Below are 278,917 nucleotides of genomic sequence, written 5' to 3'. Positions count from 1 at the left end.
AACTGCCATCATCCAAAGGCTTGACTGGAGCTGGAAGATTCTATTCCAAGGTGGCTTATTCGTAACATTGGAGAGTTGGTGCTGGTCATTGATGGGAAGCCTCAGTTCTTTTGCATGAGTCCCCTCAGGACATGGCCGCTGACTTGCCCTAGGGTGAGCAATTCAAGAGAAGCGAGGCAAATGTGGCAGTGTTTTTTACAACCTCGCCTCAGAAGTCATACTCCGTCATATCTGCCATATTCTATTTTTCAGAAGCAAGTCACCAAGTTCAGTCCACATTGAAGGGGAGAAGTAGGCTCTACCTTTTAAATAGAAGAGTATTAAAAAAAAAAAAAAAGAGTTCCCATCATGGCTCAACGGAAATAAATCTGACTAGGATCTGTGAGGACACAGGTTCAATCCCTGGCCTCGCTCAGCAGGATCCGATGTTGCCGTGAGCTGTGATGTAGGTCACATACCTGGCTCAGATCCCGCATTGCTGTGGCTGTGGTGTAGGCCAGCAGCTACTGCTCCGATTTGACCCCTAGCTTGGGAACCTCCGTATGCCGCGGGTACATCCCCAAAATAAATAAATGAATAAATAGAACAGTATTAAGTAATTTAAAACATTTTTTAAAAACATACTTGAAAAGGGGTCACATTAAATTTTTGTATTTTTTGTTGTCTCGCTGACCTAAATGGACCAAGCTCCTTGCTTTTAGTAATGCCCAGCACTGGAACTGTGGCTGCCCCGAGTCTCTTCCAAGGGCTTGGCAATAAACCTCAAGTAATATCACAAGTGCAACAGAGCACAACTTTTGGGAAGCCCTAGCCTAAGGGTGGTTCTCAGTTGGCAATCTTTTGTAAGGGACAGAAAGCCAAACTCAAATCATCGTTTTCAAAGGGGATGGTGGAGTTAATTGGCTCACTTAGCAGATTAACCCCGAGGTAGATTTGGTTCAGACCCAGGACGATTCAGGGCCCACATACCATGTCTTGGGCCCATTTTTCATCTCTGCTTTCTCTTGTTTGGCTCCATCCCCAGGCTTTCAGCAGTGGTCCCTGGAAATTCCGAGCTCATCTATCATGACAAAGGCAATCCAGAGCCTCACAGCCTCATACTACCAAGGTGCACAAAGAAAAGAAAGTCTGTGTGTTCCAGAATCCCCAGGCAAATCCTTGGGGTGATTGGAGTGGTTCATGCTAAGCAGGATTCTCCCCTTGAATAGCAGCAGAGTCAGTATCAACTGAAACCACAGAGGGACCCGTGGTTCCTGGGGAAATTAGGAAGAAAGGGCAAAAGAAGCCTAACAAACCATGAGGGCTCCCTGCAGAACATTTAGCTTTAAAGCAAATACATTCAGAAGAGGGAACTTGTGCGCAGATCCAGATTACAGTTTATTTTGTATCATGTTCACAACCATTGATCTGGAAGGACCATCCCTAGGAGAGGTGGCAGAGGGATATGCAGTACATAAAGGAGGATCTAGGGCTTAGATCCAGAAAGAATGGAGATGGAGACAGATGGGAGTGGAATGGTTTTCTGTGCCAGGAATTCATCTTCTGGTGTGTCTTGCCAAAAATGATGCAAATGATCAGGAATCAGAACTATAGAGCTGAGAGGGGAGGGGCACTGGGAAAAGAAAGGGAGAGCAGCAGGGAAATGGAATAAAATTAGGTTTGATTGGAAAAAGCCAAGCATCAAAAGAGCATCTCTCGCTTATCATGCTATCCTCAGGGCCTGGCCCATAGTGGGCACTCAATGAATGTTTGTAAATGACCGAAGTACTGAATGAAGGCGGCCATCAGTGATGATTTCTTCTAGACTTTTCCTTTCTTGTATTTCTGGGCCAAAAGCACCTAAACAGAGAACAGATGATTGGGGCAGTGAGCCCCAGAGGAATGGCTTTCTATTCCCTTTTGGTTTTACCTATTATCGATGAATGCATGGGCAAGAATTAAGAGGATTTTCCCCTTTTCAGGCGTTTTCCTTTAAATCACCCTAGTCTTTATCCTTAATAAGAATCGCAGAGCCTGTATAAAGAGCCAAAGATCTGATAGTCACTACATTTTCTGCCACAGAAAAATTCAGCATAGCCTCAGTTGAAAACTATTTGGAGAGCTCTCCATGTTTCTGATCCTCAAGGCTTTGATGCTACAGCACATCTTGGGGAAGCAGTGCTGTCTCCGGAATGATGCTAACGAGTCCAACCCAGTTTCTGGTCTGATGATGATCTTCGTGGCATTAACTTGGCAGCTAAATGGCTTTCACTTTTACTATTTTCCTCACATATTGGAAGACAGCAAGTCACTGGTATCAAGGATGAGGAACCGATTAGCAAGGTGGTAGAGCTCTAAAGGATATAGCTGAGAAATCAGCGCTCTTGTCCCTTAATTCCTTTTTGCAACAAGAGAACGCGACATGGCTTAACAAATTGTTCTGTTATCAGGATTCCCATCGTGGCTTGGTGGTAACGAACCCGGCTAGGATTCACGAGGCTGAGGGTTCCATCCCTGGCCTTGCTATGGCTGTGATGGAGGCCAGCAGCTGCAGTTCCGATTCAACACTTAGCCTGGGAACTTCCATACGCCTCGGGTGCAGCCCTAAAAAGACAAAAAAAAAAAAAAAAAAAAAGTTCTGTTATCCAATAAGGTTCTCAGGGTAATCAGTGAGAGATTTAAAAAAAAAAAAAAAAAAAGATTATGTGACTGCCAAAGTGTTCTGGACCAAGGATCCTAAATCCTGGTTTCTTTTTTCTTTTCTTTTTTCTTTTTTCATGTTTTAAAAGTTTTATTGAAGTATAGTTGATTCACAATGCTGTGATAGTTTCTGCTGTGCAGCATAGTGGTTCAGTTATACATATAAACACATCCATTCTCTGGTTTCTTCTTACACTTTCTAGTCCTGCAACTCCGGCCCCATCCCTATATCTCCCTGAGCTTTGGGTTTTTTCCTTTAAAAATACAGATGAGTTGCTCCATCTTCTTCTAAAGAAGGAGGATTTTCCTGCTGAGGAAATCCAACAAGACAATTACAGCACGGGAGCATGTTTTGGAAATTCCACGTGCTGCCCCAAGTGTAAGGAAGCACTGTTTACAACTAATACCTCCAGAAAGTTTAGCCAGGGCCCCACAGGTTGCATTCACTGCTGGGAACATTTATCAAAAGGAGGCCAAAGGCACAGGCAGGACAGCGGCCTGACTTAACAGGAAATAAATGCCTGGTCTATTCAACTTGCGGTGCCAGTTTACATGGTCTGACCAAGGCCAACAGCAAGGGCCTTGAGGGTAGAAGGAAGAAACGGTAGCAGTGGTGTACACAGTGGCCCCTCGAAACCCAATCCGACATGGCTTCCCTTCTCTTCGAGGGGAGCATGTTTCTAGCTCATTCCTCTGGAAGGTAAATACATGGATTCCAACAGCCTACCTGTGTCCCCCAGCCTGTAAGCGCTCCCTAAGGGTATCAAAGCACACCGACTTCCACTTGAAAAAAACAACAAAAACTACTGAGCAGCAAGCTTCCCTGATAGTAAAAAGAAAGAGAGGGCTAGGCAGCCATGACAGGTCCAGCAATAACTGAGCGGACATTGCTCGTTAAGAAGCCGAGGATTGGCAGCTTTGCCTGCTCCACTCCATCCACTCCAACAACTTTGCAGCTAGAACGCCAACGACTCCGGATGCATATCAAGCAAAACATTTCTGCAGTGGATTCATGGAGCCCAGTAATTGATTAGGAAACTCAATGGCCCTAATCTACAGAGAACTGTGGGCAGGACACCCTAGCAAGTGCAGCACATCAAATGCGGCTTAATCAAGCAGGCCTGGGGTTTTAATGAGCATGCGCGTGTTTTTCGCGTCCTGAGCGAAAAGGCGCTTCAGACTATTGTGCGAGTGAGTAGCTGAAAATTGGGAAAGGGAGATGCTGCACAGGATCAACGAGGGGCAGCTCGGGGCCCTTTTCTCCTCAGGAATTGTGACGCTGCGGGATATAAAGAGTCAAAATGGGAATGGAGTAAAGTAATATTATGGGAAATGCGCAGAGTCCTAAAATCTCCTTCCTGGACCCTCTCCAACTGGAGGATCCTGGAAGGTGCCGCTAAATGTGTATTTGGAATGAAAGGGTGGGAAGAAGTGTGTGTTGAGGGTCGGGGAAGGTCTGGTGAAGTCTCCGGAGAGGAACCCCCACCCCGCCCCGAGCCGAGGCCTGGTTTTCACCTGCCTAAACGCTGAATCTCCGGGCAAAGCTCACACAGTGAGGAGGACAAGCTCAGCGGGCTTTCCTGCAGGTAAGGAAACTAGATCCAGACCCTGACCCGGAGAGAGCGCCCCCAGTGGGGGCAGGTGTGTGCACACAGCTGCAGTTGAAGTTTGAAAGGGTCCCCACCTTCCACTACACCTGAGCTTCCAACTTGGAACCTAGCAGCAGGCTGATCCTCATTCCACACTTGTGTCTTAGAACTTTCCTTCCTCTCCCATCCATCCTTCATTGGCCTCTTGCTCTCTGGTCTTATCTGAATATAAGACTGTCTCCTCCACTTAATTGGAAGTTCCTTGAGGCTTGGAGCTATCCCTCTTTTTATCAGTGAAGAGATTGAAGATCAGGAAAGTAGACACTAGTCATCCTGAGTAATTCACACAGACCTTCTTGTAGTTCCTGTGGTGATTCTTACCATGTAAACTGGCCACCAGGGAGTTCCTCTTGTGTCTCAGGGTGTTAAGAACCTGACATAGTGTCTGTGAGGGTGCAAGTGCTATCCCTGGCCTCTCTCAGTGGGTTAAGGATTTGATGTTACTGCAAGCTGCAGCATAGGTCAAGGATGAAAGGCTCAGAACTGGCATTGCTGTGGCCTAGGCTCCAGCTGCAGCTCCGATTTGACTCCTAGCCTGAGAACTTCTATATGCCAAAGGTGTGGCCCCCCAAAAAATATATAAATAAACTAGACACCAGGACATTTTAATTCTCCAACTAAACAATGCCAAGTTTACTGTTTTGCAAGGAGGTAGTCAAAGCTAGATTAATAGAGAAACTGTTTCCTCACATAAACGAGATTTTGTTGTCACAGGGGAATATTCAGGTTCACTGGGTTGAAGTTGCTTGTTTTTTAGGTAGTGAATAAGAAAAATCTTCCACAGCTCTCACGGGCGGTAAAACTGCACTGGGATCTGATCCCCCACCAGCATGTATGGGGGGAAGTAGGTGGGGTTTCCAGAGAGAGAGCTAAGAACACTGGATGAGGGTATGAAAGAAGAAACTGTAAGGGGGTAGGATGGGAAAGATGGAGTGGAGAGCACACTGGGGAGAGAGTTCGAGAGATGGGGCTAACCGTGTAGGAATCTCTCCTTCTGAGAACCTAAGCTGCCATCTTCCCTAGAGTGGGACAAAGTCAAGTCAGGTAAAGCCATAATTTCTGGTCCTTCCTCCCTCCGCTGTTCTGTAAATTGGCATTCTAGTAAAGGAATCCATTTTCCTAAACCTCCACTGCAGGTGGATATTGCCATTTGATGACATGTGAGCCATCCAGCAAAGACCAGAATGGACTCCCTGTGCCCAAGGAACAAGAAAAAGTAATCTGATCCCCACCTCCCACCCCCTTTACTTCCATAAGAGGCAGCAAGAAACGCCCTTATGTGACTAAAAAGAAGGGGTCTTGCTCCTTGAGGACAAATTTACATCCTCATAGGCCCAGACATGGTCTTGTACATAATTACAGGCACTCATAAATAGCTGATAAATAAAGACAGGCATTCCATCAGGTTATAGGCCCACCGTATTCACAGTCCCCTGCTGAAAGCCTGTCCACCCCACAGGCCCTAGAAGGAGCAGTTGTCTCTTCTGATGGACCAGGTTCCTGCTGCTCTCCCCAAGCCATGGCTGACTAACCAGGAAGACTGAGAGGCAAAGCATAGCCTCAGGCCTTGAGTTTTCTGACTCTTATTTCCACGTCTGTGCCATGTAGTTACCCTCCTTTCTGGGAGATTTCTGACTCTACCATTGATCTTTCTTTGTATGAGGAAGCTTGTGTGGGTTTCTGCTTCTTAGCACCAGATGAGCTCCATAGGTACCTGACTGCTCATGGGAATGCTGCAAGAAGCAAATGACGGAGGCGAGGTGGGTGGCCACGGAGACTTTGCTCCTTCTCCCCTTAGTCAGCATGGCCTTGTGAGTTGCTTTGGTCCATAGAATGCAGTGAAGGGATACTGTATGAGTTCTGGCCTAGGCCTGAAGAAGATTTCCAGCTGCTGCTTTCACCCTCTTAGAGCTCAGAGGCCCTGGGGAAAGAGCTATGGCTCTAAGGAATGGCTACAGAATTTGTAGGACCCAGTGTAAAATGAAAATGCAGGGTCTCTTGTTGAAAAAGTACTAAGAATTTCAAGGCAGTGGCAACAGAGCATTAAACCAAGCAGGGGCCATTCTAGGAGTGGGGCGCTATGTAACTGCATATGTTACACCCTATGAAGCTGGCCCTGCTGACCACACTTAAGGAGTGACCTCATGGAAAGGGAGCTTCATGCCCAGTTCCTAGCTGTTCCAGCCATACGAGCCATGGTGCCCGACATGGGAGTGAAGCTGTCTTGAATTTCTGGGACCAGGTGAGCCTCCTGAAGGATGCAGGGGTGCAGGAGTGATTCCAGGTGAGACCAACCCAAACTGCACATCTGTAAGCAAGTACCCAGCTGTTATTCAAGTAAAGGTCACTAAAGCTGTCATGGCAAATGACGTCGTCCTCAGGGCCACTTCCTCAGGATGGTTTGTCATACAGTAATAGATACCAAAACAGAAGGGAAGAGAATTCACAGTGACGGAACACCAGCTATGATACGCTTCAGGGTTTATGCCGGTGCTTTGCATATGCGGGCTCACCTGATCCACAAAGTAACCTGGGCTGTGATTCCTGTTGACAGGAGAGAGCACTGCGGTTCAGGGGGTAAGAGACTGGCTGCACCACTCCACAGTTAGTAAATGGCAGAGACAGAGTTTAAACATGAGTCCGAATGGCTCCAAGGTCTGACTGATATCCCCACAATGAAGCATAGAAAGATCCAGGGAAGGTGTATGGATCTCAGAGATTCCTGGGTAGGGATCTGATGCAGTCTTTTCCAAGTTTCATCATCAATCACTCAGTTGAAACAGTAGGAAAATGATCACATCTGGAAGACCCCTAATGGGGCACCATCACATCACAGTTCTATCTTCTCCCATAATTCTTGCTTTTTTTTTTTTTTTTTTTTAAGGACTGCACCCGAGGCATATGGAGGTTCCCAGGCTAGGGGCTGAATCAGAGCTGTTAGCTACTGGCCTATACCACAGACACAGCAATGCCAGATCTGAGCCTCGTCTGTGACCTACACCACAGCTCACGGCAATGCTGGATCCTTAATCCACTGAGCGAGGCCAGGGATGGAACCCACAACCTCATGGTTACTAATTTGGATTTGTTTCCACTGCGCCACAATGGGAACTCCTCCTGTTATTCTTATGATCCTTCGTGACCCAGAAGTATTATAAAATGAGGCTTACTCTGGTTTTCTGATAGGGATAATACTAAGAAAATTTGGTGTGGTTAGCTAGGAGTAGTCACCACTTATTTATAGGTGTATTATTCCCCAACAAACCTCAGGCATCTGTGGTCATCTGAGAAGGGTCTGGGAAGGTGTCCAGGGAATAATCTTGAAAGCAAAGGAACAAGAGTTAAGTTCAACATTAGATTAAGCCAGAGTTAATTAAGAAGCTGAAACAGCTGTCCCTATGTGATGGCATCTAACAGAAAAAGACTTGCTATTTATATTATTCTTGGTTTTGAATTTTCTTTGCTGAGCCTTCTTGAGTGTCATCAAGGGGTGAGTGAGTGTGTAGGTAGGTGCCTGTCTGTCTGACTGTCTGCCTGTGGGTGGTGAACTCATCATGCTAGGTCAGCCATGAGATCAAGATGAAATGCTAAGTCAGCCTTAAGTGAAATAGTGACATGCCCTAGCACAGAGGAGAGCAGTGTGGACTAGTGCTGATGAGCACAGCTCTGGAATCAAAGACACTCAGGTCCAAGTCCTAGTCCTGCCTCTTACTCATTAGTGATTGCAGTGAACTGAATGCTTGTGTCCCCCTAAATTCATATGTTAAACCCCAACCCCCAATATGATGGTGTTCAGAGGTGGGACCTTGGGGAATTGATTAGGTCATGAGGGTGAAGCCCTCATACATGGGTTTAGTATCCTTTTAAATGGGACCCCAGAGAGCTCTCTGACTCTCTTTCTGCAATGTGAGGATACAGTGAGAAGTAGGCCATCTCCAGCCAGAAGAGAATTTTCACCAGGTACTTAGTCTCTCTTGCACCTTGACCTCAGACTTCTACCTCCAAACTGTGAGAAATCAAGTTCTGTTGTTTCTAAGCCTTCTAGTCTATGGTACTTTGCTGTAGCAGCCCAAATGGTCCAAGATAGACATGTTGGGCAAATTGATGAACTTTGTAAGCCTTTGTTCTCACCTGTCTATAAAATGAGATGTGTGAGAACACAATGAGAGAATATAACCCATGTGACACATCCAGTAAGGTGCCAGGCCTAGAACAAGGGCTTCTTACATTTCAGCTGTTGTTTTATTTGCTGAGCAAAAGCAGATAAACAATCATTCTTTGACTCCCCTGCCTTTTCCCCAAAAGTGTATGTGTGTAATTTCTACGTTTTGCCCACACTCTCCATCACCTGCCATTTTGCTGTCCCTTCTTGCTGCCCATCCCCCACATTTCTCTATCACCACATTCCTTCATCTTAACCTCCCTTGAATTGGGGTCAAGCACAAGAGAGATCAGAAGAGGACAAAAGGCAGAGAGACATTGGTGTCTGCATGACAATGCAGCACTCTGGGGCCATCTCGATTGTCCCATCTCTGAGGATATCATCTGCCCAGGATTCCTAACATTAGGAGAAACCTCAGCAACAACTTGATGATGTCCAAACCCCTCATTTTCTGGGCGAGAAACTAAACCGTAGAGAGGAACTTCCATGCCTTCCCCTGAGTATTGGCCAAGCCTGTGCAAGAGCTCCAGGCTTCCAGATTCCCATCCAAAAAAAAAAAAGGGAAAAGGCCAACCCTACATTCCCATCTCAACCGGGATCACCTCTTTCCAAAGCACGTCATCCACTTTCTTGCTCAGTTGTGGGCATATTGAACTGTACCAAGATTTTGGCCACAATGTACTCTCATCTGTGTATACAAAGATGCTTATCTCCTGGGATGTCAATAGAAATAGTATTAATAAATAATAACTGTTGACTTCTTTTTTGAGAGCTTGCTATTTTCTAAGCAGTGTGTTAAGCACCAACTTAATGCATTTCTTTTTTTTTTTTTTTTGGCTTTTTAAGTTTTATGGTTTGCTGCATTGGAATAAATTTTTTGGCTTTTGAGCCAAAGTAAGCAAAAAAAGGTAGAAATGTATTTTCTAAAGTTTTTTTCCCCCAAATTATCTCTTCTATTGTTTAAGCTGCTTCTCTAGGTCCCCGGTTTCTCATCTGTTCAACAGGGATATTAATAACTACAGAGTTATTGTCTGGCTCTAAGCATTAGATAAACAGTTATTATCATTATTCCACTTCGCAATTTGGGCAGGTTTGGATAGTAAAAGGACATCATGGAATATCTGAAAAAAATGTAATAAGGTTAACATATTTAAAATATATTCTTCTCTTTTATACTCTGTGAATGACTTTTCCCCTTTTGAGATATCTCTATGCCTGGGGGAAGATTGAGATTTTTATAGCAGGAATGCAAAGGGAAAAAAAGTACATGTCCAGCTTTTGACGTTCAAATTTGAGTTTTTAGAAAAACAATCTTTAAGTCACAGGTTGTAGAAAAAGAGAAGGATTTTCTAAATTCCTATCACTTCTGTTAACATATCAAGGATCAGAAGATTGGACCTGAGTTCTGAGCCAAGGGTACAGAGAACTGAGGTTTCACCTAAAAGGTGTCTTTGTTGTACAGAAAAGATGAGTTTTTCTTTCCAAAATAAGAGAGCACCAGAAAAAAAGACAGAGGTTGGAGGAGGAAAAAAATGACTTGTGTGTCTTGGTTTCTCCATTCAAGATTGAGATCACTGGGAGTTCCCACTGTAAGGCAGCAGAAATGAATCTGGCTAGGAACCTTGAGGTTGCAGGTTCAATCCCTGGCCTCGCTCAGTGGGTTAAGAATCCACATTGCTGTTAGCTGTGGTGTAGGTCACAGACGCGTCTCAGATCCTGAATTGCTGTGGCTGGGGCATAGCCCATCAGCTATGGCTCCGATTAGACCCCTAGCCTGGGAACCTCCATATGCCGTGGGTGCGGCCCTAAAAAACAAAAAACAAAAAACCTGAGATCACAGGTGGTAGATAAATGGATGGAAGGGAGCCCTGAAGGGACAGGGAAACAGTATCCTGCTCCTCATGAGACTTAGCCAGGGACCCCTCACATAGGTGGTCCTGCAAGGGAGGAGAACAAAAGTATAGCATGGACCTGCTAGCATTTGGAGTAAACCAAGATGCAGTTTTCTCCAGTTGTCCCACATCTGGGTTCATCAGACACTGGTTACCTCCACTGTGATGCCTGGGTATCCTCAGCACCAAGCAGCACGAGGGGGACCAAGACATTGCCACACATCCTCCAGGATGTGGATGCGGCCAAGTTGAGAGTTGCCTGCCATGGTCAGGGATGGGCTGGCCGGCCAGTTAAACCAGTGACCACATGAGGGATGTGGCTGAAACACAGAGTGGTCTACAGGGCCACCAAAGCCAAGGTGGGGGCTACGTCGACTGAAGAAAAATACACAATCTAAAAGTTGTGAATTATGTTTTATTTAGGAAACTTGCTGAGGACTATAGCCCAGGAGGTAGCCTCTCAGTTCAGAGGCATTACTCTCAAGTAAGGGAGGAGTTTTTGCTGGGAAAAAAAAACAAAAATATAAACAAACATGTAGTTTAATATCAAAAGACTATTGCTAATTACCAAAACAGCAACAATGAAAAAACTTATCTCAAGTTGATGATTTTAGTGTTTTTCTAAGGGAAGATGCAAGAGTCTGGGTGCATTGAAATTATTCCTTAGATATAGATCTTAACTATGTAGGGCCAGTATCTTGTTTTTCTCTACCTTGAATTCCCCCCAGGGCCCACGGGCAGGGGCAGCTATAGTGGCTGATGACTTGATGGCTTGTAACATCTGTTGTTTACTGAAGTGGTAGGCAACTTTTTTAAAATTTTTTATCTGCAGCTGGGATCAAGTCACAAGGGAAGACCCTCCACCCCTGACTGGGCCAGAAACAGCCACCGTTTGCCCAAGCACAAAGGTCAGTAGTGCAAACAGGCAGGTATACAGGGACGTTACTAAAAATGTCAGCACCAAACGTCTTAGCGAAGACGGCCATAACAAAAGACCATAAACTGGGTGCCTTTCACAGCAGACACTAAGATTCTCACAGTTCTGGAGGTTGGGAAGTCCAAGATCAAGGTACCAGCTGATTCTATTCCCCATGAGAGCTGAGGTTTGTGCATGCAGAGAGAGAGAAGTTCTCTTTTTCTTTTAAGGCCACTAATCCTATGATTAGTGGGGATTAGCCCCACACTTGGGAACTCCTCTAACCCTAATTAGCCTTCAAAGGCTCCATTTCCACATAGCATCACATTGGGAGAATTAGGGCTTCAACACATGATTTTGGGGCAGGAGGCACAAATATTCATTCCATAACACCAACCCTGATTGTAGGTGTGAAAATCTATATTTTTGCCTTTTTTTTTTTTTTTTTTTTTTTGTCTTTTTAGGGCAGCACCCATAGCATATGGAGGTTCCCAGACTAGGGGTCAAATCAGAGCTGTAGCCACCAGCCTATGCCACAGCCACAGCAGTGCCAGATCTGAGCTGCATCTGCGACCTGCACCACAGCTCACAGCAACACCAGATCCTTAACCTGTAAGCGAGGCCAGGCATTGAACCCACGTCCTCATAGATACTTGGGGTTCCTTAACCACTGAGGCACGACAGGAGCTCTAGGTGTGCAAATCTAAAGCTCACTTTCTCCCATTGCCTCAAGCACTTGCCCCTTGCAGGGCACCAAGGCACTGTCTTGGAAAGGAGGGCTGGAAACAATACAAGATTAGCCATTTACCTTAAAACAAAAACAAAACAACTTTTCATTTATTTATTTTGTCTTTTTGCCATTTCTTGGGCCGCTCCCACGGCATATGGAGGTTCCCAAGCTAGGGGTCGAATCGGAGCTGTAGCCGCCGGCCTACGCCAGAGCCACAGCAACGCACGATCTGAGCCGTGTCTGCAACCTACACCACAGCTCATGGCAACGCCAGATCGTTAACCCACTGAGCAAGGGCAGGGACCGAGCCCGCAACCTCATGGTTCCTAGTCGGATTCGTTAGCCACTGCGCCACGACGGGAACTCCCAAAACAACTCTTTAAACTAAAACCTTTTTCCTATCCAAAAGACTAAGAGAAGATACAGTTGATGGTCACTATGAAGGAAGTCAATGAGAAAGATTTGGTCAGTTGTAGAAAACAAGCCACATTTACTTTGCACACTGAATGCAGTTTGATAAATTTTTTACCCTATTACATGAAGGGAAAAAAAAAATCATAAGTCTACCATGGTAAACATCCACTACATCTTTAAGGTATTTCTTTTCCACTTGTTTTGCATATGCATGATTATTTTAAATAGCTGTAATCATATCATTCACATAATTTTATATGGCGCTATTTGTAAAATTCATCAAAATCCTATTTCCATGCTGCTGTGTAGGCCTCCTAATTATCAGTGTTAATGGTTGCATAAGCTGTGAGTTAAAACTCTTGCAGTTGCAAATAACATAAATCCAACTTGAACTAGAATAAGAAAAGGAAAATTGAATGAGAAGATACTGAGATTCCTCACTGAACTGCAAGACCCAAGGCAGCCCTGAGGACCTAAGTGTTGGGGGCCAGGTGCCTGATGTCACCAGTGTTCTCCACATTGTGGGGGCCATGACCCCTGCAAACGTGGGAATCCACCAAAAAGGGAGGATAGGTGTTCACTCGTGGTACAGTGGGTTAAGGATCTGCATTGTCACTGCAGCAGCCCAGGCCACTGCTGTGGCATGGGTTTCATTCCTGGCCTGGTAACTTCCACATGCCACAGGCATGGCAAACAGAGATAAGACAACAAAAGGGAGGATAAAGTCTTTTCAACAGAAAACTCTAAGGCAAAATCCTTGACTTGGATTAGGTCATGTATGCATCCTGGGCCAACTACGGTGATGAAAGAGAAAGGACACCGTTTATGAGTTGATTTTTCCTTCATTTAATGGGGGTAAGGGAGAAGATGGAATATGTTAATGGAAGAAGAGTAATATCCACAACAAATAAATGATTTAAACAGCCTATTGCTTTAATATTTAGATTGTATTTAATTATTTTGCTGTTTGAAATTATGCTAGTTAAAATCATTTGTGTGTAGACTTCCTTTTCTTTGGGACTTTTTTTTTTTTTTTTGGTCTTTTTAGGGTCAAGCTCAAGGCATATAGAGGTTCCCAGGCTAGGGGTCTAATCAGAGCTGTAGCTGCTGGCCTATGCCAGAGCCACACAATACCAGATCCGTGTTGCCTCTGCAACCTACACCACAGCTCATGGCCTCGCCAGATCCTTAACCCACTGAATGAGGCCAGGGATCGAATCTACAACCTCATGGTTCCTAGTCAGATTCGTTTCTTCTGCACTACGATGAGAACTCCTCTTTGGGATTTTTTTACTTGCAAAAGAAGGGAATCCATGTGTGCCAGGAGGCTAGTCCCAAGCCCTTTTTCTTTTTTTTTCTTTCTTTTTTTTATTTTTTTTTTTTGTCTTTTTGTCTTTTCTAAGGCTGCACCCTTGGCATAAGGAGATTCCCAGGCTGGGGGTCAAATCAGAGCTGTAGCCGCCGGCCTCACCAGAGCCACAGCAGTAAGGGATACGAGCCGCGTCTGGGACTTACACCACAGCTCACGGCAAAGTCGGATCCTTAACCCTCTGAGTGATGCCAGGGCTTGAACCCCCAACCTCATGGTTCCTAGTCAGATTCATTAACCACTGAGCCATGATGGGAACTCCCCAAGCCCATTTTCAATGGCCAGTTTTTCCAAGTAGGAAGGAGAGCCATAAGGTGTTTCAGCTACTAAGTGACATTGACTTGAAAACTTGAGTCTTGATTAAGATCCATGGACCAGTACAAAATGCAAAGGATAACACTTTCTGAAAGTATGTAAGAAAAGTGACACAGGATGAAAACATATTAGATTTTTGTGGGGATGACAGCTGAAGGAAAAGAGAAAAATCCTAATAGTTTTCCATTTCCTCCGCTATAACAGCTGCTTTCTTCCTGACCTTTGACTCTTCCCACAAAGAAGTTCATGACAACGGTGTTTTCAGAAGCCAATACCATATCCTCCTGTTTCTACTTGCAAGAAAATACCTGGGCTCCCACTAAGTATAACTGGTGTTAACAGTGATTTATTATACATCTAGTTCTCCAGATGGCCCTTCATATAGAGATTATTTTCCTAAAAACAGAAATATATGGATTTTCTTCCCACGCATCAGGTTATAACAGGTCTATAATCCACTCTGTCAAAACTAGAACCAAAAACTTTGAGTTCCCTTAAGACAGAGAGTAACACACACACAAAAAAAAACACATTCCATCTGGTAAATAATTGCTGGGGTTGCATTCCTGTGCGCTCAGGCACAAGCTAACCTCTGTACAGCATGAGGCTGTGAAAACCTCTGGGAGTAAGGGGGCTACAGGAGATAAGATCTACTTAGATCTAGTCTATCCTCAGATAATAGCCTTCTAGAGGGCTGGTGCATCCTAGACTTTCAACTCACCCACAATCAGATGAGGTAGACCAACATAGGATTATTTCAAGATGATTGAGAAAGTTCACTCATAAGTACAAAAGGTTGAACAGACACTGGCGGCCAATATTCTACAAGAGTGAAGAGGGATATGTGCCAAGGTCATTTTACAGTGGCCAGAGTTGCAGAACAAAGTTTAATGTGATTCTAAGTTACCTGCCATCTTCCTGAAGAACAGGCTGGAAAATGTGTCTCAAAGGCTCTATCGGTCTGGTGACGGAAGGCTTGGGATCAGGAAAAGCATGTAGCAGTAAACAGTGAGCTACCAAAAGGATTTAAAGTAGTTTAATTTGTAGCAGGTTAATTTCAGCTGGCGACTCTAAGTTATGCTTTTTAATTAGGGAGAAATCTGGAAGCTGAGGCAGGAGAGCCACATATCAGAGATGTTGTGGGGAAGATCCAGGAATTTTGGAGATTTGGGCTTGGGTTAGGGTTCACAGGCTTACATACCCCGAGGGGTCGGGCAGATAAATTGTGTGAAATGTAAAGCATTGGCCTGGCCAAATAACACATATCTGCAGGATTTAGCCTGTGGGTCAAGAGGAGAGTTGGCTACTCCTGGACAAAAAAAATCCCTGAGCCTCCTTTGACGTCTGGGTTCTGTGATGTGTGTGTTATATGTGGAGAGACTGCTCTTTTATCTCTTAACAGCTGAACTCTTGTATAAAGCTTTGTGGTAAGAGGAGGAGGGCTTGCCTAGTAGTATAAAATATGGTCTCCCACCTCCAGAAACTCAAAAGTATTTTTGAACAAGATATTGCTCATACAAAGGCAACTAACAGTTCCAGGCAAAATTATGTAAAGCGCTATGGCCACTCCAAGGAAGCATCGCTTTCGTCTAGATTGGTCCTCAAAGAGGCGCAGAATAGCCAAGACTTGATTTGTGTGTAAAAAGATAAACAACAATGAGCTAAAAGATAGGCTTGTTAGGTGGTAAGAACAGTATCAAAAAGAGGAAAGAATGGTCACAGACAGGAGGGGAAAATGGTAGTGGGGAGATCCTTGGATCCTAATGAAAGACTTTCCAACCTCTTCCCTGGACCCTCACACTGGCTTCCTGCCACCTGTTCTGTTCTGAGCGTGGGTCTGCTGCCCCTCAGTCTCCAACTCCTCCCTCACCAGGAGCCGAAGGCTTTTCTTACGGCCTCAGTTCCCCTAGTTCGGCCCCACCCCCTGCAGTCAGAACCCTTAGAGCCCTCCTCCTATTCCTGTTCCACCCTCAGCCCCACTGCCTGTTTGCAGACTAGCAACAGGCTGCTAATCAGCCACCTGTGGACAGTTACCCCTGATGATAGACCAGGGCAAATGAGTTCAGTTCTCAAGTGAGGAGGGTAACTCTAAATCCCTGCCGATCAGAAGTGAGGAGGTAGACACCATTTCCAGAACTTGACTTTATTTTTTTTTCTATTATTATTATTTTTAATAGTTATTTCCCCAATACATTTTTTTCTACTGTACACCATGGTGACCCAGTTATGCATACATGTACACATTCTATTTTCTCACATTATCATGCTCCATTGTATAGGACTAGACATAGTTCCAAGTGCTACACAGCAGAATCTCATTGCTAATTTGCCTTTGAAACGACTTGGAGTTTGCAGCATGCGCTTGGTGCTGTATTCATTGCCAGCAGTAGCTAACACTGACCAATTGAACGCAAGGTGCCAGAATCTGGGGTAAGCTCAGTATATGCCATCTATCACCTCACAACAACCTGTAAGGCATGGTCCTTCATTATCTCCTCTTTAAAAAAAAAAAAAAAAAAAAAAAATTAGGAAAAACCGTCATGGCGCAGTGGAAACGAATCTGATTAGGAACCGTGAGGTCACGGATTCGATCTCTGGCCTCACTCAGTGGGTTAAGGATCTGGCATTGCTATGAGCCGTGGTGTAGGCCAGCGGCTATAGCTCTGATTCGATCCCTGGCCTGGGAACCTCCAATACGCTGTGGGTGCGGCCCTAAAAAGAAAAAAAAATTTTTTTTTTTAATTATGGTTGAATTACAATGTTGTGCCAACTTTTGCCGTACAGCAAAGTGACCCAGTCATACATACATACATATATATACACACACACACACACACACACACACACATTCTTTTTCTCACATTCTTTTCCCTCGTGTTATCCCCTCTTTAGTGATGAGTGAACTGAGCCTCACAGGAGTAAATTAGCATGCCCACAGTCATCTAATCACGGAGGAAGAAGCACAGATTCCAACCCAAGTCTTCTGTCTCTGGAAATTGATCACAACCGTTAACCATTATACAATACAATGTCCTGTCCTTGGACCATTCCTGTTGATGTATAAGCATACTCTACTGCCAGAGGCATCTATTAGCCTATCATTTGATGTTAGTATCCCCCACCTCCCAACAAGGCACCCAATTGATGTGGAAATTTGGATTAGCCGCTCTCCAAATCATGCCATGTTCTCACCACAGTAGAATCACCTAGGGTACTTAAAAAACTCCACCCACTATGGAGGCCTCAGCCCCAGTAGCTGGAGATTTGGGTTTAATTGGTTTGTGTTTGAATCAGACTTTGGTATCCTAAAAGATCCTTCTAGGTGATCCTAAGGCTCGGGGGCATTGAGAACACAGGCACTGAATAGTGATTGAGAAGGAGGGCTTGGATCTGATTTCTGTCACCATGGACCAGTTGTGGCACTTGTGGGAGCCTTAGTGTTCTTGCCTGTAAAATGGATATTACAGAAGTCTGTACCTTATAGGATTGAAATGAGAAATAGTTTAGATGGTAAAAGTGGCAGCATGCGATGATGGTTATTAGGTCCTGGGTCCTACCCCTAAAAGCCTCATTGATCCAAAATGCGCCTGAAGTTTATAGTTTGTTATAAAAGCAGAAAAGGGATTCCTTCTGCATTCCACTCAACCTCCTGCTGGCAGAGTAGGGGCCTGGGCTGGCACTTCTGTCGACTTGCTGGCTCTTGCAGAGGTGCAAAGGCAAATGCCTTTTAGAGCCAGACAGCTAACCTACAGGTGTGAAGTGACTAGTTTAAAGCTATAAAGAGTGCTGAAATCAGGTGTGAATTGCACCTGCCCCATGAAGGTCATCAAGTTTGTTAAAAACAACAACGCTCACAATGTGCTGTTGGCCAAATAGATCCATCTGTGCCCATATACAGCAGGTGGGCTGTCAATTTGCACCCTTAGGGGTTCCCCACTGGTTTTGCACAGGTGAGCTGCTGTGAGCAGCCACTTCCCCTTCCAAGGGTTTCAAGGCCACTGGCAGAGACAGTGAAAGGGCCTGCAAATCATATTCAGACTTGTTAGAAGCAGACAGGCAGCTGGTGTTTAAAAATGTCCACCTTATAAGCAGACAGCCCCCATTCCAACCCCAGCCCTCCTCAGACTACCTGGTGAGGCCTAAATTCACTCCTCTGAGCCAGTTTGCTCCCATTTAAATGTGGCTAAGATTATCTACTCTTTGAGGTTGTTGTGAGGATTAAAAGAACAATGGATATAGAACGCTTGCTCTGTGCCTCCACTCTGAGTAAGCACTCCGGATGTGCTGACTTTTGTTGGATTCTGATGTTTTTCCACAAAGTAAGAAGAGCCTCAAGCACTGTCTGCCCTTGCGCCCTGGACGGTCACTTAAACCAGAGCCGTCCAGTTCATTCCAATCCATTACCTCATCCCTCTTTTGGACCCACAGTCACAAGCTTTGAGAATCAAGTCTGAAAGAGATAGTGAGAGGTGAGATAAAGGGTTTAAATAACAAACAAAAAAAAAAAAAAAAAGAAGAAGGAAAGGAAGAAAAGGAGTGGGGGATTTGTTTCTGGTTGTTCCCAGGAAGTGTGGCTCCTGAGTGGGGCACAGAGAAGTGACACAGGACTACGTCTCTGGTTCACCATAGGCCGCATGAGCGCTGGGCAGCACCCAGGCTTGGTCAACATGGCAGAAAATGATGATGTGTTTGAGCCTGGACAGAAGGACTTTCTGGTTTTAACTGGGGACATTGCTTCTTTTTTCCAAGAGTGAGAATCCAGTCTGTGTGGTTCATCCTACCTTAACACTTGCCGTAGAAAAGTCAAGAAAAACAAAAGTTAGGCCTCTCAAGACAGGCACGTGTGTGTGGTTTGGCTCATGACAGGCCCAAGTTTGAGTTCCGAGAGGCCCCGAAAGCCTGGACTGCTTCTAGATTAACTTTGGTCCTTGGGCCCTAAGGAATAAAATCCATTAATCTGGTTTTCCACTGGGAAACCCCTCTTTCCTCCCTCTCAGTCCCTGTGCTTTGGAACTGAGCTTTATCCTTGTCTGTAGGGCGTGGGTGCGGTGTTTCAGGCCTGGCCAACCTGAGCACCACATTCCTCTGACCCAGTGATAGGTTCAGAAATGGGTGTGTGTGACCCTCCCAGAACCAGAGAGATACAAAGAACATCTGTTTTTAATAGCTTTATTGAAGTATACCTGACATACCATAATAGGCACCCTTTTGGAGTATACAATTCAATGATTGTTTTAGTACAGAGTAACCACCATAACAATCAAGTTTTAAAACATCCTTAGAATCCCCCAGAGATCTCATGTCCATTTAGTCATTAAGAGACATTAGCTGAGGAGTTGGGAGAGGTTGCAACATTCCTTTTGGTTGGGCATGTTTGTAGTAATGATGAAAGGAGCTTGGAGCTACAAGGTACCATCACATAGAACCTGAAAACGAAGCAATAACTGCAAAAGACAGAATTAAGGGATGGTGAGAAACTGGGTCCTGAGGTAATTGGTTGAGACTGATCAAGCCCAACCTGAAGCTAATCTTTCCCCTGGATTTTGCAGTCATATAAGCCAACAAGTTCCCTTTCATCGACTTGAGGTTTTCCATCTCTTGTGATGGGAAGACTCTCAACTGACTCCAAAAATTATTGACCAGTGTCTAATGACTAAAGTTGAAATCTTTATTAGGTGGATACTCAGATAAGAAGGCCCAACTTCAGATCTGTTGTAATTCTAGAATTATTTTACCTATGACCTAAGAGCCATTTTGCAAATGAGGATTCAGGCCTGCAAAGCCAAATGGTTTAACCAGGATACATAGCAGAATCAGAACAAGTCCTGGGCTCTTTGTAACCCTGAAGTTGGTCCTGTCTTTCCTCCTCAAATCATCATTATCATTATCATCATCATCACTGTCATCATAGTCATTACCTCTCATAAGATGTTTAATATATGCCAGAACTTATTCTAAGTGTTGTGCAAATATTAAGTCACAATCTTCACAACCACCTGTGGGTAAGTACTATTACTATTATTCTCATTTTACAGATGAGAAAACTGAGGTCTAAAGAGATTGGGTAACTTGTGAGTGAGTAGCAGAGGCAGGGTTTGCATACAAGCACACTGGCTGCAGAGGCCCTGCTCTTAACCACAGCACTCTATGCTGCCACTAGTAAATTAAAATTAATCTAACTTTGTATATTCAATATCCTGTAATAAACCATAAAGGAAAAGGATATGAAAAAGAATAAGTATATGTAAAACTGAATCACTTTGCGGTATACCAAAAACTAACCTAACATTGTAAATCAATTACACTTAAAAAAAAAACTTAACCTGGAGTTCCCGTGGTGGCTCAGCAGTTAATGAACCCGACTAGTATCCATAAAGATGCAGGTTCGATGCCTGCCCTTATTCAGTGAATTAAGGATCCGGTGTTGCTATGAGCTGTGGTGTAGGTCACAGATGTGGCTTAGATCTCGTTTTGCTATGGATGTGGTGTAGGCCAACTGCTACACTAACCTAACTTCAGTTTCCAATCACAGTTACATTGGTTTTTCATTCAGAGGCACTGCCTTTTTCTGAATTCATTTATTTTTTTGTTATAAAAATTAAAAGTACACAAACCCCCACATATTTTCCATATTCTATATGCTGTTCAATTATATAAAACTATTTTTATCCACTTGATTTCAAAGAGCCGTAACTTTTGTGCTTGTTCTGCCCTTCTCAATACATAGTGCAAATAAGAATTAATTGTGGTAAAGGTCTTATTTTGGGGTCTTCTTGTGATGAAAAAATAAGTGGTCTGTTTTATTAATTTTAATTGATATTTAGTGATATAGTAATTGATATTTAATATCATAATTTAACATGGAAGTTTACATTTCATATTGATTGACAAAAAAGTGAAAGACCTGAAATTTAATAGCCCACATCTGGAAACAAAATATACACATGAAAAGTGACATCAATCTACCTTCTTTGATTTCTTGAAACCACATGAAACATATAAAGTACTTCAAAAGCTCTAAAATGCTATATAAATGCAACATACTATATTCTTTTTAAAAGTGTTTTATTAAAGTATAATTGATTTACAGTGTTGTACTAATTTCTGCTGTAAGCAAAGTGACCCAGTCTTACATACATATACCTTCTTTTTCTCATGTTATCCTCCATCATGTTCTTTCCCAAGAGATGGGATAGAGTTCCCTGTGCTAACAGCAGGACCTCATTACTTATCCATTCTAAATATAACAGTTTGCATCTACTAAACCCCAACTCCCAGTCCATCCCACTCCCTTCCTCCTGCCTCTTGGCAACCACAAGTTTGTTCTCTATATCCTGTCCGCAAGTCTGTTTCTGTTGTGTGGATGGGTTCATTTGTAACATATTTTAGATCCCACATATAAAGTGATAGCATATGGTATTTGTCTTTCTCCTTTCCTCCTTTCTTCCTTCCTTTTTCAGCCACCCCACAACATATGGAGTTCCTAGGTCAGGGATCAGTTCCAAGCCACAGTCACCACCTACACTGCAGTTGCAGCAGTAATGGATCCTTTAATGCTCTATGCCAATTAGGGGATCAAACCTATGTTCTGGAGCTGCAGAGATGCCACAGGTCCCACTGTGCCACAGTGGGAACTCCTTGTCTTTCTCTTTCTGACTTCATTTAGTATGAGAACCTTTAGTTGCATCCATATTGCTGCAAATGGCATTACTTCGTTCTACTTTACGGCTGAGTAGTATCCCACTGTGTATATACATACTTATTTTTTTAACATCTTCACACACATTGTCTCAGTTGATCCTTTCCTAAGCCATGTGATTGGACAAAGATTATGGGGGGGAATAAGCATTGTTGCTTTTAATGAACTACCGTGGAAGGCTTTTATTTTTATGTAGTGGAGTGACAGGATAAAGGCTGTCCTTTAGAAAATTCATCTGGTGGATACATATAGGAGGGTTGGGAGGAAGGGTGGGGATTATAAGCAGCAAGAGTATTTTAAGAAGTTGCTCTTACAAAAACTTCAAATATAGGTTTTAAATATAGGGGGTCTGTACCAGTACTTAAGACTGACTTGGATCCCAGGGGCAACAGAACTTTGTTCGTAGTTGTAATGGCATTGTTAAAATCAGTGAGTCGTCAATAGGGCACTAGAAAGCATTGAACGAAAGGGAGCGGTAGGTAACTGGAAAACAATGGTATGGGTGTGCTGGAGGATGGGAGTGTGGACTGGAGGAACTGATGAGACTTGCCTGGACAATTATCCTGGGCAAGTCTCAGTCTTTGGATGATGGAAGTGGATTAGAGTTGGTTTCCATACCCTCTGCTGGTGAACCCTCATTGCAGAAGGTAGCCTGGTACACACAAAAGGGTGGGGGCACAGGGGTCAGTAGCCCCTTCCAGTTTTATTCTTCTGATTCTTGTGGAGGAAGTTCCCTTTGTGGCTCAGCGGTCATGGTCAGTGAACCCAAATAGGATCCATAAGGATGCGCATTTGATCCCTAGCCTCGCTCAGTGGGTTGAGGATCCAGTGCTGCTATGAGGTGTGGTGTAGGTCACAGATGCGGCTTGGATCCTACATTGCTGTGGCTGTGGTGTAGGCCGGCATCTACAGCTCTGATTCAACCCCTAGCCTGGGAACTTCCACATGCCACAAGTTCGGCCCTAAAAAATAATAATAATAATAATAATTCTTGTGGAATTTGCATTTCATTCCCTGATAAAGGCTGTGCCTACCTTGGGGATTCATGCAAATTTGACAAGAAGTCAACATCTTTCCCATCAGACTTAGGTCCCATTTTCTGAAGCACTCATCTCCAGGTTTCTTGTTCCATTGTCCAGCATGCTTTCATAGTCATCTTATAAGGAAACAGTCCAGTGTGGCCACTAACATCCTACAAACTCAGTGCTAAACTAGTCAGTCTGCTGTGTGAATCCCTACAAATACGAGGGCACATGAGCGTGTGGTTCTGGCCGCTTATGAGTTGTTTGATCTTGGATATGTGAGCAATTACAGTAACATCTTTCCTGTCTTATTCTGAGCATATTGGAAGAATTCATGAGTCAATGGTATGAAAAATGCTGCACATAGACTGTGTCAAGAGTGAAGCACCAATAAGGACAGCCACTTTCATTTGAGGCCAGGATTCTCTGCTACTGCTGTGTGTTGACATCTATCATCTTGATGTTATAAGAGAGAGTTTTAAGCACTATTAAGTGTATTATCTTAAGGTTGTATAGCTTCTGGGATCATATTTTGCATATCAAAGATATTAATTTTAGAGATAATGGAATATTGGAAAGGGAATATTCTGGAGAATTGAGGACATATAGTCAGCTTTTTTTCATTTGTTTTTTTTTTTGTTTTGTTTTTAGGGCCAAACCTATGGCATGAGGAAGTTCCCAAGCTCAGGGTCAAATTGGAGCTACAGCTGCCGGCCTACGCCACAGCCACAGCAACACAGGATCCAAGCTGTGTCTGTGACCTACACCACAGATCACGGCAATGCCAGATCCCCAACCCACTGAGCAAGGCCAGGGGTCAAACCCTGTCTTCGTGAATCCTAGTCTAGTTCGTTTCCACTGTACCACAACAGGAACTTCCAAGAGGTATTTTTTTAAAGTAGTGGGGTGGGGGTTAGGAGACTTGATCCCTAATGCCTCTTCCATCAGTGAACTTTAGCTGTTGTGGCACCATCCTGGGCCTGTGTTCCACCAGTCTGTAAAATGAGGATGCTTGACCCATTATTTCTTAACTGGGGCAAGTCGTGCAGTCACCTGGGAAGATTCCCAAACGTAGAGTTTTGGTTTTGTTTCTTGGCATAGGGTGAGTACCCAAAGTACTCAATAAATACTTTTTTTGGGGGGGATCTTTTTAGGGCCACCCCATGGCATATGCAAGTTCCATATGGGGTCAAATTGGACCTGCAGCTGCCCGCCTATACCTATGCTACAGCAATGTGGGATCCGAGCTGCACCTGTGACTTATACTATAGCTCATGACAACCCATTGAGAAAGGCCAGGGATCAAACCTCCAACCTCATGGATACTAGTTGGATTTGTTACTGCTGAGCCATGAAGAGAACTCCAATAAATACATATTTTTAGTGAACAAATAATACTTTGAAAATTCACAGGCTTAGGTCCACTCTAGAATCCTTGCAATTTGGGGTAGAATCTGTATGTGTGTGTATGTATATGTATATAACCGCATAGTTGTCAGATTTAGCAAATAAATGCACAAGACATCCAGTAAAATTTGAATTTCATATAAACAGTGAAAAAAATAAATATATGCCTGTAATATTTCATTATTACAACTTATATAAAGATAACTAGATAAGGCTACTATTTAGGCTGATAGGGCCAGAGAGTGGCATCTTGAAACTAGCCCAGATTTGCAAATCAGACAGATAACCTTGGTTTGAGATTCTTCCCCAATTGTGTGATCTTAACAAATTGCTTAACTTTTTGACCTTCATAACTATAGTATCTGTCCTACAGAATTGCTGAAAGTATTAGAGATAATAGAGGCATGATAGCTAGTACTTGACAAATATCTATATCTATGAAGTTTAGCTGTTATTGCTAGAGTTGATATGTTTAGTTGGTTTGAAGAAAAAAAAAAAACTCAGTATCAATCAGACCTTTATTGTCAACGAGTAAATTGGCATTTGGAAATGACCAAGATTATAGTTAATAGTTCTAGGTAGACCTGGACAAAGTTAGACTGAATGCGGACCTTCTGTCAAACAATACGTCCCTGTCTGGAGGAACAAAACATGTTAATAGATTATCCAGAATAAATAAAGGAAGGAAGTTCTTTCATTTCATTTATTCTGAAATGTCATTTGCTTAACTGACATTTTCTAATGTCAAAGGTAAATACATGCTCAGGTTTTTATATAGGGTCACTATACAGAGGCATGGGCTATTGCTTGGGCAGTGGAAATACTTCAATCCTGACCTAGTTTATCTGTTTTCTAGGTTGAAATTATCTTCTGTTTCTAGAGCTTTTGCTCTTTCTGGAAATTTCTAATACATCTCTTCTGGTTAAAAAACACACATGGCAACAAATGTACAATGTCCATTACAAATAAAGCAGTTTTGGAGTTCCTGTCATGGTGCAGCAGAAACGAATCCAACTAGAAATCATGAGGTTTTGGGTTCGATCCCTGGCCTTGTTCAGTGGCTTGAGGATCCGGCATTGCCCTGAGCTGTGGTGTAGGTTACAGGCGGCTCAGATCTGATATTGTTGTGGCTCTGGCTTAGGCTGGTGGCTAGAGCTCCGATTAGACCCCTAGCCTAATGCCACAGGTGTGGCCCTAAAAAGCACACACACACAAAAAAGCAGTTTTCTCTAGAAACAGTTACTTGTTTATTTGGGTTTTTTTCAGCCACATTCTCCGCATGCGCAAGTTCCCGGCCAGGGATCAAACCCACACCACAACAATGACCTGAACTGTTAAAGTGACAGTGCCAGATCCTTAACTCTCTGTGCCACAAGAGAACTCCTGGAAACAGTTATTTGGACAAAATCTGTAGATAATTTCAAGACTAAATTTCAAAAGGTATGGCTTGAAAATAAGCTGACCATTATATTTTTAGCTGAGTGACTCTATTATCAACTACATACGTCAAGCCCTCCATTGTTATTTCATTGGTTATCCAACACATATTTATTATTGAGTATATACCATGTGCCAGACACCATTGGAAATGCTTGGGATCCTCAGTAAACAAAGCAGTGGTCAGTGAATAAAACAGATGCCAATCCTTGCCTTTGTGGAGCTTGTATTCTGGGATAGGGAGAGAAATAGAAACATCTTACATTAGTGAATCGTGTAGGCTGTAGATGGTGCTAAGTGCTATAGGAAAAGGAAAACAGAGGAAAGAAGATGGGACTATGTGATGGGGTGGACGGGTGATTTTAAGTAGCGTGGTAATAGTGGCCCTCTCTGGGGGGGGTGACATTTGAGGAAGGGAGCTGATGGCAGGAGCCATGCTGCTCTGGGGGACGAGAAGAGGAAGGACAAGCACAAAGAACTTGAAGGGGAGCATGCCTGGAGTGTTCCAAGAATGGCCAGGAGGCCAGTGTGGCTGGAGTGGAGATGGAAGAGGGGAGGGGGAAAAGAAGAATAGTAACTAGTCTTGTCTTAAACATGATAAAGGACTCCATGAACCCAACTTCCAATTTTGAGTCTTAGTTTATTTACTCTGTGACTGCAGGGAAATCCTAAATTACTTACTTACCTGGAGTGATGGTTCTTAACTTCTAAAGCGTGGGGTGGGTTAGGATTTTTTTTCTTTCTTTTTATAGCTGTACCTGTGGCACATGGAAATTCCCAGGCTAGGTGTCTAATCGAGCTACAGCCACCAGCCTATGCCACAGCCACAGCAAAGCTGGATCTGAGCCGCACCTGCAACTTAAACCACAGTTCATGGCAATGCCAGATCCTTAACCCACTGAGCAAGACCAGGGATTGAGCCCACATCCTCGTTGGATTCTTAACCCAGTGAGCCACCATAGGAACACCCAGGTTAGGATTTAGTTCACAAAACTATGACTGGAGAAAATCAATATTGCTTAGTGATGATGTTTGTGCTTTAATTGATAGATCCGAGTTTATATTCTGATTTGCTTACTTGTTAGATGTATGCACTAGGGCAAGTTACTTAACCTCTCTATGCTTCAAGTTTCATTTCTGTGAAAGGAGGCAACTAAGTGCTTCCTTGTGAGTTGTGAGGGTCTTAGGAGAGGATTGGTATAAAATGCTTAGCACAGTGCTTGGCTCATAAAAAGTACTGAATAAATACTTTTATTATTTCTTGAAAAGTATAATTAAGAGGATTAGATATTTCAAAATATCTATTTCAGAGTACATTTGAAATGTAAGTTTAATAACCAAAACATGCTCTTGCACAAAAATGTCTTTTTTTTTTGTCTTTTCTAGGGCCACTCCTGTGGCATATGGAGGTTCCTAGGCTAGGGGCCAAATCAGAGCTGAAGCTGCCGGCCTATCCCAGGGCCACAGCAATGCGGGATCCAAGCCTTGTCTGTGACCTACACCACAGCTCACAGCAACGCTGGGTCCTTAACAAACTGAGCAAGGCCAGGGATCGAACCTGCAACCTCATTCTTCCTAGTCAGATTCGTTAACCACTGAGCCACGACAGGAACTCCACAAAAATGTCTCATTATTGTAAATGGTTGGGAGAGCCAACCTGCAAACCGATCCCAAAGATCCCTGTCTCTAGCTAAGCAGATGCCAGACTCCTGACCCTTAGAAACTGTGTCAGATGATAAACAATTGTCGTCTCAAGCTTCTAAGTTTTGGGGTTATTTGTTTATGTGGCAATGAATAACACTATATATATATATATATATTTTAAAGTTAATTAAAACATACATATATATGCATATGCTTTAATTAACTTTTGAAAATATAGAATTTATCAGACCTAATTAAATTTCTGTCACTTTAGATCACCACTGATCCTTGGTAGTTTATAACCATTTGTTATGTTTTCGTTTGTTTGTTTGCTTGCTTTTTAGGGCTGCACTTGTGGCGTATGGAGGTTCCCAGGCTAGGGAAAATCAGAGCTACAGATGCTGGCCTACGTCACAGCCACAGCCAATGCCAGATCTGAGCCACATCTGCAACCTACACCACAGCTCATGGAAACGCTGGATCCTTAACCCACTGAGCAAGGCCAGGAATTGAACCCACAACCTCATGGTTCCTAGTCGGATTTGTTTCTGCTGCGCAATGTTGGAAACTCCCTACAACCATTTTTTTTTTTTTTTTTTACATAATGGTTTTCAGTGTATATATCAGTGTATACACTCCTCTTTGTATTCAATTTTTTTCCCCTTAGAATCATTTCACATGTACCAACAGATTGCAACATCCTTATTATTTTCCCTGGCTAATATAGCATTCGTCCCTGTGGCTATGTCACATCATCTCAAACATTCTCTGTGGCAGGATATTTGACTTAGTTTTGCTTTTTAAAATAATAACAAAATAAGAACTGGTACAATAAAAATGGTGCCAAGTAGCTGGATCACGTACTGAGAGTTAAATTAACTAGGTCCCTGCTCTTAGATACATAAAAGACATCACAGAGAGGGTAAGTCCACCTAAGGTACAGAGACTATGCTCAGATACTGGACACAAGCACTGGCTAGATAAGTGAGTAGCCCTTTAGGCCAGCCTATGATGGCGAGTGCAAAGGAGCTGAGCAAAACCTGTTTGTGAAGGTAATAATGGTAATAGCTTTCTAGGATTTGGTGTGTGTCCTGCTGAAATACAGGAATGACAGTAGACAATAAAACCTTCACTCTAAGTCTCAAAGCAGGGTTTCAGAGAGGATACCCCTGAATGAAAGCCATTGTCCCCAGACTCTGTGTGTCTGCCTCCTCCCCTTTCACTATTCTCCTCCCCTTCTTTGGCTATGCTTTGTCAGGCTCTGCAATTGTGGCTGGAAGAGAAAAGTTGACTAAGCCCTTCTTTATTGAAATCCAGCACTATGTTATACATACCAGGTCTCCTTTTGAATACAGCATTCATTAAAAGGCTCTTACGTAACCAAATCTTCAGAGTGGGGAGCCATCATTTCTCTAACTTGGTTGGTTCTGGTGCTTAAGCTGTGATTTACCCTTGTTTCTGACAAGGTTTTGAGGACCACCAGGAAAGCAAGCCATCTTTAACATTAAAAAAATAGTTTGTGATTGAAGAGAGCTACACTTCTTATATTAAAAACAAAACAAAACAAAAAAACAAAAAAAACACTAGGAGTTCCCTAGTGGCCTAGCAGGTTAAGGACCTGGCATCACAGCTCTAGCTCAGATCACTACTGTGGCACTGGTTTGACCCCTGGCCCAGGAACTTCTGCATGCTGAGGGCATGGCCAAAAGAAAAAAAGTTAAGACTCTTTAAAGACAAGCCAAGGGAGTTCCCTTCATGGCTCAGGGGTTAATGAACCTGACTAGGATCCATGAAGATGCAGGTTCAATCCCTAGCCTCACTCAGTGGGTTAAGGATCTGGCATTGCTGTGAGCTATGGTGTAGGTCACAGATGTGGCTCAGATCCTGAGTTGCTGTGGCTGTGTTGTAGGTCAGCAGCTGTATCTCCTTTTCAACCCCTAGCCTGGGAACGTCCATATGCCACAGGTAAGGCCCTAAAAAGCAAAAAAAAAAAAAAAAAAAAAAAAGGTAAAGACAAACCCAGGCTGGATTGATTTCAGCTTTCCTTATTAAGTTTCAACCATGCTTATCCTCAATTGGATATGGGGCAGTCTCCTTCCTTCCCTTCTCCCCTCTCAGTGCCCCTACCACCCCTGAAGACTCCTCTCCTTATCAGCTTCACTCAGAGAACCTTCATTTCTATCTTTCATTAAAAGTTTGTCTGACAAAAAGGCTCCAGGGCTCAAAAGACAGCTCAGCTGTTTGAAAACTCCTGGGTAAAACAATGGCACTATGAGGTCAAGGTCAAAATGTCACTGGGTCAGGGTGTCCTTGCCAAAGGAGAAAAAGCATCAGTGACAATGACTCAGCCTGAAACTATCGCTAACATGATTGAAAAAGCAAAATAAAACAAGGTAAGGCACATGCTGTCCTAGCTGGAATGATCAATGCTGAGTTCTGTCTCTGCACTCCTGCAGCCCTGGTTCAAATCTGCCTCCACCACTTAGCACTGTGGCTTCCTGCAGATATGTGAACCTCCCTGGAGAGCCATCTTCATTTTTGCAAATTGTCAGTAATAATCATGCCTACCTCACAGAAGAAGCAAGTTCTCCGTAAGAGTTATCAATTACTAAAATTACATTTTTAATTATATAATATCCATATTAGTGTATTATATACTATAAATAAATATATTATTATAAATATCATAGTAATTATAATAACACTTATCATTATTAATACTTACATCTTTTAAGCCAAAGTCTATTATATCACCATTAATTTAGTGTATGTATTAATTCCCCAAAAGGTCAAGTAGTCAGGATTCTTGGGATTCTTGATCTTTGTGTCATTTATAAAGCTTAACCCAATGCTGTGGGCACAGTAGACCCTCAATAAATATTTGTTAAATAAATAAATGTTCTGGAGTTCCCATCATGGTGCAGCCGAAACGAATCCGACTAGGAAGCATGAGGTTGCGGGTTCAATCCCTGGCCTCACTCAGTGGGTTAAGGATCCGGCATTGCCATGAGCTGTGGTGTAGATCACAGACACGGCTCGGATGTGGCGTTGCTGTGATTCTGGCGTAGGCTGGCAGCTATAGCTCCAATTAGACCCCTATCCTGGGAACCTCCATATGCCCCAGGTGCGGCCCTAAGAAGACAAAAGACAAAAGACAAAAATAAATAATAAATAAAAATAAAGCAGTTTTGGAGTTCCCATCGTGGCTCAGCGGAAATGAATCCAACTAGGAATCATGAAGTTTCAGGTTCGATCAGACCCCTAGCCTGGGATCAGACCTCTATGCTGCAAGTGCTGCCCTCAAAAGATAGATAAATAAATAAATAAATAAATAAATAAATAAATAAATAAATAAATAAAAATATTCTAAGTATAGCAGTTCTGTAGGGATACGCTCGAACACATAATCCCTCTACTTAGCATCCTAGGAGAATGTCACACACCTTTGAATACTCTATAAATATTTTATAGTAGCAACAATGATACAATGAGGATTATAATTATGGTTACGAATTACCCTTAGCTCAAGTTTCCCAAACTAGGGTTATGTCCTTCAGCAACATATAAAATGTATTCACGCAGGGTTTTGGCTTAATGCAGACTGAACCCTAATATACTTTGTAAAACAATGAAAGCAAATGAATTGATGTGTTCTTTACCTTTCAAACAGTCACTTCCAGGAACCAGAAATGTAGGGTTATCATTATAGGTTGAAATAAATTAGGTCTTTTCTTTCTAGATTTAGATAATCATTATCTTATGTGTTTGTTTTCTGATAAGAGTCAGCAACTAGATTACTTAACATTCATTTGCTAAGCTTTGTAATGCTTATAACCAAATGGCAAGCCAACAAGTGAAATATGAGTTATGATCTTTGGGATATAGGATGTAGCAGAGGCAGCAATATGAGCCATTCCCTTCTGTTTCTCTTATTCTAGCTTTCTCCAACAAGGGAAGCTAAAGCACTCTTGGAAGCGGAAACCACAGAGCCACTGGTAAGCCGTCCAGATTGTGAGTCATAGACTAGCGTTTTGTAATATTAATAAATGTTCCTTTAAAAGAAGACTCCTTAGCAGCAGACCTTGCCCAAGAAGACCTTGGGCAAGGGTGAGGGAACACACAGCTTCCCTTAGTAAAATCCAGAACTTCTAAGGTTGGCAGTGGAAAAAGATGTGCAGGTGGTGCATCCAGCTGTCCCACCTGTATAACCCCCTCCCTCCCAGTTCACCTTCCCTTTGAAAAGGGAGATTCAGTCATGCTCAGGTTTGCACATGCACTCTCTCTCTCTCTCTCTCACATACACACACTCTTGTCACTTTGACTTCCCTTCAATACTCTGGTCTGAAGATGGCTAAAACCCCTTCCCTCACATCTCTGTGAAAGACTTGAGAATGACAAAAACTTAAAAAAATCTCAATGATAACCTCTACTGTAAAAAGGAAAAAAATAGGTGGGGGGCAGGAGAAGTGTATTAGTAAGGAAATTATTTCCAGGGCCTGTCCCAATTTGGTGTGTCCCAAAGATCTGGGACAACTTTCATGACCTCTTGCCTGTGTCTCCTTCACTCTCTCTTGATTTATCTCCTTGCTGCCATGTGCTTTATTGAGCTGGAATGTGTGGAATACTCAGGGTACCAGCCTCTTACCTGCAGCATACCTAAGGCCCATTTTGCTCCCAATCACCATGTGAGGTTTGATCCTTAATGTAACTCAATGACACAGGCATGGTAGGTATTACTTCCATCTTCCAGACAAGGAGCTTGAGGCTCAGGTACGTTAAAGAGTTGGCTGCTGCTATTTGCACACAATTCCTAATATATGGATGACAAAGCCTATTATGTGAAGGGCCAGAATGCAAATGGTCTGATAAAGATCTATCTCAAAACCAGGGCAGATGCTCTTTAAGTGTGAAGTTTATATAATTTATGGTCATGTTTATTATTAATGTACTAAATTACCTTAACTGAATCCTGAGGGAACAGGCACAGGATAGATTGGTTTTGATGGGAAAGGAGGGAGAGGAGGTTCTGAACATGGGGATGCTGTCAGTAAGACAGTCCTCAGGTATGACTGCAAGTGTAAAGTGCAGGGCCACATGATGCCATTTGGGGTGATATCAAATAAATAATGTGTGTTAAAAAGGGCCTGAAGGAAATTTGCTTTAATCTTAATAGTGACTATATCTAGGTGATGGAGCCATAAGCAATTGTAATTTTTTCTTTATTCTTTGTTAGATTTTTCCAAACATTTTTCCTTCTAATAGGCACACATTGCTTTTATAATCTGGGAAATTGTTGAGAGTTAGCTTTTCTCTTAGCTCATGTTATTTTGCAAAAATATATAACTGCCAAATTAAAAACATATGTGGAGTTCCCATCGTAGTGCAGCAGAAACAATTCCAACTAGGAACTATGAGATTGCAGGTTCAATCCCTGGCCTCGCTCAGTGAGTTAAGGATCCACGGTTGCCATGAGCTGTGCTGTAGGTTGAAGATGCAGCTCAGATCTGGTGTTGCTGTAGCTATGGCATAGGCCGGCAGCTGTAGCTCCAATTTGACCCCTAGCCTGGGAACCTCCATATGCCACAGGTGCGGCCCTGAAAAAAGAAAAACCAAAAACAAAAATAAAAAAATACATATGTACTTCAAAGGACACTTTTTCTTTTTTTTTTTTTTTTTGGCTTTTCTAGAGGTTGAATTGGAGCCGTAGCTGTCAGCCTGCACCACAGCCATAGCAACACCAGATCCGAGCTGTGTCTTCGACCTACACCATAGCTCATGGCAACACTGGATCCTTAACCAGGATCGAGGCCAGGGATCAAACCCGAAACCTCATGGTTCCTAGTCAGATTTGTTAACCACTGAGCCACAACGGGAACTCCCAAAGGACACTTTTAAGAAAGTGAAAAAACAAACCAAAGAATGGGAGAAGATATTTACAAATCATATGTCAGATAAAGGACTAGTATCACTTACCAGATATAAGTAAACACCTCTTAGAAAGACCAACAGGAGTTCCCGTCGTGGCGCAGTGGTTAACGAATCCGACTAGGAACCATGAGGTTGCGGGTTCGGTCCCTGCCCTTGCTCAGTGGGTTAACGATCCGGCGTTGCCGTGAGCTGTGGTGTAGGTTGCAGACGTGGCTCGGATCCCACGTTGCTGTGACTCTGGCGTAGGCCAGTGGCTACAGCTCCGATTTGACCCCTAGCCTGGGAACCTCCATATGCCGCGGGAGCGGCCCAAGAAATAGCAATAACAACAACAAAAAAGACAAAAAGACAAAAAAAAAAAAAAAAAAAAAAAAAGAAAGACCAACAATAAGAAACATATAACCCAAAAATGAGCAAAGGATTTGAAAAGACATTTCTCCAAAGAAAATGTAAAAATGGTCGATAAGCATATGAAAACGTGCTCATCATCATTAGTCATTAGGTAAATGCAAATTAAAACTATGAGATACCACTTCATATCCCCTAGGATGCATACAATAAGAAAGATGACAATAACAACTATTAGCAAGGATTTGTAGAAATTAGAACCCTCAGAATGGGAATGTAAAATAGTAAGCTACTTTAGAAAGTGTATTAGTTCCTCAAAAACTTAATCACCTGAGAGAAATGAACAGACAGGTTTACATGAAAACTTGTAGATGAATGTCTTAGTAGTGTTATTCTTAAGTGTCAAGAAGTAGAAATAATCCAAAATGCCCACAAATGAATTAATGGATAAATAAAATGTAGTATTGTCCATACAGTGGGTAGTTATAAAAAGGAATGATACATAAAACACGGAAGAACCCTGCAAATAAATGTTAAGAAGCCAGATCCAAAGGCTACAAGTTACATGTCTCTATTTATATGAAATGTCCAAAATAGGCAAATCCATAGAGAAAGAAAGTGCATTAGTGGTTGCCTGGGATTAAGAGGCAGGGGAAATGGGGAGACACTGCTAATAATATGAGGTTTCTTATTGAAATACTAAAAGTGTTCTGGAGTTAGTGGTGATGATTGTATAGCTGTAAATATATTCAAAAATCACTGGATTTTGCACTTTAAGAATAAATTTATGTGAACTGTATCTCAATAGGAAAATAAAAAGAAAGTAAAATTTCAAATATAAATCCACTAAAAATTCAGAATCTGCCCTACTTTTTTTTTTTGTCTTTTTGGAGTGGCACTCAGGGCATATGGAGGTTCCCAGACTAGGAGTCAAATTGGAGCTGTAGCTGCTGGCCTATGCCATAGCCACAGCAAGGCCAGATCCTGCACCATAGCTCATGGCAACGTTGGATCCTTAACCCACCGAGTGAGGCCAGGGATTGAACCTGCGTCCTCATAGATACCAGTCAGATTGTTTCCACTGAGCCACTACAAGAACACCCAAAATCTGCCCTACTTTTGATTGATTAGGTTGCCTACTTTTGAGGACCTACGAAATAAGTTTACTGACTAAATGTAAGGAAGGAGAAATAAAGGGTGGAGGGCACTTTGTGCATGCAGGAGCCTCCTTGGGAATAAGTATTCTTTTCATAGAATCTATGGACATTTTGGGGGGGCGGGATTTGAAGAAGATCTACTGAATCCCTATAGCCTATTATACAGATGAAGAAACTGAGGCCAGGAAGGAGGAGTTTGTTTACTGTCACCCACTGAGCTGGCAAAGGCGCTGGGACTAAAAAATGAGATTTCTTGCCTTTATGCATCTTTGAGCTGCCATTTCCTCATCCTCTTCACAGGCAGGGGCCATCAGTTTCAGGAATTTGCAGATGTGCTTTGCTGGGAACATGTAGGAAAGCATTGATTTTAAAGCCTCTTTTCCCCAGAGGCTAGAGTCTTGTGAGGTTTGATGACTCTCACTTTAACCTACTTGCAAAAATATTGTTAGGGCCTAAAGCTCCTCTGGGGTGCTTGCCTGTTGGAGAGGTCAGGGAGAGGGCCTCCCACCCCTCGCCTTAAGAAATTCAGTGACTGGAGATCTGGCATTAGAATTTCTGGTCTGGGCAATATACATATTGCATATATATTTGTAAAGTTGGTCTTCCCGTCATGTTTATTCAAACCATTTTCAATTTGAGACAGTCACTGCCTCACTTGCACCCACTGAGGTTGCTCTGAATCGAGTATCTGACTTTCTAGTTAGGACTGAGCTTCGGAGGCAGGCACTGCGTCTTCTCTGGAGTCCCTCGAAGACCTGTGCCCTTCTGGACGCGTATCCTTTCCTTTCCGGCAAGGACTCCGTCCCGCAGCCGAGCAGTCATGAACGCACGGATGACTCGGGCCGGACCAGTGACTGTCCCGCTCTGGCACCTGCAGGAAAGCAGATCCCTGCAAGTTCTAGAGTATCCTTCATAAAAGAGCTCCGGGGGAGTTCCCGTCGTGGCTCAGTGGTTAACGAATCCGACTAGGAACCATGAGGTTGCAGGTTCGATCCCTGGCCCTTGTTCAGTGAGTTAAGAATCTGGCCTTGCCATGAGCTGTGGTGTAGGTTGCAGACGCGGCTCGGATCCTGCGTTGCTGTGGCCCTGGTGTAGGCCAGCAGCTACAGCTCCGATTAGACTCCTAGCCTGGGAACCTCCATATGCCGCAGAAGCGGCCCTAGAAATGGCAAAAAATCAAAAGGGGTCCGGAAGCAAACCAACAATCACTCAGCAGTTTCTTAGCGGAGTGGAGGAAGGGGGCAGTTAAAGCGACTAGGCGGGGGTATTTACCGTGCCAGCCTCCCGCGCCTCCAGGTATTCCTCCCGATTAAAATGACAGAATCAAACTGACGCAGATCTTCCTGGGAATGGATTTTTCACCCCTCGCGGGGAAAAAAGTAAACACACGCTGCCAGCAGAAGCGTGCCCGAAGGGAGGGAGCTGCTCTGCCTACTTCTTGCCTGGCAGAAGTCAGCGGGCTGGGGTGAGGCGGCAGAGGTGCACGAAGGTGCCTCGTGGGCCAGGGGATTTGGCGAGACGCGCAGGCGCACTGGGGTCTGCCCGCCGACCCGCTCAAGGGTACAAAGAGAGCGCCGCCGAGAGTCGGGGTTCCTTGAGGTCTCGGAAACCTCCTAGGGTTTCCCAGGCTCGAGCTGTCCCTCCTGCACTCTGGACGCAGCCACAGCCGTATCCCACCCGGAGTCAGAGACTTCCTAGCCTCCTCTGACTTCCTTGCCCGCAGCTGTGGCAGCGGGGCCCAGGTGGGTCCAGTAGATTTCAAGGTTTAATTCTGGCGCTTGCCAGTCTGGGCTGGCTCCACCTCCCCGCCCCGCCCCCTCCTCTGAGGTCCTGGAGCCGCCAGCGAAGCAGCGAGCGGCCGGTAGGGTGCCGCAGGTCGGGAGGATCCACTGGAGGTGAGTGGGACTCGGGCTGCGTTGCGCCCCTTTCCCCCGCGGGTGGGCGCGGGGTCGCTGGGCTCCAACCATTGCCGGGGGCCGGCCTCTGCTCGTAGCGAGGCCAGCTTGGCGCGCGCCAGGGCGCACGGCGGCAGTGGCAGTAGAGGGCAGCCCCCACGGGCTTCTGCTCACCCGGGTAACCCCGGCGGCCTCAGGGCGGTCTAGGAACTGGGTCCGAGAGGTTCCTGCGACCCCGAGGCAGGCAGGGCTTGGCGCCCTTCGGCGACGGGGCTCGGCTGGTCTGGAAGGGGAGTGAGGCGCCCCTGTATGGGGGCAGCGGAGAAGTCCGGGCCGGGCGGCGGGAGGGTGCGGCGCCTCCCTGGCCCGAACGCGTGGCCCTTGGGTGCTCCCGGGCCCTTTATTAGTCCGAGATGGGGTGAGAGAGCTCTCCGAGGCGTCTCCGCGGGAAGTTTTCGGCTCCGCTCTGCAGAAGGGAGTGGCAGTCGACCCCTTTCTTCCTCTGTCGCTGGGCAGCAGGTGGCCTCGGGTAGCCCTCAGCGGACTCGGGGATGGCTCCGGCCAGGGTTGGAGGGGCCAGGAGGTGGGGGAGGGGTGTGGGAGCGTTGGGCCTCCGGGGCCTGTCGTATCTGACCGGGACGGCGTGGGCTTTGGAGGATCCGTGGAGTTCTGGAGGTCGTGTCGAGGGAGGGTGCGAGCGCCCTTAAGCCGACTTGTCCTTCAACGCCCCCACCCCCCGCCGGTCCTTCCAAGCCCCTTGGGCAAACACGCTGGAATCCTGCGCTGAAGTCAGCCACCTCCCTTTAACCGTTCTTTTCCACCTGGATCCGAGCGGAGCTTTTGGAGGCAACTTTTCGGGTAGGTCCTGCAAGTCAGCAAGAACTGTGCTGCACAGGGGTGACTTGATGAAGGCTTTAGGCGAGTTAGCGTTGAAAACAATCTATGGCGTCCCCCAGCGCTCACTCTCTGCACTCGACGGAGGTTCATCTTGTTGAATTAATTAATGAAATAAAATATCATGACGGGAGCCCTGAGACTAAAAATGTTCATCATCTAGATCTATAATTGTGCACTTTCTTGCCCTGACTTTCCTCACATACACTTCTGAGCTGGACAGAAATGAGGGGACAGTTTCCTCATTTTTAATTCATGAGTTCATTCAACTTGGTATTTAGGTGGTACTTAGCTGTCCATCTGCTAGTTGCTCCTTTCATCCAACTTTCTCTCCAAAAAATTAGGCACTCCCATACTATTTTAAAAGTTAAGATATAAACATGCCATAAATTTACCCACTTAAAGTGTACAACTCGGTTGTTTTAAAAATTATATTCAGTTATCCAGTCATTTCTATTATCTAATTCCAGAACATTTTCATCACAGACAAAAGTAACCTTCTACCCATTAAGCAGTTTTCCCCTTCCCCCAGCCTCCCGCTCCTCTCCCTCTAAGGTGAAGCTTTCCCAACAAATTGCATAAGAAGACTGAGAGATTAGCAGTGGAAGAAAAATTAAGAATGGGCTGTTCTCTGCCCCCTCTCATACTTTAGGTGTGGCTTGTATTTTTCCCAGCAAAGGCTTTTTTTTTTTAAATAAAGGATGAATGAATGAAAGGAATAAGAGTGGGGAGAAACTATTACTGTTGAGAAGGGGAGGAAAAGTAGGCTGGGGAACTGTGAAACCTTCCCTGTCTTTCTCACTTCTTCCCTGGAGATGGTGGGAGAATTTCCCAGATCTCTCCAGAGTAGCACATGTTTCATTTTGGGGATGGAAGAAGTCTGTCCCACATTGGGAATAAAATTTATGATGGAAAAAAGAAAAAGAATGGGGAGTTCCCCTTGTGGCTCAGCGGGAACGAATCCGACTGGGAACTATGAGGTTGCGGGTTCCATCCCTGACCTCGCTCAGTGGGTTAAGGATCCAGCGTTGCTATGATGTGTGAGTATAGGTCACACACGCGGCTTGGATCTGGTGAGCTATGGTTGTGGTGTAGGCCAGCAACTACAGCTCTGATTAGACCTCTAGCCTGGGAACCTCCATACTGAGGGTGCAGCCCTAAAAAGACAAAAAAAAGACAAAAAAAGAAAAGGCAAGGAAAAAGAATGGGCTGTCCTCTGGTGAGATTACAATGTCTAAGGATGGAAGAGAAGTTTTTTAGTAACTGCCTCTAAAAATATGCAAATTAGGAATGCATTGTATCCCCCTAGGTAGGGCACATAGGTGCTTTGGGGCACTTTTTGCACTTTAGATTTGCCAAGTCCACGTACCATTCTAGGTTTACCTCAGCAAGTCTGGGTTCTGTTTTCTGTATGTGTGTGTGTTTTGGGGAAGGCATTAGAGGGAAAAAGACTGCAGGTTTAAAAATAGTTTTGCTTTAAATTATCCAAATTGTCCCCAAAGAAACCACAGGCACATGGCCACTAGAATGGATATATTCAAAACTTAGGTTCATTTCAGGAGTATCAGCTTCTGCTTTTGGATAGTCCTGTGAGCTAATGCGTTAACCCCTTGACCAGGGAGGAGGAGTAGAAGGAGGATGGGAAAGGGTCTAGTTGGGGAAAATTCCATGTGTTAGGGAAAGGAGTTGAAGAAGGGCTGAACAGGGAGTGCTTGTGCGAGCTGAGGTCTGTTAAAGTGGAGAAAGGTGAGCAGATTCGGAAGCAGAAAGGGGATCTAGTGAGAAATTACAGACACTTCACTTAGGCATTTGTTGGACTATTTGTGCATGTTTTAGGGAGCAGAGTTGAAGTTATCCAAATTACGCAACAACCCCCACACTTCTGCCCTCCAGTCAAATGAAGCCAAGTTGGTTTCAAATGTTACAGGATGTTTTATGCCTGTTCCATGGATGGCTCGGCTTAAGGGTCTTTTTTTTTTTTTTTTAAGTTATTTTTAAAAGTTGAATTATAACATACATAGAAATCTTAAGTGTGCAGTTTAATGAATTTTGACCAAGTGAATATACACTTATAACCAGCACTGAGATCAAGAAACAGAGCATTGCCATGCTTTTTTCCAGTTACTTTCTCTTCTCAAGGTTTATAGATTAGTTTTGACTTTTTAAAAAATTTTTTTTAATTGAAATATTGTTGATTTACAATGGTTGTGTTAATTTCCATTGTACTAGTTTTGCCTGTCATCATGCTCTATATACATGGGATCATGTGGTAGGTTTATTTTTATTTAGTTAGTTTTTTGGTATCTGGTTTCCTTTACTCAAAATTGTTTGTGAGGTTTAGCCATGTTGCTGTATGTGGCTGTAGTTCAGTCATTATCATTTCTGTCCAGTATTTCATGGTGTGACTTTACCATAGTTTGTGTATTCTGCGGTTGATGGGCATTTGAGTTGTTCCTAAATTTTATTGTAAATAGTGTGACTGTGAACAATCTAGTACATGTCATGATCCACATTATACATTCGTATAGGGTATGTGCTCAGAAGTAGGCTTGCTCTTCACTCCTCTCCTCTCTCTCAAATAAAATTCAGTGAAATTTTCTCTAAGGTGAAGCTTGCTCCACCAATTTCCATTTAGAATAAACCTGTTAACAATGAACTTTAATAAATAGTAATTACATTTCTGTTTTGTGCAAGACTTTGGTGGGGAAATTTAGGCACTAAGACCTTCACAGGGCTCATAGAGGTGGGGGGATATAAAGATACAGAATTGAGTTGGAGGCAGAAGGATGGAAATATCTGATATAAATGGCTCATTGGATATGTAGGGGAAATTAACACTGGGTAGAGAGATTTGGATAATATTTGGGCCTTAAAGAATGTGTACAGGTGGGGATTAGAGTAAAAGGTATTGCAGTTTAGGCCATAGCTTTTGAAGAAGCAAGACATTCCAGCAGTGCTTGACATATGATAGCATTGCAGTCAGTCACATGTTTGGAGACCCAGGTGAATGGCAGTTTGGGACTATGCCCTTTGTCCAGTGGCTCAGGGCTGCTGAGGCTGCCTAGTGATCTTTCTGGAAGTGTTGTAGCTCTGGACCCAGACTGGCTAGTTTGAATTTAGGTACTGTTGCTGTGTGACCTTTTGTATAGTTATTGAACCTCTCTTTGCCTCAATTTCCCACCTATAAAAGGGGGTTAATAAAAGCACTCCCCCCATGGGGTTATTGTGAAGATCAAATGAGTTAAAACGTAGAGAGAACATGTGTATATAGTAAGTGCTAAGCATGTGTGTAGTTGTTTCTTTAATTTTTAATTGTTTAAATTTCCGTATTAATTTTTATACACAGTAAGAATAATGCAAACAACAAAGAAGGGTTTAAAATGAAAGTTTAAACCCATTATTATTCTCTGATCGCAGCTCAGCTATAGTCTCTTCTCAGGTGTGATAACCATGCACTATTTCTGGTTTTTGTTGTTTTGGTGGCTATCATTGAACAAATTACCTTAAAATGTAGTGGCTTATACAATTGTTTCATGGTATTATGGGTTCCATAGATTAAGGATTCAGGCAGTGCTTGGCTGCTTCTGCTTCTTGTAGTGTTGACTGAGTTCTCTGTGTAGCACTCAGCTGGTGAGTAGGTGATCTGGAGAGTCCCAGAATGCTGTTCTCATGCCTTGTGCCTTGGCAGGGATGTCTGGGAGACTAGTCTCAGCACTCACTGTTGACTAGAGTGCCCACACATGGCAATTTTAGCATAGTGGCCCCAGGTAGTTGCACCACCTAAATGGCCACCAGCTTCCCCAGGGTTCTGAAGAGCAACAAACTAATAGGATGTGATAGGTTTATAGAAAGATTGTAAGGAATTGACTCTCATGATTGTGGAGGTTGGTGAGTCTAAAATCTGCAATGTGGGCCAGGATACTGGACACCCAGGAGAGCTGGTGTTGCAGATGAAGACCAAAGGCAGTCTTCTGGAGAATTTCCTCTTGTTCAGGGAGACCAACCTTTTGTCCTATTCAGGACTTCAGCTGATTAGATGAGGCCCACCCACATTAAGGAGATCAATCTGCTTTACCGCAGGTTCACCAAATAAAATGTTAATCTCACCCCAAAACGCCCTCCAGGTGGACACAAGCAATTAACCTGTGCTCTGAATGCCTCAAGTGAACCAGTCAGAACCTTCATGGCCTTTTATGACCCAGCCTCAGAAGTTACATAACTTCGCTTTCATCAACTCTGTTGGTTGGATCAGTCCCAAAGCCTGCTCAGACTCAAGAGGAGGGGACATAGACCCATCATTTGATGGGAAGAGTATCAAAAGATTTGCAGCCTTCTTTTTAAACTGCCACAGTTGACACTTGATTTCACAAATGTGACAATAGCTATTAACTCCCTGCTAAGGAGATTTTGTATTACCTCCCACTTCTCTTCCTCTCTCCTCTGCCTCTCAATACTTGTTAAATACCCTTTTTTTTTTTTTTTTCTTGACGACACCCACAGCACATGAAAGTTTCTGGGCACCCGTCGCAGCTATGGCAATGCTGGATCCTTAACCCACTGCACCACAGCAGGAACTCCTATCCTATTCATTTTTTTTGTGTGTGTGTGTGTGTCTTTTGTGGGGTTTTTTTTTTTTTTTTTTTTAAGGGCTGCACCCATGGCATATGGAGGTTCCCAGGCTAGGGGTCTAATCTGAGCTGTAGTCACCGGCCTGTGCCATAGCCACAGTAATGCAGGATCTGAGCTGTCCGTTACCTACACCACAGCTCATGGCAACGCTGGATCCTTAACCCACTTAGCGAGGCCAGGGATCGATCTTGCATCCTCATGGTTGCTAGTCGGGTTTGTTAACCACTGAGACACAATGGGAACTTCTCCTATCTTGTTATTTTTAATCATATTAGTTTTAGTTTTCTGTCTCTTTTTTTGTTGTTGTTACCTTTATAATTTTTTTTTTTTTTGTCTTTTGTCTTTTTTTGTTGTTGTTGTTGTTGTTGTTATTGTTGCTATTTCTTGGGCTGCTCCCGCGGCATATGGAGGTTCCCAGGCTAGGGGTCGAATCGGAGCTGTAGCCACCGGCCTACGCCAGAGCCACAGCAACGCGGGATCCGAGCCGCGTCTGCAACCTACACCACAGCTCATGGCAACGCCGGATCGTTAACCCACTGAGCAAGGGCAGGGATCGAACCCGCAACCTCATGGTTCCTAGTCGGATTCGTTAACCACTGCGCCACGATGGGAACTCCCACCTTTATAATTTTAAATAAAGCGTTCCACAATTGATAAGGCTGTGGAAAAGTGAAAAGCTCAGATTTGTTGAAATGAGTGTGTGTGTTTGGGAGGGCAATGATGAAGGACAACAGAACTGTCTTGAATGGGGATGCCTGACAACCAGGCTCTTATTAAAACACTCCAGCCACTGGGTGTGAATTGCCTGTGAGATGTACTCTGAGCAGAGCAGGCGATATAATGTAGCAGTTTTTATTTCTCCCTTTAGCTTCTAAACTCAGATACGGGTTTGCCTTGTCCTTCCTTGAGCTTTGCGTTTAAATTATGGATGCTGGAAGCAAATGGTGTTGTCACTGATGGAGAATTTTAAAGCAGATACACTATTGAGTTGGGTATTTGTGTACGGGTATATACAGCAGAAGAACCTGTCAGAAAAAAGTGTCCTCATGCTGCTTTCCTTACAGAAGCAATCAGTTAATGGAAACAGTTACATATTTCAGACACTGTCAAAAACCCTGTAGGGTGGTTTTTTTTTTTTTTTTTTCCCCCTTAATTCATTTAGTTAATGGAATTGAGCAATGGGGCTTAGTTTAACTCTCAGGAGACATACTAATACCTTTTTGTAATTATCTAATCCCTTGAGAATCACTCAAGAAGCTCCATTCTTTTGGTTTACATTTATTGAATATTGCAGTTAAAACTCCTTTTGATATTTATATAATTTTTGGCTTGAGTAGAGGCAAGTTTAAATTTGTTGTGTGCATTTCATTTTGGGCTATATTTATTTAGATTTCTTTTGGTAATTCCCCACCTTTGACCTTGGGGAAAAATATGAAAAAAATATTGGACTATAGGTAGAAACCAAGTCTGGATTTATCCATCCTTCCTTCCTTCCCCCTTCTCCTCACCTCTCTCTTACTCTCTACCATTTTCCCCCCCTCCTCCCTCTCTTTTGTATTCTTCTTAACAGAACTGCTCTTTCCTATAAAAATACCTACTTAAGAGTAGCCCTTTTTAGGGGCTGGGATTGTCCTTATTATGTGACATTATGACTTTCTTTTCTATCAAATCTTCTTCATCTTCTTTCCCCCCAATAGAGCCATAGACCCAAGCTGGTCATCTCTGTATTACATTCCCTTTCATTTGCTACTCTAGCCCAAAGGGTATCCTTCTAATATTATCAATTACTTTAGTCAGTTTTTGAACCTTATATATATATAGAATCACAGAGTGTGTACTTTCTTGTGTCTGACTTCTCTCACTCCATTCATAGTTGTAAAATTGATCCATGTTAGGGGTTGTTTATTTTCATTGCTGTATTGTATTCCATTGTGTGATTATACCCCTGTTCATCCTCCTGGAGATGTGCATTGGTTGTTTCCAGTTTAGGGCCAATATGAATAGTGCTGTTATAAACAATTTTGTGCATGTTTGCTCATGAACATGTATATATTTCTGTTGGATAAGTGTCTAGGAATGGAATTGCGGGGCCACACAGTTCAGCTGTAGGAGAGACAGCCAGAATGGTTTTATTAATCTTTATTTCCAACAGTGGTGTGTGAGTTCCAGTTGTTCTACATTCTTGTCAGTGCTTGTTATGTCTGTTGTCTTATTTTAGCTATTCAGGTAAAAATGTGTTAAATCGAATTCTCCAGATGACTAGCGAAGGCAAGTGGCTTAAAGAGGGCTTGTATTCTTTTTGTTTCATAGCCTAGTGAGGTAGAAAAGGTAGACCAGTTCAAGAATTCATTGAAATTTTGTATCAGTTTATTTTTTTAAACTAGTCTAGCTTTTCTGTTTCTCCATGTTGTAAAATTCATTTCTTGTGAGTTTTTCTTTTAATTGATGGGAGATGCTTCTCGAGATTTATTACTAATAAAAGTTTAAAGAGTGGAAGTTTGTAAATAAACTCTTATTAGTTCTGAGAATGAAGATATTCACCATACTTAAAGACTAAATTTTTGCTCCTGTGGTTTTGCTCTTTCAACTCTTCTACTTAGTTAAATCAATCTATTGATTTTTTGCCATTCCAAAAAATGTGATTTTTTATATTTTTATGCCTGAGTCATGCTCTATAGTTGACCAGGAATTAGATTACCTGAAAATGTAAAAGAAAATTTGAGTTTTTGGTATGTAATTTTTTTAAAGGAAAAACACAGGGACAAGTTGGATATTGTGAAGCTTCAGTATCTGTGCCGAAAGTTTTTTTGCCATTTCTTAGAAAATGAAATAAGTAGTTTTGTTGAAACTTAACATATGATTTGGTGGACTTGAATTTGTTTTATTTGCTGTTGGCCTTTTAATTCTGTTTCTCTTTAAGGTGTCGATTTTATCTTCTCAGTTATTGCTTTTTAAGGATTCCTTGCCTCTTAAAAATGCAACCTAGCTCTGTACTTAGTGTGTACAGTTCCTTCTTCCTTTAAATATTACTAGGGGTATTTCTGACCAAGGGATAGATGCCATTGGTCTTACATACTTTTAAGTTATTTGTGGGTACTGTTCAGTTTCTTGGTGGGAAGGTTAAATCCTGGGAGGCATAACCTGAAGGGTATTTGGGGAATCCGGCCTTCTGACCTTGAGGGCAGAAAAAAATTTCTCTGCCTCCAGAAACGTCACACTTTGATCTCCTTTCAGAGTTATGATTCAGGAGTGGGAGGAGAGTTGGCTGAATCCCTATCAAGGAGAGGAGGCCTGCAGAGAAATAACTGAGGTTTACTTACTACAATTCCAAGTTTCTCAGCCCTGGCAGGGTTTCAGTAACAAATGGGTGGGAGAAACAACTCAGATAGTTCACTGCTATGAACGTTTTGGTATATTTTTTGATTTTTTTCTTAATGTTGAGGGAATTGAAGGTTAGTCCTCTAAAGAAGTTATGTGAACTTGTGTTCTGATTTTTTTTTTTTTTTTTTTTGGTTTTTTGGTTTTTAGGGCCACACTCACGGCATATGGAGGCTCCCAGGCTAGGGGTCAAATTGGAGCTACAGCTGCTGGCCTACACCACAGCAATACCAGATCGGAACTGCGTCTGCGACATATACCACAGCTCACATCAATGCCAGATCATTAACCCACTGAGTGAGGCCAGGGATCGAACCTGCATCCTCATGGATGCTAGTCAGATTCGTTTCCACTGAGCCATGATGGGGAATCCCTGATTTGTTTTTATCGGGGGATGGGGATTGGAAAGGGGAGCAGTTGTGGCTATAGACTGATGTCTAAGCATTGTTGATCATGTTGGGAATGGTAGCCATGTAGGTGGGTGGGAGCACTGTGGCTTTTTATGGAGTGGCCAGGTTGGGAGGAGTGACTAAGTTATGCTTTGTAGGCATTCAACAGTATTTGTTGAATGACTATGTATAATTTCATCAGTGACATGCTTGGGCTGCCAGATCTGCATGAAGGTACCAATTCATCAGTTATTATAGTGGTTTAGGTGCCCACTAAATGGTAACCTGTCCTGAAGGTGATCAGGAATTTCATACTTCCATCAGTTGAAGTTTAAACATTTTGGTTACAAAGAGATTTGTCCTGACAAGATTCTACCCCACCTGCCAGGTGTGTACCTGAGTCAGGTGTTGATTCTCCAGAACTCCTCACCACACACACCTTTTGTGTGTGTGAACTTAAAGCCATGAAAATACTGTAAGTTATTCTCCTCACAATCAGTGGACTCCCCTTCCCTTTTTCTGGCCACATCCACGGCAGGTGGAAGTTTTCTTGGGCCAAGGATCTAACCCTCACCACAGTTGAAACCTGCACCACAGCTGCAGCAGTGCCGGATCCTTAACCCATTGTGCTTACAAGGGAACTTCCTCAGTGGACTACTTTTTTCAGAAGAGTTTTAATCAGTTTTTAGACTAATAGAAAAGAGAACTGCTTCTTTTTGTTTCCTTTTTTTTTTTTTTAGGTTTATTTTAGCCAACCGCAGGAAACAAAAGGCTACTGTTTGGAAACCAGGAAAAGCCAATTGGAAAGACTTTGTTTTTCCTCAGTGAAATCCCCTGTGTGCCTAGAGGTTTTTGACACCTTCTAGAGAACCAGAGTATCTCTCACTCAGAATAGAGTGCTATGTCTGGGCTCAGTTCTGCCTGTTCTTGGGAAGGGTGTGCCAGTGGTGCACCTATTGAAGTCAAAAATGAGTAAGAAGATCTTGAGGACTCTTAGCCAGCCCAGAAAGATTCAATAAAGTAGCTTTAGTACAATGGAAAAAAACCTATCATTTGCCTGCCCTGTCAACTTTGCTAGCAAAAGGAGGAAATACTGCTCAAGGGCTTGAAGTTAATATAGTTTATGAATCATTTTCTTGGGAACTTTCAAAGAAAAGGTGTTGTGAACCTCTGGCCCCACTTCCCAGTTGACCAAATAACTGCATTTACCCATTAATTGTTTGAGTCCTGACTTCAAGCTGTTTTTCGCATATTAGCCTGGGGGTGCTGAATCCATGGGAACTATGCATCATTCTGAACACTTCCTTTTCTCTACTTGACTCTCAATGACCCAGGGCAGCTTTTCCTTTGCCATCTCTTCTTCATTTCTTAACCTTTATTTTTAGATGGGTCACGCTGAAGGGACCTGATTCAGAGTAGGGCAGTGGTTAGGGGTTCAGATCAGCTGCTCCCTGCCAGGCATGTGTTTGCTCTGTGTGTCTGAAAAAGGAAAGTAATACAATTATGTCATGGCGTTTAAGTGTGTCTTGGTGTGGGAGGTGGGCGAGGGTGGGAAGAGGGAGAAAGGAGGTTAAGATAAAGGAAGGAACATCTAGGGTATGGTATTTCCTGTCTGTCAGTCTCCCTAGGGGAAAAAAAAATATCAAAAGAGCTATCTTGTTTGCCTATGGCTAGAGAAGCAGAGAAAGGGTTGTGATCCCAGGTGGTACACAGTGGATCAAAGAAAAGGAACCCTGGGAGCATGTAAGAAGGCAGAGGCAGGCTCAGGGACATTAGTCCAGTAGGAAACCCCAACACCACCCTTCTCCCTTCTCTACAAGCTCCTATACAGTCTTGGCTGAACAAAATAATCTTTCTCTGCTTATAACATGAAGATAACGAAAGACATTGCACAGAGGAGCTGCGAAGATCTGGGAGATAAATAGATGTGTAAGCCCTACCCAGGCTTCCTTGAAATCTGATCATTGAAGAAGCCTGTTGCTTCTTCTGCTACCCCAGGCCAAGGAAACTTTCACTGGCTATTTAGGATAATGGGATTCCTGGTCATTATTGGGAAGCTTTTGAGGTTGGGATATTTTTATCTGGGGGCACTGGGATGGGGAGAGAAGAGATATGTTCTTGGGACCATAGTTTGTGCTTTGAACATCTCTTCTGGGAGATACCCTACAGAGCTGTTGGTTGTGCTGAGCTGTGCTGGAAGCATGCTGTGGGACTTCAAAGGTCTGGTGGTGTAAACCATTCACGATTTATAACAAAGTTTCTTGGGTATGATGCATAAATACACATGATAATCTATGGACACATTACTGATTAAGTTGGTGATTGCTTGTATCTAAAGCTTTGGGGATGTGAGGGTAGTGACGATGTATTTATAGTTCAGGGCCTATGCAAAGTCTGGGTCCCGATCAGTTAACTAGTTAACATTCCTTAAATCAGTGTCTGTATGGACCCGGAGGATTGAATCTATTTCTCATAGCATCATGTTCATTAAAATTAAGAACTTTGATTCATCGGTACAAATTAAGTGTAAAAGGCAAATCAGGGGTTGCTGCTGTGGCTCAGTGGGTTAAGAACCCCACGCTGTCTCCATGAGGATGGTTGTTCAATCCCTGGCCTTGCTCAGTGGGTTAAGGATCTGGCGTTGCCTCAAGCTGTGACATGAAGGTCGCAGATGTGGCTCAGATCCAGGTGTTGCCTCTGTGGCTGTGGTGTAGGCTGGAAGCTGCAGCTTTGATTTGACCCCTAACCCGGGAACATCCATATGCCACAGGTATGGCCCTAAAAAGAAACTTGACCAGAATATGTAAAGAATGGCTACAAATCAGTCAGAAAAAGAGAAACAGTAATTGTAAAAATGAGCAAGAGGGCATTTAGTATCAGTAGTCATCAGGAAAATGCAAATTAAAGCTATCATAAAATACCAATACATACCCACCCAAATGACTAAAATTAAAAAAAAAAATCCTGATAACCAAATGGAGATATGGAAAAGCTCAAACTCTTATATACTGCTGGTGAGTATGTAAATTTAACTACTTTTGGAAAGCTGTTTGGACTTACCTATAAAAGTGAGCCAACATACATCCTGTGACTCACTAATTATACTCCTAGATGTGTATACCCAACAGGAATGAGTGCATAGGTGCATCTGAAGCATTTGCAAGAATGTTCATAACAGAATAATATGAAACTGATAGCATTAACAGCCTGAATCCAGCCAGAACACAGATTGGGACTTGAACCCACGTGACAGGACTCAAACCCTGCCAAATCCCAGATTGGGACTTGATCCAGCGTGTTGGGACTTGAACCCGGTCAAAACCCAGATTGGGACTTGAACCAGTGTGTTGGGACTCGAACCTGGCCAAAACCCAGACTGGGACTTGAACCCACGTTTTCACTCACCCGATGTCTGGACTTACTGAGGTTCAGGTTCTTTGTGCCTCTGCGCAGAAGGAATTCAGTGAGAGACAAAGTGATAGGCAAGAAACAGATTTATTAGGATAGAATGCTTGTGAGAGACGCAAGCGGGCAGGCAAGGAAGCTCTGCCCCAAGGATCCGCCCGTGGGCTACAGTTTTATCATTCCAGGGGATTGGGGGTTGGAAAGGCCCGCCTCTTCCTTTCTGGAAGTAATAGCTCCCCCTTAGTATCCGGGTAAGGTGTGTATTCAAATCATTCGCAGAAGTGTGGTCCTCAAACTCTTGCCCTTGGTCTGAATATGAATGGAGGCCTAATCCCATCCCCCACCCAGTGACCTGAGGCAATGCTCAAGGCTCCACTAGTGAAGCCAGCCTGCCTTGTGCATATGGCTTTCTTGAGCAATTTATTAACTTACAGTGATCTCCCAATGTCCCCTAAGTTTCCCTCTTTGAATATTACCCTTTATTGGGACTTCTATAACTACCTGTACCTACACCATCGCTATCAAATAGAAACATAATAGAAACAATCCAGATATCCATGAATGGGTAAATAGATTGTGGTATGATTATGCAATGAAATGCTACACATCAATTAAAAAAAAACCAACTTACTGCTACACAGAACAACATGATATGACTCTCAGAGATAAGATATTGAGTAAAAGCATTCAGAAATAAATGTACATATTGTATGATTTCATTTATATGAAGCTCAGAAAGAGGCATAAATACTCGGTGGTGGCAGAAGTCAGAATAGGCAGAGGGATGTGTTGACTGGGAAGGTGTGCATAGGGCCACTTCTGGGGCCTTGATAATGTTCTTTGTTTTTGCTCTAGGTGGTGATGACATGGATATGTTCATTTGTTAAAAAAAAAAAAATCATCATAATAAATAAGATTTATGTACTTTACTGTATGTGTGTTATTCTTTAATATTTAAACAGTTTAAGATCAAGTATTTAAAAATAAACCACTAGTTAAAACAAACAAGGCTTATTGACTGCAAAAAAGAGAGAAACTCATTTAAACTGGCTTAAGCATCAACAATAAGAAATTTGACCTAAACAAACAAAAACCAAACAACCCAATAAGGAATTTGTTGGAAGGAATCCAGTCGAAACCCAAGGACATGGTAGCCCAGCCATTCCTCCTGGGAACTGGGGAGTTAGGGCTAGGAGTTACGATTCCTTTTGGATGCTCATGGTATCTTGCCTCTAGCATTTGCACTAATTGGTTTTCTCTACAGAGCACTATTCTCTGCTTCAGCTCACATGTGGTGGAAAATGGTAGCACAGCTCTTGCTTAACATAACCTTCCAATTCAAGCCTAACTCTTTTTTATATCACATGGTTCATTCTTTTTGGCCCCCTCTCATTCCCTGCTGATTGGCTTAGCCTGTGCCTCCTTTTCCTAGCCCTAGAACCTAACCATTGTGTGCTCTAGTCAGCTGTGGCCAGAGAGGCTGGGGTCATATAGAAGACACACAGTAAACAAGGCTAAATTTTGGTGGATTTTTTCTAAAAAGGGAAATGCATGTGGAAAGAAAATGGTTGCCTTCCTAACGAACACATTGTGCTGAATGTCTGCTTTCTCCCATCTTTTCCAACCACTATTTGGAGTAAGGAAGAGTCTCCAGGAAATTCTTTCTTCCCCTGCAACCAAATCCGACTGTCATGTCTGCTTCCAAACCACATCTCAGCATCTTTGACTTAATTTCTTGTTGTGTCTCCTCTACCACAAACTAATTTGTAGGAGAAACTGTTGTACTATTTTGGGATTAGGAAATAATTTATCAAAATCATGCTTTGTATCAAATTAGGAAATATTGTTCCTAACTTGATTTGAATTTAGCAATGCAAGTAGCCTGAGTATCTATTATGGGTTTGCTAACCCTGGAAGTGAGAACTGTGGGCTTCCAGATTTAGGACTTTTTCAGAGAGCATAGCATTTTTTCCTCTCCTAGTCCTTTGGGTAAACTGTGGATTGCCTCTAAAGCTTAGTTGATGCCTGAATGGGCTTTTTTAGCATTGCCTTTGACGTTTCCCTAGGCACTTTCTCCCTGTGCTTTTTTTTTTTTTTTTCCAATTTAACAGATGCTCACCACCACCTCTGGATATGACAATGTGTCAGCTTAGTTGTCAGAACATTTACTAAGAGTTCTGATTCTCTGGATTTCTAGCTTACCAAGACCTCATCACAAATTTCCAAGAGGTGGTGTTGAATATTTTTTCCTTCAGAAATTAAGTTTTTAAGTAAATTCATTTTTTAAATTCATATTTTTATCAGAGTAGCTATGAGAGGAGTATGAACTTTGGATATTGTTTTTCCTTGGCTTCTAGAAAAAAAATTGAGAGGTCTAGTAATTTTAATCAAGTTCTACTTTAATTGATCATTTGAAAAAGTATTTGCATCGTTAGGTCTTACATCTGATTAGTTAAGATTTCTGGGCAGGGACTAATACTAAAAACTGAAAATGAACCTAATCTAGGAAATTTTTTTTTTTTGTCTTTTTTTGGTCTTTTTCCAGGGCCACACCCGAGGCATATGGAGGTTCCTGGGCTAGGGGTCTAATCAGAGCTATAGCCACTGGCCTACACCAGGGCCACAGCAATGTGGGATCCGAGCCGAGTCTGTGACCTACACTACAGCTCACGGCAACGCCGGATCCTTAATCTACTGAGAGAGGCCAGGGATCGAACCCGCACTGTAGCCTCATGGTTCCTAGTCACATTCGTTAACCACTGAGCCATGACAGGAACTCCAAACCTAGGATTTTTAAGAATGATTTCTACATCCCATAAAATCTCAAGCAGTTAGATTTCCTTGTTTTGCTTGGAGACTGGTATGCCAGTTAAGTTTATAACCTTGATTCTTGTTTTATCCTCACATCAGTTAGAGATTAATTTCATGCCTGTGGAAGGGTGAGCTGTTGAACCTTATCTTCTTTGAACCTACTATTGTTCTCCACAAAGTCTTCTAAAGGTCAGTCAAACAAGTAACTTAAGTTTTCCCCTCCCCCCTAAAGCACATATTTAGAAGGTAAAAACTTTAATTAGAAAAAAGCAGATGTTATTTTCAGTTTATTATATTCATTATGCAGATGGTTAGCATGAAAATTCACTGCATATTTATCTTATGTTGCCTTAGGTATTAAGTGTTCCATTGAGCATTAAAACTTTTTTAAATGTTGGTTTCATTTCTCAGTTTTGACTAGATGATGCTCAGTGGTTTAAACAACATATTTTAATTTCTTGTCCACGTAAATGTGATGACCGTGGCTCTGCACCAAGTGTCGTCTTTGCTCTACATCCAGGCTGAATGATCCACTCCAGTCTGGGACGGAATCTTATAGGGGTGAGCAAGGGTAATAAAGGAAATGACCAATCCATTCATGGCTAGTAGTGCTTTTGCTTATATGTTAACTTCTACTCGTATTCAGTTTGCTGAAGCCAGTCACATGGCTAAGCCTACTATCCAAAAGGTAGAGAAATATAATTAATTCTTCCATCTGGAGACACTGTAAGTCACATGACATAGGAGGTATAATCCTCTTATGGGGAGGGCAGCAAATAATTGAAACAACAACTGAATCAACCACAGTGGAAAACTATATTTAATTCAGAGATGTTTAATGGCTATATGCTGATTCAGAAACGGTTTTTAGAATTGATTAAATCTGTATTCCAGGGTTTGTTTCGAAAAGGTTATGCTTCAGAAATCTGCCCACGTATAGAAAACAGGGTCTAGTTTTTGTACAGAAATGATTAATCTTTTATGAGCTGCAGAGCTGAGCCTATAATTTGGTAACTTTCCACTCATTGTTTTTCAAGGGTCTAGATCTGTATTTTAATCAAGAAATGACTCTTTACTCTCTGGACTTTTATTTCTTGATTTTCCATGTATTAGTGCTATTTTATTGGTCACTGTTTTTTGTTTAATTGTATGAATTAATATGGTCTTGGCAGCCAGTTAAAGGCAGATGGTACTATTAAGAGAAGGATAGAGATGGGGCCTTTCAGTGAAACAAAAATTTATTAGAGCCTAGTAAATATACCCTGGTATTTTTCTTTCAAAAATGAAATTGCTGAGCTGTTGCTAATATTCTTACTGGAAAAGTCCTATCTTATTAAAGAAAAAATTGCAAAGTCAGAATCCTTTAAAGAAAGATGGCAGATTATAATTACACTTATTGCAAGATACAGAACTTTAGTGCCTTGATTTGGTATCTCCCTCTGCATGTTAGAGAGACTCAGAACTCTGTTTGGGGCCACAGAGGTTTGGTCATTCCTATACATTCACCCTCACCCCCTTTGTATGAAGTTGAGGGCCATCTGTTTAGGCAAGAGTCTTGGATAGTGGCTGAAATTTTTATAAGAATGCTGCTATATCTTCTGCTTGTCTGACTTTTGCAGGAGGTAGACCAACCCTTGTTTAGTGACATTAAATGCTGTGGTCTGGGCTCAGCCGGAGCTCTTACCTGCCCCAGCTGTTAATGAAAACAGAGAAACAGTGCTCATTTGTGAAATTCCAAGGGGTCTTAGACCATCCATCAGAATGTTGGGGACTGGGAGTGCTGCACTTTCTTTTCATTCTAATTTCTTTTATTGAATTAGCATATATTATGTCCTCAGCTTACGTTATAGAGGGATAGTAAAGAGTGTAAGAAATACCCATAGGAAACTCTCACACATTGTGATTCCTTTTGAGGCCAAGGTGGAACCTGCCCTAGGCCTCCTTATCAGGCAATGCTGAAACATTTCTTGGAAAAATGATTGAATACTGAGTCTTGTGAGAGGTTGTGATTTCCTTATTGTTGTGGTCAAGTTTATACCTTACTGTTAAACAGCCATGTAGAACTTCATGATAGTCATTTTTTGCTAACTAGCATAGGCCTCATTCACTATTCTGTGTTCCTTGGTTCTGAATTTAATTATTTTTCCTGCTTTAAAAACTAAGGTAAAATAGTTTTGAAAGATGCTTGAGGCCCTTTTTGGAACAAGACTGTATATAGCACATGTATTATGCTTCCTTGGTGCATTAAAAATTATAAGAGGGTCTTACAGGAAGCACACAAAGAAGGGAGAGGGAGGAGTGCGAGGGGATTTTTTTTTTTTTTTTTTTTTTTGGTCTTTTTAGGGCCGCATCTGCTGCATATGGAGGTTCCCAGGCTAGGGGTCAAATCAGAGCTGTAGCTGCCAGCCTATACCACAGCCACAGCAACATAGGATCTGAGCTACATCTGCAACCTAGAGCTTAAGGTAATGCCGGATCCTTAACCCACTGAGTGAGGCCAGGGATCAAACCTGCATCTCATGGATACTAGTCAGATTCGTTTCCACTGAGCTGAAGTGGGAATTCCATGAACATTCCTTTCTGTGCTCCCTTTGTCTCCTGTATGGTTCTCACAAGCAGATGTGTGTGCTCAGGAGATTACAGGGTTCTCTGGCCCTTGTCCTTAGACTCATGACAAGAGACTCTATCTAGCTCTTTGCTAATGAGAAGGGGCTCCTGGTGTGCTATGGGGTCTGCTCCTGGTGTGCCATGGGGTCTGCTCCTGGTGTGCCATGGGGTCTGCTTTCCAGGCCTGGACCGAGAAGTGGGATTAAACTGGAAGAAGGTAATTAACAGTGTAACGGGCACTTCTGCAGGGACAGATCAGGAAGAGACTACACACTGATTTGGGGGGTTGAAATTAGTCTTTCCCAATGAGCTACTTTGGCATCTAACCCAGCTCATTTTCCAAACCCTGATATTCTCCTTGGATTAGCAGCGTGTGTCTGCCTGTGCGCTCCTGACTGCTGGCCTTTGACCTGCCCTAGTTTGTCCTTCACTGCCCTCCCTTGGTGCTGACAGATCATGGTAATCAAGCCAGAATTGGCCAGAAGCTCAATGCCTGGACTGCTGTGCTGTAGCTTCCCCTTGGAAGCATCTTCCATAAGTTTTGACTTGATGTTATGCCTTTTGCTGTTATTGATGGATAATATAAAGTATGGTCATATTACATTTTTTCTACACCTGCTTTTTCTCCTCCTGTCTTGCTAGCCACTCCTTCTCAGTTTCTTCCTCTAGTTCTTCATAGCTTTGATTTTTTGGGGGGGGTCCTAGGGCTCAGTTCTTGATCTTTTCTTCTCTGTAGACACTTAACTCCCTTGGTCATCTCATCCATTTTCATGGTCTTAGGTACTGTCGATATTCCAGTTATTCTCACGTTTATTTCTCCACCTCTGGCTTCCTTTCCTAACCCCAGGCTTACATGTCCCACTACCTCCTTGTATCCCCACCAGGATGCCTGAGAGCAAGGCTGAAACAGAGTTCTTGGTATTTCCCCAAATTCGTTCTTCCCACAGTCTTCCTTATTTTTTTTCTTTTTGGCCACGCCTACAGCATGCAGAAATTCCCATGCCAGGGATCCAAACTGAGCCACAGCATTTGCCAGCAATGACAACACCAGATCCTTAATTGCTAGGCCACCAGGGACCTCCATCCCTGTCTTTATAGATAGTGAAAACCTCCAACATGTGGCTGTCTCTGTTCTCCTTTCTCTCACACTCCACCTAGAATCCATTAGCAAATTCTGCTACTCTATCTTAGAAATATATCCAGAATCTGTCACCTCTTCCCCCTTTCCACTGCCGCCATCATCTCTCACCTAGATCACTGCAGTAGCCTCATAACTGGTCTCCCTGCTTCTGCCCTTACAGTCCATTCTCTACAGCGGTCCTTTAAAAACAGAAGTCAGATGGTGACACTTTTCTGCTCAAACCCTCTCTTGGCTTCCTATTTCTCTAAGAGGAGAAGTTGTTACAGTGAACCCCATGGCTTTCTTGACCTGGTTGGTCCCTTGTTCCTCTCTAACTTCCTTTCCTGTGCTTGCCCCGCTCTCATGCTCAGTGGCACTGGCCCCTTGCTCTTCGTCAACATGTCTGTGTGCTACCCCTCAGGGCTTTTGCATGGGCTGCTCTTCTCATCACCGTGCTTGTTCATGCTGGGTCCTTGCCAGGGCCCAGGTATCAGGACCTCGGGTGTCACCATCTCAGCACCTTAACTGTCTGTTCAGAATTGTAATCTGCCTTCTCCTAATCTCCCTTGCCCAGCTCTTGCTTTACTTTTCCCCCATAGCATAATAACAGATAATTTACCTACTGTGTTTATTGTCTATTGACTCCAGTAGAATATGGGCTTCCCTAGGGTAGGGATCTTATCTGGTTTGTTAACTGATATATATATATCAAGCTTCTAGAGCAGAGCCTGGAAATGTAGAAGACACTTAATAGGTATTTTTGGTAAGTAAATTACTGATGAGGATTTGCTCTGCTTATTCAGAATCCCTCATAGGAGGAAGTGTATATTTCAGTTCACTGTTGCATTTAGAGTATTTTCCTGATAAACAGGGACTTATCCCCCGAGTCACGAAATTTCTACTCAATCCTATTTCCTTTTATGCCTTGGCTTCCAGGATACTAGGAACTAAGTTTTATGCTCAGCTTTGATAGTGATTCTGTGTTTCAATATGTGGATAAAATCATACAGTCATTCCCTCCCCCATCCTTCATTTGGTGAAAAGTTGTTCTGGAGTTCTTTTTGTTTACTTTTGGACAAGAACTATGCCTTTTATTGTTAGACCCTTCAAGTAACCTTTGGGAGTGAATGGTGTATAAGAATTCATACCCATTCTACAAAGGAGAAGTCACAGTTTATGAAAGAGATTTGTTTGTCTTAGCTTATAGCTGGTTTTCCTTTGAGCCTCAGCCAGGGTGGCACCATTGTTTCAGGTAGTGTGCCACTTACTGGTTTGATCAGTGTTCTAAAACAGCAATATTGGATATGCTATCTGTCTGTAGGCTTTTATTTGGTTAAATAACACTTATGCAAGTATTAATGTACTTATAAACTACTCTTTCTACTGCTTAGGCTAGTTAGTCCCAAATTCTTCCATTTTAAACCCAAAGATGTTAATTTTTTTTTTTTTGTCTTTATTTTGCCTTTTCTAGGGCTGCTCCCGAGGCATATGGAGGTTCCCAGGATAGGGGTCTAATCGGAGCTGTAGCTGCCAGCCTACGCCACAGCCACAGCAACAGCAACGTGGGATCCGAGCCATATGTGGGACCTACACCACAGCTCACTGCAATGCTGGGTCCTTAACCCACTGAGCAAGGCCAGGGATCGAACCCACAACCTCATGGTTCCTAGTCGGATTCGTTAACCACTGCACCATGACGGGAACTCCAAAGACCTTAATTTCTGACAGAATATCCTTTGAAGCATTTCTTGCCACAGTTCAATAAAAGGAATTGTTGGCTAAAACCAGAAAAGACTAAATTAATGGGAGGCTATTCTTTTGGACACATAAGTGATGTCCTTATGCATGCTTTTCAGATGAGAGTCATTCTAGGGAATATCCAAAACTATAGGCTTAAGTGTCTTCGTGGAAGTAAAATTTGCTTGAAATTTTTGGAGAAAACTTTTTTCAGTTTGGGCAAATTCTGCCACAAAGGTGCTTACAAAAAATCTGCAGAATTTCGTATTTCTAAGGTTGCTAAATATGAGTTAATGATTCTCTAAGTGTTGTACTTTTATTCAAGAGGCATATAGTGATGTTAGCACTGTGATCTAGGAGAGAAAGCCTCAAAGGCTTGTGCCAATTTCCCTGCTCTCAGGGTTGCTACTTGTGCATTAGAACTGAAAATGGGGATTTAAAAGTGACTCTTAGTAACAACACAGCTGGTTTTTTAACAAATTGAATTTGTTACCCAGAGGATCAGTAGTTTCAGTTTGTTTTAAAAATCTGATTACCTAAAGCCATTAGTTCTTGCAAATTAGTTCAGCTTCCTATTCAAGTTGCTTTTAATCAAGTTCTGCATACAAGCTCACACACATCCCTGACTTTACCTCTCAAAAGAATGAGGTACTGGAAAACACAACAGTACTGGGAATTCTTATTTTGTTTTGTGGTTTTAGCCACTTTAAAATTATAAAAATTACAAAGTTAATGAGAAAACCTGAAAAATCCCAAACTCTTTAAGGAGTGTGTCTACTCTGGCCTTGTGTCTGAAGAATTTCTCCCAAGGATGGTTCAGCCAACTAATGCTTGTGTACCCAAATCACAGGTAGGCAGTACCAGCACCAGTAACCTAAAAAACATGGACTGCATTTTAGTGCTGTTTGCAATATGGGTTTTATTATGTTGGCAGTGAAGCTTAGTCCATCATTGCTTTTCCTGTGTGGACTATATTGAATATCATATGGCTGTATGAGAAATGTTAGACACACACACACACACACACACACACACACACACACACACACAAATGGAATATTACTCAGTCATAAAAAGAACAAAATAATGCCATATGCAGCAACATGGAAGGACCTAAAGATTATCATGCTAAGTAAAGTAAGTCAGACACAGAAAGAGAAATACTGTATGAGATCACTTCTGTGTGGAATCTAATTAAAAAAATGATACAAAAGAACTTATTTATAAATGAGAAACAAATCCACAGATTTCAAAATCAAACTTATGGTTACCAAAGGGGAAACTGCCAGGGGTGGGGGGAGAGGTGATAAATTAGAAGTTGGGATTAAGGTATACATATTTTGTCTTTTTGTATTTTCTTGGGCCACACCCATGGCATGTGGAGGTTCCCAGGCTGGGGGTCTCATCAGAGCTACAGCCACAGCAATGCCAGATCCAAGCCGAGTCTGCGACCTACACCACTACTCACGGCGACACTGGATCCTTAACCCACTGAGCGAGGCCTGGGTATGAGTGCATCCTCATGGATAGCAGTCAGGTTTGTTACCACTGAGCCACAATGGGAACTCCTGTCCCAAGTATTCTAATTGGTCTATTTTCATTTATTTTTCTGGATGCAGAGTGGTCTTCTTGATCTAGAAATTTCAGTTATTTTTTTTCAGTCATTGGAAAATTTTTTTTTTTTTTTGTCTTTTTGCTATTTCTTTGGGCTGCTCCCACGGCATATGGAGGTTCCCAGGCTAAGGGTCCAATCGGAGCTGTAGCCACTGGCCTACGCCAGAGCCACAGCAACGTGGGATCCAAGCCGCGTCTGCGACCTACACCACAGCTCACGGCAACGCCGGATCGTTAACCCACTGAGCAAGGGCAGGGACCGAACCCGCAACCTCATGGTTCCTAGTCGGATTTGTTAACCACTGCGCCACGACGGGAACTCCTGGAAAATTTTTTGAATTATCTTTGATAACTTTCTGACTTTGCTCGTCATTAAATTCCTATTTTCAAATGTTGGCCCTTCTGGAGCAATCCTCTGATTTTCTTACCTTTTCTCTTCTATTTTCTAGGTCTTTGTCTTATTATTCTGTTTTCTGGTGAATTTCCTCAGCTCTGCCTTTAACCATTTTACTGAATTAAAAAATAATTTTCAGGAGTTTCCGTCATGGCGCAGTGGTTAACGAACCCTACTAGGAATCATAAGGTTGCAGGTTTGATCCCTGGCCTCACTCAGCGGGTTAAGGATCCGGCATTGCCGTGAGCTGTGGTGTAGGTCGCAGATGTGGCTCAGATCCCTCATTGCTGTGGCTGTGGTGTAGACCGGTGGCTACTGCTCTGATTAGACCCGCCTGGGAACCTCCATATGCCACAGGTGTGGCCCTAGAAAAGGCAAAAGGACAAAAAACAAAACAAAACGAAACAAAAAATTCAAATGGATAGTATGTGTTTTGAGTTTTAAAGATGCAAAAGGACAAAATGCAAAGCCTCCCAATTCCTGCTGCTGGCCACATACACCTTCTTCAGAGGCAATCGCTGTTTTTCCTTCCAGAGATAATTTGTTCATATATAAAAAAGTGAATGTGTGTGTATTTTCACATCCTCCCCCTTTTAAAATCACAAATAGCATACTTTACATATTGTTATGTACCGTGCTTTATTCTTATAAACATGTCTCAAGAGTCCTCCATGTAGGTACAGTTTCTCCTAAATTTTTATACTTTTCAGGTCAACATAGTATTTCTTTTTACAGATACTCCATATTTGGTTGAATCTCTTTCCTATTGATTTTGCTATTTGCAACAATTTTCAGGGGATAACTTCGTACATACATTATTTTGCTCACATGTGATAAAGTTCTAAATATGGAATTACCAATTGAAAGGTAATGTACACATTTGTACCTGTAATAGATATTGCCCGAAATGTCTCCCATAGAAGCTGTGCTAAAACATAAACTGTCACCAGCAAGGTATGAAAGTACATTTTCTACATCCTTGCAAACACAGTATATTATGAAACTTCTTAGTCTTTGCCAATCTGATAAGTGAAAAATGGTATCTCATGTGGTTTTAATTTACATGTATCTTAGGAGGTCGAGCATCTTTTCATGAGTCTCTAAAAGTCATTTGTATTTACCTTCCTGTGAATTGCCGTATTCTTTGCTATTGGGCTGTTTTCAAAGTTGTGTCACTTTATACATAAGGGAAATAAGGCCCTTATCTGTGGTAAGAATTGGAGTTGTTCCCAGTTTATTATTCATCTTTTGACTTGGATTATGTTGCATTTCTCAGTGTATGTGAATTTACCAACTGCTTCTTTTAAGGCCTTTGAATTGAATGTCATAAAGAGAAAAGGGTTTTCTTCCCTCTAAAAATTTTTTTTTAATTAACCAGGGTTGTGTCTGATAATTTTGTGCTTTTCCACTTTTCTATTTAAATTACTAATCTGTCATAAATTTATTTTAGGAAGTGGGGATCTCAATTTACCTTTTTTCAGATGGCTGCATATTATTATTAATAATCCATTTTTATTTTTGATTGAAAAATACCACCTTAACATATACTAATTTCTTTATGTTTTTGTGTCTATTTTTGTTCTATTGATCTGCTGAACTATGCATGTTTTAATTGTAACACTATTAAAAGTTTTCCAACGTATTTTTGTATTAGGGAAAACTAGGTTTTTAATTTATGTTGTTGATGTTAATCATCAATTTTGCAGTGACATTTAAAAAATAAATTATGCAGAATTTAAAAGAAACCAATCATGTTATGCAAAGGAAGTATACCATCCTAGGTAAGGCTCAGAGTTTTCTAACTCAAGGTTTGCTTTTTAATTTTTTTTTCCAGTGATGGGGAAACAAGACACCAAAACAAGGGTAAGCAGTACTTAACACTCACCTTTGCAATCAAGATTGGCTTACACATCAGAGCATTTAGCCTTGAGGGAGGGGAAAAAAAATGATAGGTCAACCATTGCACAGCAAAACTCTGAAGTTTGAGAGTTGGATGAAAAGACTTGATTATGGGAACTCTGAGTCATTTGAGATGAACTTTTAGTTCATTCTCAGGTGATGAAAATACAGCATCAGTAGTCAACTGGAATGCAAGCAGCATGGTGATTTTCCTTCAGTGAAAAGCCTTTATTTGTTTGAGATGAAAAGAAGAGACTCAGTGAACCAGAGACCATTTTATTCTAAATCATGACAGCCTTTTGGCATCTCTTCTCAGCGTTACTTCCAAGTAGCCCATAGAGTAGAAAAAACAGTTGCCACTTCTACATGTGTCTGTGTGAGCCAGACTATTGCCATATTAATATTGTAATGGCAAGAGAGAGGAGAACTGGTCTAGGTGGTGGCCCAAAGCCACGCTCATGAGTGAGGCATTTTAAAAACTGTTTTAATGAGTTTAAAATAGGAGTTCCTGGAGTTCCTATTGTGGTTCAGAGGTAAGGAACCCAACTAGTATCCATGAAGATATGGGTTCAATCCCTGGCCTCACTCAGTGGGTAAGGGTCCAGCATTGCCATGAGCTGCAGTGTAGGATGTAGACACAGCTCAGATCCCACGTTGATATGGCTGTGATGTTGGCCAGCAATTGCAGTTCTGATTTGACCCCTGGCCTGGGAACTTCCATATGCTGCAGGTGCAGCCCTAAAAGGACAAAATAAAAAAAAAAAAAAAGGAGTTCTGTTGTGGCTCAGCAGGTTAAGGATCCAGCATTGTCACTGCATTGGCTCAGGGTTGCTGCTGGAGTGATGGTTCAATCCCTAGCCCAGGTACTTCTGCATGCCATGGATGTAACCTTCCCCCACCAAAAAGAAAAAAAAAAAAAAAAAAAAGGAGTTTAAAACATTAATTGACTATGAGTGCAAGGACACATATATTATGAAATAGACTTTGCTTTGGCTGCTGTAACAAAATACTACAGACTGGGTGACTTAACAGTTTCTCACAGTTCTGGAGCTGGGAAATCCAAGTGAGGTGCCTCTGGTGAGTCAGCTTCCCACTCTGTGAAAGGCTACTTACCTGCTCTATCCTCACAGGGTGGAGAGAGGAAGGGCTCTGGTATCTTCTTAAAAGGACACTAATATCATCTTGGCTGCTTTCCCTCATGACCTTATCTAAATGGAATGACCTCTCAGAGACAATCGTATGGAGATGAGGGCTTCAACATGTGAACTTGGAGGGGACACAAACATTCAGTCCATAATAAGTTTGTAAAATGATGGCTGGGCTGCTTAGAGCTCTGTGATCTGTCCTCTCCTCAGAAGACTCTGAGGAAACTTTGGCTCCACTTAAACATGACAGCATCTATAGATTGAGAAGTAACTGGAGAGCTCTGGACCTAAAACTTGTGTTTAAGGTCTTCCCTGCAATGCCTAGAATGGGCTCAGGGTCTGGTGGTTTGTTTTAAAAGGTGTTGTGGCCTCATTTCCTTTTGTGAGTGGGAAGTTTCAAAAAAGGAAGCATTCGCTTGAATGGTAGCCTAAGTTTCCTTGTTTGTTTGTTGTTTTTACCATTTTTTAAGTGTACAATTCATTGGTATCAAGTACATTTACATCCTGCAGCCATCACCAGCATCCATCTCAGAATATTTTGTTCTTCCCAAAGAGAAACCCTGTGTCCATTAAATATGAACCCCTCACTGTCCCCTCCCCAATCCCCTGTCAACAACCATTCTACTTTCTGTTTTATTTTTATGTTTAGATATTGTAGCTGATACTCAGAAGCTAAGCATTCCTTATTTGAAAGGCTTCACCAAACTGCTTGATTTAAGCATACAATTAGCTGATTAAGCCTGGGATTAAAATGCAGTCTTAATCACTGGTTTTGGAACACCTTGGAAGTTTAGTATGAAGAAATGCACTTCCAGATTTCGAGAGCAGATCAGAGATATCCTTATCAACAGTAGCATCTCAATCAACTGTGCATATCTTATCTCTTGTCCAGAAAACAAAACTGGCCATTGTGGTATAATAAACCTTGTGTACACAGCTGCAGGAGGGAGTAAGGAGATAGCTGTGATCTGAGACCCGAGGTAACTTTCTGAAGATGGCAGTGCATTTAGCACCATGCAATTGCTGGTCACAGCAGTTTTGGAAGTAGATTTTGTCTTGTGTTATGGTTCCTCTTTAAAGAGGAAGTTGCTTTTGAATATTTGCATTGCTTTGAAGCCAGTGCCAAGGAGATGGTGTGACTTATTGCCAGTCAGAGGCAAAGGTAGATGTGTGAGGGTTTCATAATGCAGGGACACAGATTGTTGAATAAAGGAGATAATCATTAATACTGTCAGTAAAATTTGTTGAACCCCCAGGGCAATTTGCAAGAATCATCGCTATTTTTAGAATCTACTGCTAATCACAGTATATCATAGATAGAAATCCCAGTTTGAAAGCATGAATTTGGGTTCAGAGTTTAGATCTGCTGATTTGTGACTTCAGGTAAATGGTTTAATCTTTCTAAGCCTCAGCTTCCTCATCTGAAGAATGAACATGGAGACAGTTTGTTAGTGGGTTCTTTGTAAGGAACAGATGAAATAATAATGCATTTAAAGTGTTACATGTGTTACATGAAACCTCTTTTGCCCAGAAAGAGGCATATAAATGGAAAGCTGTATAAGAATATATATATTTTTATCATCCTGAAACACTCTGAAGATCTTCCACTTCAAATTATTTGACTTATTTGGATCCCAGATGATTTTTCCTGAATCATTTTTGGATGTCTGGACTTCCCTGGTTGAAGGCAAACACTGTCTAGTGAGAAGTCAGGGACAACAGAGGCTGGATTTTGGCAGAGTCGATCAAAACCAGGGTGGCATTTCTAGTTCCTGATAGAGTGAGGCAGATGCAAAGGTCATGTGAGCTTGGAACATTTCCTAGCATCATGTTGTTTTCCTCTTCAAAATGTAGTCTGGAACTTTTCAGTAGCTAAGTCCATTATCTAACTGTCTCACAGCCATACCTCCCCTGTTCCATGTTTATGAGAAGCAAAACAAAATCACTAGGCGTTCAGGAGTTCCTGTTGTGGCGCAGCAGAAATGAATCCAGCTAGGAACCAGGAGGTTTTGGGTTCAATCCCTGGCCTCACTCAGTGGGTTAAGGATCTGGTGGTGTTGTGAGCTGTGGTATAGGTTGCAGACGCGGCTCGCATCTGGCGTGGCTGTGGCATAGGCTGGCAGCTACAGCTCCAATTAGACCCCTAGCCTGGGAACCTCCATATGCCGCAGGTGCAGCCCTAAAAAGGACAAAAGACACACACACACACACAATCACAATTACAATCACTAGGCCTTCACATCTTCCTTTTAGGAGGATCTGGAGATTGACTAGCTGACACTTCCAGATTGCAGATTTGAATTAAGGGAAAGAATATGTCACTCAGTCCCTTTACCACTTTTTTTTACCCACAAGGGTTAGTGGAGGTTTGCAGCACGGGGAACAGAAAAGGGGGTAGGCAGGAATAAGATCCAGTTCTCTTGTCATATGCACCCAAATAATACAGCTGCCTTGATAACTCCCTATCTGGGTTTACTGGGAAAGGGCATGAATAATAATAGTAGGAGTGTGAAGAATGAGCCTTTAGACCTACCCAACTTGTGGAAATTCAGAAAATGTAATGCAGAAATGTACGTTTTCCCAGCTTGTGAATCCAAAACAGTGGGTTTGTTGGAAGAACTTTTGAAACTTGTTCTTTTATTTGAAAGCATTATTGTGTTCAGGGGGTACATGTGCTTTTGCTCATAAAAATGTGTGCCTTAATCACACTGCCAGGGAGGCTACAGATTTTACTGCCAACAAAGTAATGTAAGATGTGACGTTTTCTCAGCAGGCACTAGGAGATTTTCTTGAAAGAAAGAAAGGGGGAAAATGCTGCTCTTAAGCAGAGAATGCTGACTGTGTTAGCAGATGTATTTGTCTTATGAACATACTGGTGGAGAATGGTTTAATTCTTTGTCATTTGGTTTTATAATTTCTAAGGTGATTTTTTCCTCTCAGTTATGCAGTAGCCTGCTGGCTGACATTTAACTATTGGCTGTTAATCTTGGGGAATGCACAACTGTAATTTATAGTCAAGGGTACTGATGTAAAGATACAGAAAGAATATTCAAATGCTTTTAGTGCCTTTTTTCTTCCCAGTGATGTCTTGTCCCAAAAACCTTATGAAAGCTCCAAAAGTAAAAAAATTTTTACAGTGAGAAAAGCTGTCTTACGTAGAAAATTCTGTGAGTTTCTGTAGACTTTTGCTTGGTCTTATGCATATAGGAACAATTGTGGTCTTTTAATTTTTGTTTTGTAATTCCATGGATGGAGATGAGTGGAGGCGGGGGAGGGGGAGGCTGAGGTAGGAAGCCAGGCTGGAGAATTAAAAATGATGTCTTTCTTTGAGGGTGCCCCCTTCACCCCCTCCTGCTGGCTTCTCGACCGTGGGACCCAGCCACATCACTTCCTGTCCAAGTTGGCACTGGCAGTGGCACAGTATCTCTGCCCAGTGTTCTCAGACTGCAGCTGGCAAGTTTCCAGTAATAGAGTCATCCAGAGGAACAACGCAACCTCCTTTTTTTGTCTTTCTCTGTTGCCTTGGGCAGCTTCCCCAGCCCTCAGTCTGTCTGTCCCTTGTCCTTGTCCAAAAGAAATAGCTCCACCGAGTCCCCAACTTTGCCTTTGATTTATAGAGTGCTGGCTTCTTCAACATCCAAGTTTGCTTCTCTTTTCTTCTATTGTGCTTAGTCCCGCAAGATTCCCTAGGGATGATTCAGCAAATGCTTTCCTGTGGGAGAAAGGGAGGATATTCCTGTCCAGTCATTTTTCCTTCTAGACTGGGTCAGAAAAATAGTAGCCCACACTTTTGAGTTCCTACTATGTGCTTGGTTTTCTATGCATGACCTCATCTAATCCCCAGAATAGTCCTTTGAGATGGGTGCTACCATCATCTGTGCATGTAGGTCAGAAAGGTTGTTTACCTGGGTCACGTGTTGGGAGGTAGCAGCGTTCCAAGAAGGGCAGCTTTGCTCATTGCAAAGTGAGACAGTCTGTACAGTGAAGCTACTGGGTGGTAGGAGTGTCCCCTGCTTTGTCAGGGGCCTTCCCCCACTTTGGGGCTTTACTTTCTGAGCTCACAGCAGGCACGGTGGCAGAACAGTAGTGTTTGTGATTTCCTCTGCTTTCGATCATTTACGTGTATGCTCTAAGGCGATTTATGTTTTCTCTCCCACACTCTTCATTTCTGTCCACGTCCTCCCCAGCAGTCCTCAACGCCCCTATACCTGTGAATAGGTTTTTTCAAGGCAATCTGGACTTTCTCTACCATCTTCCTCCAAAGCCTTCCAGGCCCCACTCGCTACCCACTTCTTTTTTTTTGTCTTTTTTGTTGTTGTTTTGTTGTTGTTGTTATTTCTTGGGCCGCTCCCGCGGCATATGGAGGTTCCCAGGCTAGGGGTTGAATCGGAGCTGTAGCCACTGGCCTACGCTAGAGCCACAGCAACGTGGGATCCGAGCCACGTCTGCAACCTACACCACAGCTCACGGCAACGCCGGATCGTTAACCCACTGAGCAAGGGCAGGGACCGAACCCGCAACCTCATGGTTCCTAGTCGGATTCGTTAACCACTGCGCCACAACGGGAACTCCTCGCTACCCACTTCTAACACCATGTCCACATGTCTTGGAATCTGTTATGGTGGCATCCCACATCCAGATACCATGATCTGCATTGGTTTTTTATTCATGCTGTAACAAAATCTGCAAATTTAGTGCTTAAAACAACACCAATCTCCTCTTACAGTTCTGTAGGTCACAAGGTCAACACAGGTCTCACTGAAATCAAATCAGGGGGCTGGGCAGGGCTGGTTCTGGGAAAGAATCAGTTGTTTTCAGCTTCTGGAGGCACCTGCATTCTTGGCTCATGACTCCCTTCCTCCATCTTCAAAGCCACCATCAGTGAGTTGCATCCCTTTCATGCTTTGAATTTTTCCTGCTGCTACTTCTTCTATCATCCTCTCTCTGACCATAGCCAGAAAAGGTACTCTGCTTTCAGGGACTCATGATTACATTGGACCCATCTGGATAACCCGGGCAGATCTCATCTCAGATCTCTTTAACTGTAGCCACATCTTCAAAGTCCTTTTTGCCATGTAATGTAACATAGTCTTAAGTTTGGAAATTAGGACTTGGATGTCTTTGAGGGTGGAGTGCATTATTCTGCCTAGCCTAGAAGGCAAGGTATGAATGCATAACAACTCTTTGATCTTAGTTTGTAGCTGGCTTTCCTATAGGTCAAGCATGTAGTTTCTAATACAAGCATTTTATTCAGGGTTCATGAGTTTGTCTGGCTGGCAGCATGCACCTTGCAGGACAGGTGTGAGATGAGCAAAAGCTGTTGGAAGACTGGAAGCTTCCTCTTCCTCTTTGAGTGAAAATGAGGGATCAAAGGAAATTACTTGGGGTTTTTTGTTTGTCTTTTTTTATGGCTGCACCCATGGCATATGGAAGTTTCCAGCCTGAGACTGAATTCCAGCTGCAACTGCACCCTGTGCCATAGTTGTGGCAACATCAGATCCTTTAACCTACTGTGCAAGGCCAAGGATCAAACCCAAGCCTCTGAAGCCACCTGAGCTGCTGCAGTCAGATTCTTTACCCATTTTGCTACTGTGAGAACTCCCCACTTGCGTTTTGACTGTCTTCCTTATTGTGAAATTAAGAACTGAAACTAAAACAACAACAAAAAGCCTTTGATAGTGGAAATACTAGTGCTGGTATATAAAATTGACCCACCTCCTAAAAGGCTCTTTCTTCTTTGAAGACAAAGCTCAGCTGCATTGTAGTTTGAACCTCTATTCTTTGATGGGAAAATTGGACCCCCTCAGTGGCATTTGGTGTGTTACTGAGCAGGGTACCCTTGGGGAGCCGGGGAGCCCCCTCTCCACTTGCCACCTGGAATTTGATGCCACTTCCCCTCTGGCAGCTGTTTAGCCTGTAGGGCCCTCACAAGTTAAACCTTGTTTCAGGAAATAATTTGCTAGAAGATCAAAGCGTGGTTGGGATAAATTAATTTTTCAACAAACCACAGGTCTGGGAGAATGTAAACATTGTCTCTTAAGTGATACTATTGTCCTTGATGAAGGAGTAATTTGGAGGGAGTTTAAGATTATAATTCTGCATTTGATTGATAAGTATCTTAATATGTTGATAAAGAGCTCTGAGGGGAGTTCCTGTCGTGGCTCAGTGGAAATGAATCTGACTAGTATCCATGAGGATGCAGGTTCGATCCCTGGCCTCGCTCAGTGGGTTAAGGATCCGGCGTTGCAATGAGCTGCAGTATAGGTTGCAGACACGGCTTGAATCTGGTGTTGCTGTGGCTGTGGCGTAGGCCAGTGGCTACAGCTCCGATTAGACCCCTAGCCTGGGAATCTCCATATGCCGAGGGTGTGGCCCTAAAAATACAAAAAAAAAAAAAAAAAAAAAGAGCTCTGAAGACTTAACACTTGAGGAAGGTAAGGCCCTGCAGTAGCCAATTATTTCTCTGGATTTCAGTACCTACCTCATTTAGAGCAGAGGTTCTCAAGGGGTCTTAGGGGAGTGATTTTGCTTCACAGGGGCATTTGTCAAGGTCTGAAACATTTTTGATTTTCATGATTCAGAGGAAGGGAGCTACTGGCATCTAGTGGGTAGAGGCCAAGGATGCTGGTACACACTCTGCAATGTACAGGACAGCCCCTCACTACAGTTATTCCGCCCAAACTCTCAGTAGTGATGAGGCTTGACAAACCTTTATAAGGATCATTTTCAGTTTTTTACTGATTTGGCTGTGTCTTTAACACTGTGCATTGACCTAATTTCTTTGAAGTTTATAGTCCTTTTAATTTGTCACTCAACACAACATCTCGCCTTTACTAGGCTGAAACATTAGTCTGTTAAGTTGATTTCTTACTCCCACACTTTTTTGTTTTTTGTTTCGACCACATTTTTGGCATCCGGAAATTCCAGGCCAAGGATTGAACTTGAACAACCACAGTGACTCTGGATCCTTAACCAGGGAACGCCCCTCTACTCACAGTTTTTTGTCTCAGAGCAGAGTATGGGGAGCAACATTGACAAAGCAGATAGTGGCAAAATCTGCATGGTATGGAAAGTGAAAAAAGCAAGGCTTTGGGCATCTCTCAGCTTCTGCTTTTCCATCTCTAAAACGGAGGTAACAATAGCACCTTGTTTAGGATGATTGAAGTTAAGAAACACGGTTTTGCAACATGTTTGGCATGTAAAGTGTGCTCAATAAATGTCTTCTTTTCCCAGGCAACTGAGTAGGAGACCATGTTCAAAATTTAAGGAGCCTAGGGCCCTTTTTCTTTTAAAGTTGCATATAAAGGAGAGGCACAAATTCTGTAGCATTCTGGGTTGGAAATTCTGAAGCTCTTGGGAAGGAAAACTTACAGCTTTTCAGTAAAATTTACTCCATGATTGACAAAACAATCTGAAGTACCTAAGAGAGGGAGTTCCTATTGTGGCTCAGCAGTTAACGAACCCAGCTAGGAGCCATGAGGATGTGGGTTCGATCCCTGGCCTCACTCAGTGGGTTAAGGATCCGGCGTTGCTGTAAGCTGTGGTGTAGGTTGAAGACAAGGCTTAGACCCCAAGTTGCTGTAGCTGTGGTGTAGGCCAGCAGCTGTAGCTCCAATTTGGCTTGACCCCTAGACTGGGAACTTCCATATGCTGTGGATGTGGCCCTTAAAAAAAAAAAGAAGATGAAGTACCTAAAAGGCATGTTTTGCCTTAGGACAGTACTATTTTAAAAAGTAAATTGACAGCAACTCTTTTAAGTTGGAACATTCCTGACTTAATTATAGATACCTGCAAAGGTCCCTTCAAACAGGTGGGTTTCTGCCACGGAGTGCTATTTGACAAATCCATTTCTTCCTCAGTTGCTTGCTTGTTTTTGTTTTTGACTGCACCCACAACATGTGGAAGTTCCCAGGCCAGGAGGATTGAACCCACCTCGCAGTTGTGATCTGGATCACAGCTGCAGCAGCACTGGATCCTTAACCCCCTGTGCCACAGGGAAACTTCCTCAGTTAATTGTTTTGAGAGTCAGCCTAGAACATAGGGTGGAAAGTCAGATTTAACAGAGAATTCTGTCTCTTCTGATCAGAGCGTCAGTTTCCCATTTGTAAAATGGACATAATACTCCTCCCAGAATGGATATAAGAATCACATCAAGACATATATGGAAGATGTCTTGTTTCATAAATGATATATGTAAAGGTTATTGGTTGAAATTTTTCCACTTTTAAATGTCACATACAAAACTGCAGTGTGAGGTAACTAAGAAGTTAATTTTCAGGAGTTCCTTGTTGTGGCTCAGTGGTTAACGAATCCGACTAGGAACCATGAGGTTGTGGGTTCGATTCCTGGCCTTGCTCAGTGGGTTGAGTTTCCGGCGTTGCCGTGAGGTTTGGTGTAGGTTGCAGACGTGGCTCGGATCCCTTGTTGCTGTGGCTGTGGTGTAGGCCGGTGGCTACAGCTCTGATTCGATCCCTAGCCTGGGAACCTCCATGTGCCGCAGAAGCGGCCTTTAGAAAAGGCAAAAAGACAAAAAAAAAAAAAAAAGTTAATTTTCAGCCAACCTATTTATGAGTATTTTTATCCAATTGTATGTAACTTGAGAAAATTAGACTTGCTGCTCCTTGTCCTTTTATGGAACGAGAGTCAGCGCAGATCTCTATTGTGACTCATGGTTCTCTTTCCATCAAAGAGCGACTATTCCATGTTGTGCTGTGACTGCCACCAGAAAGCTAGCAAGAGGCAGTTTACAAAGTTTTCATTTGAAAATGATAAATCCAACTGATTTTAAAAAGTTGTTTATCATTGCAAAATTGGACATTTATCTAGTTAATTTCTGTGCCTATCAGTTTGCCCCTCACCAACTTCAAAATCTGAGTCCAAATCCTTCCTTCTCTCTAGAAGGAGGGTCCAGACTGTCTCTGCTTCACCCTGATAATTTCTCCATTTTGCATCTCCTAACTGCTTGTTTTCTCAGGCTGCCTGTACTAAATTGCATTTGTAGACCCATTACTTAGTCAATAGAACATTTCATGTTATGCTTTTTCCCCACCTTGGTATTTTTCTTGAGGCCTAGTCCCATTTCATATATGTATGTTGATATCACTATAGGGTCTGCTGCAGAGAGGGACATTGTGTAGTTTTACTACTGAGGCTTTTGATGATGAATCATGACAGATTTGAGATGAGCAATTAACAGAGAGCCCAGCCCACACTGTGTGGAGGAATAAGTGAGGTTGAAGCTGATGGGTGGTGAAAAGAGATCCAGCATGTTTAGCTGCGCAGTCAGGCAAGTAAGCAGAGTAAGTGCTCTGATAGGGGAAGTGTGGGCTATTATGGGCACATAAAAGTGGAAACATTAGTGGGAGGTGGGGGTCAGAGAAGTTGAGGCTGAAACCTGTTGGGTGAGGTGGAGTTAGCCAGGTGAAGTGATAGATTCGGGCAAGAGACTGTTCAGGTAGAGGAGGAGAGCATCCCGTGTTCAGAACCAAAGAGAGGTTTTTTTATTTTTTTGTCTTTTGTCTTGAGGGCCACGCTTGTGGCATATGGAGATTCTCAGGCTAGGGGTCTAATCAGAGCTGTTGCCACCAGCCTGTGCCACAGCAACAGCAGATCTGAGCCACATCTGTGACCTACACCACAGCTTATAGCAATGCCAGATCCTTAACCCACTGAGCGAGGCCAGGGATTGAACCTTCAAGCTCAAGGTTCCTAGTTGGATTTATTTCCACTGTGCCATGACAGGAACTCCGAAAGAGAGTTTTCAAAAAAAGTAAGAGTGTTCCTATTGTGGCTTAGGTTATGAACCCAACTACTATCCATGAGGATGTGGGTTCTATCCCTGGCCTTGTTCAGTGGGTTAAGGTGTTGCTGTGAGCACAGGTGTGACTTGGATCTGATGCTGCTGGGGCTGTGGTAGCAGCTCTGATTCGGCCCCTAGACTGAGAATCTCCATATGCTGCAGGTGCAGCCCTAAAACCAAACCAAAACAAAACAAAAAAACACCAAAAAACCAATCAACCCCTCCCCCACCAAAAAAAGACCAAAGAGAGTTTAGTTTATGATTTTGAATTGGAGGGTGGAGTTAACTGTGGGGCTGTGTGTGGAGTGGGCAGTAAGGTCATAAAGGGCTTGGTAGACCATGTTAAGAAACTTACAATTTTGTCTCAAGGGTGGTAGGAAGTCATTGTTGAGTTTTAAACTGGTGAGTGATGTAATTAGAAGTACACATTGAAAAATTCTCTCCAGCTTGATGTGAGAGTGGCCAGGGACCTCAGCCACCTGCAGTGATACCAGGTGGGAGAAGTCTTAGTTTGGATGAGGACAGGGGTCATGGGGCTGGACCATGGTGGGCAGAGTGGAGATTTAGGAGTAGGAGCTCTGAGCTGATGGAGTGGGAAGGGAAGAGTCAAGTGCCATCCCCAGCTTTCTGGGAGGTGGGGCTGCTTCTCAGAGGCACCCTAGGAGGATTGTGCAGGAGGATAATGAACTCGATTTTGGATAGATTGAGTTCTAGGGACTGCAGGATGTTCAAAGGGAAATGTCAGCTGGAAATCTGCATATAAAGTTCAGCAAAGAGAGCATAGTGAGTTGAATTTTGAGTCTCCCCTATATGGATGGTCATTGCAGCAATGAGATAATAAGACTCCAAGTCGGGGTCGGGTGGTAGAGTGGGAGAAGAGGGCTGAGGGCTCAACCCTGAAGGGTGGTCTGCAAAGGAGATCGAGGAAGGACAGCCATAGAGGTGGGAGGAAGCCTCCAAGAGTGCACTTCAGGGAGGGAATAGGTGCTGGTGTCTGATCCTCTGGAGCCATGGGCGTTCAGCCCTATCTGGTGGATTTGGCAGCAGAAACAGTTTCAGAGGCTTGAAGGCCACTGGGCGCAGAGTAGAAGGTCTAGAGGAATGAGTGGGAAGTGAAGGAGTAGAGACAGCTTGTATTGATTCTGCTGGCCTCAGGGGGTGGGGGGAAGCCTTTGAAAGTATTAGGAAAAGGTGTGTGTGCCCCTGTGTGTGGAGGCAGCCCAAGGTGTGGAATTTGGTGACTGGGCCACGGGTGAGACTTAACGTCCCATGAGCCACCTTAGTGATGCTGTGTTCAGTGTATGGGCGAGGGGGCAGTTTTGCTCCCCCGGGGGACATTTGGCAGTGTCTGAATACAGTTGTGATTGTTACAACTGAGCCAGGGAGGGTGGATGCCACTATCATCTAGTGGGAGGAGGCCAGAGTAGCTGCTCAATACCCTGCAATGCACAGGACAGTCCACACCACATGTCAGTTGTGCAGAGGTTGAAAAACTTGGGTGTTGCTCTTTGTCTGTGAAAAGGAGGGGAAGGATGTGGGAGGGTGGTAACTGAGAACATTCCATATACACTTTAATACAGTCTCATTTGGGGCAGTTTCCATCTGGCCTCCCTGCCTCTCCGCTTTATAATTCTTATTCAGCAGGTTGTAGCTTTTCACTTGTTTGTTCTTTTGTAGCCATTTTCACTACCCACCCCACCCCACAATAAATACTCTAGAGCAAGGTAACCTTGTGTCCTAATTTCTCTTTCTTGGGCACATTGTAAGATATCTGAATTTTAATACCATTGGTCAGGAAATTGTGTTTTGAAAACCCAGAGACGGATATTGCTTTGGCTAATCTCATGGAGGCCATAATTCAGTGTCAGGTTGATAAGGTTTTAATGCACAGTCAGTCAGCCTTTTGACTGTTAGGCTTGGAAAAAAGACAGGAAGTATTTCTTGTCTTTAAAAGCAAGCCTTGCTCTGGCTTTGGGAAGAAGAGAGAACAAAGTGTTCTCACCAGATAGGGTTGCAGCAGCTCTCCCAGCATTTTGGGAACAAATCAAGTCATTATCTTGACAGTGTCAAAACTATGTTCCCAGATCACTTGTTTGAAACATTTGGGGCTGATGAGGAGGGGAAGAATTAATTAGCAGCTCTCTCTTCTTGGTGTCCTTTTTCAGCCTTCTCACATTGCAGCATGAGAATCCCTCAGGCATGCAGGCTGCGAATTTGATAATCTGTATGTTACACAGTACAAAAGTTTGCTGGCTAAATATCGCGAACCCTTCTAACGTGAGGCTGACAGTGTCCTGGGTCCAATGAACAAGAAAATCTACTGTAACATGTTGTCAGTGGGAAAGCACTTAAGTTCACAGAAAAGCCTTGGAGGGTCCTGGGTAAGTTTGACAGGTTAAGTTGCTTTTTCAGTCTTCAGGAATATTTTATCCTGCAGCTATGGGTAAATCTAAAGGCTTCAAAAGAATGAAAACAAGCTTAATACTAAGTTTTGGCAAAGAGTATGCAAAGCAGTAAGAATGTATGGATTAAGAACAGGAAGCATCTTAATTTGAAAATGGTGGCAGCAGAGGTGGATTAAAATGAGCTGCTCGTTATGTTGAATGTAAGATATGCCTTGGTTGTGGGCATGTTGTTTCTGAATTAATTATTGTATGTAGAGGTGTATTTTAGGCCCCTTCTTATTACATTGATTTTTTTAATGTAATTTTAAAAGATAAGGCTTATGATAAGAATTCTCTTCCTGCATGGTGAGCGCCATTATACAAATGGTATAACCATGCCTTTTATGTATCTGTATGTATAGCTTAACTCAGTGTAGAATATCACACTGTGGTAAAACACACCGTAGCTTTTAAATTTCTGTAGTGGACCAGTCCATGCTATGAAAGGGAAGGTGGTAGTGGGCAGGACATAGAAAGTTTTAGGCTAAAGAATATTGGTATAAAAAATAAAATAAAATAAATAAAAAAATAAAGAATATTGGTATAAAATCTTATTTCCACTGTGGTAAACTCTTTGATCATGTAGTTAAGACAGTTTGAGATCACATTAAAAAACTTTTCCCTAGTCAGGACTATAGAAAATACTGATAAACATTAATCTTGCTTTTAAAGTTTTCCCTAATGTTAGATTCATAATCTGTCTTTATAATTGCAATAGCATGTGGTTACGTATAGTTGAGAAAACTGTTTCTCATGTGTCTTAGTTTTGGCTAAATTTCTTTTATTAACTGTACTAAAAATTCTTTATGATAATTATGATAATTCCTTGAGGAAAGAATATTTCCTCAAATCTGATTTCTTATGAATTTGTTTTATTTTGAGGTATAATTGACCTACATCACTATGCTAGTTCCTGGGACACAACATAGTGATTTGATATTCTATACTTTTCAAAATGATCACCATAAGTCTAGTTGTCTCTTACTATATTACAACATCACACAATTATTGACTATACTCTCCATACTGTACATTTTATACCTGTGACTCATTTATTTTGTATCTGAAAGCTTGTACATTTTAATCTCCCATTCCACCCTCCCTCTGGCAACCACATGTTTGTTCTCTGTATCTGTGACTATTTGTGTTTAGTTATATTTGTTCATTTGTTTTTTAGATACCACACTTAAGTGAAATAATAAATAATTGTCTTTCTTTGATTTAAATTTCAATTAGCATAATACCCTCTAGGTCCCTCCATGTTGTTGCAAATGGAAAGATTTCATTCCTTTTTTTATGGCTGAGCAATATTCCTATACATATATATACACACACATATATACATATGCACCACATCTCCTTTCTTTATCTATTCATCCATTGATGGGCACTTAGGTTGCTTCCATATCTTGGCTATTGTTAATAATGCTGCAGTGAACATAGGGGTGCACATATCTTTTCTAATTAGTGTTTTTGTTTTCTTTGAATAAATACACAATTTATTGCTGAATCATATGGTAGTTCTGTTTTTAAATTTTTGAGGAACCTCCATACTGTTTTCACTGCAGCAGTTTGCATTTCCACTAACAATGCACAAGGGTTCCTCTTTCTCCAAATCTTCACCAACATTATTATTTGTTGTTTTTTTTTGGTAACAGCCATTCTGACAGGTGTGGTTTTGATTTGCATTCCACTGATGATTAGTGATGTTGAGCATCTTTTCACATGCCTTTTGGCCATCTGTATGTTTTCTTTGGAAAATATTAAGGTCCTCTGCCCATTTTTTAATTGGCTTTTTTTTTTTTTTTTGGTATGTCAGGTTGTACAAGTTCATTGTGTATTTTGGATATTAACCTCTTGTTAGGTATATATCCTTTGCAATATCTTTTCCCATTCAGGTGGCTTTTTTTGTTTTATTGATAATTTCCTTTGCTGTGCAAAAGCTTTTTAGTTTCATGAAGTTCCATTTGTTTATTTTTGCTTTTGTTTCCCTTACCCGAGGAGACATATCCAAACAAATGTTGCTAAGATCCATTTCAAAGAGCATACAGCCTATGTTTTCTTCTACAAATTTTATGGCTTCAGGTCTTACATTTAAGTCTTTAATCTGTTTTGAGCTTGTTTTTGTATATGGTATGATATAGTAGTCCAGTTTGATTCTTTGGCAAACTGTCTAGTTTTCCCAACAGCCTTCATTGAAGAGACTGTCTTTTCTCCACTGTATGTTCTTGACTCCTTTGTCATATATTAATTGCTTATATAAGAATGAGCTCATTTCTGGGCTTTCTATTCTGTTCCGTTGATCTTTGTGTCTGTTTCTGTGGCCGCACCATACTGTTTTGATCACTGTAGCTTTGCAGTATAGTTTGAAACCAAGGCATGTGTTTCTTTCCAGCTTTGTTGTGCTTTCTTAAGATTGTTTTAGCTATTTGGGGTCTTTTGTGTTTTCTTAAAAATTTTAGTGCTATTTGTTCTAGTTCTATGAAAAATGCCATTGGGGTTTTGATAAAGGAAAGACTATGGATGACTTATTTATGGATAAATAATTAAGGGAAAGTAATTAATTACACCTTCATAATATTTAGCAGTCTTTCTACCATATTGCAAGTCTTGGTGAAAATGATTATTCAAGTTTTTTCTTTCACTTCAGGCAATCAGCAGAAGATTCTCTAGGGAAGAATCCCAGCTCCTTTTCAGTTTAATTCAGTTATTAACTAATGAGGGCTTTCTAAAGCTTTGTCAATGATACATAGTGGATCCCTGATTTTGTGATTGCTGCAGACGAACTTGATACTTCCAAGGCTATTAAACCCTTAGCAGCATGTTTAGATGCCCTTGTTTGCTTTCTAGGACTACCTTAACAAAAAATAGCAAAGTATTTGCCAAGGATGTTTGAAAAGAAAATGCAAACAAATCTATTTATTTGAACAAACAGATATTCATGACCTATGTGAATAAAATCCAATAAGTGTAGTATGGGGAAATTTTTATAAACGAACATCTCCCACTAATTGATATGTATTTATATATATACATTTGCATTAAAAAACTGAATCAAATGGATATACTAAAATGTTAAGAGTGGTAAAATTTCTTTTGAAATTTCAATTTAAACTTTCTTTCTGGTCAGGATTTTTAAGTTTTATGATGGCTGTTTTATGTCGATGCAATAAATATAAAATAGGAGGGAAGTAAGTATAAATGGCAGGAATTTTATAGTCTGGTTAAAGAACTATTGAATAAAGTTATAGATGAGATTATATAAATTAATTGTGTAAAATTAATTTTTTTCATTTAAATTCCACCAGTAATTCCAAAGAAGTTTCAACTCTTTTTTTTTTTTTTTTTAATTTTATATTTCTTCCACAAAAAAAGCAGAGGGGAAGAAGGCCTTTTTTGGCACTTGATCTTTTCTTCTGATTTTATTTCTTTTCTCTCTTACTTTGATAGTTTTTCTTCCAGGCCTATTATTCCTGCAAGATCCATCACCTAACTTCCTCTGGTGGGTGTGACTAGAGGCCATTTACTTTCCTAACACCCTGACTCAGCCCTGTGGGAAAAGAGTGCTTCACTGAGTACCCAAAGATCATGGTTTGTTTTTTTTTCTTCTTTTTAGGGCACACCTGCGGCATGTGGAGGTTCCCAGGCTAGGGGTCTAATCAGAGCTACAGCTGTCGGCCCACACCACAGCCACAACAACACAGGATCTGAGCTGCATCTGTGACCCATACCACAGGTCATGGCAATGCCAGATCCTTAACCCATTGAGCGAGGCCAGGGATCGAACCCACAACCTCATGGTTCCTAGTCGGATTCATTTCCGACATGCCACAGCAGGAACTCCAATCATGTTTGATTCTATGGCCAACTTAGTTCATTTCAAAATATTTGAGTTTACTAGTGAAGAAAATTGCCAGAAAGTTATTCATGGAAGAATTGAACTAAACTGATAGAGGAAAGCTCCACACCATTTCAAGACAGGCTGTATTTCATGTTTTGCAGTTTCTCATTCCCTTAGAATAAAAGAGTGTTTCTCCTTCCTTTTCCTTTTCCTCAAATAGCTATCTCAGCACAAAGCTTGAAACAGGGAGCAACCTGGCTTCCGCAGGCCCCAGACTGCTTTGTGGGGGTTTGACTCCTCCCTCTCTCCAGCCACCTGGATCCTTTGTTTCTTTCTTCTCCTTGTCCTCTGGGGCACAAGCGGCAGTGACTCCATGACATAGGAACTCGGAAGCTGGTGAATAAATCCCCAAGCAGGTGGTTGCCTATTGTCTGCCTGGAGGAAGCAAACAGGGCTCTTCCTGGGACTGCTTTCATCTTCTGATAACTTCTAGAGGGCAGAGTGATTCTTAATTGGTGTTGGGAGATTGCACACAAAAAGTCCTGGGGTCAGAAGGATCCCTCAGGAAAACGACCTTGGTGGGCTTTGCTCTTTTCCCTCCACAATAACCCTGGGCCCTTTCAGAGCAAGGGCTTGCTCTCTGATGTGGGCATGTCTGGAGTGTCAGTGGTCGCAGTACCACTGGATTGGATGCAGATGCTCAGAATAACAAGTTCCTATTTGGGGGAAAAAAAAAAACATTGCAGGTGAGATAAATAAATAGACAATCTGTGGTATGTTCTCTCTGAGGTTGTAATATGTAGTATCTTTTAGATACTGTGATCCTAAAGAGAAGCTCCCATCTTTAAGTGTGTTTTTTGATAGCCATTGGGTCTTTATACCAAAACACACTGATTGTTTAAAAATATGGGGCAAGCCACCCATTCCTCTCCATATCTGTACATAGCCTGACTGCAGATCTTTAACAGTGTATTCCTTTGGGCTGAGTAGCAAGAACAGATAAGCCCTCTTTTTTCAAAATAGCACTGGGTCTGGGGTGGGTAGATGCAAATTATAACATTTAGGATGGATAAGCAATGAGGTCCTACTATACTGTGTAGGGAACTGTATCCAATCTTTCATGATAGAACATGATGGAAGATATATATATGTATGTATATATATATATATATATGAATGACTGGGTCATTAGCTCTAGAGGGGAAATTGGCACAACACTGTAAATCAACTATACTTTAATTTTACAAATTAAAATCAAAACCCACCACTGACAGAAAGTACACTGGACCTCTTTATAGGATTACATTTTCTCAGAGGTGGGAGGCAGTGGCTAGCAGCCTGAGAGGATATACAGGCTGTGAACTCTAGGTCTTTGGGAGTTAATTATAAAAAGGCCCTGTAGTCCTTTCTCCCTCACCATTCCCTTTTATCCACTTTCTTTTCCCATTCTTTCCCTGAATTGTCTTTTGACTTTATTTAACCCTTCTTTTTCCACACTACAGAATAATCTTCTGCCATATGTTTAGCAGTTTCTCCAAATTAATGTAACTTCACGAAGTCTTTAAGTTGTACCCCCCCCCTTTTTTTTTTTTTTTTGCTGTATGACCATGTTTCACATCTTGAGCAAGTTGAATGGGAGAGAGTAAAGGAAAGCTGGAGAAGGGATGAGGGGCCAGAGAGGAAAGTGGAAAATTGAAGGAAAGACATGAACCTGGCATGAAGAGGGTGGTAGTTAGTGGTTGGTACCACATGTATAGCTGCATATAACCAAGATTGTGATAAGGAGACCAGGAGGATTCTTTGTATTCCCCCAGGGCTTTGCCCTGGTACAACAAAGGCAGAAAGATAAGTGGAGAAGAATGAGGGCAGGCTGTGGGGACAAAAGGAAAACAGACAGATTTGCCTGTGTCCATCTTTTATTCAGATTGACTAGATGGGAGATATAGTCGTTACCCATGATGGTATTTAGTACCAGATCAAGTATTCCAGATTATTTGGTTTAATAAGTGTCAGTCCCAGAATTCCATTTTGAATTTGAAGTTAGCTTTGTTTAAATGCAGAAGGTCCAAAGTTGTTTCTCATATTTTACCTGATACTGTTTTTGGAAACCAGGAAGATATTAAAAGAATTTACTTTCTCATCTGGCAATATTGCATATCTGAAACCCCAACTGATCCAAAAGTGTGTTTACCCCTGAACTTTACCAAGTTAGATGGTCACTCTGGCTTGTTGCAACAGTGCCCAGAGACATTTATAATGAACATTCTCACTAGTGCTTGGTGCTAGAACTATAGCAGTGAGCAAATATGAGCCCTACTTGATTGGAGCTTGCAGTCAAGTGCGGTAGGCTGACATTAAGTAGAAAATGACACAAGAGCAATGAAATTATAATTATGACAAGGGTTAACAAAAAATAAGTTAAGGGAGCATTTAAGGGGAGGATGTAATCTGGCCTAGGCTGTTAAGGCATTCCTTACTAATGAAACTGGCCGGGCAGAGATTGGGAGTAGATGCTCTGAGGTAGAAATAACATATGCACAGGCTGTGAGGTTGGGGGAGGTGGGTTGGTAGTTAGTCTGCTTGAGGAACAGATTAGGACTTTTGACTGCTGTAGAAAAATGGACAGAAAGAGAACAGAAGTACGAACAGAGATCAAATAGGAAGCTCAGGAACTTGCCCAAGGTCAGTTAGTTGGTGAACAGCCAAACCAGGACTCAAACCCAAGTTCGTATAAAGATAAAGGCATTGTTTGTTAGATAGTACTTGGTAATGATGCTCATGTCATCCCAGAACATATTTAAAAGATCCTTAGGTAACGTTTCTTTTGACATGGCTCTTTGTTCTTTTAATTTTAATATAAAATGCATTTAATATTAAGTTATCAGTTGCAGAAAGGAAGGGGAGTACTCATTTGAATGAACCAGCAGAAACTTGGAATTTCGCCCACCTTCTGCTTCAGTCTTGCCAAAATGTAATTTCTTTAATACATCCAATCACATTCTTGACTAATCTGCTCAAGTCTGTACTATGCCTTGGCTTTTACCCCTGTAACAGCTTAGGGATCTTTAAAGAAAATATTGTGAAATGTTTTCTCTTGATCAGGATATTTGTGGTTAGATATTTTGTATACTCTTTTTATTGCAGAATGAGCTATTTTTTTTTTTATCATGGAATCCTTTGTTAATAATGAAATGTGGTTGCAGTAAGTAGAAAAAAGATGTTTTGGGAAATAAAAAAAAGAAATGTAATTTTTTTACCTTTAAAAAATCATTTGTCAGGTGCTTTACTGTAGAAAATGATTTATATGTTTACGTCATCTACTTTCATAGAGATTTAAGCATTTCAGACATTTAAAATGGAAAAGTTCTGTTTAACTAATAATGAAATTACCACCATGCTTTGAGAGCTTCTTGTGCCAGGCAATATGCTTTAAACATCTTTAAGTCTCACTAATTTCCTATGATGAAGGTTGTAATTTCGATTTTACATTTGTGGAAAAAGAGGCCTAAAGTGACTGAGTTTTCCAAGAACATCCAGATGGGAAGTGAAGATTGAGATGAACTTGGGCCCACTCAGAGTCCTTGCTCTGCAACCCCATGCATTTCTGGTTTCAGAGTCAAGTTTGATTTAGGCAGTCGTTGGGAGTCATCTCAAATGCTGAGAACCAGAGGAAAACAGGGTATTGAGTAAATTTGAGCAATATAATGAAATATTTTCTTATAACCTATTGTAAGGATTTTGTTCCAAAGACCATATAAGGACAAATGAAGCTAATTGCTAAATATCACATTCATCACTTTTACCCTTAACTTTTGGTAAAGTCAAAGCTTTCCTCTATTTGAATTTATTTTATAGGCATATTGGAAGATCAGTACATTACTCTTAATGGGTAAAATGGACATTAACATCAAATATAATGGCCATCCTAATGAATGATGGATCACTTGAAAAATATCATTTGTAGCAGTGGTTCTCAGACTTTAATGCTCCTCTGAATCTCCAAAGGGCTGTATTAAAACTCAGATTGCTGGTCCCCACCCTCAAACTTTCTGACTCAAGAGGTCTGAGACTGGTCTGAGGATTTACATTTCTGGCAAGTTCCCATGTGATGCTGCTGATGGTGCTGGTCTGGGTACCACCCTTTGAGCATCACTGTCTGGGGATAGTGATAGTGCTAATAAAATTAGGTGGGCCAGTAGCTCGCCCCTGAGAAGGCTATTTCCTATTCTCAGACTACATCCACAACCCAAAGCAGAACGGTGTCGTGATGTCCAGCAGGGTCAGGGATGGTACAGTGGCTGCATGGAGTCATCCTCATCATTGGGAAAACAGTAGGTCATCTGCGCCTCCTCCCCTGATACCATGTCATGATGATACATAAAGTGGATGTGCCAGATGCACACATTGTGACCTCTGTAGTGACTGAGCTCTTCCACTGGGCTTGGTGTGACATAATTGCCCATGCTGCTAAATTAAATGAGTCAAATGAATAAACATAAATCAGGATTCAGAAACCAATTAGGTAAAATATTCTGATTTGTATATTATGGGGATTGTCCTTACTCTGGTGTATTTTTTGGTACCAAAAGCTTCGCTGGATTTCAACTTTCTTTGCAGTGACTGAGAATTAGCTGCAATAACCCAAAAGTTTTAAGATTTCTCTTTCGTTGGACATTAAATCACATAGGCTGGTTTAGAAAGCCTTAAGAAATTCTTTCAGATTTGATGCGTCCAGACTTGTACTGGAATATGAAATGTTTGATTTAACAGAATCTGTAGGTGCCCAGTGAATAAATGTTTTTCAAAGATGCCTTTCTCAAAATACAATTAGGAAAAAATTCCTTTGAAATGCTAAAATTATCTTTTAGTGATGATGATGCTGACAACCCCTTTTAAAAAAAAGACAAAACAAAACTTTTAACCTTCATGGTGCTATAACAACATCATTAATTTGTGTGTAGACAGATATCACTGGTCATATTTAAAGTAATCATTAAATTTTTTCAGCTATACTTATAATTCCTTTTTAATCTTACCATTCTAATTAAAATATTACTTTAAAGTGTTGGGAGGGTACATTGCCGTTTTTGTTTCTTCTTTCTATGAGTCTTTTTTGGCTTAGTTTGGGGGAGGAAACTAAAAAGTTGTAACTGATTACAGAGGCATTTTTGGAAATCTTATTTTAAGGTGGAGGGGAAATTTGGGGCCACTTCTGAGAATGTATAAAAAACTGAGATGTACTAGAATTTATTTCTTAGCTTATCTTTTTTAATTTTCTTATTTTTTAATTAAGGAACTCATATTGCCAATATAGAAAATTCCCTTGTTTGTGCCTATAGGTATATATCTGCTGCACAAAGAGAAGTTCAATATGCATTTAGTTATTCCCAGGGAATCATCTGGTGGGAACCTTGGTATCTTAATTGTACTCTTCTCTGATTGAGTGTGGGTTGAGTCTGAGCTAGGGTCAGCCAGGCCTGTTTTAGATTATCAGTGCTGTCAGTTCGTAAATGTGACCCTGACAGTTTGACTTAATCATGAAGTCTCAGTTTCCACATCTGTGGTATAATATTGCCAACTTCATGTGGTTACAAAGTGCCTGGTTTAGTAATCTATAATATTAGCTGTTATCCTCATAGATTACACAACCAGAGTCATTTTCTTTTTGCTAGAAAAATAAGGTAAGGATTCTGAATATGTTGAGTGATCTGGATAAGAATCCAAGAGATAGAAATAATCAGTTGCATCAGTGTAATTTACCTTATATAGTGTTTTAGGCTTCTTATTTCATTTTGGTCTCTGATGAGATAAAATATAAACCCAAGATCATCTTAAAGTAATAGTATAATTGTTAAGGTGCCCCATCGTATAAAAAGGTACTTATAAAACTGAGGTTTGGAAAGTGAAATAAATGAGAAACAATGTCTATGTTTTTTGGTTTGTTTGTTTTTTGCCGCACCAGCGACATTTGGAAATTCCTGGGCCAGGGATTGAACTCTTGCCACAGCAGTGACCCAAACCACTGCATTGTTAACCCCCTGTTCCACAAGAAAACTCCAGACTTTTTCTTTTGAGGGCCACACTCGTGGCATATGGAAATTCCCAGGAATCGAAGCTGTGGCCACTGGCTTACACCACAGCTGAGGCAACGCCAGATCCAAGCCCGTCTGTGACCTATACCACAGCTCACGATCCTTAATCTGCTGAGTGAGGCCAGAGATCTAACCTGCGTCATCTTGGATACTAGTCAGATTTTGTTTCTGCTGAGCCACGATGGGAGCTCCCAGATTTTCCTTCTTAATAGCTGTTTTTTTTTTCATTACTCCATTGATCCAAAGTGGGAGTTTTAAAAATTTAATGTCCTTGTTCCATTAAGATAATTAGATCATTTATCTATTTACTCTCCTTACTCAAACTAAGTTCTTAGCCTCTTTGGTGCTTTCTCTCTGGCTAGTTCCCTGTTTCATGATTTTCCAGAACTCTTTAAGTTTTACTTGTTATTTTTTTAATTTTGTAGGCTAGCCTTCCAATTCAGTTCTTTTCCTTGAAAGGGCTCCTCCTCTCTGGTGTCCTGTCTTTGCACAAAAATGAATCCACTTTGTATTTCATATTTTAACTTAGCTATATTTGTTTTACTATAAAATATTTAAAATTATTATAAAATACAGTGGTCTAAATAGCCCTTCCAAAATGATACGCTGTTTTGGATTTGTGAAAATTATCTTTGATAAAGAACGGTGAATCAAATTTGTGTCTGTTCCAGTGTTGGGAGGGAAGTTAACCAATGGAATTGCAGAAATGATGATAGCAAAAATCTCCTGAAAACTGAGGACAGTCAGCATGAAGAAATACACCGCTAAGCTTCTGAATACAACTTCCTGATACCTAGGAGGGGGGTGGGGTGGGGGGGAGTTGTGTGCCTGTGGATTGGAGAGACCTGCATCAATAGCAGCTCTTGTTACAGAGATTTAAGGTTTTAGCCAATCCTTTGACATGGTTGGCCATCGCCAACGGCATTAATGTCACCGTTCTCCGGACAAAGGAGATAATTATCCTCTTGTTCTCTGCCTTGATCAGGCTGCCTCTGAAGGCTTGTTTTTAGTTCTGAGCCCCACATTTTGAGAGGGCAAACCGGGGAGGGGGGGGTAAATGGACTAGAAACTATGCCCTACTAGGAACAGTTGGAGGGCTTTTGTTTGGAAAGGAGAGCAAAGTTAATTTTCAATTTCAGGAAGGAGAATTAGAACTTATGTTTTTCCTTCTAAGAAATTTTATTTCTTCTATTTACAAAAATCCCCAGTCCATGTAGGAAAATTGGGACAAAGGATAAAACAAAAACAAAAAAAAAACAAAACATGCATCTGTAATGACTCAATTTAGGTTCTTAGAATAGAAGTTTGGGATAGATAATCAAGATTTTTTCTTTGTATACACATATAAAATGGGTATTGTATATGTACTATTTAGTAATTACTTTTTCCACTGAATACAGCATATATATCATTTCATGTTTTATTTATCTATCTATATTATATTTCCAGTGGCAGCATAGCATTCCATTGTATGAATGCACCCTTATTTTATTAAGCCGTTGTTTACCGATAATCATTTTGATTGTCTCCAGTTTTTTAATATCGTGAACACCAACATTACCATGAACATCTTTGAGATATTCTCATCACTGTGCGCTTGTCAGGTTATTTCTGTAGGACAAATTCTCAGGAGTGGGATAGCTGGGTCAAAGTTACCCTTTTTTTGGCTTTGCCTGCAGCACGCAGAAGTTCCCAGGCCTGGGATCAAAATGAGCCATAGCTGCGACAACACTGAATCCTTAACTGCTAGGCCACCAGGAAACTCCTTTTTTTTTTTTTTTTTTTTAATGCTTTGGATACTTTTTGCCAAGTTGTCTTACCAGTAGAACTGGACATATTAAAGAATTGGATTATCCCCAAGTCAGAGATGTTGTAGAAGGGATTTTGGCAGTGGCTTGTATGTTGGATCATGATCTAAGATCCCTTCCAAAATACCATGAAGGACCAGATGATTTTATGTAAAGATGTGATGTTTGAGTCTTATAGTGTCAGTTATACTATTGTAGCAAACTCAGTTTTAAGAGTATGTAAGGAAAATAATGTAGATTTCTGCAATCAAAAAGAACTTTAGCAATCAGCCAATGAAGAAAGATATATCTCCAGCTGCACCTGGGCCCTGAGACCCCATGTCTGATTAACAGTTGGCAAATTAACCTTTTCTTTTGGTCTTTTTTTTAGGGTTGCACCTGAGGTATATGGAAGTTCCCAGGCTAGGGGTTGAATTGGAGCTGCAGTGGCTGTGGCTTACAATGCCAAATCCCAGCCACATCTGCAGCCTACACCTCAGCTTGTGGCAACACTGGATCCTTAACCTTAATCCCTGGAGCGAGGCCAGGGATCAAACCTGCATCCTTGTGGCTACTAGTCAGGTTCTTAACCTGCTGAGCTACAACAGGAACTCCAAATTAACTATTTTATAACTTAATAAGTTGGGCTTTTCCAAACTAAGTGAATTGCATCTTCTACTCACTACTAGGTCCAGGTAACCTTTGTTTCTGGGAGGAGGGAAACAGGCAAAACAGCTGCTCTAGATCATGTTCTTAATAGAGAGCTCAAAATAATTCAGCATGTGCAGGAGGTGCTGCACAGGCTGCTCCTAGTTGTAGGATTCTGGGAAGTGACAGTGATCAAGCATGTGTGGGTGCTGCATGGAGCATTTGGCAGTGGCAGTAGCAGGGTGTGTGTGTGTTCCCAGGGGAGTGGGAACAACAATGGGTGGTGCTCAGTTGCAGTGCCCTCTTTTTTAAAGCCCACCTCTGTGATGGGCTGCAGGTGGAGTGTGCTCACAGACCCTTAGTGGTGGCAGCCTACGCCTCCCTCTGGTTTCTGAGTTGACTGCTGTGGTTTGTCCCTGCCGCCTATAAGTCATGCAAGAGGCACTGTGTAGCGCATAGCCCTTCAGCTGCCCTTAGCCCCCAGAAGAGGTGCCCAGCCATCCATAGCCCTCACAGAAGCACTCAGTCTCCTGTAGCCTGAGCAAGTGGTGCCCCACCCTTCAGGAGTCCACATATGTGCAGCAAAGGAGAATCCTATGGCGGTCCACCCCTCTTCCTCTTGCCAGCTCCCACAGTGGTGCCTGTCAAAACCCAACTTCAGTGAGATAAGGGTGGTATGTATATTGATGCATCAGGGCAGTGGATTCCAAGCTTCACTGCTGTGGTAAGCCATTTGAAGTCTTAAGCCTTGGTCTCTTAACCTGTAGAAATGAGATGACTAATTATCAATTCTCAAAGTTTTAGTATGAAGATTACATGAGATGATATATAGGATAGTACTTTATAATTTGTGAAAAGCTACACAAATATTAACTGTCATATTAGGAACTTTCAGCCTAAATCTAATGAATGATGGAGCTAGTAACTTCATCAAGGAAGAAATGGAGTCAGGAGTTCCCATTGTGGCCCGGTGATTAAGGAACCCGACTGGTATCCATGAGGATGCAGGTCCAATCCCTGGCCTCACTCAGTGGGTTAGGTATCGGGCATTGCTGTGAGCTGTGGTGTAGGTCGCAGACTTGGCTTGGATTCCTCATTGCTGTGGCAATGGTGTAGGCTGGCAGATACAGCTCAGATTCGTCCCTTAGCCTGGGAACCTCCATATGCTGCAGGTGCGGCCCTAAAAAGCAAAACAAAAAAAAAAAAGGAGGAAATGGGGTCTGAGTTTGCTATATTGCATCTTTTTAATGTTTGGCTTAGAGTTGTGACTCACTAAATTTTTATTGAATGAACACAAGACAGTGTTTGTGGAATTAGGCTGAACTGGCATAGAGCAACATTTTTTTTCCTTGAAAACATTTGCTCTTCATCTTTTTGGAACAAATGCTGTTATTCATGTCTTACAAATGGGAAAACTGAGGTCCAGTGATTCTCAAATCATTCTGTCAGCCAGATGCCACTATTTCAGGTGACTTCTAATCTCATGGAAAAAGGATTTCAGCTGGCACTTGTTTTGTTTTGTTTTGGCTGTTTAAGAGAAGACATGAAAAAACCTGTAAGGATAGCTCTGTTGTATAGAACCATTTCAAGCAAACTGCTGAAATATTTTGTCAGAATTTATTTTTATTTACTGACCATTAATAGAAATTAATTTTGTTTGCTTTATATATAGCCCTCACTGAAGTCTCCAGGAAGCTACTTCTGTTATCCATGCCCCTAATGTGGCAACTTCACCTCTGTTTCTATTCTTTGTGCATTGTGTTCAGTCTTAAACTGTGAATGTCCATTAATTGAGAGCTTTGAATAGCTATTGTGTAACTGGAGTGATATTCTGTCTGTGTCAGTTCCATGCATTGTGTTTGAGAATGACCGTGCTGTTTTATTTCTGATGGGACCGCTCTCATTGCCACTAATAATGTGATGTTATTGAAAAGATAGGCCTTTGAATAAACCTCATAAGTGCTTTGCATTGTTGAAACATATAATCTTTCGTTTTAGGATTACATGATTGTACATATGTTTCTATATTTTCAAACAGGCAGTAGGACCACCAGTGTCCAATCCTTGGGCTTTAGGTAAGAAGTGTCAGTGAAACTGAATCCAGAAGTATCTGTTGAGGTGTGCTTTGTTTGGAGAGGTTCTCCCTCCCCCCTCACTTTTTCTTCCATCGGAATCGCAAATTAGTTGGTGGCCCAGAAAAGTTGAGGGACCCTGACCCCACAAAATCACTTCAAGCCCTCATGGCTTGTTTGATCACTACAAGTAATATAAAACACCTGGTCTAGTGCAGGGTACTCATAGGTGCTAAACAAGTATTGGTTGGACACCTGGTGAAAGTAACAGGTTCTCTTAACATATCATGGTTACTAAGCTCCTAGAGGGCAAAGTGTTAAGTTTTACTCATTCCTTGGCATCCTGACTTCTCATCTCTGACACTCTGTGTCATAAAATATGCATGTTCTCTGTCAGAGTAGAAGTCTTTAAACTTTTTTGACTAGAATTCTCTATTCATACAAAACAGTTCGAGCACATGTCCTCCAAATAGACTCTTATTTATCAATTATATACTAATATATGCCTGTATTGAGGAAATATGCTCAGATTGTTTTATTCTGATGGTATAAAACACACATAATAGCAATGTTAAAATAAGAAAGGTGGAAGGCAGAGTTCTGTTTATTTGTATTTTTAATTGTTTTATTCTTTTGGCTTTTTAGGGCCACACCCACAGCCCATGGAGGTTCCCAAGCTAGGGGTTAAATCGGAGCTGTATCCACCAGCCTATGCCACAACCATTGTGATGCCAGATCCGAGCCTCATCTGTGACTTGTACCATGCCTCAAGGTAAGTTTGGACCCTTAACTCACTGGGCGAGGCCAGGGATCTAACCTGCATCCTCATGGATACTAGTCAGATTTGTTTCTGCTGAGCCATGACGGGAACTCCAAGGAAGGCAGTGTTTTAAAATGTGTTGATAACCAGGGTGGCTTCATATTAATATTAACTAATATCTAGTTCAGGAGTTTCTGTTGGGGCTCAGGGATAACAAACCCGACTAGTATCCATGAGGACATGGGTTCAATCGCTGGCCTTGCTCAGTGCGTTAAGGATCTGGCGTTGCTGTGAGCTGTGGATCCTGTGTTGCTGGGATCCTTTGTTGCTGTGGCTGTGGTCTAGGCCAGCAGCTACAGCTCTGATTTAACCCCTAGCCTGGGAACTTCCATATGCCACTGGTGTGGCCCTAAAAATAAATAAGTATAAATAAATAAATATGTATACTGTATTCTTATTTCTTCTCATTCCTGCTTTTGGCCCCCTCATGATCTGGGCTTGCACCCAGCTCTGGCTTTTCATGGTTCCCTTCCCACTTTTTGCTGTCTTTTCAGCATATGTCCTCACTGTTATCTGCCTATTCTCTATGCTTAATTCAAATTCCTGAGATTCACACTCTCCTTTAGCTAGTTCACCTAGTCATGTTAGGTTAACTTTCTTTGCTGGAATTGTTTTTGGCTTCTCTTAGTCACTCTGTTTGCCACAGATGGCTTGAGCAAGTGGGAGACAAAGTCACTTGGCACAGACGTGGCTGCTCAGGCAGCAAGGCATGTGAAGGGGATAGTGTCACTGAAATAGGACCTGATGAGGCTATGGTGGGGACTGGCCTCACCCTTACTTAACAGTGTCTAATGTTCTAAAAGAGACACCAAAATCTGACTTTCTCTGTTTTTCCTTTGCAAATCCATGCCTATATTCTTTTGAAGATCACTAAACATATTAGACAAAGTTTGTGTAACTTAAGTAAACCAGAGAGCTGGAGATTATTTAGTCCTGTAAAGTTCCTCCCCACTTATCCACCTATCCATCCATCCATCCATCCACCTTTCCTGTCTAGTTACTACTGGGGAGAAAATGACAGCAGCTCCATTTTTAAAACTTAACCTGTAATTCTTGGATTGAGAAAGAATGGTTTCATGATTCCTGCCATTCAGCCTCATGCAGGTAGGGATTTAAAGGTTTTTTTCCCTGCAGAACACAACTCATTTCTTCTGAGTCCCTTCTGCCTAGATTGGAGCCAATGAGGAAAATTTTGCAGCATTTCCTAGTTTGGAAGTGCCATGTAAGTCAAGCTGAGTTTGGGAATGTGAAACCTATTTATACATCCATGAGAATGTTTTCTTTTGAAAAGCAGCATTCTTGGTCCCTGCCTTGGAGAACATCAGTTGAGTGCTGCCCCATTTTAAAGCTTGTTCGACACCTGGAGCAGTGCTTGAATTTGTGAGAGTCAGACCTCCTCACTTGAGTCTGTTCCTGCATATGTTTTCTAACTTTCAGTGGCCAAGTGTTATAGAATTTGGAGTTCATTTTTTAAATTGTTTCAAAATGGTCCAGCATGAGCAAAGTTTATAGTGTTCCAAAAAGAGAGAAAGAGTATTTAGATTTATTGAATGCTTTAGTTTAGTACTTTATATTCTCTGTTTCATTTAATCTTTGTGCCCTTATCAGGTATGTGATTGTTCCCACTTTACAGACAGGAAAACAAAAATCAGAAGTAATTTGACTAAGTTATGGTCTCCTCAGGTGAGAGGTAGAAGGTAATCCTGTGTGAGGATAGCTTATATTTCTAATGAACTCTATGCAGGTATGATGGTAAGCATTTTAACATACACTTATCTTATTCATTCTCACCACATTTGCGCCTCAGAGGTTTTAAAAATCAGTTTCTCAAGACTGATTTTCGACCAAGAACAACCGCTATTAAAGTGCTGATGTATTTTCTTTCCAGTCATTTACATGTATTTTTGTGTAATCTCTTCAGCTTCATTCCCATTTTCACTTAACTTTATAAATGAAGCATCTTCTCATCTTAACAGTATTACCATGACTACGTTAAAGTCCGCATAATAATTTAATAATAATTTAAGTTTCTGACTTCTTGCTGTTGTAATAGTGGGACAGTGAATGTATTTGTGCCTAAATCTGTGGGTTGTCTTATTTTTAAACATTATTTACTTAGTGTGTATTATTAGAAGCAAAATTACAGGGTCAAAAGTTAGAAACATTTATTTTTAAAACTAACCACTTTAAAAGGCCCTTGATACATTTTGCCCAATTGATTTCTTTAAAAAATGGGACCCATTGTCCACTGCCAGTGGCAGTGAGTGCCTGTCTCCCTGCAGACCTGGCCCCTGCGGGTGGGACGGATAGTTCCAGTGCTCCTTTACCCAGCTCTGGCATTCCATTCTGGATCCACTCCACTCTGAGGGGTGCTGGGAGCCTGTTAAGGCAGAGATCTCAGTCTGCCTGACACCCATTGTTTGCAACTGCTTGACACTCTGCCCGTTCTCCTGGTGCCCCTCCACTGTGTCAACCACATTTTGAAAAGCACATCTTTGTACCTCTGTATTATTTGTCATTGTCTTCCCTATATCCCCTCAGTGTGTCATAGTATTAATTCTAATTGTGATCACTTTTATATAGACTTACAAGAGATTTACCTCTTTGATGGGATTTTTAAACATGCTCTTGGATTTATCATTTTTGCCTTTTCTGTTGTCTAATGCATTCATTGTTGCTGAGGTATCTTGTAGTAATTGTTGTATTTTTTTTGACAAGTGAGTTGTTTTCCCTCATTTATAAATGTAATTCACTTATTTTGATTACTTAGGGCTTGCACTTACCTCTCTGCTGACCTTGAACAGATTCCATAAAATTCAAAATGTAGGATTTCTGTTTTTATTCATCCTACGTCCTTCTCACCCTTAGTCATCTGTTATTTTCAAAACAGTCTCATTTCAGGATTTTTATATCTTCAAAACAATAATTATTTAGGAGAATAGTTTCTTTTTTCTCATGTACTGGGGTTTTGTTTAAATGCCTGTTATTTATTTCTGTGGTGTTTTGTGCTTAGAGTATGGTCTATTCTTATTCTGCAGAATGTATTGAATTCATCATATATTTACACAATGCATACACATATATACTTATGGGAAAGATGTACCTCTGTAGAGTTAACTTAGACTTAACTTAAAAAGTTTGTACAGTAGATGCCTTTGGAATGGATAAGCAATGAGATCCTGCTGTGTAGCCCTAGAAACTATATCTAGTCACTTATGGTGGAGCATGATGGAGGATAATGTGAGAAAAAGAATGTATATATGTGTCTGTGACTCGGTTACTTTGCTATATAGTAGAAAGTTGACAGAATACTGTAAACCAGCTATAATGGAAAAAATAAAAAACTAATAAAAAATTTATACCATATTTTCACTACTATGAAAATATGATGTCCTTAGCATGCCCTGCATATGAAGCTTTGGCTTGTTTTCCTATCATGGTTAACAGTTTTGAGATAACTGAGTCTTACTATGTGGCTGCATTTTTACCCAGTGGGCCCAGCTGGGTATACAGACTGTGTTGTGGAAAGAAATCAGGACTCAAGTCCCTAGAAACCTAAGCTGTGACCTAGACCTAGTCTCTGAGGTACTCTGACTAGAAAGTTAATCTGTTAGAGGAACTTTCATCATCATAAAAGGCAGAAATAATTTCCTTAATGCTGTTGATAAAATCTGGACACATCCTGCTTCACAGTATTTATTGTGGAAACTGAGCATTATTTAAAACTCCTGTTCTTCCTGAGACTTCATAAACATGTTTAATGTCTGCATAATAGTTTAACAATAATTTAAGTTTCTTACTTGTTGCTGTTACAGTAGTGGGACAGTGAATGTATTTGTGCCTAAATCTGTGGGATTTTTTTGAATGTTGTTTCCTTATGTATGTTATTAGAAGTGAGATGAATGGGTTAGAAATTACTTGTGTGTATGTGTGTGTGTGCGTAAATTTAAAAAAAAGCAACACTCTAAATACCTTTAATGCATTTGCCAAATTTCTTTAATTTTAATTTTTTTTTACAGAATAAAATACATATATTTAAACACAGTTATATTCACACAGATTATTATATCATGGATCTTAAGAAACAGGTTAAGTGACTCCCTCCGGAGAAGTGAAATGGAAAATATGCTGAGACAAATAGGAAAATTATTCTAATTTTTTTTAATTGATTTTTTTCTGCTTCCATGCCGTGAGTGCCATCTCCCTGTAGACTAAGCCCCTGAGGTGGGATGGATGCTTCCAGTGCTACCCAGCTATGGTGCTCCATCCCAGGCCAACTCTGCTGTGGGGTGTTTTGTGTGACAGGGTGGGTCATGTGTCTTCTCCACAAGAAAAGGCATTGTTACCAAGGCAAACAGTGACACTTGATACAGCTATGTACAGGCCAGAGCCCAGAGCCAGAGAAAAGCTAGGAAAACTTTGCAGGAGGGATTGTTGACAATTGTTAGAGGTTGTGGCAATGCTGAAGTTACACAGTGTTCCTTTGGCAACATGTGTTAATGGTTTTTTTCTAAGGTTGGAGCCCTAAATGAAAATTCTGAACACCTACACTGGAAAAATAATAAAAAGCCTTAGGAATGCATTGCTTAAAATGTAGCAAATGAGATTACATGTCCTTTAACAAAGTAGGTTGCTTTTTTTTTTTTTTTTTTTTTTGAAGTAGGTAAGGAAATAGCTATGCTTTGCTTTTAAATAAAAAAATATACAAAAACACATTTTAACAAGAAGACAATGACCAAGATATGGTCCCCAGGCACTTATGACCTCAGATAAATTTATATCTATAGACTGAACACAAGTTTGCCTTTTGAATAAATGCTGAAATGCCATTGGAGCATATTGTCTCAGCTGAGAAACTTAGAAATATAGAGTGTGATTAATTCAGTGCAACTAATTTTGTTTAAAATGCAATGCCTGAGTTCTTCAGGAAGAAGGAAATATGGAAAATTTTATAGGAAAATGCTTAATAAGTGTCTGGTAAAGATTCAGATTTTGTCTTTCCGCTTCTTCTCTGATAAAATTAAGTGCTAAATTCACCAAACATGTTCTTCCCAGTTTACTTTGGGTCTTTGTACAGACCAACTTGGGACCATTGTAACTGGGCATATGTGTCAGCTGTTCCACCCAGGAGGTAGCTGGGAGGACACAGGAATTTTCCATTTTCTTTTTTTTCAGGTATTTCAGTTGAAAACAAGTTGGAGCTGGAAAGTCAGTGTTTTCCCTCCATTTAAATGTCTCTAGCTTGTATTTGTAATAAACAATGATTAAAACTTATTTATAAGGACATATATGTGAAGCAGGAATTTTTCATATGCCAGTGCATTCTTTGCATCATTACATTTTAACTGATGAGGCAACATTAGCTATTTTTGGCAGAATGATATTTCCATCTTTCTATCTTTAGAATATTTCTGAAATATAATTTCTTGTTGGGCTAGAACAAGTGGCAGATTTCTTCAGGACTTACTTTCTCATACCTTGCAATCTTACCAAACATTACCATAATATATGACCTAATATAGTAGAGGTTAGGTTTAGCAGGAACCTATCTTTTCAGCAAGTTTTGAGAAAAATATTTGAACTAATAAATTTTAATTACTGGCAGGGTGGTAGGGAGTCTGACTTACAAAATTCATGATGCTGAGGTGCTGCTGTAATTGGCCAGGTACCACCTTTACATTGTAAATGAGTTCATGCCGTTACAAAGGACAGTCTTTACAATCAAAGAAAAGGTCATTTGAACACGTGGAGAACCTAGATCTAAAAGTTATGCCTTACTGGTCTCTAAATTTATCTAAGGAATAAAAATTGGGGAGTTCCCATCATGGCTCAGTGGTAATGAACCCTAGTATCCATAAGGATGCAGGTTTGATCCCTGGCCTCACTCAGTGGGTTAAGGATCCGGCATTGGTGTGAGCCGTGATGTGGGTCGAAGATGTGCTTTGGGTGTGGCATTGCTGTGGCTGTGGCATAGGCCGGCAGCTATAACTCTGATTTGACCCCTAGCCTGGGAACTTCCATGTGACGCAGGTGTTGCCCTAAAAAAAAAAAAAAAGGGGGCAAAAGAAAAAATTGGAATTTTTTTTTTCCTTTAAGCCAGAAGTAACAGAAGTCCTTATTTGTTTGTTTGTTTGTTTGTTTTTTGTCTTTTTGCTATTTCTTTGGGCCGCTCCCGCGGCATATGGAGGTTCCCAGGCTAGGGGTCGAATTGGAGCTGGAGCCACTGGCCTACGCCAGAGCCACAGCAACACGGGATCCCAGCCGCGTCTGCAACCTACACCACAGCTCACAGCAACGCCAGATCGTTAACCCAATGAGCAAGGGCAGGGACCGAACCCGCAACCTCATGGTTCCTAGTCGTATTCGTTAACCACTGCGCCACGAAGGGAACTCCAGAAGTCCTTATTAATGAAAAAAGAAAGGTGGCGAGGGTAGCAATGATTGTAGAAGTCAAAGACATTGTTTTTTTATTTTTAAAGAAAATGTTAAAATGGGTAACAGTGTTCTCTACCCATTCCTCTGAGATTAATTGATGTTTGCTTTAAAAATTCTGAATGAAAAGACTGCGGAATTATCTCCTTGTGGTCAGAGTGAATCAGGGAGGTCAGTCTTGCTACATTTCAAGCTAATGGCAATATGTACACATTTTGAAAAATTTTAATCAGACGATTAGACTAACATGTTTAATATGTCTAATATGTTTATAATATGTTTAATATGTATAATATGTTTAATATATTTAATATGTCTAATATGTTTTTATTAGATTATATCTGCTGTATGTTTATAGTTTAATATTGACTGTATGGGAACAATGTACTTCTTATTTTTGTAATTTTATTAGCCCTAGTTAGAGGCTCAGAGTAGAAATGTAAGGGGTTGCTTATAGGGGTCAGGCAGGGAGATTAATGGATCTGAGCCCATCCACCTCTGCTCTGGGCTTCCAGGGTGTTTGCCAGGATCACTGGGTTTGTCTTCAAGTAAAAGGAGTCATCTTGTCCTACAGAAGTAGGAATCACTGATGCATCACTAGCAGCACCTCACCCTGGCTCTTGGGCTGCAAATAGTTGAAAGGCCCACCTCAGACCCACTCTTCTCTTGGGAAAGGTGACAGAGGTTCTGTGCCTGTAACATTCCATAGTGGCTAAGGAGCAGGAAGGTGAGTGGGCAGGGCGCCAGCTGTCGGTGCTGAAATCCCAGAGCCTGGGCTCTGATAATTAATGAGGTTTGAGAGAACATTTCCTTGGCGTACTTATGCCTGACCCAGTTGACTGGGGCACTCAGGGGAAATGGGCCTCAGTTCCTACTCTTTCTTTTCAAGACCGAAGTCTGGCTTTTATACGATTGTTAGAATTGAAATGAATACCTATTTCACCCTATTCTCAGTGGGAAGAAGCTTTCATATCTTGTAATTCTTTATTGAAAGCACTCTCTTTTTCTAAGTAAATGTATTTTAAAAATTGAAACCTGTGTGTATTTGCTCTCTTTCTGCACACAGTGGGACTTGATTGAAATTTTGTTTTTGCAGGAGGAAGAATCAAAAATATCTTCTCAGATGATTCTGAGTTTTGAGAAAGCTTACATTTGCTAGGCTTTGTCTTTTTTCAAGGATAAAGATTTCTCTCATCTGTTGGTGAATGACAAACACTTTTGCCTTAAGTGTTAGAAATGACTTCAGTTAAAGCAGTTGGAGTTCCCTCTGTGTTGCAGTGGGTTAATGACCCAGCACATCTCTGTGGTGTTGCCAGTTCAATACCTGTCCTAATGCAGTGGGTTAAGGGTCCTGCATTGCATTGGTATAGTTGCAGCTATGGCTTGGGTTTGATCCCTGGCCTGGGAACTTACATGTGCCATGGGTGCAGCCAAAGAGGGGGTGGGGAGCAGTCAATACTCTAAAAGACAAGGCAACAGCTGATATTCAGTGTACGCATAAAGAGTTAAAGCGTAAAGTACAGTTCTTGCCTGAGGTGAGTCTCATGATTGATGGTAAAATCTATATAGTTGGTCTTAAGAAGAGACTTCTGTTTTATGTAATAAATTAATTAGAGAAGATAGTGTTCTGGTTAATAGCAAGGAATAAGTTTAACAAATGATTCTCAAAATATAATCCTGAGCCAGAATCGTTCCCATTGTCCTGAGAGCTTATTAGATACTTAGGGTTTATCCCAAATCTACTGAATTTAATTTCAGGAGGTGTAGGAGTTCAGCAGTTTGTGTTTTTAAAAGGCCCTTCTCATACTTGTGATATACTCTCAAATTTAAGAACCCTTGGTTTGATGGAGTCTTTCCATAATTAAAGGCTTGGGGTTGCTCAGGGGAGAAGCAGGGGGGCAGCCTCCTCGGAGGCCCCAGTGTAGACAACCTTAACAGGCCGTTGGAACCTGACATTGCAAAGTGCTGAGAGAAGATAGGTAAGGAGGTGGAAGAGGAACTGATACTTGGGTTGGGTTGCCCCTGCTGTGTGGGCAGCGTGGTGGCTTTCTACAAGGTCTCCTGCTTTCAGTCCTCACCCAGCCATGTGTGTGCCTTTTGTATGTCCTTTGTACCTCATGTGTTCATCATCTTCCAGTTGTAATCTCAGTCCCAGCCCTTTGCTTTGGTTCTTTGACTGATGATTACTGAGAATTAACAGCCGTTGCACTTTGGGGGCTGTGCATTGGCGCATAGGACATGCAGTTTATGTTTGAGAACTGGAAAGCTTCTTGGTGCTCAGTGCTGCTAAACCTGGAGCAGTCCTTTTGCTTCAGGCATGTTGGGGCAGGGGAGGAGGGACCTTATCTTTCTTATACAGCATTATATTCCCTGTACCTAAGGTAAGGTGCTTGGTAAACAACGGTTGAAAGATGTTTCGTATTTAAACTTTGGGGATGAAGGCACACTGGGGATTGGTATGTCATCCTTCACAGCACCTGACAGAGCGGGCTCTTGATGGTTACCTCCTCACACATCCTTCCCCTCGCTCAGAGTTCAGCGAGCGTGGGGCCTCCCTGCCACCTTGTTTCCAGGTCACACCCAGACATGGTCACTTCCTCCACAGAGAACTGAAAGAGGAAAGAGAAATGTTGGAGTGTATAGAGCTTTCCATCTTGGTTTAAAGGGCAGAACTGAGCCAAGTGATAACCCCATCAGAGAGGAAATCAATTTCTCATCTGATCATGAAGGAAAACTGCATTAGACTTTTGCTTTCTTTGCTTTAATTAGAAAGTCTTCCTATTGTATGTATCTAGATAGCAAGTAAGGAAGTTGCTGTGGATGACTGAATGCTCCTTATTCCATAGGCAGTCTCTCATGTGTGACTTTTTTTTTTTTTTTGTCTTTAGTTAAGCAATGGAGTATAAAATTTTACATATATTAGCAATACAGTTTACATGGATAGCAGTCAGATATTTCATTTCTGATTGGTTAATTCAAAAAGAGAAAAGCTTTTTTTCCTTGAACCTTCTATACTATATTACTTTTAATATACATATCTAGTTTACTATATCAAAGTTAAGAGTATATCTTACTGTTGATTTTAAAAAAATACAAACATAAGGGTTTCCTAGTGGTGCAGCAGGTTAAGAATCTGGCATTGTCACTACAGTGGCCTGGGTCACTGCTGTGGCTTGGGTTGGACCCCTGGCCCAGGAACTTCCACATGCTGAGGGTGTGGCCAAAAAAATACATACATGGATGTATAAATAGCTAGATTTATAAATTGTCAAAACATCATGCAAGTTCTTAAGGGAAGAATCATGGATGACAATTGAAAATAATATGCCCCTATTTTAGGACTATTCTTTACCATTTCAAGAAATTGTACTTAGATATTATTGGGAGCAATTATTCCAGACCCTACCAGTTCTGCAGAAAACTGATAATATTCTGACAACTGTTTTTCTCCCACCTATATATAATATTAATCTTTAACATTTATTTGAAATGTAGATCCATTTCAAATAAAAAAAATCTATCTTTAAGATATCAAGCTTAGGAATTCCCATTGTGGCTCAGCAGAAACGAATCTGACTAGCATACATGAGGACACAGGTTCCATCCCTGGCCTTGCTCAGTGGGTTGAGGATCCAGCGTTGCTGTGAGCTGTGGTGTAGGTCGCAGGCTCGGCTCGGATCCCGCATTGCTGTGGCTGTGGTGTAGGTCAGCAGCTACAGCTCTCATTCGACCCATAGCCTAGGAACTTCGTATGCCATGGATGCAGCCCTAAAAAGTAAAAAAAAAAAAAAAAAAAAAAAAAAAAAAATCAAGCCTAGATTGGAGTGGGCACTGAGAGCAGAGCACACTCGTAACTCTCACAGTTTTACTATTTTAACTTGATTTAATAAAACGTCCACAGCTGAAAACAGGAGGAGAAATTGACTGTACACAGGCTTAAATATATTTGGGGGACTGGGATGCACACACAGCATGTGGAAGTTTCTGGGCCAGGGGTCGAACCCATGACAAAGCAGTGACTTGAGCTGGAATCTTAACCCACTGTGCCACAAGAGAATTCTGAATATATTCAAGTAGAGTGTTCAGCCTGCAAGCCTAGAAAAATGAGTTTCAGTGAGGCAGATTTTGGCAGGGGAGGCACAGTGAAATGGAGGGCTGAGAGATCTAGCCAGTGTGGAGGTGTTTCCAGGTGAGGGCCTGGACTGTGCTATCCCCCCTTCCCCCTAAGACCCCTACCCTGGTCTGCTTCCCTCTGGTCTCAGTGCTCACCCGGTGCACCCCATTGTTAGCTTGGTAACATGGTAACAGGGAAAGAATGGTATTCAGTTGGGGATCTTTGGCTACAAGGAATAAAACAAACTAAAAAAGCATTTTACCAGGATACTGAAGTACTTCAAAGAATCCAGGATCCTCAGAGAAAACCTAGAATCAGACACAGGAAAGCACATGGAATTTGAGGGACTCTGTGTGTTGGCCCCACTGCTCTCACCTTTCTGCCGCAGATCAGTGCTGTCTGCAGTGCTGTTCACAGGTCCACCTACATCCAGAGCCCAGCTGGCAGTTCCTCAGCCCCCATTTCTAAGCCCTAGGGGAGAAGTCTTGCCCAGCATGGGTCTGATGTCTTTAAGGGGGCCGCTGAGCTGTGGCTGGTGAAGTGTGTGTGCATTGGGAAGCAGCATGGGAGGCCCACCTCTGACCCTGTGTCTGGATCAGAAAATTCCAAAGAAGGGAGTAGTTTGCATAGAGGGGACAAAAGCATTCCCCCACACACATACCATTAACATGTTGCTGTGGGTTTATTCATTAACCCTTCACAGAGAAAGTAATCATCTTTGGCTCCAAGAAAGTCTGGATGTTGGACCTGAAAAACCTTGGGCCAGACTCTGAATTAGGGTTATGCAATGTGGTAAATTTTCCATAGTGGCTCCATCCTATGAGACCTTATGACTGTCAGTTGTAGACGCCTCTGGAGACCCACATCTCTGTTAGTGCAGACCCTTTAACCAGCAGTGGTGATGAGTGAGGCTGGATGTTCTTGGTGAAATGCCAGCGTAATGCAAAAGCCTTGTGAATCTCTGCTCTAAAAGCATTCTTTATTCTGAATAGCATTCTGATCTCCTGATGGAAGCCAATGAAGTTAAACTAATAATGTAAGGAAAATATATAGGTTACTAGTTATTAACCCTTCTTCCTTCATTAGCTCACTCAGTTGTTCATTTGAATTGAGAATGACTCGGAGTTCCCGTCATGGCACAGTGGTTAACGAATCTAACTAGGAACCATGAGGTTGCGGGTTTGGTCCCTGGCCTTGCTCAGTGGGTTAAGGATCCGGCGTTGCCATGAGCTGTGGTATAGGTTGCAGACGTGGCTGGGATCTCCCGTTGCTGTGGCTCTGGCGTAGGCCGGCAGCTACAGCTCTGATTAGATCCCTAGCCTGGGAACCTCCATATGCCACGGGAGTGGCCCTAGAAAAGGCAAAAAGACAAAAAAAAAAAAAAAAAAAAGAGAGAGAATGACTCTTAGTCCACAAACTCAGGAGTGTAAGAAATACTGCATTTTCCTAAATTGCTTTAGATTTGACCCTAAGCTTCTACTCCCCTGGGGTGGCAGGAAAGGTAACCTCGGTTAGGCTTTGGTCTCTTTCCCTCACTACCCTCCCAGGGTTGTGCCAAGATTCCAGACTGTTACTGCATGTCATGAGGTCAGGAAAGCATCCTGGTTCATCTGTTCACACTGGTCCCTGCTGAGAGCCATGTTTGAGGCTGGGGAGGGTGCTTTGTCTCAGCTAAGAGACCAGGCTCAGCATCTGGCCATTCTCCCTGAGGCTCTGGCATATCTGAGGGTGCTGCCAGGGACCAGGGTGGTGGTGGTGGTGGTATTTCTTCTCAAACCCTTTTCTCTTTAAGAAAGTCCACCCACAGCCTCCCTGAAGCAGAGAAACCAGAGCGCTCTCCCCATGTAAGTGAGGAAAGTTCAGAGAGAAAACCCTTGAGGAACCATCATGCCCCAGAAGCAATAACTCCCTGTGCTGGCTGCAGCAGGTGGTGAGGTGGGCTCTGTCCTCTGCAGTCATCCAGTGGCAGGTGCCTGTGGTCAGAGCCCCACTGCGAGACATCACCTGCTCTTCCTGATGGCAGCTGATTTGTGGGAGGTTCTACCTGCTCCAGACTGGCAGGGGTTTGAAACATTTGTTGTTTGGCTGTTTCCACAGCCAGTTTGTAAATCTGTCCACTCCAGAAGAGTAGCCTTCAAATTCCTAAGCACTTATGTAAATCTTTGTTGAACTTATAAAAGTATGGGGAAAGATTCCATTTTCCCTTTTCTGGCCATGGATAATTTAGTTCTATTAATATTCCTGCAGAGATACTTATCTAACCTGGCTCACACAAGGCGCGTTTGCCCTTGGAATTCTCAGTGACTAGACTGATTGTGAGTGCATCCACTTTCAGTGATCAGCTGCTTTCCTTTTGCCAGTATTTTAGATGCTGCCTTGGTCACAGCGCAACTCATGCATTAAAAGATAAAAACATTTTGGAGGAATGTATTTAGGATTAAATCAAGGGGAATGCTTGCTATAGAAGATGGCAATGCGTTCTTAGGCACCCAGCATATTACATAGGGTCTGTGAATGCCTCTTCTTCTGGAATTTCAGAACAGGCTGTACATGAAATATTTATACAGCACAGTGCTGCTTCACCCCTGACAAAAGCGTAGGTCCAGGTGTATGCTGTTACTACAGACATCACTAACATATAAGCAGTGAAGGACCCTTAAGGATAGTTGGAATGTTAGAAAAGTGTCTCTCATGGGGTTTAGTTTGTAGTGACTGATGAAGTGGCCTTGGTTCCTAAACAGAAATGTTTATCTTGTTGCTAGAATGGCACTTAAGAGTCAAGGCACATCATGGAGGAGGGAGGAGAAATTTAGAAAAATAGATGGTGCAGAAGCTAGTAACCTGGTTTACTGTTGGTAGAGAGGTTGGAGTAGTCCCTGGAATGACTTTTAAGAAAGAAATGTTACTAAAAACACAGCTGAGAATCATTATCTTACCATGTCTTTTCTTTCTTTCTTTCTTTTTGTCTTTTGGCCATGCCTATGGCATGCAGAAGTTTCCAGGCCAGGGGTCGAACCCGAATTACAGCAGTGGCCTGAGCCATAGCAGTGACAACACTGGATCCTTAACCCGTTCAGCCACAAGGGAAGTTCCCAACTCTTTTTTAGGATCAATGCAGAGCTCATTTGTAACATAAAAATCTAATTATAACTTTACTAGCTATGGGTGCCTATTATGTCTCATCTGTAAAAGAGGAATGATAACACCTGCCTAATGGCCTCATTGTAAGGTACTTTGGTAAGTGCCTTAGTAAGAGCTTACTAAGAACCACCGAACTTTTTTTTTTGCTTTTTAAGTTTTTGTTTGCTTTAATAATAATCACTTCCATTCATAACCTTACCTGCATTTTTTTTTTTTAATTCTTGACATAGACCAGTGAAGTAGTGGTATTTCCAATTTAGAGATAAAATTAAAAGTTGAAACTGTTTGCCATCATGTCAAAGTTCATACATAGTATCCTTTAATGAAGAGCCTTCTTGGCTCTAATTGGCTTGAATTGATATTGTTCCTTGTGACTGAAGGTTCCCAGTTAATATACCACCTTCCTGCATTATTTGGGTACCAAGTAAATAATATCCTTTATAGAAAAAGAGTTGCTACAAATTAATAAGAACACTGCAGCAGAAAAAGCAAAAAATGTTCAACCTCAGAGATAAGCTAAAAAATGAACTTTAAAAATCTGTAAGATAGGAAAAATTAATACTACCCAGTTTTAGAGGGAGTGTGGAGAAGTATACCACTTAGATACCACTCTTGCCCTACAGAGCATAGACTTGTAGGGCAACTTATGAACAATATCAAATCCATATATTTTTTCATACATTTGACACCTGACTCTATCCTAGCAAATACTTACGTGTTTGAGACTAATCATGTCAGCATTATCTACATGATCAGAAATTGGAAATAAATGCTTTGGTGCTGTTTATTATAATTATTATCCAGCCATTAAAAATAAAGGCATAGAAGACTAATAAGTGACACAGCACTCCCATCAAAATAAATGGCAAAAGCAGGTTACAAATAATGCCTGTGATTCACTTTTAATAAAAATCATATATGCTTACACATTTGTTATGTTTATGAATATGTGCCGCATACATACCAAAGTGGAAGGAGATTCAAAAAATGCTAATGGTGTTTAAATTTTGTTCTTTATTTATATTTGATTTTTCTAAACTTTCAGTACTACTATGAAGGAAGAAAAACTATTTTTTAAAGTTATCTTTTTGACAATTTAGCATATATCATGTAGGTTACCCAGAGGTAGTAATATGGTATCCAACCTGAGTCTGGACTTTTGCTTTGTTAATCTGATACATTTCAGTGTCTTTTTTCTTTTGCTTTGTTAAAGAGTAACTATCATTTACCTAAAGCAGGAGAATATAATTTAAATGTTCAGACTTGATAGCATATAGCTGTTCAATAGTTTTGTAAGGTCTTTTAGAGAACCAAAGCCAGGCACACAAGGGTGGTGTGAGGAGAGAGAGAGAGGAAAGAAACAGGAATAAGAATGAGGTAAGGTGTTTTTATTGGGCTGTTAAGTAAACCTTGGGTAGAAGATGACCAGCACAAACCCTTTGACTTGATAACTACAATTCTTGATAGGAATGATCCGCTCATCACTGTTTGCCCTTTCAGTTTCTTTTCAGTTAGTCCCCTGCAGTCTGCATCCTGAACCAGCCTTATCCAGAAGTGTCCTTAGGGGTCACCAGTGACCTCCCTACTAATTGTTGCATCCAGTGACATCTTGTTAGTCCCCAGCTACAGCAGTTGAAGTCACTCATCTTTCTTTGGGCTGATATGCCTCTATACCCTCATGGTCATTTTCCCACCTCTGTAACCACTCTGTTAGTGTCTCCTTCACTGGTTCTTTTTTCTCCGTCTCCTTTGAACCTTCTCTTTATTTTCTACTAATTCCCCTTAGGACCTTCACTTAAGTCCTGGGACTCCAACTCTTACCTTTTTTTGAGGCATAGTCTAGCAACCAGCCTTTCCCTAATATGTGTCATCCCTGTTGCTGCTGGGAGTTTGATCATAAAATGTTTTTTGGAATTAGAACATGTTTGCTTTACCACAAAATCTAGACATAGAAATACTTAGAGGTCATCTCCTGTGCACCAGAAGGCCCCTGGATTGTCAATGAATGGTCTACTTGCTGATGATGGAATAAGCTCCTTGTGGGAACCTCTGCATAAACAAACAAAAAAACCCCTAACTTAACATAATCAGAATAGTCCCTCTCCAGCTGGAGAGCTAAATTTAATAAACTTGAAACAGTAGCCAATACCATTGAGACACTGTGTGAGGGTTAAATTAACTAGGGGGGGGGGTAGGATCACCCACTCTGTGGACTCATGATGGGCCTTAACAGAGGGGATAAGAAAAGCTGTATATTGCATAGGGAATGAGAGTTGCAAGAGCAGGGTGGAGGAGTATGTGTTCTTTGAGACAGATTAGACTTACCTAAGACAGGAGGTGTTTGTTAGAAGCTAGAGGAAGATAAGATAAAGTAGAGCTAGATTGTGGAAGAACCTGAGAGTCGGCAAAGGAGGTTGTATTTGATAGAAGAGAAATGTGTTACCACCATGGTTACGGATATAGGAGAATGCTAGATTTGGAAGGCAACTTCAGAGTTGACGTTATCCCTTATGGTAGGATGGGGATGACTAATATTAGTTGTACACTCTGTATGTTAGGCGCAAGATCTCATCATTCTTATTCTTACAGCAACCTTAGAGGCAGATAATATTATTCCCATTTTATAAATGACAAATGAGCTCTGAGGAAATACAATTTGTATGAGTTCTGTAGTGTGCCAGAACCAGGATTCAAGCCCAGGGGCATCTGACTTCAAAGCACAATGAGGATGGAGAGAGAACACTGAAATCAATTCTGTATTTTACAGTCAAGGAAACTGAAACCAAGGAGACAGGGGACTGTGCAAGTTACCCAGGTAACAGGTGAAAGCAATTGCTCTGCAAGACAGAGTGGATAGGAAGTGACCAGTGAGTGGATAGGAAGAGAGGCCAGGGTAGAGAATGCTGTTACAAACAGGTTCAGTGTCAAAGAATTTGGTACTAGTTGGAGGCATGGGAGTGAAAAAAGGTTGAGAGCAGTAGGACATTCAAGGGCAAATGGTGGTGGAATGATCTTGATATTGTTAGTGATGAAGAGGGAGGAGGTGCAAACAGTCCCAAAGTTTTAATCCAGAAGAAGTGCCATTCACAGAGAAAACCCTCAGTGGAGTTAGTTTAAGAGAAAGGCCATGTATTTCTTGTGGGCGGGTCTGATTCTGAAATGAAAATGATATCAAAATAAAAAATTGATGGTCTTCATGAGCTGAGCTGTGTACATAATGACAGAAACATGACGAGCAGTGATGGAAGTGAAGGGGAAGGAAGGGCTGTGAGGAAACTAGTCCTTTTCTTTCAGCTGATGGTGAGATACTCCATATGTTAACCACTAGCTGTTACCAAAGCAGAGGAGACTCATATTTGCATGATATCCTAGGTTCTTTTTTATTCGGGCCTGCCCCTTCCACCCCTTAACCATACTTTGATTTCAAACTGTTTAGCTGTCTCTAATAATTGATTCCCCTCTCCTGCTGGAAAGGAGTATTGCCCCATCACATTTCCCTCATGAGACTCTTTTTTTCTTTCAGAATGATTGTCACTATACTGGATGGACTGCTGAACTATTGAATTACTTCCATCTTTTAACCACACTAGGAAATCATCCAAGGAGTTGAAATATTTATTGCAGTAATTTCTGACCTTACATACTTGAGGTAAGGTATACTTTTCCCCCCATACAACTATCATGAAGTTATCATGTCTGTCTTCTTTAACTTTGCTTTTTAAGAGACATTAATCTACTCTTTTCCTCTACCTTTGATGCTCTAATAATCCCTTCAGAGTGCTCTTAATCTGAAAATATATGAGTGCAGGAAAGACTCTTAGGTCATGAAATATGAGCAAGCTGTTTGACTCTTGAAGAATAAAGGGGAAAATGCATTACTCTTCAGATTAAATCAATAAAAGTACCCCATTTCCTTAAACACAATGTGCACAGACTGGATTATAGTAGAGAAACTTAATAGGTTGAAAGGAGTATTTATTATTAAAGCTACTTGAAAAAATGAAGATACTTAAATTTTAATATATTGCTGGCTTTATTCAAATAAAGAAAATTTAGAAAATAAAGAAAATTTGAAAGAAAAAATCTGTTATTCCACTTTCAGAGATAACCAGTATTAAAATTTTGCTATATAATTGTAATATTTGTTTTACAGATATTTGTAATGGGGTGTGCGTGTGTTGTTTGTGTTAACTTGCTAGATTTTTGCAAACAAGAAACATTTATGATGTGCTTGTTCCTTGCCAGACTCTGTACCAAGCACTTTACATACACTAATTTACTAATTCTCACAGTCCTGTGAGGTTGGTGCTTTTCTTATCCCCATCTGTACATAAGAAAATTGAAGCTCAGAAAAATTAAATATCTCACCCAGGCTCATCAGCTGGTAAACCCACTCAAAACTTGAACCAGTCCCATGCCAAAGCCCATACCAATAAGTTTTTTTTGGCCGCACCCTCGGCCTGAGGAAATTCCTGGACCAGGGGTGAACCTGAGCCACAGCCGTCACAACAACAGATCCTTAACCTGTTGAGCCACGCGGGAACTCCCAGTAGGCTTTTTAACATACATCTTTTCCTTGACAAAGCACTTACTCCTTTTTTCCTGCAGCATCATTTATAATAAATGCGTGGTATTCATTTATATGGGTATACAGTGGTTTCTCTACACTGTCTCTTTATTTTGTTGGGCATTTATCGGTTTTTATTTTAGTTTTAGAAACAACATTGTAATAACATCTTTCGTGCACACCTGTGATTATCTCCCTAGGGTGGTTTGCTGCATGTGGCAATGCTGAGTCAGCCACAGTAGGGGAATGTCTCCTTCAAGTTTTTGATGCACTCTGCTAATTGCCTTCTCAAAAGGTTGTGCCAGTTGATATTCCCACTAGCAATATATAGAAATGCCTGATGACCTTAAGCCTTCAGTGTTAGGAGTTGGCAAATGGATACTTTTTTTGGTCTTTTAAAAAGATTCCAGGTGTCCTTTATCACGTCCATCTTCTTGCCTCTAATCCTTAGAGCCACAGCCTCTGACCGGTTTCTCTCTCTCCACTGTAGACATCACTTTGTCACTAAAGGAATTGAAGGACAGTGGGTAAGAGCATGGGCTCTTGAGCTAGATGCCTGTGTTCAATTATGGCAGTGCTGCTCTGCCTCAGTTTCCCCATCATTAAAATGGAAATAATAATAAAGCCTTTCCTGTAGATGGTGCTAGGTGATAGTTGATGTAACGTATTTTAGAACAAATGCATGATGTGCTTAATAATTATTGGCTACTTCTATTGTCTTCCAGAAGTCCATGCTCATATAATTAAAAAACCTTAGGTTATATGCAGTTGAGCCTTGAACAACATGGGTTTGAACTGCACCAGTCCACTTATACACAGATTGTTTTCAATAGTAAATAGTACATTTCTACACCACCTGTGCCTGTTTCAATCTGTGGACACAGAACCCTGGATACTGGCCAACTATAGATTTTCAACTGCATAGAAGGTTGGTACCCCTCACTTCCCCAGAGTTCAAGGGTCAACTGTACTTATAAATTAAATCTGATTAATTCCAAATTAGTAATTCACAGAAGAAACTACTGGTGCTGACATTGTGATCTGACATGTTAACAGCCTGAAGGTCATGAACAACCTTCCCCGCCTCATTTGGTGCTGTGAGGTCAGGATACTGAGGGGAGAGTAGAAACAGGAATAATTAGAATGTTAAAGTATTTCGTAGCCTCACAGAGCACTCTCACACACATTATCTCACTTGATCCTAACAGTAGAGCTATGAGGGAGGTGGAGCAGATATTATTAACCTCGTTTCATGGAGGAGGAAATTCACTTGGAATGAAGTGACTTGTTCCCTGAAAGTCGTGGACCTGGTCAGTGGAGAGCTGTGTAGTCTAGACCTTCTGAGTACAAATCCTTGCTCTTGATGCTTCATGACATAATGATAGGCACAGGTATAGATACCCAGGTGTGGAAAGAGGAGCAAAGAGGGTTCTGTCTGGGAGAAGGCAGCAGAGTTGGGATAAGAACTTGGACATATTGACAGGAAGGCAGGGACCCAGTGGGGAGGTGGCTAGAAGGGAAGAGGGAGTGAGATCAGAAAGAGAGGGGCAACTGAAGGGTCCAGGACTGTAGAACCCATAGGGCTGGCTGAGGAGATGGAGAGAGGGTGCTCCATCTTTGCATCGAGGGGAGAGGAGGAAAGGAAGTTAAGGGTAACATTAGGAAAGGGAAATCCCTATGTTGCCTGTGGAATGAGAAGAAATCACACTCTACAATAATCATCTTGTTTCCAAATACCACAGTGGCTGCCAGGCTGTGCTCTAGTCCTGGGTTACCCTTGCTCAGAAGTTAAGGCCGCAGTGATAACATGTATACACACTTGTTGGTGGTGTCAGGTGTGTTAATCGGCGGAGAAACAAGAAGCACTAGTTCAGTTTTTGGTTCTAGAAACCTTTGTTAAGGACTGTGCTCACCATCAAATCAGGTAGGTGAAGTAGGGAGATTCAATGGTTTCTTAATGTGTGAAATGAGGAGTTAGATTAGATAGATGTCTCCCAAGTAGTCACTTTCTATCAAGCCATTTTCTTTTTTTCTTCTTTTTTTTTTTTTTTTTTTTTTTGCTTTAGGACCATACCTACGGCATATGGAGGTTCCCAGGCTATGGGTCGAATCGGAGCTGTAGCTGCCGGTGCATGCCACAGCCACAGCAACGCTGAATCCAAGTTGCATCTGCTTCCTACACCACAGCTCCCAGCAACACTGGATCCTTAACCCACTGAACAAGGCCAGGGATTGAACCTGTGTTCTCCTGGATGCTAGTCAGATTCATTAACCACTGAGACATGATGGGAACTCCTACCAAACTGTTCTTTTTCAAATCCAGTCTACGCTGATCTCCTATCTATGACCTCCTTTACACATCACTGCTAATATTCTTCCGGAGGTTTTCCTATGTTTATATGCTTAAATAAGATTTTTAAATATAATCTACTTTTTTCAGTTGATACATTGTAAACCTCTCCTTGTGTGTCATTGCTGCATAATGATTAAAGGTAGATAGTGAGTCTAGTTTAGCAATGTATGTACTTAACAAATCTCCCTCTAGACATGTATGTCCATGCATATCCTCTTAACTATTATTTTGGGGCTACTCTTAATTATTCTTAATATAAAAATCAGAAAGAGGTTTTCAATCTGTATTACATGAAAAACAACCAATTTACAGTCCCCCTGACAGTATGCAAATGTTTTCTTTTCCCACACTCTTGACATTAGAGCATAGAATTAAAAAAGGCTGTTCAGTTTTATGCACAAATGAACATTTATCATATGTTTATAAGCCATTTGTTTATCTTCCTTTGTGAATATTCTGTTCACATTCTTTCCCCATTTCTCCAAAGGGACATTTGCTTTTGTTACTGATTTGCAAGAGTGTTTTTGCTATAAACTATCTTGTGTTATAAAAATATTATAGATATTTATGTCCCTTTCCTTTGAATTTTGTAGAGTATTTTTAAAAGTAAGTAAGTATTTAATTTTAGGTGGTCGAATCTTTATTCTGTTGTTCCACATGGACTAACTAGGAAGCAGGAATGCCTTGGTATTATTTCCCCCAAAGTCTCTTCTTTACATAGCAGAGTGATCTCTTTGAAGTATAATCACAAGTTGGCACACCTTTGCCTAAGCCAGTCATGGCATCTTCCTTACCACGGCATGCAAGGCCCAGCACAGTCCGGCTTTGCCTACTCTCCAGCCTCACCTCTGTTCCACAGAACACTATGTTCCAGCCTCACTGGCTACCTTTCTTTTTTTTTTTTTTTTTTTTTTTTTTTTGTCTTTTTGCTATTTCTTTGGGCCGCTCCCGCGGCATATGGAGGTTCCCAGGCTAGGGGTCGAATCGGAGCTGTAGTCCCCGGCCTACGCCAGAGCCACAGCAACGCGGGATCCAAGCCGCGTCTGCAACCTACACCACAGCTCACGGCAACGCCGGATCCTTAACCCACTGAGCAAGGGCAGGGACCGAACCCGCAACCTCATGGTTCCTAGTCGGATTCGTTAACCACTGCGCCACGACGGGAACTCCCACTGGCTACCTTTCAATTCATGGAACATGTCAACTTCTTTCCTGCTCCCAGGATTCTGCAGGTGCTTGTTCCTTTGCTTGAACATGTGCTTGCTCACACACACGCACACATATGCTCATATGCCTTTCTTTTTCTTTTTTTTTTTTTTTTGTCTTTTGTTGTTGTTGTTATTGTTGTTGCTATTTCTTGGGCCGCTCCCGCGGCATATGGAGGTTCCCAGGCTAGGGGTTGAATCGGGGTTGTAGCCACCGGCCTACGCCAGAGCCACAGCAACGCGGGATCCGAGCCGCGTCTGCAACCTACACCACAGCTCACAGCAACGCCGGATCGTTAACCCACTGAGCAAGGGCAGGGACCGAGCCCGCAACCTCATGGTTCCTAGTCGGATTCGTTAACCACTGCGCCACGACGGGAACTCCTCATATGCCTTTCTTATGACTGGACTCCTTATTCAGAGAGCCAGTTCCCTAGAGAGAGCTCTGAGCGAGCTGCTTGTGTCCACCTGGCTTCCTTCTTCACTAGCTGTGTGTCCTTGGGCAAGTTACTTCACTTCTTCACCTGTAACATGGAAACCAACATTATAACAATACCTAATTCGGGTTGTTGAGAGGATTGAGTGGGTTAGTTCATGCATAGTTCTTGGAGCGCTGTGCTATTCACAGAGTACATGTGAGTGGTGAGCTGTTATCATGGTCCTAACCCTTCAGCTTCACCTTAAATTTCATCTCAGAGTGCCTTCCTGTCCAACATTGGTTTTTTTCCCTCTATTAGTGTCTATCTCATAATCCTAGGGTTTTTTTCCCCTTTGAGCATGTATGAATATGCAATTATTTTTATTTTTTTTCCCTGTTTCCTTCTCTACCTTGTAGGGACAGGGATTATGCCTGTGTGGTCTATAGCTAGGTCGCTAACACTTCGCGCAGTGTTTGTAGAATGAATAGCAACATCTCTAACAAGATTGCATAGAAATCTACCTTTATTTTCTTATGGTAGTTTTATAGCTTTTTTTCACATTTTAGAATACTTCATCTGTATGAGACATAGTTGCAAGTATGATTTGAGATATGAATGAAAATTTTTTTCCCAAATGAGTAGTCAGTTACACTTTTTGTAATTCTTTTAAAGAGAGCTCCAACCCAAATTACAGTCCCTTAGGGACTCCGCGGTTGTTTCAGTTTCTTTTGCTTGTTGTTCTCTCCTTGGGTAGTTCTTTTGCAAAACGTAAATGCAGAAACTGTTCACTGATTGAGCCACATTCCTCATGATGGTGCTGGTGCAGTACCGGGGAAGATGTTCCTGGGATCACCTACCACAGCTGGCTGAGCTTCCAGGAGGAAGGAAGACATGATGAGTTTTGTTTCTTTGCTTGGAACATGGGCTTGTTCACACACACACGTGTGTGTGTATGCATGAACACACATACATACACAATTCAGGGACTTGTTCTATTTATTCAATAGCTAATGTTAGGAAACCTGCTAGAAATTTTGTCAACGATGCTTTAGATATTGTGTCTGCCTTTATGGGTGGGGGGAACTATTGAAATCTGAAAACATCAACTTTTCAATGACTAAATTACTTTTCCATAACTCCCTCTTGCATTTAATGAGGGCTGAAAATGCTTTGTATAACATGTATTCTGAATTTTGGTTTGGGAAAATTAATCATCATTCTTCTCCATATTTTAGCTTTTAAATTAATTACAAAAATAATACATCCATTTTCACATATTCATGTCATGAAACATGTATACAGAAAAGATTACTCTTGCATCCCATTCTTCTGATCCTATACCTTAAAACAACCACCATTGACTTTATTGTATATCCTTTCAGATTTCTTTATGTTTAATAATTATATTAGCCTTTTTCGCCCCACCCTCCCAACACACTCAAATATTTGAATGCTTTTTCCAAATGGTGTTTTAAACTCACTTGCTTATACCCATCAGTGGGCTTTAAAGAACACTTGAAGCCTTTGTTTTCTGGCTGGCAGCATCTTAGAGAAGTTACTGGTTGATATTTTCCCAGGACTTTGAACATCAAGCCCTGCTTAGTTTGTGGGAATCACTTAATGTAATCTTCCAGAGGGCAGGGGCTCGGGCACATTCAGGAATAATGATTTCCATCTCACTACAGAAGAAAGAATGGGAACTTATAAGGGAAGCATCAGAGTAGGAAAGGAGAAAATCCTTCCAAGTTCATGAGGGTGAACATTTTAGTGAAGTGTTTCACTGGGTTATATATAACAAGTAGTTTGATTTCCAGGGAAACAGGGTGGTAGATGGGGTACTATCAGGTTACAGAATTTTTTGCAACTTTCTCTCTGTCTCCTGTCATTCTCTTTTGCCTTTTTTTTTTTTTTTTTTTTTTTTTTTTTTTTGGTCCATGAGAATAGAAGATAAATTTGAAATGTGGGGTGGACTAAGGTGCAAAGCAGAGTGACTCACCAGGTTCTGCCCTTCACACTGGCATTCGAGAGCATGCCATTCACTGCCCCAGGTTCTGATCTATGGCACTGCAATCCAGAGAACTGTAAGGGTTTCTGAAAGTGATGGGGGCTCTGGACTTATGCAGAATTGCACCCATCGGGGTTTTTCTGCAGTGCCCACCTTATTACACTAGAGAGGCAAGTTTCATTGCTTAAGGGGACAATTTATGGCAATGGGCTTATCTCCTTGTTTTAGCTCTTTATGTTTTTCTGCCTCTTAATAAAATGTGAAGTCACAAAGCAATTAAATCGTAGTGTAGTTTTCTGGCAGGAGTTGGAGAAAGGCTAACCAGGGGGAAAGGCTAAAATGATTGACAGAGGCTGACTGGAGATTTACATTGAGAATAACTCGTTCTTCAAAACTTTCTTCATTTTCTTGTGGGAATTATTGGGGTAAATCATACCCCAGGAGGATGGATGATTAAAAATGTAGGAGTTATGATTTCTTTTTGACTTTGTAAGTCTCTAAATCCTCCACCCTAAGATAGAGTTCTCATTTCAAGAACTCTTGATGAAATGATAGGAACTAGCCCTGCCAAGGATTCAAGAGAAGCAGAATCACTTTAAAATCTTAAATTGTTAATAAGCTTGGAATTGTGTATATTTTATAAAAGATCTTAAGATTCAGTGAAATGAAGTAGAGCATTAAGTCAAATCTACAAGTGTAGATATTTTTGAATATTCAAATATATTGAATGGGATTTTAACTTTTAGTTTCTAGAACTTTAAAAATGCCATCAGCGATGTTAATATTGACATTTAAAATGAGGAAAATTTTGAAAGAAGCGAACATAAAAATCTGGAGAATTAGGATTCCCTGTCACTCTTATTCCAGCCTCCTCTAACATATAAAAGAAATTCTTTTGATTTAGCAACTTTGTATGGATGATGATCTGTTTATTCCAATCAAGAGAATTAACAAATAAAGATATAAAGTTCTTCATATCACTCTTTCTTGTTATAGAAATAGTTTAATTTTAAGAGTTTTGGAAAGCTGCGTTTGATTTGAGGTTCTCTTGTTTCCCAATCATAGCAATGAAATGGACAAAGGAAATAGCTTAAAGTAAAATGCAATTGTTGGTGCCTATTGAGAAAGATTAACTAAGAGTTAATTTATGTGACCCAGAAAACAAGTAGCTAAAAGAATAATGCTTTTTCTGATATGAATGTCTATTGCCCTGAAAGCACTCTGAAAGAGATACCTTCATGCCTTTTCAGGAGCATCCCTAATCCCCAACTTCTCATTAAAAAAAAAGAACAAGAACCAGGGAGTTTCCTGGTGGCCTAGCATTTAAGCACCTGGCATTGTCACTGCTGTGGCGCAGGGTCAATCCCCAACTGTGGGCATGGCCAAAAAAAAAAAAAAAAAAAAAAAAAGGAACAGAAACCAAAGAATCAACTGCTAAGTGATTGTACTGCTGCTTAGGGAATGCTTCCAAATAGATTAAAGGAGAAAAATTGTGCTGAGAGGATAGGAGAAATGCTAATTTTTAAAGCTTGTTAAAATGGTAACAAGAAGCTTTTTTTAGTTTTGTTTTGTTTTTGTTTTTGTTTTTGTTTTTGGCTTTTTAGGGCTGCACTCTCAGCTATGGAGATTCCCAAGCTAGGGGTCAAATCGGAGCTGTAGCTGCCAGCCACAGCAACACCAGATCTGAGCCGAGTCTGCCACCTACACCACAGCTCACAGCAACTCTGGATCCTTAACCCATCAAGCGAGGCCAGGGATCAAACCTGCATCCTCATGGATGCTACTCAGGTTCGTTTCCACTGAGCTATGATAGGAACTCTTTTTTTTTTTTTTTTTCTGACAAGCAGCTTTTATACCAAACCAGTCAGTCTTTTCCAGATTCCTACCCAGGGTCCTATGTATGAGCCATGGTTCAAGTGTCCTCACCTGTACAGGAGGGTGTGAAGCTTCCTTAGATGTCCATCACAGAAGATAGATTGGAGACAAAGGAGACTAAAGGCAGGAGGGGCCTTTGGTTCTCTGAGCCCTTATCCTAATCTGAACCAGCCTGTGTCTCAGCAGAGGATCATTTTGCTGCCCCTGGGACAGTGCTTACTTACAGTCTCTGGTTTTTAGTGTGTTTTCTTTTCCCCTGGTAACAGTCTTCTATCTACCATCTTCTACACAGAGGCATCTGGATGCAGAACATGCCCATCCACTCACAGTTTTCACTTTTCTATGTCCTTACTATTCTATGATAAAGTAACTCATGGTGATTAGTGTTTTAGTCTTAACCTATATTATTTTTTCAATTGTTTTATTGTTAATGAGATGAAACTCCCACAACAAAAAAATGAATAATTTAAAAATGAGCAATTCAGGAGTTCCCGCTGTGGCACGGTGGAAACGAATCTGACTAGTATCCGTGAGAATACAGGCTTGATCCCTGGCCTCACAAAGTGGATCAGGGATCTGGCATTGCTGTGAGCTGTGGTGTAGGCTGGCAGCTGCAGCTCTGATTGGACCCCTAGCCTGGGAACTTCCATATGCCGCAGGTGCAGCCCTAAGAAGCAAAAAATAAAATAAAAATGAGCAATTCAGTGGCATTTATTACATTCGTGGTGTTGTGCAGTAGCCACCTTTTCTAGTTCCAAAACATTTCAGAAAACTCTGTACACATTACGTGGTAACTCCCTATTCCTTCCTTTCACTGCCCCTGGCAACCACTTACATACTTTCTGTCTCTATTAATTCACTGATTCTGGATATATCATATAAATGGAATCAAATAATACGTGATCTTGTGTGTCTGGGTTTTTTTCACTTAGCATATTTTTGAGATTCATCCATATTATACCATCTTATGGCTGAGTAACATACTATTGTACGGATATGCCACAATTTGTTTGTCTGTTCATTCACTGATAGACATTTTTTCCCACCTTTTGGTTATTGTGAACAAAATTCCTGTCGATATGGATGCACAAGTACTTAAGTCCCTGTTTTCAATTGTTTGGGTATATACCTAGAGATAGAATGCTGGATCACATGGTAATTCTTTTTTGAGAAACTGCTAAACTGTTTTCCATAGCATCTGAACCATTTACATTCCCACCAACGATGCATAACATTTCCGGATTTTTCCACATCTTTGCCAACACTTTTCTCCCTAAAAAAAAAAAAGCGAGTATTTCTTTTTCTGAGTATGAAGTGGTATCTCTTCATGGTTTTTTTTTTTTTTTTTGTCTTTTTGCCATTTCTAGGGCTGCTCCCGCGGCATATGGAGGTTCCCAGGCTAGGGGTCCAATCGGAGCTGTAGCCTCTGGCCTACGCCAGAGCCACAGCAACGAGGGATCAGAGCCGTGTCTGCAAACTACACCACAGCTCATGGCAACGCCGGATCGTTAACCCACTGAGCAAGGGCAGGAACCGAACCCTCAACCTCATGGTTCCTAGTCGGATTCGTTAACCACTGCGCCACGACGGGAACTCCTCTTCATGGTTTTGATTTGCATTTCCCTAATAACTAATGACATTGGCCATCTGTTCATGTGCTTATTGGCCATTTGCATATTTTTTTTTTGAGGAATATCTAGTCAAGTCTTTTGCCCAGTTAAAATTGTGTTGTTTACCTTTTTTTGTTGTTGTTGAGTTGTAAGAGTCCTTTATGTATTCTGGATATTAGACCCTTTTCAGATTATGATTTGCAAATATTTTTCCTATTCTTTAGGTACCTTCTTGATAATGTACTTTCCACAGAAGTTTTTGATTTTGATTTTGATGAAGTTTGAGTGATCTTTTTGCTTTTGTTGCACATGCTTTTAGTGTCACATCTAAGAATCCATTGCTTCCTAATCCAAAGACAGGAAGATTTTCCCTTATCTTTTCTTCTAAGGACTTTATGCTCTTGTCTCTATATTTAGTACATTAATCCATCTTGAGTTAACTTTTCATATGGTATAAGGTTGGGGTCCAATTGCATTCTTTACATGTGGCTATCTGGTTGTACTAGCACCATTTATTGAAGAGATTGTCTCTCACTGGTCTTTGCACTCTTTTTAATAGTTAATTGATCATGTATGTGAGCATTTATTTCTGCACCCTTAGTTCTATTCTATTGATCTCTATGTCTACTCTTTGCTAGTACTACACTGTTTTGATTGCTGTAGCTTTTTAGTAAGTTTTGACATTGGGAAATGTGTCTTCCAACTTTGTTTTTCTTTTTCAGTATCCTTCTTCATAGTTTAGTGCCCCCTTGTATTTCCATATGAATTTAAGCAGCAGCTTTTCCATTTCTGCAAAATAAAAACTGTTGGAATTTTGGTAGGGATTGCATTGAATCTATAGCTGATTTGGGGTAGTATTGGCATTTTAATGTTAAGTCGTCTAATTCATGAACATGGTAGTCTTTCCATTTATTTAGGTCTTATGTAATTTCTTTCAGCAAAGTTTTGTAGTTTTCAACAAGTCTTTTGTCTTCATTAAATTTATTCTTAGGTATTTTATTCTTTGGATACAGTTATAAATCAAATTGATTTCTTGATTTTTTTTCAGATTATTCATTTTTGGTGTATAGAAACACACCTGCTTATATATTATTTTTATTATTTTTTTAATTTAAAGTTAAAAAAAATCTCTACTGGTTTTTTAAAATTAGTTAAGAACCCCACTGTCTCTCCAGATATTTCCTAGAATGGCTCCTCTTAAGTCTGACATATATCCTTCCACATATTTTTGTCTTTTTTTTTTTTTTTTTCCTAGGGCCACACCTGTGTCATTTGGAGGTTCCCAGGCTAGGGGTCTAATTGGAGCTACAGCCACCGGCCTACGCCGGAGCCATAGCAATATGGGATCCAAGTCGCATCTGCAACCTACACCACAGCTCATGGCAACTCCGGATCCCCAACCCACTGAGCAAGGCCAGGGATTGAACTTGCAACCTCATGGTACCTAGTTGGAGTCGTTAACCACTGAGCCACCATGAGAACTCCTTTTTTTTTTTTTTCCTTCCATCTATTTTCTATACATACATGTACAAATATACTTTCTTCCTTTGGGTAGACTCAACATTTACTTTGTCTGCATTTTAACTTATTTTTATTTAATTATAGATTATATAATTTATATAATTACAGATTGCTTATTTTTATTTAATTATTCATCTTAGCTTATTCCTCTTAAATTCTGCAGAGTACCCTTTTTTACAAATGTATTATTTTAACAGTTTTCTTTTATTGAGCATTTAGTATACCTTCAGTTTTTTTCTGTTATAAACATTGCAACAGTTAATGATCCTGTACCTTCATCAATGTATGCTTGTATCAGCATGTCTTTAAAATCTTGAAAGTAAAATTGCTTAGGCAAAAAATGTGCACCTATTATCTTTTGGTGGGTAGTAGGAGATCTTTTTATGTTCCTGCTTACAATGGTCATAGGTGATACCCGCTATTATCTTAGAACATCTCAATGAGTAGTAAAATGCTTGGGAAAAAAGGAGAAAAGAAGGGTGTGACTAACTCTTTTTATCTCTATGAAAGGTAGTAACAAATGTATTACTCTAAATAGAATATAAGTAATAAAATTCTTTTGGGTATGTTGTGAGCTATGTAAACAATGTGTTTCAAAATGCTTCATTGGTTCCACTTACTGTTGTTGGTTGAGGAAGCAAGTAGTAGCACACAGGCACCTCTTGGACTTTTCTCTCTCTTGTCTTTGTATATCCTACCTCTAAGAGATCTTTCATTATCCCCCACCCACCCACCCACTGCTGCCAGTCATTCTTAAATAGCTTTGGATTTTATGCCAAAAGATCTTTTGCTTGTTGATAGATTCTGTAAACACCCAGTGTTCTTTTGTTTAGCACCATCCAAGAAAGACCGGTTTGGGTATTTGGTAACATGTTCTAAAGTTAAAGACTTTGTTTTGTTCAGGACTAACTGGAAAGTTTAGCTAAACTCCAGAAAGCAGGCCACATTCATTTAGGGGGGTGGTCGCTATGATATTCTTTGTGTCTGAGTGTCATCTCATACCTTTCTATGTTCGTCCTTGGTTAACTAAATAAAGCAGAGAAAGGTGTTTTCATAAAATACTCAAAGAACAGAACACCAGCTGAAAGTGAGGAATAAGGATATCCACAATTGCTTTCTTTATCCATCCATTTTTCTAAACTTATTTTGAAATAATTGTAAACTTGAAGAAAAGTTGCAAAAGATAGTACAGAGTTCATATATACCCTTCAGCCAGATTCCCCTGATCTTAACATCTTATGTAACCATACTGTTCTTATCAGTATCAGGAAATATAAATTGTATGATACTTTTAGCTCAACTACAGATCTTATTAGGTTTCTATTCAGTTCTCCACTACTGTCCTTTTCCTGTTCCAGGATCCACGTTGCATTTAGTTGTTTTGTCTGTTTAGAGTTCTACACATTGTGACAATTCTTCAGTCTTTTCTTGTCTTTTATGACCTTGCTACTTTTGAACAATACTGGTCAGTTATTTTGTTAAGTGACTGAATTTGTGGTTTTCTGATATTTACTTTGAGGTTATACATGCATTTTGGGGAGGAATATGACTAGAGTGGTGATGCAGTTTTTTAGTGAGTGGTTACATGATTTCTCTTACAACTGGTTTATCCTATTACTGATGATGCTAATCTTAATCATTTGATTCAGGTAGTATTTCTCGTCAATATAAAGTGACTGTTATTCCCTTTGTGATTTATAAATAAATATCTTGGGGGGAAATACTTTGAGACTATGCAAATATCCTATTTCTCCACAAACTTTCACTCACTGATTTTCGCATCCATCGGGAGATCTTGCCTGCAATAATTATTATTATACTATTTGCCTACGAGTGATTTTTGTCTCATTTATTACTTATATGCTTATTTATTGACTGGAATTCTTACTTAAGGAAGTGTGTGTGTGTGTGTGTGTGTGTGTGTGTGTCTCAGTATGGACTCATGAACAGTTACTTTGTTCTGTGGGTTCTAATCCAATACTGTCATTTTGCTGCTCACATTGTTCCACCTTTGGCTATTGGGTCTTCCTTCAGATTGGCTCTAATGTTCTTTTCACATGTTCCTAACCTTTTTCAAGCACTTCTTTACTTTGTGACATTTCCAGGTATTCCAGGCTTACCTTATATTTTCCTAGCTCTGGAATCAATCACTTCTTGAAGAAGCCTAGGTCCTTTTATAGGGGAATGATGTTTGGAAATCAGTATCTGCATTAGGTGTGCACATTGCAACTGGGGTGTTTTAAAATTGGCTTGGAGTTCCCTTGTGGTACAGCAGGTTAAGGATCTAGCATCGTCACAGCAGCAGCTTGGGTCGAGGCTATGACATAGATTTGATTCCTGGCCTAGGAACTTGCACATGCTATGAGTTTGGCCAAACTGTAAAATAAAAGTTTTAAAAACTCAAAACTTGAAAACCACATATAAGTATGTTTTTTAAATGTGGACTCTTCTCTCTGAGTATGGGTGTAGCAGGCCTGCAACTTTTGATACTGCTGAGTTGTAAACCATTTTAATGCAAAAACATTTTGATAGGGCCACTTAATGGTGGGTTGTTGAAATCAGTGCACATAGACTTATAGACAAGTAGGTATTTTGATTATAAATGGAATGGGTTAACTTTTTTGTGGAAAAATACTTTCACATTCAAAGGCTAGTGTTAGCATCCAGATATCCCTAACATTCTTTTAATAACCTTTCACAGATTTTTGACTCATTTTTAGCCCATTCCATGTTTTATAGTAATCAGAATAACTTTTGGTCCTCTGTTAGTTACAGAAGATAACTATTACCTGAAGTATTCCTTTTAGAGCATTTTTACTCAGTATAAGTCTAGATTGATCATCCCATAATAAAATAATTTCATTTTTTGTTTATATTATTGCAGGGCACAGAATTTTTGATAAATCATTTATTTCCTTATAACTTTATTTATGAAGTCTTACAGAGGACATTGATAACATATTTTTATTAGCTATGAGCATTGAGGGCCTCTTTTCCGTATAGATCCAGTGTCATTTCTTTGGACTGCTGCTTTTAATTCCTGCAAAATAAATCTTGCCTAGATGAGATTCCAGTGTGTCTCCCCTTTTCCTCTGAAATGTTTTATGTTTCTGTTAATATATCTCAACTCTTTTGCCCAACAGTTTCTGTGCAAACAAAGCATGAATTCAAGGCATGTTTTGTGTGCGATGGCTGGAATTATAATGGTTACAAATTGTAACATCTACAGTAATAATGATCTTTCCAAGTATTTTGCTTTATTTCAAAACTCATTCTTGTGGTTTACCAGCTGTTTCTTTTATATGGAGAAAGGGTCTCTTGTTCCTTTTTCAGTAAGAAGCAACTTTATGTCAGAATTTTAAAAGATGAGTATTTTTAGAGATATTTTCCTCTTAACTTGGGCATTTTGTGAGAAATTTTCATATTCTTCCTACTTCTGGTAGTTTGGAGTGGGGTTAGGTATAGTATGGTATAATTCCTAGCTGATAAATAAAGCCTTGTGTTGTAATGTTTTGAGGATACACCTGGCTGACTCTGACATTTAAATGTGTAAATTATCTTTGCAGCGATAAGTGATCTTGAAGAGCTTGAAGTAGCTTTTTTTTTTTTTTTTTTTTTTTTTTTGTCTTTTCTAGGGCTGCACCTGCAGCATATGGAGGTTCCCAGGCTAAGGGGTCCAATCCGAGCTGTAGCTGCTGGCCTACACCAGAGCCACAGCAATGCCAGATCCAAGCTGCGTCTTTGACCTACACCACAGCTCACGGCAATGCTGGATCCTTAACCCACTGAGCAAAGGTAGGGATCGAACCCGCAACCTCGTGGTTCCTAGTCGGATTTGTTTCCACTGCACCACAATAGGAACTCCTGATTGAGTTCTTTATTCCATCCCTTTCTTGGAGACATAGTAAATAATGACAATGAAGTTAGTAGTAATCATTCACTGAACGGGCACTATGTGCAGGACATGGTGTTGGGCAGTTTGCAGATTCCATATCATTTAATCCTAATAGAAACCTCCTAAGTTTTTAGAAACAGAACCCAGTATTTGGCAGGTTAATTGACCTATTCAAGCTTGCATGGCTAATAACCCAGAGAACTGTCTGAATTTTGAGTTAATTGCTCATTCCACATAGTATGTACTGTGGCTATCCTCATGTTGGTAGAGATGAGAATGCCTTTGAGATTGCCTTTCTGTGGAAGTATTTTTAAATTTAAAATACTTCAGAGTGTTTTTAAATGATTTTTTAATGTTAGTGGTATTTTGTTGTTGTTATTTTAGTTTAGATATTATCAGGCCTTTGGTTTCTAAACATAAAATATTAGATATGAGGCAAGGTATATTGCTCCCAGATGGTACCATCACATCTTTTCTTGAAACTGGATATAACTTTTCTCTTAGGCTTTCTTGCTTTCCTATGAGTGGAAACTTCAGACTTCAGACTGGAAAAGTGTTGGCTGTAAGGCAGAGAAGATGAAGCACTCAGCATGACTGTGTGTAGACTGTAAACATGAATCATTTATGACCGTCTTGACTTTTAGTACGAATGCCCCTGGCTTCACCCTGCACCCAGCAGTGTTGTATGGAGTTTGAATTCAGGAAGCCTGGCAGAGTGATGCAGTTGGGAACTTATCTGGGATAAATCAAAAGCCCTAACTCCAGCCCCACTTACATTTACCTTTCCTAAATGGCTAAGATGTGAGCATCTGATACTGGGCTCTGATGAGATCTTCCTTTGGAAGAAGGTAGTCTTGAGCAAAGGAGGAGGATGGATTTTCATAATTAATAACCCTCCTTATAGGTTCTAGACAAGTGGGGTCATAGGTGTTGGGCTTAAGATATAAAAGGGTTTTGCTGGGGTGGGTGATTTGGGATGTAAAGGAGTTATCCAGCTTATGTAGTCCCTTCGTAGGCTAAGAAAAGAATTGGAGGATGTTGTGAACACAGCAATCACAAGTAACTTACACACTAAAAGACTCTCTCTAGCTGTTGGGTTTGTGTATAAAACAATCATGTGACTTTCATGTAAGTGATACGTATACTGAGAGATGGAAAACTAATTGTCAGAGCATTTTGTGTTTACTGTACCTGCACCTGAGGTGGATAACAGAACCACCCACTGACACATAATCTTTCAGAGAAAGTTCTTGTCATTGTAGTAACAAACTGTTGAAGACACTGCCATGTTGGTAAGAAGCAGTTAGTCCTGGTATGTTTTTTATTGGTCATAAGAAGTACCTTATTGCCGCCTTGTATCATAAGTGACACTTAAGGAAGAGACTAGAAAATGAAATAGCAGGAAAAAGATTGTGATAATTGAGTATGTGCCATTTGCAGAGCCCTCTTAAAAATTAGGAAGAATTGGCACAAGAACACATTGGAGTTTGACTCACTGAAGTCAAATACATTATGACATGGGACATCTCTGGTAATTAGAATTCCCTTATTTTAGAACCTTCGGACTCAGTGACCCAGTGCAGTGAAGGGTTCAGGGCTATGTGAAGGAGAATGAGACCTGCCCTCCTTGCTGCTTGTTGACCCTGGGAGGGAAGGGCTCCAGATAACCCTCCCCCAACCCTCTGGGTTCTCATCCTTCCCCATTTGTTTTGTTTGTTCTCTGGGGTTTGGCCTAACACTCCTACTCACTGAATCCCTTGCTCTGACACACCCAGAGGTACAGAGGTCAGGTTTGGGGTAGCTTTTTTGTGTGATTTGATTTGATGGTTTCAGATAGGTTTCACAACAGGTATGGAATGGCATATAAAGCTTTTCTAAATTGTTGAAAAGTTGGCCTTGAAGCAATGTTAAAACATTTAAGAGGATTCTGAAGTTCCCGTTGCAGCTCAGTGGGTTATGAACCCAACTGTTATCCATGAGGATGCGGGTTTGATCCCTAGCCTCACTCGGTGGGTTAAGGATATGGTATTGCCGTGAGCTGTAGCATTGGTTGCAGATGCGGCTTGGATCCAATGTTGCTGTGCCTGTGGTATAGCCCAGCAGCTGCAGCTCTGATTTGACCCCTGGCCTGGAAACTTCCATATGCCACAGGTATGGCCCTAAAAAGACAAAAAAAAAAAAAAAAAGAGAGGATTCCTAGTCATTGGTCACTGGGGATGCTTTTTGATGATTTCTAAGGAAGTGAGGCTACTCTAGCTATGTATTAAATGCGGGAGAATTTAAGATGGGTGTCATGTGATATACTATGAATGTAAGCCAAAAAAAAAAAGTGAATTATTATCAGGCTTATTAACTTTAAAATTGTCTTGTAAATGTGCATTCAGAAATTTTCAAAAAATTGGGCCACACAGCATTGTTTCATATGAATGTTTTCATGAATGGACAGGTGTCATATAATGGTTACTTTTTTATTAGGAACATAGTATCCTATTGTGTTGATGTGCCATGGTTCTTGCTGAGCTGTCCTCCTGATGTTGGATATTCAGTCTGTTTCTAGTTTTTCTCTATTATAATACCAAGGGCTATCTAGAAAGGGCCATTCTTGTGGTAGTTATTGCTCATCTGCGTATATACTCACAGCCATGTGTGACATCAGATGCAGTGGTGAATGAGATGAAGGAGGAAGAAAGTGTTAAAGGAGATGGAAGGAATGAGGGATGCTTTGGGTCTAGAGTGATCAAGGAAAGCTGCCTGGGGAGTGACATTTGATTTGGGGTCTTGAAGAATAAGTAGCAGTAAGAATGGCAAAGTTGGGAACATTGAACTCCAAGCAGTGAAGTAAGCAATTTCAGAATCTTGTGGCTGGAGCACATCAGGCCTATCTGCTAGAACTTAAAATACATTTTACCACAAGATATCTTGTTGTTGAAATGTGTCTTAAATATGCATAAAATAGCATATGTACTACAAGTGTATGGTAAAAATGTTTTCAAAGAGATGCTAGATATAGGAAGTATGCAGCTAGAGGCTTAACTCCTCCTATTTGCCAGTCATCTTTGATCTTCCCTAACACTGATTCTATAGACCAATCTTTTTTTTTTTTTATTTTTAGGGCCACAGATGTGACATATGGAAGTTCCTGGGCTAGGGGTCTAATCAGAGGTGCGGCTACCAGCTTATGCCTGAGCCATAGCAGCAGTGGATCCATGCCGCACTGCAACCTACACTGCAGGCTGCAACAATGCTGGCTGGATCCTTAACCCACTGAGTGAGGCCAGGATTTGAACCCACATCCTCATGGACACTGTGTCTAGTTCTTAACCCACTGAGCCACAATGGGAACTCTTAGACAATCTTAAGAGGGAGATAATATCTGATTTCCCAATGATGAAAGGGAGGCATTTAAGTATGGCTGTTTTTCCTAAAATATAGGATATTTGTCAACATCATATGTAGAAGCAAACTCTAGCTCATCCATTCATGGATCAAGGATTTTTAGGTAATTATTAAGTGCTAGATGGGTTAATGCTGGAATAAAGAAATAGAAGACTCCATACTCCAAAGAAACTAATGGAGTAATTGAAGAAAGAACCAAAACAATGACAACAATAAAAATAAAACCTCGACATAGTGCCCTGTGCTCCTTGAAGTTGTGCATAGGGCACTATGAAGGCACAGGGAAGGGGCATTTATCACTGGTGGGGGGAATCGAAGAAAGCTTTCTGGAGGAGGAAATGTCTACACTGGTTTTTTGTTTGCTTGTTTGTTTGTTTACACTGGGTTTTAAAGAGGTGGAACAGAACAAAAGAAGCCCTCCTCTGGTACGCAGGGTGATCAGTCTGGGTAAAGGCAGAAAGAAGTTAAAGACCATAAATAAATAAATTGAATAAATAAACACACACACACACCCCTACCCCTACACACCTTCCCTGCAGCTGAAGAGGTGGGGAAACCAAAAAATGACATGCCATAAAAATATTCTGGTTGGTTTGGTTTGTTTTGTTTTGTTTTGTTTTGCATTATCACATTTACCCAGGAGTGAATAGATTGGTCCAGGCTAGTGATGTTGAGCATAGCTACAGGGCAAAGAAGGGGCTAGGAAAGGAGACCTCCCTGGTGACTCAATCTTCCTTAGTGTTTTTGAAATATGATGAGATGAACAGCATATGCAGGGAAGCCATTGTACCCAGAATGGTGTGCAGTGTGCTTCTCTAAGTGGGTGAGTACCTGTTGAGAATGATTTTAGCATGGGTTAGGCAGTGACCAAGATGGGAAAGAGAATGGTTCCAGGATGAACTTGTTTCCATATTTTTGATGGCATGTGGGGGGAGCGCCAGGTCTGTGTTGAATGCTGGCCCTTTGTCCCGATTCCTTTCCCTTAGTGGGTGGTGGTTAGACAAGCTCAGCCACACACTGTGTTCTGGGGCTGGATTTCACCATGCAACCTATTTCATCAATTAAGATGAGCATGTTTTCTTCTTTAAAAGACCATAGTGGGAGAAAAACCCATGGAGCCATCTCCTACTACATATAGTATTGATTGCAATGTAAATTATATATGATTTATATATATAATATAGATAGCATTTTTTAAATTTTAAAATAAAACATGCAGAAACAGATCATGCCCAAGGAGAGCAGACTTGGGATTCCCCGGGGCGGGGTGGGGGGAAGGAGAGGGAGGGAGTGGGATGGTTGGGTTTTTTGGATACAGACTGTTACATTTTGAATGGATGGGCCATGGGGCCTTACTGTACAGCACAGGGAGATGTGTGTAATTGGGTCACTTTGCTGTACAATAGAACTTGAGGAAACATCATAAATCAACTATACTTTAAAAATAATAATAATATGCAATATAAGGCACTGCTCCCATAGGACCACTGCTCCCAGAGGACCTGAAAAGGTCCTCTGAAAAGGAGGACCAGAGCTAGTGAGCTCTTTAAAGTGTATTTATCCTCTCTACAGATATATCTTGAGCCCCTGCTGTGTACCAGGCACTGTTCTCACTACTACGTACACAGCAAAGAACACAAAGTCCCTGTTCTCGTGGTGTTTATATTTTAGTGGATTTGGATGAGATAATACAGGCAATTTGGGTTGTTTTTAAAGAACTAAGAAGAAACTGGAGAAGTGTAGTCGTCTATTCAGAGTTTTATTTTTAAGTGTTTTATCCAAACACTTTGGGGAAACTTAGGGGCCTGGGCTTAAATTCCAATTTATGAGTTTTCATGGGTCATTCTTTAAAACTGGCTCTTAGACTGGTCATTGTAAATGACACCCTCTTTCACCTTCCTCAATTCCATTGCTGCTGTTGGGTCATTCAGGATGGCACTAAGGCTCAGTTTTGCAAATCATAATCCACTTGAAAACAGATGGTTAAGGCTGCTAAACACAGGTTCAGTCAGTGCTTCTCCTGTGAGCTTGTTGGTTCTTGTGCAGATTCCAGATTCCACCCAGTTCTAGGATCAGCTGCACATACTTGCCACACCCCAGTCCAGGAGGGCAGCCTTGTTTTCTTCACTCAACCTAGAAGTAGAGTTCTAGAAACATTTACCTTCAGAGCTCTAAGAACCTCTGTAACTTATTCTCCCTTTTTTTGTTCTCCCAACTTACTGTGCTGGGAGTGAAAATCATGGTAAGGTGGCAAGGATTTTTAGGCAAAGAAAAAACACTGGAATGGACATGGTGTTGAATTTATGCTGATCCCTAAGAGGAAGCACCATAGCAACCCTTTTTCATGTCTCTGCTACCCTAACCTACTGGTCTATGGTGTATATCATTTGTTTTTCCTTTTGAAAAATCTGTGTGTGTGTGTGTGTGTGTGTGTGTGTGTGAGAGAGAGAGAGAGAGAGAGAGAGGGAGGGAGGGAGAGATGTTTTTATTACTGTGGGATCTTTGAAGGAAAAGGTGTAAAACTTTCAGAATTGTAACGTTAATGATTTCATTTGTTGTGTATCATACTCAGTGTGACAGTAGACCAGTTCTCCTTTATTAATAATTTGTGTATTCTCCTAAAGACCTAAAAGAAATATTTTTGCTTTTAAAAAATATCTATTGACCAATATTAGAAAAATGTGGAGGTCCCACTGTGGCATAGTGGGTTAAGTATGTGTTGGTATCTCTGCAGCAGCTCAGGTCACTGCTGAAGCATAGATTGGATCCCCAGCCTGTGCAGTGGATTAAGGATCTGGCATTGCTTCAGGTGTGGAGTATATCACAAGTGCAGCTCGAATTTGACCCCTGGCCTGGGATCTTCTATATGCTGCAGTGTGAGGAGTTCCCATTGTGGCGCAGCAGAAATGAATCTGACTAATATCTCTGAGGATGTGGGTTCCTTGCTCAGTGGGTCAGGGATCCGACATTGCCGTGAGCTGTGGTATAGGTTGCAGGTGCAGCTTGGATCCCTCATTGCTGTGGCTGGTAGCTGTAGCTGATTCGACCCCTAGCCTGAGAACTTCCATATGCCATGGGTGCAGTTCTAAAAAGTGGAAAGAAAAATAAAAGTGTATATGCTGCGGTGTGGAAGGAAGAAAGGAAAGAAGGGAGGGAGGGAAGGGGGAGAAGCAGAAGGAAAGGGAAGGGAAGGATGGGAGGGAAAAATGTTGCTGTTTGAGAGCATATGAGATGAGGATGGTTAACTTGAGGGTATTTGTATGTGGAAACTATAGAGAGAGTTGAAGTTTACAAGGTGGTCTTTATCTACAGTCTCTACTTCAGGGATAGTGTGGTCATCACCCAGGCTGATTTGGTCAGTCTGTCTTCAAGCCGAGGGGATAAACAGACTTGACAAATTGTTCACAAAAGGTTGTCAGTTTTTAGGGTGTGGTAGTTGAACTACACCTGAGAAGCTACCTAGATGAAGCCAACTCATAAAGTTACTTAAGAGCCTCCACCCCAGTTGATGGTCCAGATTGTCTCCAAGGGAGGTGAGCTAAGCCTGTAGAGAGACTTGAGTGGGGGAAGCCAGTGGTGATAATGCATAATGGATGCATTCATACACGTCGTTTTGATACAGCATTTTCTTGGATGGAAGCATGGGAACTAACACAAGAGCATGCACTCAGACTTCTTGTTAGCTTTCTGAGTCACCGCTGGCCTCCTACTGTCTTTTCTTGCCCAGCTATCCATTGGGACTTGAGCTTTTGAAAGATCGTTGGGAATCTTTATGTTCTGAGAACCCAAAGAGAAGAAAACTTGACCCCTAATCCTTTGAAAAGTTGGTTGATACAATAAAAAAATTTTAAGACTGTCCACACATATAGCAGTTGGCTTGGACTAGAAAGAATTTACCATGTTAAACCGATCATTTGACGTCACTGTGATGCCACAAGTAATTTGGTAATTTAGAAAGTACTTTGATAGGTTTATGGCTTATATGTTACATGGACAAAATGCAGTCTCCTGTGTCAGGTCATGTTAAGTGATGTCCATGCCCCCTTGACTCTGATCAAGATGGGGCTGGAACCAGCAGGCCCCAGCTTTCCTGGGTTTAAGGGTCATTGTAAATTCTTGAGGAATTCCTTAACCTTTTGCTTGCTACCTTAAGTCCTTTTAAAACAGATCCAGTAGACCTTGATCCTGCTACCATATTTTACCTTTTAACCCATTGATCTCCTTTCATCTCCTTTAATGAACATCAGTAAAATACAGGAACATTTATAAATTCCAATAAAGTTAACTCTAAGTAAAGGAGAGGTAGGTCAGAATCTTAGTTTGGAAATGTGGCAAAATTAATTTTCCTTCAACCACTCGTTAGTAAGTATATTATATTTATTTGTTAAAAAATAAACAACTGATGTAATTGTAATGTATACATGTAAGGATAACCTGACCCCCTTGCTGTACAGTGGGAAAATAAAAAAATTAAAAACAACAACAACAACAAAAAAACAACTGCATGTAAATTCTACCACTCTAACATAACACATTTTCATCTTTCCTACATATTTTAGTTGGCATTTTAGTTATGTAATTTATTAGAGATACTACTTTTGAATAAGTTGTTACAGTTTCCATTTATTTACAAAGGCTTTATAATTATAATGATAAATAATATTTAATCACATTAATGTACCATGATCTATAAACCATCTTGCTAAAGTTAAGAAATGAAGATTGTGTGTAATTCTTTGCTACTCTGGACATCATTGCAGTGAAATCTTCTAAATAATCGAAATAATAAGTTATTTCTTTGGGATAAATTCACAAAAATAATGAGGTCAAAATATTGGGATAAATTCACAATAATAATAAACATGTTTTGATTTGGTGAAAGAGTTTGTATTTATCAAAGACTTTTTAGATTTTAAAAATAATACATGATCATCTTAATAAGGGTGATATAGAAGTATATTAAATACAAATTCTCTGTGGCACCTGTCCTTCTCTCCACATGGGCCCTTAAGCCGAGGTGGTATAGAACGAGGAAGGATAATTGTAATGAGTGGAATGATATAGAATTGGTGATGGTGTACTGTGTAGTTTAAAAAAATAAAGTACTGGTTTAGTTGTATGATGTGAAAACTGGAATACAAGCATTTCCTTCTTTGGACAAATGTAGAGGAGGTATTCAGTGTTGGTTTGCTGGAGCAGCTGGTGTGGCAAAGTGCAGTCTCCTGTATCAGGTCATGTTAAGTGATGTCCATGCCCCCTTGACTCTGATCAAGAAGGGACTGGAACCAGCAGGCCCCAGCTTTCCTGAGTTTAAGGGTCATTGAGGAATCCTTGTAGATAAAAGAGGACTTGTGTACTCCAGGCCCTAGAGTGTTGACTAGGCTCAGAAAGCCAGGAAGGCCAGTGGAGACAGTTCAGGGGTGCTAAAGGAAGGGCTTTTGGCTGCATGTCTGTGACCTGAGTATCTATTGGATTTCATCTTCTAGACCCTAAGCAGAACTCAGGTTGGTGGTCTTTCCCACTTTTCTGGGAATTTTGGCTGAGCAAAGGGAAATTAGCTAATACATAAGACCAGTCTTTGCAGAACTATTAATTTCTCCCATGAACCCGTAAAAGAATAATGCAGTGGTATTCTCCCATTTGGTTGTTTCCTTAAATTAATTTGAATTATTTTTCCCTGAAAGATGTCTTTGGTGTCCTGTATGTGCTCACTTTGCTTCTCTGGCCTGAGTATAATTAGGTTACCATATCACTCTGCCTCCCAGTCCTGTCTCCATCCTCACTCCCATAGAAGAGTTTGGCCTGATGTGCACGTGGTTTTTGGCCTTTGGTGATGCTAGGTGTCAGTCCCCAGCATTCCATTTGCTAGTATTGTGCCCAATCTAAGCTTCTTACCTGTAAAAACAATTGGCAAACGAAGTAATCTTTTAGTAAGTCACAGATAGTTGTCTCACTGAATGGAGAGTCCTGCTTTCTGGGCCAGGTTCCTCACTGACTCTGTTTGTAAAACTGGATGTCTAGATTTATCTCCAGGATTCTGCCTCAGACATAGGTGGGGAGAGGTGGAGGCCTCAAGTGATGACTGAAATTTAAATAAAAATTATGAGGCCTATTTCCTCTGTCTGTCAGCCACATCTTAGTATTTGCTCCCTACAAAGAAGCCGAATTCCAAAGAAGCTACCGGGGAATTGTGCTTCCCTTCACTTTTTAATAAAAGAGTGTCTATCTCATTAGATAGGAGTGTGTCTGAAGTTCAGAACCTTGAGTACTAATTCTCTGATCTTTAGATTAGACGATACCATTGTTTATTGTCCCAGGCATTTTTTGATAATTTATTTTTCAGTTATCTTCATCACCTTGACCATCAAATTTTGTATGCACATGCCTGTGCATTGCATATAAAATGCAATGTTTTAAAATAAAATCAGCTTTTATTTGCATAATCATAAACATATTCTCTGTAATGCCTCCCACACCACCCACCCACACTTTCTACCCTCTGTTTTGCTAATTGGAAAATATTAGTTATTTCGTACTTTTGGAAGTTTTGGAGAAAATATAGAACCAGATATCGTGACTCGTAGGAATAGGATTGAGAATATAATTTTTTTTTTTTTTTTTGGCCATGTCTGCAGCATGTGGAAGTTCCTGGGCCAGAGATTGAATTCCCGCCCTAGCCACAACCCGAACCATAGCAGTAGGCAATGCCAGATCCTTAACTTGTTAGGCTACCAGGGAACTCAGAGAATATAATTTTTATAGTCTATATTTTAAAAAAAATAGCTAATTACTAGAGATAAGAAAGGGAATTTTGATACGAAGTCTGAGGTGTCCCAGTGATGAACTCTCTGTTGGCGTCATTATCTCAGCGGCACTGACTGAATTCAGTTCAGTGTAGGCAGGACTTATCAGATAAGCGTGATGTGTGCTAAAGTGGTGAGGAGGTATCCAGCATTGGCCCATGTGTTTCTGGAGGGAAAAGGGAAAGCCTTTGGGATTTCAGTATTGTTGTCTTCATGCCTGTTGCTGTAAGAGTTTCTATTCTGCCTTTGAATAAGACTTTATTTTTTTAAAGAAAACCTGTTATATGAAAAATTTTTATAATTTGGACTACATGGACCACTTATTTAGAAATGGGACAGGCCATAAGACCTGTGGCCAACAAGACCCCGTGGATTTGTCAGCTTGAAAATGAAAAAAGCAGGATCTTCAGTTGAAGAAGCTGCAGGACTTTAACATGATATCCTAAGGATGAATTTAACCTTCATGACATCTTATAAGGCCATACTAGAATGTGAAGAAGACAGTGATTATAAGTGAGAAATATTTCTGAACCCTACTTTTGACCATCAGCTATGCTTCGCATGAGTTAATGAGTGGAAAGGGGAACCCAAGAGTCATACAAGGCAGGAATCGCCATGGCCTGTGACACTTGCCTTCCATATGCTTATGGTTATGTGATCAGGGCCCCAGTAGTGGCATCATACACACAGCAAATGATAGGAATGGGTTTTGCTTGTAGGTACCCAGTCTTTCAGAAAAACATTTATGATGACTTAAATGGGTATGCAGAGTAAAATTAATAATCAGTGGGTGAGGATATTGGGAGAGGGGGAGAGAGCCAGAAGAGGAAATGAGAAGTGAAGATAGAGCATGTATGGTGTCAGGGCTTGTAAAGACACTGGAAATAAGCCACTGATTTAGCTTCATGCTCTCTAGTAGCCAAGGCAAAGAGAGAATTGTGACCAGATCCACAGTTCACAAGGTCTTTAAGATTCAATAAGCTAGTCACTCAGGGAAAGCATAAGTACTCACCACACAGGGACAAAGGGCTGTGCTGTCAACAACATGCTGATTCCAAGTACAGCCCTAACCGTCATTGCTGGAAGCAGAGCAGGGCTTCCATGCTAGACAGGCAAGTAGAGTTTGCTTGTATGCCCCTGCTGTGCTGATGATGCAAAGAATAATACATAGACCATGAACTTTATTTTAGTATCTTTTTCTCTCTTTCTAAAATGTGAAATAAGTGATACTACCAGTGAGATTATAACAGGACAAATATTCCCTGAACTCTACCTTAGAAATGATAGGCCCATGACCACTTATATTTTTCGTCATTCTGGTATAAAAAGGACTGCATTCACTAGATGGCAGTATCAGCAGCCTTTTGGAAAGTTAAATGTGAGCTCATGTCTTTTAAGTACTGAACATGCAGAAAAGTAGGAAAACCATTTAATTGAACATGCAGGATTGTATTTCTATATCTCACATGAAAGAGTGGCTTTTCCATTTCCTCCTCTCCTTTTCTTTGGGACCAGAGAGAAGGCACTGTCCTTAGTAGCTGCACGTATGTCTGGGTGGCACTGAACAGGCACTTTTCACAAGAAACAAATGGACAGTAGTGACTAACAGTGGTCCTGGACCAGCTGAGGGGTAATAGTGAACTGATAAGGTACAAAAATGTGTTTAATAAGTGGGGATAATTTTTAGACCTTCAGTATTTGCTCAGTTATCATTTCTAGCATCAAAGCAATGTAATCTCTCTCGGGAAAAAAGGTGATTTAATTTTTTCCTATTTATGTAAAATTTTTTGCCTATTTCCATCTTTGAAGAGAGACTACATTCTTTTTGAGAGTTTTTTTGTTTGTTTTTTTAGTGAGAAAATTAGATTTATTTTAAAATCTTAATGGTTGAATTTTAGGATTTTTATGATATGTCTTGGGTAGCACTTGAGAGATCTTTAAAAAATGGATCTTTGTCCTATTCCTACTGGCATTTTATTGACGGCAGTGCTGCTGGTGTTGTGAGTAGGGCAGCTCTTCATTGCATGCAGCTTTCCTGTGTGCATCCCTGGCCTTTGTCCACGAAACACAAAAAATGACCCTCAGTCATTGTGACACAAATTCCTATGTGCCTCCTTAAGGCGGCCAAGGAGGGGAGGTAGGTATTACCCTGAGTTGAGAACTGCTGGATTAGAGGTTTTGGTGTAAGTAAAGGAACTTGTGGAATGTATTGGGCATAATCTTTTAAATAAATGTGTATTAATAACTTCATATTTTAAAAAAAATCACAACCCTGTTACTTTAAACTTTTAATTATTTGCATTTATTCATGGGTTGTGATTCTGATTAATTCTACATAAACGTAAGTTTTACATAGTGTAAAATTGTACATATGTAATTTTATGGTATACTTTTTGTATAGCCTCATCCTATACTTTTTCCTGGACTCCTTAACTGTCTTTCTGTTTAACCTACACATCATACAGATAGTTCATTCTCCTCCACCCTGCTTCCCCCTCCCCCTTTTAAAGTTGCAATAGTTTTTTTACATGTGTGACTTTTAGTGTCATTTTCTTGAAAACTATAAAGAGCCTTTTGTTTGCATTTTAAGTGAAACTGTTAATATACAAGTAGTTTGGGGATGAATTGTATGCTTTGCCATTTTAGTCCTTCTGGCATCATATTTTCTTCCTTTTTGCTAGACTTCCCTTTTTCCCTCCCTTAACCATTTCATTGGGTGGGAGGAGCCTATGTTCTCTAACCTTTACTGATTCTACCCGCCCCTGAGTTATGATTTGTGGACCCACATGCTATTCATTTTTCTGTCTGTCTGTCTGTCTGTCTTTTTAGCACCACAACCATGGCATATGGAAGTTTCCCAGGCTTGGGTTCAAATCAGAACTGCAGCTGCTGGCCTGCGCCACAGCCACAGCAATGCCAGATCCCAGCCGCCAGGTCTTCGATCTATACTGCAGCTCACAGCTCCTTAACCCACTGAGTGGGGCCAGGGATCGAACCTGCATCCTCATGGATGCTAGTCTGGTTCGTTAACCACTGAGCCACGACTGGAACTCCTGCAATTCATTTCTAAATTGTGCTAGGTGAGAAGAAAAGGAGTCATTTTGTTTCTTTCTCTTTTTCTTTTTTTCGTCAACTACACTAAGAAATCCACTTGATCTTAAGTTATGGACTCTAGGATTCCTGTTTGTCCTCTTGGTATGGAGCACAGGGCCAGTCCATAGTGTATCCTCTTGGTAAAGATTTGGTTAGTGTTTGTGTTCCCAGTTTACTTTCCCTGGTTGGTCTCTGCATCAGTACAATTAACATCAGCTTCTGTATATAGGTTGGGTCACCATGAAGTATGTCTAAGACATTAGGAGCATATGTTATGTCTTCCCTTTGATGTCTAAAGATAGAAGAGGGGATCCCAAGTGGCATCTGATCCAACAAAAGATTCATGGGTGATGAAAGATAGAAGAGGGACAACAGGTGCTGAATCCAGGTGGAAGGATGCTGGACTACTTCTGGTCCTTGTGTGCCAAAGTCCAGAGGTGATGCCACCTGATGACATATGCTCTGCACCTGAGTCAGTGGCATTTGCCCACCCAGACAAGTCTCTTAAGCCACAAAAGCCTAAAGGAAGTCTCCCCTATTAAGGACCAGCTGGGACTTTTCTGCACCCATCCAGCATCAGCCTGGAAACATACCCCTTACTGAAGCTCAATTAAGAAATGCTATTTAATGATAAAGGATATCAATCAACAAGATGGAATTTTAACTTTTAGGTAATCTTGAGAACTTATTTGGGTTACTAGGATTTTAACTTTGGTCTAATACCTAGAACTACTTTGTTATAAGATGTGTATCCATAAGGCCTACAGAGAAGCTATTTTGGTAATCACTTCAGTGACTCCTCAGAGGCTAGTTATAGTCTGGAGCAACTGGATTGAAGATGGCAGGTTTTGTGCTGGTTGTTAAGAGTAGACATTTGAGAACCTGATTAAGTTGCTATCAAATTGTGTAACTCAGGTCTTTATTTTAATGTACAAAACCTTTATTTTGCTTGCTATTTCTCTGAACTGTCATTTAACCTAAAAGTTGCTTGGCTCCATACCCTCTAAAGAAATATTTGATTATATTCAGTTGATACCTGCTAAATTTCACCAGTGAATTTCTGAATACTTCCTATCATCATTCATCTATCCAAACATCCACTCAAGCTTTATTAGGTCCCTAGGTAAGATACTCTATCACTTAAGATAGCATTTATACTACAGGACCCCAAATCTCAGTGGTTTTCAAAACAAGGATTGATTTCTCAGTTGTTCTACATGTCCCTTGTAGGTCAGCTGTAGCTCTGCTCTGTGTTGACCTTCACCTTTTAATGCAACAGCCTGTCTGCATCATTGCTACTTCTCAGAGCAAAAGAGGATAAGAGAGAAAGGTAAAATTCTGTGCTATCTCTTCAGTCTTCCTTCTGGAAGTGATATGTTGTCATTGCCCAAACCAAATTCTATGGCCACACTTGAGTTTAGCATGGGACGTGGTCTGTAACTCCCTCTTAGGAAAGGGAGGGAAATTTTGGTAAGCAGTAATATAATCTACCACCTGCCTAAAAATACAGTTCCTACCTTAGAAGATCTTAATATTCTGAGGGAGAGTAGTTCTTTTGTACTTTTTCAAAATATAGTATTATAAATGAATAGTGGGTCAGTCAGGTGTTGTTTTTTTTTTTTCATTCTTGTGCAGAATATACTATAATGACTAATAAAGTATGATAAAGAGTTGATGATATCTTTGAGCTATATTTAAAGTTATTTTACTGTGGCCCAACATCATTTTCACTGGCTTTATTTAACAATGTGTATTCAACAACTGCCACTTGTTGGCCTTGTGCTAAACATTTATATTTCAAAACCAGACATGTCTTTTGTTTTCAAAAGGAAAATGGGATCAGTTGGAGGAAAAGAAAAAGGAATGAAGGATTGCAAATATTCTGGTTTTCCTTTCTTACTGACTTTTTTTTAAAAACAGCAGCTCTTCCTTACCCGAGTATATCTCTGACTTTTGCTCTTGGCCGGAAGCCCGCCTGGCAGGAAGAGCCCAGTAGTATCACCTTTACAGCTACTTGATGGTGATAAGGAGCCAGCTACTCTTCTTTTATCTGGCTGTGGGAGGAGGCATTTGCAAAATGGGCTGGTAGGAGAAATTGCTTTCCGGGCTGAATTTTTCCCACCGTCAATTTAGGCAGATAGGGTGACGCTCCGCACCTATCTTCTTTGGCAGAAACCCAGATCAGTGGGCCAGTTCCTGACACACACCTATACCCACTTTGAATTTCTTGTTTTGTTTTCCTCTTTCCTGCTCAGGTTTCTCTCAAGAGTAGGCTCCACTTAAGGCTTATCACTTTTGTCAAAAAGAAAACGCATATTTATAGACCGAACTATCTTACAGAAAGAGGGTGTGGGCAGACTGGAGGAAGAAATGAATCCTTGGTTGTTGTCAGTCAACACATTTGTGGAACCACCCTCTGGATGGTGGGCAGTTACCAAAGAAATACCTTTGGTCCACCTGCTTCCTTTTATCCACCCTGCACACAAGACTTCATCCTGAAGATTATTGCTGCTAATACTACCGGTAGAGTTTAGCTTCCTTTGGATTAAGAACAATATTTCCAAGAATAAATTAGATCTAGACCCCATGTGGTGAAAAGCTGGCATTCATTGACAAAGATAGAGTGTTCGCAGTTCCAAATTACATTTTTAATGCAAGAAAGGAATATTGTCTCATTGTCAGAATATTTATGAGGACATAATTTAAAAAATCTTTTATCATAATTGATTCACAAAGTACATAATTTTAAAGCAAATACTGCAGTTTTTAAAAAACATGTTCACTCTTAGATACCTAATTGACTTATTCACATCCATGAAATAATTTTTTAAATGAGTAAGAGAGTTTGCTCAATTTTTAAAAAATCTCCAACCATAACACTCACATTTGTCACCTGGGAAGAGATGCTTTGATTCCATAGCAAAGCTTGTGCATGCTGGGTGGGGAGGAACTTTTCTCTTCTGGCTCCTAATATCTCCTGCCTGTCCCAAGGCAAAACTGGCTCCACCCTATTATCCCAAGTGCAATCTGCTGCTTCTAGTAGTTTGAACAAACTTACCTGCAACCTTAAAACAGGATTAACTTGCTGGAAGAGAAAAGTAGGGAATTAATGGCTAAACTTTGCTTATTTGGATACCTTGAGGATTAAGAAAATGTTTTTAAATGGAGATTTAACATTTTCTAAACTTATATTCTATCTGTTGATGAAAATCCACAGCACCCTTAGGAGAAAACACTACATGCTGAAACTAAGCACAAGCCACTCTGTTTTTTGTTTTTTTGTTTTTTTTTTTTTTTTTCTTTTTAAATCCATATGGATTTCTTTGTTAGATATATTTTTTTTCTAAATATATGGCCAATTATGATAGCAAAACTTGTTGAAGTCTTTGTTTTACTTACTGATTTTAATTTTTTTTTTTTTTTTTTTTTGTCATTTTAGGGCTGCACCCATGGCATGTGGAGGTTCCCAAGCTAGGGGTCCAATTGGAGCTATAGCTGCTGGCCTATGCCACAGCCACAGCAACTGGGGATCCTGAGCCAAGTCTACAATCTACACCATAGCTCACAGCAACGCTGGATCTTTAACCCACCACTGAGCAAGGCCAGGGTTGGAACCTGTGTCCTCATGGATACTAGTTGGGTTTGTTAACCACTGAGCCACCATGGGAACTCCCTACTTACTGATTTTAAAGGTTACTTTTTCATCTTATATATTTCCATATGTATATAAATCTGTTTTCATCTATCTCCTCTCAACCGTTGACCTATTTGTCTAATTCTGCACCAACTCTAGTAAAAACCACTCTTTTTAAAGAAGCACAGGATAGGAGTTCCTGTCGTGGCGCAGTGGAAACAAATCTGACTAGGAACTATGAGGTTGCGGATTCGATCCCTGGCCTCTCTCAGTGGGTTAAGGATCCGGCTTTGCTGTGAGCTGTGGTGTAGGTCTAAGACTCAGCTCAGATCCTGCGTTGCTGTGGCTGTGGTATAGGTCGGCAGCTACAGCTCCAATTTGACCCCTAGCCTGGGAACCTCCATATGCTGCTGGTGTGGCCCTAAAAAGACAAAAGACAAAAAAACTAAAAAAAATGAAGCACATAGGTTATTTAAAAGCCCCCTCATAGGGCAGAATCTTCTGTTCTTTCTTCAGAAACCATACTTGTCTTAAAGGAGTAAGAGAGATTGCAGGGCTTGGGGTAGGTATCTTGTAGGCTCAAGAATGTGTTACTTTTCAAGCTGTACAGTACTTAGAGATATCTCAATGTTTAATCTTTACCTAGTTGAGTGGAAAGTGAGGCAGGAAAGAACAGGTAGAATGAAACCAAAGCTGTGGCTTCAAAGTGAACTGGTATCCTAGCAACTTCTTCCTCCGGATAGATGCTATAGGTAATTTACCCTTTGCATAGCATCAGATTTGGGTTGGTCCAGTTGCTTTAACCTTTGAAAATGTGTAAATATTTACACAGAGAAAACCTGACATAAGATCAGAAGAGCTAAATATGCTATTCTTTTTAGAATTGCATGATATATAATCATAAAAGCTTTCTAGCTCTATAATCATAATATCTTTCTAGCATTCAGCTAGGGATAGAGTAAATAAAGATATTTGGTGATCCACATGTAATTTTGCCTTCAAATTGTTAGGTGCATACAGATTACAGAACACAGATTTCCTCAAGTTAGCATTACTGTAATTTTCAGGGGGGTTATATATAATATATTCCCATATAAAAATGTTAAAGTTAATTAAAATATTAGTAATTTTCTGCGATTTAAAAATACTTTAAAATCTAGATTTTCCTCAGGTGGAAGTGTTGCTTCAAGTTTATTTAACTAGTTTAAATTCTTTTGTTACATTCTCAGTTGTCTAGTTCAGGTCGAGGCAAGCCACAAGACTTTGTTCAGCCACTGGTATCTTCTGAAATGCTCTTATTCCATGTTACTCAGTGTAATTAACCACATCCTTTTCTTTCCCACCCTTCCTTGGAATGGGACATTAACGCTTTAACAACCCATCACCTAAAACCTAATTTCATAGGTCAATATGAGAAATTGGTAATACTTTGTAAGAAAAGGGGAAAAAATTTTAATTTTGAAAATGTTGGGATAGAGTACAATCAGCAATATAAAGTTTGAAGGAATAAAAAGTGGTATTTCCATTTTCAGTGACTTCAGACAGCTTCAGTTGCCTAAAGTTGACTTCAGTTGACAGTTTTACTCTTGACCTGAATATAAGGTACCAGTTTGTTGATTGAATTGATCTTATTCCAAATTGGAAAGTGGTAATCATTTGATTTATCAGGGTTAATATTCTTAGGTCAAATTCTCTGATTTGTTTTCTTCCTTTGGGCCTATCTAAATTTTCATTTAAGGACTGAAATGTTTTCAGAATGCTCACTACCAGAAATCAAAGTTATTTAATTGCCTTTCCTTGGTTTTCAGGCTCCTTATCTAAAATCCATGTTTACCCTTTGGGGAAACTGATGTATTTAGCTAAGAATTTTACTTTGGGGCCTTACCTGGTAAGAGTAATTGAACAGTTAATGGCTACCAGGTAATATGTTAGCAGGCTGAATGGATATTAAGTGTGATCAAAGGTAAATTAATAATTTTGAACCATTTATATTAGCTCTGCCAAAATCAGATCATTATATGTGAGTTTTATGAAGTAGTGACTGTAGTCAAACCAGTATTGAGAAAAGCCCTCATTTGTGCTTGAGTCAGGGTTGAGTGCCATACTGACCTGATAAGTATGGAGATTCTTAAGCCAACACATCAAAAAAGAATATCAGTCCACACAGGGGCTTTTTTAGGCATGTGGTCCATTATTGGGGAAAAAAAAAAAGAGAGAGAGAGAAGTCTCAAAGCCTTAAGCCCAAATCAGTTCATGCTGGTGAATCTACGCTATTCTTAAATCTTCACGGAACCTGGGATGAAAATCTGGAACTCCATGATAATCTATTGCTTCCTTTCCCACTGACATCCTCCAGCCAGTGTTGATTTCCTCTTTACATTTCTTTCTTTACGAGCATGGATTGCCTTCTCCGTGTTAGCAGAGACTAACACAAGTATAGCTCAAATCCCGCTTTCCAGACCTGCCTGCTCACTCTCCGACCTATTGTGGCGTCTTGCTGTTGACCCTAACATGCAGGCTGTACCCTTGGCAGCAGAGAGGATACAGCTCAGGTGGAGGGATGAAGGAACCCAAATGCTGTGCAGATCTCTTTGACTTGTCTGGGGACCTCTGGTGTTGCTTAAGCCTCTTGTGGAAAGAGATAGAGAACAAGAATACGAGAACAAATTCCCAAAAATGCCTTAGGAAACCTATGATGAGAATAAATGACAAGCTCTCTCGGATAAGACAGGCAAATTACAGCTAAAAACTGTTGGGTTCATTTGCTTTTTGAACATTCCAAAGCTCCTGCAGCCAGTGTTGGAGCTTCTTAACTGTTTGGAGGGAGAGTCTGCAAGAGAAGATTAGAAAGATTTCTGGAAGAGGTTTTCCAGGTGGTTTTATCTTTTCCCAGTCATGCATAGCATCCATGGAATCATCTTAGCACATGTAACAGGGCTTTGCACAATGCTGTACCCAGTAAAAAGTAGCCTAATTTATTGATTGTTCCCCCTCACCAGAAGGGAAACGTGAACAGACTTGTTAACAACTTGCCTCTTTAGTTCTAAGGAGCACAGGGATTACCATATTGGATTAGGTTAGTGTGTCTAAACCTTGGCTGTACATCATTAGAATCTTCTAATGTTTGTTTTTTAAATACACTTGACTGGGTCTTACCCCAGACCTATAGAATCACTGTCTCCTGAATGGGGAGCTAGACTAGGTCCCCAGATGCTTGCTGTCCAGGAGCTTATACATAGCCCAGAATGCAGAGGGGTAGACTTCCATTTACCACATGGTGTTATAAATGCTTCTGCTTGTGTGCAAGTCTCTACTAACATCCCCTGTGTGCTTGGTGCTGTGTGTACGAGTTCACGTTATAGCATCAACTTGCATGGTGTGTTTTGTAGTCTCTCTTGCAGATAAGGAAACCTCGGGGAGATTAAATTAGCTGACCAAAGTCCCACACCAATTAGTGCTGGAGCTGAGAATTAAACTCAGGACTCCTAGCCTCAAAGCCCTGTGTCTGAGAGTTTAGCAGACCCCAGGGGCTCTTCATGATTACTTAAGCTCTGTCACTTACACATTTGAGCAAACCAAGTGTAAATCCATGTTCCCATGGAGTCTATCAGCCTTTTTTTTTTTTTTTTTACTGTCATGAAATTATTTGTCCAAAACCCATTTCCCCCAATTAAAAAAAAAATTATTACTGTTGATTTACAATGTTCTGTCAATTTCAGAACAGCAAAGTGACCCAGTCACACTTTCTTTTTCTCACATTATCCTCCATCATGTTCCACCACAAGTGGCTAGATACAGTTCCTTGTCCTATACAGCAGAATCTCATTGCTTATCCACTCCAAATGCAGTTGTTTGCATCTACCCACCCCAAACTCCCAGCCCATCCCTCTCCCTAGCCCTCGCCCTCCCCCTTGGCAACCACAAGTCTGTTCTCCATGTCCTCGAGGTTTTTTTTGTTGTTGTTTTTTTTAATATATGGTTCATTTGTGCCATATATTAGTTTCCAGATATAAGTGATATCATATGCTATTTGTCTTTTTCTTTCTGACTTACTTCACTTAGTATGAGAAGTAAGTTCCTAGTTTGAGTTTTTTTGAATAGTTAGTTTTGGACAGTAACATCTTAGTGGTAAAAACCTCTCCTCCTACTCATCCTCATTATGCAGCTATACAATTCTATATAAAATTTCATGTTTTGAATCATCATGTAGATTGAAGTACTGATTTCCTTAATAGTTCTTTGACTTAAGAAAAAAAAAATATTTTTATAAAAAGCTAAGTGGTTTGCCCAAGTACAAATGCTTATTTTTTCATAGATTCTTGTTGACAGAGCTCAGACTGTGTAACGGGCGTCTTTGGGCTTCTGTACTGCTCTACATCCTTGGTGGCCTGTACATAAGCTGCTTATTAGGAAAGGGAGAGAGAGAATGCAAATCCTGCATGATGTTCAGAGAAATGCTGAATCATGATATTCAAAATTGAAATTTTCTCATTTTCCTTTTTAAAAATATGTATGAAGTGTTTTTCATTAAAATCATTTTCATCCCTTCCTTAAGCTTACAGATTGAGCTTTTTTTTTTTTTTTTTTTTTTTTTTTGTCTTTTTGCCATTTCTTGGGCCACTCCCACAGCATGTGGATGTTCCCAGGCTAGGGGTCGAATTGGAGCTGTAGCTGCTGGCCTACGCCAGAGCCACAGCAATGCAGGATCCGAGTCATGTCTGCAACCTACACCACAGCTCACGGCAACGCCAGATCCTTAACCCACTGAGCAAGGGCAGGGATCAAACCTGCAACCTCATGGTTCCTAGTCAGATTCGTTAACCACTGAGCCACGATGGGAACTCCGAGCATATTTTTTATGACACAGTTTGCTTCTAGAGCTTTTGTGTCTTGGCACTTTACAAGGGATGGAAAGAAGAAGGGAATAAGGGAGTAGTCTGATATGGGTCAATAGACAAGTTCGAGAAATCTGATGAAGTTAATTTGGAATTGATGACTTGTGTTTTCAGTTTCTATGAAAGAGTTCCCTTTGAGCAAAAAAAAAGCCGTGTACCTCATCACTTCATGCCCCTCTCCAGCTCTATGATGGGGCACCACTGTAGGTATGGTGAAAGGCTTCAAGGATAAATAAGGCTTGGGTCCTGCCCCAGAAGAAGCTTAAAATCCAGTGGGAGCAAATGATAAATGCATAAATGATTACTTAAATTTCAAATGAATTGAGAAAGCTGCATACTTGGAGAGCTGCATAGAAGTATCCTAAAAAGTGCACTCAACAATGAACTAGTATCTATTGTAAAAATGCAGCTTAAAAGAACAACACAAAACTTTCTCACTAAACCACCAAAGAGAACCTGTCTCTAAGTAGAAGGTGACCCAGATAGACTTTAGTTTAAAGCTTATGTCTTGACATGGACTTTCTTTATGTCCTTTAGCCAGCTATTTAACTATTTTGTTCCTTAATTATAAATTATAAAATAGCAATGCAACCTACCATAAATGTCAAAGAAATTGGCATTTGTAAGATAATCTGTGGTCTAAAAGGTACTTCAAAGTGTATTCAGCAATTAGGACTGTTAATACTAGGACAGACCCCATAAGCCTACAGGGGTGTTTCTTCTTCAGTAACAAATTCCTACAGATTAGTAATTAGAGGCAGATTTCCTCAAGAAGGAACTAGACCACTACTGTGTGAGAAAGATTTGTTAAGACATATTTTTAGTACATTTTCCCAAGTTTTTATCAAGTAGGGCCCCCAGATAAGAACCAGTAAGTATTTAGCTGTAAGCCAAAGTTTGAGAATAGGAAACATTTAAATCTTTAAGAACCTGAGTCCAACAAAAATGCTGGCTGACAGCCTGACTGAGGTAAAATAAACCTTATATCCAAGTTTCCCAGAAAAAAAAATGTTTATTTTGGGGAAAATCTCAGGCCTCCATGTTTTTGTTTATCTTTTCTCTTTTCATCCTCAGGAAACATGTGTTCAGTCTTCTGATTAGTTACCCATTGTTAAATGTTCTATATTCCTATATACCTGCTTCTGTACAGAATGTGGACAAAAGATTAAAACTCAAAATTGTTTAATCACTTTTAAAAAATGAATATTTTAGACAGGTCTCTACCTTTCCCTGATTTGTTAACCAAAATAGCTCCTGTAGAAATATTCTGAAATAGAGTGAAATAGAGTTACTCAAACAAGTATGTGGAATAAAAAGGATGGTAAGTTTCAGGCCTATTCTGTCAAACATGGACCAAAACTTTAAAATGATCAGTCTCAGAGTTCCCATTGCAGCTCAGCAGATTTAGGACCCGACATTGTCTCTGTGAAAATGCAGATTAGATCCCTGGCCTCTCTCAGTGGATGAAGAATCTGGCACATTAGGCATAGGTCATTGATATGGGCTCAGATCCGGTGTTGCTGTGGCTGTGGCATAGACCCCTGGCCTGGGAACTTCCCTGTGCCATAGGTGCAGCCCCGAAAAGAAGAAGATAAAAGATCAGTCTCCTGTGGTGGTTGGCTTGGGGGACACTGTATATTTGGAGACTCAAGAGTTTGGCCCTCTTTCTCGACTGCTCCTCTCTCCCATCACTCAGTTCAATTGCCCCAAATTATTATTTTCATCTCAGGCCTCTTAGGCTTATCCTTAAATTGCTTTAGAAACTTCCCTACATCTCATTCAACTTTCTGGACCACCCCTTTGGTTTCTTGTGTTCTCTATGTGTACACCTATGCTCTCTATGTATTGTTTCCCAGTGCCTTCTCTTTCCAACATATTCCTTCTGTTCAATGTAGCCATCTTTGTCTTTATTCATTCTTACTTATTTGATTTATTCTCTCTTTAGAGTCCATTCCTTATTCCCAGCCAAAATGTGGGGTGGGCAATAGAGAATCATTAACCACTGCCATCCTTAAATATCTAAAATCATGAAATGTGAGAGACAGATTGTGCCTCAAATCATCCTATCCTGCTCCTCATATTATGGGCAAGTCCAGAATCACATGATCAATGAGGACAGAGCCTGGATAAACTCAAGTCTCCCTTCCCTCTTGTTTCCCCTCCTCCACATTGTCCCTTTAGAATACCCAGGACCACACAGGTTGGAAATGGAAGCCTTCATCTCTGACCCCCAAATTCTTACTCCTAGCCTGATACCTTCTCTCCTCTCCCTGTTCTAATGTGTGCCCTGGGAAGCACTGCCTATTGATCTCTGTTAATAAGCTTGACAGGCAGATGCCAGGATATTGCAAGAGATCTAGACATTGGTCTCTCTGCCAAAGATGCTCTTTCGTGATGGCCAAGTTCTTTTTGCCAGTAATGAACACTCCCATTTTTTTTCTTCCTTTTTTTTTTCTTTGTTAGAGTAGATTTACAATGTTGTGCCAATTTCTGCTATACAGCAAAGTGACTCAGTCATATATATGTATATGTGCTATGTAAATATATAGCATTCTTTTTTTCATATTATTTTCCATTATGATCTATCCCAGGAGATGGGATATATTTCCCTGTATTATTCAGTAGGATGTTTTGTTTATCCATTCTAAATGTAATAGTTTGCATCTGCCAACCCCAAGCTTCCAGTCCATCCCTGTCCCCTCCCCCAACTCCCCCTTGGCAACCACATATCTATTCTCTATGTCTGTGAGTCTATTTCTGTTTTGAAGATAGGTTCATTTGTGCCATATTTTAGAGTTCTTATATAAGTGATATTGTATAGTGATTGTCTTTCTCTTTCTGATGTACTTCACTTAGTATGAGAATCCCTAGTTGTACCTGTGCTGCTGCCTTTCATTCTTTTTCATGACTAATTTTCCGTTGTGTATATGTACCACATCTTAATCCATTCATCTGTCAATGGACATTTAGGAATAACCTTCCCATTTTGAAGTTCCCCTATTCTGTCCTGTTTGAATCCCTTGTGAAGTTGCCCCCTATAATCTTCCTTCAATCTGTTGCTGTAAAAACATGTCATTTCAGCTAGTATCTTGGTTTTGTTGTAGGTGCGATTTAAGGAGACCAAGGGTGGTTGTATGGGACCTGTCTACTTGTTTAAGCATAAGCACATTATGGACTAGAGGAGGAATTTGTCTTTTCTCCCCTTTCTGTTTTTAGCTTTTGGTGGCAGCCCTCAGGAATTTAGGGCTGAGTAGGATTGGGGCCAAAGTTAGAGGTTTTTATTTACTTAATAAGGATTTATCATGTCCTTGACTTAAGCACATCTCTCTGCTAAATGAAAATTATATTAAAAATAAAAATCACAAGATCTGACTAACGGAGCATTTAGAATATTTATGTCAAGTATAGTAAGTGTGGAGTTCCCATTGTGTCTCAGTGGTAATGAACCTGACTAGTATCCATGAGGACACAGGTTCAATCCCTGGCCTAGCTCAGTGGGTTAAGGATCTAGCATTGCCATGAGCAGTGGTGTGGGTCACAGATACGGCTCAGACCTGGCGTTGCTGTGGCTGTGGCGTAAGCTGGCAGTTGCAGCTCTGATTTGACTCCTAGCCTGGAAACTTCCATATGCTGCAGGTGCAGCCCTAAAAAGCAAAAAAAAAAAAAGGGGGGGGGGAGGTAATAAGTATAATTTTTACTGGCACAGGTATTTTTTGGTTTTTTTGGGGGGGGAGGGTTTGGCTTTTAGGGCTGCACCTGTGGTATATGGAGGTTCCCAGGCTAGGGATCAAATTGGAGCTACAACCACTGGCCTACACCACAGCCACAGCAGCCACAGCCATAGCAACACCATCTCTTTGCTACCTCTGCTCTTGGTAACCCACTTAACCTGCTGAGCGAGGCCAGGGATTGAACCTGCATTCTTATGGATACTAGTCAGATTCGTTTCCTCTAAACCACAACGGGAACTCCTAGTTGTTGTTTTTTAATAGTATATGAAACACTTTTAAAATACAGTTTCTTGTTCTACTTCCTGAATAATTCTAGAGAAACCATTTTCTGCATTTTGTCAATAAGGAATTGAAGCTGAGAAAGGTTCTGTCCTGGCTCTTGAAGCCAGAAAAACAGGTGCAGAGAGACTTAGCCCCAGGCCCAGCCCACTGGTCCAGACCTGCTCCTGGCTTCAGAATCCTGGATGCCCTCCCTGTGTCTCCATGTGCTTTCATTCCCTGCAGTTGGTTACCTGCTGGATCCCTGTATGGCTTTTTGAACTTTGGTTTCTATCCTGCCCTCTTCCTGGGTTTTTTTATTCTCAGCTCCAGACTTAGTAATTCCTGGGATGGGCTTCACAGTGGCTGAGGGTTCTTGTATTTCTGTTCCCCAGTGCTCATATTTTTATGCACTAACATATTTTAAATTGGGATGCAGTTGCCTTTGAGAGTCACTTCTTTCTGAGAGTTTGCCTCTGCCAGTCACGGGGGCACTACCAAGCTGAGACCAAGCATGAGTCCCTGCCTGAAGGCGTTTAGACCACACTGGTGGTGGGAATTCAAGATGCAACCCACCCAAGTTCTGGCCTGTGGTTCATATCCTCAGGAGTGGCCTTCTTGGCTCCACCCACTTCCAGCGTCTCATTGCCATCTCTTTCTGTGTGGCAGCCTCATCTCTGTGGCTTTTTGGTGCCTCAGCTTCATGGTGGGCTCCTCTTTTCACCTTCTCACTTTAGTACTTTTGATTTCATAGTGGGTGACATAAAATATTGTCCATCCTGTGATGGTGACATCTCAGATTTGATGAAATGTGGCCTTATGTGGTGAGAGTAGCTTTGGATGGCTGTTGGTATTGCCTTATTTTCTGACTTCCAAGGAATGAGTGGGTGTTGCTTGCTCACCTATTAAAAGATAATAGCCACAGTGTATCACCAGTTGCTTTCCCTTTCCCCACCCTTCCTGACAACTGCCAAATTTGGTTGCACGCATGCAACAGAAATACAATGTTAATAAATATTTCTACATGTAATAGAGAAACAAGCTGTAAAAAGTCAGTGACCATTTGCTTAGATGAGTTGCTAGGAAAAGCAATGACATTTTCTGATTCAGTAACTTAACTATCCTTGTGCCTTCTATAAGGCACATCATACACAAACAAATTATAAACATCCAAACACATAGTCTGAGGGGAAATGCATTGGTCTGTGAAGGAAATATAAATAACAAATGCTACCCGATTCTTTTCCCTTCTCCTAGTGAAGGTTGGGTACAGTACTACTCTATTCTCACTCAGCTACAGTGTTTCAGAGCTGCAATCTATAGTGCAAATGTGTTGAATACACCATACCTTCTATTCCTATATAGAGAGAATGGGTGTAACAAAGTGGAGGGAACTGGGCTAAGGGATTCACAAGGCCTATGTTGAGGGAGAGGAAAGTGCAGTAAACTGCAGACAATAATAATAACTTACTTCCTGCCCTCAATATCTCAGACCCTGTGCTAAACAGTATAGTAGCTCATCTCTCAGTGGAATACTAGTGTCTATTTTAAGAACAGTGGGGATATTGATAGGAAAAAAGGTAATTAATCAAAAGCATAGATGAGGTTTAGGTGGAAGATGAATAAGTGACGTGAAAGAGGTTGCAGAAGCTTAGTCAAACCTGATTAGTGGAGGATTTCTGAACAAAAAGGCAGGGTCACAGTATGACTGGCTGGTGGAAAAGAAGTCTTGGTATAAGCGGTTCAAGGAGGATATATAACTGTTATTGCTAGTTTCTGTTCAGGGTTAACATCACCTACACACCGCAAATATTTTCTAACTTTACTCTTGAGACAAAGGGCTTGAATTCACAAGTTGAGTTTAAAACTGGTTAAATATACAGTTCAGTCTCTGCTTAGCAAACAGAAATATCTATCAAAGTTATGCAGCCTACGCGATGCTTTATGGCCTCTTTAGCACCCCAGAATTTATGGGGCTTCCCCCTGAGTAGTCTTACCGTGACAGTCCCATGGTTCCCAAGGTGGTCCACCCCCAGATTCAAGATCCTTTGCTATCCCCCAGAGGACCTTCACCTGTACCTTTGAGCTCAGCCGTCCCACGATGCTAGGCTCTGTATCTGTCCCTTCTGGTCCCTCACTGCTAATACACTTACATGATGCAAAGATTCCCAAGATGTCTCCTTGCTCTCACATTCCCCCTGCACTCACCAAGTCATTTTCCTCCCATCAGCCAGAATAGTAATTCCCAGGAACTAACCCTATTCTGTGGCTTTGGAGCTCAGGTGACTTCAGTGACTCTCACTGCTTTCAAAATAAAATCCAAACTCCTTAGCTTAACATACAAAGCCCTTGCATATTTGCTTTCCTGCAACTCCCTCAAACACACCCCATCCTGTGGCATCTTCTTGCTCTTGTATCTGCTGTATGTCTTCTTGGAAGACTACCCATCCTCCCCTTCAGGACCAACTTACTCATCTGTAAAACTCACCTCAAGAGTGATGTCCTCTGAAAACCCTTGCCTATATCCCATTTTGGGTTATCTGCTGTTCCTTTATGTTTCCGTGCCTCTCAGCTCACATAATAAGATAAGTCTTTAATACACAGTTAAATAAGAGTGTGTTACATTAACTTTCCTCCATCAAAGAAAGTTTTATGTGTTCAAAGGCTATGTCATTGATCCCTGTCTCCCTAGGACCAGTACCTTAATAGTCACTTGATAAAGATTTAAATGAAAAGGAGGGGACATGTGGCCCTCAATTTAGGATGACTAGTTAGTCATTGGTCCAGCCTTAGCAAGTAGCATTGAACTTCTGTTGAAGTCATGTTTCCCTTTAACATCAGATAGCAGCCAGCTTTTCTAGATTTTCTTGGCCAAAAATATTACTGAAATTCCATAGTCCAAGACTTTGATCTCTGGGAAGATACACTCACAGCATGTAATTATTTGTCTGGATAACCATGCCTTCCCTGGGGGTTCTAAGAGAATCAGTGGTTAAAGGAATCAGTGGTTTGGCAATTGTATTGTTAATCTCAAAAGGAAAGTTGAATGGGAAATATTTTAAAACTGGTTAGAGAAGATAATTATTGGGATCATGGAGAAGATAATTACTTGCTACATGTACTATAACTGGTACAGATGGGGTTTCATGTAAAATAAAGCAGCTTGGGTTTTTGTTGTTGTTTTACAACTTTTATTTTCACATGCAGGTTTGGCAACCTTTAGGGCACAAAACAAATCCTTCCTTTTTTTTTTTCTTTTTTTCCTTTTTAGGGCCACACCCATGGCATATGGAAGTTCCCAGGCTAGGGATCGAATCAGAGCTACAGCTGTCAGCCTACACCACAGCCACAGCAATGTGGGATCCAAGCCACATCTGCGACCTATACCACAACTCACGGCAACGCCAGATCCTCAACCCACTGAGCGAGGGCAGGGATTGAACCCGCATCCTCAAGGATCCTTGTTGGGTTTGTTAACTGCTGAGCCACAAAGGGAACTCACAAATCCTTCCATTTTGGATGGGGCTTTTAATAATTCTGTAGCTGCCAAAGCAAACAGGCTGAGGCAAAATGGGCTTTTCCCTCCACATATTATGAGCTTCTATACCATTTTCTGCCCAATTTTAACTTCTCTAAGAAAGTTAAAAAATATTAATTTCTCATGACCCATAAGAAAAATTAGGGAATGAAAGATTTCATGGATAGTAATAAGTAATAAGAGTTATAATGCTATTTTTCCTGCCATTCAGGTTACTACCAATAATTCCACTCTTATGAGACTCCTAATTAATGAATTCTCTTTACCCATAATGCAAAATCCATATGGCTGAACCTGGTCTAAGAGCCCTCAGGAATTCATTCCAACTCATCTTTCTGTTGTAAATATTTGAATATGTTTCAGGTGCAAATAAAAACCCAAGAAAACCCCAAATCAGATCACCTTACACAAAAAAATAATAATAATCTTTTTCATAACTTAAATCCAGAGAGCAGCTTTTAAGTTTGGTTCAATGCCCCCGTTGTATCAAAAGCCCATGTTATTACTACTTTTTTTTTTTTTTTTTTTAGGGCTCACCTGTGGCATATGGAAGTTCCCAGGCTAGGGGTCTAATGGGAGCTGCAGCTGCTGGCCTGTACCACAGCCACAGCAACATGGGAGCCAAGCCAAGTCTGCAACCTACACCACAGCTCACGGCAACACTTGAGTCCCTGACCCACTGAGTGAGGCAAAGGATTGAACCCGCATCTTCATGGATACTAGTTGGATTCCTTTCTATTGCGCCACAGAGAGAGCTCTCCCCAAACCCAGGTTATTACTGTCACTTCACTCTGCTAGTCACCATCGGCTGGTGCCTCCTGTGCATGGTGGCATAATGGCTTGCAGAAGTGCCAAGCATCACATCCAGACTAGGCAGTGTGTATCTCTTTTAAGACTGAGGAAACTTCTTCCAGAAGTGACCTAGAGAGTGTCTTCTTACATCTCACAGACCAGAACAGAGTCACATGTCCTTTCCTACACCAATCACTGCTGAGGGGGAATGAGGTTACTGTGGTAGGTAATCAACCTAGGTAGAACAGAGATAGAGAGTCAGCCATCAGGACTATAGGCCTTCCCTCTTTCTCACTGTATGTCCCTCCTCCCCTCTCCCACCCCAGCTATCCTTGCCCCCCCCCCCCATGGTGGCCCTTACAAAGCCTGTCACCAAAACTCCTCTGTGTCGCTCCAGATCCTAGGTACCCCATTCTCATAAATCCCCACCCAGATTCCCTCTGCTCCATGGAACTGTCCTTGCTCACCCTCTGTTCTGTTCATTTAGCACTTGTGTGAAGGTCACATCTCTCTGGTGTGTTTCAGAGGTCCTTGGGCATGTCTGTGCTTCTGTCTATTCCCTGGTGTACTTTTCAGAGAACCATAGATCTGACTTTATTTGTGCAAACCCTTTCCCCAAAATGTTAGCACCAGTATAACTCACAGAAGGAAATGTTCTTACATCTTATTTATAGTAAGTCCCTTTGAGACTAGAGCAAGTCCTTAAAATAGAATACCCATCCCTTCTGTGATTAGAAACGTCCTAAGTCCATATTAGTTGAACAAGAAAAAGTAAAAATGGAGCTCACAATCTATTAATATTCTCCTTTCATTCCTCCAATCCCTTTTTATAAGGAATCAAACTCAGTTTTTGCATGGTACTTATAGGCTTCAGATGTTCTTCGTTTGATTATTTTTATAATGCTTTCAATCCTCAGAGTACACCACAATTACTGAAGGAGCTTTTAAAAAATATGCATATCCAAACGTCATGTTTAGTGTCAAATGGTCTGAAGTAGGGCTCAATCTGTTTTCATAAAATGGTATCTAAAAGTTGCTCAGGAGCCAGTAAGGACTCTGCTCTTAGATATCCATATGCCAAACTGTTCTTGGTGAGAATTATCAGAATAATTTCAACCTTTTCAGGGTTCTTGTCCAGTTTGCTGCCATGTTTTCTTGTTTCTCATCATTTGCATGTCTAACATGCAGGGTAGGTGCTTATTTCTTTGTGTCTAGCATCTGCCTTCCCTCTTGCCCATACCCACCTGGATCATAAGCATTTTCTCATTTCCTGTCTGCTCCACAGTATTCAGGGCGGTAGTGAGGATGTCGTGGAGCTCAGTCATTTTCCATCAAGAGGGTTTTGCCCAAATCCTGAGTGTTGCTCATCAGCCTCTTCCTCTTTTGTAAGCCCTGATGGAATGTCCACCTCCCTTTAGAACCAGAAAGCTGCTCTCTCTCTTTACCAAGTCACTTCAGACATCCCCAGCCCTCCTCAAGTACCCTGGCCAAAAAATTTACATCTTTCAGGAATATTTTATCTAGTACCTTATTTCATCTAGTTATGCGCCCCCTTTGGAGAATTTCTACCTTACCCCACTTCTCCAGCAACTCCTTAATTTCACTCTCATCAGAAAAGAACTTAACCGGTGAACTGGAATAGCTCTCCTTTTCTCCACCCTGTTTTTTTCTCAGGCCTGCTGTTCCCAGGTCTTCCTTTTCCTTCAGACACCACCAGATATCCTTGTTGTGTATTATCACTGTACAATGATGACGTGAAAGATTTTGTTTGGGACTTTTTTGAGGGTGTTCTAAGCATTTGGGATTCCAAATAATTTTATGGCAAATGACCTGGCAGTTAAGGAACCTGGAAGGAGACATCCTTTAAAAAATATATATTTTTTTAAGATCTGTTTGGAGTATAGTTGACTTACAATGTTGTGTTAATTTCAGGTGTACAGCAAAGTGAATCTGTTGTGTGTATACATATGTCCATTCTTTCTCAGATTCCTTTCCCATAAAAGGTTATTATAGAGTATTGAGTAGACCTCCTTGTGCTATACAGTATGTCCTTGTAACTTAACTGTTTTATATATACTAGTTTGACTAGTTTGTATATGATATTTCCAACCTCCTAATTTATCCTTCCCCCAACATTTCCCCTTTGGTAGTCATAAGTTTGGTTTTGAAATCTTTGTTTCTGTTTCACAACTAAGGTTTTTTTGTGTCATTTTTAAAATTAGATTCCACTTAGAGGTGATCTCATATGATATTTGGTATGGTAATCTCTAGGTCCATCCATGTTGCTGCAAATGGCATTTTTTTAATGGCTCAGTAATATTCTACTGTACACATATACCGTATCTTCTTTGTCCATTCCCCTGTTGATGAACATCTAGGCTGCTTCCATGTCTTGGGTGTTGTAAATTGTGCTGTAGTGAACATTGGGGCACAGGAAGGAGACTTCCTCAAGCTACTGCATTTGTGCTTTACAAAAATAGTGGGAGAGAACAACCTTTCTCTGCCGGTAACATTCCTTAGCCTCTAACCTTAAAAAATAGGCATTATTTTTACAGTCACTTCTCTGGATTGATATACGTTTCAGCAAACTGGGGATTGGAAAGGAGAGTGGAATTTAGTGGCAATTCTGGTTTTGAGCAAGTATTTGGTTTTTCTAATCTCAGCAGTGCTTGAGCTTACTTTTGTAAATTTCCTAACTGAAATTCCTAACTCATAGGCACATTCAGCCACCAGAATTGAGAGATGGTTTGCATCTCCATGAATGACCAACTGACAGAATTTGCCATCTTTGAGGGGGAGAAAAATTTAAGCTAGATAAGAACTTATGTGGCAGGTAGTTCTTCTTTGAGATGTATTTGAATTTCTAAAAGCAAATTAATTTCTCTTAATGTCCTTCACAGTACATAGGTACTTGCTACCCTTTTTTTTTTCTCCTCCATCTGATGAGCTTCTGCTATAGATGGAAGAGTTAGTGCTCCTTTTGGTATACTGAGAGTTTTATTTTTTGTGCCTTTCCTTGGCAGCCTGTCTCTCTCGTAAGCTGGTGTTGGAGTAATGATGAGGGTTAATATCCCTGGTGTTCTAGATTTTTTCAATGCACATTTACAACTGAATAAATTTATCATTTTCTTCCTCTTTTATAGCTCCATACTTAATATGTTATGAACCTTTTTATAAACAAAACAAAAAAGAGGAACCTTTTTATAAACAAAAAAAAGAGGAAAGTCTGTTTGGAAATATATAAAAATACCAAATTGAAGGTCATTTTTAAGTATCTGGTTAGATCCCAATTTGGAAAGATACTTTAAAAGTTATGAACCATGAATCTGTTGAGGGTGGGGTGACAGTCCTCTACTTCTATCTCTTTTTGAAAACTTTTTTAGATTTATGTGCCTATATGTGTGCATTTTCTGGTGAAAAGATCTGTAACTTTTACAGACTTCAAAGCCATTGCCTTCAAATTTCTATTTGAAAACTAACTTTTATTGCAGCTGTTTTAAAATCTGCTCTTTTCTCTTTAAAAACAATTCTTGGTATTCTTTAGTATAATTCTCAATATTACTTAACTCTTTTCTATTTCTCAGTATTAGTTAATCAGTATTGTACCATAAGATCCTTTTTGCAATACATTTTTTTTGTTTGTTTAGTTTATTGGCCACTCAGAATTTGGGTTCAAATTCTAGGGGGCTTCTCCCATGTGAATTTGGCTTTAAAGCAAAGTATTTTAACGTAAGTGAAGTAGGCTTAGCTTTGATTTGTTTTGCATGTGTGAAATTGTGTATTTTAGTTCAGTCTGTGGTATGTCATTACATAAAGCATGCATCATTCTTCACCATGATTGCATTGGTTCTTCTCCATTTGGTGTCTGTGGTAAGGCCAGCCCTTTTTTTTTTTTTTTTTTTTTTTTTTTTTTTTAATTTTATGGCTGTACCTGCAGCATATAGAAGTATCTGGGCCAGGGATTGAATATGAGCCATGGCTACAGCAACACCAGATCTTTTCACCCACCCTGGGGTGCTGGGGATAAAACCTACACCTTTGCAGACACCCGAGCTGCCTCAGTCAGATTCTTAACCCACTGTGCCTTAGCAGGAACTCTAGGTCAGTCTTTTTAACCTCTGTAACAGAAGGTGTTTTTGTTTTTTTTTGTTTGTTTGTTTGTTTGTTTGTAAATGCCTGAACTGGCTATGCCAGAGATTGGATTGGAGCTGCAGCTTCAACCTACACCTCAGCTGTGGCAATACTGGATCCTTTAACCTACTGTAACGGGCCAGGGATCGAACCCATGCCTCCTCAGCAACCTGGAGCCGCTGCAGCTAGATTCTTAACCCACTGTGCCACAGAAAGAACTAGGCTCTGTAACAGAAGTGTGGCAGGTTCCGGCCTGGTAGGTCTGGAGACTAAGCTGTATGTTATCTTCTGGGAAAGTAGTTAAAGCCTCCAATTTTTATCATCATGTGGTTTTAGTCACGATGGCAAGTACCTATGATTTTTGTGTATGTACTGCTATTTTTAGAAGAAGCATTACCATTAACTTGGGTAAAAAGGACTACTCTGAAATTGTTAGGAGTTTAAGAATTAGGCCTTAAGTTAATAGTCGGTGAAATAGAAGATGTCACGTTTTTAAGAAATGAAATCTCTGATGTCTAAATAATATAGTGTCTAATCATATACACATTGGTCTATGCAACAAAACAAGGTCAGGTATTAAATTATTTTGTGATTTGACCACGAATTGCATTTTTGGCCTTAGTGATCTGGCCCAGCCACAAAATGAAATTTTTTTCAACAAGCATTTATTGAATGTTTACCATGTGCTCAGCACTAGACTAGGCTATGTGCAACAGTAACAAGAAGACCAAAGCATGGTAGTAGGTCCCTGGAGCTCACAGTTCAGGACAGGGCAGCATCAAATACAGTCATTGCTTGATCCTTTGTTTTACTTTTATCTTTTCCTAAGTTTGTTTAGGATACCTATTTGACAGTCACACAGACCTTTGGAAAAATATAAATATCACCAGTCATCATTTAAAAACACTTTAAAAATATTTAAAAATAAATGGTAGTAAAAATATCAGTTGTTATTTCTCCATCAGCTAATGTGCTATTCTGGATAGCTGAGCTTTCCAAGTGCACAGGAGTTATCCCTCGAGTTATGGCTTCTCTGTCCCTTTCTCACTTGAACCATTTTGGTTTGAAAATATTCTGAAATTGATGATATCCTTACAGATTTTTTTTAAAAAAATAATGCACAATTCCGTTTATATGACATTCTAGAGAAGCCAAAACTGTAGGAACTTAAAAACAGATCAGTTGTTGCTGGAGAACAGGGGTAGAAGGAAGGTTTCTGAACAAAGGAGGGAGGGGTACAGAGGAATTTGTTGGGGGAGGACTATCCTACATCTTGATTGTGGTAGAGGTTTTGACTGCATGTTTGTCCAAATTTACAAATCTGTATACTAAAAATTTAGAATGAATTTTATTGCATATGAATTATACCTTAATTTTTTAAATGGAAAAACCTAGCCATAGAACTTATAGCATTTCTTACAAACTTTCTTAAATAATATTTTCAGCACTATCTAAGGTTCTTGTAGAAAGTTAGGTCTGTGCCTGTAATAACAACAGTGTTGCCAGGAAACCTACAGCTTATAGGGCTATGTACTGTAGCACTTCTGCTTTTTAAGCATCATTTTAAAATCTCTTCCCTTACTATAGGAAGTTGCCTTTGAGTTACTTTGACTTTCTCAAGCAATCCCCATGACCATAGTCTGTCCAGGGCTATGGTGGGAGGGTACCCCAAACAACCAAATTTAATTGAACCATATGAGGAAAAAGAGTAAATTGGCCATGGGTTTGGGATTTCTGTATGAGCTAAGTTTACAGATTTTTTTTTTTTTTAAGTTTATCTGTTGGGTTATTTTCCTTTCTCAGTTTTCCAAACAGAGCAGCTAGAAAACTATGTCATTATCACATAATGATATTTTATGATAATTCCTGGCATTATAAATAAGTATGCTGTACTATACTTTTGTTATATTTATGAAATATGACAAATAAGCAATTAGAGAAGCTTACATTTAAAAAGACTACCACTTTATACTTCTTTGTTTTTTTTCTCTGCCTTTCCATGAAACTTAATCACTCTATTAACATTGTTTATCTTTGGCACTGACCAGGTCTCACACTAGTGAAAACCACCAAAAAAAGGTGTAATGTTTTGGTGTCTATACTCTTTCCCCATTAAATGTGTATTTAATTCACTCTTTAATAAAAAGAAAAAATCATTCCAGCTTGCTTTAAGGGAATGGTCTTGAGGAGAAAACTCAATAGAGTTGTGTGTACCTGCGGTGTCACGTGAGGAGAAGCCCTGAACGGGAAGTATCAGGAGCAAAAGTTCTTGCCAGGGTCTCATGAAGTGTTCCAAGTTACCTTCTCCTTGTTGACTCAGAAGAACAAATACTAAAGGCGACACTGAGCCACCTCACTTCTTTGGGCCCATACTTATAAATAGAGGAGACATGCAACACCAGCCGCAATCCAAGGCCTTCAGTGGGTAGTTTGGGGAAAGTGTCCACAGAGCTGATACTGAAGTCCAAGGAAGTCGGGGTAAAACTAAAGGATATAGTGGATTTAGTACATTTTAACCTTCTGCTTTCATACACACCTCACCCAGCTAATCTACTACCTATTAGAAATCACTATTTCTGCGTGTTCCTTCTCCTTTAAACTGCCTTAGCTGCACAGTAGTGAATTACTTGTTTCTTTCATCTGTATTTAGTAGGATCATTTCATTTTTTTTTTAAATTCCATATATGCACAAGATTTGCTTTCTTTAGCTCATAAAGTGAAATCATAGACACAGGGATAGAAATGTACCAATTCCTCTTCTTGTGGAATTTTTTCAATCACTCACAAAATAGTTTTAATTAATTAAAAATAATTGTGAGCACTGGCTGTCTTAGGCACTGAAGGCTGGGTACTCAGAAGAATAGAGTGACATACGTGTTGCACTTGCAAAGCTTAAAGCCCCGTGTGGAAGAGCAGCCCAGAAAGTGATGTTGCAGAGCCATGCACACAGCACACTTCTCTGAACCTTAATCTCCTTATCTGTCACAGGGGAAGGGGAGACGCTATCTCAGGAAGCTATTTGGAAACTTTGTTAAGATAATGCAGTGAAAACACTGTAAAATTGTAAAGCCGAGGACATGTCAGTTGTCATGTTTGGTTTAAAATAGAAGCTGGGAGAATTTTAATCCTGAAGCCATTTAGATAACCCAGTTATGAGACTCTGGGTAAAGGGGGGGACTAACACATGTCAGTGTCAAATGCAGTTTCCAAGAGAATGTTGGTGTTGTATTGTTAGAAGCCTTGCATTCTAGGAATTGTTTTATTGGCATTTATGCTGAGTGGTGATGATGCTGGGAAGAGCACAACTTACTTTGACATCACACATTACTTCAGTCTTCATTCGTGCACACAGTACATTTTTACTGGATCTCCTTAATAAGAAAGAATTGAGCCTCGTGGCATTGGGATATACATAAGATGCCTGTTTTATGGTTAGTTTCTAGAGTGTCTTTATAGCAATCTCCTAATGTTTCTATTTATTATTAATAAATTCCCCTCTCTTTCCTTTTTTGTTTTAATTCTTTAAAGGTAGAGAGATTATATGTCCCAGTTTGCCTGGGACAGTCCTAGTTTATATCTGTTGTCCCAACATCCCATCTACTTAGCATTTTAGCATTCTCAAAAATGTCCCAGTCCGGACCCTGAGTTGTATGGCCATCCCAGCTCAACATAAAAGGAAATGAGGAGCCAGCAAATTAGAGAAATTTTAAAGATCTGTGGTAACTGACTTCAGCTACTGAACTGACTTACAGAGTATGGATTTGGTCCAGTAATATCAGGAAATGCAATTTAGAGATTTAAGTCAGTGTATTGTGTCTGATTATCAGTTCACATCACAGCAGGGTTCTAATGAGCTGTTAAGACTAGAGCGCATGTTTGTTCACCCTGACTCAGAACAATAGCTTTGGCCCTTGAAAGGTTCTCACTGGAGCATGGTTTGCTGGAGCTTGAAGGCTGACTTTCCTTCTAAGGGCCCCTCCAGGTTTTCATTCAGTGTGAGCATATGCATTACAATGGTATTGATCCTGTTTTTGGCCATCATTCACCTATGGCAGCCAACCAAGGGGGTTGTAAAACATATCTATCGCCCCTTCCCACCTGTGTAGCTCCCATGATATGACGAAAGGGGATGAGTAAGATGCAGCTTAGAGGGATGGGCCTGCATTGCAGCACCTCTCCCACAGCCTCTTCCCCCTTTTGGAATGAGAAGGCAGAAGTGAAAGTTCCAAAAAAGAGAGAGAATTCTGCCAGGAGGAAGGTGCTGCTTTGTGTGTCTGCTCACAATCCCTAATATAATGGAATGAAAATTTTCTTTCCTGCCAGCATTAATATGAAATATTTTATAAAGGTCAAGAGAAGGTAGACAACATAGACTTACTGAATAGCACAGGGAACTATATTCAATATCTTGTAATCTTATAATCACCTGTACTCACTTTGCCATACATCTGAAACTAACTCAACATTGCAAATCAGCTATACTTCAATTAAAAAAAAAATCAAGAGGATACCTTAATATCTTAGCATATGCAGTCCCAGTATTTTCAGAGTACAGCAGTTTGAAAAAAAGTTCATTGCAAAATAAGGAAAAATCAGTGGAATGGGTCATTTTACTGCTATCCCCATTTTACCTAATAGAAAGGCAAAAGTGGTGTAAAGATCTCCCTTAAAACAGTGCTTCTCACACTTTAATGTGGAGCTCTTGTTGAAGTGCAGATTCTGGGACAGTAGGTTCTGGGCTGAGGGCCTAAGATTCTACATTTGTGACCAGCTCCAGGGGATGCTGGTTGCTGCTGGACCTCAGGCCACTGCCTGTCTAGGAAGTTGTCAGCAAATGAGTGCTTTGATAGGTTTTGACTCTGGATGTCACTCTTGCACCGCAGGCAAGTCACAGTGACACAGGCAGAAGAGACCCTTTGCTCTCAGGAGTTGCTTTATCTTAGTGAGAGATGAGAATGAGGCACACTTAGGGCTTAAATACTGTTTCCCTTAAAAACCTTAAGGTGTCCCCTACAGAGGCCCAAGTTCCTACTAATGAGAAGGAAAAAGAAATATACAGTTCATGGACTTGGAGTTCCAGTAAGTGGCTCCTTTTCCATCTACCAAGGGTTATGAGGGAAGGAGTCAGGAGCAAAATATTAAGAAAATAAATAGGAAGTTAGAGGAAGTTCAGAAGTTCCATTCCTGCCTGCTTCCATCCTAGGAAAAAAGCTGTGATGTGCCTTCCTCTCGTCATAGTTCTAAATAAAGACAGAGACTACTACTAACTACTTTGTGTGACTATTCTCTGGCTATTTAACCTCTGTTGTTTTACAAAATGTCCTTCATCTATAAAAGAAGGATTTGGACTTAGGTGGTTTTCAGGGCCCTTTTCAGTTCTAAAACATGTCTTTAAGAGTATGGTTTTATTTCTCTAAGGGCGCCTCCCAAATAAGTATTGTTAGAATATATGAATTTGTTCTTGGTTCTCTTTCTTCTAAAAAAATTACTTTTTTCCATGGCTTCAAAAAATTTTTTGATTTCTGTTTCTCTAATACTAATTTAAGGGCTCTGGCCTCACAGAACTTTCTTCAGTAATTTGCAGCATTCTCCTTAAGCATGTGCTTGGGTTTTTTTTTTTTTTTTGGCGGCGGGGGTTGGGGGGGCTTGCATTAGATACCACTTCCGAGAGGATGAGGGAGTGCTTGTTCCAGAAGGTACTTTGGATCCAGCTGTGAGTACTCCACTAAGTGTTCTCTCAACCCCATCACCCCTTCATCTTAGAACAGAAGTCTGGAATTTTATTCATGTCTCTGTTCTGACACATCAAGCCTCCTGTCATGCAGTAGGTCAAGAAGTACTCTGAGTCAGTCAGGGGTTACTCATCCTCAGACTTTTGCAAAAGAGAAGTGATTTTTTTCTATAAACTTAACCAGAAACAATGTTTTATATAGGAGTTGAGGTTTTTTAAATATGTATTTTATTTATTTATTTATTTTTATTTATTTATTTTTGTCTTTCTAGGGCTGCACCTGCGGCATATGGAGGTTCCCAGGCTAGGGGTCCAATCAGAGCTGTAGCTGCTGGCCTACACCACAGCCACAGCAATGCCAGATCCTAGCCGTGTCTGAGACCTACACCACAGCTCACAGCAACACCGGATCCTTAACCCACTGAGCGAGGCCAGGAATCAAACTTGTGTCCTCATGGATGCTAGTCGGGTTTGTTAACCGCTGAGCCACGATGGGAACTCCTAAATATATATTTTAAAATTAAAGTATAGTTGATTTATAATGTTGTGCCAATTTCTGCTGTACAGCAAAGTGACTTAGTCATATATATGTCTGTGTGTGTATGGATGTATATATATGTATGTGTGTGTGTGTATATATATATATATATATATATATATATATATATATATACACATTCTTTTTTAAATATTATTTTCCATCATAGTCTATCTCAGGAAATTGGATACCGTGCTATACAGTAGGGCCTCATTGCTTATCCATTGTAATTGTCATAGTTTACATCTACTAACCCCAAGCTCCCAGTCCACCCCACTCCATCCTCCCTTCCCCTTGGTAACCATAAGTCTGTTCCCCATGTCTATGAGTCTGTTTCTCTTTTGTAGATAGGTTCATTTGTGCCATGTTTTAGATTCCACATATAAATGATACCACATGGTATTTGTCCTTCCAGGAGTTGAGTTTTATGCAATATAAATTACTCTGAGCCAAAGATGAAGGAACGAACATAGAATCCCATGTTGAGCAGCTAAAATTGCTATTATTAAGTTCAAATTTAGTGAAAACGTATTAATTATGTTCAAAGAGATACATTGTTTTGAGGGCGTGTTTGCTATAGTAAAAACAATGAAAGGCACAGGAGTCCAGATTCATTGGCGCTCCCATGGGGTTTTGGGGAGAGTTTAAATTGGCACCTTTCTGCGGGGCAACCTGACAGTATCCATCAGAATGTGCATACTCTATCTTTTTTTTTTCAGTTGAAGTATAGTTGATTTGCAATCAAACTCTGTCTTTTCATCTCATAAATCCACTTTTTGTAATTCATCCACAGCAAATTATTGGACAAGTACACAAAGCTTTATGTAAAAGTATGTTTCTCAAAGAGTTTGTAATATGAAAACATTGGAAAGAATCTAAATATTCAATAATAAATAGAGGTCAAATGAAATTAGCACAAACATGAAAGGGAACACTATGCACACATTAAAAGAACAGATGTAGGTATTAAAACAATGACTATAATAAATGTTAAATAAAATAACATTTGGAAGATATTTATATGGGTACACGTGTATATAAGCACGGGGAAGATTTGGGAAGCTGCCTACAAAAGTGTCAGCATTAGCGGAATTATAGCTGACTTTTCACTTTCTCTCTTTACACTTCTTTTATTGTTGAAAATTTAGTACTGTTATACGGAGAGGGGAAAGATAATTTGGAAGGTTCAGCAAAAAAGCAGCCACTCTGGGAGCTGAGTTGGAGGAGAAGCAAGAGCCCGGCTCTTTCAGTGTGTCTTTGATGTGAGTGGTGGGAACTCTCTGACTGGTCAGTGCTGTGCCAGGAGGTGCTTTTGGGACTTGTGAGGCACCATCTCTGTCCTGCTGACCTTACACAAGGTCCCTTATGGTCTTCCTCTATTGGGCCACATCAGCACCAGGGCCTCATCTGCCCCTTGAGCCCAGGATTTAGAAGAACAGACTTGCTGAATGTCTGTCAGGCCTGGTGGTGTCATTAGGGCTGTCCTAGTCCAGCTATGAAGAATTAGAGGCCCAGAGTGTTTAAGGAACTTTCTCAGAGCCCTGGAGGTAGTTCCAGGCCAAGTTGCAATGAAAATGCAGTTCCCAGACTCCTAGTCTTGGGCGGCTCTTTTGCTTTTCACTGAGTTCTGCTGTTATGGATGACAGTTCTCACAAGCGGCCTTAAACACCAGAGAAGAAGAGATCTCCAGATAAGGGACTGGGTTTTCTCTATCAAGTTAAAACATTAAATTGTTAGGCCTTTTTCCGGATCTGTGTCCTGTGAAATATGGGAAAATTCTGAGGTTCCTGACTTTGCTTGGGTCCTGGCCTCTTTGGGATACCTCATAAAGCAGAAAAATCTCTCCTTAACAATATGGGTTTGCTAGAAGCCACAAAACTTTGCATTTTATTGGGGGAGGGTTCAGGAACCCTCTGAAACCTGTCACTGTTGTGAATGTTCTTTGTCTTGTATTCCTTGTGTTTTCAAGTAATTCTGTTGCATTTGGACAGACTGAAACTATGCACTGATTTTCATACCATTGTGGTAAAGATTTCTTGACAAAACAGTACTATGGGGAGAGAGAAAGGACAGGAACTGGGAAGATCCAGACACCTCATCACATTAGACATCACATTAATGTTGTCTTTGTTTCCTATTGCTGTTAGATTAACTTCTCAATAAAAGTAAAAGTTTATGATATTTCTAAATAAAATTCCTACCATACTGGTGCAACTGCTTTCATCTTGGCAGTGTGCTCTACTCTGTTCCATCCATGCAAGTAATTTATGATTACAACCAAAGACTGTCTTTAGTGTGTTCTTTCACACTGTTCTTTGCAAGAGGACAGTTCCTTCCATAAGAAAGACCAGGTGAGGCCCAGGATGAGGCCAGGATTTCTTTATACTTCTCACCAAAAGCTAGATGTTTGAATAAGAGCAGGTCATTTCCACTTAAAATGTATGTGAGTTTTGGAAATAATCTAGTGCCCTGGTTTTCACATTGGCTGGAGGACCTATGAACACACTGACCACTGGGCCCACCTGAGGGGTTTCTGATTCATTGGTTCAGGGTGGGGCCCAGGAATATGCATTTCTAGTTCCCAGGTGATCCTGGCACAACTGGTCCAGGGCCACACTTTGAGAAACAGTGACCTAGGGAGTAGAGGTCCTATAAGGCAGTGTGTTTTCCAAACTTTTCTGATAACAAGAATCACTTGGAGATAACTGTGAAAAAATATAAATTCCAACTCCGTGCCAGACTCACTGACTCAGAATCTCTGGGGAGAGTCTTGGGATGCTGCATTATCTGATTTGGGGAAACGCTATTGCTATCAGGTAAACCCTGCAATCACCATGGAACAGTAGAATTTACCTACCACTCTGACTCACAGTCTCCTCACCCATGCACGCTTTGACCCTATGACTCCCTTAGTCCCTAGGCATGTCTCTACCAGGCTTTCATTTTCATTGCAAAATGAGTTTTAGGCCTTATTTATAAAATATAAATATTTTTATTTTAGGTGCTAAATAAATTGTGTTAAAGAGGTACCAGAAGGTTTGCCTTCTGAGAACTTTCTAGGGTTTTACCAATTTCTCTTTTTATAAGCATAGTCTGAGTCTGGGTGTGTGCGTGTGTGTGTGTGTGTGTGTGTGTGTTGGGGGTGGGGGTGGGGGGTAGGGGCAGGGAGAGAAGGCTGAAAGAAGGGAAGTGGGGAAGGAAGAAAGAAATGTATTTCTGTCAAGTTCCGTGGAAATGTGGTTTATCCAGGGATCACACTCTGAGAACCCCTGGAATAGACCAATGACTCAAACATAGCCATTGGAATCTTCTAATGGAGCCTTAAAAAATACTTCTGGAGTTCTCCTGTGGCACAGAAGGTTAAAGATCTGGCATTGTCACTACAGCAGCTTGGGTCGCTGTTGTGGCATGGGTTTGATCCCTGCTTGGGAACTTCCACATGCTGTAGATGAGGCCAAAACAAACTTCTGCCTGGGTCCCAACCCCAGAGAGTAATTTAATTGGTCTGTGCTTGGACCTGGCCAGTAATTCCAGTGACCCACCGAGGTTGTAAACCACTGCTATGGGTCCCTCAGGATAGAAGATAACCTGTTGAGAAGCATAAGGCCTGATGGGGAAAACAAGACTAAGCCAGTGCCTCTCCCACTTCAACCTGTGTACTCATCACCTGGGCTTCTTCTTGGGATGCAGATTGTGATTCAGTGTGTCTATAGTCGGGCCCAAGATTCTACTTTCTTAAGTCTCACAGATGCCGCTATTGACCTGGGTACCACACTTGGAGGAGCAAGGGGCTTAACCAACAGTTGTAAATGCCCAGCCATGAAAATTTTTTTTTTTTTAAATTATGGAATGAATAAAAGCATAGATGTCAGTCAGACATTTTAAACCAGAAATAGTAGATATTTTGCCGTTAATGAACATTTATCTTCCCTTGATGGCTAGAAATTTTTACTTTTGCTTCTCCATACCTCCAACTATAGTTTCAAATAAATGTTGGTAAGTTAGTTTTGCCTTAGTATCATGGACTTGTACTAACAGGCCTTTTTCCCCTTATGTCTGGATCTCAGTCTTTGCTGTCTTTCTGAAGGGGGATCTTGCCCTGTAGCTTCCTCATCGCCTCAGACCCTGTCCACTAGTCATTACTGCCCAGCCTGGATGTTCAGTAATGCCCCGAGGCCTTCACTTCAGGAGCTGATGGCATTTGGCTCCATAGTGCTTCCAGACTGTGTGCTCTGTGAGCCAGTCCTCTTGGGACATGGCTTCAGCCTCTGTTTCTGGCTTGAGCTCAACCTTTCTGTCCTGGGTGAGGGGTAGAGCCTTCTCTCTGACATGTTCCATGCTCTGGCACTTTTCCTAGCGTAGTAGAGTTGAAACATTACTGTCAGAGATTTTTAGAAGGGAGAAGGAAAAAGTGGGGCAAGGAATAGGCACCTTGAGTGAGGAGGGAGGGATTTCAGTTCAAGCTGCAATAGCAGCTTCCCTCGGCCTGTTGGATTTCCCAGCTGAACATGGCAGCAGTGTTGGCTGATTGATGGCTCTCAGAGGACACTTCTGTGGACTTTGCCATTTGAAATTGGTGGGAATGACCCTAGGGGTCCTCCGTTCCCATGCTGACCAGGGGTCAAATTTCCCTCCTGGGCGTGACCTAGTTGTCACCATATTGCTCTTATCCAAAGCATCCCTCAGTGGAGTGGGATGCCAGCAGGAAACGAGTGTTCTCAGTCATTTCCCATCTTAACACAAAATCTCCAAGGCAGAAGCCAATGCCACCACCCCCTTTCCTAGTGTTTGGCCCCTAGCGTGGGTAGAGGAATATTAGCTGGATTTTTGCACAGTCATGAAAGCAGTGTGCATGTCCCAGCTGGAAAGCCCAAGACAGTAAAATAGCAGAGAATGTTCTGAGTCTGTATTAAAAAGATAAAAGCATAAACAAGATTTGTTTTAACTGAGGAAAGCAGCATTCAGGACTGGAATAGCTTGTATGACATGTTAAGGTCAGCTTGAACTTGAATATGGCTGGGGTACAGTGGAACGTTCTGTCTTTTTAAATTGCTGGATTTGGATTCTGGTTATAGCTTTTCCTATAACCATTTTCATTTGACATACATATGCTATATTGAAAACAGAGTTTAACATTTTGGGAATTTCTATCAGGCAGCAAATTATAAAGTACCTCCTGAGCTAGGCACTTGACCTCTTTTAAGTTTCTCTTTAAGAACTTGTGTCTTCTGGGGAAAACATGAGCACATCTGGCAAGTTTCTGTTTGGTTGGCATGGCTGAGCCTTTCTGTGCTAAAGAGTAGAAAGTAAATTTTTTCGAAAAGTAAAATCAAAGGGCTTATCTGAATAAACCATTTCTGGGAGGTCCAGTGTCCTTTCCCCATAATAATATAACTAAAGAAGCCCCAGCCTTCCTTTCCTTAAAGATGATTAAAAGCCTAAGCAAACCACTTAAAATAAGATTATTTATGTTACTCGTTGGCTTTAAAACCCTCATGACTTTACTCTGCACTTAGAATAAAGCTCATTTTCTTTACCATGACCAACAAGGCCCAGCAAATCTTATAATCTAGCCTTTGCTCACTCTTCCTCTCAGCCCAGTTTGCTTTTTCCCTCTCTTAATAAACTCAACAGATAAAAATTTTCCTGCCCCAAAGCCTTTGGGACATTCTTTTAATTAATAAAAGTAAGGAAAAAAACCACTTTGAATTTTGATGAAAGTCCCTTTATCTTTTTTTTTTTTTTTTTTTTTTTTTTTGCTTTTTAGGGTGGTACACGTGACATATGGAGGTTTCCAGACTCGGGGTCTCACTGGAGCTACAGCTGCCAGCCTTTACCACAGCTACAGCAATACTGTATCTCAGCCAAGTCTGCGACCTACACCCCAGCTCATGGCAACACTGGATCCTTAACCCACTGAGCGAGGCCAGGGATCAAACCTGCGTCCTCATGGATGCTAGTCAGATTCATTTCCATTGAGCCACCACAGGAACTCCCTCACAATCTTTTTTTGAATAAGTGAATGGAAAATGGTCAGGCATTATGGGGGATGTCTTCTAAATCACTGGGTAATAATTTTTCTTAAAATCAGAGGACATTCCTGGCTTTTGCAGCCTTAGGGACATAATTTTCCCCCCATTATCCCATCTTAAAAGGCAGTGATTTTGAGAACCTTTGGCCTGCACTGGCGTCATCTTGAAGGCTTGTTAAAAACCAAACTGCTGGGGACCACCCCCAGAGTTCCTGATTCAATAGGGCTAGGGTGGCCTGATATTTTGCATTTCTGAGAAGTTCCCTGAAGATCTGCTGATACTGCTGGTCTGCAAACAACAGTTTGAGACCCATTCTTTGGAGGTTAAGAACCTAAGAAGTGTTAAGATCCGCCTTTACTTGGCCCAGGCACCCTTGAACTTGTTATTAATAGTATTGATCAGTTTAAGAGTAATCACAGAGACTATCACAAGAATCCAGTCATGGAGGAACTAAAGGGAAAATGTCTCTACAGCACTAAATAAATGAGAACTGTACATTTAAAGTAGTTTCAACAGGAAATGGAACAAAAAGCCTTTCAAACTATACCAAACGAGTTCTCTTACATCTGTGGCTGATTTGGTTCCTTTATATTTGAATAGGCAAAATCACTGATATTTTATCTCATAAACTATGACCAGGAGAGATGCTTGCTAAGTAAGAGCAAGACTTGTCTACTACAGACATAGTTGTAAAATCAAGTTTCAGGTTTCTGCTGTGGCCTGTTTTCCCTAAACCCATTAGAGGCAAACCAATGCAAGTCAGGAAATACTATTTCATGTGCCTATGCTGCATCATAACATTACTTTCTTCCAAAGTCAACATAAAATGTAAAAGTGGTAAACTTAAAAAACTTTAGTAATTCTAATTTTCATTAATCTGCTCTTTTGCAGACTGTCTTTTACCTCTTTTTTTTTTGCAGAAGATTACCTGGTTTCAGCCTAGTTTACGATCTGATTAACTTTCATCACAGAAAATTTCCTAGAAATAAAATTTGCCAGCATTAGTTCTTTTTTTTTTTTTTGTCTTTTGTCTTTTGTTGTTGTTGTTGCTATTTCTTGGGCCGCTCCCACGGCATATGGAGGTTCCCAGGCTAGGGGTCGAATCGGAGCTGCAGCCACCAGCCTACGCCAGAGCCACAGCAACGCGGGATCCTAGCCGCGTCTGCAACCTACACCACAGCTCACGGCAATGCCGGATCGTTAACCCACTGAGCAAGGGCAGGGACCGAACCCGCAACCTCATGGTTCCTAGTCGGATTCGTTAACCACTGCGCCACGACGGGAACTCCAGCATTAGTTCTTTTGTAAGTGTTGAGGAAGCTGGGTGGTTCCTAGCAACCCAGATGGAGCAGAGCCATGCAGGGTTCTGAAAGCGTTTGCAGATTCCAAGATGGTTTTAACCTGTTCATGGTGGCATTGCCTGATGCACACTCTTGGAAAGACACCGATGTACTTCCATGATGTAGAGTGGATGTGGGTAGGCGGGGAGGGTCTTTGAGAGGGCTGGAGGTATCCACACCCACTTGGGTACCCATAGGAACTCTTTTCAAATAAGGCACAAAAGATAAGGAATTGTCATTTAGAACAGCTAATCTATTAAGAAACCTTATGAACCTAAATTATTTTTAGGCCCAAAGCACAGATCTCTAGTTAGATTATTTGGGGAGCATGTGGGAGTGGAAAGTGTCTGCCGTGTTTATTGCTGCATCTTTAGAGCCAAAAGCAGTGCCTGGCAAATCACAGATACTCATTGGTTGAATGAATGAATTTATTGTTTGTTTTTCCATGTTTTCTCTTTATTTTCTGCATTTTAATTTGTTCCCATGATAGAAGTACCACCCACAGCCTCTTAAATATGTTACCCCATGGAATAAGTTTGCAAATATAACTGAATAAATATAGGTAAAATTTTTCTAATGGGAAAATCCCAACTTTTTTTCTATATTATAAATTCAGGTAAGATTCTAATTTAATTCTTGATTGATAATTGAGATATCCTTCCACCTATAGACCCACTCATACCAGGAAAATTATCACCTATATTTGGGGAGATTAGGTCATAATTGGGTAATTTGGTTGCAAAATAACCAAGGCCCAGTAAACATTATCCCACAATCCTGTGGTAGGATCCAATATTAGAAATCACTGGAAGATAATCTCATGATGGACTGTGGCCAGGGTTTGTACTCAAACATACTTTTAATTAAGTTACTTTTAATTAAATTCTTGACAGAACTATGTGGGCAATCATAGATGGTATACAATAAACAGATTTTTGGATGACTGAAAGACTGACTTATTTAAAGAAAGAAATGAGCTTCACATTTTTTTATAGGGAAAGATATTTCTGTGTCCGTGTACATGTATGTTTTTCAGTTTGGTTTTGGTAGAATCTGCTTCCTTTAGATTTCTCTTTACTTCCTGGTCTCCTTGTGTCATTCTTCTCTCAGGAAGTTCCCTTCATTTACAACTATGCCTTCCTATAAACCCTAGCCTCAGTGCTACTTGCCAAGCAGTTTCTTGTCTCCTGCCTCTGCACGTGCAGAATGCCCTTCCACCTTTCTTGCCCTGAAAAACATTCATCCTTTAAGACTCAGGTCAGCTGGCTTCTTGTCAATGCATTTTCAGCTACTCTCACCCGTTTGGAGCAAAGTAAAACTACCTTACTGTGGATTGGAGTGGAGCAGTGCATATACTGCTGTTCTAGTGCTTTCTCCTGTAACTGTGTCTCTGTCTGCTTCCAGCACTGGTGTGTAAGCTTCTGCGAATAGCCTAATACTTTATCTTATGTCTGTAAAATAGAAACAAAATAGTAGATGGTAGCAATCCTAGGATGTTGTAGGTTTTTAAAACTTGTTAAGGTAACTAAAATATACATATAGGCATTGTATTGAAAAGAAATAGCCTCAGGTGGTAAACAGTGACAATATTAGGATTATGAGATAGTACATGATAATTTTGTACACGTTTTGTCTTTTTCACATTTTAAGTCAAGTTCTTTATACTGCTTTTTAAATTTTAATTAAGCAAAGAGGAAATACTGTATGTTATAAAAGACATTCCAGAACTTGCACATCAGAATTTTGTTTCCCTTTTCATAATTGTCATTTTGAGCTGCAGTGTTCTTGTTCCAGTTACACTGTCCTATTGCTGTCCATTTTTGAGACTGCTTCAGTTCCATTCAGAGTCTCCCACCTGTCCTCAGTGGCAGAAAAAGTTTTCAGTACTAAATTTTTTGAAAGAGTCAGGTGACATTCATGACAAAGTCTAAGGAGCAAGGTTGATAATCAAGCTGACTAATATCCTGTGGAGTTGGGAAGAGAGTGTGATGGATAAGTGCCAAGATTCTCCCCGTGTCTTGTATGAGCACCTCCTCAAGCTCTAAAAATGTCATCTCAAGGAAGAAAGTGGGAAGAACAATTGCTTTAAACCCAATATTACATGAAATTCTGAAACATAACTTTCTACCTAAAATGGATTTGAGCAAAGAACCCTTGCAATAAGCATATACATCCCTTAGACCCTTTGAAAGGGACCTCGCTCACTTATGCCTGTGAGTTCTTATTTATTAAACAATAGTGTGCTCATTCTAAATCACTAATTGCAGGACCTGGAACATAAGCTAGAGAGCTGAATTGCTTAGCTTTAAATGTAGCTCTTTCCCTCATCAGTGTATGACCTCAGCAAATTCTCAATCTCCCAGTCCCTCAGTTTCCTATCTGTAAAATGGGAAGAGAGAATTTTAGTACTTCACAGAGTTCTTGTGAGGTTGAATTAAGTGGTTTTAAAAGTGCCTTGAAGGTGACATAATTTTGCCAATTCCAAGATGCACATTTTAACACTTCTGAAGTGAGAATGTATCGTACAATGTAATTTTAAGAAGCACTTTATTGCTATTTAATTAACATCTTTTTTAAAATCAGTGATACCTAAAATAACAGTGCATCTTAGAGTAGGTGACATTTTAGATTTCAATAACTAATAGCAGTTGAGTGCTCTATAAACACTGGCTATCACCAACATTGTCATCCCATCCGTATTGTCACCATTATTATCTTGGTTCCAATCAAGGCAGAGGCTTTTGATTGCTTGGCAGTGATGGCCTAGAGCGCACGTCAGATTTTAGTTTCAGTTATTTGTTTTCATCAATGTGTTCTGAGAAAAGACCCAATGAGCTCTTTTTCATAGCTGTTTTGTATTAAGCTGATGTATCTATGGGATTAATTCATGCAGTGTCTATATTATTCTCTGCACTCTATTTGGGAGCTGCTAAAATGTTCTTCCATGCAGATCAGTCTCTTGAAATAGACAAGAAGATAAATTCTTTATTTTCTCTATTAATGTATTTTCCGAAATCCTTTCAAAGAAGTGCTTTTTCTTAGCAAGCAAAACTAAGCCACCATTGTACACTTAAGATTTACTAGTTTGCAATCTTCTCTGACAGGGAAAAGAAGCAGTTTATTGATTTGCAATAGAGAATGGATCACCACCAGACCTTTTCTGTTTTATACAATGCAATGACATAAGAATCTGCATATCATCAAGAAGACTGAGTCCTCACAGTTTGAGGCCACCTGTCAGGCATGAACAATAACTGGGAAAAATCGATACACAATATAAAACTGTTGTTTTTGCACAGATACTGCCAGAATCCACACCCAGTGACAGGCATGTCTTGGTATTTTACCAGTGATATGCCTGTGCTTCCTAATTTTAGGCTTCCTCCTCATTTTGATTTTATTATTCAGTTTGGGGGAGGGTAGGAGATACCAATTTGGATCTCAGGTAAAGATCTTCTGCCAAGTAAAAGAGGTTCAACAATAGATGAGGACCTTGGACTGCAGTTTATGAAGCTTGACTAGGAAGATTCTGGGCACATCTCCATCCAAATACCTTGACACATACTCCATTCACCCATAACACAAGCAGCTTGTTTCTTCTTGTCTTCTGTTTGCCCTCAGGGGTTTAAATGACGGTATTTACAAGCCATTATGAAGCAAGAATACAAACATATAGTGCTAGATGGGGGCCAGTAAACAGTTTTTGCTTAGGTTTTATTGTTGTTGGATTTTAAACGTATAATTGGTTAAATAATTCTAGAAGCTGGGCTTCTTTCTTTTGCCCCCTCGTCACCTCTCTCCTTCTTCTTCAGTTTTCCCAGTCCCCAGCTTTTTTTCTTAACAAAGTTACATCTGTCAGACATAACGCTCACTATATCCCTAAAGCCTGCCTTTTGATTCGGCTAGCTCTTACTAAGTTCAGTGCTATGGACCTGAAACAGTGTCTGTTTCCAACAAAATGTCAGGTGATTGCCACGGAGTCAGAGAAATTAGAGCCATCCCGTCCTCCTGGTATGCTGCCAAACAGAAACTGGGGACCAGTAGGGAGCTGGGAGGCCTTCCGTGGGAGGTTGAGAATCAGGTCTCTGTGGGTAAGCTGAGCAGTAGTCACTGTAGCTGGAAAAGCCATGCAAAGGAGCACGCCTTTCAGAAGCAGCCTGTGGAAAACCGGTCCTTTAGAATCTGCACTGAGCTGCAGTAGTTAGCTTTGAACCATAGTGCAAACCCATTCAAACACTGAAGAAAATTTCCCTCGCTAAGCAGCAAGAAATTCTTACTCTGTTGTGATCAAAGCAATCAGCCGGTTCCTCTTTCTTCCTTTTTTATTTGCTTATATTTCTGACTTATAATCTCCATGACCGTGGCCTGATAGTTTCCTTTTACAGAGAATTTTAAAAATATTTTTTCTTTCTCCAGTGTGTTTTAAAGCAAATAAAACCAAAGTTGACAGGAAATATATAATGTTTCTTTTTCTAACAATTATTATTATGAAAGTAATGAAGGAGCTAAAAACATCCATAACTGCATCACTGAAGGACACCCACAATGAACATTTTGGTGTATTTAGTTCTCATTTTTTGACCAGATGTGTAAATATGTACATACATATTTTTAACAAGGTTAGGTTATGGCAGAATACAATTTTTGTATTAATGTACTTTGAGAATTTTACTGTATTATTAAAGCTTTTAAATCATGTCAATGGCAGCATTAGAATCCAGGGTAAATGGATATGTTACTATGTTAGCATCTTCCTCTTGGTGGGAACTCATGTGGTTTTCTGAATTAACACTATTTCTCATCTTGGAATTTGTTAAGCTCTATTTCTTTGGATTTTGTTGGTGTAGAGTGAGAATTTAGACACATTGGAAAAATGGAATATTTCTGTCTGTACTATTGTTTGCTTTCCTTGTCAGCATTTTTCAAAAGGCATTTTGAAGAAGCAAAGTTTGGAGCAGTGGGGTTTTTTCTGCCTTTTTTCTTGTTTTTTTACTTTAAATTTTGTGATGGTGGAATGTCATCTTGTAGTAATCTCAGTTAATTTTTAATTAGAGAATCAATATAATGTAAGAAATATGTTACCTAATGAAACTCCTAATCTTTCAAAACCATATGTCATGCTATGTCATTTGAAGTTTATCCAACAGAAAAATGGGAGATATTGAAGATTTTTTTTAAAGAAAGGGACTGTTTGGGAATTCCTGTTGTGGTTCAGTGGTGATAAACCTGACTAGTGTCCAGGAGGACTCTGGTTTGATCCCTGGCTCCACTCAGTGAGTTAAGCATCTGACATTGCCATCAGCTAAAAGATAAATAAATACATAAATTAAATAAAATAAAAGAGGGGGCTGTCTGGATCAGATTTATGTTTTAAGACTGTTCAGTGAAAAACTTGAGATATTGCAAAAGAATTCACATGAAGTCAGTCTTTTAAAAAATATGAACAGGAGTTCCTGTCTTGGCTCAGGGGTAATGAACCTGACTAGGATCCATAAGGATTCAGGTTTGATCCCTGGCCTCGCTCAGTGGGTTAAAGATCCGGTGTTGCCGTGAGCTGTGGTGTAGGTCCCAAACACAGCTCGGATCCTGTATTGCTGTGGCTGTGGTGTAGGACAGCAGCTGTAGCTCCAATTCAACCCCTAGCCTGGGAACTTGCATATGCCACCGTTGCAGCCCTAAAAAGCAAAAAAAATTTTTTAATTAAAAAATAAAAAACATGAACATTTGGTGCAACAACTGCTTTGAAATTGTAGTTGAGTAAATGAAACTTTTGAACCAATATCTGGAAAGAAGGATAAATTTAAAAACTCAGAATACTTTATGAAATGCTACAGACTGATACACATTTGTCTTTGAAGGCCACCTTCCTTAACAAGTCACGTTTCTGGAGCAGTTCTGTCTCCCATAGGAGTATTGTTCCTGGAGCCCTGCTTTCAACACCTGTCCACAGGTGTACCATCTGGGGGCATGTCCCTCTCTTAACACCAAGTGGCCAGGTCCAAGGTAGTCACCCCCTAAATCCACAGGCTGTCTCCCCCCACTTCCAATTTGCTCTCTCTGTTAGCAGTCGTTTTTGTAAACAGAGGCCTAAGATTTAATGTTGTACATATTTTTAAATGACCCATTTTGATGGGGCTCTCTTTATTGTTTCAGGTTGAATGCGTTTGGGAACTTGATGCATAAAATTTGCATGACTCCTCTCTCCTTTCTGGATCTGTCATTGGATTCAAGCCAACATGGCTCACACCACAAAGGTTAACGGCTGTGCCTCAGGTAACTCCATGCTCTGGAATGTGTGTGTGTATGTGTCTATCTGTTTGTCTTTGCTCAAAGTCATTTATTTCTTTTTTAATAATGGATAAATAATAGCAAGTTGCCTCTAGATAACCAGGATTTCAAAGCATTTTTCTGTCCATTGAAGTTTTGTTTTAATCTCTTAGAAAATTTGCTTTAATCTTTAGAGTCCTCTTTTTTGTTGTTGTTGTTTTTAATCTTCATAGTCTTTATGTACAAAAATCAGTTAGGTAAATTATTACCTAAGTCAATTTTATTGGAGTGTTAAAAGATAAATGTAAAATCCTGAATGCTTATGCAGATGTAATATATACTCCTCTTGCACTTCTTTATGAGGGATTGAACCATGAGAAAGGAAATGAGTTTGAATGCTTAAAATCAATTCCTGGTATCCACTCCCAAGCAGCTTTTAACTTTGCTCAACAGTGGGAAAGAGAGGGAAGAGAAAGGTATATTCACTAAAGTAACTTTCTCAGAGAAAAGAATATGCAACAAGCCATATTGTGAGTCATAAAGATGTATTCTTTTTTTTTTTTTTTTTTTTTTTTGCCGCACCTGTACCATGTAGATGTTCCTAGGACAGAGGTTGAACCTACACTGCAGTTGCAACCTGTGCTGCAGCTGCAGCAACACTGGATTCTTTTTTTTATTATTATTACTCAATTTATTACATTTATAGTTGTACAATGATCATCACAATCCAATTTTATAGGATTTCCATCCCACACCCCCAGCACATCCTCCCACCCCCCCAAACTGTCTCCTTTGGAAACAATAAGTTTTTCAAAGTCTGTGAGTTAGTATCTGTTCTGCAAAGAAGTTCATTGTGTCCTTTTTTCAGATTCCACATGTCAGTGAAAGCATTTGATGTTGGTGTCTCATTGTCTGACTGATTTCACTCAGCATGATAATTTCTAGGTCCATCCATGTTGCTAAAAATGCCGGTATTTCTTTCCTTTTAATGGTGGAGTAATATTCCATTGTGTATATGTACCACCTCTTCTTGATCCACTCCTCTGTCAATGGGCATTTAGGTTGTTTCCATGTCTTGGCTATTGCAAATAGTGCTGCAGTGAACATCGGAGTACATGTGTCTTTGTGAGTCATGGTTTTCTCTGGATAGATGTCCAGACGTGGGATTGCTGGATCCAATGGTAGTTCTATTTTTAGTTTTCTGAGGAATCGCCATACTGTTTTCCACAGTGGTTGCACCAACAGTGTACTAGGGTTCCTTTTTCTCCACACCCTCTCTAGCACTTATTGTTTGTAGACTTTTTGATGATGGCCATTTGGCTGGTGTAAGGTGGTACCTCAGAGTGGTTTTGATTTGCATTTCTCTAATAAGGAGTGACGCTGAACATCTTTTCATGTGTTTTTTGGCCATCTGTATGTCCTCTTTGGAGAATTGTCTGTTGAGATCTTTTGCCCATTTTTTTGATGGGGTTGTTTGTTTTTTTGGTATTGAGCTGCAGAAGGTGTTTATAAATTTTGGTGATTAGTCCCTTGTCAGTCGATTCATTTGCAAATATTTTCTCCCATTCTGTGGGTTGTCTTTTCGTTTTGTTTAGGGTTTCCTTTGCTGTGCAGAAACTTTTAAGTTTAGTTAAATCCCATTTGTTTATTTTTGTTACTGTCATTACTCTAAGAGGTGGATCTGAGAAGATGTTGCTGTCGTTTATGTTGGAGACTGTTTGGCCTATGTTTTCCTCTAAGAGTCTTATGTCTAGGTCTTTAATCCATTTGGAGTTTATTTTTGTGTATGGTGTTAGGGAGTGTTCTAATGTCATTCTTTTCCATGTGGCTGTCCAGTTTTCCCAGCACCACTTATTGAACAGGCTGTCTTTTCTCCATTGTATATTCTTGCCTCTTTTGTCATAGATTAGTTGGCTATAGGTGCGTGGGTTTAATTCTGTGATTTCTCTCCTGTTCCGCTGATCTATATATCTGTCTTTGTGCCAGTACCATACGGTTTTGATGACTGTTTCTTTGTAGTATAGTCTGAAGTCCAGGAGCCTGATTCCTCCAGCTCCATTTTTATTTTTAAGGATGTCTCTTTGGCTATTCTGGGTCTTTTGTGCTTCCAAACAAACTTTAAAATATTTTGTTTGAATTCTGTCAAAAATGTCCTTGGTAATGATAGGGATTGCATTGAATCTGTAGATTGCCTTGGGTAGTATAGTCATTTTGATAAGATTGATTCTTCTAATCCAAGAGCATGGTATGTCTTTCCATCTATTTGTGTTATCTTTGATTTCTTTTATCGGTGTCTTATAATTTTCTGAGTATAGGTCTTTTGTTTCTTTAGGTAGGTTTACTCCTAAGTATTTCATTGTTTTGGATGCAGTGGTAAATGAGATTGCTTCCCTAACTTCTCTTTCTCATCTTTCATTGTTAGTATATAGAAATGCAGTCCATTTTTGTATATTAACTTTGTATCCTGCGACTTTGCCAAATTCATTGATGAGCTCTTATAGTTTTCTGGTAGAGTCTTTAGGATTCTCTAGGTATAGTGTCATGTCATCTGCAAATAGTGATAGTTTTACTACTTCCTTTCCAATTTGGATTCTTAACCCCCTATTTCACATGGGAACTTCCAAGACTTGTATTCTAATTCCTACTTTGGTTATGTTAGAGACCTATATAGTATGCATATCTATTCTAATATTGTTTATTAAGATTTTGGAGACACTTGTAGAACAAATGCAGAGAAAATCTGAGACAGTATATGATAGGAAATGACAACCTGTCCAAAATTGTACTCCAAGTGTTCATTACTCTTTTGAGTTACCTGCTGAATAGGATGTTTGTAAGCAGTAATTGTGTGTGGGAATTCTCATGGAGCCCTTGATTCCAAAGTCCTTGCTCTGCTGGCTCTGAGCACTGGATAATGGAGAGAATGTGGGATTGAAGTCAGGAGACCTGAATTAGAGTCCCAGCTCCAGCACTAACCATGAATTATGGGTCAGGACTATTCTTCCATGTGTAAAATATCAGTAAATACACCCACCTGCAGGATTAGAACCAATGAGAGCACCAGAAACATGCATACATGTGCTGCGTAAACTGTATAACAACAGCAGCTGAAAACAAACCTCTGTCGTGGGCTCACCCAGTCCATGCATGACTTTTTCCGTTTTCAGCAATCCCAGCTGCAGACATCATCTCTAGCAAGATGCTATAGCCTCCCTCAGACCAAACCAGATAAACCCAGTAGTTTATTCTGGGACAACTGACCTTACTTACTCTCTTCCTTCTTTTTCCTGTCCTTTCTCCTGTTCAGCTTCTCTGGACATTTATATATTCTGCTCAGGTCTGCTGTCAGGAATAGAATATGAATGACAGTATCTGACATTTAATGAACACTTACTATTACCAAGATGCCTTCCTGCATCGTCATACTTAGTCATCACAGTAATCCTATGAAAGTATCATACGATTATCACCACCACTTTCATCCCTATATGATGGCTCACTAACTTTCCTCAGTGAAGGAGGAAGTCAGGATTATTACTTGCTTGTAATATTTGATAATATCAAATATTTGATAAGAGGAGAGACTGAAACATGGAGAAATTTCTTGAGTGTTGTGGCAGGTTTCAATCTCCTCTGATGCTATGATCTCCCTTCCCTTTCCTGCCCTCAATTCCTACCCACACCCACAGGAAGGGGGCTTGAAGTCCTTGGTGCCTTGGAACCCTTCCGTAGCTCTGCAAGGGTTTAGATACCCCAAGTGCCCCTCATTCCTTTTCCAACTTGACTTCTCCTCAAGTATCACCTTTCTCTTTGTTCCTAAAGTCTGATGATACAGTTAGAACCTTTCTTCCTCACCTGGTGTCTTGCCTAACAGGTCTGAGCACGGAGTCTGAAAGCAAAAGAAAAGCCCTCTGATTTGTGACTTCTGGGGTGTAAGAGTATGAATTGTTATTGCAGACAGGTGTCTGGACCAGGAAAAGGAAGGTTTTTGTTTACTCTAGTCACCGTGACCTCTGTAAGTCTGTAAGTAAATCTGATTAGAGGCTCAGTCATGTAGAATTACTTTAATTTTATATATACATATATGTGTATAAATACATGTGTATATATACAGACATAAATATATACATTATATAATATATATACATATGTAAGATACTTATTAGAGAAAATTTTGTAATATAGAAGTTTAGTATTTTCCAAAAAATAAAGAATTACTGGTACTCCAACCACCCAAAAATAAGTGTTTTGCTAATTTTCCATATATAGCCTTTAAATTTTATATATTTCATGTGGTTGAAATTATACAAATATTCATTTTATATATTTTTTGTCATTCTGTATTATAAAACAAATAGTTGCCCATTGTTTAAAACAAAAAAGCCAATCTCAGTGCAAAACTGTGCAAGTTATAAATATACTTTTTGAAATGTAATTAACAGGAGAGCATTTACAGGCACGGCTTAAGATGGGATAAAGAAGGCTTTATGGCAGCTAACGAAGGCTAATTACTGATCTTTCCCATGAGAAAAAGCTACATTATTTGGATAGTTTAGCAACTAAAGTTTTAAATGTGGAGTAAATTATATGGGTTTTTTTAATTTTCCAAAAATAAAGTATAATGTTAAATATGCTTTTTTAAACTATACTTCCCCTAGATGTATTATGCCCAAAAGGGGTCTCCCTACCCCTCCCTTACTCCCTGAAAAATCACTGCTTTGGGCTCCATTGAACCTGAAAAGCAATCATACCTGATGGTGGAGTCAGGGCCCTGGCACAAGAAACATTTTTCATGGTTTTAGGAATAAGCAGATGCCAAAGAAAATAGGCAAGAAAAGCACCGCCTAATTAAACTGTGCTCTTGGCTGCAAAACATATCTGAAGACTAATCACCACATATTCACATCCCTGTTTAGAATTTAAACTGGGTAAAGGAGCATTCGCAAGTCCTTTTACACTCCGACTTCCCCATTAAGTCCTTCAGCTAGCTTGGGTAAAAGGTACTGATTTTAAAATAAGAACAGTTAGTTAATGCTGTAATTTGTAAAATTTGTTACTATACATTTCAGACATACAAAATATATAAAGGTTATAGTATAAGCACCCATGTACATGCCATCTAAGCTTAAGAAATAAACTTTACTAGTACAGGGCAGATATTACTGAGCACCTGCAACATGCCAAGCACGTTGGGAATAGAGCAGTGAACAACACAGACAAAAATCCCTGCTTTCAAGGATCTTACATTCTAGTGAAGTCAAAGTCTTGTGAACAGAGTATCTAGATAAAATAGAGGTCATTCTTATACCATAAAATTATTCTTTGTTTATTTGAAATTCAAGTTTAATTGGATGTCCCCTATTTTTATTTGCTAAATCTGGCAGCCTTCCCTTTGAACTCCTTCCAGATTGAATCTTCCTTCTTTTTGCCCATCCCCTCATTATCCATTGTTTGTCACCGTTTTATCTTTTTCACAGATCCTTCATCCTGCTTCTGTTAACTCGTCCAGTTTTGTTTTCATTAATTTAAAACATTTTATTATGGTCTTACTAAATAAGAGTGCCCTAATGTCATTTGTTAATGTAGCAAGCATCATAAATTGCTCATAACTCACTGTTCTCTTTTTTTTTATATAGCTATGTAGGAAATAAATTGGGGTCACTGGTTAGGAAAATTGCTGTATTTCTGCAGAATTTAGGGATAGGGATAGTTTGCTTTTTCCCAAGTTTCTGCATCATGTTGTAAACTGGGTGCACTGATTGATACCTCTGTAAACACTAATTAATGTTGTGAAACTTTAATTAGAGCTTAGAGTTTCTTTAGAAGCCAAATTAACAAGTGGGTTATATGTCAGATGGAGATAATAATACCTGTCCTACCTTCTTCACAGGATTGTTGTGAAGAAAATATAAAACAATAACCGTAAAAATGCTTTTTAAGACTGAAAGTGCTGGTCAGATATCAGGGGAAATCACCATCCTTCTTGTTCTGTTGTCTCTATCATGACCTAATAAACACCTGCTCAGGTGTTTTGTGCCAGGCTCTGTTGGATGCTGTGATGTTGGGAAAAGAATTGAATTACTGCCTCGTGTCTGACAGTTAAATGAAATAGATATATGAGCATTAGGGAGTGACTTTTTATGCTTGCCATCACTATTTTATTTCTAATACTTGTCTTTGCTAGTTCATTGTAGTTTTTCCCTCTCTGGCTATTCTTTTTCATAGCCTAAATATACATATATTTTTCCAGACAAATACATCTTTACTCATTTAATATACTTATTGAACTACATTAAATATTTGGTTGTCATTTTAAATTCATATAATAACTTTCATAAAATCTTGTTACCCTTGTCAGTTATTTGGCTACAGGTTTTGTCTCCATGCTGATCTTAAAGGAGGTACAAAGGCCACTGATAAGACCTGGTCAATCAGACAGAGCCAAAGACTCGTGGCAGAGCAGGTAGAAGGCTGCAGTGCAGTGCAGCCCACTCTCTGTTGTGTAAATATTTTTTCTGGGCAGGAGCATTTCTCAAACAGAACTCTGAGCCCACTGCGGTTAGCCTGACAGCAGGAATTACGTGCTGTTTGTCAAGTACAAGACCAGTTTGCACTGACTGGTCTGGCTGGAGCCAGCCTGGTGTTTTCTGAGACCATCTGCAAAGAGGGTCACGGAGCATGGCAGAGGTGGTATGTTCATGATGGTGAGTCTTAGACCTGACCTCTGCATTTGCATTACTGCAAAGGCAGAGGGTGAGCTGATTAGAAACTGGGGCTGCTTTAATTCATGGATACCCGCTGTGACCTTCCAGGGTCTCCTGATGCATTCTGCAAGAGGATTAAATGTGTGTTCCTATTTGTGCTTTGCATTTTCCCATAAGTGCTGTGTTAGTTGGCTAACATAAAAATGTAGGTAAGAGCTAGCAAGGGTCTTTTTGAATTTCTCCTGTTCAACCCCCCTTCCTTACTTGTGGATGGCAGAATACAACTTGCCATCAAGGCTAAGCCTGAGGTCGAATATTGAGTCTTTTTCCTTTGTTCAAGGCATTCTGTTGCCATTAAAATTCAGAAATGTTGTAATTAAACAGATCAAGAAGAAAGTAAATATTTCAGAAAACTGCATAAGACCCAAAAGTAGAATGATTACAAATAACATGACCATCTCAACAGGGTTATTTTTTTTTCTTGGTGTGAATTGTTTCACAGAGCCAAATTAACAAATATATTCTAATTCCATGTATGTGTGTGTGTGTGTATACATATTTATGAATATATAATGTATTTTTAGTATATCATGCAGTTTTATCCTATTATTTGATGTGTTTAATAACTAGATTTAATTAGATTATGCATTTCAACTTTAAATGAAGCTGGTTTATTGAAGGCTAATTTCACACTGAAGTTTATAAATGAAATAGTTTATTTTCTTGCAGTGATGGTGTTTGAGAAGATATTTTTTAAGTAAGAAATATTTACATTTGAATTTCATAACTGTTAAAATGCCAAGACCACCCACAAACAGGAGACCCTGGGTTTTGGAGTCTTGCTTGTCTGGTTAATCAGAACCCCAGAATTCATCCAGCCCCCAAGAGGTTCTGAAGAGTGGCTCACTTGTCAGGGCTTGCCTGTTTTACAAACTTTCAAGGCTTTGGTTTTAACCTGTAGCCAGCTTCGCCTTGTAAGCTTTTTGCTTCAAACCCTGAGCAAGTCCTAATGGGTTAAGCATCAGATTTCAGACGGGCGATTAGCTCTCTAGCTAAGCCCGGGAAGGATGACTTATCTCCCAAGGAGTACCAGCCTACTTGGGTGGAGGGAGGATAGAATCCGGGTTCCCGCGTGTCCCGGATGCTGGGCAAAAATACCCTTCACTTGTCCATTTCTGCCCAAATGCTCTGTGGGTGCCAACAAAAAAGAAAAAGCACAAAATAAAAACTGAACAGGAAGATTTGCTATGTTAGGGACTTAAGCTGTTGCCATCCTTCTGAGACTGCATGGTGAGGCAAAGGACTATAACAGCCCTTCCTGCAAGGGTCTGAACAGTCTGTGCCCTGCTCAGCCTCAGACTTCCATCGTGAGTATTGGCATTTGTTTCTGATTATGCACTTCCCCTCTTTCTGGAAAAACTTTGGGTGGGCTAATAGAGCCCATTAGCTTCCTTCTTCCTGTGTCCCGGATAATTCCTGTTCATCTCCTCTGTGTAATTTCTGAGAAAAGTTTGAATGGGCTTGGAGGAAAATGAGTGACTAAAACTCACAGTCTCTGCTTTGGGAACCTTTTCTATAAAAGGCTGTTTGATTTGATCTGGCATGGAAAATAATTACCATAGTTCTCAAACTCACAAAGATAATACATCCTTGCTCTTTTCTGGCAACATATTTAAAAATGGCCTTGAGTGGATTTTTCTAAAAGTCTGAAAACCTCAAAGAAAGTCCAACCAGGAAATCAGACTTTGATAAGATTCATTCAAACAGTTGTAGAAGTTCTAAGTCAAAAAATAATAATGATAATAAAATAATGATTCTCTCTTTCCTGTCTTGGCTGCCCTGTTAGATATTTCTGGAGTGTGCTGTAACTGATTTACTCATTTCCATATACTTTTGGAAAAGTATGTTCATGTTTTAGGATAAGCCTGGTTCCGCTTTTGGGCTGAAGTTCATTGTGAAGTCTGAAAACAAGAGAAGTGTTTAAAATATGCAGCCCATGTGTATATATAGCATTAGTGATCTCAGCTGGTAGTTCCATATGGACAAGTGATCTCACAACTTAAAAATAAGCATGTAGCTATTTTAAGGAATTTTTTTACAGTGACCAGATTTCTAATTCTAGTAGGTCTTAGAGAAAGCCATAGCTGAAAATTCAGATTAAATAATAGTCTATAACATTCACCAGGCCTTTCTACGTGACAGAATGAATAGCCAAACTATCGACGTGAGAGAGAACTGGGCCAAGAGGCACATTGTTGTATTCATGGGATTTGTTTTTAGCCTGAAAGTTAAATCTTTGTACTCTTACTTTGTCTCGTTTGTGACAAGCCAGATTTTCATGACTCGTCCATGACATTTCTCTCAGCGGGATCAGAGGTTGTGGACATGGCCACATTCTACCATATAAACCTTTATTTAAAGGAGCCGGTACTAGAGTAATAGTTTATGGAAGCAATTTGCTATTAATTGTCACAAGTACCAAGTTTATCTTGGCTCCTTTTTTGTGATTTTAATGATTTGGCACAGTTCTTTCTTGGAGGCATCTTTTGCATTTTGGACATGATCTTTGTTAGATAGAATCAAGTGAAAGGCATGGGATTTTCTGAATTTAGTCTCAATATTTAGCTTAGTTGATGAATTCCATCAGCTTTGCAAATAATTTTGTGAAAACATTGATTCAGCTTATCCTGCCTAATTTCCTTTCCCTTCCCACTTTGTGAGTAGCCTTTTTCTTGAACCAGCTGTTAGGCCAAGGCATTTCAAGTGTTTCTGTTCAGCAAGCACATTTAAGAATCTCCTACAAGACGAGGGGAGAATAGTTCCAGATTAGAAATAGAAAAGATGGAGGGAGTTCTCGTTGTGGTGCAGTGGAAACCAACTAGTAACCATGAGGTTGCAGGTTCGATACCTGGTCTCGATCAGTGGTCAAGGATCCATCATTGCTGTGAGCTGCAGAGTAGGCTGCAGATGCTGCTTGAATTCTGCATTGCTGTGGTTGTGGTGTAGGCCGGCAGCTGTAGCTCTGATTTGACCCCTAGCCTGGGAACCTCCGTGTGCCATGAGTATGGACCTAAGAAGACAGGAAAAAAAAAAAAAGAAAGAAATAGAAAAGATGGAGAGAGAGATGATATTTCTAATAATTCATAAGCTCAACTGTGTAATAGCTTTAAAACATTCGTCATGTACATCATTTCCTACTTTCTTCTAACTAAAAAAAAAAAAAAAAAAGAACAGAAAAAAGTTCACTCTTCCTCTGTTCCCAGTATTCCCCCTCATCTAAGTCACTATACCCATCAAGGGATGGCTGGTTTATTACCTTTTCCATAGTATTTCACATTGATGGACTGGCTTGCTTTATTTAAAGCAGGAGATGTTTTCTGAGGCAGCCCATTTGGCATGTTCCCTCCAACTGGGAGGACAAAAACTTATTTTTCTTCCCATGTCCTGGCAGAGGAGGCAGAAGTACCTGCTGGCTTAATGCTGCAAGTCCCCTAGCTAGTACTCCACCTCTTCAGGTGGTGAGTCAGCCCGATGATGTACTGATTTTTATAGCACAGCAGGGTGGAGACCTGGAAGTCTGGAGGCCAGAAGGGGAGGGAGGGAATGGTTTGCATGTTAAACCATTCTAACAATGCAGCTTACAGGAAAAAATTGCAAAACACTGAAGCCCTTTGCCACCCAATTTTTCCATTAGCACCACGCTTTACACGGCTTTCAGATCTGCCGCGGGGACAGCTGTTTGGCGGTGTGAGGGGAAATGGTCAAATCATAGCAGAAGCTGTGTGGTTGGTTACCTGTCAGCCTGTCCTGTAAGGAATCCCAGCAGACCCCGAGCTTTGCCTTCTACACGCCCATGCGTCTCACACACACATCCAAGGACCTGTGGATTTTCTGAAGGGGGTGCTGGGACGTTATGTGGGCTCTAGAAAACAGCTGATGAAACTAATACCTCCTCAAGATACCAGTTTTAAATGAAGAACCCTAAGACAGGAAAGCTTCCAGAAAGGTAAAGGGGGTTTAGAGCTGGGGGCTTTTCTTCCGGGGCATTTTCATTTGGTTTTCTCTCCTCTGGACACTTTGATGATTAAAAAAAAAAAAAAAAAAGTAGGCTTTCCAAATAGTGGTGAATTTAAATCAGGGTGTGGCTTTCAGACTATCAGAAGGAACCATACAAAATTCGGGAATAATGCAATTCAGTGAGTTCATTCATTCAGTACCTCACTTTTAAAGGGCAAAATAAAAATTTATTTGGTAGCAGGGCAGCTGTTTCCCTTCTTTATGTAAGGACTAAACCTGAGGTTCTGTTGAATTTGGTCTGTTTTTGCCTTATTGTCATTACTTGGTAATTTTTGTTTTGCTGAGGAAGGCTGGCCAGATTAAAGATCATTGAGCTTTCTGTACTTTTGTTATGTTTTCTGTCTCTCCAAACATTTTAGCTTTCACTAACTTTAATCTCTATTTTCTGCTTTTTACTCTGAGCTTTTGTTTTTGGCCTTATTTTGACAGAAATCACAATCTATTTCTATTTTTTCAGTTGTGATGCTTGCTAAAATCATAGTTGGCCTTGCCAGCCCTCCGTGGCTCCAGGTAGTAAGAGATCAGCTCTGTCCCAAGAGTTGTGAAAGAATTGGGGGGCTTCTCCACCACCCCAGCTCCTGCTCCCTAGTTCTACCCGCCCCATCCCCTCTTAGTGGCTCTGCCCAAAGTACTGTTCTCTTGACCTGATGTCTTTCCCATATCTGTTTATATGAGCCCTTCTTATGCAGCAAGTCCTGCTTCCTCTCTTATGTCTTTCAACCAGTGTTCTTAGGTACTGCCAATGGGAATTTGCCCCTTCTTCCAGAGAGCTTTGTATTCTGTTAAATAGTTGCTCTCACTTGCTTTCATGTAAGAGTTGTGGCTGTGTGTCACACTAATCTGTTAAGCTCTGAGGTGTAAAGAGACAGGATTCATGTCATCTTCATCTTGGTATGCCCATCGTGGCTTGTGTAGTATCCAGCATAACCAACAGACTCACTGTTCAATGAACAAATGTTTATAGCACATCTCCTTGGTGCTACCAGAACGTCGGGCATCTGATACAGAGCAAGATACTGGGACAGTACCTGCTTAGGAATCTGTGGGGTTGAATTGAGCCCTGCCAGGGGCTAATCTTAAGTTGTCATACCCTTGGCAATTTTTTTCCCAGCCTGTTCACCTGGATATTTTCCCTACATGAAGAGGTAGCTTTCACTCTGTCACACACACTCACTTGCTTTCTTTTTCCTCTTATCTCACAACCAAGTTGTAGTATCTGTTTTTTCTCTGTCTTTAAGGTAGGCTTAAAATGGTATTGTCTGTTAAACGTCCTAGGTTCTGGAGAGAGGAGACCAGGTACATTGTGGTTAGCCAGGGAGAAGTATTGTCAGAAGCCTTTTGGAAAGTACTTTCTAGCTCCCATGGCCTCTTTGCTCACTTCTCTGCTTATTAACAACCCAAGCAGAGAGAGGAGGTGGAGCTCCAATCAGGTCCCATGCTTTTTATCTGGTTTGGTGAACTGGTGGAAACTGGATGAGAACCCAAGCTGATGCCCTCCAATGCAGGAGCATGGTTGTTGGTCTACCTTCCCTCTCTCCCACAGTTTTTTTGGGGGGATGTCTCTACAGATCTGTCACCCCTTTCAGATGGGAGAAAATAAACTCTTTCTTGTGTCATCACATACAGCCTTTATGGTCTCAGTGGTAATCTCATTTAAAGTTTTAATTCCCTTTGTTTCCTGCCGCAATTCATTCTGTCATTTGGCTTTTTAAAGTGTTGATTTCAAATGTCAGATGAAAATATATTGTGAGAAAGTCTCTAGTGTAATAATCGTGAGAAAACCCAGACCATAAGGAAAGCCCGATGTGTAGAAATTCACTGTGACTCCTTAATGGGAGGGAGCCTTAAATGTGTTTGGGGAAATGCACTTTGTTGAGTAAGATTTAACAAAGAAAGAGGGTTCTTTCTGGCCTTTTAACTTAGGCTCATCCTTCATTAGCCTCCTCTTCCTAATTTCATGCTCCCAACTGGAATCTCACACCCCCGCTGAGGCACGCCCTGAAATTTCATGTTGTGGCCTCTCCTTGGACAGTCTCCCCTAGTATTAAGTTTTAGGTGCAGATCTTCCTAATCCAAGGAGGTAAAGGTGGAGTCACCTTCCAGCACCCAATGCTGTCCACACCTAACATGATGAGAAAGAGCTGTAAGCCCTTGCCCAACCTGTCCTGTCCTTGTAATCCCCTTCCAGTCCTGTCATCCCTTAGGACTGTGAGGGAGGTGGATGGAGAAGGAGCCCTGGTGGTGAGCACAGGAATTGCACCCATTTTTCTCTCTCCCTGCAGTTCTTAGACACCCAGCTTTTGGTGTCACCTTCCATCACAAGTCTGAGAGGAAAGGATTGGTAACCTAGCATGAAGAGGTATTTGAATCCTTTAGGGGTTGAGGGGAAGTCTCAAAACACAGCAGAATAGAGCATACCCTCCATGAGCAGACCAACCTGCTTTCAACCTGTCTCTCTCTCTCTCTCTTTTTTAAGGGGCCACACCAGGCATATGGAAATTCCCAGCCTAGGGGTTGAATTGGAGCTGCAGCTGTGGGCCTATGCCACAGACATAGCAGTGCAAGATCTGAGCCGTGTCTGCCACCTGCACCACAGCTCATGGCAACTCTGTGAGCTGTGGTGTAACCCACTGAATGAGGCCAGGGATCAAACCCACATCCTCATAGATCCCAGTCAGGTTCCTCATCGCTGAGACACCGTGGGAACTCCTCCACCTGTCTCTTTTTAAGATGAAGACATACTGGTAGGGTTTTTGCACATTAAGATTACCTGTGAGAGAAATGGCAGTAGGGATCCTAGGCTATTGTTTTGGCTGTTGTCTTTGTCTTCAATTTGTTTCAACAAGGATTCTAGCAATTTTAAATGGGGAGGGGGGGAGTTAGCCACCTGGAAAATGGGAAAAGGATAGAAACAGGAAAGAAACTGGATCCCAAATACCATGAAGTCCTAGCTTGGTGTCATACTGAGTCTTGAGAGTGTGTCAGTTTTCTTTGACTGACCAACCACCCAAGGTTTTGTTTTAATTTGAATTAATTGCCGAGCTTTTTACATTAGGTAATTTCATACAGAAAATACTAATTTCTTCAGCTTCTCTCAGAAAGTCAGAAGATCTGGATCACTGGGGATCTGGATCAGCTGGAGAGGACAAGTGCCTTCTGGTCTCCCCAAAATCCCTCTGAACCCCTTCTTTTCCATTATTAACCTGAACTCTAAAGGTTTTTGAACTTAAGATCAACACCTTGAGGCCGCTCTTGAACTGCCTAAGGGGCTTCCCCAGTTTGGCTGTCAGTTTCCTTTAAACCAAAATGAAGAACACCCTTAGAGTTGCAGATTTTGCTTGGTTTGGAGCTGAGGTTCTCATCCCTGGATGTGGCATAAACTCACCTGAGAAGCTTTGAAAAATGCTGATGTCCCTGTCCCCACCCCAGGAGATTCTGACTCACTGGGGTTGGAATGGAGGGGGGTGACTCAGCATTTTCGGAAAGAGCCCTAGGTGGTGTGATTGTGCAGCAGGGTGGGGACGTTGTGGCATGGGGATGCTGATCTGGCAGGTCCCAGCCTTGGCATCTTCCCCTTGAATGGCAAAGGTGATGGTAGCACCACCACCCCTCTGGTCCAGTCCTGCCTCAGCTGTAAAATGAGGGCATGGGCTCAGAGTCCTTGACATTTTCATAAAGCTCTTGAAAGGGAAACAAACACTTGGAGTGTGGCTCCTCTGGAGGGAATCACAATGAGTGAATGGGCCCTGAGCACCTGTGGGGCTAGGGGCACAGGGCTAGTTGAGGTGAAGAGGACAGGGCTCCTCTAAGTTTGTAGGGATGTTAGATATGTGCAAAAATCAGACAGAGGGGAGACACGCTGCACTGAGAGCCTGGATGGAAGAGGTGCCCAGAGGAAGGATAAGGGGCAGCTTCCGACAGAACTGTTATTTTATCTGGTCCTTGCAGACTGGAACAATTTTGTCTGCAAAGGTTGAGCGGGGGCACCAGAGGAGAAGAAATGGTGGAAGCAAAAGCACTGAAGTAGCATGCTCTTTCTCCTCCCCATCGTTGAGAAATGTCAGCTCCCTTCCCCTCCCCACCTTTCTTTGAGCTTTAAGGGCTACCTGGAAGAATATACCTGGTGAGCAGTTTTCCATTGCTGTGTAGTATTAACATAGCTGTTGAAAGCAATAGCAGTAGAGCAGCAGCAGCATAGATGACATAAGCTTCATCCCTAAAGTCCAGTAATCATATGTACCTCACAGGGTTGTTTTGAAGATTAAATGCATGAAGCGCTCGGAACAGGACAGTCCCAAAGAATGGTGTGCAGTGGATAGTAGGGAGAGATGGAGGCAAGGAGGCCATTGTGAGACTGATAACTCAGATGTGACTGTGCTGTATCTTTGAGACTGGAAGGGTGTAAAGAAATTGGTACAAGGAGAAGAGGGGCACACTGGGAAAGGAAGGTAAATTCAGGGTATGTCAGGAAATATGCACCTTAAGAAGTCCATAATGTAATTCACTGTTACCACTCACTACATCATTTAACCACTTTATAAAACTTTAATTTCTAGACTAGGGTTTAGGCCAGCTGAGGAAAGCGTCTTGATGGAGTTACCCTGTTGCGTAAGCATCAGGAGAATTGTGGGTTCAGATAGCTTGGTTGCAGTCTCAAAGTCCTGCAGCCCCTGTCCTAGAGAGAAGGACCATGATGCACTGTCCACCAGCCTGGTGTCACAGAAGCCTTTGTTTCCAGACCATTTCTCTTCTCATGGGGAGTCACCTTTCCTATCTACTCCCCACCTATCAGAGGAAAAGCCTTGAGTACATCTTCATCCTCCCAGATCTCATTTGGCAGTAGATTTTGATATAAATTAATGAAGAGTAAAGGCAGACAGGTGTCTTTCTCCTCCCAGTGGGAACCTTTGTGACTGACACTTTACAGGCAGAAGGAGCTCCTGTTTTTACTTCTTCTCTCATCCCAACCCTTGTCATCCTTGATAAAGGACTAGAAATTTATTTGAGTAAATGATTTTTCCTTTAAGATCTTGCCTTCATAGAAGCACACGTAAAAAAGAATTACCGGAGTTCCCGTCGTGTCACAGCAGAAACGAATCCGACTAGGAACTGTGAGGTTGCAGGTTCAATCCCTGGCCTTGCTCAGTGGGTTAAGGATCTGGCGTTGCTGTGACCTGTGTTGTAAGTTGCAGACATGGCTCGGATCCTGCGTTGCTGTGGCTGTGGCATAGGCTGGCAGTTGTAGCTCCAATTTGACTCCTAGCCTGGGATCCTCCATATGCTGCGGGTACGGCCCTAAAAATCAAAAAAAAAAAAAAAAAATACCTTCAACTGCTTTACAGAATAAGCTATATAGTCTTACCAGAACACAATTTTATAAAATATATTTGTTGTACTTTTTATCAGGATTAAGGAACACTACATTCATATGCTTTCCTCACTTTAATCATTAAGAACAAGTCTTTTGATATTGATATTTGGTTCGCAATATCATAATAGGGCTAAATAATAACCAGAATTTTTTTGAATATACAGAGAAAAGAATTTCTCCCTTGAAAGCAAATGATAAAAGAAGCTCAATGGAATTTTTAGAATGATGGATGTTTTCTAAAAGTGGATTGTGGATGCACAGCTGTAGACATTAAAACTGTACACTTAAAATGAGTATATTTTATGGTACCTAAATATCTCCATAAAGGTTTTTTTTTTAATCCCCAAACAAGGGAAAAAACATTCTAACTCAGATCTCTTATCTAATGTAGGTGGTAGTGAGTAAATTATTTGGAATTTTTCAAACTCTGTATCTCACTTGAGAAAGTGAAGTTTTTGGCACTTCAGATTAGTTTGTTACTTCCCTTTGAATCAGTTTATTTATGGAGTTCCCTTTGTGGTACAGCAGAAATGAATCTGACTAGGAACCATGAAGTTGCAGGTTCAATCCCTGGGATCCAGTGTTTCTGTGAGCTGTAGCTTAGGTCAAAGATGCAGCTCAGATCCCACATTGCTGTGGCTGTGGTGTAGGCCAGCAGCTATAGCTCCAGTTAGACCCCTAGCCTGGGAATTTCCATATGCCGTGGGTGCAGCCCTAAAAAAAAAAAAAAAAAAAAAAAAAAAAGCAGTTTATTTCTTTGGTATAAAACAAGCCCCAAAGAATTCCACATTGTCTTGACAATTTAATCATGTAGCTTCACATAGGAAAATGTCTGTTTCAAAGATAGTTCCTTCTAAAGCATTCAGCGGTGTAGAGTAGAGGACAAAATGAAAAGGTAAGTGGAGCGAGGCAGGGCATATGCCAGCACTAAGGCGAACTAGTCAGACTCTACAAAACCAGGGGATTCTTAGGAAACGCTGCTGCTTTCCATGTAGCTGTCCCTTGTTTGAAATTTTACAAAGCAGGCCATTTAAAGTTATCCCTAATCTTTGTTAATCTCCATTTTACTGTTTAAAACTGGCTTTGCTTGTTTGCCCTGTAGATAAGAATTCAATAAATCTTGTTCCACTGGAGTCAGTCACATCTACCCAATATATTCCCCACAGGAGAAGAACAGGTTTTACAGAACCTTTTTTTCCTCCTCTTGTTTTAGGTGAAAAATTAAAACCATTAGAGGGACATATCATTGTTACTAAATTTTTAAAATAGAAGCATAAAGTTGCTCAAAGATGTTATCCCTCTAAAACAGAATGCACTTGTTTGGGAGCTAATTCTGTGTTTTTGAAAGTCACATGATCTACTTGGGATAAAATGTTTAAGGAACTCTGGGAAGAAGGAAAAAAAAAAAGGTTTGGGTCTGTGGTTTACAAATGGGAGTGTTTTTAGCCTTCAAATTACATGTTGCAGTAAATAAGAAGAAACCAAGAAAAGGAATCACTCGCCTCTGGCCCAGCATAACACTGAATCATTTCCTTCGTAGGTCATCCCTGTGCTATGGCTCAGAGTGTAACAGGGAGCTTTTCTCAGCCAGCAGTGGAGGGTTTGGGGGAGCAAAGAAGTCAGCAGGAAGAATAAGGAAACATTTGCTCCCTCTCTGTGTTCTTCCTAGAATTAGCAGGTTTACAGCTGCATTTCTAGGTTAGCATTTCATGTGTCTAAGAAATCTGGGCATAGATTGTTTGAGAAACTGGGTCTAGGGGAGGTCTGTCTTCACCTCCGTGTTAAGATCCTTTCTAGCAGTTTCATTCTCCGTAGTTTTTGCTGTCTCATTGACCCCGCCAAGAGTCCTGGAATTAAACTCCTGTGGCCAGCAGGCCGTTAGTTGGTCAGGAAATTCCAAATGGGTATAAATAAATGCTCTGCAGCAGCTCCTGGGCTCTTTGCCTGCGAATGTGTGCAGGCCCTTTAATGCTGCGGGAAGCGGGCCGAGACTTGGCTTCCTGCTCGCTGAAAATCACAGTTATTTTGTTTCTGGGTGGGTAAGTAAGAAAGCCCAAAAAAAGAAAAATAGATGAGAGTGTGACGTTTGGGTGGGGGTGGCGAAATATAAACTCAAGCTCTGTATGTTATGAAAAATATTTGCTTTTCTTACAGGCTGGAAAGAATAACTCAGTCCTGGATTTTTGGTTCAGTGACAGTTTCAGCTTTAGTTGTGACTCTAGCATAAAGACGTCATTGTCGAGGGAGCGAGAGGTTGTATGTATATGCTAAAGTTTGAGTTTTCGAGTTTATGGCTCTCTTAAATCCCAGAATCTCCTTTCTTGTTGGTAAATCCATTTTTGGTCATTTGTTTGCAGCTCTGTTTTTCTAACTGGGGAGCTGCTCAGTGTGCCTAAAAGCCAGTTTCTTTTTCTTAAGTAAATACTGTAAAGCAAAATCAGGCCTGGGATTCATACGATTACTATAGCCCCCCACCCTCACCCAAAAGAAAAAAATCCTGTAATGTTTTGTTAGAAGAGCCCTTTCTGTCCCAAAGTCCTAGCTTATGCTACTTCTCTGCTTTTCACAAAATAACCCTTTGAACTGGCATATTTCCTATGCACACTTAGAGCAACTGTTATTTTTTGAGGAAGGTTTGGAAAACAGCATTTAGTCCCCGAGCTAGTTCCCTTCTGTGCATGCCTGACACATTTAGGCTCTCGTTCAGCATTCAGTCTTTAAATTAGACGGGACAGGGGGAGTTCCCATCGTGGTGCAGTGGTTAACGAATCCGACTAGGAACCATGAGGTTGCCCTTGCTCAGTGGGTTAACGATCCGGCGTTGCCGTGAGCTGTGGTGTAGGTTGCAGACGAGGCTCGGATCCCGCGTTGCTGTGGCTCTGGTGTAGGCCGGTGGCTACAGCTCCGATTCGACCCCTAGCCTGGGAACCTCCATATGCCGCGGGAGCGGCCCAAAGAAATAGCAAAAAGACAAAAACAAAAAAACAAACAAAAAAAATTAGACGGGACATTAGAAAGCGGCAACACCGAGGTTGGTGAGAGCCAGTGCTGAACTGCCCGTGGGGTCTTGACTGTTATAAGACAGATTTCGGGTAGAGTCGCTGCATCTTACAGTTGACACTGAGGGCTGGAGAAGAGGGTCACTGTGTGATCCCCGGGCCTCTGTAATGTCACATGTCTCCTTACTACAGTGTGGCCTTTATTAAGACATCGCCCATTCCACTCCCAGGAACTGCAGCCCTTTCCACTGCCTCCTCTCTCACCGCTCTCCCGAAGCTTGGCTTCCGGACACCTAAGACCTGCCCAGGGTGGGACTGATGTATCGTAGAGGGAGGCTGCATTTGGGGATGTTCGTTTGTGCCATTTGTTATGATGAAGCTGGAACGTGCTGCCACATGGAGTGGGCAGAGAAAGCAAGGCCCAGGTTCTGTCTGCTGGAGCTCATCTGATCTGACAGCTCCTCCAATTAATTTGTTTCTTCACTGATCACATAGCATGTGATGTTATGAAATTTTGTGTGAAATGTAGTGGAAGAGTCATAGTCTGGATACACTCTTTGGAAATCATCGAGTGCCACCAACCCCCTCATTTTATGTGTACAAACCTTGTCTCTGGGTGTGTGATTCTAGACCCTTGCTGCCTGTTGCATGACTGTGAAGTAGGAAATATTTATGGTTGCTGTACTTGTTTTAGAGAAAGTTACACTGTCCCCCCAGTTTAGGCAAACCATTCTGGATGGCTGCATGGAAATGCATTCAGTGGCTCTAAAGCACACGTCTCTGCACAGTATGTTAAAGAAAGCTCCACTCTTGGGAATTCTGTTGTTGTTCAGCGGGTTACAAACCTGACTAATATTCATGAGGATGTGGGTTTGATCCCTGCCCTGGCTCTGTGGGTTAAGGATCCGCTGTTGTCGTGAGCAGTGGTGTAGGTCAGAGACATGGCTTGGATCCCACGTTGCTGTGACCGTGGCATAGGCCTGCAGCTGTAGCTTTGACTCGATCCATAGCCTGGGAACTGTCATATGCTGCAGGTGCAGCCATAAAAAGAAAAAAAGAAAGCTCCACTCATGCACTTCAGTAGAGGTAGAAGGATGAGATTGTTCAGACTGATCAGTGCCCACCTTTGTCCTCTCATTGTGAGAAGGATATATTTTAACTTGGTCGTAATATACTTTTAAAGATTGGGGATGTCTCTCTGCTTTTGCTTTTGTTCTATTTTACCTCCTTCCTATGCATAACTGATACCGGACTAGGGCTTCTTGTACACAGAACCAGCACCTGTACTCGACTCACCTGAGCCCCAGGGTACACACACATACCCCTGTATGTCCCTTGCCAGCCTGGCCAGCATCATCCTCATCCAGCAGATGCCAAAATCTCAAGAATTTAGCAAACTTAAGTTTGATTTTTTTTTTCTTGTGTCATTCTTTAGGGCCAAACCCGAGGCATGGCATATGGAGGTTCCCAGGCTAGGAGTCCATTCGGAGCTGTAGCTGCCAGCCTACACCACAGTCACAGCAACGCCAGATCCTTAACCCACTGAGCAAGGCCAGGGATCAAACCCACATCCTCATGGATACTAGTTGGGTTTGTCAACCACTGAGCCATGACAGGAACGCCTAAAATTGTTGAAGACTTTTAATGCCACAGAAAGGAACTTCTGGACTTTATTTTCTATAATGGGGCTCCTGGCAACCAACATGCAAGATTAATAACTGAGAAGTTCTACAGGTTTCCAGGGATACTTCAAACAAATGTAAAATTCCTCAAAGAATATGTCATATTGGAGAGCAGAGACATTACCCCTGATAAAAAGCAGGCCACTTTATTTGCATAGGAGCAACAGTGGAGTGTTGGCTGTGCTCCCTGGTGACTGGCTGACTGCTCTCATATACCCCAGAGACACTGGTGGCTCATGTAAAGGAGTGTTATTATCATCTATATCTATATAATGTATTTTGAAATAACCTTATTTTTTAATTTGTTTTATTTTTTATTTTTTTATTTTTGTCTTTTTGTCTTTTTTTCAGGGCCGTACTCGCAACATATGGAGGTTCCCAGGCTAGGGGTCTAATCGGAGCTCTAGCCGCTAGCCTATGCCAGAGCCACAGCACCGCAGGATCTGAGCCACATCTGTGACCTACACCATAGTTCACGGCAATGCCGGATCCTTAACCCACTGAGCAAGGCCAGGGATTGAACTCTCACAACGTCATGGTTCCTAGATGGATTCGTTAACCACTGAGCCATGACGGGAATCCCAGTAATTTTAAATGTAGAATAATTTACAAAAGAACTTTCATTCCTGCTTTAGATTCCCCAGGGGTTAATATTTTACCATAGTTGCTCTGTCTCTTTCTGCATGAGTGTGTGCGTGTGTGTGTGTGTGGAGACACGCATTTGTCATGTGTCTTTGGTCTCCTTCAATCTGGAACAGTTCTCAGCCTTTCCTTTCTTTGATTACATTAATAGTTTTAAAAAGAGGGACCCATCATTCTGTAGGATATCTTTCAGGTAGGATCAATTGACATTCTCAGATTCAGGCCAAGCCTTCTAGGCAGAAACCCCACATAGATAATTCCGTGCTCTTCTCAGGGCATGACCTCAGGGGCATTTGATGGTAGCCTTGACCACCTGGTCCCCACAGTTCTTGGTCAGCTTTCTGCACTGCAGCATCACCATTTTTATCTTTGTGACTGATAAGTATTTGGTGGGAGGTATTCTGATGACACACCTACTAAAGAACACTCTTCCTGTTCTTTAGTAGGAAGTCTCTGCACACTAGGCTTAGCATCCATTGATGATTCCTGCCTGAATCAACTACTGTTATGATAGTTGTTAAATGATGATTTTCTAGATCCATAATTCTTTCTTTCTTTATTGAAATAAAAATTGATACTCTCCTGTATTTCTTTTTTTTTAATTTTATTGGAGTATACTTTACTTACAAAATTGTGTTAGTTTCAGGTGTACAGAAAAGTAAATGTTATACATATACATATATCCATTCTCCTGTATATTTCTTATAGCATTGTAGACTCACAAATACCTGATTTTATTCAGTAGATTTTAATCTGCTAGTAACATTAATCATATTATTTTGATGCCCTAAGTTATCCTAGGTTTGGACAGTGGAACCCAGAAGAGAGTTTTTGAGCCACATAGACCCCTCACCCTGTTCTTAAATAGCTAATCTAATATGTGCTGACAACTTAGGTGAATAACTTGTAGGTAGTACCTAGTATCTGAGTTCTAGATGTTGTATGCACCTTAGGCAATAGGGGTCACCTGAGCAAGATTTTTGTCAGGCAGACGGACAGAAACACTCAGGTGACGAGAGGCATGCCCATCTGAAATTCAGCTTGTCAGAGACCATGTAATGGGTCAAAGTCTTGAATTTCCAGAGTGTGTTGCTTATGTTCTCCCAGACCATATCCCCTGCCTTATTTAGTCTTCCCTTGGGTGACTCAGCCCTGGTCAGCATGGGCAGAGAAATAGGGGCTGGGAGCACTAAGGGTTGGCAATGGCACGCCACCCGTCTTTCCCTCTCTTGTCCACAGATACTTGCTGAGCTGCCAGGGTCAACATTGTCCTTGTTTCACAGACATTTTCAGTCCCTGCCATATCCATTCTAGTTTCAAGTAGGGAGCATGTTTGCACTCTGCGTCTCAACTTGCTAAACCAGAATCGGCACTCTTCTAAAATCTCCTCTCTTCTTTCTTCCTGTCCTCACTCATGCCACACCTGTCCCTCCCAGATTAGATTTATCATACTTTAATGACCTTCTGCAAAGGAAATCCCTTCATTTTTCTCTGCAGTGAGTCATCCATTGGTTTAAAGAAAAATATTTTCCTTTTTTTTTCCCTTTTTTTTCTTTTCTTTTCTTTTCTTTTTTTTTTTTTTTTTGCAGAATGAGGTCATGGATAGAGCCCCAGAGGATGAGTACAAAAACCCCCAGTCTCTACCTCAGCCCAGAGGAGCTGAGATGTGGCCTTCTCAGTTTCCTCCTGATCAGTTTAAGGGGAAGATGTAGGCCACAGGCAGCCCCCAAATGCAAGCAGGCTCTAAGTTCTGGTGGTTTTAGCACTGTTTTGGTGCTTATTGTCTAGCTGAGGTAATAAAACTCACACGATGCAAAGGAATGTGCAGTACCACAAGAAAAATTTGAGGGGGGCTAGAACAATGCATGGAAAACGTAATGGAGGACGCTGAAGAGAATGTTAATACATGCTCCGGTATCCAGCCAGAACAGTCTTGCTGAGATGCAAATCTCACCATTTCACTCCCGTGTTTAAACTCCTGAATAGCTGCTTGCTGATGCATTTGAGAACCACAAACCTGATTCCCAGGGCTTGTGTGACTGGGGCTTGGACCCCTCTCTGCCTCACTTTAGGTTTTCTTTATCACTTAAAGTTCTTTTCAGCTCCTAAAAGTGACAGGTTTTGCCTATCCTGTTTTTTTCTGCCTAGAATTTCTCCCATCCCAGTCTCCCCACCAAACACCCTCCTCTATACACATAGACACACACACACACCTGTCCCACTAGACTCCTCAAATGCAGAACCCTGCGAGGACATGCCCTACGAACTGGGGTCCCTGCTCTGTCCTAGTATACCTCCTGTATTTTATTCGCACAGCACTTAGCACAGTTGTCATTTATTTATGCCTCCTTTGTCTCCTGTAGTTCACAAGTGTTTTTACCCAGGTAGGATCTCTTTCCATTTTGCTTTGCTCCCAGCAGTTTTTGCCACATGGTATGTTGCTAATAAATACTTACTGAATGAAAGAATAAATCCATCTTTCAGTCTGACAATTGCACCTTCCCTAGGTCACCATTTCCTCTCTGGGGAGTGGGAACAGAAAGACCTAGAATGTGGGGCCAGTATGAAAAGCATCAGTGATGGGAGACAGTGGGAGGCAGAGGGGTGGTGTGTAGACTGATGTCTTTGGGGACGTTAAAAAAGCAGAGATAAAATCAGCTGTGAGAGGAAATCTGAAGATTTAGGGAGAGAAGCCAAAAGGTGTTACGAAGAGTTTCGGATATGAGAAACACCGTATTGTAACTTAGCCACATAAACAAACCAAGCCTATAAAATTGAGTTATGCTTCATATGACGTGTCAGTTGTCCTGGTATTTCCCATGAACCTCTGGCATGGACTTTTGCTTTCTTTCATGTTGTCATTTTATTTGCACAAAGTATTTGGGTAGCTATTTAAAACAGCTGCAACCTGAAAAGAAGTCTAGGTGAAATTGGATGGGTAGTATAAACTCCACAAACCAGGCCTTGTAGAACAGGCCTTAACATCTCAGAGCTGCTCATCTTTTGAATGAATGATTGGATGGATTTCTTAGCTGGGAGGGGGAAAGAGCAGGTTTAAAAATAACTCTTTGGTAAATGAAAGAGCGAGAGAAAAGTCTCATCTCCTATACATTCTTGGAAAACACACAGTTATCCTTTTGATGGTGTGTTCTCTAACACATGGGTTTCCCATGTAGATTTGGTATAGGCACTCCTTGGGTCTCAGTCTTAATGCATAGTGTCTTCAGGAGAACTTTCCTGTCAAACCTGTTCAGAAGGACCTGTTCCACTTGATTGTCTTCTTCATCCCCTGCTCCATGCCGGGAAAAGTTGATTTGCTAACTCACTTTCATACTCTGAGTAATTAACTTCATGAGAACTAATCTCTCCTGAAGTTCATCTCTGAGTTGATCCTACTGCTTTTCTTCCCTGCCTGTCAGCCATGGCTGATGTTGACTCTTTTAAACTGCTTCTAACAGCAGGATGCTTCTTGTGCTCTGCCGCTTTTAAATATGGGAATCTGTGTTTAATTATGTGTTTCTTGGGGTCTGCCTCAGTTCTTCCAGCAAAATCTTCGTGCTTCATATGAGAGGGGACAGTGCAGTAATGGGAATCAGAGTTTCTCAGTTTCAATAGTCAGGTAGACTATCTGGTGAAGAGAAACACATGAAGTATGTGTAGAAGTCGTGGCACATGAGCACAGTTATTTTTCATGGCGCCATTAGTCAGTAATTGGCCTAGAGTATGCAGTAGTAAAACCAGAACAAAGAGGTCATTGTATCCTAATTAATAGGGTAATAATATCAAAATTTTGCCCACTTAAAAGTCCACCAGGACACATTATTTCAGAAACTTGCAGTGTTTTTTGCTCATATTAAAGAATGCCTCACTCTGGTAGGGGTTGTAGAAAGGTATTTAGTGTTTTCTGACTCAAAAGTGGCATGTTTATCACCTGTTACTTATGCATGATGCTGTGGTCCTACTGAGAATCAGAAGACTTGAAGACCACAGCTTACATGGCCAAATTCTCAGTTGTTATATCTGTAGCTTTACTTAGCTCACTGTCTTTAGCATAGGTAGCCTCTACCTGAATACCACAGTCTGCCGTCAGTATCCACGGGGCATTGCTTCCAGGACCCCCAGGGATATCAAAATCCGTGGATACTCAAGTCCCTTATATAAAATGACATAAGTACAGTTGACCCTCTGTATCTGTGGGTTCTGCGTCTGCAGATACAGAGGGCCAGCTGTATTGACATTTCAGACTGGATAATTCTTTGTTGGGGAAGCTGAGACCGTGCTGTGTGCATTGTAGGATGCCGAGCAGCATCCCTGGCCTCTGCCCACTAGATGCCAGTAGCACCCCTTCTTCTAGTCATGATAACCAAAAATGTCCCCAGACTTTGCCAAATATCCCCTGAGGGCAAAATCACCCTCAGGTGAGAAGCAACACTAGCAGGTTAGTATTCCCAGACTAGTTTCTTACTATCTAATCTTCTATCTCCTGGCCAGTACATTAATTTTTTTTATTTCTCCAAACCAAATATTATTGGGACATCAAGTTGTTTCCTTGAAAAGTTAAAAACCATATAATATTTTATAAATCTAAATGAAATGGTCTTTGAAATATCCACATCTCCATTTCACTTTGTTAATGCAGCAAAATTATAAGGAAAATTTCAGATTGTTCACTAGCATTGTCACAGAGCATTTGTTTTTTGTTTCGTTTTGCCTTTTAGGGCTGCACCCACAGCATATGGAAATTTCCAGGCTAAGGGTCAAGCCAGAGCTGTAGCTGCTGGCCTACACCACAGGCATAGCCACAGCAACCTGGGATCCTAGCTGAGTCTGTGACCTATACCACAGCTCACGACAATGCCGGATCCTTAGCCCACGGAGAGAGGCCAGGAATCAAACCTGCATTCTCATGGATCCTAGTTGGGTTAATTACCACTGAGCCACCACAGGAACTCCACAGAGCACTTGTTTTATATGTTGCAAATATACAAATAAAGAGTAGAATCACTGTCACTTTGTTGATTTCAGCTTTTCCCCAAACCCATGGGAATTTGGTCTGGGCTTGGGTTATCTCTAGTAGTGCTGTCACATTTGGTGTTTGGTTACCCCAAATTGCAAACTGTACAAACCTGGTTGCAGAAGAGGAGAGGGAAGAGGGACTCTGACCCCTGATGTTCAGGAAGTAGGTTGGCCCAGAGATGATAGCAACCTGTGAAGCCATGTGGACCACTGTTAGAAGCTTGTCCCCTCAGCTTGAACACTGGTATAAATTCTGGGAGTTCTACCTCTTTGCTTCACTTCTGCCTTGCGTTTTATTTATTGTTCCATGCACAACTCACTCCCCACCCCTGTCCCCATAGACTGTGAGTGTTGTGGGAACAGCAGCTTTGTCTCCTTTGTTCACAATGCGTCTCCAGCTCCTAGTATGGTATCTAGAAAATAGTAAGTAAAGGGGGTCAGGGAGGAAGAGAAGGTATTAGTAAGATTGTTTTTTATTTTTATTTTTTGGGCCACACCCATGGCATATGGAAGTTCCCAGGCTGTGGGTCAAATCAAAACTACACCTGCGGGCCTATGCCACAGCAATGCCAGATCTGATCCGTGTCTGTGATCACCACACACACTTCACGCCAACGCCTGCGCCTTAACCCACTGAGCAGGGCCAGGGGTTGAACCCACAACCTCATGGATATTATTTGGGTTTGTTACTGCTGAACCACAGTGGGAACTCCCATAAGATTGTTTTTCAAAAATCAGTATTGATTATAAATATACATTAAATATAGGAATAATTTTTTAATTTGGTCTTCACGTCACACTTGGGTTTTATTACATTTTAACTTGTCCCCTTAAATTTACTCTCTTTCTCTACCTCGGTCTAATCTGCACACAGCTGTCAAGATGATCCTTGTTGAGCCTCTTAGCCACAAGCACAGGACCTGCATGCAGTCTGTCAGTGACTAAGTGGACGAGATTCTTCTGTTCCAGGACCCAGTCTGGTGCCCTCTTCTGTCCCCAGTCATCCTCCTTCTCCTAACCTTGTCTTTCCTTGAGCTGCACCAGCAGGCTCTGCCCTCACTCTTCTCCACCATCTACCTCTCTTTCCATTTCACTCTGTGATCACTTACCTTGTCTTCAAACTTCATCTCCTGGTTAACTCCATCCTTTTTTGATCATTTATTCATATACCATCAGATTATTCTTGTCAATAATATGCTTTTGTAGCTGACCCAAATTAGTGTTACGATTAGGGTGTTTGGCATTTATTTCATAGCTAGACTGTACCTCATTTTATTTCTTATAAATTCTTCCTCCTACTCTTTCCACTGACTAGGACCATTTTCTGCACCCAATTAAGCTTTCAATAAATGCTATATAATGAAGGTAGAGGTGGTGCCAGGAACAATCTCTACCACTGGATTTCCAGACATTCAGAAAATTCTTGTAAACACCAGGGACAGCCCTCTGATTCCAGACTATTTCATTGAGAGCTGTTACTTTCCAGATTCCAGTTGCAGATATAACCAGTGGATTTTGGCTTTGTATAAGCAGGCATAGCTCTTTAGTCCAAAAAGGCCTTTTAGGCAGTTAAGAGTCTCCTTTATAAGACACTTAAAGATTTTTTTAACTATTGTTTTTATGCTTCCTTAAGTATTCTCGAATTTATCAACTTTTTTTGTAATAAAAAGGTTTTAATGTAACATGTCCTTGTTATCATTAAACATTTTTCTTTGCAAGATCTGGTCGTAATATTTTTTGTTGGGGAGAAGACGACACTGGGAAAAGAGTGGTGTATCTATTAGAATTCAGTTGAGCTCCAAGTAACAGAGACCCAAAATAAACATTAGCTAAGCAAAACAGAAGTTTCTCTCTTATTTACACAGATATGTAGAAGTAGGCTTTCCAGGAATAGTGTAATTCTCTGATCCACAAAGCTGTTAGAGTTCCAGGTTCCTTCTAATATCTGTTCCTCCATCCTTAAGTGTGATTCCACAGTCCAAGATAGCAGCTCGTGTTCCAGTCATCACATCTGTATTCCAGGCAGCAGGATGGAGGAAGGAACAAGCAAGAAAGGATGTCAAACAACTATTCCTGTCTTTTAAGGGAGGGGGTTGCTGCATGACATATCTGCTTATGGCTATACAAAAGCAAAGTAGGCTGGGAAGATATGGTGTTTATATTTGCCAAGTTAAATATAGGGAGTTCTATGCGTGTGGAGGAACATGGTAACATATACTGAGGAACATATAGTTGTTATGGCTGCCTCATCCATCTCCCTGTCAAATAAGCTTTCTTGGAGTTTATTTCAGTACATTCTTTTTTCTTGCAAAACAGTGACTTCCTGTAATCCTATTTTTTAAAGATGAATGTCTACATATTGTAAAATTTATAAAAATGTGAAGAACATTAAAATCACCTATTATGTAATATAAAGATAATCACTGAAATAGCATTATGTAAGAAATGCTAATATAGAATAAGCAACTTCAGTCTACAGAATATTTAGATGTTTTTCTTTATATATTTTTTTTTTCTTTTTTTTTTTTCCTTTGTATGGCCACACCTGTGGCACATGGAAGTTCCTGGGTGGGGTCGAATTAGAGCTGCAGCTGTGGTCTTCATCACAGCTTGTGGCAACACTGGATCCTTAACCTACTAGACAAGGCCAGGGATTGAACCCGCATCCTCACAGAGACAGTGTTGGATCCTTAACCTTATAAGCCACAACAGGAACTCCTAGATATTTTTCAAAGTTTTATGTACATACTGTGTATTGTTATTCCTTTAGTAAACATTTTAAAACATCTTTGTTCACAGCATCTTGTTAACTCGTGTGTGTTTGGGAGGGAGAGCAAAGAAGGGACTTTTGAAAATTAAATTAGTTGCTCTCAAGATACAGTCTAGTATAAAGAGGAAAGACAAACGTATAAAAGTCAGGGCCCTATAAGTGCCTTATTTGTGTCAGTGTATATAAAGGTACCCTAGAAACCAAAGATAAAATAATTATGACACTAATTTAGCTGTAGAATAATTTGTGCTGTGGATAATTGTAAAAATGACACATTGAGAAAGTATCTTGCTTTTTTAGTTAGAATGAAATTTCAGTTAGAAGTTCTTAGGACAGTGTGATTCAAGTGATATTAGGAAATAATCAAGCTTACCATAGTTAAATTCTAACCTCTCCAGATTCCCAGATTTAAAAGTCCAGAGTTCACTTTAGAATAATTCAGCATGACCTGTGCCTTTTGTGAACTTTAGAAATAACTAAAGATGGGCCAGTGGAGTTTCACTGAAAAATGTGATGTGTTTTATTTGCGTTTTAAATCCTGTTGTTAATGCATTCTTTAAAAAGTTTTTGAAGATAAATAAACTAAAATTAACCTTTCCCACTGAAAATGCCTAAGCGGGAAAATACGCAGAAAAACCTAAGAGCTACACCAAAATATTAACAATTGCCACTAGATGGTGAGATGGGAGTATATTTTTTTTCTTTAAATGATCTGTACATAACATTCTTTCTTAAAATTTGTAGTTGCTTTATAGTATATTAGTTTCAGGTGTGCAGCATAGTGATTTTTAACACGCATGTACTACTTTTGTAACTGGAAAAAGGTGCTTTTCAACAAAATTTTTTTAAAGAAATCGTCATTAATGGCAGAGGCTCGGCTGAGATTCCTATTAAAGGACAGCTCGTTGCTGGTTTTGAGCCGAACTGGGAAAGTTTCCTGCCTGCTCTGGAACCCATGCGGCAGGGCTGTGAGAACCTGCGGGGAACAGAGGGGTGGATTGTGCCTCCGACTTCCTCAGGTGACTAGGGGCTGAGGCCGCTTAGTTTCCACACGAGAACACACACTCTTTCATGAAGAAGGGACTGGTGCAGCAAACACAGAGCCTCTCTGTGGAGACGCTTAAACTGCTGGCTTTATTTTGACTCCTGGCAAAACTGGCAAGAAGAACGCACATTTTCAAAAGCTCCCGGCTTCCTGTTTGCAGGCAGAAAGCAGGGGATGCCTAGCGCCTGAGTGTGCGGGGGTGGGGTCAGCGTGGCGGAGACCTCATTGGTGAGGACCCAGCCTATGGCATGTGTGCGTGGCTGCCGGCCAAGTTTCCCCGAATGTCCAACCTCCTTCCCTGCGGAGGTAGAGAGCCTGGGCCCGGGAGCTGGAGTGCAGGCAACGGGGAGGGCCGAAGGGTATACTGCGGGCGCAAGGTAGGTGTTCGGCCGGGGGTGGAGGGTGGCGGGCGGGTGGCGGGGGCCTCGGGCAGGACTGATCCCCGAGGCGTGCGCCAGCAGGCAGGCGGCTGGAGCAGTGGCCGGGAGGATTTGACCGACCCAGCATAGAATCAACCCGCACGGGTGAAAGCTGCAGTTTTCCTTTGCTTGTGGAATTTCAGACAGCACTGGAAACAGGTCTGGCCGCATATTTTGAGTGAGTGTGTTGTCCATGTGGAGTTAAAAGGAAAGAAGGGAGGACACGTTCTGTTACCATGAGCACAAGTTTTTGCGCAGCGCTCATCGGCTCGCCCTTAGACTAGAAAATGAGTGGTGCTGAGCACCTCTTTGAAATAGAATTCTTTTCCCACGTGGTTTAGAATTGAAATCTAGTGCCCAAATTCTAACAGCTAGAATGATTTAATGTTTTAAATGAGGACATGATGAATACATAACCTTTTTATTCCTCTACTTGGCTTTTTTTTTTTTTTTTTTTTTGTACTTTTCTTTCCAACATTTCGGAGGGAAGAGGGGGGATGGAGGCGAAAGATTTACTCAGTGTTCACACTATCACGTGTTGCATTTAGCACTGTTGAGGGTGGGAAGCACAAGCCAGCAGCCAAAATTGTTGGAAGGACCTGGACCTTGACAGCAGTCAGGTGGGTTTTTATACCTAGGATAGTGGCAGGGGTACAGATAGCTTGCATTTTCCCTTATTACTTAGGGGTTCTTAGCATAGCTCCCAAATGCAGATCTTGTTATTATGACTCTAGGAAAACACATTACTTAATCCTACAATTTAAACAAACAAAAATGACCTTGGTTTTCAAATTGAAATGCACAACTCAGGTCAGCAGCAAGATCTGTGCCTTAAAAGGTTCTTGTTTCCTTTTCTAAATGTTTGGTTTAGTCAAAAGTAGCATTTACTGAATGCCACATGATCCAGTATTTGGAGGATAGGTTTGACTTTATTTTCATTCTCCTTTGCATCTGTTTGGATCCATCAGAGATGCAAAATGGTATTCTTGGAATAGTGAATGTTTTGTCCAGAAGTCAAAGAGGGGAACAGTTTTCCTCTGGTGGGATAGTTTGGTTTTGTTTTTAAAAGGGAAGACACACGAGTTCCCGTTGTGGCGCAGCAGAAAAGAATCTGACTAGGAACTGTGAGGTTACAGGTTCCATCCCTGGCCTTGCTCAGTGGGTTAAGGATCTGGCGTTGCCGTGAGCTGTGGTGTGGGTCGCATATGCAGCTCAGATCTGCCGTTGCTATGGCTGTGGCATAGGCCAGCAGCCGTAGCTTCAATTTAACCCCTAGCCTAGGAACCTCCATATCCCATGGGTGCAGCCCTAAAAAAGCCAAAAAAAAAAAAAAAAGGAGAGGGGGGACACAAAGTATAGTTGAAGTCTGTCTTCCAGCTGGTGTCTCCCCCCCCCCCCCATTAGAAATGGCCACCATTTAGAAAGCCTGGGTGGGCGTTCCCACTGAGGCACAAGGGGATCGGTGGCGTCTCCAGAGTGCTGGGACACAGATCAATCCCAGGCTGGCACAGTGGCTTAAGGATCTGGTGTTGCCACAACCGTGATATAGGTCACAACTGTGACTCAGATCTGATCCCTGGTCCAGGAACTCCATATGTCTCGAGGTGGCCAAAAGAAGAGGCTGGGTGGTCTGCCAATGAGCAGTAGGTGGGAGAACTCCTGTCCAGGCTTCCTGGACCTGCGCTGACTTGGTGTGTTATTTTAAAACTTTTTGCTTTTTGTGCCTCAGAGTACACTTTATGAAAAAAGAATCCTAATGACTGTTATCTACACTTCAAGGGACTGTAGACAACAAAAGAAATTATCTATTTGAAAATGCTTTCAAGTCTTTTTCATGCATTCTTTTAAAAAATGAAGTATTTAGTATGGAATTATTATATGTCTGTCTCTTAAAAATCATTTTCTCTTTGCATTCATCTAACAACCTTTTGATTTAAATACTTGTATTTCCATTTTTACTCAGGGGAAACTGAAGTTCCTAGAAGTGTATTAACTCTCCCACACAGTTGCTAAGTTGTAGATTCAGGATTAGAACATAGGTGGTAAACTTGTATGTCATAAATCTGCTCATCACACTGCAACATACACAAATATTAGTTTTTACCATTATGTGTGACATTATAATACTCTATTTCTTAGGAAAAACAGATGATGTTAATATTTTCTTCTCTCTCTCTTAGGAAAAGCAGATGACGTTCTGAATGGAGATCATGACAGGGAACAGAAAGATCCTTATTTTGTGGAGACTCCCTATGGTTATCAACTAGACTTAGATTTCCTCAAATACGTAGATGACATACAGAAAGGAAACACCATCAGGAAAGTGAACATCCAGAAGAGACGAAAGCCATCAGTGCCATGCCCAGAAATCAGGGCCACACCTAGTCAGCAAGGTGTATGGACTTCCACGGAATCCCTCTCATCGTCCAACAGTGATGACAACAAGCAGTGCCCCAGCTTCCTCCTAGCCAGAAGCCAAGTTACATCAACTCCAGTCCCAAGGCCACTTGCCCCTCTGGAAACCTCACCCACTTTTCTTACCATCCCAGAAAGTCGACAACTGCCACCACCCTCGCCACAACTCCCAAAGCACAACCTTCATGTCACCAAGACTCTGATGGAGACCCGGAGAAGACTTGAACAGGAGAGAGTCACCATGCAGATAGCACCTAGTGAGTTCCGAAGGCCCAGGCTGGCCAGTTTCGGAGGCATGGGCTCCACGAGCTCCCTCTCCTCCTTTATGGGTTCTGGAAACCACAATAACAACATGTACCAGCTTCAGAACGGATACCAAGGCAACGGGGATTATGGTGGCTATGCCCCAGCTCCTGCCACCACTTCCTCCATGGGGAGCTCCATCCGCCACAGCCCTCTGAGCTCAGGGATCTCCACTCCAGTGACCAACGTGAGCCCCATGCACCTGCAGCACATCCGTGAGCAGATGGCCATTGCTCTGAAACGCCTGAAGGAGCTAGAAGAGCAGGTGCGAACCATCCCTGTGCTCCAGGTAAAGATCTCTGTCTTGCAAGAGGAGAAAAGGCAGTTGGCTTCACAGCTGAAAAACCAAAGAGCTGCATCCCAGAATGATGTCTGTGGTGTGAGAAAGCGTTCCTACAGTGCTGGGAACGCATCCCAGCTAGAACAGCTCTCCAGGACCAGGAGAAGTGGTGGGGAGTTATACATTGACTATGAGGAGGAAGAGATGGAGAGTGTGGAGCAGAGCACACAGAGGATAAAGGAGTTCCGGCAGCTCACAGCAGACATGCAAGCCCTGGAGCAGAAGATCCAGGATAGCAGCTATGAGGCTTCCTCAGAGGTCAGGGAGAACGGGGAGTGTCGACCTCGAGAATGCCGGTCTGTGGCTGTGGGCGCCAACGAGAACATGGACGACATTGTCGTGTATCACAGGGGTGCCAGGTCTTGTAAGGATGCCTCTGTAGGGACAGTCACTGAGACAAGGAATTCTGGGGTCAGCGTGACAGAGGCCATGCTTGGAGTGACCACTGAAGCTGACAAGGAAATTGAGCTACAGCAGCAAACCATAGAAGCCTTAAAGGAAAAGATCTACCGCCTGGAAGTGCAGCTGAAAGAAACCACCCATGACCGGGAGATGACTAAACTCAAGCAAGAGCTGCAAGCTGCTGGATCGAGGAAAAAAGTTGACAAAGCCGTGATGGCCCAGCCACTTGTTTTCAGCAAGATGGTGGAGGCGGTGGTACTGACGAGAGACCAGATGACTGGCAGTCACGTGGACGTGGTTGACACATGTGTGGGGACCTGCGTACAGACAAATAGCTTGGGCATCTCCTGCCAGCCCGATTGTGAGGATAAAGTGGTGGGGCCTGAGCTGCCCATGAATTGGTGGATTGTTAAGGAAAGGGTGGAAACGCAGGACCGATGTTCTGGGCGGTCTGTGGAGATGTGCGACAAGAGCGTGGGTGTGGACATCAGTGTCTGTGAAACAGGCAGCAACACAGAGGAGTCCGTGAACGACCTGGCACTCCTCAAGACCAACCTGAATCTCAAAGAAGTGCGCTCCATCGGCTGTGGAGACTGTTCCGTCGATGTGACTGTCTCCTCTCCAAAGGAGTGCGCCTCCCGGAGTGTGAACACGGAGGCTGTCAGCCAGGTGGAGGCTGCTGTCATGGCAGTGCCTCGTACTATGAGCCAGCACACCAGTACAGCTCTAGAACAGGTGAACCAGTTCACCAACACTGAGACGGCCACCCTTATAGATTCCTGCACCAACACTTCCCTCAGCACCTCAGACAAGCAGACCAGCACCTGGACTGTGGAGATGCGGACGGTGGCCATCGGAGAAGGCCGCGTCAAGGACGTCAGCTCCGCCAAGACACGGTCCATCGGAGTTGGAACGGTGCTGTCTGGCAATGCTGGGTTTGACAGACCGTCAGCTGTAAAGACCAAAGAGTCTGGCGTGGGGCAGATCAGTATTAACGACAACTACCTAGTTGGTCTCAAAATGAGGACCATAGCTTGTGGTCCTCCCCAGTTGACGGTGCGGCTGACAGGCAGCCGGAGGAGTGTAGGTGTTGGGGATGAACCTGTAGGAGAGTTGGTGGAGAGCTTCCAGCCCCAAGCTCTGCCGGGAACGGTGACAGGCTTGGATCATTACATCGAACGTGTCCAGAAGTTGCTGGCAGAACAGCAGGCGTTGCTGGCTGAGAACTATAGTGAATTGGCAGAGGCTTTTGGGGAACCTCACTCGCAGATTGGCTCCCTCAACTCCCAGCTCATCAGCACCCTGTCATCCATCAACTCTGTCATGAAATCTGCAAGCGCTGAAGAGCTCAGGCCCCCTGACTTCCTGAAAACCAGCCTGGGTAAGGTCACAGGTAGGTGGCACTCCTGAGGGTGAGGAAGGATGGGCCCAGTGGAAATCTAGGAGGTAGAGATTGTTTTCAAACCCCTGGAGCCATTTTTCTGGAGCCCTGGAGAAAGCTCTAGAATGGTAATGGGTAGGCGAAAACTAAGACTCTAAATCCATAAGTAGTTTGCCTGATTCTCATTGTCTGATAGTTTCATTGGTGCTGGCTAGGGACTAAGGCTCGTAGAAGAAACTAGTGTTGGAACTGTTTTCTGGGGCTGCTGCTTCAGTAGATTCTTTCAGTTATTTACCTGCTCATTTTTTACAGGAAGGCCTGCAAAAAAAATTGCTGCACTGTTTGTAACCACAATGACCAGTATATTATCAATCAGAATACTGGTAGGAGTGTTTCTAATCGGTTAGCTCAGCAACTAATGATTAAATTCCTGCTCCGTTTCAAGCATAAGTATAGGTGCCTGTTCTCATGGTGCTTACATTCCAGTTGGGGCACAGACAGTAAACAGTGTACCTAAAATGTCAGGAGGTGATGTATGCTGCGAGGAACAGTGGGTGGTGGTGGAAAGGTGGGGCCTGTTGGAGATGGTGTGGTCCAGGAAGGCCTCTCTGATTAGGGTCCCTGAGCCAGAGCTCTGAGGGAAGGGAGCTCTTTCCCACTGTTCATTTTGTTAGGTGCTTACATTTTAAATTTTTGTCTATTTTCCCTTATTCATTGGGATTCCTGTTCACCCCTGCTTTTCTTGAAATTGAGACGAATAATGGAAAAATTAACGTAGAAAATTTGGTGACACGTGCCGTTTCCCAAGAGCCTCACTAAAATGAGTTCCCTTGTTATCAGTTGCATGTGGTTCTAATTGAGCATATTATCCTACAATTGGATTCCATTCCTGGCTTTCCACCTGAGGAAGGAAGGTCACCTTTCTTTATACTTCATTGTGAAATGGGCATTCAGAGGATGTTCATCCTGTCAGGTTGTCAGTGTGTTCATCCTTAACCTGCAGTGAGCAGAGTGGCTTTTGTCATCCTTGAGGTGGTGCTTCTAGCATGTCCAGTGCCGTTTCTTTTGTTGATGTAAGGAACTATGAGGTTTGGAAAGCTAATAAAAACTCTCTACTCTGACCAAATGCTACACCTAAGATGAATTAAAATGTTTCACATGATTGGTATAGTATGCATTAAATTTAATTTCATCTGAAAACATACCATAGAGGCTTTACGTGAACAAACAAAAATTTCAACTACTTTGTTTCCCTTTACAGATAGCCAAAAGGGCAATGGTTTAAAAAAAAAAAAAAGACAAATAGATTATTTTTATATATTCCACAGTTTCACCTGCAAACCTGAATTAGTGTTAGTTTTTAGTAACTGTGCTGTGGAACAGATGGCTTATTGTGGAAGAAAAAAATGAACATGAGAGTGACAGCTGATGTGTGACAGATTTTTGCCTTTTGGAATCAAAGGAGTCTAATAAATGTGCAGGGGAGTCATTTTGGAGTAAAGAGGATTAAAAGGTTGTATGGACTGACGCAGGGTCTTAAGTAACTAATAATATGTCTTTCCACTTCCTTGTTAAACATCATGATGTCAGATGTTGAAGTCAAAACGAAAGTCTTAAATACCTCCAGACACAGATGGTCCTGTGGATCATCCGTTGTAAGAGCATTTTCCTGCCAGCCTTCCTCCCTCCTCCCCAAACCAGGGTTTCTATTTCACATTCTTGCCAAAAATATTCAGCTGTGCCCTTGGAGTAATTCTGCCTGACACCCTGAGCATCAAGACCAGGGATGAGGTTTTGCCTGGCTGTGTTACAGTGTTTTTTGGTCTATTTCCAGTCACACTGACATTCCAGACATCACTGTTTAGATCTGACCCTACAAATGAACACCTAATTCATCAGCTAAAATGAACAAGACCTACGGTATTCATGGACAAAAGTATAAATATTTTTTGTAGCACTTATTTGATCATAGTGGCAGCTCCCTCTCAGGGCTTGCAAGAACAACTTTAATGTATCTCTGTAATTCTCATCATATTTGTATTTTGCTTTAAAGTTCTAGTGAAGGAATTAGGTTAGGAACTCAACCCAGGGCATTGAACTTGTGTGATCTGGTGTCTTTTCTATGGGCTGGAAAGGAAAGTAGCTTCATACAGTAAAGACTGTCAACCTCTGTGGGCTGTGAGGGGTGAAGATGTGTCAGAAGGCACTCTGGCTTACTGCGCACGCTGTGCAGTAAGAGTGAGGAAGAGTGCTCACATACAATCTAGAATACACTTGTGTGTGTGCCGAAAGGAAGTGCAGTCTGGGAAGGTATTCATTTCAGACTTTCTTCCCCAAATCAAATGGTAGGAAATGTGAATTCGACGTCACCAAAAAGAGCATATACATGATCCCTTATGTGAACCTAGTATTTTAGTTTAAAAATTTAAGTTTGGGCACCAGACTAGGTCGGTATTCTGGGTTCGAATTCCTTCTCTGGCACTAGGACAGGTTGTCTTTGTTCCCTCACAGGGTTGAAAGGAAGATTTTGTGAGTTAATGTGAGTAAAGCATTTGGAGTAATCTGCAGCACAGAGTATAAATGCTCAAAAAATGCTGGCTGTCATTGCTGTTAACTGTTTCTCATACTGCAAGAAATGGAGCTGTAGATCTAGAGCAAATTGCCAGACAAAAATGCCACAGAGAGTTGTGTGTGTTTGCTTTTTTTTTTTTTTTTTTTTTTTTTTTTGCTTTTTAGTGCCACACCCAGGGCATATGGAAGTTCCCAGGCTAGGGGTTGAATTACAGCTGCAGCTGCCACCACAGCCACACAGAATCTGAGCCACGTCTGCAACCTACACCACAGCTCACAGCAACGCCAGGGATCTAACCCACATCCTCAGGGATTTACTAGTCAAGTTCTTAACTCACTGAGCCACAGCGGGAACTCCAGTTTTGTGTTTTTAATGCAAATTTTTATCTTCATGACTCTGGCTTCCCCCACCCCCTAATTATTACACCTCCCTAGCTAACAGTTTTATCAAGGTAAAGAAATACAAAGATAAAAATGGGAAAGCACAAAAGGAGTAGAATAAATTTTCAATTCAGATTCTTTGGGAATCTGTGTCAAAGCTGAAAACCACACCTCAAATTAAATTAGGTGTGTGTTAGTACTCAACCCAGAGAATTCTCGTCACTCTTCCTAGGGTTGAAGATTTGAGGGTATCACTTTTTAGTATGCAAAAGAGCATTATTTTTAGCAGCATAATAATAATACCTAACACCTCTTTTCAGTTTCTTGTTGTTGTAACTGGAATACACGCTCTCATAACAAATTAATAGTTCATAAGAACATAAAATTCTGAGAGCCCCCCTCACGTGCTCATGGTGTGACTCCTGTGTGTTTGGTATGTATGAGTGTGAGGGGCTATATTTCAGAGACATTCTTTTTGGACAATATTTTGAATCATACTTATTCTCCTATGTTTTTTTCCCGTGAAACATCACCAACATTTTTTCAGAACGTAAGAGATAATGTCACGGAGTTCCCGTGGTAGCGCAGTGGTTAACGAATCTGACTGGGAACCGTGAGGTTGCAGGTTCGATCCCTGGCCTCGCTCAGGATCCAGCGTTGCTGTGAGCTGTGGTGTAGGTTGCAGACGTGGCTCGGATCCTGCGTTGCTGTGGCTCTGGCGTAGGCCAGCGGCTATAGCTGCGAATCGACCCCTAGCCTGGGAACCTCCATATGCCGCAGGAGCGGCCCAAGAAATGGCAAAAAAAAGACAAAAAGAAAAAAAAAAAGAGATAATGTCAGAGTTGTGATGCAGCTGGAGTTTGGTGGAGACCAAAGGTGATCTGTCAAGTACTTTTTAATTCCTGGTAATTTCATGTATTTAATATTTTCTTCATTGACTTAAAAAATTAAGAGAAAGTAAGTTTCTGTCCTCACAGAAACCTCGGGGATAGAAATGTTTATTCTTTCTGTAAATCAGTTGGATTGTTTTGGTTTGAGGAGTGGATCAATATTTCTTTTTTTCTTTTCCTTTTCCCCTCTGGAAAGAGGGCAGAGGAGAGAGAAAATTCTAGACAAATGATTTGCCGTTACAAACACTCTAAAAATATTTAACTGTCTCTGAGCAAATAACAAACAAAACTATCTGTAACAGTGGAACTTAACTGCCTGCCACATGATTTATATAAAACTCATCACTCATACTCAAATAAAAGAACTGCTTTTTAAATCAGCTTCCATATTTGCACTCTTAGTTGTCTTGGGTTTGCTTAAAAAAATTTATGAACTTGAAGTCATTCCCATGACTGTGAAAGCAATTTTGTAGACAGAGGTCCGAGTCAAAGCAAAAGCAGGGAAAAGAGTCCTTGCTACAAAATACCATTTCTAGTTTGTTTTCTTAGTTCAAATCATATACTGTTTACTTGTCCTAGTACCTTTTATTAAATTCAAAATTTTTCTTTCAATAAGTGCTATAAGAGCATCGAATAATCCAAACCAAATGTTTGTGGAACCCTAGAGTATATGATGGCATGAAGTCATTGAAAGTCTGTTGACCAGGAGGTTAGAAATGCTGACTTCCCGTACTGGCTGCCCAGGAACTTGCTGTAACACTTTAGGGGAGTTTGAGCTGCTGTGTCCTCCTGTGTCATGAGAGGGTAGGATTAGATTTGTCTTGCTTAGGGTCCTTTCAGCAGAATTATTCTATAAAAGTAACTCTTAACCAGGCTGCCCATCAGATTCATCTGGGAAACTTTTTTCCACAAGTCATGGGTTTTCTGCTGCCACCCACTGCTACCACCAACCACTTAACAGGCACTCTCAGGCCCTGTTTCAAGGAAATAGTGTTGGAATAAACAGCCTCGAAACAAGTCTTTTGTTGTTGTTGTTGTTGTTGCTATTTCTTGGGCCGCTTCCGCGGCATATGGAGGTTCCCAGGCTAGGGGTCCAATCGGAGCTGTAGCCACTGGCCTACGCCAGAGCCACAGCAACGCGGGATCCGAGCCGCGTCTGCAACCTACACCACAGCTCACGACAACGCCGGATCATCAACCCACTGAGCAAGGGCAGGGACCGAACCTGCAACCTCATGGTTCCTAGTCGGATTCGTTAACCACTGCGCCACGACGGGAACTCCGAAACAAGTCTTATTCACCTGGGCTCCACAGCTTCATGGACCATTTTCTGTTTGGAATTTTTGTGAAGGAAGTGCACATTTTTTATAGGATTCTCAAAAAATATAGTTGATCCTCAGAGACTGATTACAGACCTTGGGGGAAAACACTTCAGCCCTGAGGAACATCTTTTACAAAGATTTAAAATCTGTCCACCACCTTTGCGAGCCCTTCAGTTGAATGAAAATCTTGTTTGAAAATCTTCCTTTTTAAACCAATGCTTTATCATTTTAAATGAGTATTGTAAAGTAAATGTCTGCACTTTGGGGAAAGATGCAAGTTTACTTTGACACTTTGAATGAATCTCTAAAGTATTTCTGGCGAAGGCATGGAGATGGGTGGTTTTTGAGGACAGAAATGGCTTTCAGTTTCTGGATGTCCAGTCATAAACAATAAAGGGAATTGTTGGTATCGAAAGATGGTTACAACTGTTTTTCCTACAGTCAGCAAGTCGTTCATACCTCAGTAAAGACATTTAAAGTCTGCTCTTTCCCCATCTCTCTTCAGGTCCCTTAGTAGCTATGCATTCATTGTCAACTATATGCAAAGTGTGGGTGCGAAACAGAGGTATAAAATGGTATAAGCCCTGAAAAATTTGCAGTCCAGTTGGGAAGCCAAGACACATATACGAGAAGTATGAATGGTAACCTATGAGGGTATATATTAGCCACTAAATAATATGAAAATAAAAGTGCTTGAAGAATTCAGCTGCAGTCTAAGCTTTCTTACATTTAGGGAGGAGATGAGCTCAGCGTGGAGAGGACGACCTTAGCTTTATCTGGAAGAACGCAGAGCATATCTGCTTAACCCAAGTTGAGTTTATGCAGCCTGTCAGTGTGGGTTTTCTGGGTCAAGTCCTGGGATGGTGTATAATTAAATGTGGGTGGGGTTTGGGTGAGGGAGAATCTGATTCTTAATCCACACTAGCATTTTAATTTCTAAGTACACTTTAGATACATTCAGGACAGCTGTCTGGTATGTTCCCAGGGAAATAGTAAAATGGCCCTAGAAATTACTACACTGTGGCTCTTACCATTTAGTGACTTGATGTTGGTGGCCACATGCACTGATATTCAGGCAGGGTTCTGAGAGGTGAGCCTACAAACAGACAGGGATTGTCCTCTCTCCTCCATCAAAGCTGTATACTTTCCCCCTAAAAGTAATATATACAAATAAAGAAGATGATCCTTTATGAAAATCTCTACTATCTGTTCCCCAAACCAGCATGTGGGCTGAAAGGGGTGAACTTATGCTCAAGCCCTTTTCCTTATGGAAAAACTAGAAGTAGTTTTATATACTTTTGGAAAATGCCTAAATGATTGAATGGTCTCCATTATGACTCAGAAATTTCAGTCCTACCTTTTTTTGACAAGTAAGCTAGATGTTCTTTCAAGATAAAAGTCAGAATGTTTAACTGAAAATTTGTCACAACATAGTTAATTAGCTGGCCACACTGTTCATCACTGTGTTTTCAGAAAGCACTGGCATTATATATAAAAAATATGAGTTAACATACCACAAGATTTGTGGTACATAAACAGAACAACTTTTAAAATCCATTTTAATAAATTTTTTAAAAGTCTATTTTCTGACAAATTTAGAAACACATCGCTATATACCAACAACTAATACCCATTCTGGATGGATAAGTATCACGGAGGAAACTGGAGAAGGTGATCTCTTTGAAAACTCCAGCTCTATTTTTCATTGACTTTTTTTTTTTTTTTTTTTTGGTCTTTTTTGTCTTTTTAGGGCCGCATCCATGGCATATGGAGGTTCCCAGGCTAGGGGTCTAATCGGAGTTGTAGCCGCTGGCCTAGGCCAGAGCCACAGCAAAGCCAGATCCAAGCCACGTCTGCAACCTACACCACAGCTCACAGCAATGCCGGATCCTTAACCCGCTGAGCAAGGCCAGGGATCAAACCCGCAACCTCATGGTTCCTAGTCGGATTCATTTCGCCTGTGCCATGATGGGATCTGCCTGATTTTTTTTTTTTTTTAATATAAACTAGTTTGCTTTATCATGTTTTTCCTTTAACATTTCTAAAGTCAAACACATGAGATTTTCCTTTTAAGTTATTTTTCATTATAGTTTGCCTTAGCTAGCAGTATAATTATCCATATATTAAATGCTCAATGTACTTTAGAATTAGAAGTAATACTTCAAGGGTGCTCTTATTTTCCAGAACACTGAGATTTCTATCATTTGCTGTCTTTTAGTATCACTAATCTGGTCAAGTCGTAAAACAAAGCTCATGCTTTATTGGCATTTATGGTCATTGTAAGTTTGAATTAATGTTGGAAGACTGCACAGTTGCCCACTCCCCCATTACTCTCTCCCCAGTGGTGCCTTCAGAAACCATTGCCCCCCCCAGGTGGGAGTTTTGAGCAGTGCGGCCAGAGTGCCAGAATCCTGAAGGTGTTTGGTGATTATTCTTGTTTTTATGCTTATTGTTTGTGGAGCATTTACTGTTTGTTAAGGATTTCTGCCATTAGTGGTCTAGGGCTGCTAACCAAACTACCAGTAAATTCCTAATAATTAATTCACATGGTGCCAGTTGATGGAGTGAAATCAGAGGGAAGTCTAAACTCTTTTTTATAGCAGTCAAGTTTTACATTGTTTTCAGCAAATTTTTGATGGGTTAATTTAATTCACTGGTTCTTCATCCCAGCACATTAGAATCACTTGCAGAGCTTTTAAAAACTACTAATACTTGGTCCCACCTGCGGATTGTTTATTGTATCTGTATTTGAAAGCATCACCCCCCAACTCAGGTCGCTGTAAAGGGCAGCCAGGATTGAGACTTTTGAATTGTGTTGGCCATTTTTGTTTTGTTTTGTTTTTAGGCATATGAAGGTTCCCAGGATAGGGGTCTAATTGGAGCTACAGCTGCTGGTCTGTGCCATAGCAATGTGGGATCTGTGTCTGCGACGTACACCGCAGCTCATGGCAATGTTGGATCCTTCGCCCTCTGAGCATGGCCAGGGATCGAACCCAAAACCTCATGGTTACTAGTCAGATTCATTTCTGCTGCACCATAAGAGGAACTCCCTTGTTGGTCATTTTATTTCTGGCTTTCTTGACTGCACTTTGCCTGTGTTTTCCTTGAACACAGCTGTCACTTGTCAGAGGCTTAGGCTGGTGCATGTGTCATCTTATGTGTGCCCTCTAACCATAGTGGGTCTTTATCAAGTTCAGGCAGTTGTTTCTGGGTCACTCAAGAGCAGTCAAAATTTCACCACCATCCAAAAGACATTTTCTGGCAATAAAGGTGACAAATTCCCTCTGATGCATTGAATGAGAATGAGCCTAACATTTGGAATTGTTCTTTGCCTTGCTGGTTAGTCTTGACAGAATCCCTGTGACTTTCTATGGAGTTACACAGGCACTTACTGAAGGCTTTTCACTGTCTAACACTGATCAGAGCACTGAGAATGACTCCAGATAAAACTGTAGCATGGGGGAGTTCCCTTTGTGACACAGCGGAATCGAACCCGACTAGGATCCATGAGGATGTGGGGCCTGATCCCTGGCCTCACTCAGTGGGTCAGGATCCGTCGTTGCCATGAGCTGTGGTGTAGATTGCAGGCATGGGCTCAGATCCTGTGTTGCTGTGGCCGTGGCTGGCAGCTGTAGCTCTAATTTGACCCCTAGCCTGGGAAGGGAATGTCCATGTGCCTCAAGTGTGGCCCTTAAAAAAAAAAAGAAAAAAGAACGTAGCACAGAGGGTCCAAGAGCTTATATCCTCACAGAGGGGACACACATGAGACCCAGTGGAGGGGAGAGTATATTCTGGCCTGTTCAGTGAGTGCTGCGGAACAGTGAGGGGGAATTGGTATCATATAAAAATACCACAGAGTAAATAGAAATGGTGCCACGCCTTGAGAATGGGTAGAATTCTACTGTTATAAAGGAAGCTGGAATTCTAGGCCTATAGGACAGTCTCGTAAGACAGGCATAGTGGTGAGAGCAATTAAGTCACCAGCCCACTCTGAGTCAGTAGAGAGTAGAAGTATTTGAGCACTACCCAAGGCAAGAAGAAGCAATCCTGTCCCTATGAAGGACCCTCACATGCCTGCTTGAGAGAGTAGACCTTGGTGAGAGAAGCTTTAAAAAGCCCTAATTTATAAAACTAAGTTTTGGGGAAGAAGAATGATTGCCTCTGGTGGGGAGATTATCTTAAGAAGGGCAGGAGGGGAGTTCCTGTTGTGGCGCAGTGGAAATGAATCCAACTAGCATCCATGTGGATGTGGGTTCGATCCCTGGCCTTGTTCAGTGGGTCAGGGATCTGACGTTGCCATGAGCTTTGGTGTAGATTGCAGATGTGGCTCAGATCCCATGTTGCTGTGGCTGTCGCATAGGCCTGCAGCTACAGCTCTGATTCAACCCCTAGGCTGGGCACCTCCATATGCCATGGGTGCGGCCCTAAAAAGCCAAAAAAAGAAAAAGAAAAGGTACACAGAAATTGACAGAACAATGTAAATAAACTATAATAAAAAAATAAAAACCTAAAGAAAGAAAGAAAAGGGCAGGAGGTGGAGAGTGTGGATTTACTGGGTCATTAGAAATACTTTATCTGAATTAGGAGGTGCTAACAGATGTGTACATTTACCAAATTTCATCAAATTCTGCACTTAAAGTCTATTCATTTTATTCTTTATAAATTATGTTTCAATTTAAAATTATCTTTTAAAGCTCTTTTTATAAGGAAAGAGAACCTTTGGATTAAGACATAAAACCTAGAGTAAATCTGTCATGGTTCAGCGGAAATGAATCCAACTAGTATATATGAGGATGGGAGTTCAATCCCTAGCCCCGCTCAGTGAGTTAAGGATCCAGCGTTGCCATGAGCTGTGGTGTGCATCGCAGACACAGCTGTGGCTGTGGCGTAGGCCGGCAGTTGTAGCTCCTCTTCAGCCCCTAGCCTGGGAACTCTATATGCCATGGGATCGGCCCTAAAAAACAAATAAATAAATAAATAACTTAAAACAGTAGCAACAAATGGAAACATAAGATTAGGGTTCTGATTCAAACACTCTTAAAAATTCTTAAGAGATAGTTGGAGAAATTTGAATACTGACCAGATAAGCAATAATTTTAAATTATCTTTTTTAAACTTCGATAGTGTTAGATTTGTAACTTTTTTTTTTTTTTTTGTCTTGCCTTTTCTAGGGCCACTCCCGCGGCACATGGAGGTTCCCAGGCTAGGGGTCTAATCAGAGCTGTAGCCGCTGGCCTAAGCCAGATCCACAGCAACGTGGGATCCGAGCCTTGTCTGCAACCTACACCACAGCTCACAGCAACGCCAGATCCTTAACCCACTGGGTGAGGCCGGGATCGAACCCGAAACCTCATAGTTCCTAGTCAGATTTGTTAACCACTGCACCACGATGGGAACTCCAATTTGTAATTATTTTTAAGAGTTCTTTGTTTTAAGAATATACACTAAAATATTTATGGATGAAATGATAGTATCTCTAGCTTTTGCTTCAAACTAATCCAGTGTGAGTGGGTGAAGAAAGTATAGGTGAAACCAGATTGGTGATCATTATTGAAAAGCCAGTGATGGGAACAGAGGGATTTATTATACTCATCTACTTTTGTGGATGTTTAACTGTTCAGTAACAATAAAAACTATTACTATATTTGCATTTTAAAAAATCACAATTGGTTCTTGAATGGAAAGTGCTTAGGGAAAGTGTTTTCTAGGAAGTGTTCTGGCACTTGGAGTGATTAACTATTGAGACTCTTTGGAGGTTACTGCAGTAATTTCAACATAATGATGAATGGAGCTAGAGAAGAAGGAATGAAGACAAATGCCCTGCTTTGTTTACTTAAAGTAAGGCCAAGGCACTTGAGATGCTTCCTATTTGCTATTAGGGGACACATCAGGTCATGGGGGCATTGAAGGTTATTTGGAGGGCTGCATTCAGTACTTTCTGTGTGTGCTGAGGAGGGCAGTGGTTTTGTGAAGGAATCACCCAGCAGTTCCGGTGGCTAAAGATCCAGAGGAGGGAGTGCTGTGCTGTTGATTAGTGGACAAAGTACCATTCACGGAATTAGGAAAGGTATGTTCCAGTCCAGCTTTGTGACCTCAGGCATGTCCTTAGCCTTCAAAAGCCTTAGCTTGGAAATACATTAAAATTTAAATGATGTCTGATGCCTCACTTTGAACTTTTTGCCTCCATTCACCTTTTGTCTGGGTGTGTGTGTGTGTGTGATTTTTTTTTTTTTAATTCTTTTTCTGTGGTATATGGAAGTTCTCAAGCTAGAGGTCAAGCCACAGCCACTCTAGAAGCAATGCCAAGTAGTTATGCTGTGAGCCACAAGAAAAGTCCTTTTTTAAACTAGTAGTTATTTCGTTATTTTAAACCGGTAGTTTCCAAAGTGGGTCACCTGCACCAGAGTCGTGTATGCGGGAGTCAGTGAGGAGTGTCAGAAATGCACATCACTGGGCCCCCAACCCAGACCCTCAAAATGATTTTCTGGCAGCAAGTGCCTGGAAATCTGCATTTTAGCAAACATCCCAGGCGATGCTTATAAACAATGGACTTGAAGAGAACAGTTTTGTTTTTTTTTTTTCCCACTGTACAGCAAGGGGGTCAGGTTATCCTTACATGTATACATTACAATTACATTTTTCCCCCACCCTTTCTTCTGTTGCAATATGAGTATCTAGACAAAGTTCTCAGTGCTATTCAGCAGGAGAAGAGAACAGTTTTTGAGTTTATCATCTTTTACTTCTGATTGCCTCAAAATACAATCAGTACTTGAATTCATTTTCTTCTCAAAATATAATGGATTTCAAAACTTTACTTTAAAAGAAAGTTGTGATCAAATTCTTATCACATGGCATTGTGGGTAGATATAAATTTTTTATTTGTATTATTATGTTTATAATACATAATTTAGGAAATAATAGATACACAAGAAAAAATGTAACAACCTGTAATTCTCTAGCTTTAGGAAAACATTGTTAAACAGCTTTATTTTATATCCTTACAGATACGTAAACTTAGCACTATAATTATTTTAAAAAATAGGTTTATTTTCTTCCTATTTTAAAAACTCACAACACATTATGCTCATTTTTCAATGTTAATAAATAGAATACTCACATTATATATATATATGTAATTATAACCTATATCAACATTTCTAATGGCCAAATTAAATTATTTTGTGTAAGTGTACCAGAGCTTATTTCACCAGTTTCTTGTTGGCACTCTGTGGTATTTGCCTCTTTTTTTACACATGAAAACAGTGAACCTCCTTTTATATCTTTTTGTGCATCCTTAAGGTAAAACTTCTAGAAAGCAAATTGCTAAGTCAAAGAATTTTTTAATTCCTTTTAAGCGATTTTGAAGAGTTAATATTCGCTATAGGAAAAAAATGGCAAATACAGAGAATAGTTTAAATTACCATAGCTTCCAGATAGCATATATGTAATGTATGTATATATGTATATGTACATATAGAATCATACCATACATAGAATTTTATGTTTTTCTCATTTAACCATAGAGTATAAAGGTCTTTCCATATCAACCACATTGAAAATTCTGTTATGTGCATTATCACATAATACTTAATCGAATTTTTCTGCCTTATCAGTGAGGACCTATTAAGTACCTAATGTATGCAAAAGCAATATCTAAGATGTGAGAGAAACAAAGTCGATTAGAAATGTGTGGTGCCCTCAAAATGTTTATGGACAAGAAAGGAATCTAAGAGAATCACAAAAATCAGCTAGCACTTTGTACTATAGATCTTGTAAGAGAGTCTTAAAGATGGGCTGTGAGCTTTCAAAGAAAGGAGAGTGGATTTCAGGTAGGGAGATGAGGGAAGGCTCAGAAGAGGAGTGGTGGGAGGGTGAGGAGGGTAAGCAGGGCGGACATGCTATTAGAAGAGGAGACCCCACTTTCTACACTGTGGGTTCCACATACTGGATGCAGTCCCCACCCCAAAAAGGACCACAGGTGTAGTGGCAGATAAACTTGGGGAGATAAGTTGGTGCCACATGGCAGGTGGTGTAGCATATCTGGCTGAGCGGCATAGGCTACGTTGCCAGAGTGGTGGGGAACTTTTTAGGTTTTTGAGGTTTTGTTTTAGCTGGAGTTAAGGATGGGATTTGAGCTGAGTGGGTGTTCTGTTCTGCAGCACCGTGGGAGAGGGTAAAATGGTGAAGGGAAAGAGGCAGACAGGATGCTACGCTGGTGGCCCAGACCAAGCTCGGTGGTGGCACCAGAACAGAGGGAAGAGAGGCACTGTGGAGTTAGAATGACCCCTTCAGATGGGGTCATAAAGGGAAGGGACTAGAGTCAAGAAGGCCTTGTGGGTTTGATTTTGGATGGCTTTGGATAGTAGTGCCACGTATTCAAAAAGAAAACACCAGAAAAGCACTTGAGAAAATGAGTTGCAGGCAGCTTTTTTTTTTTTTTTTTTTAAACCGTTTAGTCCATTTTATTTGGTTCTAGCATCATATATATTCTACACCCTTCTCCTTCCTGATAGGCAGTAATTTGGAATATACCTGTAAGTGTGGAAGCCTTCAGTCAAGAGGACCATTAAACCCCCAGACATCCCAGCATGAGCAAGAGGTGGGGACCACGGAAGGGAAGCCCATCAGCGGCCAGGATACCTTCCCCCCTCAGGAAACCACATTGTCTGCAGTGAACCTGACAGATGACCAGATAGCCGCTGGCCTCTATGGTAATTTTCTCCACTCACAGCCTTTCTCAGCATCAGGATTCTAGGACCAGAGTTGTCAGCCTTCCATTCTAATACCTTCCAGTCTAATACCAGTGTGCCTTATAAATTGTCCTGGAAGAATGATTACACGGTTGTTAGGAAGGTAGGCCTGTAATAACTTTGATTATCAAAGAAAGCCATGCAGTCCCCTTAAGAAAACTCACCTGATGTTGCAAATTATAAAATATTTTGAACAGCATTTCACTTTTTCACAGTCTGGCAAGCATAAATTTTTTCCAGGTTATCTCAATGGAAAAGAAAAAAAGATTAATGATAATCGCTATTGTAGTGCCTAGATGGTTTTTGAGGAACAAGTGAGACATGACATTACTTTATAAACAGTAAAGCCTGATTATAGATGGTAGTTGTCACTGCTTTTGTTGTGTCTGGAAGGACTAATGGATTTTTTTTTTCCATTTAACAGACATTATTAATAGAACTTTGAATTATTTTTTTTTTGCATACATACAACTTTCCAATGGATTTTGAGAAAATTTCTCATATATACACTCCAGGATTTATATTTACATGAGTAAAAAAATGTACATTAAGAAAGAGTATCTGTTCACTTCTATGGGTATGAGTTATATTAATTTTGACCACCGTGATTCACTTTTCCACAGTATGTACAAATAACGAAAGTACACTGAAGTCCATCATGAAGAAGAAAGATGCCAACAAAGATTCAAATGGAGCGAAGAAGAATCTTCAGTTTGTTGGCATTAATGGAGGGTAAGGACAGATGGTGGTACTCGTGTTTATACATGGTCTGTTTCCTTTGCTTCCTGCCTACTCAAGTCATATTTAAAGATGCCTAGTCTGGGTTGCTGCCGCATCTGGGTAACCGAAGATTGCCTCCTCAGAAAGGTGCATTTGGGCTTCTCTCCTCTCTTCTTGCTGTCTTTGAGGATATTTCTCTCTTGAAAGGATACCTGATGAAGCTGAGTAGTTTACATCTTCTCACCTCTGATCTGAAACAAATGGCCTTCAACAAAAGCAGCAGACGGCAGGTTCCCTGCACTGTTGGACAGCTGGTCCTTAAGCTGTGTCAGACCTCAGCCACAAAGAGACTGAGAGCATCATTCTATGGGCCAGGGGTAGCCATCCATTCCTTCACAATGGGTTGTTTTTGCTTAGCTCTCCATGTTGACAAACCAAATAGTAAGGTCTTTTACCTGAAGAGTAACCTCACCATGCCATCAGTTCTTTACTTTCTAAATAGAATGTGTATTCCTTCTCTTTTAATTGGCCCAGGTAAATGGTTAAGCCTGTTCATCCTCCTACAGTTGAATCAAAGCAGTAAATCTATTAATTGACACCTGGCCTCGCCAAGAAGGCTATAGAGCAGTTAGTTGAGGTAATATCTATAGTAAAGTATACCATGATGATTTAACTCAGTGGTGCCTGTTTACCAAATCTTTAAAATTTTATTGGATAATGTGTCCCACATTTTGGAGGCTATGTATCAGAGGAACTGTTGGTTACTTACATAATCTGTTTGTCTTGACCCTAGGAGAGTTAATAGATCAAAATAGGAAGAATGAAAAGGGGGAAGAAAAGGAATAGGAAAAATGAACAACTGCAGACCTGGTTTCCATAATATAAGTTTCCTTTGATTTATACTAAGCCAGAGGTTCTATGTACCTACATACATATTTTTTTTTCTACAAGGTTACCAATTGACAACCTAGGTTATCCTTTTTAAGTGAGACCCATTCAAACAACCAGACTTCTCTATAGATCTTACAACAAACTTCTAAGTATAGGGTTAAAACCACTGGTGAAATTTCTATAGTCAGTTAACAGCTTTCCCTTCATAACAATTTCTGTCCCTGGGTCTTTATGGGCACACCTCGCATCTCCTGAACTCCCAATTGCCACCTAGGTATGAAACAACTTCAAGTGATGATTCCAGCTCAGAGGAAAGCTCTTCTTCCGAGTCAGATGACGAGTGTGATGTCCCTGACTGTCCTCCTGAGGAAGAGGAGGAGGAAGAGGAGGACGGAGTCACTCGGGGAATGGCGGAAGGGCAGCGTGCAGTTAATGTGGAAGGTTTCAAGTCCACCAGGGTGGAAGATGAAATGCAGGTTCCAGAATGTGAACCTGAGAAGGTGGAAATCAGAGAGAGGTGTGGTACACCCCCCCTTCCCTCCCCCTTCCCACGTTTGATGTACTTTGGCAGTAGAATTGACTGGTTAGGAGATTGTACACTTGTATCTTAGTTTGGTCTTTTCCGATTTCCAAAGGAGAGCTAAACTTTACCTGTTCCTCAGAGGTATGTATATCTTGTCATGATGCTAAGAAGTGCTAGTGCGGAACTAGATCTCTTATGGGTAGCAAAAAGAAGGGCTTGCTATCTGTTCACGTTTGTTTCTTTAACGATTTGCAATCTAATTTTTTACGTGGAGTCACCATCTGCATAACTATTAAGCACCACAAAAGTTGCCATTGTTTGAACTTAAAGGCCTGTTAGAAGTTTTTGTGAATAGCACATTTCACATTTTAAAGTTTTAGATTTTACCATTAGCCATTTATCCTCCTACAGGTGTCAGTACTGTTATTATAGGATCATTGTGTATGAGAGGAACTGTTTTTGGCCTCAACTGAAGACCACGTTTAACTGTAAGAATGATGTAATCAGTCATGTGCCCATATTTTGTTGCTCATTGAGTGACTAGAAACACCACAAGAGTGGATTTGGGACCATCATAAACAGCAGCTGAAATATCAAATAAACACTTTGGTTGGCTGAATGACGTACCTAAAAATGTAGTCAGTCTTAAAGACTTAGCAAATATGGAGTCAATGCTTATAAAACAGGAGAGAGTAGAACAGATGGAATTTCAGTATAGTTTTTCACCATATGAAGTATAAATAAAACATTTCAGAAAAGTCATCTCTATTTAATTTGGCAAATGAATGTTTAACTGCATTAGCACAAGGTAAGTGTCTTTAGTTTATATTTCCAAGTATTTTCAAATGGTTTAATATCTTGACATCTGTTGGTTTTTTAACAGCTTTATTGAAGTATAATTTATCTGCTATATGTCATCTGACTTTTAAGCTTATATTTTCATGTCAGTTAAACAAACACTTCCTGAGTCACCAAATGTGATTTCAGATGTGGTTTTAATAGTCAGCATAGCAGGTATGGGGTAATTCTGACCTCCTCAACCCCTCAACAGTACAAATATTTTTAAGAACTTAGAACAGGGAGTTCCCTTTGTGGCTCAGTGACAACAAACCTGACTAGTATTTATGAGGATGCAGATTTGATCCCTGGCCTCACTCAGTGGGTTGGGGGATCCAGTGTTGCCATGAGTTGTGGTGTAGGTCACAGACACAGCTTGGATCTGGTGTTCCTGCAGCTGTGGTGTAGGCCACCAGCTACAGCTCCAATTCGACCCATAGCCTGGGAACCTCCATGTGCCACAGGTGCAGCCTTTAAAAAAAAGCAAAAAAAAAAAAAAAACTTAGAACAAAAAGAGTGGAAAATATCCACATGTTATTCCATGAGGTGGTCACATGGGCCAAAGTGGTAGAGCCAAAATCTCCTCTTATGAATAGACCTGAGTTCTGGCTGGAGGCCTTGACTCTATATGGTAGCATCAATCCTCAGCTGCCTAGCACCACCACCACCTGCCGAGGCTGACTTAGAGCCTCTTGGCTTGTAAAGGATGACAGAGTTTGAGGTAAACATGCCTTTCCCTTTGTGGCCAGTCGTGAGCTTTCTTTCTTTTTTTTTCCCCCCCTTTTAGATATGAATTAAGTGAAAAGATGTTGTCTGCATGCAACTTACTGAAAAATAATATAAATGACCCCAGAGCTTTGACCAGCAAGGATATGGTAAGTCTGACCTACACTGTCCCTGTACAGAGTGCCTGAGTGGACACCATTGTTAAGGCATCTCTAGCCTGTGCTTGAGCTATTGTTGTCTGCATGCTTTCCCCCAAACTATTCCTAGCGTGTGTGGGCAGAGAGAACCTCCTCTGTCCTGCTCGCTGGACCACACCATGAATGCTTCCCTGGATCCGACTTCAGACACCCTTTATCCACCCTGTACTTCCTTGGGGGTTGAGCATCTGCAAGGCACCTACTTGCCTGTGGAAAGGAGGGCTAATTTCAATCATTCATTATCTTTCTACATCTTCTGCTGCTTGCAGAACTTTGTGATCCAGGGAGCAGAATCCGGGAATTTTTTGTTTTTTAAGTTAGCCTATGTTTTTAAAAAGAAACCTATCTGGGCTGAGGTCAGCATTCCTTTCAGTTATGAAACTACATATTATGTTCTGATGTGGAATGCAGGCAGTCACTATTTTTAAACCTAGAAATAACTGCACTTGTCATCTTCTCACAGTTTGAGAGATTCAGGAGCAAACAGCAAAGAAGTTGGTAGTTGCCTTAGGTGACATGAATAGCACAACATAGGACCGTTAAATGTTTCCATGGCCATGGTGAATCTGATGTCATCACCAAGTCTTTCACTATTCCATTTATTGGTGACATTTAGATAGGTGGCTTCTTTCCCAGGTCTGACAGATCTTCTCATTGACAGCTCTCTTCAGTGCATTAAGAAAGTGTAGCATCCCATGTTATTTTAGATATTAATGTACATTCACATCTTTGCATGTTAGCAATAGATTTACTATGAAGTTTTTTTTCTTTTTTAATGATTTTTTTATTTTTTTCCATTACAGTTGGTTTACAGGTTCTGCTGATTTCTAGTTTTATGCTGAATAACTTAATTCCACAGCTAGTGAGAAAGTTCATTCATAGGTCTCACAAGATTACAATGTTATATCACCAAAATGTTAGGACTAGAAGGGACTTATGGAATTATTTAATGCTGGAAAGGCAAGTAGTTTTCCTCATACAGCAAACACAGTCTGAGGAGTAATTGGTGGTGGTTGTCATCAGCATGAGGAGTGTGGGGGCGTGTGTCCATGAAGCCAGTCTATTCTGGTCCCTCCTGTTTTAACTGAGGCCCTAAAGATTATAAGTCTTGTCTGGAGTGTCAACTACTAGTTAGTGCTGGAATTAGAATTTACTTACCTTAAATACTGGTCCATGTTTTGTTTATCCTGGATAAATCATATTACCTTATTACATAGCTTCTTTTTTTAAAATTATGCTGTCTTCTCATATTTGTTTATATGGCTATAGGAACAAATTTATCAGAGTCAGCTGAGTCTTGACATTCAAATACTGTGCTGAAAAAGGAGCATGACCGTGATGTTTACAGAAGAAAATACTAAATGAAATCCCTGGCCTGGAGGGACATGAAACTACATATTGAACTCCATCAGTATAGACTGAGTGCCTGTCTATGCCTTGGTCACAATAGTAAAACCGGGAAAGGTCATTGCAGTGTTAATATTTCCCACTAGGTTTAACCCGAACTTGGAGTAGAAATTGGGTTGCCTACATGGGTATGTCTCCCAACCTAGTGCTGTGGAAATGTTGAAGAAGTTGAGGTTTGTCTGGATAGGAAGGAAGCAGCACAATTAAGTGTGTTAAGTAATTTCTCATGTCCTGAGTACTGTGAAAATCACTTAAAGGCTAGCATACCTACATAATAATAATTCAGTAATAAAGGGATCCTGGCCTACGTGGTGCACATGTATTGCCTAATTTGTCTTCATCACAAACACTGTAAAGGGAGGGTATTTTCATTATCCCCATTTTGCAGATGAGGAAACTGGGGTACAGAATAAGTATCTTCCAGAGCATTGTACAGCTCATCATTAGCAGAGCCAGAATTGAAACCTCTGGCAGTGGTATGACTCTTGCACAGTGCTATATGTCCTTTTTATAGAAGTTAGAATACACGAGTGTTTTAAAATCAGGAGGGATATTTCAGTGTGGAGTTTGAGGCTTCTCTGAGGGCTCTGGGTTTCATTAGTTGTTTTTTAAGAGTGAATTCTAACTGCATGCACTTTGACTATAAAAGGCCTGGTTTCCTGGGCCTTCAACGAGGCCTCAGAAGGGTCTATAAATAGAAGAACTCATGGCTGATTGCTTGGTGTTTTGGCAGAGGTTCTGTCTGAACACTCTCCAGCATGAGTGGTTCCGCGTGTCCAGTCAGAAGTCAGCCATCCCGGCCATGGTGGGGGACTACATCGCCGCCTTCGAGGCCATCTCCCCAGATGTTCTCCGCCACATCATCAACATGGCAGATGGCAATGGCAACACCGCCCTCCACTACAGCGTGTCCCACTCCAACTTTGAGATCGTCAAGCTGCTCTTGGATGCTGGTGCGTTGGTGGTCCCGGTCTCCACTCTCACGGCGCTCGAGGCTGTGACTCATCTTCAGGGAGCTGGTTAGCCCACTCCTCAGTTCTGGGACCCTTCTAAACTCCTTCTCATTGCTTGTCCCCATGATGTGGCAGCAGTTGTGTTCTTGAGTCACTCATAGGAGGCTTGACATTTAAACAGAACTGAGTGACACCGTTTCCAGATCTGTCTTGCAAGGAGGTGTTGAGGATAGTCTTGGCTGTGATTCAACTGCGTTCAAGTGAGGTGTATCCCTGGTAACAAACGGTGGCGCACATTCCCTCCGGAGCTGAATCGTGCAGGCTTGGTGGGTTCAGGCGGAATTCTACCTCTTGGACCAGAGGTGTAGCTCTAGTGTTTGTGGTCTGCTTTGTTTGTCCTTGCACCAAGTCCCCTCCACCAGCTGCCTTGCAGAGCTGCACAGTTGGTCCATATGAGGACCAGGCAAAGCCACTGTAACACTGTGGTAGAGTCACCACTATTCCCACCCAAATTTACCCTGTTCCTGGGGAGTCAGCATAAAGAAACAGAAAAAGTGTTGTTCCTACATCTGAACCATAGTTATGAGAACAGTGAACATCCTTGGTTTTTTTTTTTTTTTTTTTTTTTTTTTTTTTTTTTGTCTTTTGTCTTTTTGTCTGTTGTTGTTGTTGTTGTTGTTGTTGCTATTTCTTGGGCCGCTCCCGCGGCATATGGAGGTTCCCAGGCTAGGGGTTGAATCGGAGCTGTAGCCACCGGCCTACGCCAGAGCCACAGCAACGCGGGATCCGAGCCGCGTCTGCGACCTACACCACAGCTCACGGCAACGCCAGATCGTTAACCCACTGAGCAAGGGCAGGGACCGAACCCGCAACCTCATGGTTCCTAGTCGGATTCGTTAACCACTGCGCCACGACGGGAACTCCCATCCTTGGTTATAATTGAAACTTGCCAGTCCAGTATATAGTCAATGAATGCATTAAACACGGAGCGAGGGGCTGGTACATAGAAGGGCCTCCTTGAGAAATAGTGAGCTTTTAGCTTTTTGTTCAGATGGAACCGCCAGTGATACACTTAGTCCCTAAATCACTTTTATTTATTTTGAAATACATATTTTTACTTTATGAGACTGGTACAGAATTCATAGTACTCTGGTCTAATTAACGAGAACACAATGTAAACATCTGATTTAGAAAATGCAAAAAATTGTCCAGTTTTTCCATACCGCTTCTTGACCCAACTGTCCAGTTTTTCTCTGCTCTGTTTTGGGAGTGTTGGGTTAATGCAGAGAAAGCAAACATACTTTTTTTTCCCGAAGTTTGCTTACTCCCAGTTAGAGGCCATGTTAGGATAAAACTGTTTCCATCTTAAAGAAAGGAATTCCAAGCCTCCTTCCCTTCAGACTTTACAGACTATAAACAGAGCTGGTGATACCGTCAGCCTGAGTTACTGTTTAAACAGAGAAGTGGATACTGTCCAGGAAAGCTAAGGACAAGATTTCAGGACTGATCCTGAAAGTAACAGTTTTCATCTATCCTTGGAAAATTGGCATGGACAAGCTATTTTAGTAAACTGAATGATTTTAGTGATCAAATGATTGTTGGATGCCTTTGGTTAATTACATTTCTGGATTTACTTCACTTGCTACTGCTCCCCATTATAGACTGAGATTATAGCTGCATGAAGCAAGTTTATGAATCTAGGATATTAGCAGCCTCGGCAAAGAACTGAATGCCAAAGATAACCTAGAAGCCTCAAAGAGCATATCTGCTCACCTGCTTCTCCACCAGACAGCTTTTTTTTTCCTTTTGTACATCAAACAATATGCACTGTTGTAAATGCCATTGTACCCCTAGTGTGCAGCTGTTTTAGCACTCAGGAGCAGTTTCCACAGTGCCTTCTCTTCTCACCCCTGAGGATGGAAACGGTATAAGCATTTTAATCCTATCTGCTTACACATAAAAAGCTTCTTTCCTGCAGTCTCCATTCCTTTCATTTTATTAGAAAGTTCTGGAGGAATTTTTGAATGCCTAGAGGATAATTTAGGCCCTGAAGACTGCTGAAGAATTTTAGGACTAGAAAAGGGCTGGTTTATTGGGTCTGGGAGTCCCTGGCAGTTTCTGAGGGACGGAACTGCAGTTGCTCTCAGACCAGTTCCTGGAACTGGGTGTCGTGTGACTGGCATTCTACTCCCAAGGGCCCCAGACGAGTCAGAGCAGCAGACTCAGGGTCTCAGAGTGAGCAGTGGTTTATGAGTGGGAAACGCCATCTTCAGTGTTCCCTGCATAACTCTTTACAAATCCTCCTTTCCTTTGTAGCTCTCACCACCTCCTTCATTTCAAAACGGTGATTTTCTAGACACAGATTAATGTCTCGATCCCACATTATTGTTTATTCTTCAAAGCAACTATTACTTAGAACAGCCCCCCCGCCCCGGACCTCCAAGCTGTTGTGATTCAACCACCAGTCGCAAAGAAGAGGTGCTGTAAAACCTTGCTCTCATTTCTCATGAAGTAGAAAAAAATATTTTCTTTGGTTTGGTATGAAAACACCCCTCCCATTCCCTTCTGGGACTTTGACAACCTGAGACCATTTCACAGGGCTTTTCCTCACCCCATCCCTGTAGTTCACGGACACACCTGATGCTGTGAGGAGATGGCACCTCCCTAAAGAGACGCGTGTCTTTGCAGATGTGTGTAACGTGGATCACCAGAACAAGGCAGGGTACACCCCCATTATGCTGGCAGCCCTCGCCGCCGTGGAAGCAGAGAAGGACATGCAAGTTGTGGAAGAACTCTTTGGCTGTGGGGACGTGAACGCCAAAGCCAGCCAGGTGAGTGTGCGTGTTTGCAGGGCATGTGCTGGCCAACTTGGCTCTGACCTACACAGGTACCCCCGCCACGCTGCCATCATAAGCAGCTGCCCGTGGTCCTGGGTGACCGGACACACCAGTGGAACAGTGGCTTAACTTCACATTGGCAGTGTCTCCCTCCTTCTCCTTGCCTTGCCTCTGTTTGGAGGAGTGTATACCATAGGGAAGCATGCCTATAAGTGACAGGGAACACCCCCGCCCCCCGTCTTCCTGGTCTGCCTCTGTGTGTTGTATCTTCATACCAGGCACAGTGCCCCTCATCCAGATGTGTTCACCGTTGTGACCATTTTCTGAACTTTCCAGCTCCATATGTTCCAGATCCTCCAAGCTAAAGGGAAAAATTGACTCATTACTTTGCTGTCTTGCTGGTTAGGCCTGCTCATGAGACACTCATTTCTCAATGCCTGCCATCACCCAGCCCCAAGTAGTTCCCTGCCCACGTTTTCTTCTGTCATTACTCTCCTTCCTCCCTTCCCCTGGCCCAGCCCCCACTGCAGGTCACCCTGCCAGCCCAGCACGTGCTTTTGAAGTCCTCTGGTGTTTCTTCCCACAGGCAGGACAGACAGCCCTCATGCTGGCAGTCAGTCATGGGCGGATAGATATGGTGAAGGGCCTGCTGGCCTGTGGGGCTGACGTCAACATCCAGGACGACGAGGGTTCCACCGCCCTGATGTGTGCTAGTGAGCATGGCCACGTGGAGATTGTCAAGCTGCTGCTGGCCCAGCCGGGCTGCAATGGCCACCTGGAGGACAACGTAAGCTGTCTCTGTTGGGCCTCTGTGCTAGGGGCCTGCAGGAGCCCAGGGTTGGAGGGGGTGGTTTCTGTGAGTGCCGCTTGACAGGGAGAGAGCAGATCCTTCTTTATTTTCCTCAAGAATTTGCACTGCCATCCAGGCCACTTCCCTTCACAGCCCAGCTTGACAGCATTTACTGTGTGCCAAATAATACTCCCATGAACTAGAGTGAAGGGTGGGAAATAAATAGGTCTCATCCTAAAATCATAAAAGGAAGAAGGTGATGCCATGTATGAGAACAGGTACTGAAGGGGATAAACAGATTTACAAGACAGTGAAATTCAGTGTCAGCAACTTCTGGGTACAATAATTAGGGAGAAAGGGTGAGGCCCCTGTTCCCTTTGGAAACCCTTCATGTGGGCCCATCAGAATAATCTGTGACATTTCATCAGCTAGGGCGTCTGGACTATCTTGGCTTCTTTTAGGCACATCATCCCATTGCTTCTCGGGCTGTGCCCATCATCACTCTAATCTCCTTCCTCTTCCACTTCCCAGGCTGTCCCAGCCCCAGATAACCCCTTGACTAGACAACACTCTAAGGAAAGCTGCTGCTCTGGCTATCTCCAAACCAAAGGGGATGGGTCTTGATAAGCCAGGGCACAGGAACTAACCTTTGGGTAGTGACGTGGTTCAAGATCCAAAGGTCCCAGAGGTCTGGCTGGGTTGGTTCTGCTTTTGAAAATTTATCTCTGTAGGGCATAGGTTTGGACCAGAGCAGCTTCCATCATTCCAAAACACTAAAAGGTTAGAGGGGAAGCATCCTCCTTTGCACTAAACTTCAGATCCCAGTGGGCCCACGCCAGCAGGAAGAGCAAATCAGTACAGGTATTTACTGGCATGAAGGACTGACTGGCTTCTGCAGTTGCAGTGACTCCATCCCCACCCTTAGTAGCCTGGGAGCTGTGGTTGTACCATATTCCCTTCTCTTCTGCTGTGGCAGAGGGCCAGCTTCCAACCTGTCTTTGCTTAAGAACAGTCTGGGTTTCCTGTGCCATGTGTTTGTTTGTTTGCTTTTACTTCTGCTCTCAGCAAAGAACAGCTTGTAGATCTAGCAGTAAGAGGCCATTGAGCCACAGTCACTTCCAGAAATCTGGTCCCCTTGGCCTATTGTCCACTTCCTTATCTGTAAAGGAGCAGGAGGGCATCCAACTGGCTTCCGGAAGAAAGGTAACTCCCAGAGTTCAGAGTGGGAGGGAAGACCATCAGGTTCAAACCACACACAGATTGTTTCCTGCTGCTGGTGACTAGAAGGAAACCCTTATTCTAAAACTAGACAGAATACATTGTTCTTGGGATTTTGTCTCTTTTAAAAAATATTATTACTTTTGATTGAGATATAGTGGATGCACAACATGCTATTTTTTGTCTTGATGGATCTTTATATCCATGTAAATTCTTGCATTTTATTGGAAACCAAGCATTTATCTGAAAAAGTTTTTTTCCCATATTTAGCATTTCCCCTCATATTTCCATAAGATACTTTTCTGCAAGGCAGCAGGATTCATTCAGTGCTTTATGGATAGATGTGACGCCTAACATTCTTCAAGGGTGGTCAAGGCGGAAGTATCAGTTCCCTCCCCAAGAGGAAGGTCGAGATCCTTGGCAAATTGCAGGTCGTCAAAACATACACCAGGCTACATGACTGCTCATTTGTAATTATAAGGAAAAAAAAGTGTTTCTACCCCCACTGTCGCCTGCTGCCCCCTGCTGGTGGGCAGGATGGTAGCATGAGCATCTTCAAGCACAGCCTGTTTTTGTGGCTCCTCAGTGCATAGGCTCACACCAAGCATAGTGAGGCAGCAACAAAGACAATGGGGTGATTCTCCTCTTGACCCAGGGCAGGCTGGGGCTGGCCCTCTGACATCCTTGTGTCCTTCAGGCTTAGCACCTCGAGGTCCAAAATAGGGTCCTAAAGGACTGAACAAACGGCTAGATTGTAGAATCTTATCAGCTACTGGAGGGTATTGTGTTGTTACCTTTTGTCTGCCTGGAAGTTGGAGAAACCCAATCTGGCTTGTTCTTTTCATCTCCTCCTAAGGATGGCAGCACCGCGCTCTCAATAGCCCTGGAAGCAGGACACAAGGACATTGCCGTTCTGCTGTACGCCCACGTCAACTTCGCGAAAGCCCAGTCTCCGGTCAGTGCGGTGCACCTGGCATTTGTAAACAGACCCAAAGCCACCAGATTAGTGAAACCCCCTTCCTCAGGGAGTTGAAGGAGGTGCAGGTTTTTGTGATCATTCTGAACAGAGTTTTGGCCTAGAACTTAAGGGTTCTTCACTTTTGCCCCACCCAGAAGAACAGGAGTGCTAAGGTTAGCATAGCAGAGGCAGGATGCCTGCTGGGCCTCACATCCTCACATGAAGGATTTATTCTGGACAGAATTATCCAAATGGCACATCCTGAGCCTTTGAATACACATCGCCTCCTGGCATTTTTCCTCCGATAGTGAGCAGCAGCCTGTGGTCCCAGAGTCCACTCTTAGCCCAAGTCAGCCTCCCAGGCCAGCTGGACGTGGCCCTCAGAGTCCAGCTGGCTCCAGGGCTACTCCCACTTGTGGACCTAGGTTCTGCATTCTGGCTCCCCTTGCTCTGGCTCAGGGTGGAAATCAGCTATGGTAGATGGAGTTCCTTCATCACAGAGGACATATCTGCCTGAGGTCAGTCATTAACCCCATTTTTTTCCTTTCCTGGTCTCTAGGGCACCCCAAGGCTTGGAAGGAAGACATCTCCTGGTCCCACCCACCGAGGTTCATTTGATTGATTGTGTGCAAATAGCCGTCCATTTATATGCCACCACCGTTTAGCTGCTAATTGTTCCTGTTGGGGTGACAGATACTGAATGTATATCGTGCCTGAGCTTACCAGCAAACAACACATAAAGCCAAGGGCTGAAGGCTAGAGCTGTCACAGTGGAAGCTGAGCCAGCAGGAGATTGCTGGCTGGGCACACACCACCTCCCTTCTGGCCATCTTCCCTCTGTGTAGAGCACACTTGCTGTCAAGTCTCTTCTCCTGCTCCGTTATGTACAGTTGTAGGAAGTTGTAACCTGACCTGAGTGGGCAACTTCTATTCCTTCTCTCCTCTCCACCCCGCACCCCCACCGCTGCTGAGAAGTGTCAGGTTCTCATTGACATGGTGTTTTTAAATGTTCTCACAAATATTTATATTTACTAAATGTGGAACCATTGGAAAACTCTTTGAAAATTCCATTCCAGGATGGTTTTGTTGCTTTCTCTTTTGTCTTTATTATTTTCAAGTAAGGAAGTGGAGATGACTTTGATCATCAGTGAATTGGGCCTGGGCTGGTAGGTTTCTGGTTTAAAAATAAAAGATGGAACTCTCAGACAGTATAAAACTTACAAAAGGAAGTCTTTTCAGTTGGTTTTATCTAGGTGGGTGTATTATATGACTTTTTATATAAAGGGTATCTATATAAAATTGACACAGTATTTTCAACTTTTATATTCCATAATAATTAAATACATGAAGAATGACCTGTAACATTACCATATTTTTATTAATAATTGCACAACTGTGTATCTAATGATAAAGGTTGAATTGTGTTAGAGGAATTGGCTACATATTTGCCTCTAGAGAAACATAGTATAGTTCTCCACATATTTATGGACTCCTTTATCCCACGTCACATTTGCTTTGGTCTTATATGTATTTAAATGTTTGAAGTGCCTTAGACTCTTGCCATATTTTCAAAATAAAATTTCATTAAGCACTTTTGCTTGTCCCTGCTTCCCCTCTGACGGCTGTCTGCCCCAATCCTATTGCCTTAGAGCAGGGGCAGCAAAAGCTGATGGATGGAGCATGCAGGGAGTGTGGGTGCCTGGTCCGATAATCTTGGGTTCCAGCAAGAGGAGACTTACTTCTGAAAGCACTACTCTGTTTCCAGCTCTGCTCATTACTTAGGTTGCACATCGTGAGCCTGAAATTTAAGACCTCATTAGGCAAACAGTTCATCAGACAGGTAACCTCCAAGTTAGCTCCAATGAGCTGACTCTTCTAAGGTGTGGTCTTTGGGTTTAAATGGGGGTTCGGGGCGGGGACAGCTTCTGGATGACTGGTTGAAACCTACAGTGATGAGAAAGGAAAGATGAAGCTGGACAGACTGTATTTCAGCATGGTGTTGGACCAACAGCACCTGTTTTCGATTGAGTCCATCTCATAAAATGAAGAAGCATGGCAGTCAAAATGCAAACTGGTTGTTTTGGCATGGTTGCTGGTGGTGAATTTTAACCAGGCTGTTTGTGAAAGCTGGGTGCATTGGAGAAATGTCACTGATGCTTTTTGTAAGCCTTTCTTTTCTTTTTTCCTCTCCTTCCTTCTTTCATTTATTCATTCATTATGGAACTCAAGAAAAAGGCCAGAGAATAGATTTTCCCAACAGTCATCACAATGTTGGCACAGGAACCCCTGTGTCATGGGCTTAGAGCTTTGCGTATTAGAGAACTCACAGAAACTGAGGAAAGAGTGCTGTAATTCAGGCCCCCCTGGGGCAGTAACAGATGTTCCCCCAGTACTGTGTCGGGGCCTCTGGGGTAGAGAGGTCTCTGGGGCAGAGGGGCTGTGTTCTTCCTTGAACCGTCAAAGTGAGGTTATACCTTCCTGGTCTCATGAGTGTCTCTTTCCCTCCCAGGACAAGTCTGCTAGCTCTGGGATTTGAGCTAAATTTCATTTCTCGTAGTTATTCAAACCCAAGTTCCTTCAGAGAAATAGCACAATAAATTCAAGTAGAAGAGTTTGTGTTTGAAGAAAAGTGGGCTGTGAGTTTTCTGCACCTTAATGGCATGACATGCCTTTTGAGCAGGGAGGGCTGTATCCTAGGTGGCTTGCAGTCCTGGGAATTTTCATTGTTCCATTTGAGAAAGGAAGGCATTCATATTGTCCATGCAGGAAGAAAGGAATTTCTACATCTGTGGGCTGCATTTCAGATTTCTTGTACTAAGTTTTGCAAAAGATATATGAGTGCTTATTTTATTGTGGAATGAGATATTGAAGGAGCGAACTCCTGGGTAACATATGCTGGCTTGTGCCCTGTTTGCTCTGCTAACTCTGGGCACTTAGAATGCTTTTTATCTTGGGATCTTGGCACACTATATAAACCAGCCTGACTCTCCCCATTGGTACAGCTGCGATTTATTGAGGCACCAGTCCATAAAGGGATTTGTGGCAGGACGCTTGGGCAAGGTCCCCAAGTGAGGCCAGCATGGGACTGGAGACTCCTAAGTTTATCTTCCAGCTTAAGTGAGGAGAAACCTAAACCTTTACCTGAAAGAGAGCCAATTTCCCACACATCCTTGTCCTGAAAGTTTAGAACTTAAAGGCCAGAATTTACCCCAAGACAAGAGGAATAGAACAATGGGAATTTTGAGACTTAACTTTGAAAGTAAAACTTTTGCACAGCAAAGGAAACCAAAAAGAAAACAAAAAGACAACTTACAGAATGGGAGAAGATAGTTTTAAATGATGCAACTGACAAGGGCTTAATCTCTAGAATATACAAGCAACTTACACAACTCAACAGCAAAAAAGCCAACAACCCAATGCAAAAATAGGCAAAAGACCTGCATAGACATTTTTCCAAGGAAGATGCGCAGATGGCCAACAAGCACATGAAAAATTGCTTAGCGTCCCTGATTATTAGAGAAATGCAAATCAAAACTACCACGAGATACCACCTCACACCAGTCAGAATGGCCATCATTAATAAGTCCACAAATAACAAATGCTGGAGGGGGTGTGGAGAAAAGGGAATGTAAGCTAGTACAACCACTATGGAGATCAGTATGGAGGTACCTCAGAAAACTATATATACAACTACCGTATGACCCAGCAATCCCACTCTTGGGCATATATCCAGACAAAACTTTCCTTTAAAAAGATACATGCACCCGCATGTTCATTGCAGCTCTATTCATAATAGCCAAGACATGGAAACAACCCAAATGTCCATTAACAGACGACTGGATTAGGAAGATGTGTGTGTGTACACACACACACACACACACACACACACACACACAGGAATACTACTCAGCCATAAAAAAAGAAAGAAAGAATGCCATTTGCAGCAACATGGATGGAACTAGAGAATCTCGCACTGAGTGAAATGAGTCAGAAAGACAAAGACAAATACCATATGATATCACTTATATCTGGAATCTAATATAAGGCACAAATGAACCTTTCCACAGAAAAGAAAATCGTGGACTTGGGGAAGAGACTTGTGGTTGCCAACGGGGAGGGAGTGGGGGTGGTTGGGGAGCTTGGGGTTAATAGATACAAACTACTGCCTTTGGAATTGATTAGCAATGAGATCCTGCTGTGTAGCACTGGGAACTATGTCTAGTCATTTATGATGGAGCATGATAATGTGAGAAAATAGAGTGTGTACTTGTAGGGGTAACCAGGTCACCATGCTGTACAGTAGGAAAAAAAATTTTATTGGGGAAATAACTATTAAAAATAATAATAAAATTTCAAGGGCTTAGAAAAAAAAAATGACTTGTCCTGCCACCGTTATGACTAAGTGGACTAAATCCTGTACTTACTATGAGGGAGGGGACCTTGTTTCTAACACTGGTCCCCAGATACATGAAGTATTGGGCCTCTTACTGTAAGATACCGATACACTAATGAGAACAATTTTACCCCAGACTTTTGTGACCATGAAATACTGCAGATATGTAACAGCCTTGCAAATAGAGTCAAATAAGACAACTGCTATTTTTCCCTCAGAGAAAGTAGCACAACATTTCTTTAAATCCTAATGGGTCCTTTTGGGGTGGGGGGAGCCTGCTGAACATAGAGATAATTTTTTGTGTGTGTGAGCTTTCCCCTTCATAGTGTGCAAAAGAATTTCCTGAGGGAGCTGGTGAAAAATGCAAATTCTGGGCCCCACCCTGAGGATTCTGATTCCTTAGGTGTGGGAATCTGCATTGTTAACAAGCATCCCAGATATTTCTTTTTTTATATATATAGATTTATTTTCTTTTTTTTTTTTTTTTTTTTTTTTGGCCTTTTCTAGGGCCGCACCCTCGGCATATGGAGGTTCCCAGGCTAGGGGTCCAATCAGAGCTGTAGCCGCCGACCTACGCCAGAGCCACAGCAGCGTGGGATCCAAGCCACATCTGCGACCTACACCACAGATCACGGTGACACCAGATCCTTAACCCACTGAGCAAGGCCAGGGATCGAACCCGCAACCTCATGGTTCCTAGTCGGATTCGTTAACCACTGCGCCAAGACGGGAACTCCGCATCCCAGATATTTCTTAATGTGGCCTTTGGTTCACACTGAGAATGTTATTATTCCTGGATTATGAATAATGAGATGCAACCCCTCTGTTCTTTTCCAGACAAGTCAGGTGGCGTGGGGAGAGCTATAGCAATACAAGAACACTGCATTGAATCTTTTATCTCTGGTGTATATATCCCCTGTGTGGCAGTTTTCCATGTTTGGTGACAGTTCTGCATCTCCTGGAGTAGTCATTTCCGGAAGGCAAGGGACCATGGCCACCCTGGATAATTTCTGTGTTTAGGGGATGGAGGAGGGGTGGCTCCAAAGGTAAGTGGCAGCGGTTGAGCAGGCAGCTCTTGGAGTGTTTTCCTAAGTTAATCTTTTCCTTCCCCACTTCCTCATGAAGCAAGACTATGACTGCACAGGAAGAAGAAGGTCATGACCTGTTGCTTTGGCTTTGGAATAAAGACCGTTTTCTGTTTTCTTTTTTGCTAAAAGCACAACTCTTCTAAAGCCCTGGGCCTTAGCCAGCAACAATTTGGTGCTACTTTCTGCCATAAGGAAATTACTGATCATGTGTTTACTCTGTTCTTATACAGCATGACTGTAATTTAGAAGAAGGTGGATCATAAAAATATGTTTAAAGTACATTTTGATGAAGATGATTACCACCAGGGATATACAGCTGAACAGCTGGTCATAGTGTCCAGAGCTGAACACACGTGCCTGTCCTCCCCATGAAGTCATGGCCGTATTCTGTGGGGAGGAGTGGGGACATCACAGTCAGCTCTGTGAGTGTGAAAGATGGAGTTAGCCAGCCCTTGAATGGTGTCCCTAAAATGTCTGGACTGAGTTCTGGTGAGAGTTTTCCAGAGAAACTGGAAAGCAAAATACCACATTTTATGGGCGCATGCTTGATATGTCTAATTTTGAGGTCGTTTGGGGAAGCACTGACATTTTAGGAAACCAGTTGCCCACTGCTTCTCCATTAAAACCATTGATTATTTCATAGGCGAGCAAATGAGACCCTTATCCCTGATTTTCAGATAATGGAAGCTGCAAAAGAAATATTTTTGGAGCTCCCACTGTGGCGCAGCAGGATTGGCAGCATCTTGGGAGCACTGGGGTACAGGTTTGATCTCTGGCCCGGCACAGTGGATTAAGGATCCAGTGTTGCTGCAGTTGCAGCTTGGGTTGAAAGTGTGGCTCGGATCTGATCCCTGGCTCAGGAGTTCCATATGTCGTGGAGCAGCCAAAAATGAAAAACAAACAAAAAAACAAGTATTCTTAAGACCAATTGCCAGTGTGGTATCTGGGAGAAGCTTTTACATTTGTTCCCCATTCCCCAACCCAGAAAGATCCAGTTAACCCAGCCCCAGCACCACTTGGCAGGGTGAGGCTGTAAGAGGAAAAACACACCTGAGCCACACGTGGTGTCAGGCAGCTCAGCATTGTGAAGGTTGACCGTCGCAGACCCATGCCAGCTGGGCGAGCCACTTACTTCTCCTGTGTCAGGCAACAAGGAGATTCTGGCTCTGATTCCATCCACTCTGTTATGAAATACTGAGTGTGCTTAAATAAACAGGTACTAAAAAGCAATATTCGTTAATTAGGGTGAGTCCCTGAGAGTTCAGAGAGTTCACCCCTGACCCATCTCACTACACCCTGTCTCTCTCCTAGCCTTGAGGAAGCTGCACTGTTATGTTCATTTTGTGGTCATTTGTCAGACTTTGTATACTCATGATTGGGTCACTTGCCCTGGGTATACTAACTTCAGTATTTTTTCAGTAAAAATTGAAAACATTTGATGAAAGAAGATCTTCTTGGGAGAGTTCCCACTGTGGCACAACTGGATCGACAGTGTCTCTGCAGTACTGAGATGTAGGTTTGGTCCTTGGCCCAGCATTGCCACAGCTACAGTGTAGGTTGTAACTGTGGCTTGGATCTGATCCTTCATCTGGGCACTCCATAGGCCATGGGACAGCTAAAAAAGAAAAGGGGGGGGAAGCTTGGAAAAATGTGTAGACTTTGTTGATTTGAAGGTCAGTAGGAACAAAGAGATAGTGAAGGGAAAATTGGGAACTTTAAGCCCTACCAGTTCTTTGGTGTTAATATACAGCTTTGCACACAATGGGTATTGTGGCCAAAACATAACTTGGGATAGGAGTTTTCAGATCCTCGTGATTCTTCTTCTGCGTACCTGCCCACTTTGAAAGTTAGGCTTGACCATGTGACTTACTTTGTCTCTGAAGCATCAGTGGAAGTGACAGGACATATATCCATTCTAGATGGGAGCTTTAACAGCCAGTGCGCAGGGAGTTCCTACCATGGCTCAGTGGAAACGAATCTGACTAGTATCCATGAGGATGCAGGTTCAATCCCTGGCCTTGCTCAGTGGGTCAGGGATCCAGCATTGCCGTGAGCTGTGGTGTAGGTCACAGAAGCAGCTCAGATCCCGAGTGGCTATGGCTGTGGTGTAGCCCAGCAGCTGCAGCTCAATTCCACCCCTAGCCTGGGAACTTACATATGCCACACCTGTGGCCCTGGAAAGCAAAAAATAAACAGTGTGCAATGCACCATGTCCCCCACCCACCCCTAGTCCATGCTGATCGTGGAATCAAATGCTGAAATGGAAGTCGGCCTGGGTCCCCAAGGGACTGTGGGGTAGATTCTGTTGTCCACCTGTGTTACAGGTGTATTATGAGCAAGAAATAAACCTTTATTACACTAAGATAGGGAAGTTTGATTGTGATTTGTTACCACAGCATGACTTAGGTTTTCTTTATTGATAAATTGGTTCCAGGAAGTGGGAGCTGCTCTAGCCCAGTGGCTTAGTAGCTGATGTATGGACAGCCAGGACACTGTCATTGGAGATCAGCCGCAGAACACAGAAAATTATTTGAGTGATTCTTAGTTTCCTCAAGGATGGTAAGTACCAACCAATACCACCCTAGATGCATGGGAGAGAAGGTAATCCACTGCTTAGTACCTTCAGGTGTTAAGGGCTCAACCTCTTTGGGCAGGAAAGCCCTTTCTTATGTATCTTGTGAGACAGATTGTATTTTATAAACTTGTTCTTAAACTTGAGCACACATCAGAATCCCCAGGCGGGATTGTGACCACACGGATTGCTGGGCCTCACCCAGAGTTTCTGATACAGTTGTCTTATAGTGGCCCCCAAATTGGCATTTCCAGGTTCCTGAGTGGTGCTGATGCTGCTGGTCCGGAGACCACACTTTGAAAACACTGCTCAGGGAAGGAGTATTATGAGTGTACTTTGCCTTGTCTCAGCCACAATACCTCCTGGATGGGAATTCTAAGTGTCTGTGCTCTTTAATCTTTGTGGGTTTTTCTTTGTTTGCCATTTCCAGTGACTAAGCCTTACAAGTTAGCCTGTTCCCTGTGGAACCTTTGCTCCCCAATTTAAAAACTGAATTCTATAAACCTGTGATGGTCTAATGGCAACTTTTTGTTTCTTCAGCTTGTGTCATAATATCAAGTGTTTACAAACCCTGTATTCATCCAGAATTGGGTTTTAGAATTTAGTCAGAGGACTTGACTTGAATCCCAGCAGTCTTGTAAGAAAAATGACCCACACATTATGCTTAGAAAGAAATCTTTATTTATGCTAATGCCACTGAGTGTCTCTTTGTGTTGGCTCACTCCCTCATGAATGCTCATTGAAAAACCGTCGTCTCCTCCCAAAACCTCAGCCAGGCATGGAGGAGCTAGTGTGCTGCGTTGCCCTCTGTCAGCTGCTGCCTCTGAATTCCATCTCTGTTCTGATTATGCCACTGGGCAGAGACATACAACGGATTCCCTTTACAGAGCCCGGACAGTGGCCTAGACATTCACACCAAGGTCCGAGAGACAGAGGCATCTGTGAGGGACGACCACAAGGGCCTATGGTACCAGGAACCTACTTGAGGGATCTCCCTGCCTAAACGCACACAGTGCCTGTTCATAGCTCCGGGGTCATAGACTGAGGATGAGTAAGAAGAGGGAGGAGAAATCAGTGTTTCATTGAGAAACTGGGGGCAACTTGTTTATATCCTCCCCATCTATAAATTAATCTTTGAGAGACAAGACTCACTCTCAGAAAGTACACTTGATGACAATGACTGATGACAGGCCTTGAATGACCAAAGAATATTAATGAAGTTCCTCCATATGCCTCACTCCATCATTGTCAGAATATATGACCAAAAGTATGATCAAATAGCCAGAAGCTTGGTGTCTATCTTAAAAACCCTGCTATATGTTCTGGTCTGTGTGATATTTAGAAAGGTTGGACAGAGTACTTCTATTTATCTTCATGTGCCAGAGTGTTGGGACCCCAGCTCAGGAGGCCAGTAAGCCTACAATTTGCTAGAGCACAGCAGACTTGGATTCATGAATGTTTGGTCAGATTCTTATACGTGCTTCTAATCCACCCTGAAATTAGAAGCTAAGCACAGTCACTACCCACCAATGGCTTACAAAGATTACTTTTCAGTGATCTGTACATATGCTGACCTTAGCATGTAGATGTCAACATGAGAATTACTAACTGCTATAAACATTCCACCCCATTTGGGTAAGGAGATCCCATGTTGTCTGAAGTCTAAGGAAATATAGAAAGGTGTCACTCTTTGCTTCTCCACCTCTGCTTATTTGATGCCTAATAAAGGATGACTTTTTTACTGCTTGTGTTCATTCTCTGGCTTCCACCAATATAGTAAATTCATCTAAAGTTGACAACCAATAAAAGATATTCACCTCTGGGCAATCAGTGCAAATAAAGAAGCGATCTACAGGAATCCATTTTATTTGGAGGTGAAAGTTGCTTCTACTAATTCTTCAAGGAATCCATCATTGTAATTTCTAAGTGGATGAATTAGTTATCTATGGCTGTGAAAATGCTTTGTAACACACAGCCCTTAGAGCATCAGTGGCCTAAACGATAATCAGTTAGTTCCTGCTCACATGTCCAAGCAGTCACTGAGGTGGTTCTGCCGACCTTGACCCCCTGCTGTCAGATGATCAAGGCTGGCTTTGGCAGGACAACTGAAACAATTAAGGTCTGTTCTACATGCCTCTGAACTTCCAGGTGGATTGCCCAAGCATGGTCTAAAGGCTGCAACAAAGATTCAAGAATAAGTAGACCAGCCTTCTTGAAGCTTGAAGCTTAGGGTCAGAATTGACATGTCATCATTTCCATGGCATTCTTTCAGCCCAAGAAAGTCACAACACCAGCCCAGATTCAAGGAGATTGAAAAACAATTCCTGCCTCTTTTGTGAGAAGAAGCAAAAAGCCACGCGTGTTTGGCTTTGGAGCCATAAAATGCAATAAATCTTTCAAGGCGAGATCCTCCCCCGGTAATATTTGTGGACAGGATTTGGGGGTTGCCTAAGAGACATACTTCTGTTACCCTCCTTAAATACCTGAGGTAAAGGGGTGAGATAGTAAATCAGGTCTTTTTTTGTGGCTGATATTTGCAGAAACTTTTCATGGTGGAGGCCGTATGTCAGTGTTCAGCATATCATCATCACTACCCAGATTGTTGCCACAGGGGAGCAGTAACTAGAGTTATCTGCCACTTAGCATCCAGCGACTGTGAACTTGAGCAGGGGACAGATAATTGTAGCATGTTGGTGTGGGAGGGGCAGCCCAAAAGCAGCTGGAAGGAAAGAGTGTTGTCAGAAAAGAGTCTTAGGAGCTAGGGGTAAATATTTTTGAAAAGAATCAGGGTGAAACAATTAAGGGAGCAACTAGATTGTTCTTACTGAGGAGCGAGCATCAGAAAGCAGGAGAGGATTTGATCTCCACAGCCTTTGATTTCCTCCTGGCAGAATCTGAGAGGGGATTGGCACCGGTCACATTGGAGTTCCCTTCAGCGCTTCGCTGGCAAGCGTTGTTCTCACCCCAGGCCACGACTTCTTCCTATGGCTAATGGGGAAAGGCGCCATAATCATTTCTGAATTCTTGTCCATGAAATTGCTCTGAAGCAGCCTTACCAAGTAAATCTGGCCCAGTCTCTGAGCACTCACAGGCATCCCCCATACTCTTTGATAGCTGACCATAGCCTGACATGTCACATGGAGCATGGACACGGGTTGTGCCACCCAGGGGGTGAATAGTGAGGTTGGGGATGAGCCAGTTGGCAGAGCAGAGCTTTACCAGTTGCTAATGAAGTGAAAGGAATTCCTTATTGCTTAACTGGATTTTAACCCTTCTGGCTTGCTCTGGATATAAGCGGTCTTCTGAGTCTTCTCAAAATACTGAGGCATTCATTCCTGGTGCCACTGAGAAGGTGAAGCAGACTGCTGCCATCACCAGTCAAGCATGAGACACATCCTAATAAGAAGAACAAGAATAGGAACCATGTTAACTATCAAACACTGTGAGAAGTACTGGAGATGATGCTGTTAACCTGCCTGAGGCTTGACCCTCCTGATGCTCCCAGAGGAAGGCTGAACCCTTGCTGGCCCATGGCTTCAGACCAGATGCTGCAGACAGACACGGAAGCTGTGCTGGAGCAAAATGGACATCTTCTTACATCTGTATCAGGGAGGGAGCCCAAGCAAGGCTGGGTGTCCTCAGGTACCAGAGAGATTTTCTCTGTGTGTGGGTTCTAGGATCACCAGCACTTTTAGTTTCCTTCTAGGGACTCCACTTTCCCTACAACCAAAATGGTGAGCAGAACCAGTCTCATGTGCTGAGTGAGGGGAGGGTGTCTGGCACAGGGTGTGGTTTAGAACCCGCACAGTGAGACAGGGTGTTCACAGCAAGTCTCAAGATAGTGACATATCTGAAGGGCAGCTGTGCAAAAAGGGAAGAGAGAAGCTCTGTGCTGCTCCAGGAGGAAGGAGATCTGAGTGCCAAGCCAGAAATCTGACAACCAGCATGCAGCACGTTTAAATGACACACCCCAGAGAGAGGGAACAAGGAAAAGTTCATGCAGCTAAATCAACAAAGTAGATGTTTGTTCAATTAAATGAAACTTGAATGAGCACTGTTAGTCCCTCTATGAGGGGCCTTGTTAAGGAGTGTGAGAGCTTGTGGAGGCATCCTGAGGTCCCCAGCAAGGCCAAGACTGATCCCTCCACTTGGTCTGAGCCCACCAAGCTTACTTGCTCTGTGCAACCTGGCCTATCAGCGCCCTCTAGTGGACACCCAAGCATAAGCCACTAAAAAACCCCTCATAATGTTTTTTAGACCAGTCAGGGGTTGTAAAATCAGCGCAATAATAAGCACTTTTAAAATCAGATAAATCAGGAGTTCCCTTGGTGGCTCAGCGGAAACAAACCCGGCTAGTATGCTTAAGGACGTGAGTTCAATCCATGGCCCTACTCAGTGGGTTAAAGATCCAGTGTTGCCATGAACTGTGGTGTAGGTTGGCAGCTGTAGCTCTGATTTGATCCCTAATTAGAAACTTCCATATGCCCTATGGAAGTGAGGCCCTAAAATGCAAAAAAAAAAAAAAAGTCAGAAATCTCAGATTGTACCATGAATAGTAATAGTACCTATAATTTCATGAATTTTACATATATATTTGTAGGGGAGGTGCTGGCTCACAAGGTAATATGTGTTTGTAATAGAGTAGAAGTTTTAAACGTTTGCAAAACCAAGTCCAGACATCATGCAAATGAGTCCCCATAGTCGTGGTTCCTCAAGGCAAGGAATCCTGGGAGGAATCATCTTCATTCACCCATTTCGACTCATTCTGAGTTAGGGACTTGGAGGTGGGGAAAGGGTAGCACAAAAGCTGGAGAGGGTACAGTCCTTCCTTGTCAGAAAGGTAACAATATAGGTAACAAACAGCTACACACATTTTTTTTTTTAAAGCGAGTTACAGTGCAACAGGCACCTGAAAAAGGACACCCGAAGGTAGAGCCAAGGGAAGGTAGGAAGGCTTGGAAGATTTATCCAGAGCTGTATCATGAAGGAAACAAAGGGCATGAATGTGCTAGAGGGAAAGTGATGTTTACACCTTAGCAGGCTGGAACTGGCAGGGTCTTTTGGGGCTAATGTCATCACCACCTCATTTTTTTTCTGGTAGCGATATTTATAGCCTCCTGGACTATAACAGTTTCAAAGTTTATAGCACCTGTCTGTCTCTCAAGGTCAGCTTATTTCTCCTCTTTTTTGACTTCTTATTACACTTTTTTTTATTGTGATAAGATAGATAACAAGCTTTGCCATTTTAACTATAAATGTACAATTCAGAGGCATTAAGTACATTCATGATGCTGAATTATCAATCCCACCATCCATTTCTAGAACTTGTCATCACCTGAAGCAAAAACTGTAACTATTGAACAATAACTGCTCATTTCCTATTTGCCCCTGCCCCTGGTCACTTCAGTTCTGCTTTCTGTCTCTGAATTTGCCTTTCTAGATATCCCACATAAGTGAAATCATGTAATATTTGTCTTTTTCTGTCTGGTTCATTTCACTTAATTTCTTCAAGTTTCATCCATGTTGTAGCCTGTGTCGAAACTTTGTTCCCATTTATGGCTGAATAATAGTCCGTTGTATGAGTATGTGACATTTTATTTATCCATTCATCTGTAGATGGACATTTGGGTTGTTACCGCTTCATTTTCAGTGAAGGCACTGAAGCTCTGAGTGGCTCAGGGTTACCCCATTCTTAGCGGAAAGCCTTGTCAGAAAGACCAGGTCTCTTGCCTCCCAGGCCAAGACTATTTATCACTACTCCAGGCTACTGAGCATGGCACCCTTTTACTTCACATTCTGCTCTGGCTTCAAATAGTGAAAAATGACAAACCCTTATATAGCACTTAACTACATGCCAGACACTGTTCTCTGTGCTTTATGCATCTTAACTCATTTTCTCCTCACCATAGACCTACCTGGGACACAGCTGTACCCCATGAGTTTTCCCTCTCTGTAGATGAGGAAACAAGCAGAGAGAGGTTAAGTAACTCGCCCAATGTCACACAGCTATTAAGTGACAAAGCCAGTACAAAAACACAGGTTCAGAGTCCCTGCACTTAATGGCTCTACCACACAACCTCCTTGTAGAGAGAAAAGAATTCTTCACCAAAGGAACACATCTGAGTGGGATTATATTTCCAGTGTTAGAGACTCAATTCCAGAGAGGAAATCAGTCAAGGTGCCCTTTATCAGAGATTAACTCAGGAAGAAAGTTCATCTGAGAAAAAAGACTGCAAGTTGAATTACATCATCTTTTACACAAACATCCATGGCCCCAATCTGCTTGGGTCTCTGGGGACAGAGTCTCCTTCCTTGACCAAGATGACCTAGGAACCATAGCACAAAGGAAAATCCTTCAGGTCCAGACTTAGTTTCCTAAAAGATTGTAGACTCTGCTCAATTAAAGATACAGAAGTCTGATTCTGGGGGTGCTCGGGCTGCTGAAACTGCAATTAGTTTTCCACGTGCCTCTGAGTCTCACGCTCCAGCCTACAGCAGCCGCTATAGTTAGGCTCAGGCCAGCAATCTGCAGACCCCAGAAGAGTCACACAAGCACCCAACAATCTTGCCCCCGGTATATGCAGGTCATGTGACTTGTTGACTGGGAAGGTGTCAACTTCTAGAAAGAAAACCAAAGAGAATCCACAGCTGCTTTCTTTAAGCCTCTTATACTTAGATCAACAAGTGATGAAGAAATCACTCCCATCGTAAAGAGGAAGAAAATTGAAGGGAGACCCACTGTCTCCAGTAAAACAAACATGGGCGCTTAATTTCCAGGCACTGCTGAGAAAATGTATTATTAGAAAGTCCCAGCCCCGAGGGACTTTGTGTCCTTGCAGTGTGGCTGTCTGAGTTCTCTGGGTTGTGGTTTCAGCCAGGAAGTCAAAGGGCTTCAGCTGCTGGGTCAACAAACACATAACTTGACCTGCCACAGCACATGGGGCTGTAGGTTTGGTGAGACTGTCAAGGTACCTTTCCAGGGTGACCAGTTGCTGACTTCTGCCATTTCCTTTGGGAAGCTACAGATGCCTGAAACAGCAAGAAAGGCCATAAGTGCCTTGCTATTTTATGTGTCCAGCCGTTTTGAAATTTTTCTCTTCAGTCCTACCCACCCACAGTATCAGCCAATTCCTACATTAGAAGTCAGGTGCCACAGGAATCAGGGTGATACTCAGTCAGCTGTTTTTCCTGCCACTTGTACATTGAAGGCTACAGTTCCAGACCAGCTCTCCAGATCTTGATAAAACACTTCCAGGAGTTCCCATTGTGGCTCAGCGGAAACGAATCTGACTAGGATCCATGAGGATGCAGTTTCGATCCCTGGCCTCGCTCAGTGGGTTGAGGATCCAGAGTTGCCCTGGGCTGTGGTGTAGGTCTCAGATACAGCTCCGATCTGGGATTGCTATGGCTATGGTGCAGGCAGTCAGCTACAGCTCCTACGACACCTAGCCTGGGAACTTCCGTATGCTGTGGGTGGGCCGTGAAAAGCCAAAAAATAAATAATAATAATAATAATAACCACCTTCTAGCCCTGGCTCTGTGAATAAGTTCTGTGGTACCCACCTCTTTCCCAGAACTCTGCACCCTTGAGTTCTAATGAAGCCAAAGACTCTGTCCAGAGCTGTGGCAAGAAAGAATCTATGGCAGCAGGAAACCAGGGAAACCTGCAGGCTGCAGCACGCTGCTAGTAATGTGCAGACCCCGACGAGTCATAAGCAGCCAACCCCACCCCACCCTTGTGACAGTTAGGTCATGTGGCCTGTTGAACAGGAGGAAAGTCTGAGAACAGAAGCCAAAGAGAATCCACAGCTGCTTTCTCCAAGCCTCTTCTCCTTGGAGCAGCAAATGATGAGGAAATCACATGAGATCAGGCTTGTGAAAGCTTTCTGTAAACTTGCATGGGCACTCTAGAAGCCTTAGCCTTTTTGCTAAGGGTTAAGAGAACTTTTTCTTCAGGGGGGTTTTCATCATTCCAAATTTCACTCCCTGAGCACAGAGCAACTCATACCAAAGCAACATCCTCTGGGTTACCCCAGGAGCATGGACGAGAGCTGAGCAGGTGGGAACCCATCACACTGCAGAGGTCCATGTTCAGATCTGATTGTCTACTGCAGCACTGAACCTAGGCTGGCTGCTCTGAAGGGGGAAAGTAAGAAGGTTTTCTGAGGAGTCTGGAGCCTGTCTTTGTGGGGTGTGAGAAGGAAGGGGGTCCTCTCAGAATTAGGACATGCTGTGTGGCAGGCAGCCCCAGGGCTTCCTTAACTTCCCTGCTCTTCTCCATGCAAGACTGATTCCATCCCTCCTCTGGGCTACCCTGTAAAACGTGCAGGGCTCATTCCTGTGTATTTCCTGCTCCCCTCCTCTGTTACAGCTCCCTCTCCTGGGCAACCACATAATAACAGCTGGTGTTGGTCAGTTCCTTCCTGTGGGTCTGATACCCTTGCTAAGTGCTTCATATGCATCACTTCATCAAATCCCATTAGCCAGGTGGTCACCAAGCCCACCCATTCCACCTCCCTCACCGGAGGTGTCCCTTCCCTTCTCCCACTGCTCATCCCTTAGTTCAGAGCACCACCACTCCTGAATTGCCATGAGGGTGTCTGAATTGTTCTCCCCGGCCAAGCCTTGTCCCTCTTTTGTGTGGTCATATTTAAAGCCCTGTTTAAAGCCACTTTATGGCTCCCTCACTTGCTCCTTGGTCTGGCTTGATGAAAGTTCCTCCATAATTTGGGTTCAGCCCCATCACATTCTTCCCACACTGTCCAACTGAGCCAAACCAAACTGCCACAGGAGTTCCTAAGCTTAAGCCCTCGTGCCACCCACTTTATTACTCATAACTTTTCCCCAGCATGTTCAACAAAGAGTTGAGGCTCCTTGAGTTCTCTTGCTTCTGAATATCCAGAGCTGGTCTCTTTGCCAAGGAAATGTGTTTGCATGATGCAGAGAGCATGGCCCCAGTGAGGGTTATTACGGCTGACCTCGTCCTCCTCTGGACAAAACACTCCTAAAATATCCACTCCTCTGGACAGAAAGTAGGTAGTCAGCATGGAGACGAAATCCGGCTTAGTAGGGGATTAAACACAGACAACACGGTCTCCCTTAATGGCTCTGCATCATGGGGCAGGAGGTGTATCACTGCCCCAGCTCCTCTGTTTTCCATCCTGCGGCTGACAACTTCAGTTCCTTCAATTCTCACTAGATCAGAAACATGACTCCTGCTTTGCTGAGTGTTTCTTCCAATGACCAACAGTGTTGGCAGGGCACAAAGTAGAAGGCTTCAGGAGTTCCTGTCATGGCTCAGTGGAAACGAATCTGAATAGGAACTGTGAGGATGCAGGTTCGATCCCTGGCCTTGTTCAGTGGGTTAAGGATCTGGCATTGCCACGAGCTGTGGTGTAGGTCGAAGACGCGGCTTGGATCTGGCATTGCTGTGGCTGTGATATAGGCAGGCAGCTACAGTTCCAGTTCCACCCCAGCCTGGGAACCTCCATATGCCTCGGGTATGGCCCTAAAAAGCAACCCCCCCCCCAAAAAAAAGTAGAAGGTTTCAGATTTCACTGTGGTTCAAATGAGGGAGATGCCCCATCTGTGAAAGCATGTGCTACACTACTTTGGAAAAAGACAGTTGTTTTGTCTTACAGGTTACTGGACATACCATACTTTATATCAAGTAAGGTGAGGGCCCCAAGAGGGGTCCCTGGGCCAACTAAACTAGATCTGGTTCTCACCTTAACCTCACTCACTCTGAGGATGATACCAGGAGATGAGCCTATTTTTGTCTCTAGCTGTAAAAACACAAAATTTTGTCTTTTTACTAACATTCTAAAATACTATAAAACTAGAATTAAACATCATCACAGTAAAGTTCTTTCCTATAAAATGTGATCATATACCCTCCTGCTTCAAAATTAGTTGTTTTTTTCTTTTGGCTGTGCCTGTGGAAGTTCTTGGACCAGGGATTGAACCCACGCCTCAGCAGCAACCTGAGCCACTGCAGCGACAATGCTGGATCCTTAACCTGCTGCACCACAAGGGAACTCCTGTTCCACAATTAGAAAGATATTTTTCTCTCCAGTAAAAATAAGGAAAAGAAAATTTAAAGTGGTCTAATTTTTTTAAAAAAGACTAAGTGGGAATTAAAATACCGCTTAATAGTAAACTCTTGCACATTTCATTTAAATGACAATGCCCTTAAAAAAAATGGAATACACTTGGAATACACTTCTAGAAGATGGCAGAATAGAAGGACTGGAACTCAACTTCTCTCCTAAAAACAACAAAATTTACAACCAAATACTGAGCAATCTTTAACCAAATGGACTGGAAACTTTCAAAAAGATGCCCTACTCCAGAAGGTAAAGAGGAGGCCACATCGAGAGGTAGGAGGGGCGATTTCACTATATAAACAACCCCATACCTCCCAGGTGGGAAGCCCTGAAAAGTAACTGGTTCACAGAAACTCACCTACAGGAGTGAGAGTTCTGAGCCACACATAAAAGTCCCACGTGTGAGGATCTGGTACTGGGAGGAAGAGTCCCCAGAGCATCTGGCTTTGAAGGCCAGTGGCGCTTGTGTGCAGGAGCTCCGTGGGACTGGGGGAAATGGAGACCCCATTCTTTTTTTTTTTTTTTTTGTCTTTTTGCTATTTCTTGGGCCGCTCCTGCAGCATATGGAGGTTCCCAGGCTAGGGGTCCAATCAGAGCTGTGGCCGCCAGTCTACGCCAGAGCCACAGCAACGCAGGATCTGACACCACAGCTCATGGCAATGCCGGATCGTTAACCCACTGAGCAAGGGCAGGGACCGAACCCGCAACCTCATGGTTCCTAGTCGGATTCGTTAACCACTGCACCACGACGGGAACTCCAGAGACCCCATTCTTAAAAGGCGCACACAGACTTTCACGTGGGTCCCAGGGCAAAGCAAAGTCTCCATAGGAATCTGGGTCAAACCTGACTGCAGTTCTTGGAGGACCTCCTGGGAAAACAGGGGTGACTGTGGCTTGTTGTGGGGGAACAACATTGGAAGGAAAGCTCTTAGGAATATTCATCAGCCTGCCTTTCTCCGGAGGTGGCCATTTTGGGAAAATCTGGCCCCACCCGTCAGCACGCTGAGAAGCTGCAGGGCAAACAACAACCCAGGGGGGTTCACAGCCCCGCCCAACAGCAAACAGGCTGCTTAAAGAACCCCCCCAGGCACACAGCCGCCTCTAATCTCACCCAGAGACAACACCCCACCCACCAGAGGGATAGGAATCATCTCCACCTACCAGTGGGGAGACATCAGTCCCTCCCATATGGAAGCCTACAGCAAACCCCCATACCAACTTCAGCCACAAGAGGGGCAGACACCAGAAGCAAAAGACGCTACAACTCTATTATCTGAAAAAAGGTCAGCTCACCAAAAAAAATCTTGGAATTCCTGTTGTGGCTCAGTGGAAATGAAAATGACTCACATCCATGAGAATGGTTGTTCAATCCCTGGCCTTTCTCAGTGGGTTAAGGATCAAGCATTGCCATGAGCTGTGGTGTAGGTCACAGGCTACAGCTGTGGCTACAGCTCTGATTTGACCCTTAGCTTGGGAACCTCCATATCCGCAGGTGCGGCCCTAAAAAAAACAATAAAATTAAAAAAAAATTTAAAAACCTTTAAGTGAATCTTGGCCTTTTGCAGTGCTGACATATGTCACTGTTCTCGCTCCACATTTGTTTTTCATCCTTCAATTCTTCTATTTTCTGTAGTAAGTTATGAAGCCTTTATAGTTTGGATATATATTTAATAGCTGTACATATCCTTTTCCTGATGTGGAAGGATGCAGGATTTATGGTTGTACATATCCTTTCTTAATTTAAGAGAACACAGGAAGCAATAGCCACACCCAGCCCAGCCCTGGGGAGCTGGGTGTCCTGTGGCCCTCTGCCACCTTGTGTCTACGTCTGGGTACTGCACTATCCTCAGTGTTGTCTGAGAAGGAAGGAGTCCTACCCACTTCTGACGTGTAGCCACCACCATCACCATACAGCCATCCCCAGACCAACCCCGTCCTGTGGGATGGAAGAATAAGTGCTCCATGTTCCAGGAGGAAAATGCAGTTCTGCCTGCCAACCTCACTTAGACTCCTGCTTTCTCCTTACTGCTGAGACTGTGCGCAAGTTACTCCACCTTGTTTAGACTTAGTCTCTTCTTTTTTTTTTTTTGTCTTGTTGCCTTTTCTAGGGCCGCTCCCACAGCATATGGAGGTTCCCAGGCTAGGGGTCTAATTGGAGCTGTAGCTGCCAGCCTACGCCAGGGCCACAGCAACGCAGGATCCAAGCTGCGTCTGCAAGCTACACTACAGCTCATAGCAAGGCCGGATCCCTAACCCACTGAGCAAGGCCAGGGATTGAACCTGCAACCTGAGCCACGATGGGAACTCCTAGACTTAGTTTCTTCTAAGAAATCTATGGACTGTAGATAATAATAAACACCTGCCTCCTGACCTGTGACCACTGAACTTCTAGGAAACCAAACTGATGTAATGTTGTAAAGATTAAATGAAAAATCATAAGTGCCTACAGATCATTGACCAGTGAATACTTCTGGAACAAATGAAAGAACGAGTAAGTAGCTAATTGAACAGACTTGGGAAGAAGCTTGGGCCGTCAGTCCAAATTCCTTCTCAACGCTTAAGTCCCTTCTTCTGAGGAGCCCCAGGAAGATGAGGCATAAGGATGGTGGTGGCTAAGGGTGAGGCTGTCTTTCCAACAGTTGCTCTTGAAGGAGCACCTTCCAAATTTCTAAAGACAAGGAACTAATTAGCCTGGCTGGGTTGGGAGCCTGCCCCTGGTCCAGGCAGCTGGCCAAGAATCTGCTATGTTAGTTAACAGAGACCAGGAAGGGGTGGGTTCTTGTGAGGTGGATTGACATTCTGGAGTGTTTACTAAACCACATGAGAGTGTGAGGCCAGTAACAGTAGCAACAGAATATTGATGGGGAAATTCCTTCTGAGACCCAGAGTTAAGTCTTAGAAATGAGCCACGGAGTTCCCGCTGTGGAACAACAGGATCAGCAGCCTCTCTACAGCACAAGGATGCAAGTTTAGTCCCTGGCCCAGCATAGTGGGTTAAAGGATCTGGTGTTGCTGCCACTGTGGCATAAGTGGCGACTGTGGCTCAGATCTGATCCTTGGTTGGGAACTACATATGTTGCAGGGTGACTAAAAATGAAAAAAAAAAAAAAGAGAAAGAAAAGAAATGAACCACTCTGAGGGTTAATAAAGCCCATCTGGTTAGACTCTATACAATCGAACTTCTAGAAAGCCAGATAATTGTAGATGGATTTGTCAAATCCATCTGCCTCTGAAGAATCAAATGATGCAAGTATCTTTTTTGTTTTTGGGTTTTTGTTTTTTTTTGTTTTTGTCTTTTTGCCTTTTCTAGGGCTGTACCCATGGCACATGGAGATTCCCAGGCTAGGGGTCTAATCGGAGCTGTAGCCGCCAGCCTGCCTACACCAGAGCCACAGCAACACGGGATCCAAGCCACATCTGCAACCTACACCACAGGTCATGGCAACACCGGATCCTTAACCCACTGAGCGAGGCCAGGGTTTGAACCCGAAACCTCATGATTCCTAGTCTGAGTCATTAACCACTGAGCCACGACAGGAACTCCGCAAGTATCTTTTTTATTCCCACTTCAAATATACAAATATTGAAACCCCGAGAGGTTGGATTTATTGTTTAATATTGCAGAAACTGTTTGCTCTAAGCTGGAATCCAAGTTCTCTAGGTTCTGGCTGAGGTCTTCTCCTACCACAGCACTGTGGCCCCAGGCAAAGAACAGGTTCTAGAGGAACTTGATTTTTCTAAGAAGAGCAATGCCCAGGAAGACTTGACCAGCTGGACAGGAGGCATCATGTTCTAGACATGGCCCACAGAAAGAGTGAGTGTGTATATCTCTGCTCTTTGACCCTTCCCTATTTGACGTAAGGGTTCGGGGGTCTTTTTGAAAATATTTCTGATTTATCTTTCCTATTAGCTGTATTGAAGACATTTCAGCTGTAGGAAACAATCCGAACAAAACCTAGCTCAAGAATGTCTTTTCACAAGGAAATTACTGCCTTTTAGTCTTTATAAATAATCCTTTTTTTTCTGTTGCTTTTCAAAGTCTTGAAAGTCAATACAATATTTTCTCAGTACTACATTGTTCGCAAAGCTCTGTGTGCAGTGTAGATCATTTCTAGACTGCCTCCATGGCTGACCCTGTCTTCTCAGCCTCCTGATGTTCATGCCCTTGTGATGTCCCTTCCCTTGAACATGGCTGGCATCTGTGACTTGCTCCATCCATGCAGTTGGGCAGAGGTGACAGGATGTCACATCTGTAATCATGGTACCTAAGATTGCAATGCCTGTCTTGCATAGAGACCTACTTCCTTGTTAGCTTTGAGGAAGACCCACAGGGCAGGGAGCTGAGGGTGGTCTCAGGCTCACCACCCCCAAGAAAATGAAGTCTTCTGTCTGACAACCTACAGAAACTGAATACTCCCAATATGTGAGCAAGGAGGTGCTTCTTTGCCCGCTCATGCCCAGATGAGACCATAGCCCCAGTCTTCATCTTGATTGCAGCCTTGCAGCAGACACAGCTAAGCTGCTCCTGGACTCCTGACCTACAGAAACTGTGAGATAATAGATGTGTGTTGTTTTAGGCCACTAGGTTTGTGGTGATCTTGTTATACAGCAACAGATAACTAATACAGCTGTTAGTACAAATATGGAAAAAAAATGCATTCTTATTATCCAGAACTATCCAAATATATCCAAATGTATATTTTCCTGAGTAAAGTCTCATACATTTTCATTGAAAAATCATAATTAAACAGGAGCAAATAGGTCAGAAAAGGAAAGTCCCTCCTCTCTGTTTTTACTTTGTCCCTCCCCAGCTTCCCTGGGAAAACTGCTGTTAACTTTGTGTTTCTCTCTCTCTCGCCTTCAGTATCCATAGAATTATATATGATATATTTATATGTAATAAAAATGCACATATGTGATGTACATATATAGAATACACTTTGCAGATGTATGTTTTACATATTTTTAAATGGAAATGCACATGCACAGTTAAAAAAAAAAAGGTCTGGGATTATTTCGTTATTCTGTGCCAGTTGTTTTCTTTTTCCCTTACTCCACATCTGAGACAGCAGTAAATTCCATTGTTTCCATCTCTGAATATAACCCAGGCATGCCTAATTGCTTGTCATTTTCTCACCACTATATCCATAGGCCAAGCTACCATATCCTCTGGCTCTTCTCCTGTCCTAAGCGGCCTCCTTCTTGCCCCCACATCACAGCCAGAGCAGCTCTATTAAAACTTGAGTCAGGGGAGTTCCCGTCGTGGCACAGTGGTTAATGAATCAGACTAGGAACCATGAGGTTGTGGGTTCAATCCCTGCCCTTGCTCAGTGGGTTAACGATCCAGCATTGCCATGAGCTGTGGTGTAGGTTGCAGATGTGGCTCAGATCCTGTGTTGCTGTGGCTCTGGCGTAGGCTGGCAGCTACAGCTCCAATTAGACCCCTAGCCTGGGAACCTCCATATGCAGCAGGAACAGCCCAAGAAATGGCAAAATGACAAAAAAAAAAAAAAAACTTGAGTCAGGTCACGTCACCCCTCTGCTCAGAACCCTCCAATGGCTCCCGTCCAATATGGAATAAAAATAGCAGCCCTTCCCTCTCCTACCATACCTTCACCCCTGCTGGATGATTTAGGAATGATCAAAGAAGGAGCAAAGTCCAATAAATGGTTATTGGAGAATACAAAGGGGAAAAGGGGTGAAACATTTATTTTTTCTCTTTCAGATTCTTTTCCCACATAGATTATCACAGAATACTGGGTAGAGTTCTCTGTGCTACATAGCAGGTCCCGTTGGCCAATCACTCCAAACCCTCAGTCCATCTCCCTCACACACCTGTCCCCTTTGGTAACCATTAAGTTCTTCAAAATCTCTGAGTCTGTTTCTGTCCTGCAAATTAGTTCATTTGTATCACTTTTTTAGATTCCAGAATATAAGTGATATCATATGATGTTTGTCTTTCATGGTCTGACTAACTTCACTTAGTATGATCATTTCTAGGTCCATCCATGTTGCTGCAAATGGCATTATTTCATTCTTTTTTATGGCTGAGTAATATTCCATTGTGTATATGTACCACATCTTCTTTATCCATTCTTCTGTTGATGGACCTTTAGCTTGCTTCTATGTTTTGGCTATTGTAAGTAGTGCTGCAGTGAACATTGGGGTGCATGTATCTTTTCAAATTATGGTTTTCTCTGGATAGATACCCAGTAGTGGGATTTCTGGATCATATGGTACTTTTATTTTTAGTTTTTTTGGTGGACTCTCCATGCTGTTTTCCATAGTGGTTGCACCAATTTACATTCCTACCAACAGTGTAGGGGTCCCTTTTTCTCCACACCCTCTCCAGCATTTACTGTTTGTAGACTTTTTGATGATGGCCATTCTGGCTGGTGTAAGGTGGTATCTTGTAGTAGTTTTGATTTGCATGGAAAACATTTATTTTAAAACAAAGTTTCAAACAGGTCAAGCCTACTTTTTCTTTTCTAGTTCCCTCTACCTCTAAGAAATACCAGTATTATGGTTAGACCTGGGCATGCATGCTCTTTATTAACATTTAAGATTCTGAGAACAGCTTCATAGAAGGGGGTAAATTGCTGAAAGGTCCATCTTCAACCGAATATCTGACCACTGTGGCTTCATCCACACTAGCCCCAGTGTGTCTTTACCATGTTTTTTAATGCCTTAGGAAAAGTTTATTCAGACCCACAAAGAATTTCTTTATCAGGAGGGTCATGCCTATCAGGCGGCTACAGCTCCGATTAGACCCCTAGCCTGGGAACCTCCAATGCTGCGGGAGTGGACCTAGAAAAGGCAAAAAGACAAAAAAAAAAAAAAAAAGATTTACATCCCTAGTGCCCAGGAAAATCCTTGATACTAGGGGAGAAATTATAGTTATATTTCAACCGGATTGTCAGGCACTAGAGATATAAACATAAATGTTAATAACCATTTGGCTGGAAGGAGAGCATGAAGGATAAATTAGAGATGAAGGAAGAAAACTTTTCTGAGACAGGCACGTCTGATTAACGGGAGAGTACATGTTTGCAGGGCTTAAAACCTCCTCTTTGAGGACTGAGTCTGGTGCCTCAAAGTATTGGTAGCTCAAGGAGAATATTTAACCCACCTTTTTGTTTTTTGTTTGTTTTTTTTTTAAATAGCAGTACAAGTGCAGTCCGTCTTCAACTATCTGTGGGTATCAAGGTAAAGTGAGTTTTGCCAGATCCTACACACTTAGCTTGTTAATAGCAATATCTGTCAGGATAGAATCAGTTATATTACACAAACAACACAAAAATGTCAGAGGCGTCTTCTGGGTATGTACACAAAGGAATTCAAAGCAGATTCTCACAGAGGTATTTGAAACTATATCTAGGTCACTGCTATTGAAAGACATTGCTCTTCTTTTTTCTTTTTATTCTTTTTACAGCTGCATCTATGGCATATGGAAGTTCCCGGGCTAGGGGCTAGGGGTCAAATCAGAGCTGCAGCTCCCAGCCTATGCCACACCCATAGCAAAGCCAGATGTGAGCCACATCTATGACCTATGCTACAGCTTGAGGCAACGCCAGATCCTTAACCCAGAGATTGAACCTGAATCCTCATGGACACTATGGTGGATTTTTAATGTGCTGAGCCACAACCAGAACTCCTTACAGAGGTATTTGTATACCTGTGCTAATAGCATTACTCACAATTGCTAAATAAAGAAGCAACCCAAGTGTCTATCAGTAGATAAATAGTTAAACAAAATATGGCATATAGATATTATTCAGCTTTAACAAGGAAGAAAATCCTGTCACATGCTACAACATGGATTAGCCTAAAAGATATTATACTAAGTAAAATAAGCCATTCACGAAAAGACGAATTTTGTGATTCCACTTTTATGAGATTCTAGAGTAGTCAAATGCATATATGCATAAAATTAAGTGGTGGTTGTTGCGGGGAGGGCATGTTATTATTTCACATGTATAACGTTTCCATTTTATAAGATGAAAGAGCTCTGGAGATTGATCTCATAATACTGTGAATATACTTAACACTACCGTGAACTGTACACTTAGAAATGGCTAAGGAGTTCCCATTGTGGCTCAGCGGGTTATGAACCTGACTAGTATCCATGAGGAAGGAGGTTCAATTCCTGGCCTCACTCATTGGGTTAAGGATCTGGCATTGCCGTGAGTTGTGGTGTAGGTCACAGATGCAGTTTGGATCCTGTGTTGCTGTGGCTGTGGCATAGGCTGGCAGCCTCAGCTCTGATTCAACCCCTAGCCTGGGAACTTCCATATACCACAGATGCAGCCTTAAAAAAGCAAATAAATAAATAAATAAATAAATAAAAAGCAAAAAAGAAAACCAGGTACCACAATTCAAAAATTTTTAACTAAAAAAAATTAAGTGGCTTAAACCACAACAATTTATTTCTCACTCCACTACATTTTCATCAAGGGTTACTGAGGGCTCTACTCTGTATTAATATTGTTCTCCCTTTGGATTCAGCTGATGGAGCAATGACCTCTGGAACACGGCTTGTTTCCATAGCTAGGGAAAGAGACTAAGGATGAGTCTTCCCACTCAAACCTAATAAACTCAAGGTGCCCACAGTCACAGGAGGTCAGAGACATGGGGCAAGAAAGCCAAAAACTAATGTAAATCAAGAACTTTTCTAGAAAAAAAAAATGAATATGGTTTCTAGCACAGGAAACTGAGTAGACTCAAATAGATAAGAAGTTGACCATGTTTTTTATAGGAACCACTAGCCTGGCCTAAAAGTGTCTGTGACTTCTTGAGATTTTAAATGATCCTTGGTGTCCTCAGGTACCTTTGGCAGCAAGCAAGCTGAGAAAGCTGTTTGTCCTCAAGGAAGGAGGTCATTTACTAATGTCCTATTCAGGTAATAACTAAGGAAGGTGATGAAAAAGCCAGATAGAGCCAGCAGCGGTGGAGAACACGGACAGGGAACTAACTCCCTCCAGAAAGCTGAATCAGGGCCAATTCAAGAAATGATATGTACTCCCCACAGGAGTGGAGAGTGAAGGTCTCTTAGAGTGTCTGCCTACCTCTGGTCTATTTCAGAATTGCTATGGACCAGTGACTGTCATGTATTTCCTATTTCTCTCTTTTCCTACAGGAGTGCTTAGCCTTTCATATTCGGTGGGGGCAGGGGGATGGGGGTAGAGAGGGGATACAAATAGCTCATCTTTCTAGCTCACTGGGTTCCACATCAAGAGGAGCCATACTCCAGATCAGTGAGCCTGCATCTCATTCATTATAGTAGAAATTGTCATGCGCTCCCAAACTTTGAGCTGGATACTGAAACTGGATGGGACTTCGGGGCTCTAGGGGACTTGAGAGAGGGATAAGTATGTTTTAGATACAGAGGCAGGTGAGCTGAATACCAGGTTACCAGATGGGGGACTGTCGTAGTCTTTAATGATGGCCACCAAGTATTTGGGTTCTTTCCTACACTGGGGACACAATAAGGTGGCACTTCCTGCCCATTTTGTAGTTGGAAGAGACAGAGAGACTAATTCATTCCTTTGCCTTTTGTTTTCATGGGCACATGCATACCAAGAAAGTCATCTGTGGGTTAGCATGGCCAAGGCATATATACACTGCAGGCCTGGGCCCAGGACCTAATGGAGGGTAGATGTAGCTGGCCCTCGGTGCCACACCAGGGCGTGCTGGCTTTTCATAGAGCTTCTGTTGGTGGGCACTTTGCAAGGTTGACGAACTCACCACACAGTGCTTCTCTGGTGCCTGTGAGTCGCAGGAAAAGCAACTGCTGGTGCTGTGGCAGCTGCCAAAAGAGATTTTGGAGTTTGAGAGTGATTGATGCATTTTCTATTGTCCTTCATTTGCTCTCATGCCTAGTAACCTGATAAAGTATCAGCTGCAGACAGTTTTTCAAAACTCTCATGTCTTGTTTTCTTAATTTCACTTAAGCTAAAATTTCCAAAGAGGCAGGAGGGTTTTGCTGAAGGCAGGGAGTAAGTCTTACCTAATGCAGTGTGGTCTCTGCAAAGTGTCTTTATTAGTTTACTTGGGTGGCCTTCACAAAGGACCTCTAACTGGATGGCTTAGAACAAAAGAAATTTATTCTTTCACTGTTCTGAAGGCTGAAAGACCAAAGTCAAGGTGTTGGCAAGGTCATGCTCTCTCTGAAAGCTTTAGGGGAGGATCCTGCCTCCACTCTTCTAGCTTTGGTGGTTGGCACCTGTCCCTTGCGCTCCTTGGTTTTTAGACACGTAACTCCCACCTCTGCCTCTGTCTTCACAAGCCATCTTCCTTCTGTGTCTGTATCATCACCAGGCATTCTCTCTGTATGTCTGCATCCACATTTCCCTCTTCTTATAAGGATATCAATCATTGAATTAGGACCTTCCCTTACCCAGTATGACCTCACCATAACTTAATTAATTACATCCACAAAGACCCTATTTCCAAATAAGGTCACATCTGAAGTTTGGGATGAACATGAATTGGGGGTAGGGTGGGGCTACTAGTCACCCCAGGAAAACAACGAATCTTTCTGTCTGGGAGTTGGGAGTGTGTCCCAGAAACAGATCAATGAGCTCACTTCAGAGACTGAGAAGTACTGAGAAGACAGTGACATGGTGTGAGGTGATGGGCAGTGACTTCTGGGTGGGCACCATGGGTTTGCGGAACTCAAGGAGAGCCTCTTTAAGGAGATGGTGTTTGAACTGAGCTGAATTAGGAAAAGGTAAGCCTTTGTCAGGCTGAGGCATGCTGGAGAAACATGAAACTGAATTCATCCATTCCACTGGCAAACCTAGGCCCTGGGGTCGAACAGATCCCGCCAAGAAAGCAAACTTCTGCTGTTGGTGTTCAGGGCCCTGATACACCTTTCAATCAGTGCTACTGTAGCAGTGTCATTTAATAGGACAGGTGTAAATGAAATATAACTATTTGCAAAGATCTTGCTTTGATTATTAACAAACGTGTGCAAATAGTTGGATATAATTTTGCCAACTATTTATTATCCAGAGGCAATGCACTCCATCAAGACAATGGAATTGTTTCCTTTTGGAGCAACTTCTACTTCAATTTATAATTAAATATTGGGAGCTAGAAAGCAAATTATTTTCTTTAAACCAAAGGTTATTTCTGCCGTCCTTCTGTAACAGTTACAGTGAGCCCAGGCTACATCCAAGTTAAGGCTCCCTGAACCCAGTTAAAATCTGGATTCCAGTTATTGGCTGGGGTGGAATTCTCAGAGCTGGGGTTCCTGTGAGGTATTGTTTATCCTGTGTCAGGGTAGGACTGAGTGATTAGCCTCAAGAGTTTTCATTGCCTACCTCCTCTACTGTAAAAGGCTGGCTAATGTGTAGAGTCATTGGGCATCCATAAGGGGACATGGGTTGATGGGAAATACAAAGGTTGGCTCTCCCAGCTCCATTCCGATCACTTCTAGCTTACTCCTGTGCTACCTGTAGTCTGAAAATCTAAATTACATGTCTTGGTGTCTTTGCAGCTAGGGTGCTAGATTGTAATATGGTTCTGTTTCTACCTAGAGTATGACTTACAGGAGTCCCTGAGAATGAAGTGAGCAATGTGAGGCAGCAGCCATGTGTAAAGAGATGAGATCTTCTGCCAGACACACTGACAGGTGCATCTGGTTTTTCTGGAGCTGCTATGGCAATTTCAGAATCTGGTTCCTAATTTCACAAATGCCAAAGAATGGGAAGCAGCCAACGTGTGCTTCTGTTTGGAACTGTACTAAGCCAGTGATTTTCAAACTTCACTGTAGAGCAGAATCACCTGGAAAACTTGTTAAAACTTCAATTGCTGGGCCTCATCCCCAGTCTTTTCTTCAGTGGGTCTGGGAAGAGGTCTGAGAATTTGTATTTCTACCAAATATCCAAGTGATGCTGAGGCTACTGGTCTGGGAACACATATTGTGAAGCACTCCTTTAAGATCTGATTCCTCATTTCTCCTGGCTGCATTGGACCAGAGTATAACCTCCAAGTGTATGTGGCCTTCCAGGAGATTCTGTAACTCAATTAACACCCTTTTGTAAACCCCTTTGTGTGTAATCTAGCTTGAGTGGACTCTGTTGCCTGCAAGAAGAACACTGGTCCACATAAGGTCCTTGCTCTTACCTACCAATGCTGTAAACATTCTTGTCATTTTCTTTTTTTTTTTTTTGTCTTTTTTGTTGTTGTGTTGTTGTTGTTGTTGTTGCTATTTCTTGGGCTGCTCCCGCGGCATATGGAGGTTCCCAGGCTAGGGGTTGAATCGGAGCTGTAGCCACCAGCCTACGCCAGAGCCACAGCAACGCGGGATCCGAGCCGCGTCTGCAACCTACACCACAGCTCACGGCAACGCCGGATCGTTAACCCACTGAGCAAGGGCAGGGACCGAACCCGCAACCTCATGGTTCCTAGTCGGATTCGTTAACCACTGCGCCACGACGGGAACTCCCATTCTTGTCATTTTCTATAAATCCTCCCCTCTCCTCAGTTGGGATCTCCACGTCAGTTCTCGATCCCTTGGCTCTGTTTCTTATGGGAGTCATATGAGTCATGCTGACACAAGCCCTGTTCTACCAGATGTTCTTCCATTTCATAGTCATATCTAATAACTCCCCCTGGTTCTACTATGTCCCCCATCTTCTACCTTCTCCAAAAATAAACCACCGTAAAGAGGAAAAAAAAAAAAAGCCTCAAGTGCAGCTGTAAAAAGAAAAAAAAATCAAACCAGAAATGCAGAAATGTTCACTGAAGAGCAGGGTTAGGGTCTGTTGCTTCAAAAGCAAAAAAATGCCTTGAATTTAGCACTAAAATAGCCCCAGAGAAGAAAAGTAATATTATAAGAAAATCTTTTTATCCATCAGAGGAAAAAAAAAGCCAGATGGCAGATGTCTGCTTCCTATTCAGTTTTTAAATATTTCATCATTTTTGGGGGGGATATGGTATCTAAATGTGAAATTTAAAATAAAAACATAAAAGAGCCTTCTTTGAAGGGTATGAGAATGGATAAGATTGATAAAATGGCATCTTGCTAGACACATCTATTTAAAAATTGGTTAAAAGATATTATTTACCCAGTGAACCATAAGGGCTAAGAGGAAACACACACACACAAACACACACACACACACACACACACACACAATAACAGTCCCTCAGGTAAATGCCCCTTCAGACAGTTTTTTAAATGTGTATCATTTATTTGATAAAGCATAGCAGCCTATCCAAAGAGGAGTTATGGTCTGCTGCATAAATAGGCATTTGGACAGCTTTAAAAATGCATACTCTTTACACTCAAATGCCGAGCAAAAATCCCGAAGGAAAGTGGTTATTATGAGCAAAGAGCAACCACTTTTCAAACCACGAGGTGGTCCAGACAAGTGGTGTGTTTTAAACTTTTCTTCTCCAACAGCTACAGAAACACCTACTTACTTACTTCTGGGCCTGGATGGAGAGACTTCCCAGTAAGAGTGAATGGACCCTCCCTAGGCTTAGGCTGGCTCAGTGTTCTTACATTGTCTGCTCACCAGAATCACCCAGGAGCCTGGCCAGCCCCCATCCTAGAGAGGCCTGAACACACAGTGTTCTACACGTTCCCCAGGTGAATCTGATGTGCAGTCAGGGTTGAGAACCTCTGGGCTGTATAAAAGAATCTGAAGCCCAGAGAGCACAAGTGACTTGCCCAAGATCACACAGTAAGCCTAGGGGAGAAGCAAGGTCCCTGGATCCTAGGTTTCACTCTTAATGCTACTCCGCATTTTCTCCTTTCTTTCAGAGTTGCCTTTTTGGTTCACTTTTAATATGATTTCATGCTGTCTTTCATTACATCTACCTTTAAAGTATGTAAATATTTATAAGAAAATAATAAAATGCCATAAAAAAATAAAGTATAAATAGTATGCAATACTTATACAATTATATTAGAAAACATTTAGAAAACACAAGGGGAAAATATATTTCTATTCTCCAAATACCAGTTCAAGTAACACTTTTGTACTAATTGTATTGTACTAGATTCCCTTACATCCTGTTTTCTATATTTTTCCTACTTGTAAATATGAATTTATATGTTTGTATATTTTACTTTTTTTTTTTTTTTTTTTTTGCTTTTAAGACCTAACCTTTGGCATATGGAAGTTCCCTGGCTAGGTGTCAAATTGGAGCTGCAGCTGCTGGCCTATATCACAGCTCACAGCAATGCCAGATCCTTAGCCCACTGAGCAAAGACAGGGGTTAATCCACATCCTCATGGATAATAGTAAGGTTCATTACCAGTGAGCCACATCAGGAACTCCCTGTTTGTATATTTTAAAATTTTATACTCTAAGTAGTTTACTTTTCTATAAAGTCAGTGTTTTATGTTAATTTTAAGAGTAAGAGATGTTCACTAAAATTTTCAAAGAATAATATAAACATGCAAAAGATAAAAAATGGAAACCTTTTTCTCCACATATTCTGCAATAAGATTATATAATGGATACAGTTCTGTAATTTGTTCTTTTATTTTTCTGCTTAACAGAAAGCTCTGGGCATCTTTCCACATCAGTACATACTGATCTCATTTATTCATAATACATAATTGAATGGATATTCCATATTTGAGGTAACCAGTCTCCTATGAAACACCTAAAAGCCTTTTCTATCAAAAACAAAACCACAGAAATTAACCAAATGAATGTCTGGGCTTCCTAGCCTGGGCTGCCTCTTCAGGGCCCTCTCCATGCCAGCATCCCAGTGCACACACTGTTCTCTGAAGATACTGGCCTGGGGAGGAATCCTGTCATTGACTCCTCAACCCGTGGAGAAAAAGGCAACCCATAAGGAGTGACACTGATAATTTGCCTCATATCCAAGGCAACTCAGGGAACAAGGAGGCCAGGCCCAGGATGCACCCGATCTAAACATGATTTCAGAAATTTCCAGAGCTGCCATAATTCAAGGACTTGAGATCTGCTATGCAGACTAACCTTTCTTTCTCAGGTCCCCCCTCATGCTGGCAGCTCAGGGATGGGAGGCAAAATGAAAAGCCATTCCGCTATAGCAACACAGGTGTTTGGGGGTTTGTTTTTAAACATCGAGGCAGAAAAGGAAATAGAAATTCATTGCCAAAAGCATGATTTTTTACACAAAGTAATTCAGCAATGTTTCAAGAGTCTTTTTTTTTTTTTTTTTTTTTTTTTTTTTTGCTATTTCTTGGACCGCTTCCGCGGCATGTGGAGATTCCCAGGCTAGGGGTCTAATCGGAGCCATAGCCACCAGCCTACGCCAGAGCCACAGCAACGCAGGATCCGAGCCGCCTCTGTGACCTAAACCACAGCTCACGGCAACGCCAGATCGTTAACCCACTGAGCAAGGGCAGGGACCGAACCCGCAACCTCATGGTTCCTAGTCGGATTCGTTAACCACTGCGCCACGACGGGAACTCCTCAAGAGTCTTAAAGAGGCTCATGACAAGTTCCCTGGTAGCACAGTGGATTAAGGATCCAGTGTTGTCACTGCAGTGGCTTAGGTGATTGCCATGGCGCAGGTTCAATCCCTGGCCCAGGAATTTATCTGTACCATGGGTGCAGCCGAAAAGGAAAAAAAAAAGTCTCTTGAAACTTTGACCTAGAGATGTTACCCCTGGGAACCTAGCCTAAGAAAAGGATCGGATTTATACAGAAATACTAAGAGCCTAGACCCTTGGGGCAAAACCCTGGGGTTTGAATCCTGGATCTACTGTTACTACCTCTCAATCCCTATTCTGTCATTCTTAACATGCAGGTAATACCTATATCTCCTCAGTGGGCTCTTGTGAAGAGGAAGTGAATTAACCAACATAAACCATATAGAAAAGGACTAGAGGAGTTTCCTCATGGCTCAGTGGGTTAAGAACCCCATGTTGTCTCTGTTTGGCTCTGGTTACAGCTGTGGCACAGGTTCAATCCCTGGCCTGGGAACTCTTGTGCATACTGTGAGTGCAGCCATAAAAGGAAAAAAAGATCTAGAAATCTTTCTAAGTGTTGACTATTATCATTCGTAACAACAAAGATTTATGGGGAACTGGTTAAATAAATAAGGGAATACTATGTAGCCTTAAAAATCACTGTGGGAAAATGCACACAGTATAATGTTAATTGAGAAAGACAAAATGAAGAATAACTTTATATTCAGGTATTCTTTAATCATTTACATAAAAGTACAGCCAAAGATTATGTCAGGACTGTAAGATTATGAGCATTTTGTTTTCATATTAATGGCTTTTGATTAGGAATAGGTTTTCGGTAATAAAAAGCATCTTGGGATATATGTATACACACACACGCATATATATACACATGTGATATTAATACAGTTTGAACTATATAATACTAAGATATATTTCAAAGTACAGTAATCAAACTGGAAGGCTAAGTGTTTGCTCTCTAATCTCCCTGGTGTGTTCAGCCCTCCCCTCGCCACTGCTGCCCTCAATCTTCTCACCCCACCTCCTCTCCCCCTTACAGAGCTTCCTCTCAAGATGGGATTCTCTGTACTTACTCAGGCTCACCTCTAAAAGACTATTAATGCTTAAAGTGTTGTGCTTACCATGAGAACATGTTTTACCAGGGAACAAAGACAAGGGATGAAATCCCTAACAGTGGAATTTTAGGCAACTTCAAGATAATGGAGGAAGCTATTGAATAAGCAGGAAGGAAAATAGTTTCCTGATGCCCCTAAAATCAAATCCTGTTGATTCATTAGGCTGGCTCAGCTCAAAACCACAGTTCAAAGTGAAAAATCCTAATCTCCTGAGAGGTACAGACCTTGATCAAATGAGCAGAAATGGATGAACTAAATTGGAGGCAGTGTAGAGGCTGTAGAAAGGGCTAATTCACCCTGGGGAGAGTTTTAATATTTTAAATACAATAAGGGTCTTTAATGAGTCTTTAGGGTATCAGGAAGGAGTCCCAAGGGATTATGCCAACTCCTTAGTAGCAGCAAGAAAAATACCAGTGACCTCCGAGAACTAGATATGCCTGACTTTCTGGTCCACCATGGGCAGAAGGAAGGAAAATGAATGCCCTTTCCAAGTTCAGAGGGTGCTGTACTGGGAAAAAGAAATGATTAGAATATACATTGTCTGAGCTCAGGTTTGTAACAAAGACAATGCTTCATAATTTAAAAATTATTCATTCCCTCCTATGCTGTGGCCTCATCCCAGGAAGTAGCAAGTCAACTGTATCCAATGAGGGATTAAAGATAATAAATAAAAGAGTAGCAATTAATTGTGCATCCTGATTTAAGAGGCTGGGCCGCCTGGGTCATGCTTGAGTGGCTTATCAAATTTAGCTCTATTATGACTGTCTTGTATTTCAATTGATGTTTGTGCTCACATCTGAAAGGCACTTGTACCACAAGGCTTTTCAGATATAAAAGAATTTAAATCTATATATTGTTATAGGATTCTATCATTCTTACAGCATGAGGCAAAAGTGTGGAAAATGGCAGTTTAATGAGTCATGCAAATGGCTCAGTATTCAAAGTCCCCGATTCAATTATTTTTCTCCCTCCAAAGGCCATTCATGGCAGAGTAGTATGGTTGTTTTCTAAATGCCAATATTCTAACTTGCCTTTTTGTAATTCTTGGTAATTTCCTTGCTTTTTGAAAAGCAGATGCATTCCAAGGGCCAAAACCTGAGGGAGTCTGATAACCAGAATCACTTTCAGAGCCAAACAAACAAGGAAAAAAACAAAACAAAACCCCCAAACCCCCAAAACCAAGGCGAGGAAGTAGGCATGGGACTTTAGAGGCAGTGCTCACCGTGAATCCACCTCTTCCTGAACTATTTCCAGAGCGGGAGGTGGAGGGGGTGCCAGAAGAGGTCCTTGCCGAAATGCACAAAGCATTCCCTTTTTTCTGGCCAAATCGGCGTCCTTGGCTGGAGACCTCTGAAGGTGCCCTCAACAGCCCCAACAGGCAGTGGCTTCCCTGCTTGAATGACAAATCTAATTTTAACTGTGCTCTAATTCTTTCTTTTGCTGCCCTCCATGTTTTCATCTCCAGGCCATAATTTTACCTGCCAACTCAGGTAAAGAGTCTTTAATAGGACAAAGGCTTTGAAAGGTTATATACTGTACTTGATTTTGTGCTGAGACTTTGTACTTTCATGTCGAGTCCTCGGAGAGGTTTTGTCATATAAACCAAGCATCAGTCTCCCTTAAGGGTCACCTCCTTGCAGTGCTCTTGGGAAGAGAAGAGTGGTTAGATCTGCTCCTTTAAGCCATGTCTTCCTCCATCAGATATGAGTGGACCAGAGGGAGATGAATGTCCTCCTCGCTGTCCTCCTCTCGTCTCCCCCTGTAACGTCACTGCACACACTTATGCAGGGACTGGTTAGAGACAACTGAAGGAAATGGCAACTAGGAGGGAAAGATTTAAAACTGAACAGGCCGGGAGTTCCCGTCATGGCTCAGCAGAAACTACTCTGACTGGTATCGAGAGGACGCAAGTGGCTTAAGGATCTGGTGTTGCCGTGAGCTGTGGTGCAGGTCACAAATGTGGCTCGGATTCCGAATTGCTGTGGCTGTGGCGTAGGCTGGCAGCAACAGTTCCGATTAGACCCCTAGCCTGGGAACCTCCATATGCCGCAGGTGTGGCCCTAAAAGACAAAAAATAAAAACAAAATAAAGAATATATATAATATATATAAATATATATATATAATGTATAATCTTTTCCCTTATTTTTGTAATCTTACTACAAAATATTGAGTATAGTTCCCTGTGCTATACAGTGGGTCTCTGTTGGTTATCTATTTCATATATAATATTATTGATATGTTAATCCCAAATTCTTTTTTTGTTTTTTCTAGGCCGCAACTGTGGCATATGGAGGTTCCCAGGCTAAGGGTCTAATCGGAGCTGTTGCTGCTGGCCTACACCACAGCCACAGCAATGCAGGATCCGAGCGGGGTCTGCGACCTACACCACAGCCATGGCAACGCCGGATCCTTAACCCACTGAGTGAGGCCAGGGATCAAACCTGCAACCTCATGGTTCCTAGTCAGATTCATTAACCACTGTGCCACGATGGAAACTCCATGTATCTTTTTCTTTTTTTGGATTCCACATATAAGCAATATCATATATTTCTCTTTCTCTTTCTGACTTCACTTAGTATGATAATCTCTAGGTCCAACCATGACACTGCAAATGGCATTATTTCATTCTTTTTTATGACTGAATAATATTCCATTGTATATATGTACCACATCTTCCTTATCCATTCATCCGTCAATAAACATTTACATTTTTTCCATGTCTTGGCTATTGTGAATGGTGCTACTATAAACATCGGGGTGCATTATTTTTTCGAATTAGAGTTTTCATCTTTTCCAGATATATGCCCAGGAATGGGATTGCAGGATCATATGGTAGTTCTATGTTTAGTTTTTTTTTTTTTGTCTTTTTGCCATTTTCTTGGGCCGCTCCCATGGCATATGGAGGTTCCCAGGCTAGGGGTCTAATCGGAGCTGTAGCTGCCGGCCTACGCCAGAGCCACAGCAACATGGGATCCGAGCCGCATCTGAGACCTATGCCACAGCTCACAGCAATGCCGGATCCTTAACCCACTGAGCGAGGCCAGGGATGGAACCTGCAACCTCATGGTTCCTAGTTGGATTTGTCAACCACTGAACCACGACGGAAACTCCTATGTTTAGTTTTTAAAGGAAACTTCATTTGTTCTCCATAGTGACGGTATCAATATACATTCCCACCGTCAGAGGAGGGTTCCTTTTTCTCCACACCCTTGTAAGCATTTGTTATTTACAGACTTTTTGATAATGGCCATTCTGACCAGTATGAGGTAATACTTCTCTGCAGTTTTTTTGGTTTTCATTTCTTTAATAATTAGTGGTGCTGAGACTCTTTTCCTGTGCCTTTTGCCCATTAATGTGTTTTATTTGGAGAAGTGTCTATTTAGATCTAATGCCCATTTTTTGATTGGGTTGTTTGTTTGTTTTTGATATTGAGCTACGCAAGCTATTTGTATATATATATATTTTTTTAATTTTAATGATTTTTATTTTTTTCTGTTATAGCTCATTTACAGTATTCTGTCAATTTTCTACTGTACAGCAAGGTGACCCAGTCACATACATAAATACTTTCCTTTTCTCACATTATCATGCTCCATCATAAGTGACTAGATATAGTTCCCAGGGCTGTATAGCAGGATCTCATTGCTTATCCATTCTAAAGGCAATAGTTTGCATCTATTAACCCCAGATTCCCAGTCCATCCCACCCCTTCCCCTCCCCCTTGGCAACCACAAGTCTGTTCTGTTTGTATATTTTGGAGATTAATTCCTTGGAAGTTGTATGGTTTACAAATATTTTTTCCCATTCTGTAGGTTATCTTTCCATTTTTTTGTGGGCTCCTTGGCTGTGCAAAAGCTTTTAAGTTTAATTAGGTCCCATTTGTTTACTTTATTTATTTATTTTTTTTGGCTTTTTAGGGCCGCACTCGAGGCATATGGGGTTCCTAGGCTAGGGGTCTAATCAGAGCTGTAGCTGCCAGCCACAGATAGCCACAGCAACACCAGATCCGAGCCATGTCTGCGACCTTCACCACAGCTCACGGCAACGCCGGATCCTTAACCCACTGAGTGAGGCCAGGGATCAAAACCAAAACTCCATGGTTCCTAGTTGGATTCATTTCTGCTGTGTCACGACGGGAACTCCTATTTACTTTTGCTTTTAATTTCCATTACACAAGGAGACGGATCCAAAAAGAAATTGTTGTTATTTATGTCAAGAGTATCCTGCCTATATTTTCCTCTAGGGATTTTATAGTATCGGGTTTTTCTTTTAGGTCTTTAATCCTTTTTGAGTTTATTTTTGTGTATAGTGTTACGAGAATGTTCTAATTTCATTCTTTTACATGTAGTTGTCCAGTTTTCCCTGCACCACTTATTGAGAAGACTGTCTTTTCTCCATTGTACATTCTTGTCTCCTTTGACGTAGAGTAATTAACTATAGGTGTGGGGGTTTATTTATGGGCTCTCTATCTTGTTCCATTGATATATATTTCTGTTTTTGTTAACACATGAATTCCTGAGGGATATAATTCAACTCATAGCAGATATCTTTGCTTTGTTTGAGGGAAAATCAGCTAAGTGGCTCACTGAAATCTACCATTATGAAACTGGCCTTTGTTCAATACAAAGCTGATTTATAAGTAAAGAAAAATAATGCTGCATTTATTTAAAAAAACAAAACCTCTAAATACTAACCAGCTAAGTGACCTTGGGTGAATCTTTTAATCTTTTTGCATTCTGCTTCCTTATCTATAAAAATGAGTAGTGTGGGATAAGCTCTAAAGTCATTTTCCAATATTAGAAATCCAAGCTCAAACAGCACAGAGGAGGATTTATAATTTGTATTAATAATAAAATTCAAAATATACTCTTAGTGCGGGCTTAAGTCAGATAATAAAGACATATTCAAAAAATCTAAAATAAATGTTATGCAGCTGCTAAGGCAAGCAGACCTGCTTTTGCACACAATTTTTCAGTGAGTGACCCTAAGAGTGCAAAGAATTTTGGCTCCCCTGATGGGCCCTTTGACTAGCTCCCCTGGGCCCTTTGGCATAGAAGCCCTGGGATGAAAATGGTCAGGAATAACAACTAAACCAAAGCTAATAACAAATGCACAGGTCACTTCCGAAAATGGGGGTCAGCTCTCTCATAAGGTC

At 41.6% G+C, this 278,917-nt stretch overlaps 1 protein-coding gene, 1 long non-coding RNA gene and 1 other non-coding gene across 52 annotated transcripts; 2 read left to right on the top strand and 1 right to left on the bottom strand.

The window, feature by feature from the left end:
- Positions 1 to 36,594: 36,594 nt before the first annotated feature.
- Positions 36,595 to 240,632, top strand: KANK1 (KN motif and ankyrin repeat domains 1). Of its 50 annotated transcripts, XM_084987114.1 has the most exons (16): positions 36,595 to 36,663; positions 52,269 to 52,358; positions 61,476 to 61,504; positions 92,959 to 93,011; positions 107,399 to 107,524; positions 177,391 to 177,510; positions 210,410 to 213,082; positions 226,748 to 226,945; positions 227,608 to 227,716; positions 228,870 to 229,112; positions 230,743 to 230,830; positions 233,019 to 233,238; positions 235,927 to 236,069; positions 236,662 to 236,862; positions 238,940 to 239,038; positions 239,601 to 240,632. In XM_084987114.1, the coding sequence occupies exons 6-16, from the start codon at positions 177,474 to 177,476 to the stop codon at positions 239,661 to 239,663; spliced, it is 4,074 nt and encodes a 1,357-aa protein (XP_084843240.1). In that variant the 5' UTR covers positions 36,595 to 36,663; positions 52,269 to 52,358; positions 61,476 to 61,504; positions 92,959 to 93,011; positions 107,399 to 107,524; positions 177,391 to 177,473; the 3' UTR covers positions 239,664 to 240,632. The 50 variants fall into 50 exon arrangements, with proteins under 50 accessions (XP_084843240.1, XP_084843281.1, XP_084843217.1 ...); XM_084987155.1 differs by lacking the exons at positions 52,269 to 52,358; positions 92,959 to 93,011 and adding an exon at positions 137,848 to 137,947; XM_084987091.1 differs by lacking the exon at positions 52,269 to 52,358.
- On the bottom strand, positions 108,025 to 116,518 carry LOC146407049 (uncharacterized). The gene is made up of 3 exons (XR_014822521.1): positions 112,394 to 116,518; positions 111,976 to 112,089; positions 108,025 to 111,682 (listed from the first exon to the last, which is right to left on the bottom strand). It is a non-coding gene; the product is annotated as an uncharacterized LOC146407049 (long non-coding RNA).
- MIR9823 (microRNA mir-9823) lies at positions 189,254 to 189,325 on the top strand. Its single transcript, NR_128508.1, has one exon. It is a non-coding gene; the product is annotated as a microRNA mir-9823 (primary transcript).
- Positions 240,633 to 278,917: the final 38,285 nt, after the last annotated feature.

Source organism: Sus scrofa, chromosome 1 (genome assembly GCF_054392235.1).
Source record: "Sus scrofa isolate SSC_HxYL_T2T_F1_AM1 chromosome 1, Sscrofa_HxYL_maternal_Yorkshire_Landrace_v2.0, whole genome shotgun sequence".
Classification (NCBI taxonomy): domain Eukaryota; kingdom Metazoa; phylum Chordata; class Mammalia; order Artiodactyla; family Suidae; genus Sus; species Sus scrofa.
This window is presented reverse-complemented; position numbering and strand designations above follow the sequence as displayed.

Excerpts from the sequence above, each read along its gene's own strand:
- KANK1 (XM_084987069.1), top strand. The coding sequence starts at position 177,474 with ATGGCTCACACCACAAAGGTTAACGGCTGTGCCTCAG. Across the intron at positions 177,511-210,409 it reads GGTTAACGGCTGTGCCTCAG|GAAAAGCAGATGACGTTCTG; the intron begins GTAACTCCATGC and ends TCTCTCTCTTAG. Across the intron at positions 230,831-233,018 it reads CTTTGACCAGCAAGGATATG|AGGTTCTGTCTGAACACTCT; the intron begins GTAAGTCTGACC and ends GTGTTTTGGCAG.